General features: G+C 46.7%; 7 protein-coding genes, 2 long non-coding RNA genes, 1 other non-coding gene and 2 pseudogenes across 19 annotated transcripts; 6 read left to right on the forward strand and 6 right to left on the reverse strand.

Annotated features, from left to right (window-relative positions):
- Positions 1-3,120: 3,120 nt before the first annotated feature.
- Positions 3,121-3,227, forward strand: LOC118147493 (U6 spliceosomal RNA). Its single transcript, XR_004733950.1, has one exon. It is a non-coding gene; the product is annotated as a U6 spliceosomal RNA (small nuclear RNA).
- Positions 3,228-6,243: 3,016 nt separating this feature from the next.
- Positions 6,244-9,309, forward strand: LOC128929608 (keratin, type I cytoskeletal 18 pseudogene; annotated as a pseudogene). The gene has a single exon (XR_008476288.2). The product of XR_008476288.2 is annotated as a keratin, type I cytoskeletal 18 pseudogene (transcript).
- Positions 9,310-17,214: 7,905 nt separating this feature from the next.
- MPHOSPH10 (M-phase phosphoprotein 10) lies at positions 17,215-35,551 on the reverse strand. 2 transcript variants are annotated; one of them, XM_002757642.6, is made up of 11 exons: positions 35,429-35,551; positions 33,079-33,757; positions 32,281-32,435; positions 31,551-31,722; positions 27,880-28,021; positions 26,664-26,731; positions 25,162-25,299; positions 22,262-22,372; positions 19,195-19,302; positions 17,872-18,102; positions 17,215-17,450 (listed from the first exon to the last, which is right to left on the reverse strand). In XM_002757642.6, the coding sequence occupies exons 1-11, from the start codon at positions 35,521-35,523 to the stop codon at positions 17,301-17,303; spliced, it is 2,049 nt and encodes a 682-aa protein (XP_002757688.3). In that variant the 5' UTR covers positions 35,524-35,551; the 3' UTR covers positions 17,215-17,300. The 2 variants fall into 2 exon arrangements, with proteins under 2 accessions (XP_002757688.3, XP_008978776.3); XM_008980528.5 differs by having other exon boundaries at positions 35,338-35,551.
- A 398-nt stretch (positions 35,552-35,949) lies between these two features.
- Positions 35,950-64,664, forward strand: MCEE (methylmalonyl-CoA epimerase). Its single transcript, XM_002757643.6, has 3 exons — positions 35,950-36,018; positions 39,741-40,078; positions 62,341-64,664. The coding sequence occupies exons 1-3, from the start codon at positions 35,979-35,981 to the stop codon at positions 62,491-62,493; spliced, it is 531 nt and encodes a 176-aa protein (XP_002757689.1). The 5' UTR covers positions 35,950-35,978; the 3' UTR covers positions 62,494-64,664.
- Positions 64,665-86,596: 21,932 nt separating this feature from the next.
- Positions 86,597-97,863, reverse strand: NAGK (N-acetylglucosamine kinase). 5 transcript variants are annotated; one of them, XM_008980529.4, is made up of 10 exons: positions 97,807-97,863; positions 95,093-95,177; positions 94,840-94,938; positions 93,870-94,011; positions 92,976-93,086; positions 92,160-92,272; positions 90,180-90,267; positions 89,130-89,227; positions 87,897-87,975; positions 86,597-86,921 (listed from the first exon to the last, which is right to left on the reverse strand). In XM_008980529.4, exons 3-10 carry the CDS (start codon positions 94,897-94,899, stop codon positions 86,731-86,733), a joined length of 882 nt encoding a protein of 293 aa, XP_008978777.1. In that variant the 5' UTR covers positions 94,900-94,938; positions 95,093-95,177; positions 97,807-97,863; the 3' UTR covers positions 86,597-86,730. The 5 variants fall into 5 exon arrangements, with proteins under 5 accessions (XP_008978777.1, XP_008978779.1, XP_002807579.2 ...); XM_008980531.4 differs by lacking the exon at positions 97,807-97,863 and adding an exon at positions 97,286-97,336; XM_002807533.5 differs by lacking the exon at positions 97,807-97,863 and adding an exon at positions 96,930-97,045.
- Positions 97,864-97,962: 99 nt separating this feature from the next.
- Positions 97,963-116,917, forward strand: LOC118147290 (uncharacterized). Its single transcript, XR_004733539.3, has 3 exons — positions 97,963-98,100; positions 111,155-111,284; positions 112,259-116,917. It is a non-coding gene; the product is annotated as an uncharacterized LOC118147290 (long non-coding RNA).
- A 1,695-nt stretch (positions 116,918-118,612) lies between these two features.
- On the forward strand, positions 118,613-128,720 carry TEX261 (testis expressed 261). Of its 2 annotated transcripts, none has more exons than XM_078349105.1 (6): positions 118,613-118,738; positions 120,340-120,419; positions 122,107-122,260; positions 124,398-124,465; positions 125,583-125,685; positions 125,936-128,720. In XM_078349105.1, exons 1-6 carry the CDS (start codon positions 118,720-118,722, stop codon positions 126,049-126,051), a joined length of 540 nt encoding a protein of 179 aa, XP_078205231.1. In that variant the 5' UTR covers positions 118,613-118,719; the 3' UTR covers positions 126,052-128,720. The 2 variants fall into 2 exon arrangements, with proteins under 2 accessions (XP_078205231.1, XP_002757690.1); XM_002757644.6 differs by lacking the exon at positions 118,613-118,738 and adding an exon at positions 119,252-119,414.
- On the reverse strand, positions 124,899-135,369 carry ANKRD53 (ankyrin repeat domain 53). Its single transcript, XM_003734721.6, is given in 7 exon segments — positions 124,899-130,077; positions 131,961-132,081; positions 132,571-132,735; positions 134,033-134,232; positions 134,536-134,717; positions 134,720-134,802; positions 135,002-135,369. Coding segments are annotated over 7 exon segments (1,608 nt in total). The 5' UTR covers positions 135,172-135,369; the 3' UTR covers positions 124,899-129,390.
- Positions 135,370-141,820: 6,451 nt separating this feature from the next.
- Positions 141,821-169,427, reverse strand: ATP6V1B1 (ATPase H+ transporting V1 subunit B1). 3 transcript variants are annotated; one of them, XM_002757645.6, is made up of 14 exons: positions 166,415-166,601; positions 159,012-159,067; positions 149,402-149,500; positions 148,805-148,898; positions 148,133-148,210; positions 147,146-147,285; positions 146,191-146,292; positions 145,529-145,626; positions 144,308-144,431; positions 143,914-144,064; positions 143,574-143,656; positions 142,693-142,797; positions 142,371-142,500; positions 141,821-142,278 (listed from the first exon to the last, which is right to left on the reverse strand). In XM_002757645.6, the coding sequence occupies exons 1-14, from the start codon at positions 166,530-166,532 to the stop codon at positions 142,115-142,117; spliced, it is 1,542 nt and encodes a 513-aa protein (XP_002757691.1). In that variant the 5' UTR covers positions 166,533-166,601; the 3' UTR covers positions 141,821-142,114. The 3 variants fall into 3 exon arrangements, with proteins under 3 accessions (XP_002757691.1, XP_054100811.1, XP_078205232.1); XM_054244836.2 differs by lacking the exons at positions 159,012-159,067; positions 166,415-166,601 and adding an exon at positions 169,293-169,427; XM_078349106.1 differs by lacking the exon at positions 159,012-159,067.
- Positions 169,293-200,804, reverse strand: VAX2 (ventral anterior homeobox 2). The gene is made up of 3 exons (XM_002807532.6): positions 200,525-200,804; positions 181,319-181,506; positions 169,293-169,906 (listed from the first exon to the last, which is right to left on the reverse strand). Exons 1-3 carry the CDS (start codon positions 200,757-200,759, stop codon positions 169,469-169,471), a joined length of 861 nt encoding a protein of 286 aa, XP_002807578.4. The 5' UTR covers positions 200,760-200,804; the 3' UTR covers positions 169,293-169,468.
- LOC118147641 (small nucleolar RNA U13) lies at positions 172,204-172,276 on the forward strand (annotated as a pseudogene).
- LOC144579269 (uncharacterized) lies at positions 193,087-200,164 on the reverse strand. The gene is made up of 2 exons (XR_013526506.1): positions 199,051-200,164; positions 193,087-197,861 (listed from the first exon to the last, which is right to left on the reverse strand). It is a non-coding gene; the product is annotated as an uncharacterized LOC144579269 (long non-coding RNA).
- Positions 200,805-248,503: the final 47,699 nt, after the last annotated feature.

Genomic DNA, 248,503 nt, shown 5'->3' on the forward strand with positions numbered 1-248,503 from the left:
GGGAGAATGGCTTTGATGCATTATTCAGGGATCTCCAGGGCTAGCCCTCAGCTGATTCCCAACCTGTGACTCACCACGGGCTGGAGCTAGGCTGAGCTCAGGGGAGACCCAGGTGAGCAGAAGTCATCCCTGGCCTGGACTGGGAGAAGGAGGTGAGGGCAGGACTCTGATCAGCATCAGTCCTGCCAGCCAGGGGCCCACAAACTTGGGGATTCTGGGGATGCCTTGGCCTTGGCCTCAAGGATCCTCTAAGGTGGATATCCAGGAAGAAGGGAACATGAGATACTGAAGCCACAGCAGAGACTCAGGCCATGACATGATGACAGCTGGTACAATGTGGGATTCCTGGGGCAGGGCCTCTGCCTAGCATGTGGCAAGAGCTCAAAAACTAATGGTGGGATTAAATTGCCACCAGCAGAGCCCATCCAGGGTCACCAAAGAGCCTCCTGCCACCCTGGCCTGCTCACGGGGGCCCTGCCTTGCTGATGCTGAAAATCTGAAGCTGATTACATTACAGATAAGCAGTCGGTGCCCCTCTCCTAACGTAGTCCTTCGTGGCCTCAGGCCACACACCAATTCTGGGAAGTCCTGTTGTTCACCACAATGTAGCTTCCTCTTCTCTGAGTGTGGATCTGGTGTAAGCTTGGCACTGGAAGTCGCTGGGCTGGATTCAGACTCTAGATCCCAGTACAGCAATGTCATTCATTAACCACGTGGTCTTAGGTGACTTAACCTCTCTGAGCCTTGATTTCGTCATCCACAAATGCAAACTAATACTAGTCCCTATTGCCAGAGCTGACAGAGTGAAGTGCAGGGCACAGTGCCTGGCATATGAGAGGCACTAAGTATGTATTAACTGAACGAACTGGAGGAAATGAAGGAAGTGGGGCCTGCCCCAGGATTGACCTAGGGAAGCCTCTCTGGGCTTCCTCCGAGAAGGATCTGGGCCAAATACTCCCCAAATATAATTCTCTAGATAGCACAATTTCCCCTAAAAATGCCATCCAAAATGGAATGGGTAAGAAACATGCTTCCTTCCCACCTGGGCCTCCAAAAGTGCCGGGATTACAGGTGTAAGTCACTGTGCCTGGCCGTGGGATTCTTAAAAATATGTCTTGGAGGTTGTTTCATATTATTATATTTAGAGCTATCTCACTCTTTTAACAACTGCTTATAATCCCACTGCATGAATATATCATACTTTATTTATCTGGTCCTTATAAGTGGGCATTTAGGGTTTTTTAAATATATTTTTTCAGTTATGACAGTATTACAGTGAATATTGTCATATTTTTAAGTGAATTTGTCATATTTTTCAGATGAGTTTTTACAACCAATGTACTAGAAGACGGAAGGAAGCATGTTTCTTACCCATTCCATTTTGGACTGCATTTTTAGGGGAAATTGTGCTATCTGGAGAATTATTTTGGCTTGGAACCATTGCCGGGCACAATGGTTCACACCTGTGATCTCAGCACTTTGGGAGGCAGAGGCGGGTGGACCATGAGGTCAGGAGATCGAGATCATTCTGGCTAACACGGTGAAACCCTGTCTCTACTAAAAATACAAAAAAATTAGCCAGGCGTGGTGGCATGTGCCTGTAATCCCAGTTACTCGGGAGGCTGAGGTAGGAGAATCACTTGAACCCAGGAGGCAGAAGTTGCAGTGAGCTGAGATTGCACCGTTGCACTCCAGCCTGGGCAACAAGAGCGAAATTTTGTATCAAAAAAAAAAAAAAAGAGAAAAGATAGCAGCAAGATGCAGGAAGAATATAATACTTGTGTAAAAATATTATTTTAAAATACGATTGAAACCTAGATGCTTAGTGTACATAGACACTCTTAGAAAAGATACACAAGAATGCAGTAACACCAGTTGTCTCTTGGGAGGGGAGCTGGGGCTGGGACGGGGAAGGGATAGGAGAGGGATTTACCCTTCACTCTAGATCCTCTGCAGGTTTTGAATGTACTCTGTGCATGTGCTATCTATTCAAAAACAAACACAGACAGTCTCCAGCTTACAATTGTTCAACTTCATATTTTTTGACTTTACAGTGGTGCAAAAGTGATACACATTCAGTAGGAACTGCACTTTAAGTGCCCATACAACCATTCTGATTTTTACTTTCAGTATTCAATAAATTACACGAGATATTCAATATTTGATTATGAGATAGGCTTTGCATTGGATGACTTTGCCCAACTGTAGGCTAATGTAAGCATTCTGAGCATGTTTAAGGTAGGCTAGGCTAAACTATGATGTTCAGCAGGTTGGGTGTATTAAATGCATTTGCGACACGGTGTTTTCCATTTACAGTGGGTTTATTAGGATGTAACTGTGTCATAAATCAGTGAACATCTGTACAGTACACACAATGGAACATTGTTCTGCCTTAAAAAGAAATAAAACTCTGATACACCCTACAACATGAATGAACCTTGAAAACATGCTAAGTGGAATAAGACAGACACAGAAAAACAAATCCACTCACACGAGGTACCTAGAATAGGCAAATTCATAGACAGAAAGTAGAATAATGGTTACTAGGGGCTGCGGGGAGAGGGAAGGAAGTTACTGTTTAATGGGTACAGAGTTTCTGATTGGGATGATGAAAAAGTTCTGGAGATGGGTAACGGCGATGATTGTATAGCACTGCGAATGCATTTCACGGCACTGAACTGTATACTTGAAGTGGTTAAATGGGGCGGGGTGTGGCGGCTCATGCCTGTAATCCCAGCACTTTGGGAGGTTCAGATGGGCGGATCACAAGGTCAGGAGTTTGAGACCAGCCTGGCCAACATAGTGAAACCCGTCTCTACTAAAAATACAAAAAATCCGCTGCACGTGATGGTGGGTGCATGTAATCCCAGCTACTTGGGAGGCTGAGGCAGAATTACTTGAACCCAGGAGGCAGAGGTTGCAGTGAGCCGAGATTGTACCACTGCACTCCAGCTTGGGTGACAGTGCGAGCTTCTGTCTCAAAAAAAAAAAGATAGCTAAATGGTATGTTTTATGTTACAAACATTTATCACAAAAAAAACCACAAATACATAACATGATCTATTTTAAAATATATGTTTTACAAGTTCAGTATCTAACGACCACTTAATGAAAATCTACGTGCTCGCTTCGGCGGCACATATACTAAAATTGGAACGATACAGAGAAGATTAGCATGGCCCCTGCGCAAGGATGACACGCAAATTCGTGAAGCGTTCCATATTTTTTATGAGTTCGTGTCGTTTGTAGGGACATGGATGAATCTGGAGAACATCATCCTCAGCAAACTGACACAAGAACAGAAAATGAAACACCGCATATTCTCACTCATAGGTGGGTGATGAAAAATAAGAACACATGGACACAGAAAGGGGAGTACTAAACACTGGGGTCTATTGGGGGGAAAAGGGGAGGGCCAGTGGGAGGGGGAGGTGGGGAGGGATAGCCTGGGGAGAAATGCCAAATGTGGGTGAAGGGGAGAAGAAAAGCAAAGCACACTGCCATGTGTGTACCTACGCAACTGTCTTGCCTGCTCTGCTCATGTACCCCAAAACCTATAATCCAATAAAAAATTAAAAAAAAAAAAAAAAAAAAGAAAATCTACTACCTCCAGTGGGAGTGTGTGGCATCTGAGAGCCTGAGCTTTGGAACCAAACTGAACTGAGTTGGACTCATGGCTCCACCGGTAAACAGTTTTGTCACCTTCTAAATTAATCTTCTAGATTGAGCAACTAAATTTATCTTCCAGAGTAGAGGTCAGTAAACTTTTTCTGTAAAGGATTAGACAGTGAATATTTTAGGTTGTGCAGGACATGTATGGTCTTTGCTGCCAGCAACTACTCAATGTAAATAAGCAGCCATACACATAGACAACGGCCATAGACAACAGCCATAAAAGCAGCCATAGACGACACATGAATAAATGAATGAGGCTGTGCTCCAATAACAACAGGCAGTGGCCGGATTTGGCCCCCAGGCTGCAGTTTGCCCACCTCTGCTCTATGGTTCTCAGTTCCTGCATTTGTAAGATAGACAATAATTATAACTACCTCATAGGGTTGTTGTGGGAATAAATGGGGCAATGTGTCGAATTCTTTGCTCACTGCCTATGTATAATAAGTAGCCAGTAAATGTTTTTTATTGATGTGGCTGTTGAGATACGTGCTGAGAATGCAGAATAAGGAAGTCACATTTATTGAGCACCTGCTATACACACAGTAGGGCCAACTCTTAATGGGACAGGACTTCATTTGTTATTAGTTACTTAAGCAAAACATCTCATGTTGGCACAGAGCTTCATGCTTTGAGTCCATTAGCTCGTTTCATCTTCCCGGTGACTCTCTGGGGTAAATTTCTGAATCAGGAATCCAGGCCTCCAAGTTCCTTCTGCGAGGGAGAGCAGAGGCAATTTTTGAAACCTCAACCGTCTTATTCCAAAGTCTGGGTTCTCAACCGGGGGTGGTACTGCCTGCCTTCTCCAACCCGTTCCCTCCATCCTGGGAGATGTGGAAAGTCAGGGGCTGTTTTGTGCGTTGGGGGAGTTAAAAGAATGAGGAAGCACTGCTGGATTTTAATGACCAGGGTCCAGTAATGCTAAATGCCTGGCAGACTTGTTTAAATGTCTGTAAAACAAAAACTATCCAGTCCCAAATGGACTCCCAAATGTCAGCAGCGCTCCACATCTTGCTGCCCAGATGCAACTCCATTGTCACCTTCCCTTGAGCAGCTCACAGTTCTACAGAAGAGGGCAAATGGAGCAGAGTGGTCAGCGCGAGGATAGATGGAGGCATCCCTCGAGGGCAACATGGTATGGGGAGGATGCCCTCATTTCTGCTGAGAGTGGTAGAGACAGGGGGTGCATGTTGTTAAATTTTAAGTTTAGAAGATTCTTTCTGTTTCCCTCTAAATCTGCATGAAAGGTGTGGAGTAGAAAGGGCACTGGACTGTCAGAGGCTAAAACCACCAACTTGACCACTGTGCAAGTAAGGCAACTGGCTTGACCTCTCTGGGCTTCAACATTCTTGGAGTGAACTGGCTTGACCTCTCTGGGCTTCAACATTCTTGGAGTGAAAAGACAATCATAACACACGCCTGTCCCCTTGCAGGGCTGTAGCTAGGGTCAGATGGAGCAACAGAGCGAAAGTACATACCTCTGTATGAAGGGCAGGTGTGTTACTTAGTGAATTGTAAAGCAATTGTCAACGCAATAAAACTCTTCCTTTTTAAATCTTAAGTTTGGTTTCTAAAGGCTGCGTGGAGCTTTTCTCTAACAGCCCAGGTGCAGATGGCTGCCACGGGCTGTTCCTCCTGCCCCAGAAATTGAGATTTTGCTTTGATTGCATCTCCAGCAAAACCAGCCAGGGTGAAAAATTAGCCCAGGAGAGAGTAGCTTTGCTTCCTGTTGGCCATACCTCCTCAGAGTCATAGAGAAGGCATCCATTCCCAGACAGAGACTGAGCCAGAAAAGGGGCTGGAACAGCTTGAGGGGGGTTACCTGTAGGTCAGGCTCCACAAGCTGGTTTCCCCCCAGGAACTGAGGGGAGGGGTTAATAGTTCCTTTGGCCAAAACGTCAAGTTGGAATCAATCTATATAAATGTCAAGCTTGCTCTGTATGCAAAAATGAGGAGGTCATCATAGCAGAAATGTACTGACGTTTTCTCTACAGGACTCAGATTTCTCTTTTTCTACTCAGAGCCCAGATGGCAGTGGGGTTCCTTGGCTCTGGAGATCTAGTTAATTGTGGTCCTGCCTCTGCAATTCCACACCTTCTGAAGCTTTCCCCAAACTCTCTGCAGGGGTCTGGGGACGCTGCCTCAAGCATCACATGGCCTGTCCCCCTGCATGCTCTTGTCAACCCAGCCATGAAACTTGATCCATTCTCTAGTTCCAAAAACAAAAACAGAAAAAAACAATTCCAGAAGGATCCCAAAGAGAGAGAAGAATTTGATGACATTTCCCCATGCCAATACAATACACAACTTTTTTTTGCAGCAAACAGGTGTTGGAGTCCAACTTCTAGAACCCAACTCCCTTACTTATATAATGGGGTGACCTCAGGAAGTCCCTTAGCCACTGGATTCAGTATTTTCATCTGTCAATGAGGCTATCAATCTAATTAAAAAGCTGTTGTGAGGACTCAATTAAATTTGTCACATAAATGGCAAAAACATAATACATGCCCACTTCAGCTAGAGCTCTTAGCTACAGAGTGATTTGTTTAAATCACCTTATTTAAAAGGATGTGGAGGCTGGCTTAAGTGCGAAGTCCAGCAACCTGTCATGTGTAGGCAGAATTGGTTCAGAGCTCTGGCTCTGCTTCTTTTCATTCCCAGGACTCTTCTCTTGTCTATATAATTGTTTTCTTTTCTGTCCTCCACCCTTCCTCATAGTCATAAAATGACTGCAGCTGTGCCAGGTATCACATCTACCTTCTGCAGCATCCATGGCTTTTGTTCCATGGTTTTCTTTGCCATGGAACAAAAGTCCTGGGTTTTGCTCTGATTATAACACTTAAGGTCAAGTTTCCATTTCAGAAGTCATCATTGAGGCTGGAGGTATCCATTCCATGAGTGGTTAGGCATAGGTGACAGAGGGGTGGGATTATGCTATGTACCCTTTGAGGCACTCCAAAGTTCAGGTTCCTCCATGTACAATCCTGTCTTCACATCTGTGTCCCCAAGCTTAGCACAATGTTTGACACACAAGGAGACACTCAGTAAGAGCTTCTTATTGAATGAATGATGCTCATTGAATGCAGATTATAAAATCTAAGGAGAGAATAAGTGTGTGTGTGGGGTTAGAACATCTAATCATTCTCTGAATCAGTTGCTCAGTTAGTGGTAATTTCCCAGATATTCTTTTCAACGTTTAAAAATGGGTACTTATTTCTCTCCTCTACTTTTTCGTACTTTTTTTTTTTGAGACAGTGTCTCACTCTGTTGCCCAGGCAGGAGTGCAGTGGCATTATCTTGGTTCATTGCAACCTCTGCCTACCAGGCTTAAGTGATCCTCCCACCTCAGCCTCCTGAGTAGCTGGGACTACAGGCATGCACCACCAGGCCCAGCTAATTTTTGTCTATTTGTTTGTTTATTTTGGTAGAGATGGGGTTTAACTATGTTGCCCAGGCAGATCTTGAATTCCTGGGCTGAAATAATCCACCTGCCTCAGCCTCCCAAAGTGCTGGGACTGCAGGGATGTGCCACCACGCCTGGCCTATTTCTTTGCTTGGTCATGTCTCCCCATCTCACACCCTCACCACCCATAGAAATAAAGGAGGATAAGGGTTTTGTTTTGTTCACTGCTGTATCCTTAGGACTTAGAATAGTGACTGGGACATAGTAGGTGTTCAGTTAATGTCTGTGAACAAAGTAAAAAATATGCTTACTCTTTACTCTCATGAAGCTTCTTTCTTGCCGGGCTGTGTGCAGTGGCTGGCTGTGTACCACATCAGCCCAGAGCAGTAGTTACAATAGAGGTTCCCAAGTCATCTCCTTCAGATGCATGAATTTGAATTTCTGGGGGAGGGTCCTGGGAATTTTTATTTGGGGGCCACTGCTTTAGATGACCAAGTATTGTTCAGGTTAGGGACTGGCAGAAAGGCTTTTTTTCGCTACTTCAAAATCTTGTGGCTGATCATCTGTGCTTTCAAGGGGACATTAATAGCTTCATCCTTGCAGGCAGGAAGCTCTTAAAAACTATTAGTTGAAAGGAAGATTAAATGAAACCTGTACTTAATTATCACAACTTTCTTTTTTTTCTTTCAAGACACCCGGAAGGTAATTATAACTTTCTTGATGCAGTAGAGGAATCACTGGTCTGAGACAAATAGAACTGGGTTTGCACTCCAGTTGTTGCTACTTCCGAGGGAGGGCAGTCTTTGAGCCCCAGATTCCTTATCTATAAAAAGGGACTACTAGGTCGTACACAAAGCCTGAGCCCTGTCCTCTCCTCTCCTCCCCGGGCAGCATGAGCTTCACCACTCGCTCCTCCTTTTCCACCAACTACCGGTCTGTGGGCTCCGTCCGGGTGCCCAGCTATGGCGCCCGCCCGGTCAGCAGCGCGGCCAGCGTCTATGCAGACGCCGGGGGCTCGGGTTCCCGCGTCTCTGTAACGCTCTCCGCCAGCTTCCGGAGCGGCGTGGGGGTCGGGGGCCTGGCGGCGGGGATGGCCAGGGGTCTGGCAGGAATGGGAGGCATCCAGAACGAGAAGGAGACCATGCAAATCCTGAACGACCGCCTGGCCTCCTACCTGGACAGAGTCAGGAGCCTGGAGACCGAGAACCGGAAGCTGGAGAGCCAAATCCGGGAGCACCTGGAGAAGAAGGGACCCCAGGTCAGAGACTGGGGCCATTACTTCAAGACCATCGAGGACCTGAGGGCTCAGATCTTCTCAAATACTGTGGACAATGCCCGCATCGTTCTGCAGATTGACAATGCTCGTCTTGCTGCTGATGACTTTAGAGTCAAGTATGAGACAGAGCTGGCCATGCGCCAGTCTGTGGAGAGCGACATCCATGGTCTCCTCAAGGTCATCGATGACACCAATGTCACTTGGCTGCAGCTGGAGACAGAGATCGAGGCTCTCAAGGAGGAGCTGCTCTTCATGAAGAAGAACCAAATGGCCTACAAGCCCAGATTGCCAGCTCTGGGTTGACCACGGAGGTAGATGCCCCCAAATCTCAGGATCTCGCTAAGATCATGGCAGAAATCTGGGCTCAATATGACGAGCTGGCTCAGAAGAACCGAGAGGAGCTGGGCAAGTACTGGACTCAGCTGATTGAGGAGAGTAACACAATAGTCACCACACAGTCCACTGAGGTTGAAGCTGCTGAGATGACGCTCACAGAGCTGAGACATACAGTCCAGTCCTTGGAGATCGACCTGGACTCCATGAAAAATACGAAGATCAGCTTGGAGAACAGCCTGAGGGAGGTGGAGGCCCGCTACGCCCTGCAGATGGAGCAGCTCAACAGGATCCTGCTGCACCTGGAGTCAGAGCTGGCACAGACCCGGGCAGAGGGACAGCGCCAGGCCCAGGAGTACTAGGCTCTGTTGAACATCAAGGTCAAGCTGGAGGCTGAGATCGCCACCTACCGCCGCCTGCTGGAAGATGGGGAGGACTTCAGTCTCAGTGATGCCTTGAACAGCAGTAACTCCATGCAAACCATCCAAAAGACGACCACCCGCGGGATAGTGGATGGCAAAGTGGTGTCTGAGACCAACGACACCAAAGTTCTGAGACATTAGGCCAGCAGAAGCAGGGGACCCTTGAGGGAGCAGGAGGCCAATAAAAAGTTCAGAGGTCAAAAAAAAAAAAAAAAAAGGGGGGGGGGACTACTAGTACTTAGACAATGAGGTTGTTTCATTCATTCATTCATTCATTCAATTATTTGTTCATTCCTTCAAACATTTAGTATCTTCCTTCTAGGACTAAACCAAGACCCAGGTGGTATAGAAATAAACAAAAGGCCAGGCACAATGGCTCGTGCCTGTAATCCCAGCACTTTGGGAGGCTGAAATGGGTGGATCACTTGAGGCCTAGAGTCTGAGACCAGCCTGGCCAACATGGCAAAACCCTGTCTCTCCTAAAAATATAAAAATCAGCTGGGCATGGTGGCACATGCTTGTAGTCCCCGATACTCAAGAGGCTGAGGCAGGAGAATCACTTGAACCTGGGAGGCAGACGTTGCAGTGAGCTAAGATCACACTGCTGCATCCCAACCTGGGCAACAGAGCAAGACTCCATCTCAAAATAAATAAATCAAATTAAATAAACAAGAGACACATTAAGAGGAATAATGATTTGTGTCCCCAGGATCAGAAGTGCTCCACCCTATTCCTGCTCTTAGCTGTGGTCTCAGTGAAGTCCCAGAGCAACACAGGAGAAAGGACATCCTCTGGCACAGAATCTCATAAAACTTTATTTAAATCATGATGCCTCTAGCATTATGGAAACAGGCATGGTGGGACATCCCAAGTCAGCTCAAAGGAGTTAACTTTCTTCAAAAGTTATATAGAATAAGTTCACTGTCTTATTTTTCTCTTTTTAAGACAGAGTCTCGCTCTGTCACCCAGGCTGGAGTGCAGTGGTACAATCTCAGCTTACTGCAATCTCTGCCTCCAGGTTTAGTTTAAGCAATTCTTGTGTCTTAGCCTCCCAAGCAGCTGAGACTACAGGTGCATACCACTACACCCAGCTAATTTTTTTTTTTTTTTTTTTTAGTAGAGATGGGGTTTCACCAAAAAGGGATGTATTTCTTCTGTGGCACACACCCACAAGTCTATTCCCAGGTGACTTTGCTTCTAAACCTGCCACAGTCAAGAAAACAACAGCAGACGATCTTTCATTATTCTAGTATTCTCAACTCAGGCTAAGAATGGCTTTAACATCACCTGAACAACTTGTCATCCTAGGATTAAAAATTCAATTTAAAAAATAACAAGTTATTGGCCGGGCGAGGTGGCTCACACCTGTAATCACAGCACTTTGGGAGGCTGAGGCAGGTGATCATCTGAGGTCAGGAGTTCGAGACCACCCTGGCCAACATGGTGAAACCCCCGTCTCTACTAAAAATACAAAAATTAGCCGGGAGTGGTGGTGGGCACCTGTAGTCCCAGCTAATTGGGAGGCTGAGGCAGGAGACTTGCTTGAACCCAGGAGGCAGAGGTTGCAGTGAGCCGAGATTGTGCCACTGCATTCCAGCATGGGTGACAGAGCAAGAGACTCTGTCTCAAAAAAAAAAATAAAAAAAATAAAAAATTACAAGTTACCAGACACCACCCAGGAGAGGGCGCCATACTAATATTGCCACCATTCTGCAGAAGCTCAATGCTTCAGATCATATTTTCATTGCACATTTCCTTGTACTAATCTTACCTGCCTGTAGAAAGCCTGCGTGCTTCAATTCTTCAATCACAGGTTTTAAGTCTGAGGCAATCTTTTTATATTCTAATGTACTCATCTTAATCCAGGTTAATTTATATTGAAAGAGCCTTACATATAACCTCTAACCACTAGCTGCAATAAAATTAAGAAAAATGGTGAAAAACACCACACTTACCTATTAAACCTAAGGTGAATAAATGTACTATATTAGAAATACACATATAGTTACCATATGTATGAGGATGTCATTTTATAATATAAACCATTTAAAAAGTTTATTAAATTTGTTAATAATTGTTAGTCATTTCTAAAATCAGATTGGGCAAGGTGGCTCACACCTGTAATCCCAGCACTTTAGGAGACAAGGGGGGCGGATCACCTGAGGTCAAGAGTTTGAGAGCAGCCTGGCCAACATAGTGAAACCCTGTCTCTACTAAAAATACAAACATTAGCTGGACATAGTGACAGGTATCTGTAGTTCCAGCAACTCAGGAGGCTGAGGCAGGAGAAGCGCTTGAACCCAGGAGGCAGAGGTTGCAGTGAGCCAAGATTACACCACTGCACTCCAGCCTGGGTGACAGAGCAAGACTCTGTCTCAAAAAAATAAATAAATAAATAAAACTTCTAAACTTAAGTTCCCCATTTTCTAGTCATCAGCATTTCTACTCCCTCAGAGAAGTCCTGCCTGGAATTCTTATTTTATTCTCTGCTTTTATATACATTATTTTATTTTTGATTGAAAATAATCTGAAAAGAATATTCCAAACAAGTCTAGCTTTAGTAGGGCAGTCACCTCTAACCCAGTGATCTTGGCCACGCTTCTAAATTAACCTGTTAGGTCTCTCTACCAGGCAGATTATATTTAAATTTTGAGCAATTCTAAAGTGGCATAAGTGTATTTTTTTAATTGTTAAAAATCTGTTGGTGTGTAAAGTAACTACTGCTAATTGTTTTTGCCACTTTATTTTTTTTATTTTTTTAGAGAGAGCGTCTCTGTCTGTCACCCAGGCTCGAGTGTGGTGGTGTAATCATAGCTCACTGTAACCTCAAACTCTTGGGCCCAAGCGACCCTCCTGCTTCAGCCTCCCAAAACACTGGAATTACAAGCATGAGCCATCATGCCAGGTCAACTTTGCCATTTTAAAGAAAAAAGGAAAATAAATGTTGAATTTTATTTAATTTTTAAAAGATGGAGTCTTCCTCTGTCACGCAGGCTGTAGTGCAGTGGTGCCATCTTAGCTCACTGCAGCCTCCACCTCCCAGATTCAAGCAATTCTCCTGCCTCAGCCTCCAGAGAACCTGGGATTATAGGCACTCACAAACACGCCCAACTAATTTTTGTATTTTTAGAAAAAAACAGACTTTTACCATGTTGACCAGGCTGGTCTCGAACTCCTGACCTCAAATGAGCCTCCTACCTTGGCCTCCTAAAGTGCTGGAATTACAGGCGTGAGCCACTGCCCCCGGCCAGGATTTCTCTTTTTTTTTTTGTTCTTAGCCTCCCAAAGATGGGATTTTTTTTTTTCTTTCTTTCTTAGATAAATGCAACATCAGGCATGGCTGCATTTTACTATAAGACAGTGTGACCACCAAGTAATTTTTTGCTACCTTCAGGTACTCACTTCCACAGAGCCATCATGGTCCTCTGGAATAACACTGCAAGGACACAAGGGTGGCTTTTACAAGGATCTGCACTACTGGCTTGGTGCCACCCCTGGCGGCCAAGGACTTGAGGCATAGATTCATGTTTTTAATTGTACCAATTTCAGCTTGAAAGTTTTCATATCCTCCCACCCTGTCTTTAAAAGGCACAGGGAATGAATCTAAAATGTTGTCAGGAGAAAGAAAACATGCCTCAGGTTGGTTGGTTTTTCCTGTCTTTTATTTTATTCCTACTTTAATCTCTGAGGAACAACAAAACAACCTAAAGGTAAGCCTGTTAACATGATCAAAATTCAAAGTGTGCTTTTCTAAGTCACATTGTATTTTTTTTTAATCTCGAGAAGATTGTTTTACAATTATCAAATATACCTATAAAAGAAAAACAGCTGCTTTCATTGTAACCAAATGCCAGCTTGCAGGAGCAAACATCACCAAGCACAAAATCTTGTCTCTTTTTTTTTTTTTTGAGATGGAGTTTCGCTCATGTTACTCAGGCTGGAGTGCAATGGTGCGATCTCGGCTCACTGCAACCTCCGCCTCCTGGGTTCAGGCAATTCTTCTGCCTCAGCCTCCTGAGTAGCTGGGATTACAGGCACGCGCCACCATGCCCAGCTAATTTTTTGTATTTTTAGTAGAGACGGGGTTTCACCATGTTGACCAGGATGGTCTCAGTCTGTTGACCTTGTAATCCACCCGCCTTGGCCTCCCAAAGTGCTGGGATTACAGGCTTGAGCCACCGCGCCCGGCCAAATCTTGTCTCTTTTACATGCATCCCTCTCAATACAAAACTTAGAGTGTAATATTGGGGTTCAGGGTGCCCTCAGTTCCCCTGAGAGGACATTTCTCCAAGTTCTTGGTCTCCTGCCCTCTCAAGAATGAGAGAGGGGACCACAGCACAGTGCACAGTAAATGCAGGACTCAAAAGTGTTTGTAGAATGTGATTTATTTAAAGAGAGAGAGAAACAGGAGGAGAGAGAAAGAAACAGCTAACTCTCACACTGAGTGAGAGAATCCAGAAAGATGGAATCCAGGAGAGGAAATCAGCTTCCACACTAAGTGGAAGGGAATAGAGAGTTTAGGAGGGAAAGACAGGCTTCCATGAGATGTGCAAGGGGACTCCAGAGGGGAAATCCAGGATAGAGAAAAATAGCTTCCACAAAGGGACTGAGTGTTCGTGGAAGGAGATCCAAACATGGAGTCCGAAGGGGTGTGGAAGAAGGGGACTTTTAACTTGGGAGGAACCCCCAACCTTCTCTAAGACCCCTGGCCAGTGAAAGTAGTTCCTTAGAACTTCCACTGGAGTGATTGACTTAGTTTCTTCCTGTGCCCGTGAAATTCAAACATAAATCGTTAAATCTCCTGGATGGAGAGTGATGGGAGGGGGACATGGCACTGGGAAGTTCTTGCCCTTAAAACTATGCCCTTGTAGTCCCAGCTACTTGAGGCTGAGGCAGGAGAATTGCTTGAACCCAGGAGGCGGAAGTTGTGGTGAGCCAAGATCGCACCACTGCACTCCAGCCTGGGTAACAAGAGCGAGACTCCGTCTCAAAACAAAAACAACAAAAAACAAAAATAAAACCAAAACTATGACCCGCTGTGGACCTGGAAAGAGAACACATTCCCTCAAGAGTATGCTCTGATTCCCATGAACATGCCCACAGAGTCTTCACAAAACCACAATGACTCCCTGCGGTCACTAGATTACTGCCCATCACATCATGCCCAAATCAGAGCAACTGGCAGGATGGAAGGGAAAGAGTTAGAGTTCAGTTTCGGACACATGCAAATTTGAGATAGCACTTAGACATTCTTGTGGATGATAATCCTTGAATTAATTAATCAAGTCAGGTCAGACTGGAAATACAAATTTGGGAGTTGTTGGGGTTTAAATGGTATTAATATATCAGATCAAGGACTGACTGTAGATAGTAAACTAAGAGGTCAAAAGACTGAATATTCCATTAACAAGGCGGGGTAGAAGGAGCCCGCAAAGCAGACTGAGCTAGTGCAGTACGAAGAGTTGGCAGCCAGAAAACCGAGTGAGATATGACAAGGACTGAGGGGCATCAGATGCAGGCAGAGAAATGCCACGGGGCAGGGCCACAGCAGAGACACCTTCCCAGGCAATGCCCAGCAGAGCCATTGGGCAGGGCTGCCCCTGAGACCCTGGACCTATAGAGCCACCAGTGCGCAATACCAGCCTGGGAGAGCTGCAGCCACAGGACTCCAAACACTGAGAGCCAGGGCATGGGCTGCCCCCAGTAGAGCTATGGGGGTGGAGCTACCTGGAACCTTAGGGACCCAACCCTCACCCCAGTGTGACTGGAAGGTGAGACATAAAGTCAAAGATTATCCTCAAGCCTCAATATTTAATGTTGTTTTTCCTGCTGGGGTTTGGACTTACTTGGGACTAAGCTACTTCTTTCCTATTTCTCCCTTTTAGAATGGGAGTATCTATAATATCCCCATTCCACCACTGTATTTTGGAAGCACGTAACTTGTTTGACAGCTGGAGGGAAATCTGGCTCAGGATGAATCATACTTTGAGTTGGTCTTATTCATGTTTACAGGAGACTCTGGACTTAGAATTTAAAGTTGATGCTGGAACAAGTTAAGATTCTGGGGGTTATTGGGATGGAATGAATGTGTTCATTTAAGAACATGAATTTGAGAAGCCAGGAGTGGAATGCTGTGATCTGTATGTGTCCTTAAAAATTCAAGTGTTGACTTTTACACTGTTGGTGGGAGTGTAAATTAGTTCAACCATGTGGAAGACAGTGTGGTGATTCCTCAAGGACCTAGAAATAGAAATTCCATTTGACCCAGCAATCCCATTACTGGGTATATATCCAAAGGATTATAAATCGTTCTACTATAAGGACACATGCACACGAATGTTCATTGCAGCACTGTTTACAATAGCAAAGACCTGGAACCAACCCAAATGCCCATCGATGATAGACTGGACAGGGAAAATGTGGCACATATACACCATGGAATATTATGCAGCCACCAAAAATGATGAGTCCGTGTCCTTTGTAGGGACATGGATGTACCTGGAAACCATCATTCTCAGCAAACTGACACAAGAACAGGAAATCAAACACCACATGTTCTCACTCATAAGTGGGTGTTGAACAATGAGAACACATGGACACAGGAGGGAAACATCACACACTGAGGTGTGTGGGTGGGGGGAATAGGGGAGGGACAGCTGGGGGTGGGGAGTTGGGGAGAGACAGCATGGGGAGAAATACCAGATATAGGTGATGGGGAGGAAGGCAGCATATCACACTGCCATGTGTGTTCCTATGCAGCAGTCTTGCATGTTCTTCACATGTACCCCAAAACCTAAAATGCAATTAAAAAAAAATTCAAGTGTTGAAACTTAATGGCCAATTAGATATTAAGAGGTAGGACCTTTAGATGATTAAGTCTTGAAGGCAAAGCCCTCATGGATAGGATTAGCATCCTTATAAAAGGCTTGATGGAGTGAGTTTGGTGGCTTTTTGTCCTTCCACCTTCTGCCAAGTGAGGACCTAACAAGGGACCCCTTAGAGCAGAGAGCAGCTCTCACCACTGCCACTAGCCAGCACCTTCATCTTAGACCTCAGTCTCCAGAACTGTAAGAAATGTTTCTGTTGTTTCTAAATGATCCAGTCTTAGGTATTTTGTTGTAACAGCACAAATGGACAAAAGCTAGTGCTTAATTTAGCCCCATAGAGCCTAGCTCTACCTGTTGCACCCAGCTTCTGCAGTAACAGGAATGCAGAGTGCAAACTTCCACAGGCTCTTCTTGACCACTGATTGACCCCTTGTAGATAAAACACTAGAAGGGCTTTACCTGTTGTTTTGCTGGAATCGTAGTCCACATTCTCTGCCCCTCTGGACTAAGGCTTACTGCATTTCCAACAAATCAACATGAGAGCCTATCGGACAAAAGGCAATTTTCCCTGGATGGGGAGGTTGAAACAGTGAGCACCTGGCGGTCACAGAAGACTCTGAAGACTGCAGTTTACATTCCTGGCTGTATTGAGCTTCTGTTGCTTCTAGATTCACTTCCACATCATACCTGTCCTCTGCATCTGATTGTCTATAGCCTACATTAATCCTTTGTTCAGGTGACATGAGATCATTTCCCAAAGGGGAAGGAAGAAAGACACATGCATGAAAATGCTACTTCTTTTTTTTTTTAAAGGCGGGGTTTCACCATGTTGGTCAGGCTGGTCTTGAACTCCCAACCTCAGGTGATCCCCTCACCTTGGCCTCCAAAGTGCTTGGATTACAGGCATAATCCACCATGCCCGGCCAAAATGCTACTGTTTCATGAAACAACAGGGCAGTGGGAGGGGCAAATCAAGACCCCAAACAGTGAGGACCTCTGCTGTAGACAGCTTCTTGGGAGGGGGTTGGCCGGCTCTGTCCTCTTCTCAGCCTGCAGGCCAGTGCTTGCTCACCAGCCCATGTGGACAAGCTGGCCTGGCCTTCACACAGGCCTGGGCCATAGCAAGAGCACAGCAGGATCAGCTCAGGCAGTGCCTAAACAGCAAGGGCCTCGGAGCCAGGTCCTGCTTCATACCAGTGAAAACTGGGAGGTCTTTGCAAACAGTTTGGAGTTTGTCTTTTCACACTATGGAACTCTCAAATATCTGCTATTGATGCAAAGAAAGGTTCTCAAGAATTTTATTATGAAACAGAACAATGGCACAATATAAGCTTACACATTAATATTTACATTATATTCAAAATATATTACAGCTTTAATTTATGAACAGAAATATCCTGTCTTTTTTTCTTTTTCTTTTCTGTTTTCTTTGCATCATTGATTTGCATTTTTACTTGATCTTGTAATTTAGAAAAGAATGCTTGAGAGGACTTTAAGGCTTTGTCTTTACCTTCATCCTGCAATTAAAAATAACACATGCTTATGCTGTAAAATGTACTTATAAGTGAAAAAAGCCAAAAATATAATAGTACATCATCATTACAACAATATATACAACTACAAATATGAAAAAGGACTAGAATTACAGAAAACTAAATCGGTTAGCATAGAGGTATTCTATACTGCTACCATGTTCTTATAATCTAAGGGAGAAAGGAGTGAAAGAAAAGCTGCTGCCAGGACCCAAGTTATTGTGAGAACCCTACATGAAAAACTCCAGAACATTTAAGGTGGTGATTCCAGGTGGTCAGTATCATGCGTCTCCATCTCAGAAGTGGGCTGGCAGCTGGCTCAGACATTCCAGTCACCCAGAGGCCTTTGCTATTCACTTCCCCTGGCAAAGGCCCCCTTGAGCAGTTTTCTTTCCCTTGTCCTTACCTTTATGAAGGAAGCTTTGCCAGTTTTGGTCAGCTGTTTTAACTTCTCCGAAGCTACTGCTTTGCTGTATTTCCCTGCTTGATCTAGACTGCTCTTTTCAAGCAGTTTTCTCCGCTTCACCTTCTCCTTTAGTTTCATACGCTTTTGAGATTTCTTTTTCCTCCGCTCTCGTTTCTTGTCTGTAGCTGTTTTTTCAACAGCTGTTTTAACATCTCCAGCTTTATTTTTCTCCTATTAAAAAATAACCATCAACATATTTGTTAATCAAGTTTAACAACTAGGAAACTGGGGAAGAAACTGCATGGTAGCCAGCAAGTGGGCTGTGCGTCTATGGCCAAATGCACGAAGATGTAGAGCAATCCCCACTTGCATTCCAATGAGTGTTGGTAACTCAGCTGTTTAAAACCTGAAATGTGTTCTTTGACAGCACAGACTCTTACAGTGACGGTTCAGTTCCCAAACGAATTGACAAAGGCAACATGGAAAGTTGGGTTCTCAAGCTAACAGCACAAAAGAAGCAAGCCCTCCACAGCATTTAGATTCCAATGGGCTTCAGGGACATGCCACAGACAACCTCAGCTCTGAGCTGCTAATAACAGCAACTGGACTGAGGACAGAGGGCCCAGAGATCAAGAAACAGAGGAAGGGAAGGGAAACATCTCTCCAGTGAGGATCAGTTTTCTCTCTTTTCTCCTCAGCTGCCAGCCTATCCTGCCAGGGCTGTCACCTGCACTGAGGTGGTAGAGGCTCTGACAGAAGAGGTGAGTGTAGGTGTAGCATATCAAGTGAGGAGGGAAAAAGAAGGCCCTGCAGCCAGCCAGAAAGATGAGCACCTGGCAGAAATATCATTATTACTGTGTAAGGCATGGACATCAATGTTCACATGGCAGGAATTGCTGCATTTGATTTATCCAACCTCTTCTGATAACCAAATGCTCCATTCGAGATCTATATTCCATACAAATTAGCATCACAGGGATAAAATAAGGGGGAAATGCTGATATTAAACTATTGCTAGTGCATACACAATGCAAACAATTGGTTTGAAACTCACCATCACTGCCAGCATTCAGACTGGATTATAACAAGATATTGATATTAGCTATTTTATAATTGCTTTTACAGTAACCCTCATAATAAAGCCAGAATATAGGAGACTGGTATTTGAATATTATAACATTACTAGTTTGCTTTACTTAGAAACTACTGAGATACATTGATTAAAAACTGCAAATGCAGGGCAAATGACATTAAATAAACAGAGTCTGGCTATAATCAACTAACTTGTAACAGAAATTTAAGGTTTCCACACTGGCTTCTTACCTTGATCTCCTCTGGAGCCAGGAGAGCTGCATCACTAACACTCACTGGAGCTACTTCCTCCATGGTTATGGCTGGCAGATTTGACACAACTTTAATCTCTGGTACAGGCTAGAAAAGAAGTAATACATTCAATAGGAAGCCAGCTTAAAGTATAATATATAAAATACTTTATGGAGATTATCTTTTTTTCACTTGCTTGAAAGTCAGCAAACCTAAGGGAAATAATTTAAAATGTTAGATATGGTGACAGCCAAAATCCTAAGCTGACTGGCATGACAGCAGTGCTGAGGGGTGGCACAAGCTGCTTCAGGATCCTAGAGACCTGGGTATTTTAGGGTTTTCTGTCTGAAAACCGTTCCAACAGCAGGTATTTCTATATTTTCACATAACATTTCTGCCATCTTCAAACATCAGTTCTTCCATCTCTTCCTCAACCATTCCTATCCACCATGCATGTGGACATTCTCAAACAACTATAATGCTGTTTGGTAAGATCTGCTGATTTCTATTAATATTATCTGACTTTGTTTACAAAAAAAAAAAAAGCTAGCTCTCAGAAGTGTACAGGAAAAGATGCAAAGAAAGATGTTTATGAGAACAAGAGTCAAATATAGACTGCTGATAAATTTCCTCATCTTTCAACAACTGAAAACATCTCTATAAACATAAATATGAAATAATACTGAACTATTTTGAAAAACTAAACAGTATCAAAATAAATCAAAACTATCAATTACAAAAAGGGGAAAGCAGTGTTAATTGAAGGATCGTCTGCTTCAGTTTGTCTTTTTTTGAAAGAACTACCCAAGAAATGCAGTCATTAAAACAGATTTCATACTGATCCTGCGATTAAAATGGTAACTATATACTGCAGTTACATTAGCATCCTTTCTTCCTCATCACCGTACTGTCCATGGAGTTATTTGCTCAAGGAAACTTCACAAAGAATAAAAACAAGCGATAAACACAATAGGATCCTGGATTCTAAGTAAGAGAAAAATGAGTGTGAAAGAAATAATTTCTTCCACTGGACCAACTACTGTTCAACTGTTATTAAGAACACTGTGTTCCATTCAGGCATTTTAAGAGAAATATGGAGGAAAAGAAGACAGTGCAAAAAGTTACAAAAGGCCAGGCACGGTGGCTCATGCCTGTAATCCCAGAAATTTGGGAGGCCGAGGTGGGCGGATCATTTCAGGTCAGAGTTTGAGACCAGCCTGGCCAACATGGTGAAACTCCATCTCTACTAAAAATGCAAAAAAATTAGCCAGATGTGGTGGCAGTGAGCCAAGATTGTGCCACTGCACTCCAGCCTGGGCAACGGAGTGAGACTCATTTCCAAAAAAAAAAAAAAGCCACAAACAATGATGACTGTGATTGATAAATGGGGTCTACAGAGATTGCATGTGAAATACCAACTTGAACATGAAAAATGTAGTATCAAGGGGAACCTACACTAGCAATTCTAAATTACTTACGGGAAAAAAGAAAGGCTTTTCATTTGGGGCACACAGACACAAATACATTCACTTCTCCTTTACTTCTCAATATTCCAAGGAATGTCTAAGGGGTTCCCTGCATTAGATCCCAGCTAGTGTGAGGAACAGAGTGGAACAGTACACGCATTATGTGCTGCCTAAGACAAGCAGAGTGCAATGAACTAGCCAATGACTGAGAGTGTGCGACGTAGGTATGAGGAAAAGGAGCCGAGTGGTGAGACATACATCAAGGTGGGAAGTGGCAGTCTACCCTAGGTAAGGAGCCAAGGAACATCTGCAAGGAGGGGAAGGCATCTAGCCTGGGCAATGAAAAGGAGCCAGCCATGCCAAAAAGGAAGTGCAGCCTATTGGGCCGGGGAAGAGCACAGCAAGAAGGTGCAAGGGACTTGGCCTTCTGAAGGAATCGGAAGATTAGTAGGACTTGGGGTAGCAAGCTAGGGGAGACCAAAGGGGTGGGAAGAGCCAGATCACACAGGTAAGGCCCAGAAGGGGCCCATGTTCTTCACATCAGTAAGACCTGATGGACAAGAGGAGTTGAAAACTTCCATTCACCTCTTCACCTGTTTATTTTACACAGCCCATAGTAGGGATCTTGGGAATCTAAAGATGGCTCCTGCCATCAAGAACTTGCTTACATGTAATTACAACTAGATTAAAAACATACATCTACACAAAATGAAACAAAAAAACAGGTAATAAAAGCTTCCTAAGACAAAATATTTGCATAGGAAAAAATCACCTAGCCATCAACTAATAGAAAGGATCTTGGAGATGAGCTCTTCTGTATGGATGAAACATAAAGCAATTGCCCATATACAAAGCTAGTTAGGAGCAGAACTCAACTCAGGTTCTGACTTCTAGACTAGTCCTTAATTCATGACATTCCATTTCAGACAACAACACAGGCACCAAAGGGCAACAGGTGAGCAAGTGCCACAGGATGGCACAAGCATGTTTTATGGGTTCACAGAAGCTAGCGAGTAGGAGATGAGGCTCCGAGGAGTAGACAGGTATTGAGCAAAGTCTGGATTACAGTCAAACAGACAGCGGAAGGGCATTCGAGAGGGTTGGGCCTAGTAAGAGAACATCATGCAGTGGAGAGAACATGGGCCCAGAGTTAGCTCTCAACCTCCTGCCTCCTAAACATTGGTTTTCTCACCTGCAAAATGGAAACTATAGTACCTGCCTCAGTGTTGTGTGCATTAAGTATTAATGTATGTAAAGAATCTAATATGACACATAGCAGATACTCCATGAATGCTGGGTATAAATATCCGTATGTCTCCAAACCCATTATACAACGAAAATGCAACAGAAGACTCAGAGGGTGGGGAAGGGAGGAGTCCCTGTGGCTATGGCTGAGGGTCTGGCAGGGGCTCACTGAAGATCTGGGTAGAGCCAGAACTTTCATGGGACCAGAAGTGAGCCTTCCTCATGGAGACCCTGCCTGGAATTTACAGGAGGCTACTGCAGGTTTGTATCCTGAAACAATGAGCTAGTCTCACAAAGGATCAGAGCTATTAATGTCATCCTGCTCTAGCTACACACTGAACTGTTAACACACTTACCGGTTTAGGGATAAAGTGGAAGTTTGAGAGGGCATCCAATTTTAAGAAGAGGGAATCCATCATCTTCTGAATTTCTATGTGCTCTGGATTTTCTTCTTCTGCTGTTTTTTGCTTAGAAAATAAATTCAACAATGTCAAACTAAGTGGCTTGATACATATCACAGGACAAAACACTAAAGGCCAGTGAGGGTATTCCCAGCTTCTCATCACCAAAGCTTCAGCTACAAAGAAACACTCCAAAAGCAAAATTAAAAGTAGCAGTACTGTGAGAGTTCCAGCACCTACAAAGAAGAGATGTGATGTGCATTTTAGGAACTACAGTAACCATTACCTCTAATATTCAGAAGCTAAAAATTTAATTCTCTTGGCATTTACTTCTGCCAAAAACTAAGCTATTCCTAAGATGGCTATATAATTTTATAAAGGAATAATTTTTTTTAAAGGAATACAGCAAGTGATTACAAGGGTTGGCAAGGATGGAGAAACTGGAACCCTTGTGCATTGTTGATGGGAATATAAAATGATGCAGGCACAGTGGCAACAAGCTTGGCAGGCTTCAAAAAACTACACAGAGAATTACCATCTGACCCAGCAATGCCATTCCTAGGTGTACAACCAAGAGAATTAAAGACGAGTACTCAAATACATGTACACGGCACTATTATCAGTCAAAAGGTGATAAGAGCCTGCATGCCCATCAACGGATGAACAGATAAACTGTGGTACATACACACAATAGAATACTGTGCAACCATAAAAAAGAAATGAAGCACTGACAAATGCCGCAGTACTGAAAACATGACGCTAAGTGAAGGAAGTCAGAAATGAAAGGCTGCATATTGTATGGTTCCATTTATATCAAATATCCAGAATAGGCAAATCCACAAAGATAGACTGCAGACTGGGGGTTGTTAGAGCTGGGGCAAGTGAGGAAAGGGGAGCAATTGCTTAATGCATATGGGGCTTTATTGTGGGCTGATAAAAATGTTTTAGAACTAGATAGAACTAGTAAGTTACACTGTCCTAAATGCTCCCAATTGGTTCACTTAATGTGGTTAATTTTATGTTATGTAAATCTCACATCAATTAAAAAGAAAAAAAAGAAGTAGTGTTAATATAGACTTCATCAACTTACCAAACATCCATTTGGATGGTAGGGGCTTTTTCCTTTTATTTAAATGTAATGTGTTAAAGATTTATTCTGACAAATCACATTTAAATATTGACTGCAATTTTAATTCTACTGAAGAGAAAATGTAAATTTAATGCTTCTCTCTCTGTCCCCCTTGGCCCCAAATACTTATTCTAAATGGCTAAGAAGGCTTTTTGTTTGTTTGTTATTAAGACATGAAAAAAAAACCACCAAAACTTGGAAACAACGGGCTCTTTGCCTCCTGACCCTGATGACAGAGACGCAGCCAGGTCTGTTTCCAATGTCCATCATCAGCACCCACCTTCCAGCCATGGTCAGGCATCATCACGCTATTACTGCTTCTTACTATTTTAACTTACCTCACACTTTAAAAAATCCTAAACATGTCCTTTCACCTTATTCTAGGTAACAATATCCATAAAATCAAACACATAGCAATGTATTTGCTATTTAGAATTTTCTGAGCCACAATACATATACAACTGTGAGTAAAGGCTCCTACATATGCTGTTTACCATCATTTCACTTCTAGAATTAGCCTAGCTAATGAATATACTAGAAATCCAAGTCTATCCTCAAAAACTTCTTAACTCGCTGTTGACTTCTGAGAGAGAAATAAAACTACATTTAGAGCTGGCATAAGCTACTGCATTACATATCTAATTTTTAACTCTTGTGGTCACCAATACTTTCTGTATTTACTGAATCTCCTCAAAGACTCAAATGAAACTGTACACATCCTCTTTCAGCAACCACTTTGGATTGCAAGGTAGCCAGGAAGAATTTTAATTCAAATCTTTTCAGTTCTTCAACTTCACAGTGGCATCAGGGCAATTTGCTGTTGCTACCTGAGGGGCATTTATTAACAAAATTTGGTAGGAATTGTAAATGGCTTTTGCAGAAGAAAAATGCCACCGGATCCCAAAGTACATATTAAATATATTCCCAATAAATCAAATGTGAAGGAAAAATTCAATTATCATATAGGCATATAATATTCCTGAAAATATGACCTTGTCCTATTATTTAACCAGAAATTTCTTTTGTGTGTGTTGTGGGTTTGTTGTTTTTGCTTTTTTGAGATGGAGTCTCGCTCTGTCACTCAGGCTGGAATGCAGTGGCGCAATCTCAGCTCACTGAAACCACCAACTTCCCTGGTTCAAGCAATTCCCCTGCCTCAGCCTCCTGAGTAGCTGGGATTACAGGTGTACACCACTACGCCTGGCTAGTTTTTTTTATTTTTCAGTAGAGACAGGGTTTCACCATGTTGGCCAGACTTGTCTCGAACTCCTGACCTCAGGCAATCCACCCGCCTCAGCCACCCAAAGTGCTGGGATTACAGGTGTGAACCACCATACTCAGCCCAGAGATTTCTTTTAGTTAAGTGAAAGAGGAAACAGGCCTAAAAATCAGAAAGAATCCATAATCATGTAAAATATACCAGTAACTTCAAATGTCAATGAGAAATGGCTTTAAAGTTGTAGCACCACCATAATAATTGCTAGAAAGTTAATAATTAGTTGTAAAAGTATCAGGTGACCAAAGCCTAATTGCAAAGCAAACCTCCCAACCCCTCACATAAACTGGGGATATTATAACCCTTCTATTCCTTACATGCTCTGACTCATATTTAAACGAGGTAGCTGAAGAGCTCAAGACTTGTTTCATGATTTCAACTGTCACAAAAAACCTAGTTCTCTATTTCTGTTTCTTTAATAACAATGGTTTTGCTTACAGGCTCTCTCACCTGGTTGAGTTTGATGTACTCCTGTTCATAAATTTCAGCAAGGCTCAATTTACTCTTCTCATGGTCTAAGGTTAAACGCTTTTTATATTCATATGCATCCTCTTTAGGTTTTTCTTTACGTACTACATCATCCCAAGCCTGAAACATAAAGGGCAGGTAGAACATAAGTTAACAAAACCTACAGTTTATTTCTAGGTTCCCTTAAGAATCTTCCTCTCAAATATTTATTATTATAATAATTATCAATATATTAATAAATTATTGTTAATGTATTAATTATGACAAACATCATTGTTATAATAAATATTTATTATTCCAGAGTAAGCAAATTATAGCAAAAAGAAAACTTTCAGCTTCTGAAAAAACTATTCGAATCACAAAAAATAAGCACTAGGAAAGCAAAGAAGGTATCCTTTTCTGTTTTTGGTTTAAAATGAGTCTTCCTACTTGGTTACCAACTTTAATTCCACATTTTCCCATCACAGTTTGTTTAAAAGTCAAGCCTTGAGTTAGTTTAACAAGTTTCATTTCAAATTTTAAGATATTCTGCACATGATACTCACCCTTCAAATCCTTTCTATTTTAGACACAAAAGCATAGGCAAGCATTATACACATTATAAGGCCATCTCTTACTATACATCCCATATATCAAAGTTTTATTCTAAGTTTACAAAATCAGATCGATTCTTCAACAAAACCCACTAGGTTTTTAACATTTGAAAAAAAAATACACCATTCAGAAATGGTTTTAAAATTGTAGTACTACCACAATGCTAGGGTTTGAATGTCTTCTCCAAAACTCATGTTGAAACTTAATCCCTGACATGGTAATACTGAGATGTGGGGCCTTCTAGGACATGACCAGATCACCAGGGCTCTGCCCTCTGGAATGGCAGTTATATTCATGGATTGATGGGTTATCATCAGGCAGGGGGAATGGTGGCTTTTAAGAAGAGCAACAGACACCTGAGCCAGCATTTTAGCATGCTCAGCCCTTTCACCATCACATGGTGATGCCCTGCACCGCCTTAGGACTCTGCAGAATGTCCACTGGTAAGAAGGCCCCTTGACCTCAGACTTCTCGGGCTCCATAACTATATTCCTTTGCTTATAAGTTACCCAGTTTCAGATATTCTGTTAAGGAAATAGAAAAAAGACTAAGACAAATATACTGAGTAATTTGCCACACCAGATTCTGTGCCTAAGCCAAGTGTCCTGGGTACAACCACCAGAGGGCAGCCACCAGCTTCATCAAGTACCACCCAAAAGGTCAGCAAGACTCACAAGAAAGGATAATGGCTTCTGGCTTCTCTCAGGCACAATATTCGTTTTTCCTAGGTACTATTAAAGAGCAGCACCTCACACAACAAAAGCTGCCTGGGTAGCCTAGACGTAAGGCTTGTGAACATTAACTGAAAATAAAAAGCAACACTCCTACTCTCACATTATTTCTAAAATTTCAGTGACATTTCAATTAAGTTAAATTTAATTCTTACTGACCTGATCTCTTATCCTCTGTTTAATGATATCTTCCAGTTGAAGGGTGGTTTCCTCTGTAATCACAGGTGCTAAGGAAATACAGTATTTATTCATTAGACAGATATCCACTAGACTGCTGATTCTCACATTGCAGTCCTTGGACCCACAGCATCAGCAACACATGGGAACTTGTTAAAAATGCAAATTCCCATCCCCACACTCCCGAATCAGAAAGTGGGGAAGAGGGACAGCTATCTGTGCTTTAATAAGCCTGGTGATGCTCCCTGAAGTTTGAAAATCACAAAACTAGAATACATATGGTAGTAAGTGCTAATACTTATCCAAGGTACCTAAGGACTCTTCCCCTCTTTTCCATTCTCTCTTCCATTGAATAAAATAAAAACTCATTTTGACTTAAAGGGAACAAGAAAAAAAGCAATGAGATGACCACGGTTGCAGATCAGAGTTTAAAATGTAATCAGTGGACCATAACAGGATGTAAGCCTTCTGAATAGATTACTACAAGACAGTTGATTATAAACTATACATTAGGTATCGTTAGTATATGGATGTTAAATTTTGGGGGTGTATTAATGGTATTGTGATTAAATAGGAGAATGTCCTAGTTCTTATCTGCAAAAGTACTTAAAAGTGAAGTACCATGAGATTGGCAACTTACTTAAAAAAAGGGCACATGTAAAATCTGACATACGCCAGGGAGAGAGAACAAATATGACAAAATGGTAACTGGTGAATAAAGCATACAGATGTTCACTGTAGTATTTTTCAACTTTTCTGTGTTTACAAGTTGTTTTTTTCTTTTTTGACAGAGTCTCGCTCTGTCGCTCAAGCTGGAATACAGTGGTGTGATCTTGGCTCACTGCAACCTCCCCTTTCTTGGTTCAAGTGATTCTCCTGCCTCAACCTCCCATGTGGCTGGGATTACAGGCACCCACCATCATACCAGCTAATTTTTGTATTTTTAGTAGAGACAGGGTTTTGCCACATTGGCCAGGCTGGTCTCAAACTCCTGACCTCAGGTGATCCGTCTGCCTCGGCCTCCCAAAGTGCTCAGCCTCCCAAAGACTACAGCTGTGAGTCACTGTGCCCAGCCATGTGTTTACAAGTTTTTAAAATAAAAAGTTGAGGGAGAAGAAACATCACTCCAAATCTTTGTATGAAATAGAACAACAGAAAAAGCACAGAAGTGAACATTTTACAGAAGAGAGCACTGTACCCATCCGGACAGCATGGTCAAAGTGCAGGGTCTCCTCCAGGAGGCTGTTCTCTGGCCTCTTCTGTGCTGTCACTTCCCCCTGGAGCTGCCAAGGCTTTTTTTCTAACAACTCTTTTTCTAAAGATGCAATTTTTTCATTCATCTAAGAAAGAGACAAAATAATTAGTATACATTTAGACCTCCTGATCTTTAAGCAATCCTCCTGCCTGGGTCTCCCAAAGTGCTAAAATCACAGGCATGAGCCACTGCACCCGGCAGTTTTCCTAATCTCTTATCTTTTGTAGTTGCACTGGCTTATGCTTCTAAAAGAGTGTTAAGACATTTTGTCTTATTCCTGATCTTTTTTTATTTTTTTGAGATGGAGTCTTACTCTGTCGCCCTGGCTGGAGTACAGTGGTGCGATCTCGGCTCACTGCAACCTCAGCATCCTGGGTTCAAGCTATTCTTCTGCCTCAGCCTCCTGAGTAGCTGGGACTACAGGTATGTGCCACCATGCCCAGCTAATTTTTTTGTATTTTTAGTAGAGATGGGGTTTCACCACGTTAGCCAGGATGGTCTAGATCTCCTGACCTCATGATCTGCCTGCCAAAGTGCTGAGATTAAAGGCATGAGCCACTGCGCCCGGCCCTATTCCTGATCTTAAAGGAATGTTTCTAGAATTTCACCCATCATGCACAATGGCAGCTTTTGGCTAGATGTATTTCTATTCCACTAGGGTGAAAAAAATTAGAAATGAATATTGAATTTCTGACATATATGGAGGTGACCATATGTTTTTTCTCCTTAACGTCATAAGCAGGAATCATACTAGATTTTCTAATACTGATTCAAGTGAATAAGGTTCATGCAGTCGTGTGGCATAATTTTTCCACTGTGCTATAGGATTTTTGCATCACTATTCATGAATGAGACTGTGTGTGTGTGTTTTAATGCTACCTTTGTCAGGTTTGGGTTTTCATGTTCTAACAGTTTCAGAAAAAAAGTTTCAAAGTTCTACTTTATTCTTTATATGTGGAAACTGAAATAAATTGATTTATTGAAACTTAACTTGAAGGTCTGATTTAATTTCATGGTAAAACCAAACCTTTCTTTCTTTTTTTGTGGGGGGGGCGGTAGGAAGAGTGGGGTGGAAGGATACTAACTCGATACACTATATAACGGTGCTTTTTTTTTCCTTTAGAATTTCTCTATCTTCTGGGGACAATCTGACAATCACGGATTTAATTCAGATTCGCAGATTTTAAAAACAATTCTTTTAACAGTCTTGGTATCTTTTATTATCTGCCTATTCTCTCTTTTTTTTTGAGACAGTCTCCAGCTCTGTTACCCAGGCTGGAGTGCTGTGGTGCAATCATAGCTCACTGCAGCCTTGAACTCCTAGACTCAAGAGATCCTCCCCCATCAGCCTCTCAAGTAGCAAAGACTATAGGAGCACACTACCATGCCCAGTTAACTTTTAAAATTTTTAGTGGCGATGGGCTTTCAGCCTGTTGCCCAGGTTGATCTCAAACTCCTGGGCTCAACCAATCCTTGCTCCTCAGCCTCCCAAAGTGCAGGTATGAGCCTCTGTGCCTGGTGCTATTCTCACTTTGTGATAAAAATTTTAAGGTAAATATATGATGGAGCCAAATTATTAGAGCCAGACTATATCTACAAAAATTAAATGAAATTTCACTTGTCTGAAATCATGACATAAACAATTTTTACGAACTCTGGAAGTATGTTTGTGATGGTATTAATTAAAATTCCAGCTACTTGGCACTCACAAAAATCTGTGGAGGTCCTCAAAGACAGAGGTGGTGTTGGCCAGGCACAGTGGCTCACACCTATAATCCCACCACTTTTGGAGGCCAAGATGAGTGGATAACCTGAGGTCAGGAGTTTGAGACTAGCCTGGCCAACATGGTGAAACGCTGTCTCTAATAAAAACACAAAAAAATTAGCTGGGCATGGTGGCAGGCACCTGTAATCCCAGCTATTTGGGAGGCTGAGGCAGGAGAATTGCTTGAACCTGGGAGGTGGAGGTTACAGTGAGCTGAGATGGCACCATTGCACTCCAGCCTGGGTGATGAGAGGGAAACTCCATCTCAAATAAAAAAAGACATACAAGGTGTCCTCCAGAGCAGTCAAAATAGTTACGAGGCTCAAAGGACAGCTTTATCAGGAGAGACATGCTATACATATAAAGACATTAAAGACAGAGAAAAAAACAACTATTTTTTTTTTTTTTTTTGAGACGGAGTTTCGCTCTTGTTACCCAAGGCTGGAGTGCAATGGCGCGATCTCGGCTCACTGCAACCTCCACCTCCTGGGTTCAGGCAATTCTCCTGCCTCAGCCTCCTGAGTAGCTGGGATTACAGGCACACGCCACCATGCCCAGCTAATTTTTTGTATTTTTAGTAGAGACGGGGTTTCACCATTTTGACCAGGATAGTCTCGATCTGTTGACCTCATGATCCACCCGCCTCGGCCTCCCAAAGTGCTGGGATTACAGGCGTGAGCCACTGCGCCCGGCCCAAAACAACTATTTTTCAAAATTTTATTTTTAAGACTCAGTCTCACTCTGTGCCCAGGCTGAAGTCCAGTGGCACAGTCTTGGCTCACTGCAACCTCTGCCTCCTGGGTTTAATAGATTCTCCTGCTTCAGCCTCCTGAGTAGCTGGGATTATAGGTGCCTGCCATCACACCCAGCTAATCGTTGTATTTTTTTTTTCTGGTAGAGACGGGGTTTCACCATATTGGCCAGGCTGGTCTCGAACTCCTGACCTCAAGTGATCCGCCTGCCTCAGCCTCCCCAAGCGTTGACATTACAGGTATAAGCCACTGTGCCCAGCAGAAACAACTATTTTACTCACAGGCCCCAAACTGAAAGCTATAGGCTGGGAAATGCAGGCACTGACTTTTGCAGATCAGATGCTCTCCTTATGGCATCTCTATACAGTGAACTTTAGAGAGTAGCAGCAAGATTTTTGTTTGTCTGTTTGAAGACAAAATTTTGCTCTGCCGCCCAGGCTGGAGAGCAGTGATGCAATCATAGCTTACTGCAGCATCAACCTCCTAGACTCAAGTGATCTTCCCACCTCAGCCACCGGACTACAGGCACATACCACCATTCCCAGCTAAGTTCTGTATATTTGGTAAAGACAAATGTTGTCCAGGCTGGTTCTGAACTCCTAAGCTCAAGTGATCCTCCTGCTTCAGACTACCAAAGTGTTAGGATTACGGGCATGAGCCACTAAACCTGGTCAAGATATTTGTTTTCAAAGGATGGTTAACAGAAGAAAAATAGGGAAGATACATCAGTAGTCTGTGAGTTCCACAACCATGTTAAACATATTAAAAATTCCGCGGTGGCTCAAGCCTGTAATCCCAGCACTTTGGGAGGCCGAGGCGTGTGGATCACGAGGTCAAGAGATTGAGACCATCCTGGTCAACATGGTGAAACGCTGTCTCTACTAAAAATGCAAAAAAAATTAGCTGGGCACGGTGGCATGTGCCTGTAATCCCAGCTACTCAGGAGGCTGAGGCAGGAGAATTGCCTGAACCCAGGAGGTGGAGGTTGTGGAAGCCGAGATCGCGCCATTGCACTCCAGCCTTGGGTAACAAGAGCGAAACTCCGTCTCAAAAAAAAAAAAAATAAATAAATAAATATTCCTTAAATTCCTAATTACCTTTTCCTGTCTTTTTTCAAAAGAGGATTTAACTTCATCAGAGTTTTTCTTTCCATTTAAAACACCTGTATCTTCAGTTTTCTCATCATCTGGCAAAGCAAAGGTCACTCTTTTCAAGCTTTCTTTATGTTGTTTACTGTCTTCACTTTCTTCAAGGTCATCATCTTCATCCCTACAATTCCAAAAGTCTCATAAAAAGAAGTATACTACTTTCCATCAGAAAAACAGAAGGAAAAAAAAGATAAAAATAAAAAAAGAAAAACAGAAGGAAACAAATTTTCCCTTAATAAAGGTCTTCTTTTATAGGCCTAATGGAACCAAATATTCAGAACTTCCGAAATCATTCAGTTATTAAGGAACAAAAGATATCATTTAGGTAAAATGCTATGTAAGAAACAGAACAAAAAGCAGCCAGGAGATAGAAAATAAATTATTCATCAATCTATATACAAATCTCTTATCTCACAAAAATAACAGGATTTTATTGGCACAAAATCAAATCAAAGTTCCTGGTAAGAAAGGTTTGATTGCTACTACCAGTGATATTTTTCTTCATTAAGTGATCTCTAATGTCCCTTTACATGTAGCAACTTTCCTCTGGCTATCTTGAGAATAACTGGTATTACTGAATCTAACTTCTTAAGATAAACACATCTGACAACTACGAGAGCACACATACATGATTGGGCAATTCCAGGTCACAATGTGAAGGATGGTTCAAAGTACTCACGTTTCTGAAATACTTAGTTCTGCTGCTTCTTCAGCAATTTCATCGTCTTCTTTCTTTGAATCTAGCTCATCATCATGAATACTTGTTATGTCTTCATCACTTTCAACTGGATCAAAAAAGTCTTTGTATTTCAGATTTCTGGAACTTTTACCTGACTAAAATGAAAAGATTTTTAAAACTATTAATTAGGGATAGAAAAATACATTCACACATGTGGTAGGCACACTGGCTCACGCCTGTGATCCCAGCACTTTGGGAAGCTGAGGCAGGTGAATCACAAGGTCAGGAGTTTGAGACCAGCCTGGTCAATATGGTGAAACCCGGTCTCTACTAAATATTAAAAATAAAAAAATAGCTGGGTGCAGTGGCGGGTGCCTGTAATCCCAGCTACTCGGGAGGCTGAGGCAGGAGAATCACTTGAACCCAGGAGGTAGAGGTTGCAGTGAGCTGGGACTGCGCCACTGTACTCCAGCCCGGGCGACAGTGAGACTCTGTCTCAAAAAACAAAAAACTACATGCATATATATTTGTATGTATACATTACTTTCTGTCTTAATAACACTATAAACTCACAACTAATAATTTAAAAAGTTATTAGGTGAAACTGGCAATAACACTACCATAAAACTATAAGAACTGGAACATAAAGTGAATGGAAGTACAGATTCATTTACAACTGATAAGATAGAGCACAATGTTTTTTATCTCTAAATCTTCTAACTACAATTAAATCTCCCCTAGAATAGAACAAAAGCTAATTTTAGGAGGAAAGTGCTCTCTCCTTTCTCAAAACTTTACCTTAAGTTTTTTACTTCCAAACAGTATGCTTTCGTCTTCATCAGAATCAATATCTTCAAAAAAATCAATAACTTCCTCCTCATCATCATTATCATATTTTTGTTCCGCTTCTTCTTTTTCTATGTTTTCTAAATAGGCCTCCATTTCAGAGAGTTTGAAGAATTTATCGTCTACTATGGACTTTTCTCTTGGTTTTCCATGCCCTTTGTTTTGCACCTTGCTCTGCTGTTCCAATTTGCTGATATCAAAGTCAAGGTCAGAATCCTCATCACTGAAAACTGGGCTTTTCCTCAGATCGAATTTGCTTGAGTTTTTAGCTCTCTCACCCACTTCAGGATCATCATCACCCATGTCTGACACTTCCTCCTCCTCTAAGTCTTCTAGGTCCTCCTGGTCATCAGCCTCTATCTCTGAACCATTCTCTTCACATTCCTGTTCTTCACTCTCTGGGAGAAGACTGATGTCTTCATTAATTGTTTCACTAACTGCATTCTGGAAGTATTGTAAAATTGGTTCATTTTGCAATTCCAGTTGTTGCCAAATCTGCTCATCATCAAAATTTTCTATCACAAGTTTTTGTAAAGGGCTTCCATGGATCCTACCATTCTCTAATATTTTATAAAAGTCATAAAGCACTTTTGTTAAAGAAGTAAACTTTGATGCCAATCCATCTTGAATCCTGTTGGGAGGAATTAAGTGAGATTTAGAATTATAGGTAATAATTTCACAGCACTCTTAATAAAGATTAAAAAACCCAACTCTTGTAAAATCAAATCAGAATGAAGTGTAAGTATAGATTCTGGCCCCAACAACATATAAGCTGATGAGCTACACTGATCTATAAAACCTGTCGACCAAGTACAGTCTATTAGCTGTATAGATTTCGGGCAGGAAAACCATTACAAATCTATTTGCTTGGAGATATATAGTGAATTAACCTTAAATTATCAATTCTACTACATTATATACCACTCCATTCATTCATTCACTAATTCATTCAATGATCAACATTTGCTTTGGCTACAGTGGTCAAGGAAAACCTCTCTTAGATGCCACATCTGAGATTAAACTTACAGATAAGGAAAGAGCCTCATAAAGACTGGGAAACATGTATTCCAGGAAGAAGAAACAGCAAGAACAAATCCTCTAAGATGCAAATCCTCTAGAGGTGAGCTTGAGAAACAAAAAGGTGAGCATGGCTAAAGTGTGAAGGAGGCAGAAGGTGAAGCTGGAGAGACTGATGGGAGCCAAAATATGCATGGCTCAGGAGTAAGAGTTTGCCATTTTAAAGTGTAAAGAGAAAACATTAGAAAATTTTAAGCAGAGGGATGAAATGATGATTTACACGAAGGAAGAAGGGGAGGAGGGCGGAGGAGGAAAGTAGAATGATTAGAAGGTTGATGCAGCATTCCACGCAAAGGATAATGGTGATTGAAGCTGGAGTTAGAGCAGTGAGTATGCTGAGTATATTCTGGAAGGAGAACTGACAGTATTGCTAAGATATTAGATATAGAATAGAGAAAAATGAAGACATCAAAGTAGCAGACTAGTTTTATGTCTGAGCAACTGGAAAGCCAGAAGTGCCATTTACTGACACAGGGAAAGCTTGCATGGTGGAGCATGGGAAAAGGACTTCAGGGAATGGCAGAGTAGAGGTGGGTAGAAACAACAATTCTATTAAATAGAAACAACAACTCTATTTTGGACACAGTGAATTTGAGATGCTTGACAGTACCAAAATTTTAAAAATCGTTAAAAGTTGTACAGTGCGGATATCCCAGTTGTGAACTTGAATTCAAACCAAGTTCAGTCTGCAGTTACTATGAGCCGGGAACTCAAGGAGAGGTTGGAGTTTGAAATATAAATGACTAATAATATTATAGATCATATTTGAAATTCTTCAACAAAATACGTGTAAAACACTTGTGCTGGGAAGAGACATGAAAGTTCTAATTATCAAGAAGCTTAGTGGTGGGGGCGGAGAGACAAGTGACCAGTTCATACATTCAAAAAAGTATGCTCAACACTGAGTGCTTTAGGAGCATATAGTTGGAACCAACAGCTTGCGTGTAGACGGATGGGGGCGAAAGAAGCCTCAAGGGAAGCATCTAGGCGTTAATAAGTGAGGTTGGGGTGATTACAGTAACACTCAACTGACAGATCCATACTGTACAAATATTAACAATTTTAAAAATTGTGATAGCCTAGGAAGGTATAAACTCTGAAATTTGGGGAAAAGTTATTTACATTTCCCCTTACCTTCCCCCAGCTCCACAGTTTGCCGGAGGCCGGCAACCCGCGTCCACGTGAGACCCTGGTCGCACCCAGAGCCCGGGATCCGCGCACTTACGTGAGGAAGCACTCGGGCCGACCAGTGGCTTTGCCGACTTCTGTCAGACAGAGCTCCAGGGTCCGTCGACGCCAGACTGTCGACGTCGGTGCCATGGCTGTCAGGAACTCCCGACACAAAGCCGCATGCAAGGGAAGTGAGCCGCCAGGAAACCGCTCCGCAAAGATGCGCCTAGCACAACTTGGATTTCAGAGTCGAAAGTTCCGCTGTGCACAGGGGGTTCCGGACTCACCCTCAGCTGGAGCCAAAGGCGGCGCGAGCGCTTTCGCTTCTGCAGGGGGGCGGGAAAGAAAAATCGCCATGGTCAGCCCAGACGCCTTTGAACTCTCTCCAAACTTCGTTTTGTATTTTTCAGGGGCCCACAAAGGGTGACCAGTTCTGGCTTTAAGTTCCTCCTTTAGCTAAAGTAGGCATGTTGTAGCAGGAAAGCAGCGACCTCCGCCACGCCCCTAAACTATCTGTCCCCGCCCCCTCTGCCTCCCGCCCCGCCCTCCCCAGCTCGTCTCTCTTGGTCCCAAGCTAGTCGGGATGTAGCGGATTGCTTTCCAAGATGGCGCGCGCGCTGAAGGCGGCGGCCGCGAATTCCGTAGGTGAATACTGGGCACCGGCGAAGGTCGCCGTGGGGCTGGGCATGTGGGAACGGAGGTCAAGGGGCAGAGGAGGCCTCGGCGTGGCCAAAGCCCTTGATCTAATGCCCTCTCTCCTCCGAGGACGCGTTCTACGGTGGCTGCCAGCACCTAGGGGGTCCCTTCCAGAAACGCCTCCCCTTAGCGCGGGGGTTGCCTTATTGTGCATGAGTCCCCTTGCCATCTAGGAGCTGTTTGCCCTGGGCGCTGCACCTTCTAGCATGCGGGCAGGAGAGGCAAGGGAACTTGCCCGGCTGGTCAGGCAGGCCAGGGACAGAAGTAAATAGAAGCGGGTTGTTAAGTTATTCTACCGCGCACCAATAAAAAGACTGGGGAGAAACCAGAGAGGAGAGCAAGTCCTCCTCGGCGGAACTCCTAGCATGATCAGCTATTGGAAACACTCCAAGGTCGTGTAAAGAATAGAAAAGGAGGCCAGGCGCCGTGGCTCATGCCTGTAATCACTGCACTTTGGGAGGCCGAGGCGGGCGGATCACGAAATCAGGAGTTCGAGACCAGCCTGGTCAACATGGTGAAACCCCGACTCTACTAAAGATACAAAAAATTAGCCGGTTGTGGTGGCGCGCGCCTGTAATCCCAGCTATTCGGGAGGCAGAGGCAGGGGAATCGCTTGAACCTGGGAGGCGGAGGTTGCAGTGAGCTGACATTGCGCCATTGCACTCCAGCCTGGGCGAGAGGGCGAGACCCTCTCTAAAAAAAAAAAAAAAAAAAAAAAAAAAATCCCAAAAGGAGTGCTTTTTTTCCCATATCCACTAATATATTTATTATCACGTACTTAGAAAGATAAAAACATGTGGATTTGTAAACTTCCTTGAGTTCGCTCCGCTTTCATTTTTAAAAAATATGTAGATAGAACCAGTTGTGACAGAAATAACTGTCATAATTGTCACGTTTTCTGACTCTCACTTACTCCTCTTTTTATTCTTTTTTTTTTTCCTCTTCCCCCTTTTATGAGAAGGCAAGCATTTACCTTAATCTGAGATTCCCTATTAGGAAGAAGGTGCCAAGTGGTAATGCCCAGAGTTAATCTGGGACATTCAATGTAAATCCTTTTAGTAGCAGAGCCCACATTCTTAACCGTAAGGCATGCCCTCTCCTTAGGTGATACACAAAATCGGAATGTAAAAATATAAAGAAATGAATATTTGGGAAAAGGTACTTTTATGTCTGTATTTTTAGACTGCACACTTTAATGGTTGACGGTTTAGGAAGAGTATGACTTCCAACAGGTCATATACGTACTGCAAGAACTGAATACAGATAAAGATGCATGTTTGTTTTGTAACTTACATACACTTCTTGGCATAAAGGAAAAATGAAGATAGTGTATTCCAAAGATTGACTTTGTTTTATTGAAATACTTGAAACTTAATGGCTCCACTTTTGTGTGTGTGTGATTGAGTATATGTAAAGGAAAATGTACCTTTTTTTTTTTTGAGGCAGAGTCTGTTACCCAGGCTGGAGTGCAGTGGCGTGATCTTAGCTCACTGAAACTTCCACCTCTCCAGTTCAAGCCATTCTTCCGCCTCAGCCTCCCAAGTAGCTGGGATTACAGGCGCCTGCTGACACCACATCCCGCTAATTTTTTGTATTTTTATTAGAGACGGGATTTCACCATATTAGCCAGGCTGGTCTCCAACTCCTGGCCTCAGGTGATCCTCCCGCCTTGGCTTCCCAAAGTGCTGGGATTACAGGCGTGACCTATCCCCAAGGCTTCCCAAAGTGCTGGGATTACAGGCGTGACCTATCCCGCCCAGCTAGAATTTGCCATTTTAACATTGTTAAGTATATCAGTGGCTTTAACTACACTCATTTTGTTGTGCAACAAACAGTCACCACCTTCCTCTAGGGAGCTTTTTCATCTTACCCAAACTGAAACTTTGTACCCGTTTACACAACACCTCCCTGTTCTCTGAGCCAGCTCTTGGCAACCACCATTTACCTTCTCTGTGAATTCTGACTGCTAATATAAAGTGGAATTACACACTATTTTTCTTTTTTGTGTCTGGCTTATTTCACTTAGCATGATGTCCTCAAGGTTCATCCATATCTTAGCATGTGTCAGAATTTACTTTTTAAGGCTGAATAATATTCCGTTGTGTGTATATACCACAGAATGGTGGCTTACCCCTCCCTATAATCCCAGCACTTTGGGAGGCTGAAGTGGGTAGAACTCCTGAGGTCAGGAGTTCAAGAAACAGCCTGACCAACATTGTAAAACCCTGCCTCTACTAAAAATACAAAAGTTAGGTCAGGTGCAGGGGCTCATGCCTGTAATCCTATCACTTGGGAGGCCGATGAGGGTGGATCACCTGAGGTCAGGAGTTCGAGACCAGCCTGGCCAGCGTGGTGAAATCCCATCTCTACTAAGAATACAAAATTAGCCGGATATGTGCCGGGCCCTTGTAATCCCAGCTACTTGGAAGCTGAGGCAGGAGAATTGCTTGAACCCGTGGGGCGGAGTTTACAGTGAGCCCAGATCACACCACTTCACTCCAGCCTGGGTGAAACAGTGAGACTGTTTCACCAAAAAAAAAAAAAAAAAAAAAATCAACAGAACTATGCTATATTAACCTGATGGTGATGAGAATCTTTTGGATATTTTGTAGACTGGGGCATAGTAGAAGACCATCTTAGGCTGAATTTTGCCCTCTACTGACTTATGAGGCATCAAGTTTATGATCTTAAATAGTATCACCTTAATTTCCTTGTTATCAAAAATTTCAGTTAAGGGGAATTTTTTGTTGTTAGCTAATGCTCTATAATAGTAGATACTGTTTGAAGTGTTTTTCATTAAGACCTAACAACTTATTTAAAATATGTATTCTTTGCTATTTCATACCTTTTTATTAAATGATATAGTTTTACAAGATTATGTTTGAACCTCATACATGTATATGGTTTTCCTTCTGGGAGGAATCTGGTTCTTAAATTCCTGTGTTTTGGGGAATCAGAAAGCAGTATAATACATGAGGAAAAGACCTTGCAGCCTTCTTCAGTTACTGAGTGAGAGGAGGTTTCTTCACATCGGAAGCAGTTCTGCCTCTAATCCTTAAAAATTATAAAACAGTTTTAAAAATCTGGTCTCAGAGGAAATCCTCATAATTTAAATATCCTCTTGATCTTTGCTGGTTTTTCCCCAACAATTAGACATTTTCCTTAGTTTATAATCATTCAAGTAAATAGACAATAAAAGAGAATTGTATATTTATACCTTTAATGAACTTACTACAAAATATAGGACAAAAAATTGGGTACAGGTAGAGAAAATTGCTTGTTCTCATTATGAAATATGTGTTGTTTGTCACATTCAAACTTACCCCCTGTGAAATGCAGAGGCTAGCAAGTAATTCTTAATATGCCACTATCCTTTAAGTGTTACCAGTAATTATGAATTATTATGAAAAAATATTATTCTGTGTTTTAACTCTAACTGCAGCTCAGAATTAGCTTTTTTATTCTAGTCAGTTTATTTGAATGGGCAGAGCCGAGTGAGTAATTTTGGTTTAAGTTTTTCCATTTATCTCCTGGTTTCATTTTAATAATTAAAAAGAACAGATACATAAATAGTGAATTTTGGCATGCATTATTTGTTTAGTTTTTAAAATTCAGTTTAGAAGTGCATTAATTCTCAAAAGAAGAATCTCAATGGCTGTTCAATTTTCTAGGGCTTTTTTCCAGACTCCATGCTCCAGTTCGAACAGTAAGAGCTTTTTCCACGTCACAGCCCTTGGATCAAGTGGCAGGTCCTGTGTGGAACCTGGGTCGACTCAATCATGTAGCCATAGCAGTGCCAGATTTGGAAAAGGCTGCAGCATTTTATAAGAATATTTTGGGGGCCCAGGTAAGTGAAGCGGTCCCTCTTCCTGAACATGGAGTATCGGTTGTTTTTGTCAACCTGGGAAATACCAAGATGGAACTGCTTCATCCATTGGGAAGTGAGAGTCCAATTGCAGGTTTTCTGCAGAAAAACAAGGCTGGAGGAATGCATCACGTCTGCATTGAGGTATTTTAATTATTTTAATGCTTGGTATTTTAAATCTCTCTTTTACAAAATGGCTTTTACTTTTTAAGACTACTTATGGTCACTGTCATTAGAAACTTTTGTTAGGTTCTTTAAGGAGAATGATAATATTCATCCTCCTCAAAGAGGGATCCTTAGATACATTTCTTTTCCCTTTAGAAAACTCTAAAAAATAATATTTTTTTGAAGTGTGGATTCAGTGACCACTATAAGTGCCACCAAGGTTAGCCACAATGTAGAGTCTGCTCTAGAATGGTTTGATCATGTGTTGTGACCTCCCATGTAACAGGAATACAGCTGTCTTCACTATCACAAGGCAATTAGGAGAAGCAAATAAGAAGACTTTATAAGGCAAAGCTTTCCATGTACATGCTAAGTATTCTTTATAACTCTTTTCTCACCTTAAAATTCTAATAACTTCTGGCTGGGCGCGGTGGCTCAAGCCTGTAATCCCAGCACTTTGGGAGGCCGAGGCGGGTGGATCATGAGGTCAGGAGATAGAGACCATCGTGGTTAACAAGGCGAAACGTCTCTACTAGAAGTACAAAAAAAAATTAGACATGTGTGGTGGTACACACCTGTAGTCCCAGCTACTGGGAAGGCTGAGGCAGGAGAATCACTTGAACCCAGAAGGCAGAGGTTGCAGTGAGCCAAGATCGTGCCACTGCACTCCAGCCTGAGTGACAGAGCGAGACTCCATCTAAAAAAAAAAAATTCTAGTAACTTCTTTATTACAAAGTCAATACATTTGCAGTGAGCCAAGATCGTGCCACTGCACTCCAGCCTGAGTGACAGAGCGAGACTCCATCTAAAAAAAAAAAATTCTAGTAACTTCTTTATTACAAAGTCAATACATTTTCAATTACTGACTGTGATTTTTAAGATCTTCTGAATTGCATCTGCCAACAAATTTTTTTTTTTTTTCTTTAGAGACGGGGTTTCACCATGTTGGCTAGGATGGTCTCAATCTCCTGACCTTGTGATCCACCTGCCTCGGCCTCCCAAAGTTCTGGGATTACAGGTGTGAGCCACCGTGCCCAGCCTCTGTCGACAATTTTAAAGGAATGTAAAGAAATGTTAGACGAGAAAAGTCTTATTAAAGAACATTTCTATAGATGTTCCTGTTCAGATAACTGCCATTTAGAATATTAGCAATGACAATTATGCATCAATTTAATTTGCTAGGACAATTCTTTTGATAGAAAGAATGAAGTAATTTTTACGCCGAATTTCTTTTTCTTTTTTTTTTTTTTTTTGAAACAAGAGTTTTACTCTTGTTGCCCAGGCTAGAGGGCAATGGTGTGATCTTGGCTCACTGCAAACTCTGCCTCCTGGGTTTAAGTGATTCTTCTGCCTCTGCCTCCCAAGTAGCTGAGATTATAGGTATGCACCACTATGCCTGGCTAATTTTGTGTTTTTAGTAGAGATGAGGTTTCACCATGTTGGTCAGGCTAGTCTTGAATTCCTGACCTCAGGTTATTCACTTACGGCAGCCTTCCAAAGTGCTGCGATTACAGGCGTGAGCTACCACTCCCGGCCTGTTAGGCCAAATTTCTAATACAGAGGAAAGGTAGTTTGATTCCAAAGTGAATTAAAGGATGTATTTCGTTCATTATTGCAAACATGTATGAGACCCTACAATGTATATCTGCCAAGTACTTGGGATTTAGCAGTGAATAAGACAAGTTGTGTCCAGAGTGAGGAGGGGCAGAAGTTTAAACACACAAGTGCAGTATATGGTGATAAGTAGAATTGATATATGTGATTTTGCAGTAGCACAGATGAAGTAGATTGATTGCTCCCGGCAGATTGAGTTGCTGGGAAGACCTCACAAAACATGAGTTACAATGAATGTGAAGGAATTCCCCAGGTAAACAAAAGGAGAAAGTTATTCCAGGCAGAGGGAATTGCATGTGGAAAGGCATAGAGTTATCATAACAACTAACACTTAGTAGCTGGGTATGATGGCTCACACCTTTATAAGGCTTGGCTGTGTCTCCACCCATATCTCATCTTGAATTCCCATGTGTTGTGGGAGGGACCCGGTGGGAGGTAATTGAATCATGGGGGCAGGTCTTTCCCATGCTGTTCTTGTGATAGTGAATAAGTCTTACAAGTTCTGATAGTATTATAAGGAGTTTCCCTGCCCAGTCTCTCTCTTTGCCTGCCACCATCTATGTAAGATGTGACTTCCACCTCCTTGCCTTCTCCCGCCATGTGGAACTGTAAGTCATTAAACCTCTTTCTTTTGTAAATTGCCCAGTCTTGGGTATTCTTTATCAGCAGCATGAAAACGGACTAAGACACACCTGTAATCTTTGCAGTTTGGGAGGCCAAAGTGGGCGGATTGCTTGAGCCCAGGAGTTTGAGACCAGCCTGAGCAAGATGGCAAAACCCTGTCTCTACTAAAAATACAAAACATTAGCCAGGCTTGGTGATATGCACCTGTAGTCCCCACTACTTGGGAGGCCGAGGTGGGAGGATCTCTTGAGCCCAGGAAGTGCTGAGGTGGAGGTTGCAGAGCAGTGATCATGCCACTGCACTCCAGCCTGGGTGACAGAGCAAGACCCTGTCTTAAAAAAAAAGTAACATTTAGTGGGTCCTCTAATAATATGTCTACAAAGTAACTCAACACACATTATTTTCTTTAATTCTCATAGCTACCCTGTGGGTCCCTATTATCCCCATTTGACAGGAAAGGAAACTGAGACAGTCGTTAATTTACCCACGGTCATAGTAGTAGCTAGCAAGGCTGGGGTTGAAACGCAGATTGGTTCTGACTTCAGGGTCTGCACTCTTACATATGATGCCAGTTGCCTTCATTATATTAACCGAGTTTTAAATTTGTGGTGAGGAAGCTATAAGACCTTAAGCAGGGAACTAAAGAATGCCTAATATTAGCCTTTATTTTATTTTTAGGAGGTTACTTTTGACTGCAGGTCTTTGTCAGTGGACCTGAGGGTTTGTCTAAGCCTGACCCCACCCCCTAGGATGAGAGGCAGGACCTCAGAATCCACTCACCTCTCTCCCACACTGCACTATCAGTATTCTATCAAGCAAGCCATGCCTTCAAAGGAACTATGTGAGTTAGAAGTTAATTAAGGAATAGTGGAAGTTCAGTAATGTAATGGCAGATTCAAAAGCAGAGATGAGAAGCGGAATATGCAAATGTATTGAGTGTAAAATGAAGGTAGGTGAGAGAAGAAGGTGCAAAAAGTGGTTGGTTAGGTGCTATTTTAGTATAACACTCCCATCATCATTCTCTGCCCTCCACAAAAAAATTAAGTGGCTTAACAAGATAGATTATATTTTTCTGTTTTCAGTCTAAAATGAGCTATTGCAGGCTGATGGGCAGCTTTGCTGTCCGTAACACATGACTTAGAAGGTTGCTCCAGGCATCACCATTTGCCAGCCAGAGGGAAGGGAAGCTGGAGCAGGAATACCAGACAAGTGCCTTTAAGGAGATGCTCTAGGATCACTTCTGTTCTTATCCCATTGGGCCAAGCTTAGTCACATGACTCACTTCTCTGCAAGGAAGGCAGGGGAATGTAGTCTAGCAACGCAGTTATGTGCCCTGCTGAAACCTGGGGGTTGCTGTAATTAAAAGGAGGAAAAGGAGAAAGGTACTGGAGGCTGTCAGTTGATGCTGAGCTTGGTGAGTTTTAAAAAGTGGTGTGTTGGCCGGGCGCGGTGGCTCAAGCCTGTAATCCCAGCACTTTGGGAGGCCGAGGCGGGTGGATCACGAGGTCAAGAGATCGAGACCATCCTGGTCAACATGGTGAAACCCCGTCTCTACTAAAAATATTAAAAATTAGCTGGGCGTGGTGGCGCGTGCCTGTAATCCCAGCTACTCAGGAGGCTGAGGCAGGAGAATTGCCTGAACCCAGGAGGCGGAGGTTGCGGTGAGCCAAGATCACGCCATTGCACTCCAGCCTGGGTAACGAGCGAAACTCCGTCTCAAAAAATAAAAAAAAAAAGGGGTGTGTGTCTAGGATAGCCTGACAGTTTCTGAATAGAGGTGTGCTGTGAGATGGAAACATTTGAAAGAATTGTTCTTTCTGCCCCTGCTGTGGCAATCTGTGAGATGATGATGTCACAAGAAGGAGGAGGCTTTGTTCCCTGACTCAACAGATGTGGCAAAATTCCGTATCTGTCCTTGAACAGGAAATACAATTTTGTTGAATGGAGCTGCTGAGATTTCAGGCTTAATTATTTTGCCACAGTGTAACCTTGTCTATTCTGACTAATACAACTTGAGTCTGAAATTGCTTTTCAAAAGTACAAAAAGTGATAGAGCTCATTAGAAAACATTGATTTGGTCATTGTTCCAGTTACTGTTGCCATATAATTCCTAATCCCAAAACTATGGTATTAACCACCACTTTATTTGGCTCAAGATTTTGTGGATCAGGAATTTGGGGAGGGCTCTGCTGGGCAGTTCTTGCTTGGGATTTCTCATGTGGTTGCAGTTAGATGTCATCTGTGGCTGTGGCCGTCTGAAGGCTCAAGTGGGCAGTCACAGATGCCTCACTCATGTGCCTGGCAGTTGATGCTGACTTGTAGCTGGGAGCTCAGCTGCGGCTTCTCCAGGAACCACTCCGCGTGACCTCTTGAACTTCACAAGCTAAGGGTAATTCTAAGGGTGGTTGGTCTCCTTACTCAGCAGTTGGCTTCCCCCAGAGTGAGTGTCTCAAGAGAACCAGGCAGGACAGCATGGCACTTTCTGAGCTAGCCTCAGAAGCAGTGCTTCTGCCTGTTGTCCATTGGTCATAAACAAGTCTTCAAGGCAGGCTAGATGCAAGGGAAAGGACATAGATCCTGCCTCTTGATGGGAGGAGTACCAGAGAATCTGTGAACATGTTTTAAAAGTCCACAGATTTAAAAGTCCGTAGATACATTTATGTGTTGTAAGCAAAGGGAAAAATGTGAAACTTCTGAACGTCTAAAATGACTTGATTTTTAGATCATCAGGAGTAGGGACAAGCAGCATTCGTATGTGCAAGAGGAAACAACCTATGCAGCCTTTGTAAATATAAAGAGACTCAAGTGATTGGCATGTAATAAGGTAGAAAGTTAACAAATACTACCTACACAAAAACCAGTTAATTCTGCTTTTGTTTTGGGGTAGAAAACATTCAGAAATGTGCCTCCTGAAAATGCTCATAATTCTTCTATAGCTTTATGGTTCAGTGCCATTTATTTATTTATTTAAGCCACTCAAATTTAGCAGTGGGGGGCAGTATACTAACTTTAGTGACACTGATATTAATTAGTTCTGATAACCTGCTACCATTGGGCCATCCTGCCATCCCTTCTTTTAAAATGTTAAACCACCCAGCAGAGAATTGGCTTTTCCCTTTGTAATTATCACAGGGACACTTTTTTGTCCTTTTCCACCAGTATCTTATAAAACCTCTGACTTAGCAGCGTATCTGTGCGTGTGCTCCATAGCTTTTCATTGACTCGATAAAGACTTGACAAAATGTCCCTTTCTCATAAGTGGATTACTATCTCACTAGTTAAATCAGCATTTTTCTATCGAGGTTAAGTTGGTTTCCATTTTCTCTTGTGAGGTTTACCCATATTTCTTGTGTGACTTTACCTTTCACTAGAGGAAGTTTAGAGGGCATCTTGTTCTCTCTTCTCTTGCCTATGTATGAACTGAGTCACCCACTGTTTTCTGGCACAGCTTGTGTTTGTGCTCTGACCTGCTGCCTGCTACAGCGAGAGGGGGTCTCTTTCCCTGCCTTCTGCATGCCTCTGCTTAAGGAGACAAAGCTGGCCATGCTTTCTCTAGAGAACTTACCCAGACAGCACAGTGTGTCATAGTGAAGACTTTAAGGGCCACTGGAAATATTTACTTAATCAAATTTGTATTGAGTGTGTAAAAATATTTAAATGCTTCCATGCTGGTTGGTAAACAGCTGCTATTCTCTAACCCCTGAGTAACAGTCCTTTTCCAGAAGGACCCTTTTCTGGGACCTTTCAGACACTTCTCCCTCTACAATTTTTCCTTCAGAGTGAGGGTCTCACTCCGTCACCCAGGCTGCAATGCAGTAGCACGATCATAACTCACTGTAATCTGGGACTCCTGAGCTCAAGCGATCCTCCTGCTTCAGCCTCCTGAGTAGTTAGGACTGCAGGCAGCACGCCGTCATGCCTGGATAATGTTTTTTCTTTTTTTTAAAGAGACAAGGTATTGCTATGTTGCCCAGGCTGGTCTCAAACTCTTGGCTCAAGCAGTCCGTCTACCTCAGCCTTTCAAAGCACCGGGATTATAGGCATGAACCACCATGCTCAGCTGCACAATTCTATCTGATTAGTATCTTTGTCTGTATTTTCCTGGTGGTTAAGTATTTTTGGTATCACTCTGTCCTTCACTGTATAAGGTGCTGGGGATATGTGGCTGAACCAGTGAAAAGTCCCTGTCTACCCAGAGCTTGCCTGCTTGCTTAATTTATTCACACATGCTCTACATTTTCCAGAGAGGATTAAAGGTGACTGACTAAAACACAGCCTACAAAATACAAAATGATTAACAGAAATAATCATGCCAGTTGAAACAAAGAGGAAATATAAGGGAAGATTAACATATCTTACTAGTTTGGACAAATACAGTCACACACCCATAACAATGTTTCAGTCAGTGATGAGTCCACATGTGGTCCCACACGATTATAACACTGTGTTTTTACTGCACCTTTTCTATGTTGAAATGTGTTTAGACATCACTGTGTTGTGCTTGCCTATAGTATTCAGTAACATGCTGTACAGGTTTGTAGCCGAAGAGCAGTAGGCTGTACTGTATAGCCTAGGTGTGTAGTAGGCTGTATCATCTAGGTGTGGTGATGTTCACACAACAGTGAAATTGCCTAGTGATGTATTTCTCAGGACTTATACCCATCCAGTGACACATGACTGTATTTCTTTCAATATAAACAGTATTGAAGGCCATGCTCGGTGGCTCATGCCTGTAATCCCAGCACTTTAGGAGGCTGATGCAGGTAGATCATGAGGTTAGGAGTTCAAGACAAGCCTGGCCAACATGGTGAAACCCCATCTCTACTAAAGATACAAAAAATTAGCCGGGCGTGGTGGCAGGCACCTTTAATCCCAGCTGCTCCGGAAGCTGAGGCAGGAGAATCACTTGAACCCATGAGATGGAGGTTGTAGTGAGCCGAGGTTGCGCCATTGCACTCCAGCCTGAGCGACAGAGTGAGTTTCAACAAAAACCAAAAACAGTATTGAGTACCTATGTTTCCTCCCTGTTCCTTCCCTTCCTGAAGACTTTAGGTAGGACAGAGCAAAATAGTCATTTATGTTGATGGGAAGAACCAGACTGGTCCAAAGCATTGTGTTGGGACCCTGGCGGGGTGGGAAGGGCATCCATGAGTTAGAGGGGCCTGCCGTGGGGAAGCCAGAGACTGAGTGCCCATGCATGGGAAGTTCCAGTGCAAGGTGTCTGAGTCTGAGCAGGGTTTGAGGGTTTGTGCCCAGAGGGGCAGCTTGGCTTGGAGTGTCAGAGTGAGGAGGACATCAGCATGGGAGGCCAGCTTAGGACTAAATGCTTATGTTCTCTTAAAATTAGTGTGTCAAAATCATAACCCCCAAAGTGATGGTGTTAGGAGGTGGGGCCTTAGGGTGATGACTCCTGAGGCCCCATTCAGGAGCAATAGGCCTATCCCTCATGAATGAAATTAGTGTCCTTATAAAAGAGACTCCAGAGATACCCCTTGCCCCTTCCACTGTGTGAGAACAGTGAGAAGGTACTGTCTGTGAACCACGAAGTCGCCACCAGATGTTGAATCTGCCAGCACTTTGATCCTGGACTTTCTAGTCTCTCAAACTGGTTGTTTCTGAGCCACCTAGTTTAGGTATTTTGTTATAGCAGCCCAAACGGACTGAGACACAGCTCAGGGCAGGGAGCTGGAGCCCAAGCATGTTGAGAAAGGCATCCACCTGAGGTGTGGGAGCAGGGGCATCAACAACATGGGGAGGGCACACCCAGCATGGAGGGTCAGGCTGGTTCTGTAGGGAGCAGGGGTACTGACAATGTGGGGAGGGCCCACCCAGCATGGAGGGTCAGGGCTGGTCCTGTGGGGAGTACATCATTGCAGGGGAAAATGGTGACTAATGTGGGGAGTTCAAGCCCAGGTGGGATAAGCTGGGTGTCCTTGCAGTGGGTGTCCTGGTATGGGATCAGGGCCTAAGAAGGGTGAGGCAGATGTTCACATAGGATAGGGGGCAGGTATGGGGAGTCGGGGCCAAACAGGGTGAGGAGGATATGTCCCCTGGGATGCTTTCAGGTGGGATATTGAGGCCTACAAAAGGCAAAGAGGACTGCAGCACAGGAGTGACCCAGCTCACATGGGGTAAAAGGCCTCTGTGCAGGGGTGGTGTGGCCTGGTATCGTGAGTAGGAGCTCAGATGGGTTGAGGAGGGCAGACCCATGGCTGCAGCACAAGGAGGGCGATGAGTGTAGTGCTGAGGCTGAGGGAGGGGGCACAGAACCAGAGGGCCTGGTGACAGAGAAGGGGCTGGTCAGATGAGTAGGTAGTAAGGATCATGGGAGCCTGGCTTCCCAGTGGCAGACAAGGATGTTGGATTTGATTTCAAGGTAATCCTTACTGTTGCAGGCTGATGGGGAAAAGCACATGAGAAAAATATTTAAATAGTATTTAAAAACTAAGAAAAAAGGTAGAGAAATGCAGCAATTATAACAGTTTTATTTTCTGAATAGTCAAACAATAGATGATTCATTTTCTTGTTTATGCTTTTATATGTTTTGCAGATCTTTTTTCACTGAGCATATATTCCTTAGGAAAGAGAAACTGTATAACTTTAAAGTAACAGGCTAGTGAGGTAACTTATTTCCTACATTTTGGGGAATGTCTGTTTTTCAATCAAGAAAGGAAACCATTTTCCTTTTAAAAAATTCCATTCTCATTCTGGTTTTTCATAATAAACTAGGGAATGTTTTAAAAATATTTTACTATCAACTGTGAAAATTTCAGCAGGGACAAGCATTTGAGGGATGCTCCACATAGCCCCCACTAGACTATATCGCCAATATGGAAGCTTGGGTAACATGTGCTCTTCTGAAATAATTCCCAAGAAGACAGGAACCCTCTGAACCCTATGTAAAGTGAGACAGTGTTAGGTTCGCATAATTCACTTAGTTTTTAGCTTTTGAGGAGACCGTTGAAACAAATGTTTAATCCAGACTTTTCACTTTAATATAGATTTATACCACTTTAAAGATTGAAGTCATTCATTTTTGATATCAGCACCATTACAACTTTATATAAAATAAAAGCTTATGTTTGTTTAATCTGTCCAACTTTCATGAACAAATTAAAAGGGGCACATTATTACTTTTTCATAAAATTTGGTCATTGAGAATTACATACCTTAAGGTTAGAGTTATTTAGCCCAATTCTTTGGCTTCAAACAAACAAGATTGTATTGCCATTTTCAGATGGGGAAGCTGAGGACCAAAGAGGTGATGAGATGTACCTGAAGATTCTGAATTTTGGCCAGGTGCAGTGGCTCACACTGGTAATCCCAGACCTTTGGGAGGCCAAGGCAGGTGGGATCACCTGAGGTCGGGAGTTTGAGACCAGCTTGGCCACCATGTGAAACGTATTTCTACTAAAAAAAAATATTAGACTTGGTGGCGTGCCCCTGTAGTCCCAGCTATTCAGGAGGCCAAGGTAGGAGAATCACTTGAACCTGGGAGGCGGAGTTTGCAGTGAACTGAGATCGCACCCCTGCACTCCAGCCTGGGTGACAGACCAAGACTCCATCTCAAAAAAAAAAAAAAAAAAGAGGTTTTGAATTCTTATTGTGACAATCCAAACATATTTTGTTTGGGTTATTGTCACTCTTAATTTACAGGTGACAGGGCAAAATTAAGATAAACTCTCAGATACAGATACATACCAAAAAAAGAAAGAAAGAAAAAGGAAAGAGTTGGTAAGAAGTTGAAGTGAAAAGTAAATAGATCCAATTTTCACTAATGGCATACAAGGTCTTCTAGAGATATATGGTGCATTCTATAATTGTTTGAAGGACTATAAAAGCAGTTTTTAAAAAATCTGTAAACCCCCCCCCTTTTTTTAATTATACTTTATGTTCTGGGATACATTTGCAGAACATGCAGGTTTGTTACAAAGGTATACGTGCGTCACATTGGTTTGCTGTACTGATTATTAACCCATCATCTACATTAGGTATTTCTCCTAATGCTATCCCTCCCCTTGCTCCCCATCCCCCAACAGGCCTCAGTGTGTGCCATTCCCCTCCCTGTGTCCATGTGTTCTCATTGTTCAGCTCCCACTTATGAGTGATAACATGTGGTGTTAGAAAAGCCCCCTTTTTAAAAAAGATGGGTTGTTAATGACTATGTTACTTTTATTACTTGAGGGACTGATTTAATTTTGCAAATCAAATTGCTTTGCATTTCTTATAACTATTGCTCTTCTTTCAATTCAGAAAATTAAGACATTTTTATTTTATTCTTATTATTACCAAACAAAACATTAGGAGTACTCTTAATTGTAAATTTTATAGCAATACTAACAGAAGGATAAATATGGTAAAAAATCTTTCAAATCAAAATTAGTGATAGAAATAGTAACAGAAGTAGACATAGATGCTAGTGTAGTGTCACTTACACATTTATTATTGTTTTGAGACAGATTATTACTCTGTTACCCAGGCTGGAGTTCAGTGGCACCATCATAGCTCACTGCAGCCTTAACCTCCTGGTCTCAAACAAGCAATCCTCTCACTTTAGCCTCCTGAGTAGCTAAGATTACAGCTGTGTGCCACCACACCTGGCTGATTGATTGATTATAGAGATGGGGCCTCACTGTGTTGCCCAGGTTGGTGTCAAACTCCTGGGTCCAAGCTATCCTCCTGCCTCGGCCCCACCTAAAGTATTGGGATTATAGGCATGAACTACTGTGCCCAGCCTTGAAGAATGATTGAGGGATATTGAAGAAGCAGTATACTAAAAAATTGGGTTACAATGTCCAAACTATAGATATTTGTAATTTGATAGAATGTTCCTTAAATGAAAATATTCACAATCACATGTAGAATAGGAGTTATCAAAAGGACACTATGTAAAAAGTCATGACTATATCATGAAATTCTTCAAACATATGAAAAGTAGAAAAATCATATCACAAGACGATCCAAGATGGCTGAATTGGAACAGGTCTGGAGTGCAATTCCCAGTGAAAACGCCGAGGGTAAGTGATCACCACATTTCCAACTGAGTTTTACTGCCCACAGACCAGGAGATTCCCAGACAGAAAAGTGCCACAAGTCTCCAGCATGGGTGTTTCAGCTGGCACAGTGGGTCTCCGCACAAAAACTCACACAAATCTGTGCAGCCGTTTTAACTCACACCTGGAATGCCTGGGAGACAGAGTTGCCCATTCAACTAAAAAGGGGCTGAAATAGGGAGCCAGGTGATCTGGCTCAGTGGGTCCTACCCACACAAAGACCAGCAATCTGAAATGCTCTGGATTAAGAATTTCACAGAAAGCACAGCTGGACATGGGATGGTCCAGCTCTGTCGGGGAAAGCGCATCTGCCATTACTGAGGCGGTCCACCACTACCAAGGCAGTCCGCCATTACCGAGGCAATCCATCATTATAGAGACAGTCCGCCATTACTGAGGCAGACCACTATTACTGAGGCAGTTCTAACTGTACCTCTATAAATGAAACTGCAAGGAAGTTTACACAGCAGCTGGGCAGAGCCCACAGCAGCATGCCTCTGCTGGCAAACTGTGACTAGGCAACCTCCTCGCTGGGCAGGGCATCTCTGAAAAAAGGCAACAGCATGTCAGGAACTTATAAATAAAGTCCCACCTTCCCAGTAGAGAGCACCTGGGGAAAAATGGTGGTTATGAGTTCCACTGCAGCAGACTTAAACGTACCTGCCTAGAAGCTCCGAATGGAACAGTGGCACTCACAGCTCAGCACTTGAGCTCCTATAAGGGACAGACTGTCTCCTCAAGCAGCTCCCCAACCCCTGTATATCCAAAGAGACACCTCCTAAGGAGAGCTGAGGCTGACATCTGGCGGGTATCCTTCTGAGACAAAGATAACAGAAGACGAAACTGGCAGCAACCCTTAACTGTTCTGCAGCCACTGCAGGTGATCCGCAGGCAAGCAGAGACTGGAGTGGACCTCCAGCAGTCCTGCAGCAGAGGGGCCTGTTAGAAGGAAAACTAAAAAACAGAAAGTGATAACTCATCATCAACAAAAAAGACGTCCACTCAGAGACCCCATCCAAAAGTCACCAACTACAAAGACCACAGGTAGATAAATCCACAAAGATGGGAAGAAACCAGTGCAAAAAGGATGAAAACGCCCAAAACCAGAATGCCTCTCCTCCTCCAAGGGATTACAACTCCTCACCAGCAAGGGAACAAGGCTGGATGGAGAATGAGTTTGATGAATTGACAGAAACAGGCTTCAGAAAGTGGGTAATAACAAATCTCTGAGCTAAAAGAACATGTTTGAACCCAATGCAAAGAATCTAAGAACCTTGAAAAAAGGTTTGACAAAATGCTAACTAGAATAAACAGCTTAGAAAAGAATATAAATGAATTGATGGAGGTGAAAAACACAACACAAGAACTTCACGAAGCATACACAAGTTTCAATAGCCAAATTGACCAAGCAGAAGAAATGATTGAAAATCAACTCAATGAAATAAAATGAGAAGGCAAGATTAGAGAAAGAAAAGTGAAAAGAAATGAAAAAACCCTCCAAGAAATTGGGGATTATGTGAAAAGACATAATCTACATTTGACAGGTGTAACAATGTGATAGAGAGAATGAATCCAAGCTGGAAAACTCTCTTCAGGATATTATCCAGTAGAACTCCCCAACCTAGCAAGGCAGGCCAATATTCAAGTCCAGGAAATACAGAGAACACCACAAAGATATTCCTTAAGAAGAGCAACCCCAAGGCACATAATCATCAGATTCACCAGGGCTGAAATGAAGGAAAAGATGCTAAGGGCAGCCAGAGAGAAAGGTCAGGTTACCCATAAAGGGAAACTCATCAGACCCACAGCAGATGTCTCAGCAGAAACCCTGCAAGCCAGAAGAGAGTGGGGGCCGATAATCCACATGCTTAAAGAAAAGAACTTTCAACCTAGAATTTCATATCCAGCCAAACCTTCATAAGCAAAGGAGAAATAAAATCCTTTATGAACAAGCAATTGCTCAGAGATTTCATCACCACTAGGCCTGCTTTACAAGAGCTCCTGAAAGATGCACTAAACATAGAAAGGAACAACCAGTACCAGCCACTCCAAAAACATACCAAATGGTAAAGAGCATTGACACAATGAAGAAACTGCATCAACTAATGTGCAAAACAACCAGCTAGATCAAAATGGCAGGCTCAAATTCACACTTAACAATATTAACCTTAAATGTAAATGGGCTAAATGCCCCAATCAAAAGACACAGACTGGCAAATTGGATAAAAAGTCAAAACCCATTAGTGTGCTGTATCCAGGAAACCCATCTCACATGCAAGGATATACATAGGCTTAAAACAAAAGGATGGAGGAAGATTTACCAAGCAAATGGAGAGCAAAAAAAAAGCAGGAGTTGCAATCCTACTCTCTGATAAAATAGACTTTAAACCAACAAAGATCAAAAGAGACAAAGAAGGGCATTGCGTAATAGTAAAAGGATCAATGCAACAAGAAGAGCTAACAATCCTAAATATATATGCACCCAATACAGGAGCACCCAGATACAATAAGTTCTTAACGACCTACAAAGAGACTTAGACTACCACACAATAATAGTGGGAGACTTTAACCCTCCACTGTCGATATTAGGCAGATCAACAAGACAGAAAATTAACAAGGATATCCAGGACTTGAACTCAGATCTGGACCAAGCAAACCTAATAAACATTTACAGAACTCTCCACCCCAAATCCACAGAATATACATTCTTCTCAGCACCACATCATACCTCTAAATTGACCACATAATTGGAAGTAAATCACCACTCAGCAAATTCAAAAGAACGGAAATCATAACAAACAGTCTCTCAGACCACAGTGCAATCATATTAGAACTCAGGATTAAGAAACTAACTCAGAACCAAACAACTTCATGGAAACTGAACAACTGGCTCTTGAATGTTGATTGGATAAACAATGAAAGGAAGGCAGAAATAAAGATGTTCTTCAAAACCAATGAGAACAAAGACACAATGTACCAGAATCTCTGGGACACATTTAAAGCAGTGTCTAGAGGAAAATTTATAGTGATAAATGCCTACATAAGAAGCAAGGAAATATCTAAAATTGACACCCTGTGAAAATGGAAAGAACTAGAGGAGCAAGATCAAAAAAACTCAAAAACTAGCAGAAAACAAGAAATAACTAAGATCGGAGCAGAACTGAAGAATATAGAGACACAAAAAACTCTTCAAAAAAATTAATAAATCCAGGTTTTTTTAAAACAAAATAGACCACTAGCCAGATTAATAAAAAAGAAAAAAGACAAGAATCAGATAGATGCAATAAAAAATGATAAAGAGGATATCACCACAGATTCTGCAGAAATTTAAACTACCATCAGAGATTACTGCAAATGACTCTATGCATGTAAACCAGTAAACTTGGAAGAAATGGATAAATTCCTGGACACTTGCATAAGTGTCCAAAGCCTAAACCAGGAAGAAATCAAAACCTCGAATAGACCAATAACAAGGGCTGAAGTTGAGGGATTGATGGCCTACCAACCAAAAAAAGCCCAGGTCCAGATGGGTTCACAGCCAAATTCTATCAGACATACAAAGAGGAGCTGGTACCACTGCTTCTGAAACTATTCCAAGCAATACAAAATGAGGGAATCGTTCCCAAATCATTTTGAGACCAACATCATCCCGATACCAAAACTTGGCAGAGACTCAACAAGAAAAAAAAAAAACTTCAGGCCAATATCCTTGATGAACATAGATGCAAAAATCTTCAATAAAATACTGGCAAACTGATTGCAGCAGCACATCAAAAAGCTTATCCATCACGATCAAGTAAGCTTCATCCCAGGGTTGCAAGGCTGGTTCAACATATATAAGTCTATAAATGTAAATCACCACATAAACAGAACCAAAGACAAAAAACACATGATTATCTCAATAGATGCAGAGAAGGCCTTCAACAAAATTCAACAGCCCTTTATGCTAACAACTCTCAATAAACTAGGTATCGATGGAACATAGTTCAAAATAATAAAAGCTATTTATGACAAACCTACAGCCAATATCATACTGAATGGGCAAAAACTGGAAGCATTCCCTTTGAAATCTGGCACTAGACAAGGATGCCCTCTCTCCCCACTCCTATTCAATATAGTATTGGAAGTTCTAGCCAAACCAATCAGGCAAGAAAAAGAAATAAAGTATATTCAATTAAGAAAGGAGGAAGTCAAATTGTCTCTATTTGCAGACAACATGATTGTATATTTACAAGACCCCATGGTCTCAGCCCCAAATCTCCTGAAACTAATAAGCAACTTTAGCAAAGTCTCAGGATACAAAATCAATGTGCAGAAACCACAAGCATCCCTGTACACCAATAACAGACTTTAAAGAGAGCCAAATCAAGAATGAACTGCCATTCACAATTGCTACAAAAAGAATAAAATACCTAGGAATACAACTAACAAAGGATGCAAAGGACCTCTTCAAGAAGAACTACAAACCACTGCTCAAGGAAATAAGAAAGGACACAAACAGATGAGAAAACATTCCATGCTTATGGTTGGGAAGGATCAATATTGTGAAAATGGCCATACTGCCTAAAGTAATTTATAGATTCAATGCTATCCACATCAGGGTACCTATGACCGTCTTCACAGAACTGAAAAAAACCACCTTAAACTTCATATGGAGGCTGGGCGCAGTGGCTCATGCCTGTAATCCCAGCACTTTGGAAGGCCAAGGCAGGTGGATCACGAAGTCAAGCTATTGAGACCATCCTGGCCAACACGGTGAAACCCCATCTCTACTAAAAATACAAAAAAATTAGCTGGGTGTGGTGGCACGCACCTGTGGTCCCAGCTACTCAGGAGAATGAGGTGGAAGAATTGCTTGAACCCAGGAGGCGGAGGTTGCAGTGAGCCAAGATTGCGCCACTGCACTCCAGCCTGGTGACAGAGCAAGACTCCATCTCAAAAAAAAAACAAAAACATATGGAACCAAAAGAGAGCCCACATAGCCTAGACAATACTAAGCAAAAAGAACAAAGTTGGAGGCATGACACTACCTGACTTCAAACTATGCTACAAGGCTACAGTAATCAAAATAGCATGGTACTGGTACCAAAACAGAGATATAGACCAATGGAACAGAACAGAGGCCTCGGAGGCAATGCCACACATCTACAACCATCTGATATTTGACAAACCTAACAAAAACAAGCAATGGGGAAAGGATTCCCTGTTTAATAAATCTTGTTGGGAAAACTGGCTAGCCATGTGCAGAAAGCAGAAACTGGACCTGTTCCTGACACCTTACACTAAAATTAACTCCAGATAGATTAAAGACTTAAACATAAGACCTAACACCATAAAAACCCTAGAAGAAAACCTAGGCAAAACCATTCAGGACATAGGCATAAGCAAGGACTTCATGACTAAAACACCAAAAGCATTGGCAACAAAAGCCAAAATAAACAAATGGGATCTAATTAAACTCCAGAGCTTCTGCACAGCAAAAGAAACAATCTTTAGAGTGAACCAGCAACCAACACAATGGGAAAGAATTTTTGCAATCTACCCATCAGACAAAGGGCTAATATCCAGAATCTACAAAGAACTAAAACAGATTTACAAGAAAAAAAAAAACCCATTCAAAACTAGGCAAAGGATATGAATAGACACTTTTCGAAAGAAGACATTTATGAGGCCAACAAACATGAAAATATGCTCATCATCACTGGTCATTAGAGAAATGCAAATAAAAACTACATTGAGATACCATTTCACACCAGTTAGAATGGTGATGATTAAAAAATCTGGAGACAACAGATGCTGGAGAGGATGTGGAGAAATAGGAACACTTTTACACTGCTGGTGGGAGTGTAAATTAGTTCAACCATTGTGGAAGACAGTGTGGCGATTCCTCAAGGACCTAGAAATAGAAATTCCATTTGACCCAGCAATCCCATTACTGGGTATATATCCAAAGGATTATAAATCATTCTATTATAAAGACACAGAGCACATGTATGTCCATTGCAGCACTGTTTACAATAGCAAAGACCTGGAGCCAACCCAAATGCCCATCGATGATAGACTGGACAAGGAAAATGTGGCACATATACACCATGGAATACTATGCAGCCATAAAAAATGATGAGTTTGTGTCCTTTGTAGGGACATGGATGAATCTGGAAACCATCATTCTCGGCAAACTGACACGAACAGAAAATCAAACACCAAATGTTCTCTCTCATAGGAAGATGTTGAACAATGAGAACACATGGACACGGAGGGGATCATCACACACTGGGGTCTGTTCTGGGGGACTAAGGGAGGGACAGCAGGGGGTAGGGAGTTGGGGAGGGATAACATGGGGAGAATGCCAGATATAGGTGATGGGGATAGAGGCAGCAAACCACATTGCAGTGTATGTACCTGTGTGCAACAATCCTGCCTGTTCTGTACATGTACCCCAGAACCTAAAGTGCAATAAAGTATATATAAAAAAAAGAAAAATTATATCACAGACTCCTGTACTCTTATCACCCATGTTCAGCAGTTTTCAAGATCTTGCTACACATCATCTTTTTCTTTTTTCCTTATTATATTGTTTTAAATTAACAACATGTCATTTTACCCTTATTTAGTTTAGATCTCTAAGAAATAGGAAAATAACCACAGTGACATTATCATCTTTATTTTCCGGCACTTCAGTCAAAATTAAAGGTAAATCTTTTGGCACCATCTTTACACAGGTCATAAATTAAAAATCCCAGATTGATTTACAAATATCTTTTTAGAGTTGATTTCTTCTAATCAGGATAAAAACAAGATCCGCTCGTTATAAATGGTGGTTAATCTCTTCAGGCTCTTTAAAAAATATATTAAATCTCATAATAGTTTGATACATTTATCACTATTAGTGAATCAATACTGATTTATTGTTAATAGCTAACGTCTGTACTTAATTCTGATTTTTTTAGTTCTTACCCAATGTCCTTTTTCTATTACAGGAGCCTATCTAGGATTTTTCATCACTTTTATTATTTTTTTAAATTTACTTTTATTTTATTTGCAGTTCCAGGTTACATGTGTAGGACACGCAGGTTTGTTACATAGGTAAATGTATGCCATGGTGGTTTGCTGCACCTGTCAACTCATCACCTAGAAAGCTATTTATGCTGATGTTGTCCCTTGCATGCATTAGCTGTTTATGCTGATGCTCTCCCTTCCCCCACTCCCCCACCGCTAGCACGTTACATTTAGCCCTCATGTCTGCTGAGGCTTCTCTTGCATGTGGCAGTTTCTCATACTTTCCTTGCGTTTTGTTTTATTTCTCAACCTTTTTCTAGGATCTCCTTCCCTTGTTTCTTATGACCTTGACACTTTTGAGGATTACTGGTCAGTTATTTTGTAAACTGTCCCTCAGTTGAGATTTGTGTGATATTTTTCTTATTATTGGACTCATGTTATTGATTCTGGGGAGAAAGCCCATAGAGGTAAAGTGCCATTCTCATCACACTTGATAGTATCAAGGATTCATACTATCAACATGACTTACTTCTGTTGATATTAACCTTGATTCCCCAGGTGAGGAGGTGTTGTCAGGTTTCTCCACTGGAAAACTTCTTTTTTTCTCCTCCATACTATCCTCCTTTGGAAGGAAGTCATTTATTCAAGTCCCACACTTAAGGAATGGGGAGTTATATCAGTATGGACTTGTGGATATTTATTTCATGACTTGCATTACAATCTAATACTACTTTTTTCCCTCAGATTGTTGCAGCTTTGGCTATTAGGAGCTCTTTCAGTTGATCCTTGTGTCCCTTTAACATACCCCATCATTTTTGGTTTTGTGTTTTGTTTTTGTTTTTTAAGGACTTCCTTTCTTTTTCTGGCACTGTAAGGTGCTCCAAATGCATCTTCTATATTCTTTGCTCTAGCCATCGACTTAGCCATTTCTTTTAGGAGCCCTGGTTCCTACTACTGGAGAATGGTATTAGAAGCCAAGATCTGGGTTCTAGGTGTGGTTATTGCTACTGGGAGGTGTCACTGGTTCTTGGCCTACTAAGCCAACACAGCAGGGAGATATATGTGTGTATACTGTGTATATACACCTATCTATACCCATTTCTATATATAACTATGTTATAGAATTTATGAGAAGTCATAACTCCTGAGTGCATACTGATGTCTCTAGCTCTAATCCATTACCACATAGATCACACTAGCCTTTTATCTTCTCATTCCAACAATGAGAAACTTACCTGCCACCATCAGCCATTCATCTCCTTCATTGTTCAATTTTGGTATGATGTGTGGCAGTTGTATTCATCTTCTAGGGCTGCTATAATAAATGAGATAAACATAGTGGCTTAAAACAGAAATTATTCTTTTCACAGTTCTAGAAACTAGAATTCCAAAATCAAGAGGTAAAAAATATCGAAGAAAAAGAAAACAGAATAGAGCATAAGAAAAATGTAGGACATGGTCAAAAGTTCTAGTAGATTATAGTTGGTAACCCAGAAAAGAAAGAGAGAAAAATAGAACAGAAGCAATAATTGAAAAAATAGTTGACAAGGACACTCACTACCAATCTGATGTAAAACATCAATCTATGGATTCAAGAAACTCAGCAACCCCAAGTAGGGCAAACAAAACCACACCAGGCCAGGTGCGGTGGCTCATGCCGTTAATCCCAGCACTGCAGGAGGCCAAGGCGGGCAGATCACTTGAGGTCAAGAGTTCAAGACCAGCCTGGCCAACATGGTGAAACTCAGTTTCTACCAAAAATGCAAAACTTGGCCTGGCATGGTGGCTTGTGCCTGTAATCCCACCTATCAGGAGGCTGAGGCAGGAGAATTGCTTGAACCCAGGAGGCAGAGGTTGCAGTGAGCCAAGATCATGCCATTGCACTCCAGCCTGGGCAACAGAGTGAGACTCCATCTCAAAAATATATATGTACATGAAAGAAAACCACACCTAAGCACACCATAGTCAAACTGAAAATCAAAGATGAAGAGAAAAATCGTAAAAGCAATAGAAGTAAAGAAGACAAATTATAGAATGACATGTAATGACATTTTTTAGTTGCTCACAGACAAAACCTGCCAATTTAAAATTCTGATTCCAGCCAAGATGGTGTAAAAGAGATCAGTGTATCCTCCTGCCTGAAGCAAACAAGCAACCTAGACAAAATACATGAAATAATGGATTTCTGGGTATTAGACATCAGTCAGCACAGGAATTGATTTCTGAGAGAGGGTAAACAAACAAGATGAGCCCTACAATTACCCAGTTTACTGGCTGTAGAGAGTTTCCTGACTGCAGCACAGGAAGGGGGAGTCCATGCGGAACTTAGCTGTCTCCCTGAGTTGAGGAAATAGGAGTTGGAAGTCTGAGAATGCCATGATGCCAGAGTTCACAGCTCTCTCCTGGAAAGAAGAGCCGCACACAGAATGAACTCCAAAGATCTGCAGTACCTTTCATGTCTTCCTCTGAGCTTCGAGTATTGTACGCATGTCAGGAAGCTACCGTAGGCTGGAAATAGAACCCCTTGAAAGGATGAGAGGAAATAATCCATACACACAGGGTAGTTTTTTCTTACTAGTCATAGTAATTACTGTAACATTGGTAGAGTACTCAGAAGGGCTTTGGCTTTGTAGTGAGGAAAATTAGTCCTAGATTAAAAGCTGCTCCAATCCCACCTAACACAGTAGAAAAAAAGCTTAATAATATTGATATGAATTTTAAAATAAGTTAGAATTGACAATATCTGACATTAGTGAGGACCAATTTTCCTCACTAAGGATGATCAGTCCTGCCACAAGTTTCTAGTGCATGTTCTATTCTGAAAAAGATGAGAATTAACCAGGTACATGCAAATTGTTATAAAATGAGCTGTGTTCCAAACCTAGGCATGCATGACTTTGATATACCTATGAGGTTTAAAAAAGAAATATCAGGAATACAAGTAGAATATGTGCCATATGAGGAAATCATTACGGTAACATTCAGTATCCTCATCAGTTGTTTGACCGGTTTTAGAGTTCAGTCTATAATCCTTGGCTCTTTGGAAATAAAATTGTATAAATATTCATGTTTATTAGATCTGTGTGATAGGTTCATGGGTGTTATACTACTCTGTGCTTCTGTGTTTTTTAAAATTAGTGATTTTAATTAAACTCTAGTGATTTATGACTGCCTAGGAATATAGCCATTCATATCGTACCTTGTCACCCATTTACTAGGTTCCCAGTCTAAGTGGGTGACTTTCCAAGATACAGGCAGATAATTTCTCCATCAAGTATAGAGAGACACATCTGCTCCTTTCCTAGAGTATACATAAGTATGAAGAAAGTAGAAATAACTTAGAAGAGGTTACAAAAATACTAAAGTTTGAATTTTGTTTTTGGATGGGGAATAACATTTTGATGGCAATTTAATATTGATTTTCATGTGTATCTTAACGTCAAAGGTAATAACCAAACGTTGGCAGGGCAAGTTTTGGGCATCAGGGAAACACTCATATTTGCTAAGTATCCACTAATGTCATAAATCGTACTGAGAGCTTTTTATCTGTTAGTTCATTTTATTTTGTAGTCAATTTACCCTGTAGACCTCATTTTCCTGTTATAGATGAGGACCCCAGGGTTCTCAGGAAAAAGCAGTGTCTTCAATCTCACTAATAGTACTGCCAGGATAAACTATTATAAAGTATAAAATACATTATTTAGATTATAAGAAGAAACATTTACTAATGGTGAAAATTCTAAGCATTGTGGTTGCTTACCTAGAAAAATTTACTAACTTCTTTTACTTTTCTGGAAATTTTAAGCTTATTTTTTATGATGGTTTAAGAATGGCCCTGCCCACAGGCAAAGGGGATAGACTGAGCTCTCAAAGTTTTTTCTAAGTCTTATGATACGGTAATTTGGTGTTTTTATGATCTCAAATGTGTTCAATTTATTTCTTTTACTTAAGGTGGATAACATAAATGCAGCTGTGATGGATTTGAAAAAAAAGAAGATCCGTAGTCTAAGTGAAGAGGTCAAAATAGGAGCACATGGAAAACCAGTGATTTTTCTCCATCCTAAAGACTGTGGTGGAGTCCTTGTGGAACTGGAGCAAGCTTGAGTTATATTTGTAAGAAACAAAATTAATCGACCTGAAAAAGCCTTATCAAATACTATTGAAATGTACTATGACAAATATATATTTGTTAATTTGACTTTGAAGAAAATCTTCATTACAAATTACTTAGGGAATATTATTAAAATCATAGAAATAAATTATTCCTTTTTTACAATGGGGTAATTGAATGTAATGTGTTAGCCGTGTACAAGGGTATGTGTGTGATATCAGATAGATACACCGAAGAGTTAGGGAGTTATGAAAGAATATAACCATTTTGTGGCTAAATATTTGGGGCAAAATTTTTTTCTTTTTTTGAGACGAAGTCTTGCTTTTGTCACCCAAGCTGGAATGCAATGGTGCAATCTTGGCTCACTGCAACCTCCACCTCCCGGGTTCAGGTGATTCTCCTGCATACTGTAATCCCCAAGTAGCAGGGATTACAGGCATGTGCCACCACGTTCAGCTAATTTTTGTATTTTTAGTAGAGACAGGGTTTCACCATATCTACAGGAAACTCAAAATATCGGTAAATTAACTGATTTAATTTATCAGTAAATCTCAATATCAGTAAACTAAGAGTAAAAGGATAGAAAAAGATAAACCTTGCACACACTAATTCAGAGAAAGCTGGAGTGGATGAATTACTATCAGACAAGGTAGACTTTAGGAAAAAAGAAAATTGCCAGGGACAAAGAGATACATTACAGAATGATGAAGGGGTCAGATCACAAAAAGATAGCAGGTGTGCATGCATCAAATAACACAACTGCAAAGTATATAATCTAAGAATTGGTAGAACTAAAAGGAAAAAATAAATTTACAGTTACAGTGGGAGAGTTGTAATAGATAAACCAACTAGACAAAAAAGCAAGTGTGTAGGAGAAGGGAGAACTGAACAGTACCATCAGCCAATACATAATACACATTTTTTGAGCATATATGGGACATTCACCAAGATAGACTTTATCTTGGGGTATGAAACAAACTCTAACACATTTAATATAAGTGAAACCGTATACAATATCTCTGTGACCATAAATGAATCAAACTAGAAGTCAATAACATAACAGAAAAATCTCCCCAAACTTTTAAATTGTTAACGAGGAAGTCTCGAGAAGTAAAATACATCTTGAGCTGAATGAACTTGGAAATACATCACAATTTTTTAACATTTTATCAATTTATTGCTTTAATCCATGAATTGATAATAAAATTTTGCTTTCATAAGAAAAATGAAATGTGATCACAAGAAATACAAAATAGTATGTTTAATAGATGCTGGTGTTAGCCCTCATCCAGTATTTCTTCTTTAACAGAATTCTGACTTGGTTAGGTTCCCATCCTTATCCTCTCCCACACAGGTAAAATTTTCAGGTAAAGCCCCAAGGTTAGACTGAAATTTCATCACCCTTGCCAGTGATGGGTTCAGTGATATGGTTCATAACTACATATGGTTATGTAATTCATGCGTGGACTAACAGCATGAAGAAAGGTTTTTTAGAGACTTCTGGAAATGTTCTTTCCCACATCTAGGTAGGAATCAGCCTCTCTCCCGACAGAGTTGAACAAGGAAAACAGGTAATTTGGTTGCTACCAGCAACTATCTAACAACTGCAGGACAAACAAACAAAATCCCAGAAACCTTAGGATAATGGTGACCCTGGTTGTTAGAATAGAGACAGAAAAATAAAAAAACAAAACTGTTTTCAATGACATTTAAAAAAATGTATTGGCTGGGATTGGTGACTCACTCCTGTAATCCCAGCACTTTGGTAGGCCATGGCAAGTGAGTGGATTGCTTGAGCCCAGGAGTTCAAGACTAGTTTGGGCAATATAGCCAAACCTTGTCTCTACAAAAAAAGAAAAGAAAAATTAGCTGGGCATGGTGGTCTGCACTTGTAGTCTCAGCTACTCAGGAGGCTGAGGTGGGAGGATCACTTGAGCCCAGGAGGTCAAGGCTGCAGTGAGCTATGATTGTGCCACTGTGCTCCAGCCTAGGTGATAGAGTGAGACCCTTTCTCAAAAACAAAAAATCATTTATTGAATAAGTTGAATTTATCAGTGAACTTTCTAAAATTTCCACTAATACAATTTTTTTGTACATCAAAATGAATTATTTTAATGAATGAAAAACATTAAATCTGTGGAAATCAGTCTACAGAAAAAGAAAATGTGTATTTGACATCATTTAAGGTGGCTCTTACATCAACTCCTTACTTGGAAAACATATTTAGATGTAAAGAATTAAGCCTTTCTCCTGTTTTCCCAGCATTGATGATTTTGAAGAATTTTTTATTTTATTACACGTAACACTGCTTTAGCTAAGTAAGTATATCTTCTCAGTTCCAAGTTTCCTATAAAGCCTGCTCTCCAGTCCCTCCTGCTTCGGACTCCCTGTGGTTGGGTGAAACAGGGCTCTTTCCCTTGCTCCAGATGAGAGACCAAAGCTGGTTTGGAAGTGGGTGGCACTGGGGCCTGGCTGTTGAGGACACAGTTGTCATCGTCTGACCTCTTTTATTCCTTTCTTGGGTAAAGATAAAAGTCTTAGGTGTGTGGATTCCTGGCAGCCTCTGCAGCTTTTCAGCAAGCAGAGATGCTGGTCACTACTTGTTGGTCCTCACAAATCCTAATACAAATTTTTAAAGATAACAATGATCCAGAATGTTTACATAATTTTTAAAAGCTTGATAAGAATTATTTGAACATTAAAAACAAAATAATAGGCTGGGCTTGGTGGCTCACACCTATAATCCCAGCACTTTGGGAGGCTGAGGCGGGTGAATTACCTGAGGTCAGGAGTTTGAGCCCAACCTGGCCAACACAGTGAAACTCTGACTCTACTAAAAATACAAAAAATTAGCCCGGCGTGGTGGCAGGCACCAGTAATCCCAGCTATATGGGCTAATTTCCTTATTTCTTAAAGTCGGTTTGAGTTGAGGTTTTGGTAACTTGAAACTGAAATCATCCCAGTAATATAGTGAATATAATATAATTCACTATAAAAATGAGACAAAAATCCTCACAACTACATGAAGAAGCTCTAATTAGTATCAAATACAGAACAAAAGACACAATATGCATGGCTAACTCAACAGTGTACCATTGAGAAGAAAACATTACTGAACTCTTGGAGTTTATTCAAATAAGTTTTAAAATATTATATAATTTAGCTGGGTATGGTGGCACATGCCTGTAATCCCAGCTACTGGTGAGGCTGAGGCAGGAGTGTGATGTAACTGGCCTAGAGTTAGAACCTGTACAATGCCATTTTATAAAGGACAAAAGTGTTTCCATTCTCCTCACAATGAATGCTAACCTCAGCTTCTGTAAAACTGCTAAAATGCCAAAAGATAAAGCTGCATACTTTCTCTTATCTGTAACTGCCAGAATTGCTGGCCCTTGATCACCGGTAATGGCCAGAGTAAGCACCCCTGAATAATTCCATTCTGGCACCAAGTAACCCCTACCCAGACGATGTGTAAGCAAATGGTTATCTTAACTTCTGTAAATCTCTCCCCTGGCCCTTGGAATGTCCAGAGCCCCCTCACCCTCCTCTCTACCCAGGAGGTGATTTACAGCCCCCCGAAATGTCTGAAGACTTTCATCCCATCTCTGCTCTTCACCCCCACTCCCAAGGTGGTTTTGCGGGTATAAAAAGGTCTTGTCACCCTTCTTTCTCTGCCACGGGTTGGAAAGACGTGAGTCCTCCGTGGTCGCCGGCAATAACCCTTCAATTTGGCATACTTTTGTCTTGGTGTTGACTTTCTGTGCTCGGTCCGATACAACAGGAGAATCACTTGAACCTGGAAGGTGGAGGTTACAGTGAGCCAAGATTGTGCCATTGCATTCTAGCCTGGGTGACAGAGCCAGACTTCGTCTCAAAAAATATATAAATAGGTAGGGTGCAGTGGTTTACGCCTGTAATCTCAGTACTTTGGGAGGCCAAGACGGATGGATCACGAGGTCAAGATGTAATATCCAAGCAAGTTAGAAGGAAACATCACACTCTGAGTTCAAATTGAGTTCTTTATTCAGCCAGATGACGGAGAGTCAGCTAATGCTCAGAATCTCTCAGCCCCGAGGAAGGGGCTTGATTTCCCTTTATAACTTGATTTAGGTAGTGGAGGGGGCAGCCTAGCTGAAGTGGAATTTTACAGAAGCGGGATATGCAAGTTAGTAGGAGGAGGCTGGTAAGCAGGGGGCAGGAGGTTCCCAGGATTGCTGGTTACTAAGGGTATTTCCATAAAATCATTAAGTGGGGATAGCAGGGGGAACTTTCCATACAATCAATCATCAAGGAAGGTATTCACAATAGCAGGTAGACTTGCCAAGCAGGATGCAGTTACAGTAGTTACAGGTACTGTGAACAGTGTGAACCTCTCAACGGTTCAAAGCTTTCAGTGCAGCCTGACCCAGTAATGCACCTGAGAGGGCCGAGGCAGGAAGGGAGAGGCTAGAGAAATCTTGTCAGGTTTGCGACTAAGATGGAGTCAGTTAGGTTATTACAAAGAAATTGAGACCATCCTGGGCAACATGGTGAAACCCCATCTCTACTAAAAATACAAAAATTAGCTGGGTGTGCTGATGCATGCCTGTAGTGCCAGCTACTTGGGAGGCTGAGGCAGGAGAATCACTTGAACCCAGGAGGTGGAGGTTACAATGAGCTGAGATTGCACCACTGCACTCCAGCCTGGGTGACAGAGCAAGACTCCATCTCAAAAAAAATACACACACACACACACACACACACACACACACACACACAATATATGTGTGGGCATGTGTAATCTTTTCTTTTTTTTTTTTTAAATTTTTTATTGGATTTTAGGTTTTGGGGTACATGAGCAAAGCATGCAAGACAGTTGCGTAGGAACACACATGGCAGTGTGCTTTTCTTTCCTTCTCCCCTTCACCCACATTTGGCATTTCTCCCCAGGCTATCCCTCCCCACCTCCCCCTCCCACTAGCCCTCCCCTTTTCCCCCCAATAGACCCCAGTGTTTAGTACTCCCCTTTCTGTGTCCATGTGTTCTCATTTTTCATCACCCACCTATGAGTGAGAATATGCGGTGTTTCATTTTCTGTTCTTGTGTCAGTTTGCTGAGGATGACGTTCTCCAGATTCATCCATGTCCCTACAAACGACACAAACTCATCATTTCTGATTGCTGCATAATATTCCATGGTGTATATGTGCCACATTTTTCCAATCCAGTCTATTATCAATGGGCATTTGGGTTGATTCCAGGTCTTTGCTATTGTAAACAGTGCTGCAATGAACATTCGTGTACATGTGTCCTTATAGTAGAACGATTTATAGTCTTTTGGATATATACCCAGTAATGTGATTGCTGGGTCAAATGGAATTTCTATTTCTAAGGCCTTTTGAGACAGTCTCACACTGTCGCCTTGTTCACTTCATCATTTCCTTGCCCCTAATCAGTGCTCAGTAAATTTCTGTTAATTAATTTTGTTGGTTTAACCTCTTTACAAAGCAGTTCAATGAAATGCAAATGTGTGGTTTCTTTCTTTCTTTCTTTTTATAAGATGGGGTTTCACCCTGATGGCCAGGCTGCTCTTGAACTCCTGACCTCAGGTGATCCACCCACCTCAGCCTCCCAAAGTGCTAGGATTACAGGCGTGAGCCACCACTGTCAATGTGTGGTTTCTTAGTCTTGATGTTTACTTAAAGCAAGTAAAGGCAATGAAATCATTTCTTTGACCTGTTTGGGCATCACATTACTATAGCAGATGCACATCTTTATTGTTGTAAATTAAGGTGATGACACTGATTTCATTGTGTTAAGGTTGCTGGTCAGACCAAATAATCCCCCCCCTCCACAAAGCAAATACTTGTAAGCAATTCCACTTGGCACTTTCTTGATGACCATCTGAACGTTTCACACTTTATATAGAAGAATACATAAAGGCATTTGGTTTTTAAAATTATTTGTTAAAGGAGCTTCAAAATATCTTGTTCCAGAATTGCCAAAACAATTTCCCTATCTTCCTTGCACTTCTGTGTTAAAACTTCAGAGAAAGCCAGCCAGATTAAAGATTCGTAACAACCAGAAATCAGGGATGAATTAATTGAGTCAGGAGCAGTTGGCACATGGGGAAGCACAAGCTACAGGCAGTGTTCACAATGAATATAAACCGATACAGGTTGGTTTTGCTAAATCTGGATACTCATGTATTAATGTTTTCTGATGTTTGGCATTTTCACCGCCAAAATCCAAAGAAGCTATGGTGAAGCAGGAAAAGGGTTTTAAAGACATGCTAAAATGGCTTTTTGGAGGAATAACTGGACTTGAATTTCATGACCCAATTCAGTTTCTTAGGGTCCCTGCTACTACAACTATGTCTTTAACCTGAGGTCAATGAGCACTTGCTCCTCTCACTGTTGAGGATGGAAAGGGGTTGTCTGGAGTAGACCCTCTTTCCCCTGGCTCCCGTGGTGTTGGTAAAGGAAGGAGGCCCGGTGAAGTGTCAGGGGACCCAGGCAGCTCCATGCCACTGGGCAGAGGCTGTCCTGGGAACTGAGAGGAAGCTGTCCTGGAGGCCCTTCCATGCCCTTGTTTGCTTGAGTGTTTTCTCCGCTCTGTGAAGTGTAGGTATGTTGCATTGAACTTAGCACAGAAAGTCAACACCAGAACAAAAGTATACCAAATTGCAGGGTTTGTTGCCAGCGACCACGGAGGACTCATGTCTCTCCAACCCGTGGCAGAGAAAGAAGAGTGACAAGACCTTTTTATACCCACAAAACCACCTTGGGAGTGGGGGTGAGGAGCGGAGATGGGAATGAAAGCTGTCAATCACCTCCTAGGCTGAGACGAGGGTGAGGGGGCTCCAGATATTCCAAGGGCCAGGGGACTTTTGTCATTCTGATTGCCACTTAAGTGGTTTACAGAGGTCAAGATAAACATTAGTTTATACATTATTTGGACAGGTGTGGGGTCCACATAATTTTAGGTTACTTGGCGCCAGGATGGAATTATCTGGGGGAGCTTACTTTGGTAAACAAAGGCCAGCAATTCTGGCAGTTACAGATAAGAGAAAGTATGCAGTTTTCCTTTCTTTGCATTTTGCAAGGTAATCTTAGTAGTTTACAGAAGCCATGGCTAGCAGTCATTGTGAGGAGAATGGAAACAGTTTTCCCATTTTAAAATGGCATTGTACTGGTTCTAATTCTAGGCCAGCTATATCACGTTCCCCCCTGTTCTTATAACATAAATTAAATCTTTAATAGGTGTCCTCTTTTTGACACAGAGGCCCATAGTTGGATCTTAGAACCATTAATTTTACCGAATCTATTCTTTCCTGGATAAATTTGCAGAGCATGTTTAAAAGGCATGGTCCAAATGTTAACCCTAGAACCACTGGCACCAAAGGTCCTGCCAACCCAGTGAGCAGGGATGTCAGCCAGGGCGACCAAGAGAACAGTTTTTGGTACCAATTTCCTGAGGCCTCTCTGAGGTGTTTCCTCATTTCTAAGTTTTTCCTAACCATAGCAAGACTGTCTGGGATAATTCCACAATTATTTGCATAGAAGCAACACTGCTCACCGAGAGCCACATACGGCCCTCCTTCCCTCAAGAACAACACATCTAACCCCTTTTTATTTTGCAATACCATTTTAGCTAAGGAGTCTACTTGTTCAGCTAATTTGGTGAGGGAATTTTCTAGATGGGCAATTTCTGCATCTATTTGATGTGAAAGAGTTTGGAAATTTTGGTCCCCAGTGACTAAGGCAGATATTCCTATAGTGGTGGACCCTGCTATTCCAAGTCCTGGTATAATTATGGGGGCCTGTTTCTAACGTCTGTCTGTATTGGGTGTTATGAGAATTTTACCTTTTATCTGGTGTGGACCTTGGGCATAGATATAGCCTCATTGTCTGAAGCCGTTTTTTGGCCACTACGTTCCCACACCCCATCTCCTTCGCCCTCACCGCATTTCCCCCGCCCCATCTTTTTGTCTTCATTTGTCCTATCGTATTTGCATCTAGGCTTTCGTTTAAGAGAGTGCAGAGGTCTACGGAGAAGGTTATGGGATCTCTGGGAATGTACTCTAGGGTTAAGTTGACAAGGGTGGTTCCAGCCCCAAGTACAGTACTAACAAATTGTCCCATTGAGCCTTCCGTGATGACCTATTGACAATAAGTGGGCATCAAGGCGGGTGGTTACAGGAATCAAAGAGATTAGGATGACAACTGTGAACGGTGCAAAAGTCTTAGCTTTAGGGGGTCCGTTGAGGATGAAACTATTTCTTATCTTGCATCCGAGGGCAGTCTTGACGTGTGAATGGTGAATCCAGGCAGTCAGTCTGTCCACCTTGACTGCCGTGGGGATGACCAGAATCACAGTGTAGGGTCCCTTCCAGCGAGGAGTCAGACCAGAGGCAGTGAATCTCTTTATTAAGACCTTATTCCCCAGCTGGAAGGGGTGTAGCGGCTGGTCAGTGAGGTCCCCTGGAGTAGGTCGAACTTCCCTGATGAGCGAATGCACCTGGGACTGAACAGACTGGAGTGCCTGCAAGGACTTAAGGAGTGTATGATTATGGACTTTAGCATGTATGGTGTCCCCAGGTTTGGGGAGTAAGAGAGGGGGCTTCCTAAAAATAATTTTAAAAGGAGTAAAGCCTTTCTTATAGGGAGTACATCGGGTACGGAGGAGAACAAAAGGAAGCAGGTTGACCCAGTTTTCACCGGTTTCTAGAATGAATTTTGTTAAAGTTTCCTTTATGGTCCGGTTCATCCTTTTAACCTGGCCTGAACTCTGGGGGTGATAGGCACAGCGTAGCTTCCAGGATAATGCCCAGGGCCTTGGCTAGGCCCTGTGAAACCTGTGCCATAAAAGCAGGGCCATTATCTGATCCCAGTGTCAGGGGCAAGCCAAACCGAGGAACCAGGACCTATAACAGTCTCTTTGTTACTACCAGTGCGGTTTCTGACCTAGTAGGAAAAGCCTCGACCCATCCAGGAAAAGCGTTTGTAAACGTAAGGAGGCATTTACAGACTCAAGCTGGGGGCTTTATTTCAGTAAAATTTACCTTCCACTGTTCCCCTGGGCTAGTATCCCTAAGCCTTATTCCTGCTTGACTAGTTTTACTGTCTCCTAAATTTACCCTGTCTCTTACATTACAATGAATAGTAGTTTCCCTAACAATCTTATGTAAATGTGGAATGTAGTATCTGGCCCTTAACAACTCAGTGAGTTTTGTTTGTCCTAAGTAAATGGCCTGGTGTGTCCTTAACTAGAGTCTTCTCTAGAGCCTCGGGGAGCACAATCCTTATGTCCAGTAGAATCCACCATCCTGTGGAATCTTGTCGTCCCCCCTGTTCTTTAGCAAAGTTTTCTTCCTCAGGCGAGTATGTTGGGGTACGAGGCAGGTTTGGGGCCGGCAGAGTCACAAGAAGAGGCAGAGGTTTTACTGGCCCCAAGGCTGCCTGTCTGGCTTGCAGGTCAGCTGCCCTATTTTCCCTTGCCTCTGGTGAATCTCCCTTCTGGTGTCCTTTGCAGTGTATTAATGCCACTGCCTTGGGCTTCCATAGAGCTTCTAGCAGGGCTAGGATTTCCTCTTTGTTTTTGATGATTTTTCCCTCTGAGGTAAGCAGCCCTCTTTCTTTATAAATGGGTCCATGTACTTGGGCTGTAGCAAAGGCATATCAACTATTTATGTAGATATTGACAGTTTTTCCCTCTGCCCAGTCCAAGGCCTTTATTAGAGTTATGAGTTCGGCCTTCTGGGCTGAGGTCCCGTGTGGGAGAGCCTGAGCTCAGATAACTCACTCTAGGGTGACCACAGCTGCCCCGGCATACCTGACTCCGTTGACCATGAAGCCGCTTCCATCCATATACAATACCTCTTCCGGGTTCTGCAGGGGGACGTAGTGAGATACGGTCACGCAGCGTGGAGGACGTCTATTGTCCATTGGCAGTCATGAATTGTCTCCTCTGGCCCGCTGTCAGGTAGCAATATGGCGGCGTTTGACATTCATTTTCTGGGGCTCCACGGAGTAGCGACTCTACCATGTGGGGAGCCACTAAGTTTAACTCCTGTCTCAAAGTCAGCTTGTCTGCCTCTTTGATTAATAGGGCTGTGGTCGCCACCATTCTCAGACAAGCTGGCCGCCCAGAGGCTACGGGATCAAGTCCTTTTGAAAGATAGGTGAATGGCTGGGATTAGGGTCCCAGAGTTTGGGTGGGCACCCCCTTAGCAACTCTCTGGTTTTCATTCACAAACAACTGGAAAGGTCTAGAGCTGTCTGGCAAGGCTAAGGCTGGGGCCGCAGTCAGGGCAGTCTTGAGCTTGTCAAAAGCCTGTTGCTTTACCTCTGTCCATGTTAAGGGCTGATTTCTTCTAGTGCAGGCATACAGGGGCTTGGCTATCTCAGAAAATCCCAAAATCCATAGTCTGCAGTATCCTACAGCCCCAAGGAATTCTCAAACTTAGCGTTTAGTGGTGGGCGTGGGTATTTGCAGCACTGCTTGGATTCGGCTGGGAGCCAATGCCCGGTTGCCTTTCTCTATAATAGAGTCCCAGTAAGTAACCCTTGGCTGGCAGAGTTGGGCCTTTTTAGCTGAGACCCGGTACTCTAAAGTCTGTAGGGTCCTTAGTAATGACTGGGTGGACTCTTTACAGTCCTCCTGGGCTTTTGTGATTAAGAGTTAGTTATAACTCAGCTCAGAAATCAGCAAGGTCTTGGCTCAGCGTCTCATCAAACAAAGTGGGGGAATTCTTAAAACTTTGCAGCAGCTTCTCTGCTGGATTTCTGGTTCCCGGAAGTTAACTCAGGTTTCCTGGAGTGCTGTTATCACTGCTTTAGTAACTCCCTTATCTTGCTTGGCCTCTAAGGTGTTCCTATTGTTAAAAACTTTTTGGGCAATTTCTAACAACTGAGCTAAATTTATTCCCTGAAACCCCTCTAATTTTGCAACTTTCTTTTGATGTCTGGGGCAGACTGGGAAACAAAAGCCAGATTTATGGCCTGCTGATTTTTACAGTCCCTACCATGGAGCTGCTCTCTTAACCCCCTCTAACAATTACCGGTGAAAAGTGTTCAGAGCCTGGTGACCCCTCAAGGTGTTGGGCCCCCATGTGGGGTCGGGTAGATGAAAAATACCATTTTAATTTGGTCCTGGCATTTTCTGATCTTCCCCCCATCCTAAGTATTGCTTTATGGGCTTCTTGTCTAATTCTACTCCTCTCCTCTGTGGTGAACAAACTCAGTAATAATTGTTGGCAGTTATTCTAAATGGGGTGATAAGTTTGCAGTACAGATTTTAAGAGCCCTGTCAAAGCCTGGGGCTTCTCAGAGAATGGGGGATGTTGAGCTTTCTGACAGAACTTACTCTATTGTAAAACTTTGCTACCGCTTCAAGATCCTCCAGCCTCCCAGCGCGACCCCTTCCCGGGGAACTTTCTATCTCAGTAGTTTTCGAACCCTCCCCCTCTTGCCATTTTAGTAGTTCCCCAGCCTTCCCAGGAACGATTAAACTCAGCACTTCCCCAGCCCCTCCCCTCTTGCACAGCCCCTCATACTGGAGGTATCTGCCGGCTTGCAGGCTATAAAAATTCATTTTGCCACGCCACAGGTGCTGCGTGTCAATTTTGGGTGCAGCCCAGCAGATTTTTCCTTGCTTTTAATAAAGCTTGTGCCAGCTCTTGGTGTTTTGGCCTTCTCCTTAATTTCTATCACCTTCCAGTTATATAAGTCACCTGACAAGAAGTGAACACAGAATGGGCAACCCCAATTGTTTTCTTCTTGTTGCGGAGCCTCTCGGAGAAGAAGGACTGCCGGTGGGTATAGGGCCCTGCTTCGAGTGTGGAGAGGAGACAAGGGCTGGTCATTAGTACTATCCAGGAAGGGGTGTTGGGACCCCGCCCCCAAGGGCCGAGAATATGGTGGAGGCAACTCTTGGTCCTTGGCAGAGCCTGGAAGAACAGCCAGTGCTGAGGGGCCCTTTTTTTTGGGCCTGCTAGCATAACCTGAAGTCCAGCACACTTTATACATTTTTCAAGCCAAGGAGGGGGGTGCTGGTTCAGCCTCAGCCATTGATCGATGTATGGTAATTGATCAGGGTGTCCCGGAGACCCTGATACTATGTTCCAGACAGCCTGAGTTATCTTGGGGTCATATGTCCCTGTATCTGGCCAGTCTACCCCAAAGACTGGCCACTCTAACTCACAAAGGGTGCGAAGCCTCTGTGGGGTTAGCTTAACACCATACTGGCCAGAGAACCCTAATTTAAAGTTTTCCGTCATGCATCGGAGGCGGGTGTATGGTCAGGACTGTGACAAGCCCATTTGGTCATTTTCTTTCCATTTTAAATTTTCCCCTGAGAGATTTTACTAGTTTAAGACTGGCCTTATTGAGGACTTGAACTAACAATCTCGCAGCTTGGGGCTCCCCCACCCACCTTAACTGTTGTGCTAACAAATAATTTGCACTACAAAGAGTTAGAAAGCTGTTCTTAAAGCTAGTTTTTAGATGCAAATGCTACACTCTGGGACAGTGTGGCCTGCCTGAAAGCCGGGTGGGGCTGGCAGCCGGCAGAGAAGGGAAAAAAAAACGCTTTTGGTGTCAATTTAAACTGAGCTCCAAGCCGCTGGGCCGGCTGCAAGTTCTTCGCCTCTGCAGCTTTTTGTCACTTTTACACAGGGACCCTGAAAAGCATTAAATTCTTGTCTCCCCCTCCTTTTTTTTCTTCCTTCTCTACTCTCTTCTCTGTTTTCTCTGTCTTTCCCTATTTCCTCTCTCTTGCTTTCTTTTCTTTGTCTCTGTCTCCTCTCTCTTCTTTTCTTTTCCTTTCTCTCAGGACTCTTGCTTACTACCCGTGTCTTTCTTTTTCTGTGGTATAGCCAACTTTGGAAAGCCTCTAATTCAAATTTTGCCCTCTCTAAAGCAGGTTTTAGTAAGGCCTCCCTGTGATACACCACCGGGCACTGCTTATAATAACATTGGACACTTTTCTGGCAGAATAGGCAGTTACCAATTTTCCATCCCAACCAGACAAAGAGCTCTCGTAGACCCTGATCTAGGACTTTGTTTCCTACAACCCCAAAGAACCTACTTCTGAGGTACTGGGGGCACAACTGCCTTCCCGACATGGACTCAGACCCAGCACGGGCAAAAATACTCTTTTCCCGGTGGAGGTGGCTGGGAGAATTTACAGACCACAATGATCATAACAAGGAAGAACATAAAAACAACTAAAGTTAAGACTATTTGCCACATGGCGGAGAAAGAAAGAATGAGGCCTCAGTGATAGAAGAAGAAGATGAGAAAGAAGAAGAGAGTAATCTCTGCAGGGGTATAATCAATGAAAGTTCCCTGCATCCAGTGGTTCATCAACCACTGTAATATATCTATCTCCTACCTCAAGGGAAGATGGTCTGAACCAGCATATGTCTGCTAGCAGAAGTCTAATAAAACTAACAAATTTACAGACGAGACAGGACCACATGAAAGAGTGACGAACAAGGGATGGAAGCCTCCCAGAGGAGACCACTCAGTTGCCTGCCTGGCCACGCCCCCGGAGGGGTATTTCAGGAACGTCTTGACTAGAGGTGTACCCGTATAATCCCCGGGCCTGGTCACCTCAGGATGGAAGTCCAAGTAGGACAGCTCTGAGGTGAATCACCGTTATGCCTTATGACGCTCCTGTGGAACCACGGGTGGAGCCCACTCAAGCCCCGTGGCTTTCAGCCATGGGACTACATAGATACTCACACACTCTCTCACTCACACAGAGGCTATGGAAAACAATCGAATGCTGACACCCACTATGCCAGCTACCAGAAGGCTGCCACCCACTATGACAGCCACCAAAAGGCTGGCACCCACTATGCCAGCTACCTGATGCTGATATACCCACTATACCAGCTACCAGAAGGCTTCCACCCACTATGACAGCCACCAGAAGCCTCAAGCGACGTCTCGGTGAGGCTTGCCAGGTCAGAGTTGCAGTGACTCGTCAGTCCCCCGACACAGGCCCTTTCCCTTGAACCGGTTCCCAGATTCCAAACCAACCTACTTCTGGAGGCTTTTAGGACCCTGAAGAATTTTGGGCGAATGTCGGCCGGATGGGCGCTCCTCCGCAGTGGCCCTCCGGGGCGCTGAGACAGCTCAGGGGGTGCCTCCCCTAGAGGCTTCCGAGGAAGGAGTGGCCACCTGGGCGAGACTCTGAAATGGCTTTTGTCTGGTGATGAAAAATAAGATCTCCGTGGAACCTCCAAAATGTTGCATTGAACTTAGCACAGAAAGTCAACACCAGAACAAAAGTATACCAAATTGCAGGGTTTATTGCCGGCGACCACGGAGGACTCACGTCTCTCCAACCCGTGGCAGAGAAAGAAGAGTGACAAGACCTTTTTATACCCACAAAACCACCTTGGGAGTCGGGGTGAGGAGCGGAGATGGGAATGAAAGCTGTCAATCACCTCCTAGGCTGAGACGAGGGTGAGGGGGCTCCAGATATTCCAAGGGCCAGGGGACTTTTGTCATTCTGATTGCCACTTAAGTGGTTTACAGAGGTCAAGATAAACATTAGTTTATACATTATTTGGACAGGTGTGGGGTCCACATAATTTTAGGTTACTTGGCGCCAGGATGGAATTATCTGGGGGAGCTTACTTTGGTAAACAAAGGCCAGCAATTCTGGCAGTTACAGATAAAAGAAAGTATGCAGCTTTTCCTTTCTTTGCATTTTGCAAGGTAATCTTAGTAGTTTACAGAAGCCATGGCTAGCAGTCATTGTGAGGAGAATGGAAACAGTTTTCCCATTTTAAAATGGCATTGTACTGGTTCTAATTCTAGGCCAGCTATATCACAGGTATTGCAACAGGTGAAAGCTTAATTGTCAGTTCCAGCTGTCAGACTCTTCACTCTGCAAGGGAATCTTGTCCCTTAAATGTCCCATGCCCTGCCTACCTCCTTTTTTTTTTGAGACGGAGTTTCGCTCTTGTTACCCAGGCTGGAGTGCAATGGCGTGATCTCGGCTCACCACAACCTCCGCCTCCTGGGTTCAGGCAATTCTCCTGCCTCAGCCTCCTGAGTAGCTGGGATTACAGGCATGCGCCACCATGCCCAGCTAATTTTTTGTATTTTTAATAGAGATGGGGTTTCACCATGTTGACCAGGATGGTCTCAATCTCTTGACCTCGTGATCCACCCACCTCGGCCTCCCAAAGTACCTTCTTTCTTCTCTGGGTCCCCTGCCTTGGTAGGTGATTCTCATCTCATCCTAACGATTATTTTTTTGCAGCCACAAGCTCCATCCCCTAACTTGAGCTGAACATTTTAACTCAGCTCTACGAGATTAGACCTTCATATTAATCCCATTTTACAAATGAGAAAATAGCTGGGGTAAAAGCCCACTTCTGCCTGATGTCCCCCAACCATGCTACTTCTACTATTTCTACCTTGGGGAAAGAAACAATTAAATGTCTGAGGAGGTCTTTTTTTAAAGCCTAGAATCTGGACCTGCTTGTCTCTAGATAGCTCATCTAAAACTGCAATTTCTTGCTGTTTATATTGATGATGGGCCCAGGGTGGACACCAGTACTCCTGTGGCAAACACGTTCCTAGAAGAGAACAAGACCAGAGTGACATTCTGATTTTTTTTTTTTTGAGATGGAGTTTCACTCTTGTTGACCAGGCTGGGATGCAATGACACAATCTTGGCTCACCACAACCTCCGCCTCCAGGGTTAAAGTGATTCTCCTGCCTCAGTCTCCCAAGTAGCCGGGATTACAGGCACCTGCCACCATGCCCGGCTAATTTTTGTATTTTTAGTAGAGACCCAGTTTCACCATGTTGGCTGAATTACTGTTTTTTTTTTTTTTCTTTTTTCCTAAGTGAGGCAGGAAAACAGGGTCTGGAGGCAGGGAACATTAAGGCCAATTCACACTTCATCTGTGGCAGGAAATATCCTCTCCATAAGGCATAGACCAAGTAAATGACTTTACTTCATCCACTCCATTTACATAGGACATACCCAAAGTAGCCAATGGAATCCTCTAGAAAGTATTTAAACTCCCCAAAATTCTGTAACAGGACCCTTGAGCCCTATGCTCGGGCCTCCTCCCACACTGTCGAGTATATTTCCTTTTTTTTGAGACGGAGTTTTGCTATTGTTACCCAGACTGGAGTGCCATGGCACCATCTCGTCTCACCGCAACCTCTGCCTCCTGGGTTCAAGCAATTCTCCTGCCTCAGCCTCCTGAGTAGCTGGGACTACAGGCACGCACCACCATGCCCAGCTAATTTTTGTATTTTTAGTAGAGACATGGTTTCACCTTGTTGACCAGGATGGTCTCTATCTCTTGACTTCGTTATCCACCTGCCTCGGCCTCCCAAAGTGCTGGGATTATAGGCGTGAGCCACCGTGCCCGGCCTACTTTCATTTTTAATAAGTCCCTTCCTTTGTTTGTGCATTTTATCCAATTCGTTGTTCGAGATGCTAAGAAGCCGGACACCCTCCCCCGTTAACAAAAGGACTCCCTGCCTCCCATCTTTCAAGCATTAAACAGCTTTTGAAGGCTCACAATCAACAGGATAGAATAATTACTAAGTGATGATTTGCAGAGTGAAATATTTTACTGTTTTATAGTAAGCACATTTTAGTAACTGTAAACTAAGAAAATATTTTTAAGATTTTTTATCTCATTTTTGTCATATTAACCTAAAATGTTTATTATTTTATATAAAACTTAGCCATTAGGAAGGGAGGACTGGGGAGAAAGCTCAGCAAATGTCACAAATGAGACTCTTAGTAACAAAATCTGTGGGAGCTTTTTCTTTGAAAATAAAGATGGTGCATCTGTCCCTTTACAGGTTTCTCTCCTATTCCCTGGGACTGGGGAAGGTGAATCTCTTGCCTGACTCCCTGTAGAGATTAGTGTATCCAGCTGTTCTATTCCCATGATGCCTCTAAAAACCAGACTGACTGGGAGCAACAGGAGGGGTTTGGCCCGTGAGGGCAGGTGGCCAAGTGGTGTGCCGGAAACTCACGTGTTTCCCTGAGTTGACTACCTGTTCCCCTGTCCCTGTCACCAATAGCAGCTTCATTATGGGAGAAGATTAAAACAAAGGAAAAAAGACAAAAAGCCTGTTTCAAATGATAACTAATCAAGTCTGTGGAGGAAATTCACAAGGCAGCAGAGCAGGGGCTGCAGAAGGTACTCTGCCTTCTGGGAGGACTAATAATCCCTGTGAGCAATGCAAGGTGCAGTGAGTGATGTGGGGAAATGTGGACAGAGGCAGAGTCACATGGGGAAATGTGGATGGAGGCAGAAGGAGATCAAGGCCCCGACTACACACCAAATCAGAATCAATCCTCCTGTTCTCCCCACCTGCTTCCCAAACTAATGACGTCTCATTATCCCAGAGGAGAGTGGCTAGGCACACCCAGTCCTTCCCAATATGCAGACATCTCCAAATCTTGATCAAATCTGTCAGGTTTCTACCAGTTCCAATAGGGCAGTATCACCTAAACTGAGAAGGACTATTAGCCTGAAATGGTGGGACCCTTATTGAAGAATGCCTGCCCCCTCCTCACAGTACAGTAGACTCCTGGGTTCCTGATGGCTCAGAAGCCTGGGCTATCATTTGTCTACCTGGGGTTTGCAGCAGCCCTAACGTAGAAAGATTCATGCTGTTTACTTTCGCAACCTCTTCACACAACTTTCCTCTCTAAGATGTGTTCATTGCTAGAGCATTCACCTCACCTCCTTACTTCCCACCTTCTCCAAAATCAAGGCAATAGCAATAAACAATTTGGAAAATGCTGCTTAGTATTTTAAGCCATAGTTAGCATTATAACCTTAATTAAAGAGACCTCAGCACTTCGGGAGGCTACGGTGGGAGGATCATTTGAGTACAAGAATCTAAGAATAGGCCGGGCGCGGTGGCTCAAGCCTGTAATCCCAGCACTTTGGGAGGCCGAGGCAGGTGGATCACGAGGTCAAGATATCGAGACCATCCTGGTCAACATGGTGAAACCCCGTCTCTACTAAAGATACAAAAATTAGCTGGGCATGGTGGCGCGTGCCTGTAATCCCAGCTACTCAGGAGGTGAGGCAGGAGAATTGCCTGAACGCAGGAGACGGAGGTTGCGGTGAGCTGAGATCGCGCCATTGCACTCCAGCCTGGGTAAGAAGAGCGAAACTCTGCCTCAAAAAAAAAAAACAAAAACAAAAAACAAACAAACAAACAAAAAAAAACCCAAAAAAAAGAATCTAAGAATAGCCAGCAGGGTGTGGTGGCTCACGCCTATAATCCCAACACTTTGGGAGGCCAAGGCAGGCAGATCATGAGGTCATGAGACCAGCCTGACCAACATGGTAAAACCCCATCTCTACTAAAAATACAAACAAACAAACAAAAAATTAGCATGGTTTCGCTTGCCTGTAATTCCAGCTACTCAGGAGGCTGAGGCAGGAGAACTGCTTGAACCTGGGAGTTGGAGATTGCAGTGAACTGAGATTGCACCACTGCACTCCAGCCTGGGTGGCAGAGCTAGAAGACTCCATCTCAAAAAAGTTGAGAGATTCTCCCTTCCATTCAGGGGGAGAAAAAATTATCCAGTGTAGCACGGATGGTTTCACTTTCTTGTGTCCACCCAGACACATGCTCATACTTGTTAAATGGATTTATCAGATGCTTAGAAAGTCCTGATGTGTAGTAGCACAAATGTTCCTTGTAAGTAAGAAGTTGCAAAACTATAAAAATTTCTGCAGCAGTTCCGGCTCTGGATGACAAAGTTGGTTCTGATTAGTTTTCTTAACCTGCACAGCCGCCTCCCCTGTAAGTCCTATGCTCATAAGGTTCCATTTAGACCATAGGAAGTTGGAACCCAAGTTTAAAAGGCTCTCTGCTGTTAAAATGTGGTATATTCATCAATGGAATTCTACTCAGCAAATAAAAGGAACAAACTACCAAGACGTTATATGTCATGGATGAACCTCAAAAACATTAGCTAATAAAAAAGCCAGACACAGCCGGGCTCAGTGACTCACTCCTCTAATCCTAGCACTTTGGGAGGCTGGGTGGGTGGATCATCTGAGGTCAGGAGTTCAAGACCAGCCTGGCCAACATGGTGAAACCCTGTCTCTACTAAAATATAAAAATTAGCTAGGCATGATGATAGGTGTCTGTAATTCTGTAATCCCAGATACTTGGGAGGCTGAGATGGGAGAATTGCTTGAACCTGGGAGATGGTGGTTGCAGTGAGCCTAGGTTGTGCCATTGCACTCCAACCTGGGCTGCTGAACAAGACTCCTCTAAAACAAAAACAAAAACAAAAACAAACAAAAAACAAACCAGACACGAGACCACATATTGTATGATTCCATTGATTTGAAGTGTCCAAACAAGGCAGATTTATATATAGAGAAAGTAGATTGGTGGTTGCCTAAAGCTGGGGGTGAGAACAGGATTAAATGTAAAAGACCAAGGATCTTATTGGGATGGATAAAAATGTTCCAAAAATGAGTTATGATTATGGCTACTGAGGAAAGTTACTAAAATCACTGAATTGTACACTTGAAATGGGTGAGTTTTATGATATACAACATGTGCCTCAGGCATGGTGGCTCGAGCCTGTAATCCCAGAACTTTGGGAGGCCAAGGTGGGCAGATCACCAGGTCAGCAGTTCAAGAACAGCCTGGCAAACCTGGTGAAACCCCATCTCTACTAAAAATACAAACATTAGCCAGGTGTGGTGTTGTGTGCCTGAAATCCCAGCTACTTGAGAGGCTGAGGCAGGAGAATTGCTTAAACCCAGGAGGTGGAGGCTGCAGTGAGCTGAGACTGCTCCACTGAACTCCAGCCTGGGCAACAGAGGGAGATTTTGTCTGGGCCACTGCGCTGGGCCCCTCAGCTTTCTAAATACAGTATCCTGTCTCATTTACAAAGCTGCACAGGTATTAAAGATCTTGCTGCCTTTGTTGGGCAGATTTGGAGGGGGACCCAATAGCAAAGATGAAGAGGAAAAAGGGCGTGGAGCTTGTGGAACAGGAAGCCCCCAGGGTCTGTGCCGGGCTGCTCAGCCCTTCAGGACGTTGTGGATGGTGAAGTGCTGTTGGTGTCCCGGGCAGCCAGCACCTCCACTGGGCCCAGAAGGTCTTGACTTTGGACGCTTACCCGTTTCACAAGTGTTTAAAAGCTGTTTTTGCTTTTGTTTTTTTTCCTGAATAATTATTTGGTACTTATTAATCCTTATTGGGGGGAAGGACAGGGCTTTAAAACTGAAGAAAGTAATTTTCATAAAATATCAAAAATGGAAAACAGTTACTTTGTAAACAATTTGTTATACAAACCAAATGGCAGCTGTTGAGAATAGTGTATTTGTTGGCAGTGGTACCCTTCTGCCAGAGGTTAGGTCACTGTGCCATCATTCTGTGGGGTGGTAGGGGGTATGTGTGGTGTATATGAGTGAAACTTTTTGTCTCAGGATGGGTCATAATCTGAGTTTCAGTTTTCCTTTCAAATAGGATTACAAAGTAGTAAAACATGGGCTTGGAAGTGTCAGACCTGAGTGAGTCCCACCTTCACGACTTGGTGCCATTGGCCTGAACTTTATTTACAAATAACCTCTTTATTTGTAAAGGTGTAATACCTCTTTCCTGGAACTATAATGACAGAATTTTAAAATACTGCCTGGCACATAATAGGCACTTAATATACAGTAGCCAATAGTGGCAATGATTTGTACAGCTTTGAACAAAGAGGCAGTGAGATCTTTGGGCTAGAAGGGAAACTAGGCATTTGTTTTCCTGTTTCTGGGCAAAACTGACTCCTACCTAGAAACAAGTATTCCACTTCTGCCTTTCAGCTGTTGAACAAGTTTCACAGCCTGCTGCGTGTCAAGCACTGTTTTAGGCACAGGGGTTACAGGGGTGACCAGGCAGCTACAGTCCCTGCTGTTGTGATTATGGTTTGGGGATGCCTAATTATTTCAACTTAAACCTCGCTCCAATCTCCCAATGATTTCTTGAAGGGCTTCATGATATGGTGAAAACTATATGGGACCAGCCCAGGGCTGGTCTTGCTCTGAGGCCTATCATTTCTTTGCTTCCTTCCTAAAAATGGAAGCAGCAGGGCTGGGGTATTCCGAGCTGAATTGCCTATTTATGGTGTTTTAAAATACTATAGTTGTATGTGTTTTTGTGTATATAGGGTTTATTAGAATGCAACTTCCTTGAAGAGGTGGTTGGTATATTCTTTTTTTTTTTTTTTTTTGAGACAGAGTCTGGCTCTGTCACCCAGGCTGGAGTACAGTGGTGCAATCTTGGCTCACTGCAAACTCTGCCTCCTGGTTTCAAGCAATTCTCCTGTCACAGCTTCCCAAGTAGCTAGGATTACAGACACCTGCCACCATGCCCAGCTAATTTTTGTTATGTTTAGTACAGACAGGTTTCACCATGTTGGTCAGGCTGATCTTGAACTCCTGACCTCAAGCGATCCACCCACCTTGGCCTCCCAAAGTGCTGGGATTACAGGCATGAACCACCATGCCCAGCCTGGTCTACTTATTTTTAATGCTTGGAGTACTCATGACACCTACAAGACATTCAGTAGTTTGCTGAATGAATGAGACAGATGAGACTGCACTATCCCTGAGATGACACAGGGAGACAAGGCAGTGCTAGCCTCATTCCAGTGCTTATTCCAGGCTCTCTTGTCTCCTCACAGGCTGTAACTGACTTATATGAGACAAATGTATACATCTCTAATGCCTTGGAAATGCAGAATTCCCTGAATTGCTCCTGATAGCCTGTTGAGGGACACTGCCTGTAATCCCAGCACTTTGGGAGGCTGAGGCGGGTGCATCACTTGAGGTAAGGAGTTCGAGATCAGCCTGGTCAACACGGCGAAACCTTTCTACTAAAAAACTACAAAAAAAAAAAAAAAATTAGCAGGTGTGGTGGTGCATGCCTGTAATTCCAGCTACTTGGGAGGCAGAGGTAGGAGAGTCACTTGAACCTCCTGCCTTTGCCTCCCAAGTAGCTGGGAAGGTAGAGGTTGCAGTGAGCCGAGATCACACCACCACACTCCAGCCTGGGAAAGAGAGCAAGACTCCGTGTCAAAGGTTAGATTAAATTAACTTAACGATTTTCTGCACTACAAGCTGTGTAATAACTTAATGCTTAATAACTGGGGAGGAAGCGACCTCATCAAATCTAAACATGACAGGAACTAGGAACACATCTGACCTATGCACTTTCATACTGCCTTTTTTCAACAGTTATATTCTGAGACCAAAAAAGTCAACATGTGCTCCTCCACTAATACCTCCGCTGTCCAGTTGGAATTATAGTCTAGACAATGCTAAGGAAAAGTGATAGCCATCTTCTGAAGAACAAAAGTAGGTATTAGTTACAAACTCTCTTCACCAAAATACTGTTTGATCTTCATCCCGAGAGTATATTTAAAAAAATCTCCAAAGCTCACTACTCATTCATAATCCAACATTATTATTTTTTGAGACGGAGTTTCGCTCGTTACCCAGGCTGGAGTGCAATGGCGCGATCTCGGCTCACCACAACCTCCGCCTCCTGGGTTCAGGCAATTCTCCTCCCTCAGCCTCCTGAGTAGTTGGGACTACAGGCATGCGCCACCTGTAGTGCCCAGGCATGCCCAGCTAATTTTTTGTATTTTTAGTAGAGACGGGGTTTCACCATGTTGACTAGGATGGTCTCGATCTCCTGACCTCGTGATCCACCCACCTCGGCCTCCCAAAGTGCTGGGATTACAGGCGTGAGCCACCGAGCCTGGCCCTCATAACCCAACATTATCAGGACTGTGGGATATAGCAAAGATAGCTCTGCTGTGTCCTTGTTCTCCCTGCAAGCTTTTTACCAGGAGCTGGACTGGAGACTTCCTGAGTGCTAGACCACAGTGATTTGGTCATAGGTGGATGGGAAGATGGCTGGCTGTTCTTTCAGAAGGGACCTGGCTGGAGTTCTTATTGCTCAAAACTCTAGCTTGCACCATTGAGCTAGCGCTGATGGAAGGAGAGCTACTATCTTTCTGTTCTACATGAATGCTACACTGTGAAAGAACAGTGTCACCTGACTTGAGCGACAAGGTAGTATTCAAGATGCCTTAGAGGGCCTAATCAGAACTTAGCAGCTGTAGCAAAGAACTCCAAGTGCAGATGCTGGACCTCTGCAGCAGAAATTACTCAAGCTGTTTAGTATAATAGAAATAAAAATTTCCCATCCCTCCTTAACCTATTATCATCAGATACCATAGGGCAGGGGAGGGGAGAAGACAGAAACCTGATTTTAAAACAAACTCTACAATGACTGATGTCTGTAAGTTGGAGAACGGATGTGCAGGACATGATCCATGCCTCCTCATAAAACAGCTGGAGAGGCAGCTATTGTGGATCAAGACTGTCGTCTTCAGTCTTCACCAAGCAGCACAGGCAGTGGAACGAAGCTTCAGGCTTGTCTTCACAGTGGCACTATGGTATCTGGAGGACAGGAATCTTGTCTGCTTTTCACTGATGCCCCTCATTCCCCGGGCCAAACTACAAACCAAGTGTCTTGCTGTAAGCAGAGCCAGGCTGGTGGTAGCCAGGAATAGGTGAGTGGTGCCTAGTTGGTCTTCTTGGATCTCAGCAATCCTCGTAACCTTTCAAGAACTCATTCATATGAAAAACTGGCAAAATGTCCTGCTTACCTGCAGTTACTAAATCCAGTGAGGTAAGGATGCTTCTAGTCTAGAATTGTACACTGGCCCTTATGGAGTACCATGAGGGGTGTGATATGCCTAAGATACTCCCTGTGATGGTCTGCATGGTAGACACTTGGTTCTGGTGATTGTCACACAGGGATCATTACCCATTTGACACGACAGGAGAAAACAGGTCACAGGTTAAGTGAAAGCCACACAGTGTGTATGTGTGGTAATGTGGGGGGAAGGGTATAACAGATAAATTATCTGCCCAAGTGCATGCTGAGTGGATGTAGATCACATCTGGGAGCAGGGCTTTAAACCTTGGACTAAACCCACCCTGAGCCTTCTGGGATATCTGCTGGGAGGTGCACTGAGGATGTACACAGCACGTGTGTTGGACAACACAGTCCAATTGGGGAGTGGATAAAGTGCATTTATTTTCTTCCATGTGTGTTTTTGTAAAAAGGAAAAAGGAAGCAAAAGGACTCCTTCCTTCCAGACCCAGTGTCTACTGAGCTTGGAGTGGGTGGAGCTGGGACCAGGCCCCTAGGAAAATGTGTAGGAATAGAAGGCAATGGCATTGACACTGTAGTCCATGGGGAGGTGGTGCCCGACGTGCCTGGCCCCTAGGCTGGCCCCACCCAGAGCGGAGGAGTACTTCAGCTTCATCAGGGTGAAGCTAGAGAAGTAGTTCTGAGCCTGGATCTCTCTGCCCTGGGTCAGCGCCGAAAGAAAACCTGGAGGGAAGAACAGAAGGACAGAGGTAAGAGGAGACCAGCAACCTGTATGGGAAAAGGAAGGAAGAGAGACAAGGATGCCCAGACCCTGAGGTACTCTTGTAGAGGTGCTGGAGGGGCCCACATGCCAAATCCCTGGCACACAGGGTGCACTGGGTACTTGTGTATTGGAGCCAGCAGCACAGGGGGCCTGGCCTCCTCTCAGCTCCAGAGGACCCAATGCCAGGAACTCCATGGTAGCAATGGGAGTCCTTGTGCTACTTCAGAATGTCCAGGGGAAACCGTCCAGCTGCCTAGCATAAGGCTGCCAGGGCTAAGAAGGCAGGCCTCTTTTCTTCTGGATAGGATTATGCTGACTAGGGATGTCACCACAGGTTATCCCACGCCAGTCAGTGCTCTGATTTCAAGTTAGATCTGTTTTTAATTAACTTTTTAACAGTGGCTACTAGACTGGGTGTGGTGGCTCACGCCTGTAATCCCAACACTTTGGGAGGCCAAGGCAGGCAGATCAGAAAGTCAGGAGTCCAAGACCAACCTGGCCAACATGTGAAACCCCGTCTCTGCTAAAAATACAAAAATTAGCTGGGCATGGTGGTATGCACCTGTAGTCCCAGCTACTCAGGAGGCTGAGGCAGGAGAATTGCTTGAACCTGGGAGACAGAGGTTGTGGTGAGCCGAGATTGTACCACTGCATTCCAGCCTGGGCAACAGAGTAAGACTTTGTCTCAAAAAAAAAAAAAAAGTGGGTACTAGTCAATAAATCATTTGGAATACAACATCTTTTCAAGAGTTCAAGGAGGGTGGATAGGACATTATTAAAGGGCCCAATGGCAGAGTGAGGTTGGGGCATCAGTGGCAAGTCTAGACCTCAGGGTCCAGGGAGGAGGTTCTCTCTGGGGCAAGAAGCTTTCCTAGGCCACCTCCTCTCCAGCCCCATCCCCTGCCCTTACCCTTCCCACCTCCCCCCAGGCTCACCTTCCTTCAGCAGCTCCCAACTCTTCCACACAGAGCCCACGCACAGGATTGGGAGGCCAATCTCGCCCTGGAACAAAACCTAGGTGGAGAGCAGAAAATGGATACAGGGGCCAATCTAGCCTCTCCAGTGCTGAAGGCAGGAATTTTCTATGACCAACCCACCCTATCCCAGTTACTCTCCTTCAAGCCAGAAAACAGAAGATAGACTCAGGAAAGGAAAAAAGGGAGGAAAATACGAGAGACTCATAAAGGCCAAGGAGAGAAGAGGAAGGAAAAAAGAGTTAAGCAACAACAGAGAGGAAGGAAAGAGAAAAGTGAGGAAAATGAACAGAAACATGACTGAAAGAAAGGCGAGAGGCCAGGCATGGTGGCTTATGCCTTTAATCCCAGCATTTTGGGAGGCCGAGGTGAGTGGATCACTTGTCAGGAGTTCGAAAGCTACCTGGCCAACATGGCAAAACCCTGTCTCTACTAAAAATACAAAAATTAGCAGGGCATGGTGATGCGTGCCTATAATCCCAGCTACTGGGGAGGCTGAGGCATGAGAATCGCTTCAACCTGGGAGGTGGAATGGGAGGCAGAGGCTGCAGTGAGCAGAGATTACATCACGGCACTCCAGCCTGGCTGACAGAGTAAGACTGTGTCTCAAAAAAAGAAAAAGAAGCTGGATGCTGTGGCTCAGACCTGTAATCCCAGCACTTTGGGAGGCTGAGGCAGGTGGATTACAAGGTCAGGAGTTCGAGACCAGCCTGATCAACATGGTGAAACTCCATCTCTATTAAAAATACAAAATTAGCTGGGTGTGGTGGCAGGCACCTGTAGTCCCATCACCTCAGGAAGCTGAGGCAGGAAAATCGCTTGAACCCAGGAGGCGGAGGTTGCAGTGAGCCGAGATTGCACCGCTGCACTCCAGCCTGGGCAACAGAGCAATAGCCTGTCTCAAAAAAAATAAATAAAAAGAAAAAAAAAAAGAAAAAGAAAGGGGACACACGCACACATGCACATTAAACCAATTTACTATATATAAATATAGGTTACAGGCCAATTACAGAGGGGGGCACTTGACCAAAGAACTTTTTTGTTATCAACATTCTGTAGAATGTTTCTCAGACCCTAAGTTCATTTAAAATAGTATCCAACTTACATAGGGTTTGATGGGATAGTCCCACCCCCAGTGGGAAAGTACCACCCCTGGCCCAGCAGCTCCCCACGTTCACTCACACTTCAACTCACCGGGTCAATCTCAGGCAACACTGCTACAACGTGTCTGCCCAGCATCTCCCCAGCCTTCCTGAAGATATAGCGGGAAAGGGGGTCTCCCTGCTGAGCACCTGGAGTAGGGAGGATGGAAGAAGGGAACTGGTGAGAAACGAGGGAGCTGCCAGTCCTAAGCTATTCTCTCTCTATTGCAAGGGAGCCACCATGGAAGCACCCTAAGCTAGCAGGAGTCTACTGCAGGATGGATGCCCACCTCGTAGCAGGTGCAGAAGCAAGTCTCCACTGACACACACACCAGCTACCCCCCTCTGTGGAGAGGTGCCCTGTATGGAGGTGCTCACTCAGGTCCCCAACTCAGGAAGGGAGGGCAGCTGCCACTAAAGGAGTGTCCTGGCACCTGGTGTGTATCCAGCTCACAATGAATTATTTTAAGTCTGTTCCTATGAGGGTGTCAGCCCTGGGTACCCAGGACCCTAGCTGAACAGCTGGCTGATACTCCTGTCAGTGCCTTCCACCCACTTCCAACAGTCTGCTGTTGGTTAGCCTGTTCCTGGCTCTCTTCCAGAAGGGACTCAGTCCAGCAGGATCTAAGAGAGCCCTAGAATGCCCTGAGGCTGCAGTGAACCCAAATTAAGGCACTATGGGCCTTACATAGAGAAAGAGCAATATACAGACATATAAGCCCTCTGTTCAGCATCCCCTGACACCCAACAAAATATGCCCAACCTCCCTAAAATCCCCTAGTTCTTTGAGCATAATTGGCTAGGGGAAAAAAGTTACAGATGTGTCCAAATGACCACTGTTTCATAAACAGGCATACCGCCTACACAAACCATGATAGCTATTACAGAGAAAAACACAGGTAATACAAAATTCAGCACAACCCATGTGCCCTTCTGCCTCCAACCCGAGGCCCACGACCACCAAGGTCAGTGATGGCGGAGAACTGAGGTCACTTAGTGAGAGGAAATTTGTTGTTCAGTCCTGTCTGAACCCCACTCCATCCCCCAACTGAGGATGTCTTTGGAGAACAAAGCCAGATAAAACCCACCCCACCTCCAGTACCTTCTGCAATTTTCCGGCAAAACCCAGCAAATCTGCATTTATCAAAGTCCCTATACAGGTGGGTGAGTACTCCTAGCCGATCTGGCACCTGAGAGATGGAGAAAGGGGACGAGAGAGTCACCAGAAGCAAAAGAAAATCCCAATCCGTCCACCACAGTTTGCCTTCCTAATGTCTCTACTGTTGGAAATGCTAGAATAATTTTTTTAAACACCAAAATACAAAGATTTGAGATTTCTCATTTGAGAAAAGTTCTTTATTTTCCCCAACATGGATTTCATTATTTTACAGGTTAGTTTTAAGGCAGCACAGAGAACAGTGTTTTCTATAGTTTTCACCGAAGTGTTTTCTACAGTTTCTTAACTGCTCTTTTTTTGTAATTTTTTTTTTTCTTTTTAGAGATAAGGTCTTGCTGTTGCCTAGGCTGGCCTTAAGCAATCCTCCCATGTCAGCCTGCTGAGTAGCTGGGTTGGGGTTTTCTTGAAAAAAATTCTTTGGTCAAAGGAATCTAAGGAATACTGCATATTGAAACTCTCCCATGGGGAGTCATAATGCACATTAGCAAATTAAAGGCTCTGAGAAGTTCTGCAATCAAGAAATCAATTTGTTTCTCCCAAAACTTACTTGACCACAGAAGGTAGGTCTTTCCAATTCCAACAAACTTACACACCTTTAACACCTCTAAGGTCCTGAGGAACCAGTGGTTCTCCAGAATACATTTTTTTTTTTTTAATGAGACAGTCTCGCTCTGTCACCCAGGCTGGAGTACAATGCTGCAATCTCAGCTCACTGCAACCTCTGCCTCTTGGCTTCGAGCCATTCTTCTGCCTCAGCCTCCGAGTAGCTGGGATTCTAGGTGCCTGCCATCACGCCTGGCTAATTTTTGTATTTTTAATAGAGATGGCGTTTCACCATGTTGGCCAGGCTGCTCTTGAACTCCTGACCTCAAGTGATCCACCAGCCTTGGCCTCTCAAAGTGTTGGGATTATAGGCGTGAGCCACCATGCCCGGCCCCCAGAATATATTTTAAGTAACTGTCTGAGTGGGTGGGTGGTAAAACTTGAGTACCTACAGCAATGTACTCAGCAATGGTATATACTATCTCATTTGATCTTTGTCACAACCCTGTAAGAATGACTAAAGGATAGAGAGGGAGGAGTGACATATCAGTGGAGTTTGGAACCAATTGGTTGAGTCGGGATAGCTTAATAGTTTCTAAATGCATTTCCTATAACACCTGCTCATCCAGCAATTTCTCTTCCTGGTCCCTCCCTATTCCTCACCTTGGCCTAGCCAGGGCTCCTCAGCTCTGAGAATCCAGGCCCTACTTTCCATCATCTCTATTTCCCTTCCTTGGTCCTCATCCTGGCCCCAGCCCCAGTCCACCTATATGGCTGGACAGAAAGACTAACTGGCCTTACAGGTAACCATCAAATAAACTGATTGGCCTTGTCCTCTTCCTTTCACCTTCTCTTCTGCCTTTTACCTCTGGTTCCGCTAAAGGCAGGTGCTTCCTAATTTACTGCAAATGAACACAGCACAGATAAGAATAGCCAATCCCCAACGCCCTGGGGAGGATGATGCATCTCCCCCCGAGCTCTTCCTGTCCACCTCTTCAGGGGTTCTTGACCCAAACAGACCAGAAGAGCTCATGTCCCAGGGCGTCCATCATACTCTACCTGCTATCTCTGCCCCTGACCTGCACTTTTCATTCTAGCCTAGAATGCCATTGTTTTCACCTCCCAGTAGGTTCTAGCTGCCCAGGAATGAAGTCTGGCTAATCACTTGTCCCTAAACCACCCCTTCCTCATGACTGACACCCTCCTAGAATGCACTGCCCACATCACTGTGAACCCTGTCCTTATCCACAACTCATCCTATTTCCTGCCAGCCCACCCAGGCACCCCCTGCATCCACTCTTACTTGGAGTGTTTCACTGCCCTTCCCCAGGTGTGAGTGTTTACTGGGAGCAGGAGGAGTACCTGGAAATAGTTGAACATGGCCTGTTTGACATAGCCGATATCATGAGGAGCCGCCTCTAGGTTGTCGATGGAGTCAAACACTATTTTCACTGCTTGGTGTGCGATCCAGTAGGCTGCAGGAAGCAGAGAGGGCTAAGATGGGAGCAGTCACCTTGAGCTCACGAGGAAGGAAACTCAGATCCAGACAGGTTAGTGATCTTGAGTTTTATACAAATCAGGTTTTCTGATTCCCAGCGGGGGTTGTTGGGGGAGTGGTGCATTTCTAATCAAACTGTATCTGACCGACCAAGATAAGGGAAAATTGGAGGGCAAGACAGAATAGGTGAGGCTATCAGCTCCTACCCAAAGATAAGACAAGGTCAGTCTGTTGTCACAAACAGCACTGGAGTCACTGCCATGAACTGGACCTCAAGGGTCCCTATGAAAATATACACATGCTACCTATAGAGAGGTGATGGTGGCAACGGCTTCTAAACCTCTTTCCCCCTAGCAGACTGGTATGGCAGCTCCTGGCATCTATGGCCTTACTCTCAGTTTCAACTTCTCCCTAAGGACTCCAAGCCAACACAGACAGGCCCCTGTGCTGAGGGATGAATCTGAGTCCTGGGTGCAAGTCACTGCTGGAGAGCAGGGTCAGCAGCTAGTCCAGCATTTGCACCTCTATGATCTCAGTCACCCTGCACGTGGAATGGGCTAGGTTCAGAAGCTGTCTCCAGGAAGCCCCAAAGGCTCAGAGTCAAGGGTAGAGAGAGAAAGATGGGGAATGAAGGAAGGGGCAGATCCAGGACCTGGAGCTGGGCTGGTCAGTGAGCTCACCTGAACCCTCATCACCCATCATATGGCCCCAGCCGCCGCAGCCACTCTCAGAGCCATCAGGGTTGATGAGCCTGCAGTTGGAGCCTGTTCCAGAGATGAGCACAATTCCACCTGGGGAAAGGAAATGGAGGCTCAGTGTGGCCAAGGCCTGGCACAGAGCAACAGCTTGCAACTGTGGAGACAGGACAGAAACCAGCCCCAGGCAAGGAATCACCACCCAGCTGTAGAGGAGAAAACTGAGCCCAGCTAGTTTCCTGCCTGAGGGTCAGGGCCTGGGTCTCAGAAAAACTCCAATCCCATAATGCCCCTGTCTTGGGGGACAAAGAGAAACACAAGCCTGCACCTCTCAGAGGGAAGGTGGCTCCTTGCCCAGCCAGCCTTCCAGTAACTCTGCCTGCTTTACTGGGATGGTGCTAGACCCTGTTCTCACAGTGATATTCACTCATACCTGAAACCACCTTAGAATACAACTACCTCTATTTATAGATAAGGACATTGAAACTCAGAGTTTTAGAACTTCACCAAGATAGTATAGCTGGCAAACCAGGAACTGGGATTCAAACGCCAATCCCATGACACCAGCACTCTCACAGGGCCACCCCACTTCCTCCTCAGCACTGACAGCCTTCCTCATCACACCACCCCCAGGGGCTTCCTCATCCACAGGGGAGTTCTGTTTGACTCTACTCGGATTCCCATTAAGAGACCTTTCTTGCTTTCCCTCCTGCTGACTGGTCCTTGCTCTGGCAGAGACTTAGGATACTGAAAGGAGTCGAGGGGAATGTAGGAGAGGCTGCCTTCTGGATATCTGCAGAACAAGTTTTGTCAGCTATAGCTAGGGGACTTTCCCAAAAAAACCAGTTCTCAATCTCACCCCTCCCTCCACTTCCTCACCATCCGGTGTAGCTGTGGCGATGGAGCCGGCGGCATCAGTGGTGATTAAGTAGCTTTCGCTCAGGTAGGGAAATCGGTCCCTCAGCTCCTCGATCAGGATTCTCACTGCGTCCTCCTGCTCCCCACCGCTCAGAGATAGGCCCTAGGCCATGTGGGAGGTGAGCCAGTGTCCAGAAGCCCAGCCCCAGCTCTTTTCTCAAGCGCCTCCCCATCCTGATGCCTGATTCCTGTTCTCCGCATCCAGCCATACCCTGCTCACCCAGCCCCAGTCCTCCTTTCACCCCACACAATGACCCCTCAGAAGGCGGTGGTTGCAAGAACAACCTGGACTGGGGATAGACAGAAAAGGGGATTCAAAAATGTCAGTTTTGGAGCTTGGGAGAGTTAGTGCTCTTAACAGAAAGATCAGGCAGTGGGACAAGGTGAGAGGAGATGGAGAGGTTAGCCTGGTTTGGTGTGCATGGGGTGGCCTCTGTCTGCTGAACAGCTCATGCGCATGTTCAGGGAGTAGCTGGAGCTACCACAGCTTGGGAGAAAGATCTGAGCCAGGAGTAATAACAGCTAACATTTAATTAGTGCTTATGGGTCGGGCTCTATACTAACCACTCTGCTATCATGTCATTTGACTTTCCCAACAACTCTGAGGTAGCTACTATCCATATTTTCCAAATGAGGAAACTGAGGCTTAGAGAAGATAAGTAACCTACAGTGTTACACAGATAATGAGCAGCAAAGCCGGGATTCAAACCAAGGTCTCAGCAGCTCTCCAAAGCCCTGAGCTCTTCCAACACACTTGTAGTTTGTAGGTGGCAAGCAAAGCCATGACACAGGTGACATTACGACAGTTTTGACCGCAGGGACTAAGTCTTGGAGGTCTTTCCCTCTACAGTTGTCAAAATCATCTAATCCAAACATGCAACCTGTCTCAGGGTCACTGATGGCTGAATCCCAGGCTCCACCCCAGACTCACCAGGCTTCGAAGAGGTACCAGAGGATCCAGCCCTGCTTTCCGTTTGGCCCTGTTGACCATCTCATTGATCCTCTCCACACACTTGTCTGTCCCGATCAGCTGGCCCCAATCAAGGGAAGGAGGAGTTACAAAGGCTTGCAGAAGCTGTGTTGCCCCTACAGGCTGCTCTATGAGCCCCAGCCACCACCTCAACAGGAATTACAGAGAATAAAATCAGAACCAAGCCCTCTGGTCCCCTCGGTGTGGTTTTTACCCAGTGGTTTGTGCTCAGTCCATCTGCTTCTGCCAGGATCTTCCCATCCTCTGAGACTAAAAGGACCTTGGACCGTGTGCCTCCCCTACAGAACACAAGAGGGCACTCAGTCTTGCTTGGAAAAACCCATCAACAGAGCTAAGCTTGTGCTGTCCACACTGGCAGAGCCTAGTGTGATGGAGGAGACAGCTTCAACAAACTCAATCACCGCTCCCAAACCCACCTCTGTGGTCCAGTGTTTGTGTGCTCTTTAACTGAAACATAATTCTCACTCCTCTTGCCTTGGAGATGTCCTCCTTATCCTGCAAGACTCTACTTACACTTCACCTAGTCCTTGAAACCTTTTCTGAGGTGTGGCCCACCCCCACAAATTAGTTAAGTCTCCATTAGTTACACCTTGATAGTCCCCCCAAAGTTATTAAAGACTCCTCTGTATGAAGTGTGTTTAATGACTTTGTGTCCACCCGACTTCAAGCTCCACTGGGTCATGCTCCCAATCACTCATCCTCTCAGAGCTAGCACAGGCAATACTCAGCAAACACTCCTAAGGAAAATGGTATATCTCTGCTTCCCGTCACAACAGCTAAAGGCTTTCAAGCTACAGCTGCCAAGGTCTTCAAGACAACTTTGGGAGAAAAGCTGACCAGACGGCAGGGTGAGTTTATACATACTTAAGCAACTAAACCTTCAAATGTTGATTACCGGGAGCGACAGTAGTTTACAGGGAGGTCTGTGGTGGTGGGATATATGTTTCTTTATAGATTATTAGTTTTAGGAATGGCAGAAAAGGACACTGAAGATTGCTCATCAAACTCAAAGAGACATGAAATTTCAAGGGGGTAGTTAATACATGAGGTGGCAGATTAAACATCTAAAAGAATATCTTGACGAACTGGAAGAAACGGGTCATATCTTACACATGACTATAACAAGAATGAATGCAGACTCCTATACTGTTTTTAAGTGCTACAGATAAAGGATGGGAAAGATCATTCCTAACAATTCATGTAAAAAGACTTCGTGGTCTGTGGGTCAGCAGTGGCGTGTGGCTACAGAGAAGTGAAACCAATCACAGATTCGAAAGTACAGTGCCCTGGCGGAGAGGACAGCCACCCCCATTATTCCCTGATTTGACACACACGGATTCACAGAATGTTGCCACTAGCAGGGCACAGTGATCCTATTTATCCCTATCCTCACATTGAACATATGCTAACTGAAGCCCAGAAAGGGCAAATATCTTGTCCATAATCATACCCAATGACAGAGCTATTACAAAAAGTTCAGTAAACAAGCATCGGAGCAGAAAAATGCAATGTAGTGTAAGCAGCATGGAACGCCAACAGGAATGGAGCGGTTTTCAGACATCAAGACAACCTAGCACTCTGGCTCGCAGCTGCTCCAGCTCCCGGATAACCTCCAGCCAAGATCTTTGTCCCGCTTCTCCCCACTCCCACTCCCCACCCTGCCCGGCTCAACAATTTCACACCTGACACCTGTTCTGCAAAACTCCGTCCGAACTCAGGAATAGGGAAAAGGAGCTGCTTCTCCAACTGAAGACAGCGGAGTGGGTCTTTCATGGGAGAAAGGGGCGTGGTTCCGCCATGAAACACAAAGGATCCCCCACCCGGGTGTGGCCGTGGCACACGCAGAGTCCCCACAAGGCATACGGCCGCGCGCGCCACGGCGCCCCTGCGCGTGCACACACCTCTTCTTCGCAAGGCCCCGCAGCCCAAAGTGCCCGGAAGCCGAGGCGCGAGGCCAGCAGCTTGCCAGCCTGGTTACGGCTTCCCTTCCCGCCCTCGGGCCCAGGCTCCCTCCGCCGGGCAGCACTCACCCCTCCACACCCCCATAGATCGCGGCCATGCTGCAGCTACCGTCGCCGCTGGTCCAGCAGTTCGCTTCCCTCCCGACCTAACGCTTCCCTCCCTCCAGCTGGCTGGGCACCGCCCCGCGTCCCGTGACCGCCTGCGCAGCCAGCTGACTCTCAGTGCGCGAGCATGCGCGGGGCGGGGCGCCGGTAGGACCCGTGAATCCCTGCATTCCCTCAGGCTGGCTTTGGGCGGACGTCGCCTTCCGGCCGACCGACAGCGGTCCGCCGCGGCCCCCTCCCTTTTTCTTGGATCCTGCTTCCAGAGATGTACCCTCATCTCAAACGGTGCAACCAAAGAGGGGTATCTGGGGCGGACGGACCGTTAGACAAGGTCGTCACTGCCTTGTCTCCCCTTAGCGCCCGGAATTTGCGGACGGCCCCACGTTGCGTCGCGCTGCGCGTGCGCACTGTTTTTGGGTCACGTAGGTTGTGACGCACTTTCGGCCAGACCCCAGTGAATCTGTGGGCTCGGGGACCTGCGCCCGTGGGCCTGTTACAGAAATTACTGTAATGTTCAACCCGACATCTGCCAGGCGAAGGCGAATCACACGGTCACACACGAACACCCGCGGAGAATTGTTGTCCTGCGCTCGTGTGAATGCACGGGACTGGGACTGAAACGGGGACAAGCCCTGGACGCGGTCTCGGCACCCCTGAGGAGGGAGCCTTCACCCACCCAGTTTAGTTCTTGTGGAGGATAATTGCAGGGACGTAGCCTACTGGGAGAACTAGCAGATAACGGCTTTACAAGTTTTTTATTGCCTTTCAGCCCCCACCCCGCTCCACGTCCTTGCATTGTGTCGGGTAAGGGAAGGGGATCCCCAGGGGTGCAAATACTGGCCAGGTCAGGAAGAGCTGTGGATCCTGAGGGCCTCCTCTGTCTCCTCTGGGCAGTTCTGGGCCTGCAAGGAACAGCTTCGCGGGCCAAAAGGGCGGTCAGCTGCCCTTGGCATCTCTTCGGGAAGATCAGCTGGCCTGTAGCTGGTCCAACTGAGTCCTCCTTGACTGCCTGCCATCTTCTGGTAGAGAAATCCCTGGTAACCTGCTGTGTCTGGTTATGCTTTAGTGAGAAAATTTGGCTTTTTAAGCTTCCTAATTTCCTACGGTACCACGTCGTAATTCACAAGAGTAAAAGGTAAATCGCTATATGATAGACTATATCATGTATTCATTTGCTGTATATGTGTACATCATATATTCTATATCAGATGGAGAATATAATAAAGGAGGGTAGGATTTTTTTAATACCTGCCTATGGTGTTTTTATTCACAGCACATTAAAGCTGGAAGATTAACATACATTTTTAAAATAGAGTTAATAGATTCTGGTGGGATTAAACTGGGCAGGCTCTTTTAAGACTAGATTGTAGGTGGATTTTGAAATAATTGTTTCTCTCCTGCACTGGTGCAATGAGCCAAGGGACCTATGTGTATGATAATACTTAAGTTTGTATTGCTTGTTTAGACAAGCAAAAGGGAAAGTGGCCAGGTTTAAGACAAGAATTAAGTTCACCATTTACTAGCTGGTTGATCTTAGGTGACTTACAGATAATTGCTGCAGTCTCTCCTCTACAAAATGGAAATGTTAAATATCCACCTGCTGGGGCTAACACAAAATTCAAATGCCAGAAGACTTTTGGCAGCCATAAAGTACTTCACAGATCTTAACTAATTTGTGTTTACATAACCAATTAGTGTGTGCTGTCCTACACAGTATCCGTATATGATTACTGAGCACTTAAAATGTGGTTAGTCCCAAATGAGATGTGCTGTCAATGTAAAAGACACACAGGATTTCAAAGACTTAGTACCAAAAAGAGAGTAACTTTTGTATGAATCACATGTTAAAATGATAACATTCTGGATACAGTAGGTCAAGATTATAGATTACTAAAATTAATTTTGCTGATTTATCTTTTTTAGTGTCACTACTAGAAAATATAAAATTGTGACCACATTATATTTCTGTTGTAGAACCCTGTTTTGTCTCCATCTGGACCATAATATTTCAAAGTCACTGAGTGCCTATTTATGAAATAAATAATGGCCATCTAATTGATTTAAAGAAGAAAGTGGCATTGAATGAATACATTTATATTGTACATTATAATTCTTTAAAGCTATTTTATGTGCCTTCATCTTGTTTGATATGTACCTTTATCTTGTTTGATCATCCTGAAAACCTTATGAGAATGACAGTTTTGTTGTTGTTGTTGTTACTGTTTTTTGAGGCAGTGTCTCACTTTGGCCGAGGCTGGAGTGCAGTGGCACAATCTCGGCTCACTGTGACCTCAGCCTCCTGGGTTCAAGTGATTTTCCTGCTTCAGCCTCCCAAGTATCTGGGATTACAGGCATGTGCCACCATTGCCTGACTAATTTTTATAATTTTAGTAGAGACAGGGTTTCACCATGTTGGCCAGGCTAGTCTTGAACTTCCGACCTCAAGTGATCTGCCTGCCTCGGCCTCCCAAAGTGCTGGGATTACATGGGTGAGCCACTGTGGCAGGCCGAGAAAGACAGATTTCCTTTTTCTTTTCTTTTCTTTTTTTTTTTTTTTTTTTTTTTTTTGCAGTTTTTACAGTTTTGTTTAAACACAAAACATGCATGTAAGCTGTCTACTCATTTTCTTCACTGCACAGCCTGGCATTGGGTTTGGTGACTCTGATGGCCAGCTGGGCAGCTCTTTCTACGATGACTTTGTGGTTCTTGGAGGAGACATTGTGAGTGATCTCAGCACAGTAAGATTTGTTGCACATCAGCAGCACTTCTAGCTGCTTCACATGTGGACCAGGAACTTCCAGAAGCCACTGGGCAGCATGTGCTTTGTTTTCTCATTGCTCCCGCAATCAGTGTTAGTCATCAAGATCTGGCCCTTGAACCTTCTATGAACTCTGTTGTCAGTACCTCTGGGTTTCTTCCAGTTACGCATAATTTTGACATACTGGTCTGACTGGTGCCGGATGAACTTGGTTCTCTTTTTGACAGTCTTGGGTTTCACAAGGGGTCTAAGGGTGGCCATGATGCCAAGGAGGTGATGGCTCAAGAATGACAGATTTCTAATGACATATTACAGATGAAGAAATAGAGGCTCTGAAATCAAAGTAATCAGCCTAGGCTCACACAGATAATAGATGCGGCTTATTATGTGTGGGTAGTTAATATAAAGGGAAGGAAATTCAAGATGTTACATGATAGCAAGGTACCCAAGTTTGCACTGGGCTTGCAACATCCCAGTAGCTGCTCTCATGATGCTCACAAGGTTGATACAGTTCTTTTTTTTTAATTTTTCAACTTGTTTTCTTTAAAAAAATTTTTTTAACTTGAAGCCAGACGGATCTAGATAAAGTTATTTAAGAATCTGCAAGCCTCTGTCTTCTGTGCTTTGTCCCCATGACGCCAGAGAGGCCATAGTTTGGGAGTCAGGGGCAAGAGTGGTAAGAGAGACAATGATAAAATATCTTTCCTCACAGATCCACTTAAGATTTTGGAACAGATGACTTTTGGTCAGGGCCCTCAACAGATTTTATTGACTTAATCAGCTGCATCTGTTTTTACTCTCTACAGTATGTCCAGGGCTCAGTGCTCCACAAATAGCTTTTTTTTTCTCCCAGGCTGGAGTGCAATGGCATGGTCTAGGCCCACTGCAACTTCTGCCTCCTGGGTTCAAGCGATTCTCCCACCTCAGCCTCCTCAGTAGCTGGGATTACAGACATCCACCACCACGCCTAGCATTTTTGTATTTTTAGTAGAGATGGGGGTTTCACCATGTTGGCCAGGCTGGTCTTGAACTCCTGACCTTGTGATCTGCCTGCCTTGACCCCCAAAGTGCTGGGATTACAGGCGTGAGCCACCACACCTGGCCTTCACAAATAGCTTTGAGAGAGTGGTTTATAAACTATAAAGCATGGTGCCGCAAACATGAGGGGTAGTAAATGCCTGATTGTGAACTAAAGAAGGGAGCAAGCAATTTCCACAGCAGAGACTAATTTTACAAAACAGAACAGGAAGAGAAAGAAAAAATAAAGAGAAGTGAAATTGTGAACTGAGGAAGCAGGAGTTGGATATGTGGTCAGGGGGCCCTCAAAGAGATCTAGTAAGGACTAGATCTCTTGGTGTTGCATTAGAAGTTGCTGGTACATGTGTGACCTCAGCCCTGTGCTTTAAAATAATCTGGCAGGTTACTTAGAGGGTGACAAATGGGAACGGAGAGTTTGGAGAAGGAAAACACTTAGAAGGCTGGATATTGGCCCAGGTGAGGGATAAATAAGCGAGTGACGGAAGTAAGGGTGGGGGCAGAGCAGGAGTCACAGGGAGGGAGCCAGGAGGGGGTCATGCTGACATCTGCCATTGATCTGGGATGAGGAAGGAGGGAGAGGCTGGAGTTCACTTTCCCACAATGAAGGAGGCAAGGGTCAGGGTCTTCCTTACTAAAGGTGGAGGTGGGACTCTGAGGCTGGCATCTGCAAAGCAAGGGAAAGACGGCCTATGGGATGGCCAGGACCAACCCAGAAGGGACGAGGGATGCCTGGGGTCCCCAGAGTGCAGAGGCAGCCATAGACAGCTGGCGTAAATGTTCTGTCCTTCAAGTCTCTTCAGCCATTTAAAGGAACTGAAAGAAGAGGACTTTATCTGCCTTGATCTGAAGTTGTCCTGAGGGATATGGGGCCTCAGGCAAGGGCAGCAACCTGAGCAAATCAGGTTGGTTTATTCCCTCTTCTTTTCCGAGCATGTGGTTGTCTATGTATGAGTTTATATGCATGTCCTGGCCTGTGTCAATCTATGTGTAGGTGTGTATTTTAAAAATATATTTGAACTTGCCTTTGTATATATTTCTAAGTGACTGAATGTGTCTACAGATGCATACAGTTGAGATGACATGCTCAGGTATTTTTCTATACTAATGTGTCTACAGATTTCAAGTTAACATGTCAGTTATTGAAGAAACCTAAGCAAGCCTGCGTATTAAGACACTTTTAGGCAGATGCATAAGTGTGCACCTGTAACTTGTGCTGGAGCCAGCTCACACAGCTCACAAAGACCCACTTTTATGTACAACTCTCCAGTTTCCATGAGGTGTAATTAAGTTGATAGCTTGAAATTACCATGGCGGGAGTATTTACACCCCAGAAATCAGTAACTGCTATGACTCAGTTGGTGGTGGTTTTCCAGAAAGCTGGGTGTTAACACTTACTAATGCACTGCTGGGTATATGCATGTGAGAATGCCCATGGTCTGTGTATATTAGTGTGTAAGCACACACTGCATATGAAAGTGTGTACCTGTGTAGTGGCTCCAATGTTGTATAGACTGCAAACTCAGGTGTATAAAAAAATAACCTTTTCCACAACCTGACTTGATTTGTGACTCAAGCTTCTGTGCTCCCTAAAAGCAGAAAGCTTCATCTAGTTAATCGCTTACAGGTGAACTAAGTCATTTCAAGTTTCAACTTAGGTCCAACACTTGTCCTCCTCCTCTCGGCTCACCAGGGTGACATGTGACGGCCAGGGTTAAACAGCATTACAGCAGCAGTCAGGAGAGGCATCCAGTAGCCTCTGCTGAGATGTGCAGTTTTCCCACTGGGGCGTTTGGTCATTGGTGTCCAGTCTCCTGACATCTGCTAAGATTCCCAAGACCCCATGAGCCCTCCAGTTGCCCAGTCTATACTGCCATTTTGGGAACATATCTCCAGGTGTCAGGGATATTTATGTCTCTTTCGTAGTGTTTCTGACTATACAACACTCTGGAAGATAAAGTATAATTCCATTTTACAGTGGCAGAAATGCTCAGAGGTTAGAAGCCAGATTGCTACAACACCCTGTGAATTATGGGCACTAGTACATGCTTTTGGTCATGATGGATTAGGACATTGGTGTTTGAATAATCAGAATCCCCCATTCCATCATTGGACCCTGCACCAACCGTGACCTCTCCTATGCTATGGTATAGCAGGAAATCAAAAAATAAGTGTACATGGAGAGAGGGCTGTCAGGATGAACCAATGTGAATTCTGTGTCATGTAAAACCAGTGGAAAAAGTTTCACAGACCTCCCCTCCCCAGCCTGTCTGGTTCCTTGATCTGGATTTAGTTATCTGGCTTCTAGATGGAGCCCTGGTACTGAGCTGCCAACATTGTGTATCCCAGAATAAAGAGGCAAAGAACTCACAGCACTGGGGTGGATTTTTCCAGAACAGACCTTCTCTGGAAGAGGTCCTGTGAAGTTGCTGCAAGGAAAGGGTGGGGAGGGGATAGAGGCAGGGGGAATCTCTTCCAGGCTCCTGCCTCACCCATTAACAAATGTGGGAAACCCATAGTTCCCCGTTTTATAAAAGTGTATTTTTTTAAAGGATAGGGTCTCATTCTGTCTCCCAGGCTGGAGAGCAGTGGTGTAATCATAGCTCACTGTAGCCCCCAGCTCCTGGGTTCAAGTGATACTCTTGGCTTAGCCTCCCAAAGAGCTAAAACTAGAAGCATGCACCACCAAGCCAGGCTAATTTTTTAAATTGTTTGTAGATGTGAGGTCTCACGTTGTTACCCAGGTTGGTCTTGAACTTCTGGCCTCAAGTGATCCTCCTCCCTCAGCCTCCCAAAGTGCTGGGATTACAGGGGAGAGCCACTGCACCTGGCTGTGTTTATTTTTTGAAAATAATAATAATAATAATTGGCTTGGTGGAGTGGCTCACACCTGTAATCCCAGCCCTTTGTGGGGGTGAGGTGGGCAGATCACAAGGTCAGGAGATCGAGACCATCCTGGCTAACATGGTGAAACCCTGTCTCTGCTAAAAATACACACACACACACACAAAATTAGCTGGATGTGGTGGCACACAGCTGTGGTCCCAGCTACATGGGAGGCTGAGGCAGGAGAATTGCTTGAACCCAGGAGGTGGAGGTTGCAGTGAGCCAAGATTGCGTCAGTGCACTCCAGCCTGGGTGGCAGAGTGAGACTCCATTTCAAAACAAAAAAATAAATAAAAATTTTTGAGTAATTTTAGATTCACATACAGTTGAAAGAAATACTGCAAAGAGATCTGTTTCCCCCAGTGGTAACATCTTACACAACTATAGTATAATATCACTACTAACATATTAACCTAGATATAGCCCATCAATCAGATTTCTCCAGTTTTCATTGTACCCACTTTTGTTTCTGTTTCTGTTCTTTGAGGCCGAGTTTCACTCTTGTCACCCAGGTTGAAATGCAGTGGCACAATCTCAGCTCACTGCAACCTCTGCCTCCTGGGTTCAAGCGATTCTCCTGCCTCAGCCTCCCAAGTAGCTGGGATTACAGGCATGCACCACCACTCCCAGCTAATTTTGAATTTTTGGTAGAGATGGGGTTTCTCCATGTTGGCCAGGCTGGTCTCAAATTCCTGACCTCAGGTGATCCACCCACCTTGATCTCCCAAAGTGCTGAGATTACAGGCCTGAGCCACCGCACCTGGCCTCAGGATGCTTCTAAGAACGCCCCCTCCCCTGTTGCCCAGGCTAGAGTGCAGTGGTGTGATCATGGCTCACTATAGACTCAAACTCCTGGGCTCAAGTGATCCTGCTGCCTCAGCCTCCCCAGTAGCTAGGACTCCAGGTGCATACAACCAAATCTGGCTAATTTTTAAATTTTTTATAGAGATGTAGTCTCCTTATGTTGCCCAGGCTGGTCTTGAACTCTTGCCTCAAGCAGTCCTCCTGCTTCAGCCTCCCACAGTCTCTGACACTCTCTGAAGCTAGAAAGTGAGAAAGTGGGACTGGGAGAGTTAACTAGCTGGGAGCATTGGGAGACTAGAAAAGAAAGGGGTTAGAATGGACTAGAGCAGTCAGGAAGGCTTCCTGAGGCAGGAGTCTTAAAAGACTGGTGAGAAACGAATGCATAGAGAGAAGGGGCAGGAAAGGCACTTGGAGTGAAGCAAGGGTAGGGTGGAGGAGCGGTTTGTACAGGAGACAGGGTCAGAGCCGGGACTGGGAGTGTCATGCTTGGGTGCTTGTGGGTGGTGGGCAGGGCCAGACAGATTTCTCTCCGTTCACCTGCCCAGGAGAGCTGGTCAGTGATCTGCAGGCAACAGACTGCACAGAAGAAAGAGGACAGGCAACCAGTAGCTTAATCAGTGATCCCAAGTCCCCTTGCATCATGGCCTGTGGGTTCAGAGTTCCTGGGGCTGACTGCAGCGAGTGCTGGCTGTTCCAGAACCTGCTAGAGGGGAACGAGCCCAATAGTCTGGTTTGCTCAGAACTGAGGAGGGCTCCTGGACTATGGGACTTTTCTGTTTTTAAAATGGGAGGAGTTGGTCACTGTGTGAAGAAATCTCTTCCAGAGAGGGGACCCAGAGCAAGGCTGAGGGAGTGACCCCAGTGATCCATGCTGTTGGTAATACAACTTGAGTGTTTTTAGGAGGGGAAATGTTTGATTTTCAGTTTTATAAAATTGTCTTTCAATAACTTAGGGCAGGATTTATATGTCACAGCAAATAACAAAATGAGATATTACTCCATAGATTAGTTCAGCAGCGTTTCCCAGTGTTTCCTCGAGATGTTAATGAGTTAACATCTAGAGTGTTAACCTCCAGAACACAGGATTCTTGTGGTCCTGGGGAACACTGAGTCTCCCCAAATCCACCCATCCCACCCTTACCCTGGAGAGACACAATGTACTGCCCAGCAGCCCACTGAGGCTCAGAAAGCCCCAAAGGAGAGAAACTTTAATGGCTAAAGAAGCAAGGTTATTTGCACAGGTGTGGTCTGGTCTCTCAAGGGGTATTGAGTCCTCACTACGTTTTCCCTGCTACACACACAAGTTTTCTCTTCCATCCAGTTTGGAAAACTCTGGAAATGAACATAGATCTACAGGGGCCATGCATTTTGTGGCTCTGGAGTCCTTGTATCAACTCAATAAACCCACAGGCAGATTTTAATGATAAATCCAGCTAGAAGTCTAATTTCTATTCTTGTTTGACTTTTTTCTTTAATAATCCACTGACTTATAAAGCCTGGATCCTATTCAAAGGCCACAAAACTTCAACTCCCCACATGCCTGGCACCAGAGCCTTAGGCCTGGGCTTTGCTTCCCTCAGGTTGGAACCAGCAGCAGCTGGGGGTCCATGCCCTGGAGCCAGCTCATCACTGCTGAAGGCCTCAGGAAGAGGCACCAAGCCGAGGCCCAGCAGTGTGGGAGAGTGGGGCTGGCAGCCCTCCACTTCTTCTTCCTCTCGCCTTCTTTTCTGGGGCAGCCCTGAATATCCCCCAGATACTGTTTCAAAGACTTGGGTGGCTCCAGCCTTTTCTAGCCTCTATGGAGAACAACCCAGGTGGCTCTCAGTTCTTCAGACCCAGGCTGGGGCCAGACCAGGGCCAGGAGGTGTCACCCAGGGCCTCTCATGGGCCCTCCCCAGCATCCTGCCTCTGTCTACCTGATGGCCTATATCAAGGGAGGCCACTGGAGTTGTTGACGCAATGGGGTTTTTGCAGTCATGAACCCCCAGCAGGAGCTGGGGAAGAAAGGCAGGAGAGGTGGGCCTTCCCCAAGATCTGTGGTCAGCTCTGCAGTCCCCTGACTGGGGCAGATGGGGCAAGGAGGTAGTCACAGTGTGCAAGCACAGGCAAGAGAAGCATTAGAAGAGGCAGGATTGGAGGATGGCGTGGAGAGTGAGAGGTACTCGAGTCCCAAAGTGGGAGGAGGTTTGGGCTCTGGTAAAACTGAGGTGGTACAAGCCGGGCTCTGGAGGCATGAAAAGTGGGAGTAGAGTGAGCACCTTCCTCAGGAAGCCAGGGCTTGTGCTTTCTTGTGGCCCAGGCACCGTCCCACTCTCCACCATCAAACCCCATTGGGAGGAAAGTCAGATAAACCAGCACCCTCGGAGGATACCAGCCTTGGCTGAGGAAAAGCCACCTCACCTTCCCCAGTGTCCCGAGATCCCAGACTGGAGCATGATGGCAGGTGAGCTGGGACTGCCACTTCCATCCCAAAAGCCGTCCACCGAAAAGGCCTGGAAGCGGTGTCGAGGGACATGACAGCATCAAACTCAGAGACCTGATGGTGGAGACACGCAAGGATCGATCGTGTATTCCAGTGAGCGGGCCTTTCTGTTCCCACCCTTCAGGACCCAGCCCCAGTTAGGGCTGTGCACTTAAGAGAAGTCCTGAGGGAGAGCAAGGATTGACCTGGAGGGGCGTTCTGATGGCAGGGTCACCCTGACAGGTTATGCACAGATGCTGGGCTTGGGCCCTTCCTCAGACCCTCTTTATTACACTACATCCGTGGGCAACTACCCAGCCCAGGGCCTGTCTTGTTGCTGAGCTGTCTCTGCTCTCTGTAAAGAACAAGTGGGGCAGGAGCCACTGTCAGAAAGGCTGGCTGGCCCAGTTGGTCCCGTGTGGCCAGGCATGTGCGGTTCAGTGGCTTGCTGAGGACTAAGTAGAGGGGACAGCAGTGCCTTTCCTGAGACAAGTGGGAAGAAGGTATCAGCCATGGCTGACCGAGCGGCGACCCACTGCCCAACACAGAGCCAATTAGCAGCACCACATTGGTGGTGGGCTCGCCACAGCTTCTGCAGGAGGTCCCATGTACAACTGGCATGTCAGGCCGAGTTAACACCAGGAGGGCTGAGCTGGAGGCTGCCTGAGTGGGAGAGTGTGGGTGATAACGCTTCCCTCAGGCTCCAGGGAGCTGAGCCAAGTGGGACAGGTGACTGGCTGTGCTCACAAGTGCGTGCGGATGCGTATGTGTGTGTGTGCGTGTGCATGTTTGTCACACAGGACTTGTGTGTCAGTTGCATCTACATGCTTGCTCATGTTCATCGAGCATGTTTAGTACATGCTTACTTTGTTTGCACTTGGAATTCTGGGACTAGTCAGGCCAAAGTCCCTGCCCTCATGGAGTTTACATTCCAGTGGGAGAGACAGAAAATAAATCAACATTGATTACATTTCTTGTAGTGATAAATGCTATGAGGGAAGATAAAGTGAGGAATGGAATGGGGGCTGCTGTTTAGTTAGAGTGATCAGGGAGGGCCCCCCTGAGGAGGTGATCTTGGCATGAATAATGAGGAGGCAGCCTGCTGAATATCTGAAAGAGGAGGGCTATAGACAGAGGGCAGAGAGCGGGGCCAGAGTGAGAGAAGCTGAAATTCTACTATGCTGTGTGTGATGTGGACAGGACAAGAAGGGAGATACCATACCTGGGGTGGCATCTGACAGCCCAGACAGGAGGCAGCTTTCAGTAAGAACCTGCTTTCCCAGCTCAGCCCTGAGGGGCAGCTGTGACCCCCTCCCTAGTCCCAGCTCTGTTGCCTGGCACACATGGGCCTCCCCTGTGACCCCCTCCCTAGGCCCAGCTCTGCTGCCTGGCACACACGGGCCTCCCCTGCTTGTGTAGCCAGCACCTGGGACTGCCCCTGTGGGTACTCCCGGCTCTACAGATCCAGCTCTGTCCACATGGTGTCCAGCTCTAAGGGATGCCCAGGCAGAGTGATCAGGGCTCACACAGCCAGGCTTGACCCTGGGACCAGAGCCTGAAGCTGGTCTTGAAGCTGCATTCTAGTGGCCAGAGGCACAGCTGCCCATGGATGCCCTGGTTTATAGGACCTGCTGGCAGATGATGGGATGGGTCTGCCCAGAGGCCTGAAGGGGGACACTGGAGACTCCAGACAAGGCTCTCCCAGCCCCTACTCCCAGACTTTCCCTTGGGGGTCAAAAGTGTGATGTAGTGCTCAATCCCAGCAAGTGAAGCAACCAGGGCAGGGCCCTGGGAGAGCTGTGGGGCTTGCCTGCCCTCACTGCCCCGGCCACCTCCCCTCCGTGGAAGGCGCAGGCTTTAGGCCCCAGCGGAGGAGTGGAAAGCCACCTTCCAACTTTGACCTCCATCTCCCAAACCCCACAGCCCTGGGACAGAGAGCCTCTTAGGTCCAGAGCAGGGAAAGCTCAGCTGGCCCCACTTCAGGTGACCTCAAAAAACAAAACAAAACAAAACAAAACAAAAACTGGGTAGATGCAAAGAAAGGGGAGGTGAGATGGGTGTGACACACTGTTGTCACTGCACCAAACCAGCCAATGGCTGCCTTTGATTGAGGAGGATTGATTTGGGTGTCCCAGGAGGATGTCCAGTGTGAAGTTGTATCTGTGGGCCTAGTACCTGTGTGTATTTGGTGTCTAGGTGGGTCTGGTTGCTTGAATGTCTGTGAATGAGTTCTCATGTGCCCATATGTCTACCTGTGCCCTCCCTGGGGCTCATGCACTGCCAGCTGTGGGGTCCCCTCTTGTATGTGCCTTTCTGTGTGTGAGATGTCTCGAGGTTTGTCGCCTGTCAGCCTTTGACGTCTCTAACACCCTGTTCCCTAGCCTGGCCCTGAGGCTCTCTGGGGAGAAGCTGCCTGCTCGACTCTTCTCAAGGCTGCATGTGGGGATGGCAAGGAGATTTGAGAAGCTCTCAGGAGATGCAATTCTGCAGCTGTTGGCTGCCAGTGGTTTGCACTTAGCTTTGTCTTAACTGTCATCACACACACACACACACACACACACACACACACACACACACTGCATGCAGCCAGCCAAGCCAGCAGCCCTAAAATTAGTCACGCATCAATTTTGGTCTCTTATTGGTCTCTGGCTGTAGTTTCAGACTTGCATCACTGCCCACCTCCAGCCCCCTCCCCCTGAAGGTGCATGGTGGGTGGTGGTGAGTGAAGACAGGCAGCTTGGGTGAGACAGGCAGTGTGGCTGCCACAGGAAGCTCATCTGGTGCCTGGGCTTAGAGATTTCAGCCTTGGGATGAAATTAAGAAGTAATCTAGCCTCCCCCAGCCTTCTGCCATTGATAGGTGCCATCAGCCACAGTTGCGTGTGTGTGTCTGTGTGTGTGTGTGTGTGTGTGTGTGAGAGAGAGAGAGAGAGAGAGAGAGAGAGAGAGAGCGAGAGAGAGAGAGAGAGAGCGCCTGCTGCCATCCAACCTGATTCTCCAAGGACCCTTCTAAGGATGGGCCCCTCACTGACGCTGTCTGGAGTAAGGAAGTGGGAAAGAGGGGCGGGGGCATCCATCAGTGCATGGACTTCTGAGCAACTCCCTTATGCCTGGCTCAATATTTGCCCAGGCTGTGGTGAGCAGACAAGGGTCTCACAGACTGGTCAATGAGGCAAGGTGGTAAAGGCCTGGAAAGTCAGATAAGAAGCAAGATAGGTCACAGGGAGTCAGTAAGTGTGTCTGAGGAGGATGTGAATGCTGGGTGCAAACAGGAAGCTAGAGAAGAAAAGGTTAGAATGGACTGGAGCAGTCGGGAAGGCTTCCTGGAGGCAGGGATGTTACCTAGGTCTTGAAAAACTGGTAACTGGATAGGCAGAGGGAAGGGAAAGGAAGGGCGCTTGGAGTGTTCACAGGTGGGGTGGAGGAGGGGTTTGCATGAGAGACAGGGACACAGGATGGATAGGGCTCTCTAGAGTTTTAGAGCTGTGACTCAGAATATGATGGCTGACTCTGACCCTGCACAAGACCTGGGGGGAGCTGAGCCAGGAGGGGTGGATATACTGACCAGGAAATGCTGGCAAAGAGGGAGGAGGATGGCAAAGGGACTGGCACTTGTCTCCTAGGAAGAATGACTGAAAAGGTGAGACATGGTCTGGAAAAAGACTTGGGGGTGGGTGGGGTGTGTGTGTGTGTGTGTGTGTGTGTGTGGCTGCATGTGTGTGCATGTGAGAAACATTTGAAGAGTGAAAGTTCTAAGGCCGTGTATTTCAGTGGTTAAGCATGTGGATGGTATTACCGGGAAGACTGGGGACTGGGGTGACCACCCTGTCCCAGTATGCCGGCGGCCTTCCTGGCTTTAGCACCGAAGTCAGAGTCATGAGCAGGCATACCAGTATGGATGCTTGCCCTACCTGGGACTTGCTAGCTTTACCTAACTTCTCTGTGCCGCAGATTCCTCCCCTGTCAACTGGATCTAATGGGCACCTATTTCAGCTGGGGGTGGTGGCACATGCCTGCTATTTCAGTGTGTTGTGTATGTGAGTGGTGGGTGGGACCAGGACAGCTCCAGAGGTCACCCTTGCTGAGTAGGGTAAGGAAGAAGAGGAGGAAGGGCAGGCTGGGCAGGGCTGGCCTTACCTGCAAGCCCCTCCGCTGCTGTCATCTCTGCAGCTCTGCATGGGAGAAGGCGCGAGCTGGCACCCAGGACTCTAGTGGCCCCGTGCTCTCTGTGCTCCTCCTTCCCCAGGGCCGTGCTCCATCCTGGCTGCCCTGTGGAAGCCCTGTGGAAATGGGAGGTGGCCCTGTGGAAGCCGGGTGACTTGAAGAGCTGCTGTCACTGAAGCCTGTCCTGGAGAGTCTGATTCAACCTGTCTGAGGTAACTACAATGTACAGCCCCAGCTGAGAGCCACCAGACTGGGAGCTGGGGGACAATGAGGGCACAATGAGGGGACCTCGGTGAGGCTGGTTGTGGGACAGGTAGGGCCAAGACTGTGGGCCAGCATCTGTTGAGCCCTCAGAACCTCCTCCCCTGGAGCAGTTAGGACTCTTGAGTTTAAGAAATAGACACTCAGTAGTGCCTCAAAGGACCTATGTGTGTGGGGAACAGCCAGAACGGGAAGGGTCTGCAAGGCCGAGACCACACCCCACTGACCATACCCTCCTCACAAGCATCAGCTAGGGCCTTCTCTCCAGCCTGGCTTCCTCTGGTGTTACCACATGACATAAATGGCCACCACGTGGCTCACAAGCTGCCATCGGGATGGCTCAGCACCACACACTGCATGCAGGCCAATCCCGCTTCGCTCAGGTCAGCTCTCCAGTTGTGGGAAAGAACCCATGTAGCCAGTGTGGGTCAAGGATCTCCCCCTGTAACGGATGGAGGGTGACCTGGCAGAAACAAGGCTTCAGGGGCCAGCCCTATAGGCAGCATAACTCCTACCCACCTCACGCACTTCTTCACGCCAGGCCCTGTGCTGGGGACTGTGGACAGAGATGAGGACACACCAGGGCCTGCTCAGGAAATATTTGAGCTGGGTTTTGAGAAATGAGTGAGCGTTTTTCAGGTGGAGAGGTGGGCAGGTTGTAATGGGTGAGGTGGGATTCTGTGTCTGAGGCAAGGACCCAGCTCTCTCCCCTCTGTCTGGGTGGAGTGGAGAATGCCAAGGCGTGGAGGGATCCCCGAGGGACACCATCCTAATGTGGTGTTTGGATTTGAGATTAACTGTGCATTTTCCTCCTCCTGCCACCACCCATAGCTCCGGAATCAGACATCCCTTCTCCAGTGGTTGGGCTGAGGGTGATATGGAGAGTTGTTCTATTTTTGTTTGTTTGTTTGTTTGTTGTTTTAAGGCAGGGCATGCTGCTGCTCTGAACAAAATAGTGGCTCTGCTGGGAAGGAAGAAAGGGAAAGAGGACATTGGGCAGAAACCCTCAGCCTTCGAGCTGGGTACTCTTGATTGCCAGCATCTGATTGAGCCTGTACAAACCTCCGGGGAGCTGCACCAGGAGGGTCGGATGGACATGCTGCCCCAGAAACACTGGCGAGAGAGGGAGGAAGCTGGCAAAGGGACTGGCACTGGTCTCCTAGGAAGAATGACTGTGAAAAGGTGAGACGTGGTCTGGAAGAAGACTTGGGGGCAGCATGCATGTGCGTGTGAGAGACATTTGAAGAGTGGGCATTCCGAGGCCGGGTGTTTCAGTGGTTAAGCATGTGGATGGTATTGCCAGGAAGACTGGGGACTGGGGTGACCAACCTGTCCCAGTATGCTGGTGGCTTTCCTGGCTTTAGCACCGAAGTCAGTGTCTTGAGCAGACATACCAGTCTGGATGCTTGCCCTACCTGGGACTTGCTAGCTTTACCTAAACTTCTGTGCTGCAGATTCCTCCCCTGTCGACTGGATCTAATGCATATCTATTTTGGCTGGGGGTGGTGGCTCATGCCTATAATTCCAGCACTTTTTGGAGGTCGATGTGAGCAGATTGCTTGAGCCCCAGGAGTTCAAGACTAGCCCGGGAAACATGGCAAAATCTCATCTCTACGAAAAAATACAAAAATCAGCCAGGCATGGTGGCACACTCCTGTAGTTCCAGCTTCTCAGGAAGCTGAGGTAGGAGAATCACCTGAGCGTGGGGAGGTCAAGGCTGCAATGAGCCATGATCATGCTGCTGCACTGCAGCCTGGGCAGCACAATGAGACTGTCTCACTAATTAATACTAATAATACTAATAGCTACTTCATTGAACTATTGTGGACGTTAAACAAGAGAGTTCGTATAAAGGACCTAACCCAGTGCCTGGCACAAAGACATACTCAACACATAGCATCTATTTATAATAAATTATATTAGATATGTAGGCTTTTTCTGGGCAGTCCAAAGCTGGGAAACTGGACCAATCTGTTTAGTGTAAGGAAAAATTTCCTCACAGATCATAGGAATTGCCATGGTGTTCAAATATAGGCTGATGTAGGGCCTGGTTGTGGGCTGGAATGTAGAAGTAGCTTCTTCCTGATCCAGAAATTTCTTTTTTCGTTTGTTTGTTTTTTTGAGACATGGTCCTGCTCTGTCACCGCAGCTGGAGAAGTTGCCCCAGCTGGCAGAAGTTTCATAGGTCTCTGATACATTCAGTGTCATGGTCTCTCTCTCTCTCTCTCTTTCTCTCTCTCTCTCTCTCTCTCTCTCTCTCTCTCTCTCTCTCTCTCTCTCTCTCTCTCAGGAGGGGAGCTAGCTTGTCAGAGAGAGCTGCACCTTTTCTTCGCATCAGGGATTCCTGTCATGGGAGAACCCCCTGAGCTGCTTGGATGAAGATAGGGAGACGCTTCAGCCGAGAGTCTAGTGATCTGAGTTATGCAAATGACAGGAGCGACCATGAAAGGCTCTCTGCTGTCCTGGCTAATGGGGCTGCCTCAGGAGAGGGGCTGCTAGCCCAGGCCGGCTGGATTTCCATCAGCCAGCTGCTGGCCTCCCTGCGCCCCAGGCTGTGGGACTAGAACAGCCCTGCTCGGGGGCTGTGCTCTGTGTGTGTGTGTGCGTTGAGTGTGTGTGCTTCCCTCCCCACCCATTCCTCCTTGTCTTTCCCCAGCCCCACCCCTTCACCTCGGCCCACCCCCTATCCTTTGTCCTCTAGCAGTTTAGCTGAAGACAATGCTGAGGCAATTAATAGGGCCCTTTGAGGACGTGTCACTAGAAAGCTCTTTAACCCAGTCATCTGAGTTGGGGCCCCAGGCACATGACCGATGGAGGAGGGGTGCCTGGGTCATGTGACAGCTGCTTGGGTGAGGCACAGGTGCCATGTAGAAGCCAGGTCGGGAGGCCTGGACTCCTTGGACATATAGATTATGTGGACATAGCAGGGGTCACTGTTTTTCACTGTAGTTTGTCTCTTACTAGAATTTTCATCTTGCTAGCCAGCGGCAGAACCAAGATCTTAGAGGAGAGGTGCCAAGCAACTACAGGGTCCATCACAGAAAAAAATCCCTCCTGCATCTGGCACCTTAGAGATGGGACATCGTGTGGTGGATGGCATGTGTTAGCGTGCAAGGGGGCAGGCAGAAACCTCTCTCCTCAGCTCTTCCTACCTCAATGCCTTGCTCCTGGGAGCCCTGGGGAGCTGGTGCGGAAGGAGTTCCGGTCGAGGAAGGGCTTCACAGGGGCAGGAGAGGATTAGGCAGGGGGAGGGCCTTGGGTCTCCAGGCCTGTCTCTGCCATGTCTGACTTTATAGTCTCTCATACAACAACCATCGTCTGTAGCCAGACCACGCCGGGCAGCAGGAGCACCAGTGCTGAGGTGGACCCAGTCTACAACTGTGTGTACTGTGGGTGTGGTGGGTGGTGTCTGCTGCGTGTACGCTCGGGGCCTGCCCACCTGACCCTCATTACTGGGCAGTGGGGCCCCCACTGTCTCTCAAAACTCCTTTCCACTAGCGATGAACCTGGCTTTGGTTCTCGCCAGCTCCTCTGGTTGCCACTAGAGGGCAGCAGCCAACACAGCCTGGCAAGGGGAATTTTGGTGCCGGACTCCCGGCCCTCCTGCGTCCTCCTTCCACGTGTTGCAACCTTCTCAGCCCCTAGGGATGTGCAGGTCCCCGCCGTGTAGGCGGACCACTGGGACCACAGATCCTGCTAAGGATGTCCTTGGCCTCAGGCATAGTGGATGTGTGAGTCTGTTAGAATGAGAAGGGGAGTGGGTGAAGTCAGTGGAGGGGACCAGAAGTGGGCAGGGGTGGTCGAAGCGAGAACCCTGAGGTGTATTCATTTGTTTCTGCAAGAATAAAGGCAGGAGGAGAAAAGGAAAAGCCCGCAGGACCAGGCAGCCTGCAGGGAGATGAGGCAGGACTCAGCCCACTGGCCAAATGGTACCTGATGACAAGGCAGGCAGACTCACCCTAAATGCAAAGGCAGGTGACTCAACTCAGAGAGACCAGAGGAAACCATGTGGACTCTGGAGCCAGCCTGCCCAGGTTCAAGCCCCGGCTCCTGAAAATATTAGTGGTGTGACTTTGGACAAGATATTGAACCTCTCTGTGCCTTGGTTTCTTATCTGTGATGGAGACAGTAATAAGTACTATCACCTATGCTAGATGTGTGTATTAAATAGGTTAATACACACATACAAATAACTTAGAACGGTGTCTGACACAGAGAAAGAACACTATAAATGCTAACTATTATTGTTTTCTGCACCTCATCTTAGCCAAAAAGCTGAAAAGCAATTTGACCTTTGTTTTCTCAAGAAGACATCCCTATGATGTTGAAATAACCAGTTTCCCCTAGAACCCTCTCATGAAATATATGGAATTGGTCCCCCACCCTACAGACATTACATGATAACATATGAATGTGCATGTTAGTTAAAGTTACAGGAGTATGTGTAGTACTGGATTGAATTTGTGTAGTTACTGAGGCCTGCCAATTTATGGTTTTTTTTTTTAGACAGGGTCTCACTCTGCCACTTAGGATGGAGGGCAGTGGTGCAAACATGGCTCACTGCAGCCTCGAACCCCTGAGCTCCAGATACTCCTACCAGCGCCTCCAAGTAGTTAGGACCACAAATGTGCACCACCATGCCCGGTTAATGTTTTTAATTTCTTGCGGAGATGGGGTCCTACTATGTTGCCCAGGATAATATTGAACTCCTGGGCTCAAGAAATCCTCCTGCCTCGGTGCCCAAATTGCTGAGATTACAGATGGGAGCCACCATGCCTGCCACCTGTCAATAGTTAAATCAACAAAATGGTCAGTCACCTTTGAACCTACAAACTCTTTCACTCTTGAAATGAGTCCCTTGAATTGAGTGTGGGGGCCCCGCTATCCCCTTGCTTCTCTCCTTCAAGCAAGACCTGAGTTTGCTCCCCTTGTAACTCCTTCCCTAAGCACAGTCTAAGGACCCTCCCTGGACCCTGTTGGGTCAGGTGGAGCTGACTTCTCACCACTCTCAGAAAATGGTGGCTTCTTTCTTTCTGCTGTTGCAGGAAATTTGAATCCTCAGCCTTACCTCTCCTGAGCTACTTTTGGCTTTAAAGCTGTGGGGAAGTGAAAGGCCCAGCCCTGGAAAAACAGTGCTCTCTCAGGCAAAGGTGAAAGCACTTAACCTTTCGGGGTGGCCAGTTCCCTTATCTACAATTCTGGAGAGAGGTGGGGATATTTTTATAGTTTCCTCCTTCCCTGGGAGGATGTTTAGGAAGAAAATGACCAACTGAGACTTTATTGGTGGGGTGTGGTGGCTCATGCCTGTAATCCCAGCACTTTGGGAGGCTGAGGCAGGCAGATCACTTGAGTCCAGGAGTTTGAGACCAGCCTGCCAATATGGCGAAACCCCATCTCTACTAAAAACACAAAAATTATGTGGGCATGATGGTGAATGCCTGTAATCACAGCTGCTCAGGAGGCTGAGGCAGGAGAATCGCTTGAACCCAGGAGGTGAAGGTTGCAGTGAGCCGAGATCGTGCCACTGCACTCCAGCCTGGGCTCAAGACTCTATGTCAAATAAATAAATAAATAAACAAATAAACAAATAAATAAAGAGAGAGACTTTATTGTGCTTCTACTCACTGATGCTTTTGTGTCTCAAATACAAACTCATCAATAAAAAAGATCTGGGCACGAAGCTCCCTGTTGAAACAATCAGGGATGACCAAGTCACATGACCTGAGGTTAGCAAACTTACCAGTAAGGCACCACAGAGTGGTTTTTTTCTCAAAAAGGGACTGGATAACCACAGGAGATTTGAGACATCCTAGCAGGTCCATCACACTATAAACATTTTAATTTTAAACTTTTTAAAGAATAGGTAACAACTTTTCATATATTTACATAGTTCAATCTTTTAAGGGTATAAAATGACATACAGTGGGAATGCTGTCTCCTATTCTTGAACCCCACCCCTTCTCTTCCTAGGAAGCAAGCAATATTACTGTTTTCTAAGGTATCCTTCCAGAGATATTGTATAAAGAAATGTGTAGGCTCCGTGATGTGGCTCATGCCTGTATTCCCAGTACTTTGGGAGACTGTGGTAGGAGGATTGCTTGAGCCCGGGAGTTCAAGACCAGCCTGGACCGCATGACCTCATCGGTACAAAAAATAACAATAAAAAATCGGCCCGGTGTTGTGGTGTGCACTTGCAGTCCCAACTGCTTGAGAGGCTGAGGTGGGAGGATCTCTTGAGCCCCGGGGGTCTAGGGTGCAGTGAGCCATGATCTTGTCACTGTGCTCCAGCCTTGGTGACAGAGTGAGACCCTGTCCCTCCTTGCAAAAAAAATGTGTATATAGATCCTTTCTCCCCATCCTTTTGCTTTTTTTCCAAAATAGTGCTATATAGGCATATAAACAACACCCTCATTGGTGTTTAGGGCTTGGCTTCATGATGTAACAAGATATACTTAACCAGTTTCCTATTCCTGAACACTTTGGTTGTTTTCAGTCTTGAAACTGAAACTCGGTATCCATTAAACGTTAAACTGTATCCCAAACTGAAACTCTGTATCCATTAAAAAGTAACTCCCCATTCTTTCTCCCCCAGACCCTGGCAAGGACCATTTAACTTTCTGCCTATAATCCCAGCTGCTCAGGAGGCTGAGGAAGGAGAATCGCTTGAACCCAGGAGGTGGAGGTTGCAGTGAGCTGAGATCGTGCCACTGCACTCCAACCTGGGCAACAGCGCAAGACTCCATGTCAAATAAATAAATAAATTTGAGTGGAATCAGACAGTGTGTGTCCTTTCCCATTTGGCTTATTTCACTTAGCATCATGCCTTCAAAGTTCATTGATGTAGCATGTGTCAGAATTTCACTTTATTTTAAGGCTAAATAATATTCCATTGCATGTTTATAGCACATTTTGTCTGTCTTCGTCAACCGATGGACTTTGGGGTCGGTTTCCGTCTTCCGACCATTGTGAACAATGCTATGAATATTGGTGTACAAATGTCGTTGCTTTCTCAGTTCTTTTGGGTATATACCGAGAAGTAGAATTGCTGAATCATATGGCAATTTTTTTTTAGGAATATGTATTTATTTTTATGCATGAAAAATATGATTCGGAAATAAGCCTACTAGACTCCTTCATACATTATTTTGCATTCCTGTCTCAGCCACTAGATGGGAGACTTGTTGACAAGGACTAACGGGTTCCAGGTGCCCCTCAGGAACCCTCCCAGAGGTGTAGTAAATGCATCCAGCGCCTAGTGGGCGCCCTGCGTGCCACGCACAGGGTGAGGTGCGGGCGGCACGAAGGTGCGGAACGTAGCCTAGAGGGGAATTAGGCCTGAGAATGACCGATTAAAATCCCCCAACTCCTGACTGTGTCGCTTCCTGGATGTATGACCCAGGGCAAGGTAAATTCCTTTGGCCCCAGCTTCCCCATCCGTAAAATGATTTACATCATCGGCTCAAATTTCCGGCAAGAATACATCTGGCCTTTATCACAGAGCGTGGCTCATGTTAGGAATTCAATAATTTTGTCCATGTCACCTGCGAAAGCTAGAGACAGCTTTGTGCGCAACCTGCCTGGAGGCAGGTTCTGAGGAGGTTGCTGGGGCGCGGTCAGGCGGCCCTGTCCCGCCCTGTACCCCTCCAGGCTGGCTCGGGAGTGCCCAGGGAGGGCCTGGAGGCTGCACTCCGACTCCCAATACGGGCGCCTGGTCCCCGCCCCTGGGGACCGTCCCGCCTCCCCCGGGCTGCCGCCGCCTGCATTCGTTCCCCCGAGTGGAGCGGAGGAGCCAGGTGGTCCGCGAGCGCGGGGCAGCGTTGGTTGGCCCTCCTCTCCTGCGGGCGGCGCTAGCGCGAGCCTGGCCCTAAACAACACTCCAGCCAGGATCCTCTTGGTGGCGGCGCACAGTCGTCCTGCCGTCCGCGGGGCCTCGGCGCGGCGGCCTCGGCGGTGGCGGCTCTGTGTCGCCGGAGCCGAAGAGCGCAGGCCCGTCCCAGCGGGCGGGGGCGCCATGTGGTTCATGTACGTGCTGAGCTGGCTGTCGCTCTTCATCCAGGTGGCCTTCATCACGCTGGCTGTCGGTGAGACTGCACGACCCCTGCCCGCGCGGGCTCCCGCCCCAGCATCGGTGCTCGTTGGGGGTCGCGTCGCGGGGGTTTTGGGGCCTCTCGGGGTCCCCTGCCCTGCGCTCCCGGCCTTCGCCGTCCCAATCCCATCCCTCCTGGTCCTGCACCTTCTGCCGAGTACGGCAGCCTGGCCTGACCGCGGCTCCTTCCAGGTGTCACAAAGTCCGCCCCGGCTGTGCACGGGACAGGCTGACTCGAGCGACCCGCCCGCGCCTGCGGACCGCTAAGCTCTGCCGCTCCCACTCTTCCCCGGCTCGCCGCGCGGAACTTTTCCCCGCCGCCTACCGCCGCCTTTGCCCCTCTGGCTCTTCATACTTGCTTCTCTCTTCACCTTTGACACTTCCCCTCTGGCTAGTTCCCACTCCGCCTCAGTTGAGATATCATCTCCTCCGGGAAGTCCACAGGGGTCGATGGTCCAGCAGTGCCCTGTCCTTTCCCTAAAATAGCATTTCTCACTCTGAACTCGTCTGTCTTTCCTCCCTACTTGTTCTCCTTCCCCTTCCCAAGCTGAGTTAGGGAAGGATCCTTGTCTGTCTTGTTCAGCTGTATCCTCAGCCTAAGGACCTGGCTCTTGCCAAATGCCCAGCAGGTGTTTATTGAATACGTGAAATTCCGCTTTCTGAGGCAGCGGTTAGCATTGTACTGAGGCATCAAATGCAGACTTTCATGATTTTTGTGGGATTTTTCCTTAGTTGCCCTAATTAAGTTTTACTTCTCCAGACTTGGAAGGGCAAACACATGGGATGTTTGGTTTGTTCTTGACCTTCTGGAGTCCATGAAGGGTGGATGGGGACTGGGCTGCAGAGAGAGGGGTGACCAGGATGGTGGGAGTGACCCTGGCTGATGGTCTCCCTGCTTGCCCCTTTCCCCACCCCGCCAGCGGCTGGACTCTATTACCTGGCAGAACTGATAGAAGAATACACAGTGGCCACCAGCAGAATCATAAAATACATGATCTGGGTAAGTGGCAACTTTCTCTAGGAGTCTTCCTCACTCTTTTGCCCTGCCTCAAAAGCAGGAAGTGGGGAGAATTTGGCATGGATGATGAGGCATGTGTCTCTGCTGTTTCCTGAGCATACACTCTTTCCTCCTTGCCCTGAGTGCTGTCTGTTATGTCTGCACTCCTGGGCCCAGATCTTCCCTGACCTCCTTCCCCAAGTGGCATTGTTTCACCGCAGACCTCCTCTAGTCCTTAAGGTGACAGTCAAGTGTACATTCTCTGGTGACAGGACCATGGCTTTGACTTTGCCTAGCTGTCTCCTACTGTCTTTAGCCCTTCGGTCTGTTCACAGCATTTAGAACTTAGAGGAACTGTAAGACAGTTTTGAGTATTTGTTCATTGCTGTCTTTCTAATCGGATCAAGTGATTCGTCCTAAGAGAGGCACAGCTTCGCTGGCCTTGCCCTCCCTTGGTCTCATGGGAGGCTTCTCTTACTGAAGACACAGTCCTTGCCACTGATGTCAAAACCATAGGGTGACTGCTGGCGGACAGATTTCCTTCAGCTGCAGGAAAGGCTGGGGGTAGGGGTGATGGTAGGGGTGCCCTTGGACAGAAAGCGTCCACAGCCCCTCAAGTTGCCTGGTGTCGGCAGCCACTTACACTCTGGGCATGGCCTGAGGTTGGGAGTTCACAGTGGAGACAAGACTGTAGCCCTCAGCTCTGGTCCAGAGGCCTAGCTTGTGGGTGTTGGCACAGGAATTAGCCCTTCATTCAGCCAACTGTCATTTGTTAAGCACTGACAACTGTAGGTCCTTCTGAGTTGTGTTTTTCAAACTGTAGGCTCGATTAATTAATTCAGTAGGTTATGATCAGCATTTAAAAGGAACATAAATAGAATTGAAATTTGAGCTTTGATCATATGTATGTATATATGTGTTGGGGGGTCACAGTGTTAAATGTTTTTCTCTTTTTCTGAGATGGCACCATCTTGGGTCATTGGAACTTCCACCTCCTGGGTTCAAGCGATTCTCCTGCCTCAGCCTCTCTAGTAGCTGGGATTACAGGCATGTGCTACCATGCCCGGCTGATTTTGTATTTTTAGTAGAGACAGGGTTCTCCATGTTGGTCAGGCTGGTCTCGAACTCCTGACCTCAGGTGATCCCCCCCCCCCCCACCTTGGCCTCCCAAAGTGCTGGGATTACAGGCATGAGCCACCACGCCTGGCAGATGTTTTTCTTACTGTGGGTTGCTGTCAAAAAGTTTGAGAAATGGGTTGGCTACAGTGGCTCACACCTGTAATCCCAGCTTTGGGAGGCTGTCAGATGTTTGAGACTAGCCTGGCCAACATGGTGAAACCCTGTCTCTACTAAAGATACAAAAATTAGCTGGGCGTGGTGGTGCACGCCTGTAGTCTCAACTACTCAGGAGGCTGAGGCAGGAGAATTGCTTGAACCCAGGAGATCTTGCCACTGCACTCTAGCCTGGATGCCACTGCACTCTAGCCTGGATGACAGAGTCAGACTCCATCTCAAAAAAAAAAAAAAAAGTTGCCTTTGGGAGCAGAGTGTCTAGTTGGGAAGGCCAGACCTGTGAAATGAGGAGATTGAAGCATGAACCTAGTGCTGCCCTTAGCAGGCTGGGGGTTGGTGAGTCCAGGAAGGTTGCCTGGAAGAAGCATCCTGCACTGTCTGCCTCTGGTTGTTTCAGTTCTCCACCGCTGTACTGATCGGCCTCTACATCTTTGAGCACTTCCCCACCAGCATGATTGGCGTGGGCCTCTTCACCAACCTCGTCTACTTTGGCCTCCTCCAGACCTTCCCCTTCATCATGTTGACCTCGCCTAACTTCATCCTGTCGTGTGGTGAGAGGGGACAGGGTTGGGGAGGCAGCGGTCGTGGTTGGGTGTGCCCATCTCCATCCCGGACACTAAAGGGGATACAGAGAAAGTAAGTCAGCCGCTGAAGTCCTCCAGGAGGCCAGGCTGATTGGGAAGATGTGATTGTCACTCCTGAGGCCCTCTAGAGCCCACCTTGGCTCTAGTGACTAGAATTTGTTGGAGTTGGGGGCTCAGACAGGGAGGACTTTCCCAGAGAGGTAAGTTTGAAGAAGAGTTTGGGAAATAAGAGGTTGTGGATTGGCTGAGGCAGGGCCCCTAGCTGAGCAGTTCCAGCCTCAAAAAAATCACTTGGCCAGAAAAAGCCCAAAGCCCTTCCTCAGTAGGCAGGCAGGCAACTCCCCATCCAGTCTTCTGACCCAAAGTCATGGTTAGGACTGGAGCCTCATAGGGCTGTGAGTGCCTTGCAGACCCTGGCCTGGTGTGAATGCCTCCTGGTGGCTGCAGCTTCTCATCTCATTCTCACTGGTTGCTGCTCCCTTGGGCTTGAGCCTGGGTGTGGAGGACCCAGTCTTCTTGGCTTTGCCTGGCCACCACTTTCTGACCCTGGGGATCATTGCCCTTCTTTGGGCCTTAGCGTCTCCATCTCTTTAGAGGTTTCTGAAAGAACTGTTGAGAGACTCAGTGGGCATAGTGGAGCTGTGTATAGATATTTACAGATATTTGGAAAAGGCTTCGCAAAATATTTTGGTTGCCAAGATTGCCGTTGCTCCTGTTCATCATTACTGCCCACCCTAGCTTTTGGTCAGGGTATCAGATGGAGTTAGGGGTTTTTTAGAGTGACTTTTCTGTTTCTGTGAGAGAGCCTGGAGAGTGAATATTATCCACACAGAGGGCATATGGTTAAAGCCAAACTGGTTTCTTCCTTGGGTGCTTGGTGTGATTTCACCAAAGAATTTGTTCAGCAGAGGTTTAGGGAGCCCTTCCAAGGAGACCAGGCCCCTCTGTCCCAGGTAAAAACTCCTGCCCCCAACCCCTCAGCAGCAGGTTCCCCTGACTCTTGTCATTTCCTTGACCTGCCCTTAGATGCCTAAAAGTTTTTCCAAAAGATCTTGTAGGCATCAGCCACTATCCTACCTCCCATTATCTCTTAGCTCTAGAATGTGGCTAGGCATAGCAGAACTATCTAGTCTTTGCCTTAGAATGGGAGAGGCAGGGGAGAAGAAAGGAGACATAGTCATTGCTGTCAGGTGCGTGTGAGCGGACAGTCAGTTTCAGGAGCCATGTTCTTTTTGGTGCCTGCCCTTCACCTCACCATGGGTACAGGCAGGGATGACTGTCTCTTAAGCAGCTTGTGTCCAGGATATGCACATGTGCCCTCTGTTGTAAACTCAGTTGCACACCAAGGAGGGGCAGCTGTGTATTTCCGGAACATATCAGTTCACACCAGTATGCCTTACCTCAGGGCAGGATGGGGAAGGACCCACTCCCCCAGAAAACTGAGGAACCCAAAGATTGCACCTGAAAGCATCTAGCAAGTCTTTTTTTCTTTCATACTGTAAGTTTTGGGTTACATGTGCAGAACCTGCAGGTTTGTTACACTATGTAACAGACATCATGTGCCATGATGGTTTGCTGCATCCATCACCCCATCATCTACATTAGGTGTTTCTCCTAATGGCATCTAGCAAGTCTTGCCCTTTCATTCTGGAGGAGTGAGAGCCTTTGATTTGAGCAGGACTTCTCCCTGCTGCCCAGTTTGGAGTAGAGCCTCTTAAGTGCATCTAATCTGCACATCCATGACTTCTCCCTACCTGCCACTGTGGAAGAGCTTTCTTTAGCACTCATATCCTCTAAAAGTGAGGTTAATTGTAATGAGGCTTTGGATTATGTAACATGGAAGTCTCATTTTTATAACATGCAAAGCGCTTTCTTACCTTCTAATTCTACTCAGAATGCCCTGTGCAGTGGGCAAATTGAGGCTTATTCTCCTGTTTTAATGGAAGAATGGGAAATAGTTCTAGGCAATAGCCTACCCTGAGTTGAGTGTAAAGTCAGGCCTAAGACTCCCTGGAGGCTGCCAACTTCTGACGACCTTTTGAAGTGAAAAGTACAGCTTTCTCTTATTCCCCTTAAACTGACTGACTCTTCATTCCCTCAACAGGATTAGTGGTGGTGAATCATTACCTAGCATTTCAGTTTTTTGCAGAAGAGTATTATCCCTTCTCAGAGGTAAGAAGTGTCCAGTACATTCGGCTGTTATCAGGGACAGGGGAGTAAAAAGGGAACTTGTATTGTTTACTTTCTGAACTTAGCTATGATTTGAAACTGAATCTGTTCAAGGATTACATGTTTGAAAAAAACAAAACATAGATGGTTAGAGAGAGCAGTGTGGATGGGGACAGAAGGCATAGATGGTTAGAGAAGGCAGTGTGAGAGGCCGGGCGCAGTGGCTCACGCTTATAATCCCAGCACTTTGGGAGGCTGAGGTGGGTGGATCACAAGGTCAGGAGTTCAAGACCAGCCTGGCCAACATGGGGAAACCCCATTTCTACTAAAGATACAAAAAGTAGCTGGGAATGGTAGTGGGCAGCGGTAATCCCAGCTACTCAGAGGCTGAAGCAGGAGAATCACTTGAACCCGGGAGGTGGAGGTTGCAGTGAGGTGAGATTATATCACTGCACTCCAGCCTGGGCGACAGAGTGAGACTCCATCTCAAAAAAAAAAAAAAAAAAAGAGAAGCAGTGTGGATGGGGACAGGAGGTATAGAAGGTTAGAGAGAGCAATGTGGATGGGGACAGAAGGGGCACCTTTGGCTGAGGCAGGGAGGACACTGCTCTTCCTAAGTGAGTCCTTTGGGTTCCCCTGGGGGAAGGGTCATCCTGAGATCAGGAATAGGCACTAGGGTGCCCTTCTCTGACACAGTCCTCACAGGGCAAGGGTGGGCTGCAGTCCTGAGCCCCGGCTTTTCCCAGTGGCTGCCAAGGTTTTTTCCCTCATGATTTCTCCACACCCTGCTGCTCCAGTTTGAACCTCTGGGAAGAGCAAGGTCACTTCTTTTGGGAGTGTGGGTCAGTTAGTCATGGCTTGGCACTTCATCTGCCTCCTTCAGTCCAGGGGATTTGCTTCCTGGTGACCAAGATGTAGGGATTCAATCATCTTCAGCCCCCACCTTTCTCCAGAGAAGTATTTCCATGTCTGAGGGTGGCTTTCCCTGCTTCCCAGGTCTGGGCCCCCATTGGAGATCAGGTGTGGCCCTCTGTGTACTCTTGACCAACATGCAGTGACCACACCCAGCCCCCTCTTGGCACCTCCAGGGTTCCCTCTTCTTAGTCTCTCTTGTTGCCAGGTCCTGGCCTATTTCACTTTCTGCCTGTGGATAATTCCGTTTGCATTTTTTGTGTCACTTTCGGCTGGGGAGAACGTCCTGCCCTCTACCATGCAGCCAGGAGGTGAGAAGGGGTTTTTAAGGGGCTGAGGTGGGGCAAGCCAGCAAGGCTTGGGTTGGCAGGGGTCCACTGAGGGAACCAGAGTCTAGCCCTGTGTTGGAGACACCTGGGCTCAGAGTTGGGATGGCTGTGTCCACACACACACACACACACACACACACACTCACTCTCTCTCTCTCTCTCTCTCTCTCTCTCTCTCTCTCTCTCTCTCTCTCTCTCTCTCACTTTCATCTTCTTGCCTGTGTCTCCACAGATGACGTCGTCTCCAATTATTTCACCAAAGGCAAGCGGGGCAAACGCTTAGGGATCCTGGTTGTCTTCTCCTTCATCAAAGAGGCCATTCTACCCAGTCGTCAGAAGATATACTGACCCCCCTTGCGGGCAGGATGTGGGGGCAAGATCAGGAGAGTCAGCCCCCACCTTTATGGTGGGCCTCTATGCCAGGTGGGGGCTGGAAGCCGGAAAGGCACCCAACACCAGCTCCGGCTTTCCTCCCCTTAACTCTGAAGCCCCATCCCTTTCCTCCTTCATGGGGGCTCAGCTTGACTCAGATCTGATGCTGCAGGAGGCTGTAACCTCAGAAGGCACCATGGAGGGTGGCAGAGCCTGCTTAGCCAGGAGGCCGAGGTCCTGCAGCCCTCCCCTGTCCCTTCCAAGGTGGGTCAGGAGGTTCTGGCCCAGGTGGGGCAGGCAGGGCAGGGTCTGTGAAGCTGAAGAGCAGATGGTGACGAGTTCTCCGGGCAGGTGGCCATGGGGAGGGACCATGGCTTGGCATGTCCAACAGAAATAGTTTTTGCTGTTGAACTGTGATTTCTGTCCAAATGTGGATTTCCATTTGAATAAAGCTTCTAGGTGGCACTGTTTGCCTTAATACCCTGACAGTTCATCTTCCTTTCTTCCTGCTAACCTTCTGCTCTGGACTGGGCTCACTTTTCTGCTCCAGGGACTCCTTTTCTGGGTTTGGGTCTTGCCCTTCCTAAGGGACTGTTCTTGTAGCCCTTAGTGGGAAGGGGTCAGGGTTGAGGAGCTGAGCCTGGTCAGGGAGTGGGAAGTGGGCCTAGAGGCAGCCTCTCTGATACACTCTCTTCCATGTCTTTCCCCGAGGCTCTGTGACTGTCACACTGGGAGTAGGAGAGGGGACAATTTAGGACTGGGCTAGATTTTCAGAAGAACATTTACAATATCCTATTTATAAATCTTCCTCTGGGAAAAGGAGTGGTTTCTGGCTGAATGCTATCTTAGGCTCAAGGAGGAACAAAATAAAAATCAGCTTCCAGGCAACCTGTTTTTAAAGAAATGGGACTAATGGGAGAAGCTGTTTGTCCCTGTAAGAGCATCCAAGGGCTGGCCCTCTTCTGTGCACTCTTGGCTCCTGGGGAGAAATCTCTGCCTTCTAAGAAGGCAGGCCAGGTCTTCGGCACAGACCAGCATTTGTTGACCTTGCACTCCAACTACAGTGCCTTGCAAGTGCTCAACCATACATATTGGAATGAAGTCCCAATGAGAGCCATTTCTGGCCATGTTCTATACCTCAAAGTGAGGCTGGCAGGTGCAGAGATGAACTGTACACATGTGATATCTTTAAGCCACTGTAAAAACCCCTGTGCTTGAAAATATTTCCTCTATATCATGCCTGAAGTTCTATCATAGCCCTTCATTTCCTTGACTTTAGCATTTATCTTCTCTTAATACCAGCTTTCCCTTTCACCAAGAGGAAGAGCACATTTTGGTCTTCTCTCACAGTAACTGTGACGGCCTAGGCCCTTTTTTCCTATGCAGACCAGGACACACAAGGCAGAGGACACTGGAGGCCAGCCTCATCCTCCCATTGGGCTGACAGCTGGCTCTTCTCTCCTCCCTCTGCTGCTTGGTTCCTCACCTTGATGATGTGGCTTTGCCCCCTCCACTCTACTGCCAGTGTTCTCCCAGGGGTTGCTAAATCCAGTGGACCCCTTTCATATCTTACTGGATCTGGGCAGCATCTGACAGGGCTGATCATTCCTTGCTTCTTGGATCGTACTTCCCTGGCACTTCTGTAGCTAGTTGTCCTCTCACCTCTCTGGCTGTGTCTTTCAGGCTCCTGTGCAGGCTTCTCCACTTGCCCGTGCACAGTAGGATCTTTCAGAGTTCCGTTGTGGGCTCCCTAGGGAAGCCCATCCATCTGGATGATTTCAGGGACTGCTGAGGCATTGAGAGTTGACCTCCAGCTCCAACACCCTTCTTGATCACCTGAACCACAGTTTTGCTGCTTCTGGCTGCACAGATGATTCAAGTCTATGGCCCAGTGGTACCTGCTGTCCTCTGCAAACCTGCCCCTTCTGGGTACTTGCCTTGGCCCTGAGATCACTCAGGAGCCAGACAGGAAACCTGCCTTCTATTCCTGTTTTCTCTTTCTGCCCACCATGTCCAGTTTCTCAAAGTGGTCAAGTCTACCTTAACATCTGTTGGTTTGAGCCACTCCCACCGTCATCAGCTTTCACCTGGATTACCGTGACAGCCTCCTGCTGCTTCTCTATCCCATGGCCAGAACTGTCTCCCTAAAATGCATTGCATAGCTGATCAAGTCACTCTCTGGCCTAAAACCCTCCATGGCTTCCCACTGCCCTCAGGATAAAGTCCAGACCCCTCAGCATGGATTGTGAGACTCATGGTGTCCTGGTCCCTGCTCACCTCTCTGGCCTCATCACTTGCCTTCTTGCATTCTGGGTCCCAGCCTCCTGTATCCAGAGATACCATGGCTCTCTCTTGCCAATGATTCCGCCTTTCTTTTGGTCACAGAGAAAGGGTACTTTGTCAAGTCTCAACTTGTCAAGTCTCAAACTTCCTCCAAGGAGGTTTGGCTCTACCCTTTCCTCCCTAACCCCCTCACCCGGCGTACCACACAGATCACTCTGCGCTCACTTGCCTGCTTCATGGTCATCTCCCCACTAGACTGTAAGCTCCTTGAGGGTAAGGACTGTCCTGGAATTTTTGTATTAACAGTGCCTGGCTTGATGCCTGGCACCTAGAAAGCACTCAATAAATGTTTGTTTAATGAATGAATTGTAGTGATGTGTACAAGGGGATACAGGGGAGCCAGTTAATTTCTCTGGAGGAAGTACAAGTGCTTTCATAGACTCAGATGGAAACCACACATCCTCCCCGTCCCTGAATGTGCTGCCCATGCCTCCTGGAACTGCAGAAACCTCAGTGGCCACTGAGAATAAGGATGGCAGCCCATAGTAGCAGGGAAGCCCATGCTAGGGAAACATATTAGCTGCTCTCCACTCCATTCTGGGTCTCAGCTTAGACCCTGTAGCAGGAAGGGCTTAATCTGAACAAGGAACAGAATTTCCCAGTAGGTCCTTCCATCCTGGAAGCCTGGGCCCTTCTGGGTGGGAGGGCAGTGGGGGCGCCAAAGTATCACTTCTACAATGCCAGGGTGAAGGATAGCAACTGACCTCCCCCCACCCCACTCTGAACCTAACTTGGATTTCCTGGGCAGTGGGGAGGGGGGCGGTGGTGGGTGAGGGGAGCAAGAGACTTATTTGCAGAGAGAAGGGAAGCCTGGGGTCTGGGCTTTTGATTGGAAAGGGAGACTCCTGTTCTTCAGCTTGGGAGTGGGAAGCCCATAGGCATCTCTCCCCCTTCCCTCCCCTCCCATAACTCGAATCGCCACACCTCAGCCTTCACTGGGCTGCCTCAGGTGGAGAGGTAGCCATAATAACTTTATGGGTGGGTTTGCAGGCAGGGCAGGGCGGGGAGTCCTTGATGAGATCGCACAGCTGCCAGGAAGGCTTCATCAAATGTGTCACGCAGGTTCATGGTCAGAGTGTCGGTCCAGAAGTTGTCATCACCCAGGTGCCTCTTCCGGGGCACTTCCCTCATGCTGATGGGGTAAAAACCCTGGGGCACCTTCATTCTGTAAGGCCACACACGTGGACATAGCGTGCGGAGCATCACTTCAAAAGGCAGCCGTGGCACGGGCGCCACCCAGTGGCCATCCACTGTGTGCAGCCGCGCACCTCCGTGCCTGTCAGGTGTCACCTCCAGGAAGCTGCTGAAATCGTGCTCCGGGCTGGGGTCTGGATGCACGCCCAGGCGGATGCCCTGTGGATGGCTGATCTGGGTGATGGGGGATCTGGCAGGGTTGTTGCTAACATTCCACATCGGCCTCTTGACTGTGGGGTTCCTATAGATGGGCTTGGGCATCTCCGTGGGCTGTGGCATGCATTGCAGGCGCACCTTCACAGAGGGGTGGAAGCTCCTGGAACACTGCAATCTCCGTTGCTCTGGAGTCTTGGAGAGGGCAGTGGCCCGGGCTTGCTTGGTGTTAGAGACCAGAGAGTGGCCTGGGTGCAGCTTGCCGTGGAGCCACTTTCTGATAGCAGCTTCTCTGAGAATTTTGTGCTCTTTCTGCAACAACAGAGGGCGCAAGACAGTCATGGAGGCCTGCTGCCCTCTGCTTCTGTGCAAGGAGGTCCTGTATCCATAGCCTTTGGAAACCGCAATCTGACGGATGAGGGAAACCCTGAGTCTGATGAGAGGAACACCTATTTTACGGGAGCCTGTGTTGCAAAGGGGGAAACAGCTTTTCTCATAAGGGAGTCCCTGGGCTGATGGAGGAGACAAAGCACCTCTCCCATGGGGGAGATCTCCAATCTGATGGGGGAGATAGCCTCTGCCCTAGGTTAGCCTCCAACTTGACATGGGAGACACAGTCCCTGACATAGGGAAATCCTCAAGTCTTACAAAAAGACAAGTCCCCTCTTCTCCCTCCAAAGGAATCTTCAGTCTGATAGTGGAGACATGTCCTACCATTAGAGAGTCTCTGGTGTGATGGGGGAAAAGGCAAATAGGGAGTGCAAACAGCATCCTTCACCCTGGAAGGAGACAGCAGAAAGAACCGGATGGCCTGTTGTGGACACACTTCATGGAAGTGGTGGGCCTTGAGAAGTCAGGTAGGGAGGATACAGTTGGCTGGCTCTCCAGGTCTGGTGACAGCAACTCAATCTAGCTCTGTTCTTGCCTCCACTGGAGCCTTCCATACGTTGTCACAACCTCCCCCACTCCCATTGTCTTACTGTCTCACTCCCATACTGTTGCTAAGCAATCAGGGGCTTTGGAGATTGACCCAGCTCTAGACACAGGCTCTGCTTAGGTTAAGCCAATCACCATAATCCCATCAGACCTTGCCCCAGACCTAAGTCAATCAGCATATGGCTTTCCTTTAGTTCTAGCCAAGGAACAAGAATGGGCACTTGAGTGAATCGATGCCCATAAGAGATGAGGGGAGATGTAAGAAACTTCTGAAAAAGGTTAGAGCTACAGGAAACAGATGGGCCTTGCCTCTTCTGGACAGGGTGTGACTCTGAGGACTGGTGACCCTGACATCAGAGGAGGATAGGCTGAGGACTGGAGAGAAATGCCACTGAAACAGAGCAGGCATGCCAGACTCACCAGCTCCAAAGCCCTCTCAACTTCAGGATTCACTTAAGATTCCCAGTATCTTCTGAGTTTTCTGGGTTTTGCACCCTATATAATTACACCTGCTTAAAATCCCTTCTTCCCCAGCCAAGGTCCTGCACTGATCTGGGCCCCTGCCATGCCTCCAACGTACATCTGATCCTCAGCTGCTCTGAGTTTTCAGCTCTCTGCATACATCATGTTCCCAGGTGCCTCTATGCCTTTCCACGTGGCTGCTCTTTATGCAGGTCAGCCCTTCCCTCCTTCATGTAGCTAGTTGCTGCACATGTTTAAAGACTCCTCTTAAGCATCATCCCTCCTGACACCCTCCTGGACCCTCTCCTCCTTTATGGAGATGTAACCTGCCTCCTCTGCTAGACTTTAAGCTCTTTGAGCATGGGGGTCACATATTCATCTTTGGACCTCAGGGTCTAGCAGGTGCCTGGTGCAGAGTGAATGCCCAGTGCCTGCTGGAAGGAAGGGTGGATCTTTTTAACCAGAATGTGAGACCCAATTACAGGCAGGGCCTTGGTCTCATTTGAGGGTCTCATCCCGAAAGAGGAAGTGCACTAGGAGGGGCCCAGAAATATTTGCGAATTTAAGCTTGCTTAATTAAATTGGCTTTCTAACACAAGATAAGACTTTTGACCAAAAGACTGGCTTATTTAGAGGAGTGGAATTTCAGTCAGAGTACAGGGGTGTTAGTACAGGGGAAAGGGTGATTCTTTATGGGTGTGCTTCTAGCTAATCCTCTACAATATGTGGATCACTGTCCCCTCTGCTCACATGCCTGGATAGCAGCTGGTATCTGGCCCCGCTGCCTTCCTCCTTACTTGATACTCAATCAGGTAGTTGTGCTCCATGACAGCCAGCTGGCTCTTGACTGTCTTCATTTTCTCCATCTCACGGGCAAAATCCTTCTTGTCCTTTTTCCACATGGCATCCTTCAAGAACCTGGTGCCAAGGTCGGGGTGGGGGTGTCATCCCACAGTGACAGAGCTTCTACCTGGGCTGGGAAGACTGACTGCTGCTGAGGGCTTGGAGGGGGGTGGGGGGAGCTGCCAGAGGGAGATGAGCAAGATGAGCCATCCCCGTTGCCCAGGGTCTCTGGCTCCCTACTTCCTCTGGCTCCCTACTTCCTTTAGGTGAAAGAGGAAAGTCCTTGATGACCTGGTCACCACCCTCCTGCTGAGGATCCAGGGACCCCAGGGCAGGGAAGGAGGGCAGTGATCAACCTAGAGGGCAGGGGACCTGAGCAGACTTACCCCCCAGCCCAGGAGATGAGGTGATTGCCTCATTCTAAATATCCTGGGCTGTAGACGCATCCCCCAGCTGTCTGGCTTCCCAACCCTCCCCTTAAAGGCTCAGCTGTGGTGAGGACCCTAGGGAGAAGGCTAGGGGAGAGGAAGGGAGTGGCGGTGCAAATGGTTCTCACACTCTTACCGGGCACAGGCACGGTGGTTCCATATTTTGCAGAAGTCAATGGGTTTGTAGCCCATAGCATCTTGGGCATGGACATTGGCACCACTCTGCACCAGGACCTTCATACAGTCTAGCAGGCCCTCACGGGCTGCCAGGTGCAGGGGCGTGGAGCCATTGCAGGTCTGACTGTGGAAGGGCCCACCAGTGGGGATGAGGACAGAAAGGAAAGAGAAAGGGCATCTGCCCATCAGATAGATGGACACACCAGTTTCCAGGCCCTGCTCTACCTATTAGGGTTATTGGGTGACCCTAGCTATGTCTCTTCCCCTTTCCATACATCAATTTCTTTTACTGTAGAGGGAGGGATTGGACTATGTGAATAGTACAAATCTGACTTTAGGAGGTATGTAACAGTTAAGAACTGCTGGAAGGAGAGCTGGCTTGTTTCAGAGACCACTAACCTCATCCACTCTTAAACCAACCAGCCCTCTGCCATGTCCCTGTGCCTCATGATGGCCCACAAGATCTGCATGACCTGAGCCTAACGTCCTTGATCTTATCCTTTGACCTTGCCCACTCTTTCCCAACACATGGTCTTTGCATGTGATGTTCCTTCTACCTGGAACACTTTTCCCTGGCTCTGCATGGCTGGCTCACTCTCAGTCTTCAGGATGCAATTTAAATGTCACCTCCTTAGAGGTGATTGCTTCATCCAAAATAGATCCTCCCCCTACCTGCTTTACTCCCGACTCCATCACCATATTTATTTTTTTCATAATCGCTTCCCATGCTGTCAGGATTTTGTTCACTTATTTATTTGCCAATTTGCTGTCTGCTCCTGCACTAGTATGTCAGCTTCATGAGGAGAGGGATCATTTGTGACTCTAGCATAGTGCTTAGCACATGGTGCATGCTTGATACTTTGAATGCATGCAGTCTCCTATATACCATGCACTTTTCAGTGATCACAGCAGTCCCATGTGATAGGCACTACCACTATTCAAATTTCAGTTGAAGACATTGAGACAGAGGTTTCCAAACTTAGCTACAAGTTAGAAGCACCTGGGGATCTTTTCTGACTTCCAAAGCCCAGCTCACATCACAGACCCAAAATCACAGCCTTTGGATTGGAACACAGGTGTTCATATTTTTAAGCTCCCTTGGTGATTCCAGTGTACACCTAAGTTTGGGAACCAGGGCAGTTTGGGAACCAGGGCAGTGGGGCTTAGAGATTGAGTGACTTGCCTAAGGTCCTGCTGTCTGCTAGCAAGTTGCAGAGCTGGGATGGGGACTAGGTCTGTCCTCTCTCAAAGCCCAGTCTCTTTAACTACTACACCATGTGGGTTCCAGATTGCTTTATGTGGGGCCCAATCCTTATCACCTCCCAGAGCCCCTCTGCCTGTCCTGCATGGATTTGCCTGCCTGGAAGTGAGGCTCCTGTGCCCATGTCCACAGCCTCCCTCCTGAAGCAGGCTGGACTCACACATTGAGGGCTGCCCCTTTCTCCAGCAGGTAGTAGATGCAGGGGAGGGCCACACTAGTGTTGTCTCTGTGGATGACGAGGTGCAGGGGGGTCTGGCTATCTTTGGTCAGCAGGTCCACGGGAAACTTGTACTCCTCTACCAGGACCTGCAGGCATGTAAACTTGCCCCGTTGGGCTGCAAAGTGGATGGCAGTGAAGCCCTGTGAGGTCGAGTAGGCAGGATGAGGGAGTGGGGTTGAGGTCCCAGGGTCCACAACTTAATTTATATAAATTTACTCTTTTCCCTGTGTCCCTAGGAATGCTCACACCCCTTTGCTAATTAACCAGTGTGTGTTCATCAGACCACCCAACCTCCCTGTCCTCAAAATGGTCCTTCCACAGCCAGAAGATGAGTTAAATTAGGAGAATGTAGCCAGAAAAGGACATATCTTCTCCAGGTGACCACTCCGAGCTGGGTAGTGAGAGAGGGACCTTGGTCCTTGCCCCCACACTGAAGTCCTTACCTTGTTGGTGGTGGGGATTTCCCCGAGGCTCTGGTTCAGACAGAACCGCAGCCATTCTACGTTGCCCACAGCAGCCGCGATCAGCTGATAGTAGTTCCGGATCGCCATCTGGTGGATCGCCAACTGGTGGATCGCTGTCTGGTCGGACTCCTCGCTGGGACTGGGGTCAGCGCAGGGCGGGTGAGCGAGGCAGGGCGGGGGGAGGGGGTCGTGGCGACGGCAATAGCCTGTGCTCGAAGGCTGTCGGCGAGGCCCGCAGGGGGCGGGCTGGTGGGCGGGGCAGTGAGGAATCAACCCTGGGCCACAGCCTGGGCACCTCTTGGGAGGCGATCTCTGGCCCCCACCCGGCTCTCCGGGCTTCTCCGGCGGCAGCCTCGACCTCCGCCAGCTTGGTCCATGCAGGGCCAAGGAGGCGCTGGGCCGGGTTCTCACGCCGCGTAGCCGGACACCTTCTTCCCCTACCCACCTGGGCTGCTTGGACTCTTCGTCAGGCCAGGTGGCCTTCAAGGAGGCTTTGTTCTCCCGCTGCATGGAGCCACGTGGAGCTGGCTGCGGCCGAGCCCCTCTCCCTTCTCCCCTTTCTGAGTGCCAGCTTCCCGAGCCCGCCCGCCGAGAACTGCTGCCCGCGGAGGACATCGAGGGGCTGGAACTCGGACCTAGGCTGGGCGGGCTGTCCACCCACCCGTCGGCGCCTCGCCCCCGGGGGCAGCTCCTTCCCGACCCCTTCCAGGCGGCCAGGGTCCGGCCGCCTCGCTCGCTGGAGGGGCAGAGACCCGGCGCCTCCGGGGACCCTGCCCACCTGCAGCTCCCCACTCGCCGCTCCGCTCCCAGCCCAATCCAACCCCCTCACCCAACCTCCCAGCCCTGCTGCTGGGGAAACTCAGCATCAAACACGCAAACAACAAAGACGCTTAGCTTTTGTTTCCGGTTATCAAACTAATAAGTAGAAAACAGAAATGTTCAACGTGGAAATAAAAAATGACCATCCCACCACCCACAGAAATCACGGTCTGTTGCAATAAACATGCATATCATGACTATGTTTCTTTTTTTTGCATCTCTTTTCATTTAATAGCATTATATTATGAGCTAGCGCCCATTATCATTCTACATACTGAACGTGCGTTATGATACAACCACAGCCCAACGTCATAATGGCTGTGCCATTGTTTCACCTGTGCTGCCGAGAACGAAATGGCTCAACTCTGGTTGTTTACTTGGAATGGATTTCTGGGAGTGGAATCGCTAGGTGAAAGGGAATGAATATTTTTTAGCTGTCGATATGGGATTGGAAGATTATATTGTTCCAGGAAGATTATATGTTCCCTTCCACGTCCACCTGCAGTGAAGCCGGTGCGCTGCACATCAGCCATGTGGCTTTGGACAAGTTACTTGCCTTAGTTTCTGCACCAGCAAGATGGGGATAATAGAGCCTACTTTATAAGGAATGAAGGAATCCAAACAACGAACTAGCAGAGAGGCACTACCTGCGAATCTGCTGTTACTCAAAGAGGAGCTATTCAAACTATTGCTAGCATTGGATATTAGGATTTTAAGTAAGGGTTCACTAATTTGGCAGCGGAAATGATGTTCTAGCGCGGCTCTTTAATCACCAACAAGGTTCAACGTGTAATTATCGGTGGTTTTGCCTTCTAGGAATTCTCTTTTTATGCACATTGTTCTTTGAGGGCCTTCATGTGTTTCCTAATGTAAAACTTACTAGCATAGTGAGTCTTTATGTATGTTATATTTGTTGTCAATATTTTCCCCAGTTCGCCTTTTGACTTTTTAGAATACATAGTAACCAAACAGTAACTGTGGCTTGTGTTGTCTTCCTGAGCTGTCCACATTCTTTTTTTTTTTTTTTTTTTTTTTGAGATGGAGTTTTGCTCTTGTTACCCAGGCTGGAGTGCAATGGCGCAATCTCGGCTCACCGCAACCTCCATCTCCTGGGTTCAGGCAATTCTCCTGCCTCAGCCTCCTGAGTAGCTGGGATTACAGGCACGCACGACCGTGCCCAGCTAATTTTTTGTATCTTTAGTAGAGATGGGGTTTCACCATGTTGACCAGGATGGTCTCGATCTCTTGACCTCGTGATCCACCCGCCTCGGCCTCCCAAAGTGCTGGGATTACAGGCTTGAGCCACCGCGCCCGGCCCACATTCTTACCTTTCTCAATAGGAATGACCACAAGTTTGTCAGAAGGCTCCTGTGGCTCCAGGGTCAAATCTGGGCATATCTGACTACATCACTCCACCCCTACCATGTTCTCTTCTCTGTACCCCAGTGTTCCAGGTATTTCCCCTAAGAAAAGGACAGAAAGTCCCCTAAAACCACAGGGATCTGCAGAGAGGGACAAGAATACAGATTATCCACCCATAAGCACCTTTCTCCCTTTCCAGGGAACCCTCTTCTGAGAACCCATTTGCCCCCAACCCCAGTGGTCAGGACTCAGCACACCTGCCAAACACCTTCAAAACTAGCAAATCATGCTGGCTATCTGCTCCATATAGGGCCTTAGCAACTGGCTTCAAGCTGAGATAAAGTGAAATGCTTTGCAGGGACAAAGTTTAAGGATTTCCTGGGCTATTGTTGCTTCTGGAGTGTTATGATTCTAATAATGACAGCAGGACCTTGTGTATGTGGTGGGATTGGAGACAGCATCTCAGTACCTCTTCAAGTTCATCATCACTATCTTGACCTGGAGTATCTTACATCTCTATACCAGTGTTTTGCAACCCTGGCTGTACAAATACCAACGCAGGGGACTTACCCCTACAGATTCAGATTAATTCATCTGGTTTGGGGCCTGGGTGTTGGTACTTGTAAAGTTCTCCAGGTGATTCTCATTTGTAGCCAGGGTTGAGAACCACTTTGAGGCCTTTCTGCCTCAGTCCTCTTTCTAGGGAGGCAAGAGACTTCAGGTGATTTTGAGGGAGAAGGGTCAATAGAGTAAGGCAGGAAGATATGGGAAACTGGCAAAGTCCCTGGGAGGAGAGAGTGTGTCCCCCTAAAGACCCTTTGGCCACAGCCATGCAGCTGGGCAAACAGATAATGTCCAGTGGAACAACAGAAGCTGGACCATGAGAAGTGCAGACAGCAGAAAATGCCCAGAGAAAGGTTTTGTTTCTTTTTTGGAAGGTGATGGTAAGGGTATGGCTCCAGAGTAACTGGTTCTACAGCTCCAGGCAAGGGAGATGGAAGGCTGAGGGGAGCAGGCCTATCAGGGAGAAGTGGGGCCAGGACCTAGAGAGGGGCTGTTTCTACACTGCAGGGCCAGTACCCAGGGCCAGATGCTCCCCATCTATTTTCTTTCTTTCTTTCTTTCTTTCTTTCTTTCTTCCTTCCTTCCTTCCTTCCTTCCTTCCTTCCTTCCTTCCTTCCTTTCTTTCGTTCTTTCTTTCTTTCTTTCTTTCTTTCTTCTTTTTCTTTCTTTCTTTCTTCTTATTTTTTTTATAGATAAAGTCTCACTCTGTCACCAGAGTGCACTTCTGTCTGTCACTGCTGGAATGCAGTGGCATGATCTCAGCTCACTGCAACCTCTACCTCCCAGGTTCAAAAGATTCTCCTGCCTCAGCCTCCCCAGTAGCTGGGACTACAGGTGTGTGCCACCACGCTCGGCTAATTTTTGTATTTTTAGTAGAAACAAGGTTTCACCATGTTGGCCAGGATGGTCTCGATCTCTTGAAGTTGTGATCCACCCACCCTTGCAGCACTTTGAGAGGCCGAGGAGGGCAGATCACTTCAGGTTAGGAGTTTGAGACCAACCTGGTCAACATGGCAAAACCCCGTCTCTACTAAAAGTATAAAAATTAGCCGAGTGCAGTGGCGCCTGCCTGTAGTCCCAGCTACTTGGGTAGCTGAGACAAGAGAATCACTTGAACCTGGAAGGTGGAGGTTGCAGTGAGCTGAGGTCGTGCTACTGTACTCCAGCCTGGGTGACAGAGTGAGACTCCGTCTCAACAACAGCAACAACAACAACACCTCAAAAAACTATCAAACTTGGCTGGGCATGGTGGCTCATGCCTGTAATCAAGCACTTTGGAGGCCAAGGTGGGTGGATCACCTGAGGTCGGGAGTTCAAGACCAGCCTGACCAACAAGGTGAAACCCCGTCTTAAAAAAAACAACAACAACAACTATAAAACTCTTAGAAGAAAACATAAGCATAAATCATTGTGACCTTAGATTAGGCAATAGGTTCTTAGATATGATACCAAAAGAAAAAATAAGCAAGAAATCATCAAAATTAAATACTTTTTTGCTTTAAAGGACATCATCAAGAAAGCGAACAGACAACACACACACAGAATGAGAGGAAAATATTTGCAAATCATTGGTGAAGGACTAGAATTGGTATGTCAAATATGTGAACAAATCTTACAACTCAATAATAGAATGACTACCCAATTTAAAATGGGCAAAGGATGTGAATAGATAATTTCTCCAAAGAAGATATACAAATGATCAATAAGCACAGAAAAGATGGCCAACATCATTCATTGGTAGGAAAATGAAAATCAAAACCACAATGAGATACCAGTTTGTACCCACTATTATGGCTGTAATGAAAAGGACAGGTAATGAGGGTTGCTGAGGATGTGGAGAAGCTGGAACCCTCATACACTGCTGGGGGAAATGGAAAATGGTGCACCCACTTTGGAAAGCAGCTGGCAGTTCTTCAAAACATTAAACTGAGTTACCATCCAACCCAGCAATTCCACTGCTAGTTATCTACCTAAGAGAAATGAAAACATGTCCTCATAAAAACTTTCACAGGAACGCGCATAGTAGCAGTGTGCATAATAGCAAAAAAAGTGGAAACATGTGTCCAGAAACAAAAGGTGGTAAATCCATTCTGTGAAATATTGCAATAAAAAGAAATGAAGCACTGATGCATGCATGGATGAACCTTGAAAATATTTGGCTAAGAAGCCAGTCACAAAAGACCACATATTGGTCAGGTGCAGTGGCTCACACCTGTAATCCCAGCACTTTGGGAGGCCGAGGTGGGAGGATCATGAGGTCAGGAGTTCAAGACTAGCCTGACCAACATGGTAAAACCCCATCTCTACTAAAAATAAAAATAAAAAAAAATTAGCTGGGCAGGGGGCACATGCCTGTAATCCCAGCTACTTGGGAGGCTGAGACAGGAGAATTGCTTGAACCCGGGAGGCGGATGTTGTGGTGAGCCGAGATTGTGCCATTGCACTCCAGCCTGGACGACAGAGCAAGACTCTGTCTCAAAAAACAAACAGACAGAAACAAACAAACAGAAAAAACCCCACATATTGTATGATTCCATTTATATGGAATATCTGGAACAGACAAATCCATAGACACAAAGTAGGCTAGTAGTTGCTTAGGACTGAGGAGTGAATGGATTGTGGGAGGTGTTGAGAGGTGAAAGCTAGGGGTGCAGGGTTTCTTTTTTGGGGTAATGACAATGTTCTTAATATGATTGTGGCCATGGATGCACAACTCCGTGAATATACCAACAGCTTAACTCCTATAATTATAAATAGGTAAATTGTATGGTATAGGAATTATACCTCAATAAAGCTGTTATTAAATAAAAACAACTCTTTGCCCTATGGACACCCAAAGCTTTCCCCAAGATGGCTGTAAATTATCTTGCGAATGGGAATGGAGAGGCCTTCCTTTGGTGCTAGCTCTTGATTCAATAATTCTGACCTCATCTACAACATGTTTACCTAGAAACAAAACTTAGGTCTTTGCTGAAGTTCTATCCTCCCAAACCACCCTTCTTTCCCTTACTAGGAAGCATTCATAATTTCACTGCAGATGGGGCAGGGGAGACAGAGGAGGGATTGATATTACAGAAAACTTAGCAGCTTTCAAAGGACATCAGGCAGCCTAATTTATAGAATGCTCTTCATCCATTTCTTAACTGGGGGTCTTTGTTCAGCCTTCTGCACTCATGCTCGCCATGTCCTTCAGGGTATCTCCCTAGCAACTCTCCTCCCTTCCTGTCTGGAGCAAACCAAATTCTCCCTAGCATCTCTCAGGCAGAGATAATTAGAGTCACACTCATCTTTTGTGGCCTTGGTTGTCCCCTCCAAGGCCCCTGAGCTCACGTTCCACATGAAATTTATCAAGATATTTGTTTGTTTGTTACTGAGACAGAGGGCAACCCTGTCTCACTCTGCTGCTCAGGCTGGAGTGCAGTAGTGCCATCATGGCTCACTGCAGCCTTCACCTCTCAGGCTTAAGTAATCCTCTCACCTCAGGCAGGACTACAGGCGTGTGGCACCAGGCCCAGGTAATTTTTAAAAATTGTATTTGTAGATACAGGGGTGTCACTATGTTGCCCAGGCTGGCCTTGAACTCCTGGGCTCAACTAATCCTCCTGTCTCAACCTCCCAAAGTGCTGGGATTACAGGCTTGAACTATCACACCCAGTCTATCAAGCTATTTCTCAATTATTTTCCTAAGAAAAATTCCATTGTCAACTGTTAAGACATTAATGTAGCCTCTAAGTAATTAATTTGAGATGAATTCTCACTCAGTTGCTCAGGCTGGAGTGCAGTGGAACATCTTGGCTCACGTAACTAACCTCTGCCCCCAGGGTTCAAGTGATTCTCCTGCCTAAGCCTCCCTAATAGCTGGGATTACAGGAGTGCACTACCACACCCGGCTAATATATATATATATATATATATATATATATATATATATATATATATATATATTTTTGTATTTTTAGTAGAGACAGGGTTTCACCATGTTAGCCAGGCTGGTCTCGAACTCCTGACCTCAAGTGATCCCTGCCTTGGCCTCCCAAAGTGCTGGGATTACAGGCTTGAGCCACTGCACCCAGCTTAAATATAATTTTTAATATTTAAAAAAGTCGCTATGTTGCCCAGGCTGGAGTGCAGTAGCTGTTCACAGGCACGATGCCGCTATTGATCAGCAGTGAAGTTATGACCTACTCGGTTTCAGTCCTGGACTTGTTCACCCCTCCTTAGGGAACCTGCTTGTCCCTGGCTCCGGGAGGCCACCATATTGAGGCCACTAAGGTCAACTTACTGTGGACACCATGTCAGCATAGCACACGACAGTCCAGAAGTTCAAGCGATCCTCCGGCCTCGGGCTCCAGAGTAGCTGGGACAACAGGCTCAGCGTCCGCGCTGGTTTTTTTTTTTGGTACGGAGAATAGTTTAATGAACTCCATGTACTCATCACCCCAGCTCCCAGCTTCAACAATTATCTTTTCCTTTCATTTATGTTTCTTTTGCCACTCTTGTTTCCAACGAAGATAAATTCGTCTCACTTACTTTTTTATTTTTATTTAGTGGGTTTTTAACATAAAAATACAGATGCTCCCGTCAGGGCAAGACATAACAATCTTCGGATCTTCCGCAGCGCCGGGAGTCGGGGAGGATGGAGTGCGGGGAAAGGAACCCAGAGAGGGAAAGGGATACAGCGCGCGGTCCCCGAACCTCGGAGCCGGCGGAAGGCGGAGGGCGGAGGGCGGCGCAGAAGCGGCCGGTTCTAGTGGCGAGGGAGGGGAGACCCGGGCGCCGAGGGCAGGGTCCCGGCCGGTGTCCTTGAGCCGCGCTAGAGCGCAGTGTCGGGCGCGGGGTCCTGCGGCGCCCCCTCGCGGGAGTAGAACTCGTCGATCATCGCCTGCGGGATGCGCTTCAGCATCTCCTTGGGGAAGATGCGCAGCAGCTTCCAGCCCAGGTCCAGCGACTCGAACACCGAGCGGTTCTCGTAGGGGCCTAGTGACAGAGCGGGACGGAGGGTTAGGAATGTGTGTGGGGCAGGAGGAGGGTCAAGAGGTTGCTAGCTGCAGGCCAGCGACGCGCCTTACCCTGGTTGATGAAGTTCTTCTCAAACTTCTGCAGGAATTCCAGGTAGAGCAGGTCCTCGGAGGTGAGCGCCTCCTCCCCAACCACTGCCTTCATGGCCTGCACGTCCTTGCCGATGGCATAGCAGGCATACTGGGGAAGGGACAAGGCGTCGGTGGCCGCTGTGGCCTTACCACGGGAATCCAGTAGCCCCCAACCTGGCTACACTGGGACCCCGTTTGGGGAGGAATTTAGCCAGGGGAAAAGCTTCTCCTTCAGATGGGGCTCAGACCTTCAGCTTCTGAAACTAGAGGCCCCACCAGCCCGTGGCCCTCTCCTCTTTACCAGCTGGTTGGAGACATCTCCATGGTCCTTTCTTGTCATGCCCTCCCCAATGGCCGACTTCATCAGCCGAGACAGCGAAGGGAGCACGTTGATGGGAGGGTAGATCTGAGGGAGCAGAAAAAGGGAGTGGTGGAGAGCAGCACTCAAGCTTTCCTCTCCCTGTCCCAGCACTGCTCTCAGGAGAAGCTCCTCATTTATCCTACATTCCAGGGGTCAACAGCCATACCCAACCTCTCCCATCTCCCACAGATTCTAGGGCTTGGACATGAGGATATCTTACATGTGGCCCTAGACAGAACAGTGGAGCGGGTAGATGACATAACATTAGTTAATAAAAGGCCCAGTGTTTCAAAACTTTTGATAATGTAGGCAAAAACCAGTTTGAAGCTTAATGGTTAATGGCTGCAAAGAAAAAAAACCTGTCAAACAAAGAGAAAAAAGTCATAGGGGTCGCCTTTAACCTACACATAGGATGGATGTATGTCAGTTGTTTTCTGCCCACCAAAGCAAATAACTGGAAAGGGAAGGGAAATGGTATTAATTTAGTATTTACTAGCTGCTAGATGCTTTCTATATGCCAACTTATTTTTATCCTCCCTAATGCATCTGGGTGATACATTTTATTATTCCCATTTTATGGATGAGGAAACCTAGGATCCAAGAGATGAAATTATCTTCTCAAGATCCCAGAGCCAGGTAAGCCAAATTCTGCTCAGGTCTGTCTTTTTTCTGTGAACCATGCAGTCTTCCCTGTGGCTGTCTCCTTTTGGGGTTCGTTTTGGCTGACCCCTCCTAATTCATGCCTGGGGGCAGTAGAACATCTGCTCCTCAGTGTTTCTCTGGTCAGAGCAGGAAATGGGTAGGGACAGGGTAGTTAGTACCTGTCTGTTATGAAGCTGTCTGTCCACGTAGATCTGTCCCTCTGTGATGAAGCCCGTCAAGTCTGGGATGGGGTGGGTGATATCTACAAGAAAACGCACTGGTGTCAGTGTGCATGGGGCCCAGGTCTCCAATCACTCAGGGCACCTGAGTTCTGTGTCCCTCATGGGAGTGATAGGGGTGTCTGGGAGGCGTGGATGGTGAAGGAAAGGGCAGTGGCTATCTTGATGGAGGAAAAGCACTGCTGCACATCTGCGCCAAGCAACACGGGCCCTTTAAGTGTCTGGTTGGAAAAGGGAGGGCAGGGGAGCTCTGGAACATAGTGGGCTGTGAGGAGGCTACCGTCGTTGGGCATAGTGAGGATGGGGATCTGCGTGATGGATCCGCCCCGACCCTCCACGCGGCCCGCCCGCTCGTAGATGGTGGCCAGGTCTGTGTACATATATCCAGGAAAGCCTCGGCGCCCAGGCACCTCCTCTCTAGCAGCAGAGACCTGCAATATCCATGGGCATTGGGGTAAGGAGCGGGGCGAGAGGCTGAAGCTAGGAAGGGTGAGTGGGAGGTTCAGTGATCCTGTGAGAAATGGAGTAGGGAGCAGGGGAGGAATGGCCAGGCTAAGACTAAGCCCAGGCAGGCCTGGATGGACCAGCTTCCCTGTATTTGCAGGGTGACCCCCTCGGTGTCAGGCTTAGGGAGGGTTAGGGAGGAATCTGATACCCCTTGCCATCCAGCTCACCTCCCTCAAGGCCTCTGCATAGGAACTCATGTCCGTCAGTATGACCAGCACATGCTTCTCACACTGGTAGGCGAGGAATTCAGCAGTGGTGAGTGCCAGGCGCGGGGTGATGATCCGCTCAATCCTGGAGGTGAGGCCAGGTGTTTAGGGAGCCTGAAGGCCTGGGATAATGCTCTGCACAGCCTGGGGGCTGCGTGCAAGGTGAACTGGGAAGCTGGTGTTGTGCATGGGAACAGGGGCATCCTAGAGGATGAGCCTGCCCCTATCCTCTAGGCCAGGGCAATTGTTCCTGGGAGGTGGCAGACTCCAACACACTCCTTGCCTACTGTCCAAGGTAGGAAAGGGGACAGAGGCTGAGGCCAGGAGGCAAGTTGCATGGGAAAAGCCAGGCAGGGCTAGGAGCGTCTGATGAAGATGAGAGTAACTTTTTGTCCCCTGTGAGCTGAAGGTGGAAGACTCAGGCATGTCACCCTGTAGATGAGTTAGGGGCACCTGCTTTAGCTTTGTCTTACCCTAGGGGACCCACACTTGGGTCAGCTGGAGCACTCTCACTCCATGTCTTCTGGATGGTTTGTCCCTCTTGCTGCTCCTCTCACTATCCCTTTCACTGCTCCAAGCACACTTAATGTGTCTGTCCCTCTGCTTGCCAGCCCTATGAACCCTTCCCATATGGAGGGCTCCTGAACATCCTACCTCAGCTTCAGACCCTTTCAGTTCCCAGCTCTGGAGTTGTGGCTCTTCCCCTTGGGGATGTCACCAAAGCCTCCAGAATTCTATTATTTACTATCTGGAGTACCCTCCAGAAGTACAGTTTATTAGAATTTTATTCATCCACCTGACCCCCAGATTTAAGCTCTCATTTTTTATACTTTTAAAATAACAGTGTTTCTAAACAGATGTTTACGGAAATGATCTCCTTGGGATGACTTTGTGGATGTGACAGGGAGATGAAAAGCCCTGAGTTGGGATGCGGGCTGGACATGGGTTGGAAGAGCAGAGGGCACAGACAGCAGGCAGAGTCACGGTCTGGCGCCCTCTGTCTGTGGGTTTTCCCTAGCCCCTCCCAGGCCTCAGTTTCCCCATCTACACAATGAGGGTTGTTCTCTCAGCTCTGGCCCATGGCTGTAGCTCTGGGATGCCCAGGAGCCCTGGTACTCTAGGTCTTGGAAGAGAACAGGGTCTTCCCACCTGAGGGCAGTTTGGGCATCGGGGAGAGCTCACGTGGGGTCATTGGCCAAGTTCAGGAAGAGGCAGACATTCCCCATGGTTCCATTCTGCTCAAAGTCAGACTTGAAGAATCTGGCTGTCTCCATGTTCACCTGGACACACAGCAGGGTGGGCTGGAGGTGGGGCCCTATGGCCTGAGGGCAGGGCCTGGACCCTCCTATCTGTCCTCAGGAAAGCCTGTGGACTGAACAGCTACCAGTTGCAGTGGGTGAAAGCATCATGGCCACAGGGTGACTCTGGGGCAGGCACTGGGTTTGCTGCCCCCATCCTGGTAGTGCCTCATCAGATGCCCCCAGAGAGTCTGAGACTTCTTCAAGTCCAGCTCTGCTCAGTGCCATCCCCGTCCCCTCCTGTCACCAGCTGCTGCTCTACCTGCCTCCCCGGCCTCCCAGGCCTCCCCTTCCTGAAGCTATCTTTTCTCCCCAAATCCCCTGGCTTCCCCTCCTTCAGGCCACCCAGGACCCATCTTACCACTGTGATTGCCTTTGGGACACCCTAAGGGACATATGGTCCTGGTCACTGCTCCCATCCTCACCCCTCTTGACTGGCCTGGACTCTGATGGCTTCCCCATCAGATCAGGCCATGGCAGGGGCTGAGGGAGACAGGCTGCTTGCTCACAGCCTCCAGAACTTGCCAGTCTGCTAAGTCCCCTCACCCCCATGGCTGCAAAGACGATGGCGAAGTTGTCGTCATGGTAATCCAGCACAGCCTTGGATTTCTTCACCAGCCCCGCCTGGCGGCAGATCTGAGCAGCAATCTAGGGCAGAGTGGATTGGGCAGGAAGATGTCAGAGCTGGAGCCGGAGCTGGAGCTGACACCCACCCCACTGAGCACCACTGACCCATGGCCTTTGGTGGGAGGGATCTAAGCCCAGAGAGAGGTGAAGGGGATGCTCCTGGTGCTACAGTCTTTCTTGGGGTGGGGGTGGGGGCTATTGTGTGGCTGCTAGTGGGCTGGGGGTGCCTGACATGTGAGGCAGGACAGAGTAACAGTTCCAAAGAGCACCTGCCTCCGCACGGGTCTGGGCAGCTTGGCATAGGGCAGCCCCACACCTCTCCACAGTCTCTGGGGGGCTATCTGGGCAGAGTTGCCCTGGCCCTGCCATGTGTGGGCCTCCCAGACACCATGCCAACAGCCAGGAAGGAGGGGTTGCAGCAGGGTGGGGCACTTATGCCCCCTGATCACTCAGACCATTTTGAGTGCTCAGGGTGCTGGGTGGCTGAAGGAGCATCTAGAGACCTTGTCACACCAGCTGCTCTGAGAGGAAGCGGCTGTTCTCTGTTGGTGGTTGGAGAGAAGCAGGAGTGTGTGAGTAAAGATGAGTTCAAGGTCAGTGCTTGGGGCTGGGAGCACCCCAAGCAGGACTTTCTATTCTGGGAGCTCCCCGTGGCTCCCCCACTTGGGGTAGCTTGAAGGCTGGACATGGAGGAAACATCGTGAAGCCCCAAGTCCCTGAACTGCCCCGGGACAGCTGCCAGTCTGGATGCTGCTGACCCCAGCCCGACCAGCCCCCTGCCTGCTTGGCATAGGAGCCATCCTCACTGGCCCAGCAGCCCCAGCCTCTTCTCTGTCCCTCCCCCAGCCATGCCTGCTGGCCCTGCAGGCCTCACCTCATTGTGGGGGAGGCCGGCTGCTGAGAAGATGGGGATCTTCTGGCCTCGGGCAATGCTGTTCATAACATCAATGGGAGAAATGCCGGTTTGAATCATCTCCTCCGGGTAGATACGGGAGTGTGGATTGATGGGTTGGCCTGGGAGAGGGTGATCACAGAGCCATGCTCAGGGGTTCAAACCCTTCCCTACCCTCCTCCACCCTGCCCCAGACTCCAGAGCAGCTCCGTCTGACAGAACTCTCTGCGATGATAGAAACGTGCTTGGCTGTGCTGCCTGATGTAGCCCTAGACACAAGTGGCTATTGAGCACATGAAATGTGGCTCTGAAATGGATTTCCTTCTGTTTGGATTAGTTTAAATTTAAATAGCCACAGGCCCAGCGCTACCTTGGACAGTGTTGCCCTTGTGCTTTGGAACTGGCAGGCAGGCAGAAACTCAGGCTGAGGCTCCAGGGCTTGAGGGAGCAGAGCCCTCATGGTACTAGTACCTCCAGGTACTGGTGTGGGGATCGAAGGGCCTGTGGGTGGGTGTCTCAGCCTCCTGTCTGAGCAGATGAGTCTTCTGTGCTCTGCCATGGACTTTCTGTGTGGCCTAAGGCAAGCCACGGGCCCCCGTGGGCCTCCAGTGTGTCCTCAGTAAACAGGTGGGATAGGGTTTGAGGACTCGGGAAGATGCCCACTTGAATGGACGAGAGCTGGCAGAGCACTACAGCTCACTCTCAGGATTGTGGACAGAAGCCAAAGGCAGGAGCATTATGGCCTTGGGGCAGGCACGGAACACTGCCCAGTGATGATGGCATTTTACAGGGGATGGACATGGAGTGCTGGCAGCAGAGTTGAGGCTCGGTGGAAGATCTGGGGGGTAGAGAGGCCTTTGCTGCTCTCCCATCACATCTGATCTGCCTGTGAGTCTGGGCAGAACTTCCAAGGGTGGGGAAGGTGTTAGGGCTGGGTCCTGAAGCCATCCAGAACCTCTAGTCACTCACCATTGATATCCAGAAAGTCCTCCGCCATGACCACTGGCCCCTTGTCAATGGGCTTGCCGGAGCCATTGAAAACCCGACCTAAGGGTGGGCGAGAAGTGCTGGAGGGTGCTCAGGCTGCCCTGTGTCCCTCACTGCTGCCTACCCTCCACGAGACCACCAGCTTCCACCCACTCTGCAAAGGGGTCCCCTGTGTCCCCCTCCGCCACAGCTCACAGGTAACCCAGAGAGCCAGCTACAGTGACTGTTCCCATGGGAGTCTTCCTTCCTCTCCTGGAAACCTTTACAGGCAAGGCTTTGGCCCAGGACAATGACTAATTGGGGATTCCAGGACTGGAGACAAGAGAGGGCCAGGCCAGGTACGGCAGGTCTCAGGAAAGAATTAGGAGATATTCAAGGCTTAGCAGTCCCTTTCAGTCTGGCTCCAAATAGCTGGCTACCTACTGTGTCTTTAGTTTATTGAACCTACCTTCCTCACTTATTGAACACCTGTATGTCAGATGCTGAACTGGGGTCAGTGACCAGAGAGAAGACATACCCCAAACCTCAAAGAGCACACCAGGGAGACAGGCATGTGAACGGGAAATGACAGTGTAGTGGGCTGAGGGCTTGGTCAGAGAAGCTGGGCCAGAGGACAAAGGAGTAACCCCACTCCTGCCCCTCCCCGTCCCTCACCCAGCATGTCCTCTGACACCGGAGTTCGTAGGATGTCCCCTGTAAATTCGCAAGTGGTCTTCCTGGCATCTATCCCTGATGTTCCTTCAAACACCTGTGGGAAGAAGAGCATGTTTCTCCACTTAGGGTCTTGCTGAAGGGAATGGGGCTCCCCATTTTGAGCATGTTTTGTGCTCTCAGGGAAATTGACCATTTCTGGCGGTCAGAGTTTGTAAGATAGTGTGGGAAGGCTGGGCGCGGTGGCTCAAGCCTGTAATCCCAGCACTTTGGGAGGCCGAGGCAGGTGGATCACGAGGTCAAGAGATCGAGACCATCCTGGTCAACATGGTGAAACCCCGTCTCTACTAAAAATACAAAAATTAGCTGGGCATGGTGGCGCGTGCCTGTAATCCGAGCTACTCAGGAGGCTGAGGCAGGAGAATTGCCTGAACCCAGGAGGCGGAGGTTGCGGAGAGCCGAGATCGCGCCACTGCACTCCAGCCTGGGTAACAAGAGCGAAACTCCATCTCAAAAAAAAAAAAAAAAAAAAAATAGTGTGGGAACTTTATGGGTTCATTCATTCATTTAGCTAGCCGATATCCCGTTGATCCCACTCACCTGAACAACTGCCTTGGTGCCAGCCACCTCAAGCACCTGCCCGCTCCTCTGAGTCCCATCTGGGAGGGTGAAGTGGACGATCTCTGCATACTGGGCGAACTGGCAGAAGGGGAGAGCAGCTACGTGGCAGTGAGACCAGAGGCAAAGTCCCTTCTCCTCCCGCGGTCCTCCCTGGCCCAGTATCAAGCTGCTCTCTTCCCTCTTGCGCCCAGACACTTGTGGAAATGAATGTGAATGTTGAATTCTGTTTGGGAGGCAGTTGCACCCACTTTAGAGCTGCAAGACCAGGTTGAAACTCTGAAGTTTAGTAGCTGCCTGACCTTGTGGAAGTTACTTTATGATTTCAGTAACTCATTAAATAGGTATGTCATTAAATAATGAGCTTTAGTTTCCTCATCTTTAAAATGAGGATAATAATAATCATGCCTACTTCCCACAGCTGCTGCAGGGAGAAAGCGAGATAATATATGCAAGTGTGTTAGCATGGTGCCTGGCACTTTGCAAAAGCTCAGTAAAGATGTAGCAATGATTGGGCTGCCTCAGTTCCTGGACAGCATAACTGTTTCTGCCCCTCTGGACTAGGTGTAAACACACTGGCAAAGTGCGTCCCTCTGCTGACACCAGGAGAGACTCTCTGCTTCCAGATGTTCTTCAGTACCAGTGGTGTGGGACTGGAATTGACTCAAGTAGTCCTTCCAGGGATCAGGGTAACAGCCAGCATATGTACAGAACTCTTTGGCTGGGTGTGGTGGCTCATGCCTGTAATCCCAGTACTTCGGGAGGCTGGGCAGATTGCTTGAGTTCAGGAATTCGAGACCAGCCTGGCCAACATGGCGAAACTCCGTCTCTACTAAAAACACAAAATTAGCCAGGTGTGGTAATGGGTGCCTGTAATCCCAGCTACTTGGGAAGCTGACGCAGGAGAATCACTTGAACCCGGGAGGTGGAGGTTGCAGCAAGCTGAGATTGAGCCACTGCACTGGGTGACAGAGTGAGACCTTGTCTCATCAAAAAACAAACAAACACTACAGGAAACATGATATTCAATGATATGATGCATAAAGCATTCCCTTTAAAATTAGGAGCAAAACAAGAATGCATCCTATTCTCATTCTATTCAGCCGTGTACTGGAGGAATTAGTTAAACTAATAAAGTAAAATGAATAACAGTGAGAAGGAAAGAACTACCAAATAGAAAGCCCCCCAATTCCCAAATCCAATAAATATAGTACCAAAGGAAAACTATAAATCAATTTCTCTTATTCATAAAGATACAGAAATAAATTACTAGTCTAATCAAGCAGTGTATTAAATAAACATGTATGACAAAGTAGGCTTTAATCCAAGAATGCAAGACTAGAGCAGTCAACATTAAGGCATTTGTCAATATTTGATGACAAAATTCATAATAATAGAGAGTTCATCAACATAGATTAAAAGAAAAATCCTATAAGATTATGTAAATAGAAGCCAAAAGGCTTTTGATAAAATTCAGCATCTGTTTCTTTTTCTTTTTCTTTTTTTTGAGAGAGAGTCTTGCTCTGTCCCCCAGGTTGGCGTGCAATGGTGAGATCTCGGCTCACTGCAACCTCTGCCTCCCGGGTTCAAGAAATTCTCCTGCCTCAGCCTCCCAAGTAACTGGGATTACAGGCATGCACCACCATGCCCAGCTAATTTTTTTGTATTTTTAGTAGAGGCGGGGTTTCAAACTCCTGACCTCAGGTGATCTGCCCGCTTCGGCCTCCCAAAGTGCTGGGATTATAGGCATGAGCTACTGTGCCTGGTCAAGCATCTGTTTCTAATACAATTCTGTATGAAACAGAAATGGAAGGCAACTACTTGAACACAAAACTATTAACCAAAAACAACAGCAACATCCTTGTAAATGGTAAAATGCTAAAGTTATTTTCATTTCCAATGACATAAAAATCAGTAACAGACAGAGATGCCTATATTACAATTGTTACCTAATATTGTTTTGGAAGTTTTTGTTTATACAGGAAGACCAAAAAAAGAAAAAAGAAAATTAAACATAACCAGAGAATGTTCTGTTTTTTTAAAGGTGGTGGTGAGAAGTGACTGTATTCTTCACGAATGACAAAGAAAGGCTGTGGGAAAATGTTCCTGATAATAGGAAGCTAGTCAGACATGACAATTAAATGCAATACCTGACCCCAGGCTGGATCCTATACTGGAGTGGGAAAAAAATGCTATATTCCAATTTATCAGCTTACCTGAGGCTGAGGATGGAGCTTACCTGATAAATTGGAATATGGATGGTAGATTCAAGCATTGTATCAGCATAAATTTCAGAAGTTGATAGCCCTACTGTGGTTATATAAAATAATATCTTAATTTTAGGAAATACACACTGAAATACTTGAGCATGACGTACCCTCAAAAGATTCAGGAGGACTGGGTACGGTGGCTTACATCTGTAATCCCTGCACTTTGGGAGACAGAGGTAGGAGGATCACCTGATGTCAGAAGTTCAAGACTAGCCTGATCAAAATGGTGAAACCCCACCTCTACTAAAAATACAAAAATTAGCTGGGTGTAGTAGAGGGCACCTGTAATCCCAGCTACTCAGGAGGCTGAGACAGGAGAATTGCTTGAACCTGGGAGGTGGAGGTTGCAGTGAGTCAAGATTGCACCACTGCACTCCAGCCTGGGCAACAAGAGTGAAACTCTGTCTCAAAAAAAAAAAAAACAAAAAAAAGATTCAGGAAAAAAATATACACACACAGTAACACTTGCAAATTTTCATAAAATTGAAATAGTTTTGAAATAAAAAGTAAAGTAAAAGTATGCTGATGGAAAAAGAGACATAGTTCCCTTTATTTACAGATTATATTGTACACCTAGAAAAACTCAAGAGGCTCTGGTTTAGAAAAATATTTTAGAATGAATAACATAATTTGGCTGTTTGTAAGATAAATATGTAAAAATCATTCTCCCCCGGGTTTTTTTTTCTACTTTAGGAATAACAAGTTACAAGAGGCAATGGAGAAAACCATCCCACCCACAATAGGGCCAAAACTCATAAAATAGCTAGAAATAAATATAACCTTTTTTGTAAGAAAGGTACAAGAAAAAACCAAAATTTTATGGGATAACGTAAAACAAGTCCTAAACAAATGAAGAACATTTTGTCCTCCAAGACAGAATGACTTACTAGTCTAAAAACACGAATCCTTTTAAAAAGTATGTAAATTTAATCCATCCCTAATGAATTATTGTTTATTTTAAAATTTAATACAGTGATTAAAGTTCACATAAATGAGAATAGCCAAAATAGCTATGAAAACTATCAGAGATAGAGGACTTGCCTTATCAGATATCAAAACCTTCTATAAAGCTACTGAAGTCAAACAATAAATTGATATGAGGTAGACAGATCAGTAAAAAAGATGAGAGTCCAGAAAAAGATCCCAGATTTTACAGGACTATTATAGAACAAATGTTGTATGTTAATTAATTTGCAGGGGGAAAGAGTATATAGAACATAAGAGGGTATCCTGTTAAAAGATAACCACATCATAAAACCAAATACTTTCCATGCATGTAAAAAATTTTAAAAAGCCAAAACAATTTTTTGAAAATGCTGGAAGAGTTTTTCTTCTTTCCTGTCTTTCTGAATAATCACATTAGAAGACAGATGAGCAATGTCTTTAAGCAAGACAAGAAATTCGGAAGCTTTAAACCAAAATATGTGATCATATGAATATTTCAAACTTCGGTATGGCAGAGATACCGTAAATGAAACAAAGAGGCAAAAGATAGCCTGTGAGCAATAAACAAGGACCACCCCCCATCCCGTATGCCTAACTTGCTTCGTAGGAAGATTTTCACTGAGGAAGCAAAATCGAAATGGTAAACATATGGACAGATACTCAACTTTCCTAGTTATCAGAGAAATGTAAATAAAATTAGCAAGACAGTACTAGTTTTCATCTACTAGATAGGTAAAATTACAGAGAGAGAACATATTCAGGGCCAGCAAGGATGTGAGGAAGTGGGTCATCTCACACCTGGTTGGTGGAAATGTGAATTACCACAACCTTTCTGGGCAAGCCATCTTGTCCCAATATCAAACTGTCAGTATCTATTTTGAAATAAAAAAGTATTTGAACCAGCAATTCCACTTCTGGGAATCTGTCCTATAATCAGAAAAGCAACCGTTTAAAAGGGATACAATACTGTTGTACTATTTGTAATGGCAAAACCTGGGAACACACAAATGTCTATCAAAAATGTATGATTGAGCAAGTTACAGTATATCCATACTATCTCCTGCTACGTCGGTATTCAAAAGAATGTGTCACTCACACGGAGAGCATCTTGGCTCTCAAGGGACTGACCCCAAGGTCAACCTCTAACATATTTGCCTGTGTTTGAGTTGTCTTTTTCACTAAGTTACAAGGAGCATGCATTATTTTTGCAATTAAAATATAATACATTTTTTAGGACATGTTACAGCACAGTATTGGTGATGAACATTATCTTTACTATCGTTATATCACCTTCTGGCCACAAACTAGTGACCTTAAGGGCTTGAGGGGAAGGGCGGAGGGTCCAATTCTCCTGCAAGGCATGACCGAGGCAGGGCCCACTCTGCCAGGGAACCCCTGCTGGTCTAACTTGAGACTAGAAGGTTTGCAGCTCTGACAGTCACACAGAAGGAAGCTCTAGCTTGGGTCCCTCCTTGTCCTGTGAAGAGGATGCCAGGAAGGTGCCCCAAACCACCCTTCAGCCTGGCGGAGTAGGGGCCTCAGCAGGAGGCCAGCCCGGGAGGGAGGCTCTGAGGCGGGAGGAGCTGTGAATGCCAAGGCGTCTTGGGTTCTCAACCACAAGAGGGAGCCCAGAAGCACGGACAATGAGCACCCGGAAACGCGAGGAATACACGTCCCAGCTCGTTTTCCTCTCCCATCTGCTGACCTGTGTCTCCATTAGAAACGGGCCCTGCCTCATTGTCTGTCACCTTCCTGGAGGTGACGGAAGGCTGTTTTAACCTCAGGGGAAAAGTTGCTGTACAGAGCACAGGCCAGAGGGTGCTCCAAAGAATTCAGGCGGTGGAGTGATTAAAAGTGATCATTTTCATGTGGGCTGATATGGGTGAGGGCAGGAGGGTGGCGGGGGAGGAGAGTGGAGAGGATAGAGGTGCGTTGTGTGTCCCTGAAGGATACCTTAAGGGCTTGAGGGGATGGGGCGGAGGGCCCAATTTCTCAGTAAGGTGTGAGCAGAGTAGGGGTGTGAGCTATTAGAAAATGAACTTCAAATAGCAAAGATTATGGTCAGATCTGGGGAAGAGCCATCAGGTTCTCACGCCCAGGCATGGAGGGTGTTAGTGCTGGAATCTTTAGGAAGAGCTGCAGGCTCTAAGTGTGTGCTGGCTGTTTGTTGTTCCTGGGGGTGGTGGACCAGTTAGGGCAGTGGGTGCCAGGGAGAATTCTGGTGGGATAGCGAGTCCAGGAGCTGGTATCCTAAGGGTCCCTATTTCCCAACCACATACTGAACAGGTCTGAGCCTATCAGCTCTCACTGTCGATTACTAGGAGGGCTGCAGGGAGAGGGGACAATTCCGTGCAATGTAACCCCGTGCTGGAGAGTCAGCCCAGCTCTCAACCGGCACATGGCCAGGCAGGCACAGGGGAGCTGCTGCGTGCCCAAGGAGGACTGGAAGTTCTTAGCAAGCCTCTCGGGATTTGTGCACAGGAGTGCTGCCTCTAAGGTCCCTCCTGCCGGCAATGGCCAAGGCAGTGTGGGAACGCCTCTTTGGAAATTGTCTTCAGAGCTGATGCAGACACTTTTGAAAGTAGCCACAAGCATTGGGGATCGAGTCTGGTGGTTAAGGTGAGTGCTTACTCCAGTTCTCACACAGGGACCAATTTGAGTCACAGACTACATTAGTCCGCAGATTTTCCAGAACAGAGGTTCTCCGTGTGGTCTCCATACCAGCAGCATCACCTGGGAACTTGATAGAAATGTGCATTCTTGTGCCTTCTACCCCAACCATGCTGAATCAGAGCTCTGGGGTGGGGCCCAGCAATCTTCCTGTTAACACAGAAAATTCCACCCCTCTGCTGCCTCCCTGATATTCTGATGCTTGTTCAAATTCTACAAATTGGAGTTGGAATTTTCTGGATCACAAACCCTGGAAAATCAGACCAAACTGTAGAAACTCCATCCAGAAAAATGCACAGGCACATTCATACCTACCTTCAAAGGGCTGCACACAATTTCAAAGGCCTAATTCCCTGAGCTAAGAACCTCTGATCTACACAAAATCTTCCCTCAAACATTCTTATGTTTGAGGACCAAAGCAGGAAGAGTAATTGCCTGTGTGATTCAATATGGGCAGAAGGTGGCGCTGTAGAAACAGAATTGTAGCATTTGCCAAACTGGCAGCAGGAAAGAGGTCTGGGGCAGTGGAGAGGGATGCCAAAAGGTGCCTCCACCACCCAATTATTTTTTTCTGCCAAAGCTACAGATGCATCCGATAGTCGAAGAACCACGGGTCTGGGGACCTAGTTCTGGTTTCCTAGGTCTGCCTCATTTTACAGTAGAGAAAGTGGACACCTGTATAGGTTCCAACTCCATGACACACTGGGTCCCATGGAGAATGGCAGGTCTGGTGGAGAGTGTAGCGGGGCAAGGAGGGGGCAGGAGGTGGCACCAACTGTTTAATCAGTCTTAATAGCATTTCTGCATTCCAGGCAGAAATATTGCTGGCTATTCTCAAGGGAGAATAATACATTCGTCTGATGTGACCCTCACAATAACCGTATTATTATTTGATAGATGAGAAAACTGATATTTACAATTCTAGATCGCTGGTTCTCTAACTTGAGCATCAGTTCACCTGGAAGTATTGTGAGGACAGACTTCTGGGCGCTATCCCCTGAGCTTCTGATTCTGTCAGTCTGAGGTGGAGCTGAGAATTTGTATTTCTAACAAGTTCCTGGGTGGTGCTGATGCTGTTGATCCAGGGTTGCCAGGTAGCTAGTAGAAGAGTGGGATGGAGCTGGGATTAAAATCAAAACCCCAGTGTGCCACACTTAACTACTCAGCCACACTTCCTCTGGGGCATCCTTTACACTAGGGGGCCAAGCAGTGGTGTCCATATGAACTCAGAATCTGTTTGCTAGCAACGAATGGGTCTAATTTTTTTTTTTTTTTTGAGATGGAGTCTTGCTCTTCACTCAGGCTGGAATGCAGTGGTATGATCTTGGCTCACTGCAACCTCCGCCTCCTAGTTATAGCGATTCTTCTGCCTCAGCCTACTGAGTAGCTGGGACTACAGGTACCTGCCACCACACCTGGCTATTTTTGTATTTTTAGTAGAAACGAGGTTTCACCTTGTTGGCCAGGCTGGTCTCAAACTCCTGACCTCAGGTAATCTGTCCACCTCAGCCTTCCAAAGTGCTAAGGATTACAGGCATGTGCCACTGCGCTGGGCTGGGTCTAATTTCTTTAACATAGTTGGCTTAGGTTTTGACAGGTCCACAGCTAGTCATGCTAACACTTATTTATTCACACATTTATCTCATTAATGTACTCACCTTTCCTTTGGGCAAACATGCTGAGCACCTACTGTAGCCTATGTGTTCAGTAAAAATGCTGTGTTGGGCTTCTGGAGCTAAAGATGAACCAAACACAGTTCATGGCCAATAACAGGGCACGGCGTGTGTGGGGAAGGGCAGGGAGGAGATACGTGGCCAGATCTTGACCAAATGCCTCAGTGGATGCCACTAATAAGATGACAAAAAGTAGAGAAGAGGGAGAGGCATCCAGGCGAAGGTGACCTCTCAACCCTGGGGATGAGTCAGAGGGAGGGAATAGGGGGAAGGGTAGTCCAGGAGGCAGAGGGAAAAGTCTGTGCACAAAATAACAGCTAGCCAGAAGCAGTAAGTCCTACTGTTCTAAACCACTATAGGATGACTGTAGTTGACAAATACATATATAGAGCTTCAAATAGCTAGAAAGAAGATACTGAATATTCCCAGCACGAAGAAAGGATGCTGGAGATGATGAATATGCTAATTACCCTGACTTACCACTAGGCCTTGTGTGTATCAAAACATCACTGTGTACCCCAGGAATATGTACAATTATTGTGTGTCCATTGTAAAATGCGCAGAGACAAGCCTCCAGTCTTTGTCATTCCTTTCCACATACTCTATCCTCTCATTCAACTAATTGTGACAAGGGTTCTCTGCCTGGAACCTATCTCAGAGTCTACAGAGAGAACTCAGGGGTTCTGTGATTTTGGATGGGAAGATTACATTTCTATATTCATTAACCTTTACAGAAATTTAGTGTTTCCTCTAGTTCTGAAGGTAAGGAACAAACCACAGTAGATTAGCAGTTCCACAGTACATGGGACTTTGTCACCGTCAGAAATCACAGTTGTTTTCAGGTCACATCACAATTGTTGCAGCTATCTCTGCAGCTATCTCAAAATAGTATTTGTGCTCATTACTACTTTAAAATTATGGCAGTGAAACTGGAGGTGAGAGCTCCTTATTTAATTTGTTAATAAACAAACTTTACTGATCACATTTTAAAAAAACGATATGCAAATGCCCAGAGATCTCCAAGGGAAGCACCATGCAGACACTGCATGGGTTTCCAAACAGGGAAGGAGAGTAATGAGGGGGGCAGAAAGGATCACAGCCACCCTCACAGGAAAGACCTGTGAGCTGAGGGCACTGGGGAGCCCTAGGTGAATTTGATGCAAGGGTCAGGTCTGAAGGGCTGGAGGATGGAGAGAGGATAGGAGGGCCATCGCCATAACAAGGTAGCATTGGAGTGGCAGGGAGCTACAGACGTGGGCACTAGCAAGTGTCAGGTCTGGGACAAGAGGGGTCCAAGGGGCACCCAGACTTCCAGTTTGCTCAGCTAGGGGTTGGGGTGGGAGACTGAGGGATTGGGGCTGGTTGGTGGAGGGAGTATAAGAGAGTGATCTTGTTACCTTTGCAGGGCTCTTTACAGCTCAAGATTCCCAACCTCAGGACTCAAGATACTATCAGTGTCTGCCAGTTTCCCAGGGCATACAAAATAGCCCACAGCCCACTTACCTTCTGTGGGACCCACTTCGCTTCCCACCCATGTTGCTGAGACTGAGATATTCCAAAGGCCTTTGGAAGCCATCAAGATCCCTAGAAATTTTGGTTGGCATTGACTTGCCACTTCCTCCTCTTCCCCTTTAAAAGAAGATCCTGAGAGAGTCACACAGGTGGGGAGAGTCTAGCCCTTGAGTTGCTTGGGTACAACCGTGCCTTCCTCTGTGGAGGTTAGGCATGCCCATGCTACTGATGGGGAAATGGAGGCAGGACAGCTCATTTGGGGTAGACGCAGGTTTCCCAAGGGTGAGAGCTGGGCCTCCATGGGATTTTTATGTTTTTACTGAAAAGGCAGGGAAGAGAAAGCTTGGATGGCTGGGGATACAGCTCAGGAAGGAGAGTGGGAGTGGGTGCCTGGACAGAGAGAACAGAGCAGGCCTTGGGAGCCATCAAGGGAAAGGGTAATTGAGAAGAAATCCTGTTGGGCAGGGGAGGGGAGCCCTGGGATTTGGCCTTAGTGCCAGGGAGGCAGCGGGAGAGTCTTACCTTGACCTGGTCCAGTACCACCAGGGGCCCATTCACACTGCACACAGTCCTGTAGGCTGGGGGAGGGGCAGGGGTGAGTAGGGGTCTCACCCCAAACAGCCTGCTCACACACACAGAGGCATCCTCTGCCTTCTCTTCCTCTCCACACCCCACCTCCTTCCCAGCCTGGGCCATCAGGGTCATTAGCTGTGACAGGGCCAGCCACCATTGCTGTAAGGGTCATGCCCCTGCCCGCAGGGCCCCCGCTGCTCGGACACCTGCAGGAGGTTGGGGGGAGGGCCGGGCAGAGGGCAGAGGCCTCCTGAGAGTCTGCCCCCACCACACAGAGGCCTCTCATCCCCGAGGCTGCTTCCCCTCCGGCTTCCACCCCCATCTCACCCACTCCCTCCTCTCTCACTCCAAGCATTTTCCAAAAGCTTCTGGCCCCCAGCTGTAGCCGAAAAGTGCCCTCCTCTGCCCCCAGGATGGCATTTCCCTCCATTCACCCCACACTGATTGAGTACTCGTGGATGTGTGTGTGTGTGTAGGGGGTGCAGGTGTCAGTGAGAAAAACCAAACAGGGCCTCTGCTCTCATCACAAGGTTCCTGGACTCCCCAGGCTCACTGGGTGCTCAGCATGGGAGGGGAGGGAGTGAAAAGACAGGGAAAGGAGGGAAATACCTGCAGATATGGCGGCTGCAGAGACCCACACATGGGAGATGAGCTCAGCTTGCAGGGGGAATTGGGTTAGATGTCAAGAAATGCTTCCTAACAACCATAGAAGCTGGGGACTGGTAGGCAGGAAGCCTGGGTGTAGTTCTGCTAGGGGTTGGCTGAGAGACCTGGGACAGTCCCTTGCCCATAGTCCTGGGATACCAGTGCCCTTCTCTGGGGTTCTTGGGAGGCACCAGTGAGACGAGACTCCTGAGATGAAGGCACTTGGCAAGGTGGGCAGGGGATCTGTGAGGCCGCTGGGTGAGCCACAGGCTGGCAGGACACAAGGGAGAGTGGCCCAACCCCTCTTTCACAAGCCAGGAAAATGGGGCCCAGAACTGTGAGCAGCCTTGCCCAGGGCCACACAGCACGTTTGTGACCGAGCTGGGGCTGGGACCCCACCTTATGCTTCTTATGGGACCACACTGGATCTCGGCTCACTTGCCCTCCTGCCTTGGGCAGGCCTGGCCCTGAGCCACCCCATGTCAAAGAAAAACCAAAAGTCCCTCCCCTTTCCAGTCTGGATATCTGCAATCAAACTTCTTATTTTTGTCTGATCTAAGCTCTTTTCACCCAGACATGGACTAGGAAAACCACTGGGCATGGTGCTTCTTGCACAGATCTTTACAAGGATCCTCCAAGCATAAGGACCATTTGGAAAACTCCAGGCCTCAAGGACTGCCAAAGACAAGTTCAGCTTGTGCTTTGCCACAGCGGGGGAACTCCCTCAGCCCTGCCTTCAAACCTAACTACAGCCCTGCCTGGCCTGCACCTGAGCCGTCCTCTTCTTCCTTTCTATTCCAACAAAGGAGGTATCCCTGCTTCCTTCATAGCTGGCCCCTCCCCTGCACCAGGTACCAGGCCCAGAGATGACTCCGTGGAATGAAGGACCAGAGCCTTCCTTTCGCTTCTCTCTCTCTCTCTCTCTCTCTCTCTCTCTCATCTTCCCATCAAGCTCTGATGTTTCCAGTCCTAAAGAACCCTTGCTTAGTCCCAGTCCTTCTCCAGCTCCTCCTCTCACAAGCATGCCCCCCCACTCACTGCTGGCTTTCCTTCCCCACCTTTTACCCTCTCCTTGGCCCTCTCCGCTCTGGCTTCAGTGGCCTCCGATGGCTACACACAGAGCCTGAGCGCACTGCCCTCTGGAAGCACCCCTCTGGGGCTGCCCATCAGCCTCCTCGGAAGACTCACACTTTTCTCTCTCAGACCTTGGGGTGCTGGAAGACCTCAAGGCTCCGCCTGGCTCTCCACTTCTCCCTCTCCTTTCCTCCAAGATCTGCTTTCCTCCTTCCCTCCAGGCTTCCTTTCTTCAAGCATATCTACTGCATGGATGCCTTCTATGTACTAAGCCAGGCAAGTGAAAGTGACAAAGGAAAATGTGAAGTGCCTATAGGTTAAAAGGATACAGAGCAACTAATGTAATTACAAACTGCTGTGGATGCTCCCAAGGGAAAGATCAGGATGGGTGAACAAGAGTGGGAGGGAAGACCAGGCTGTGTGCACTTGGAGAAAGCATCTTATGGGAAGGGCCGTTTGAGCTGAGCCTTCAGGGTCAAGGGGTGCCAGCCCCCAGAAATCTGGGGAAAGGGCACCACTGGCAGAGGCGAGAAATAACTCATCCAGAGCCTTCAGGGAACAGAAAGGAGGGCAGTGGGCTAGTGTGAACATGCTCTCTTTGGTGCAGGAAGACCTGTCACCTCCAGGAGGACAGGACATCGTCTGTGGTGCTCATCATTGTGTCGCACTTCTTGGAACAGTGCCGGGGATATGGTACATACTCAAGAAATATTTCGATGGGTGCAATGGCTCAACCCTGTAATCCCAGCACTTTGGGAGGCTGAGGTGGGTGGAGCCCAGGAGTTCGAGATCAGCCTGGGCAATATGTCTCTAAAAAAAAATTTAAAAATCAGCTGGGCATGGGGCATAGTGAAACATGCCTGTGGTGCCAGCTACTCAGGAGGCCTGAGCCCAGGGAGGTTGAGGCTACAGTGGGCTCTGAACGCACTATTATTGCACTCCAGCCTGGGTGACAGAGTAAGACCCTGTCTCAAAAAGAAAAAGAAAAAGAAATCTTTGTGGGATGGATTAGGAAAGGCATTAACTGACCCCATCTGCTCCTTCCCATACTTCCCACATCAGAACTGTTGTATGCCCCTTCCCAACCTTCCCAAGCCTCCAAACCAAATGAGAGTCCCATTGACCAGCCTGAAGGGTTGCACCCCTAGCACCAGCCATACTTCCTGAGAAGACAGAGAGAAGAAGAGAGGAGAAAGAGGATACACCAGGCTAAGGCGCTGGTGGGCACAGAAAGACCCGCATCAACGAGAAAGGGCAGGAGACAGAGGCTGGGGCACTACCCTTCCCACCAATAAAACCTCCAGATGGCCACAGCACTCCCGCACCCACAGAGTGTTTGGATGAGGTTGGCTGAATTGCTGGTGGATTGTGCAAGCAGGAGGATGTGGGGCAGGCAGGGGAGACCCTCATTTTCATAAGCCCCAGGGAGAGCTGGCATGTTGCATGCTATACCTGCCAAAGGGCTGAGCGGGGAAGAAAGCAGTGAGGAAAAGATGCAGGGTGGGTGGGCTGGGTAGGGAGGTGGGGGTGTGGGAGGGGATGGGGCCCAAGGACCAGAAAAGTCCAGAGAATCATTTCCAATTCCACCGCCTCCGGAGACAAGTCTTTCAACTTCCTCCCTTCCTTCGCAGCTGCTCCCCACTTCACAGCCCCTGTCATGTAAAATCCCCATTAACCCTGACATCCAGCAACTCCACCTGGGAGGGGGGGCAGCAGAAAGCGGTGATGGGGGACAGAGGATTAGGGAATCCACACAGTCCTTCTGCAGGAGGAGGGGCTGGCTGGAAGGGGTCTAGAGACAGCTGCAAAGTGCATGCCGCAGGCCCTCTGGGAGTCAGATGCATTCCCCGGCCAGGCCACTTGGGTGACCTGGGTGAGATGTCGAAACTCAGCATCTTAGCACATCAGCCTCCACTGTGAGTTGCCTTCCCCAGCTTCTCGCAGCCTCCAGGCCTGACTCTGAGTGAACACATCACTTCATGGGCTGGACCCTACATTGCAGATAGTCCACGTAGGCAGCTATTTGTGTTCAGCACTGGACTATGCACATCCTACAAGGCCTTGCCCTTGACTGACTACTGCAGCCCACTGGCCCTTTCCCCTCTGCTGCACCACAGGACTGTAGACTGGGACCCTACAGGGATTATGTCTCTCCCCTCAGACGTCTTAGAGTTCTGCCTCTCCCGTTAGGGCAGACTGATCTTTTCTTACAGGCTGTTTGGTTTGGACACTAGTCAAAGTGGGGGCTGAGCAACATGGGTGTCCTTGACTGCAAGCCAGGCCCTTTGTTTGTACACCGACACCCCCACCTCCACGTGTCCCTTGCATGGAGTGGTAAACTGAGGCCCAGAAAGTGGGCTGGTTTCTCCTAGGACACACCACAGTTCAGGATGGTATCCTGCGTTGCTCAGCGATTATGGCCACTCTGCCACCCTGGGAGGGTCGCCTAGACCCTGGAGACGGAAGCGATGCAGTGCCACAGGCAGAGGGCTGGATTAGAAGACCCAAGGGGTGCTCCTTCCTTCAGCCTTCCAGAGACTTTGCAGACACTCCCTCCAGCTGCCCGGCCCACCCCCTCTCCATTGTCCTAGCTGACACTTTGGGTTGCGCTCCGGACTTCTGGCTGGTGGAGCGCCTCCCTGCCCCCACTTCCCTACCGCCTTTTCTGTCAAAGGCTCAGCGGGGCTCCCGCTCGGTCCACTAATTAGCGCTGGCCCAGCCACACCTGCAGCGTCCTGGGAGAGGGCTGAGACAGGCGCCCATGCGTGAGGCCAGGGTGGGGGCAAGCCCGGGGCAGCAGGTCCCGCACCTCCTCCCTGATCCCGCTGGAGGGATTAGGGGAGGGAGGGAGGGCAGGGGCTGGAAGCTGAGGGCTCTTCAGCATGAGACCCTGCTGGTTGGGACTCTCTCTGTGTAACTCCTTCCCCTTCCAGTTGAGGAAACCGAGGCGGGGCAGCAAAGCCAGTGGTTTGGCACTCAAGACCCTTGGGGATCTTCGGGGATCTGACCTGGCCTCATCCCTCCAAGCAGGCTGACAGCTTGTCTTTTCTGATCTTTGCTCCTGCTGGGCACCTCCACCCCCCAAGCCCAACAGCTGACCAAACAGACAAGCTCCAGGGAGCCAAGGGCCTTGGGGAACAACTCTAGCTCCACGGGAGGCACATGGGACCCTTCTTTCCCAAGGTGGATGTTGCCAGTGTCAGCTTCCCATGCTGCTTCCACCCTTTCTGGTGCCTCTTCTTTTCTGGCCAATCCTCTATCAGTCACTGCAGTGAAATCACTCTTAAAGTCTCAGGCCTCTTAATCCACCTCCCCAGGTAAGGGAATGCCTAAGTCACCTGGACTCACCCATGGCTCAGCCAGCCCTGGGGCCTCCTTGCCCTTAGGTTCCCCAGCTTTTCTCCTGGGCTCTGTCTCTACCCAGAGTTCTCCTGTCTGTAAGTGCTTGGAGACCCAGAGTAGGAGGCCAGGCTGGGGAGGAGACAGACAGAGAGGGGCAGAGCAACCCTGCTGCCAGTGTACTGAGGGTGCAGCCCTGGATCTCCAAACCCTTCCAGCCCTGCACCTGTCCACAGCCCCCAGGGAGAAAACCCCCAGCACCTGAGGAGGAAGAGGGGGTGGGGGATTGGGAGACACTGTGGGTAAAGGGGTACACCTAGGAATCCGAGCCTGCCCCTGGGGGTGGGAGGGTATCTGGGTTGGGCTGAGGCTGGCCTGATGCATCCTGTGAGGACACTTGATGGGTAGCAGAAGTAAAGGTGCTGGCAGGGAGCAGAGCCTGGACGGGCTCCCCTGCACTGACCTTTGCTCTGGGTCTGCTGTTGAGTTGTTGGGATGAACTCATTCTCCTGGGTGGAGGCCATGGCAGGCATGAGGTGGGGGGCGCTACCACCCCTGGGTTCCAGTCTGGGTCGGAACCTCCAGGGCATGTTGACTATAAATAAGGGGCTGGCTAGGAAGGAGCTGGCTGGAGGTGGCTCCAGGCTTGGGCCATCCTGCCCAGAGGAGTGTGGGGTTAGGTGGTATCTACAGGGTCCCTGGGTGTCAGGAGGTGGCGGCACTTTCTAGCAAGAAGGAAAGCAGAGCATGAAGGTGGGGATCCCACACCACACTCAAGCCCTGGCAGCTCCCTGGTGGCCACAGGGAAGAGGGATGGCCTTCAGGGAGCGGGCTTCATCGCAACAGACCGGCAAGAATCAGACATCCCAGCTCAGGGCTCCAGACCTGGGTTCTGGACCCAAGGGGCCAGTGACTGCATATTTCTGGGCCTTCGTGGCCCTAACCTTGGCCTAGGGAGAATGTGGACCTCCTATCCTTCCTCCACCTCCATGGGGCAGGGCCTACAGGGCTTCCTTGAGAAATCTGACCCATCACATTCTCACCATTTCTCCTTAGCTGGAATGTGCTCCACCCTCAGCACCCGCCTCAGGCCTCAGGAGGTGCTCTGCACCCCAGGGCTCTCCTCCCATGCGTGCCCCTGGGCCCCTTTGCTCTGATCTCACCTCTCACTGCCCTCTGAGTCCACCCCACCTCCTCTTCTGGCCTAAATAGCAACAGAGGGACAGAGGGAGGGGGTGGCTGTGTCAGGCTCACTTCCCCTCATGCCACATTCCCTGTTAGGAGTTGCTGGATCTGCTTAGCCGTGTCTGGCCAAGCTGGTTGACTCCAGTGAGCAAGGCAGCCTGACAATTCACTAGGCCAGGAAGAGTGACCTTGGACAAGGAGATGCAGGGCTTCCCTTTGGTCCTCTGGACCTTGCCCCAGACATCTGGGCCACCCTTGCAAGACAGGCACAGAACGCACACGTAGGCCCTCCCCTCTGAAATTGACCAGGGTACATCCCTGCTCCTGTGGACACTTACATGCCCCAGACCTGGACACTCACCATTATCCCCACTGCACACCCACTCGTCATACTCAGATATGTGACGCTGCCGGCACACATACACACGTGCTTGCTTCATGAGCGCACATGCACACACGCACATCACACCTAAGCACGCATGTGCACCACACACACATACATACACACACACACCTTTACCTTGAGTGCCTAAGCATGCACAGTCACACGTTTCCTCACCCCATGTGAAGGTGGAAGCACCCCCTAGACACCTGCTCCTACCTGCTCATGCACAGACGCCCTTCCCAGAATGCACATGCCTGCACCCATTGATGTGACACACACAGGGGCACCTACTATGCTGAGAGCACTCACACTCTACACTGCCACGCATGCCACTCCAAGTACACTGAATTACACCCCCCCTCATGCTGAGTGCTTGGGTGCACACTCCTCACACATGCACATTTACACAAGAGCAAGTGAACAACACACAGCACTCACAGGGGTAACTGGGAGCTGTCTCTGGACTTGGGTGTTACGGCAGGATTGGGCTGATGAAAAGCTACTCCCCAGCCCTCTCCTCTGGGGTAGCCTGGGCTGGGGACCTGCATCCCCTCACCTGCAGAGGTGGCCCCACTGCATCACTCTGCTGGGCAGAGAGCTCTCCGGGTCTCCCCAGGTCTCTGGTCACCCTCTTTTTCTGAGGCAAGAAGCAGGGCCCAGGAACCGGCAGCCCACTCCAGCTCCCCACCCTGACCTCACCCACCATGGTGGAGGGGCTACTCACTGACACGGGGGTGGGTGATGTAGTTCCGGGTGACCGCCTGCATGTGTTCTCGGGCTGCGCCTAGTTTGAAGCCACTGCCGGGGAGCCCCCCAGGCCTGCTGTCTATCTCCATGGCCATGGTGCAGTGCCTGGCTGGGAGCCCAGTGCCTGAGCCTGCTGCTGGTGGCAGCTCTGAGACTTCAGGCCCAGCTGGAGCTGGATAGAGCCGCCCAGCCTTCCCCTGCAGCCACTCCTCCCCTCTCCCCCTCTCCTCCCTCTCCTCCTCCCCTAGGTTGACAGTAAACAAGGAAGCCTGGGGCTCTGGCTCCCAAGCCTTCACCAAACCACACTGAGCTGTGCAAGCAGGTCTGGGAGGGGCCCTAGCCACCTGGGAGCTGGAGGATATGGAGGGAGAAGGGCAGAGGGGAGGGCTGGTTTTTTCCTGCTTTGGTGCTAGGTGGCTCCTCCTGCCAACCCCCAAACTGTGTGAATTCAATTCCTCCCCCTAGATCTTCAGGTGCTATCAACATTCCCACACCCACCCCTCACCACGGCTCTTCCGGGTCTCTCCCCATCCAACTTCTGGCAGCCTGCCCTCTTCATTGTTCTCACAACCTGATCTCACCTTTCACTCTGCCCTGGCTATACCTGGATACTTCTTACTCCCCACAATTCCATCGTCATCTTTTTGAACATCTGTAGAGAATTATTTCCTGGTCAGCTTCAGTGCCACCTCCTACAGGAAGCCTTCTCTGGATTCTCCAGCACACTAGATTCACTATACATCTAGTCTCTTTCCTGTGTCATGCCCTTTAGGAGAGCCCTCTCTTGTCCCTGCCACTGGGCTGTTAGCCCCAAAAGCTGAGCCTCTGTCTCCACCCACAGACCTGGGTCTCTGGAAGCCTGTCTCATACTGTTGAGAGTTCTTGAGAACGAGGGCTGGTCTTTCTGCATCTGATCGTAGAACCACTTCTCACCTCACATTCACCTCTGGGTTCTATACAGCAGGACTGCCCTGACCTTTCCAGCCCAGGGCAGAAAGTAAAACGGAGGTCCCTGTATTGTATAACTAAATACTTGGAGTTATCAATCAAGCTTTGTGCACAGCCTGGCCTGGGTTCCACCCAGGACCTCACCTCTGCTTCCCAGGAACTCTCTTCGTGTCACGAAACCAAAAGAATCATGTTTTCTCCTGGCAAGTGGAGTGTGGTACGGGTCTGCTGGGTGGACCCCGGGTGGTAGCTGGACCTGCCCAACTCAAGGTCTTCCCCAGTCACCCCCATGCCTCATTCTAGACTCCGGATTACCTGCATTTCTAAGCTCCTCCCAAAACCATACCACTGAACAGAGGGAAGGGCGGAAGTGCATTTGTCTAGGGCTTACCGTCCCCAAGCACCTGATCCAGGTGACTCAGGGCAGCCAATTTGAAGCCAAAGCAGCAGCTACTATGTTTCTCGAGCAGACTGGAGGAGACTATGCTTGTTATTTCTGTTCACAGAGTCAAAATCTCACCCCGTATCCTCCTGCCTGAAGACCCATCTCAGGTCTTTGGTTCCTGTCTTGTAATGCTCATCCTTTCAAGGAACTCTCCTGTGGAGGGTGGGGGTGGGTGTGGGCATCATGAGGAAGATCTTTGTGGTGATGGAACAGGTCTGTAGCGAGATTGCAGCAGTGAGTCCAAGAATCTATAAAATGACATGGTACTATGCACACACATGGTACCAATGTCAATTTCCTGGTTTTGATATTGTGCTATAGTTAGGTAAGATGAGACCTATCTATCTCATACTATAAATCTACAATTAGTGCAAAATAAAAAGTTGAATAAGGCCGGGCGGGGTGGCTCACGCCTGTAGTCCCAGCACTTTGGGAGTCCAAGGTGGGTGGATCAAGAGATTGAGACCATCCTGGCCAACATAGTGAAACCCCGTTTTTACTAAAATGCAAAAATTATCTGGGCATGGTGGCACGTGCCTGTAGCCCCAGCTACTCAGGAGGCTGAGGCAGGAGAACTGCTTGAAGCTGGGAGGCAGAGATTGCAGTGAGCTGAGATCGCGCCATTGCACTCCAGCCTGGTGCCTGGCGAAAGAGTGAGACTCTGTCTCAAAACAAAGAAAGAAGCAAAACAAAACAAAAAGTTGAATAAAAGAGTCACGAGCAAGATTTTTTTATTTAACTTAAAAAAATTTCATATTGTTTGAGCAATAAAAAATGTATATATGTATTTTGAGACGGTGTCTCCCTCTGTCGCCCAGGCTGGAGTGCAGAGGCACGATCTTGGCTCACTGCACCCTCCACCTTCTGGGTTCAAGTGATTCTCATGCCTCAGTCTCCTGAGTAGCTCAGATTACAGATGCCTGCCACCACACCCGGCTAATTTTTGCATTTTTAGTAGAGATGGGGTTTCACCACGTTGGCCAGGCTGTGTGTATGTACAAACATAAAAGGGTTTCATGTTGCAGTCTGTGGCAGGTAGGCCCTCTCTAAACCTTTGGACTCTTGCTTGGGTTTACCTTTGATGCTCTCTCTCCCTCTCTCTCGACCTGGTCTCACCTTTCATCATTCACCTGCTTCAAGATGACAATGTTTCCTCTCTCAAGTACTTTGATGCTTGAAAGAGAAGCTTGTAAAGGGCAATATTTAACCAAAAAATTCGTGTTGGTGCCATGGGCCTCTACTGAGTGGGAGTCAGGTGCCTGCTGACCCATGCATGTGAGTCCCCTGCCCCTGTCCCTTCCCATCTGAGGCCCCTCTGACTCTAAGCCCATTCTCCCTTCCAGCGAGAAGAGGGATAGAAGGGATTGAGGGGCAAGTAGTTGTGCTATGGGGACTGTTTCCCTCCTTGTCATTGTTTTCCTTTTATTTCAGTGAGAAACACACACACGCACACTGCACTCACACACACAAGCTGTGGGACCAAGGCCATTTGGTCACGAGTCTCTGAGTTGGGGGGCAGGTGGGGAGGAGTGTGTGGCTGCCGCCCCTCCTCTCCGGGGCCTGCTCAGTGCAGTCCGCTGGGGCACAGGAGGCTGGGGAGGTGCTGTGCTGGGGACTCAGTGTCACAGGGTGGGAGTCTTAAGTGTTAGCTTTCTTGCCACTGCCGGTGCTGCCTACTTTCCGTTCTAGCCAGCTGTATGGCTCGAAGGCTGAGGAGCCCAGTTCGTAGCCAGCAGGCAGATCCAGGAGTGGGGCCGAGGAAAAGCAGACAGCTGGCAGAGGGGGCGGCAGCGGGGGAGACGCTGAGGCCGAGGGCAGCGGGTTGAGGCGAGGGGAGGAGTTCCTGGGGTCACCCAAGGAGGTGCCCCTGTGGCTGGCAGGTAGGCCTGGCAGGCCAGGGGTCAGTGCCAGGAGGCTGGGGGCCCTGGGCACAGAGAGTAGCCGGCCCTGCTCCAGCAGCCGAAGAATGTTGGAGGTGGCAAAGGCCTCGGAGGCTGACGAGGACGCCCGCTTCTCCAGGTCTCTGCTCTGGTCTTTCTTCTGCTTGGTGCGGCGGTTCTGGAACCAGACCTTCACCTTGGGGTAGGGGAAGGGGTATCAAGGAGGGAGATGGGACAGGCAAAGCAAAGTGGGGGCAGGTGGGAGGAGGAAAGGAGAGGAAGGGCATGGGTTGGGCAGGTGGTGGATGGGGGTCGGGGTGGGGTGCGAGGGTGGAGCGAGAGGGAAAGAAGAGCAGATTGTTGTTAAGGTCTCCCCACAACCAGCCTGCTCTAGGCCAACTGATTAGGGACCCTTGTCCCCCAAATTACGGAGGCCCCTCTATTGCTAAACTGACTCTGGCCTAGGATGGAGGAACAGATTGACAGACAGAGGATAGAGTTTGGGGGTATAACTGATGTTCTCCTCTTGGCCCACATGCCCTTGGCTCAAAGTCAAGTTCACAGCCTCAGCTGCCATTTATGTGCTGGTAATTCCCACTCTACCTCAGGCCCAGGGCTCTGAACTGAGATCCAGGCCATGTATCTACCTGTCTGCTATGCATCTCCCCATGGATATCTCAATAAACACCCCAGACCCCACATGTGCAGCTCTGTCCTCCAAACAGAGGCTTTCCACCCCCTCTTTTCCATCACAGCCACTCTGCTCACCCACGCAGGAGCCCCTCTCCCTGCTCCCTAGAGCAAACCGTCCTCTCTCCCCTTGTTCTCTCTGATGGGGACTATGGCACTGTCTCTATAGCAGCGCCTCTCCACCTTGGCTGCCCATGAGAACCACCTGGGGAGTTTTAAGCCCCTAACTCACTCCTCACCTTGGACCAATAAACTCAGAATGGGAGAACCTGGGACCCAGACTCCAGTAGTTTTTAAAGCTTACCAGGTGATTCCAAGGTGAAAAAACCAGTGCTCTAAAGGTCTCTCTGCCCCAGGTCTAAACTGCAACATCTACAAGGCTGGGGCAAGAGAGGCCTCTGGCTCATGGCCCACTCTGGCTCTTACCCACATGTGGCCACCTCAGCCTGTTCATGCTCTGTAAATAGGGACAGAGTGATGGATGGCCGCTTCTTGGGCCTGGAGTGCTGAATAATGTCTGTGGTGTGCCCTTGGGAGGACTGATCCTGGAGAGGCCCAGGCAGGTGCTGGATGTGGGCACAGGGCCATTCGGCTGGGAATTCTGAAACTGGACACTTCAGTGTCAGGGAGGGGTGGTCTCAAAGGTGGGCACAGGCTTCTGGTAGGTGAGACCCCTTGGCTCTGCAGAGTTCTCATCCCATAGGGAAGGGCATAGCCAGAGGAGGGATCAGATGCCCGTCTGAGGATGGTGAGGTCTCTGCCTCCATGCTGGCCACCAGGCTGCCTTTGGAGGGAGCTCCTTCTAACCCAATCTGACCATTTCTCTGTTTGAACTTTTTACCAGCACCTTCCCACCCCATCCCCTATAAAGGCCAAGTTTCTCAACATGACACCAAGTGTGACTGGGTGTGGCAGGTTGGTGGGGGGACTTCTGATGGCCACACACTCAAAACTGAGGACAAAGATGTACCACAGTCTGAAGAGAGTCACCAACATCAGGGAAGAGGCCTTTTTCAGGGCTTCTGAGAGAAGGCAGAACTGGCCCTGCCTCTACCACCCAGCACCCAGTGCTCCAACCCCCTTCCTGGTCTACTTGAGGAAAGGGAACTAGGAGGAAGCTCAGGCTCAGTCCCCTGGGGGCTGCAAAGCCTCATGGGAAGGCCCAAAAGAATCACTTGCAGGCACTAGAAGGAGAGACTGGCATTCATGCCCCAGTCCAGAAATTCATCAGGCCAGAGCACCTACAGGCCCATGTCATGGGGGCCACCATGAGAGCACTCAGAGTTATTTCTCTGGGAACACAGAGGCCCACCCTGCTCCTCGCCTAGAGCTGGGGCAGGTGTGCCAAGAGGGAGGGTGAGATGGGAGGGCCCAATAAGAAAAGGTCAGGAAGACCTTGCTGGTTCCTTCCAGTTTTTGGAAGATTTAAAAGTCCAGCAACAACTGTGGTTCTGAGAAGGTGCCAAGAGATGGGTGGAGGAGGAGGCTGAAGCCACAGGGCTGACCAGGTTAGGTAGACTGACTGGCAAAGCCAAGGCAGACCGGGTCACCTGGGCAATGGCAGACATCACCATGCCAGACATCACTACCTCCTGGGAGTGACTGGCCCTCCAGCAAAGGCCTTCAGAAAGTGAGGCCTGGATGCCTCCCCTCCTCACACCAGAAGAGGTCCAGTCTTTTAAAAAAGATCTCTGCCTCCTTGAAGCCAGCCCCCGCCCTCTGACAGGGGGAGGTGGCTGATAGGGGAAGAGGGAGCAAGTGACTGAGATAGATCACACTCTCCTCCAGAGGCTGCCGTGGGAGGTCCTTTTGTAGTTCTTCAGCGGGATGGTTGGGTGTTCATGCTCCTATGTGAGATCTGGTCCCCTCAAACCTCAAGCCTTGCTGGCAAGCAGTAAGCCAAGCCTGTTCCAAGTGGCCAGCGTGGGGCTTGGGGAGAAGATGTTATTTAAACCAGATGTGAGTTTGGTGTTTTGAAGGATATTGGATTGAGTTTCTTTACTTTCATTGTTTTTAGAGACAGAGTGTCGGTTTGCTGCCCAGGCTGGAGTGCACTGGTGTGATGACAGCTCACTGTAGCCTCAAAGTCCTGGCCTCAAGCAATCCTCTTGCCTCAGCCTCCTGAGTTCTGGGACTACAGGTGCACACCACCGCACCTGGTGAATGGAGATTCAATAACCAAAAGTGACCGGAGAGTTACGGGATCTACTTGAGGCTGATTGCTTCATTTACCTCATTCTTCACTCATCAGATATACACTGAGTGCCTACTGTGTTCCAGGTGCTGTTCTAGGCCCAGGGAATCACCAGTGAACAAAGCTGAGTGAGTCCTTGCCATGTGGAGTGGGCAGTGGAGTTGGAGAGGCAGATGATGAACAGCAAACACAAAAGTGTGTGTCAGTTGGCAGCAAGGGCTTTGAGCCGTGTTTCCCAGATGATTTCAGGTGAGGATCACTTTATAAAGTGTCCAGTTTTGTCGAGGACCAATACTTTTAAAAAAATACAATTAAAATGAATTACTGGAAAGATTGCTATATACTTTTTTTTTTTGAGATGGACTCATTCTGTAGCCCAGGCTAGAGTGCAGTGGCGCAATCTTGGCCTACTGTAACCTCCACCTCCTGGGTTCAAGTGACTCTCCTGCCTCAGCCTCCTGAGTAGTGGGATTACAGGCATATGCCACCATATCCAGTTAATTTTTGTATTTTTAGTAGAGACGGGGTTTCACCATTGTTGGCCAGGCCGGTCTGGAACTCCTGACTTCGTGATCTGCCCACCTTGGCCTCCCGAAGTGCTGGGATTAGAGGCGTGAGCCACCGTGCCGGTCTTTTCTAAATACCTATTCTCTATTTCTGTACTTAGCATGTTATAGACAGGTAACAGTTTAGGGGCTGGCAGTGGCCCAAAAACCACACTCTGGGGGGCACTGCTTTAGAGAAAGGTGGCAGGATACGGGGGAGGAAGGAGGGTGTGACTATTTTGCTAATGGCATTGCACATACAGCCTCCCTGAAGTGGGGGCATTTGAAGAAAATATCAGTAAGGGAGGTCAAGGGAGATTCAGCCCAAGTCTACCTAATGGAAATGACTGGAAGGAAGAGAATCCTTTCCCATTTGTCACCTCTGGAATCGGACTGCTGAGGGAAGCAGTCTCACCAGATCCTCAAGGACCATAGCGCTGCACACTGCTGCATTCCCCCTCCCTGCTGGGAAGCTTCCTGACCTCTTAGCCAAGCCAGCACTTGCCTGTCCTAAGACCGGAGGCCAGGCACCACCTCCAGGAACCCCTGAGCCTCAGTTTCTCATCTTTAGAATGGGGACAATAATACTTGGCCATTGCAGTGATGAAAGAAGAAAACCCATGTAGCGGCTGGTAGGTATTTATCACCTGCTTTCTCTGTTTCTAGCTCTCTTTTTGAAATAGAGGGAGAGGAGACACAGACATCACGATTCTGGTCCTCAGGAAGCTGAAGGTCTAGGGGGTAGTGGCACTGACTCACTCCTGAAAAACAGAGGGCAGTTTGTGCTCGGAGTGGCAGTCACGGAGTGTGATGGATGAGGAATGACCAAGCATTTACAAGGTGCTCTCCACACATCCCATCTTCCTGCGGGTCTGGGTGTAGCAAGGAGAGGTGGGTGTGGGCTGGTGCTGGGCTTGGGCATCTCCTGGGAAGGTGAGCCTGGGCCCTAGGAGAGGAGAAGTCAGAGGCAAATGGAGCAGGGCCTGGTACCAGGGGTACTTGTTTATTGGCCACACGCAGGCGAGGTCAGGAATTCTCAACCTTGGCTGCACATTGGAACTTTCTGGGATGATGCCCAGGCCTCATCCTATACCCATATTAAATCAGAGTCTCCAAGAATGGGCTGAGGCCTGGGTATTATCTTAAAGATCTGTGGGTGATTCCAATATGTTTCCTGGCATTGCAAACTTCAAGGGCGGGAGCCAGAAGGCTCAACTCTCTACTTCCCACCATCAATCCTATCAGCCCATCAAACCCTTGTGGGTAGGTTCATAAGGCCCTGCAAATGCTGTCTCTCTGTCTCTCTGAAGGACAGACAGACTCAGAGCTCTCTGAATGTGTCTCATCTCCAGGAAGTCTTCATTTCCACCTCAGGTTCATCCTTTTCTCCAGGTTAAATCCAAAGTGATTGGTTCTTTTCCTCTTCTGGGAAACCATTCCTAGCTGATTTCACAGGGTGGTGGGGCCAGCGACCTCCTGTGGTATGCCTCTCCCCTCACCTGCCCAGTGTGACTTCTGGGCTCTCTCCCTCCCTGTCTTCTCAGGGCCCAGTGTGGCCTCCTGGAGGCTGCCATCTTGACTCCCTGGGACTCAGTGAGTGCTTGGTGGCTGCACTGTCCCCCTCCCCGATCTCTTGTTGGGCCACACTGTGACCCATGGCTGTGCACCAGGGGATGGGCATGGTTTCCACTTGGCTGCTAGGACTACAGAGGCATTTTTCAGGAGATTATCCATCAGCTTCTTTGGGCTCATGGTCAGTATTAAATTCCAAGATTCCTTGTTGATCCGGAAATGGCATTCATCTTTTAAAGACTGTTTCCCATGACCATGGTGAGCAGTATCTGTGTATCCAGGATGGCCTGGTTTTTGTAACATGCACTAGGAAGGGACCATCTATTCTGCTATTCTGGAATAAGTTATCTGGAGCAGAGGCATCAAGCATGAGGCTGAGGCATTGCTGAAGGGCTGGAGCAGCTCTTACCTAAGCTAGGTGGGCACCCTGTGTGGGTATTGGGACCTGGCAGTATGTTCTCCACCTGGCTCCTAGGCTCCTGGCCCGAAAATATCCTCCAGGCCAGCTGCAGGAGGGGAGTCCTGAGCCAGCCTCTCACCTTCCCTTCCTCTGCAGCCACATCCTCTTATGTCCTGCTCGGACCCTGGTACTCTGGTCATTCATTCAGGCAACATAGAAATAGCAAGCATCTGATGCAAGCCAGGCATTGCCAGGCACTGAATAAACAAAAATAAAACTCCATTTTGACCCTCTTGGCTCTCAGACACTAGCAGGGTGGGTCATGGGCAGGCAGCAAGTGTTACGATAGGGTAAGAGTTTTGGGAGAAGTAGCAAACAGTACAGCAGAGAAGACAATACACAGTAGCAAACAATATAGTGGAGAGTCAGAGGTCAGACAGCCCCTGATTCAACTCTGGTTCCTTTAACTAGCTAGATGACTTAGGGCAAGTTACTTAACTTCTTGGTGCCTCAGTTTCTTCATCAGTAAAATGGGGATCATAACTCTTCCTCATAGTTTTGTTGTGATGACTCATTGGGCTAATAATCCTGGACTTAGTAAAGTGCCTGGCAGGCAATGAAGTCTTTTGAGCAATGTGATGATCACATCATCTGGTCGGATTTGCTCACCTTTCCATAAGCCAGTGATTCTCAGACATCACTGTGCATTAGATCACCTGGAATGAGAAATATAATGGTTGTGGGGTCTTCCCTAGAAATCTGATTGGGAATTATTGGGATGAGGGTGGCACAGGCATCTGCATTTTATCCCAGGGAGGCTGTATGTACAGCTGGTTTTCAGACTATATCTTGAGAAATGCTGCTTTAATCAAACACCAAACTTCCTTTTTAAAACAAAGCATGGTGACAAGGTGTATCAGAAGGTTTCTAAAACCAGGGAGAACTGGACTAGGTGGGGCTGTCTCTGTTCTCCAGCATGAGAAGAGCTTTGAGTGCATGCTCCCCTTCAGGGGATAAAGGTGGGCAGAGGGTTCTTTTGATATTCTCAATAGAGAGAGAGTCCTCTGAGGCTGCCCCTGCTCTCCAGGGCAGCTATGCTCAGCCTCCATTGCACAGCTATGGAGTCTGGGCAAGGCCGGGACAGAGATCAGCTGCACTCTGTCTTGTTCACTGTTCCTACACCTGGTGGACCCTTCATCCTTCAGAGCACTGTGGGTGGTGGCGAGCCAAGGAAAGGGCTTCACCATTCTGCCTGCCCAATCCTGTAAGTGGGTTTCTGATTTAAATCTGCAGACAACTCAACTGAATTGGGCATGCTAGATTAAAGAAGAGACTAGCCATGGAAATGGGCCTTGAGCAAGCTCTGTGTTTTCTCTGCCCAAATTGGGACCATGCCTGGGTCCTCTGAGTATCCAGGGAAGAAGGTAGAGATGCTGTTTGGCAGAAGGGAGGGAAGAGAGAGAGAAGAGAAGAGAGAAGAAAAGAGAAGAGAGAAGAAAAGTGAAGAAAGAAGAAAAGAGAGGAGAGGAAGGGAAGGAGGGGAAGGGAGAGGGGAGGGGAGGAGAGGAGAGGGGAGGAAAGGAGAGGAGAGGGGAGGAGAGGAGAGGAGAGGGGAGGAGAGGGAGGCAGACAGACATTTTGAACAGCAGTTGGAGCACATATGCACTGGAGCACTGGTGGGAACTTCTGTGAGTGCCTGATGCTGAATCCCTTGGGCCCAAAAGAACCTTTGGCTTCCAGTCTCTGCCAAATCCTGGCTACACCATAGTTCCTGTTACTGAATTCCCACAGGCTATGGCCCCTGTTTTTCTCCCTGGGGAGACCATTCATTATCTGAGGGCACCTGAAGGAATTTCTTATATTTCCCCCCAAAAGAACTCTGGCAGAGACCCTCAGATAACTCAAATCAGAGAAAAACCAGCCTGCCTGAAAAATCTGACATGCCTTCCTGATATCTCCGCTGGAATCTCAAACTTAACTGATCCAAAACAAAACTCTTGATTATGCTCCCACCATCTTGCTGCTCTCCCGCTTTCTCGACTCATTGAATGGTGTCACCATTCTCCCAGTTCAGCCCAAACCACTTCCTTTCCTTCACCCTGTGTGTGTAATCCACAAGAAGTCCTCAGAGGTGCCAGTTCTAAATCAGAGCACCTCTCACATCAGCTTGCTTCTCTTCTCCACCACGTCTCTGTTCAAGACCCATGTCAGTAGTCCCTACCCATCCACTCCTGTCCCCTGTGGTCCCTTCCCTGGGTGGCAGCCAGAGCAACTTCTGTAAAATGCCAATCATCTCCTGTCACTTTGTCTTCAGTGAATTACCATGGTCTCTAAGCACTGCATAATCCTCCCCTACCTACTTACCCAATTACCATGTAGCTCCAGCCGCTGGCCTTCTGACACTTCTAGAACATTCTATGCCAGTTCCTGCCCCTCAGGTCTTCATCATTACCTTCTGCCTTGACGTCTCCTTCTGGCTCCTCATCTGGCTGTCTCTTTCTTGTCACTCAGGCCTAAGCTCAATGTCATCTCAAAGAGGCCTTCCCTGAACATCCCGATGAAACACTCCTGCCTAGTCTCTCTCCTGTGACCCCGTTTGAGCTCTCTCTTAACACTCATCACTCTTGGAAATGTGCTTTTTCTTTGTCTCCATGGAGCTCAGCTGTGTAAGGGCAGGTGCCCGGTCTGTTTTGTCCTAAGCTACAGCCCCAGTGTCTAGAAGAGTGCCTTCTATACAGTAGGTATTCAATAATATTTTTGAACAAAAGTATGGGTGAACAGACTGAGAATTCCACAGAATCCTTAGCTATAGAACCTTGGGCAAGTTAGTTAACCTCTCTGAGGCTCAGTTTGCTTAAATGGGGATAATAGTACCCATAAAGCCATCTTCTTCTAAAGGTTAAATGAGCTCATGAATGGGCCTGCTGCAAATCCTAAGCAAATTATTTAACTTTTCTGTGTCTCAGTTTCCTTCTCTTTAAAGTGGAAATAATATATACTTAGTGTCTGGGCACAGCGGCTTACACACCTATAATCCCAGCACTTTGGAAGGTTAGGAAGGAGGATTGAGACCAGAAGTTCCAGACCAGCCTGGGAAACATAGCAAGACCCTATCTCTACAATAAATAAATAAGTAAGTAAATAAATAAGACTTACTATCATATGCTAATGAGGTGACTCAGGGTGGATCTCTAGGTAGTGTCAGGACTGGGGCTGGTTCTAGAAAGACCATACTTGTGATTAGAGGGTAGTAACTTTCAGCCGCCCCCATTCCTTTCCTTCGAGGGAGGGGAGGGGAAATGGAGATTGGATTATAGTCCTTTTTTTGTTTGTTTTTGAGATAGAGTCTTGCTCTGTCACCCAGACTGGAGTGCAATGGCACTAACACGTCTCACTATAGCCTTGACCTCCTGGGCTCAAACAATCCTCCTGCCTCAGCCTCCCAAGTAGCTGGGAGCATATGTGTGTGCCACCACACCCTGCAGTTTACAGTGTAAACTAAAAAAAAGTTAAAAAAAGCTTTTTTTAGAGATGAGGTCTCCTGGTTCTTCCCAGGCTGGTCTTGGACTCCTGGGCTCAAGCGATCCTCCCTCCTTGGCCTCCCAAAGTGCTGGGATTACAGAAGTGAGCCACTGCGCCTGGCCAGCCTGGATTTAGTCTTGAGTAAAGAGACCAGGAGAACTTCTGGTTGGCAAACACATGGAAGTGCTGGGAGCAGAGGCACTGGAGAGGCCATAGGATCTCCACAGACCTCTCCCTTACCTTGCTCTCTGCATCTCTTCTATCTGGCTGTTCCTGATTTGTGTCATTTATAAACCAGCAAGTATAGGGGAGTTGTTTCCTAAGTTCTGTGAATTTCTGTCATTCTAGTGAATTGTCAAACCTGAGGAGGGTGATGTGGGAGCCCCCAGTTTTAGGCCAATTCATTCAAAACACAGGTGGGCTCCTGGAACCTGTGTCTGCTGTGGCACTGTCTTGTGGACTGAGCCCTTAACTTGTAGGGTCTGTGCTAGCTCTGGGAATTAGTGTCAGTATTGAACTGTTGGATACACTCAGTGATGATGGTGGACTGCAGCACTGGCTGCTGGTGGTTGGATGATGGTGGACTGCAGCACTGGCTGCTGGGGGTTGGAAGAAAAATCTCACATGTATCCCACAAGGTTGTGGTGAGGACTAAACTAGTTAGACTGTGTCACACCCTCAGAACAGGACCTGGTGCATGGGAAGTGCTCAGTAAGCATTAGCTGCCCATTACTTATACTATCTGTCAACTCCAGGACTGGGGACAGAGAAAGGAGGGTAGTGAGCGAGAACAGTGCAGAGGACTCACTGAGGGCCTACTGTGTGTCCAGCTGTGTTTTGGGCTCCCTGTGGAGTGTGACGAAGGGCCATGGCCTCTAAACACATTCTTGTCTTTGGGAAGCAAATACTGGTGGGGATCCAACACAACACACACGTGCGCACAGACACACACACACCCCTCACACACTCACACTCTCTCTCCCTCCAGGTCAAGCCATGTGGAAAGGTCTCTTAGGAAGAAGGCAAGGGCCTGCAGAAGGCTTCCTGGAAGAGGAGGGGCTTGGGCTTGACCTCCAAGGGCAGCTCAGCGTAGGGAATACTGGGCCTCTGTGACTTTTCCAGGAGCTCTTGCCTGGCTCTGCCACTGCAGCCTCCTCTCTGAGCATAGGCCTGGCTTCCCAGCCCCCTGTTGAGCCCAGCTGGAGGGAGGCCCAGCAGGGTTGTTTGGGAGCTCTGCAGTGGCAGCTGGGGGAAAACAAGTGCAGGTGGAGATGACCCGGCCCTGCAGGAAGGCAGCTGCTGTCCCTCCCCAGCAGGTCCTCTCCTCCCTGCCAGCCCCTCCTCCACCTCTCTCCCCTTCTGGCCTCTCCCTCTGACCACTCTTGCTGTGCCCCAGGAGGAACCTGCTCACCCCTCAAAGGGACCAGGACTTCCAGGCACATCTGACCACCCTCTCCCCAGGGGTGGGCTGCACAGCACTCTGGTGGTGGGATTTGAGGAGCTCGAGGAATTCTGCTGAGGAAAGCTGGGAGAGCCAGCCTCACTGAGACAGGGACACAGGGAAGGACAGCAGCCACACCACACACAGGGGAACAGAGGGGAAGCCCTCACTCCAGCACAGCCTCCCGACACCGAGCTCCCCGGAAGGAAACCAGCATACTGCTCCAGACCACCGCTTCCTCACTCCACTCCTCCCTTCCGCTCCACTTTATCAATCCTGTTTTGGCCACTATTTGCAATACATTTATTGATAGATTTCCCTCAGATATGAGAGGAAACTACTAGAGCTGTGGCTGAAAAAAGGGTCTCTGAGTTATTCCTTGACAAGCTCAAGGAAGGTTGCCCAGTTTATAGGCAGCAGAAAGATGAGAGCCTGCTTGTCCAAAGCCCAGCTCTGGAACAAATGAGTTGTCTGACCTTGGGCATGACTTCCTCTTACCCGTACCACAGGAATGACATCATCTGGTACATGGGAGGGATTGGGTACTTAACATAGGCAAAGCACTTAGTGCCTGACACGTGTAAGAACGAAGTATTATTAGTTGTAGTAGCAGTAGTATTTTGTAGCTCTAGTACCAGCTTGAAGTGTCTCCATTCATACAGGGTAGGTGCTTAATTTACAAGAGTTTTTTCTTTTGAGTTAAGCATACTACTGTTAAAATGCCAGCCCGACCCAGGTGAAGGGGGTATGCAGACTCCTCCTTTCCAACATGAGACTGAGGCACCCTGAGATGAAGGGAAGGTGATGGAGGGTGGGAAAGGACCAGGAACGGAGAAGCGAGAGGTCCCCAGCCCAATTTTGTATGTTTCATCTTCCCCAGAATCTTTACTTCCAACAAGCCAAGCCCTCATCCTCCCTTCTCGTCGCTCCTCTTACATACCAATGCCCCCCAAGGCACTCCTGGCACCGCCAGGGCTGCTCTCCTCCAGTCCACTGGACTTTTCCCATACTCCATCCAAAAGTGCCTGAGGGATCCAGAAGCCCCCACTGGCATTTCCTGACTGTGCTCAGCACTCTAGTTATTTGCTTTTTAGCTCTGGTTTACCTGCAGCTTAAAGTCTTTCCCTCATGCTTGTCTGAACTCCTCCAAAGTTGGGTCTCCCTGTAGCAGTTCCCAGAGCCTCCTATCCCCAGGGATTCCCAGGCCACCAGGACACGGGAGTGGACTGGCCCTGGTCTCTTACCTGGGTCTCGGAGAGGTTCAGCTGGCGGGCCAGCTCAGTGCGCTCGCGGCCCACCACGTACTGGCAGCGCTGGAACTCCATCTCCAGGCGGTACAGCTGCTCAGCAGTGAAGGATGTACGCGTCCGCTTGGGCCGGTCCAGGTCCAGGCCCTTGGGCAGGACAATTTCCCGAATTGTTCCCTTGGCATCTGCAGGGGCCATGAAAGGAGCTAGGTTAGTTCATTAGCTGGGGAGTTAGATCACCAGCAAACATCTTAATACAAGGTGGTGTGATCTATCACAGAGCTCCTCCGGCCCGGATCTGGCTGCATGACCTGTGACAAGTTGCTCACCCTCTCTGGTCCCAGATTCCTTAATCACCCAATGCAGGATATTGTATCTAATGGGTGGGTAAATGTATGTGAATAGGCCTTAGTACAAATGCCAGGTCTACCATCATGGTCTGGAAAGAAAGGACTCACTCTCACCCAGCCAGGATTCTGGACCCTTGCAGAGTAAGGAACAAATGGGAAGAATATGCTGGGTCCTCAAGTACATAGGGAATGATGGGTTACAACTGAGTGTGATTAATCAGCTAAGACTTACTGGAGAGGTCAGAGCCAGGTCCTAAGCATGCTCTCTCTCTCTCTCTCCTCTCTCTCTCCTCTCTCTCTCTCTCTCTTTCACTCTCTCTCTCTTTGTGTGTGTATATGTGTGTGTGTGTGTGTATGCGGGAGTGTTCCCCACAGACCTGGGCTCCATGAGGAGGAGGCTAACTGATGTGGGGCATGGGACAGACTGGGGAGCTGAGGTCCCCAGGAGGGCCCAAGGACAATACCTGCCATATCAGGCTGCTGGCATGCCTTCCAGAGCGGGCACTGCTGCCACTCCCCACGTGCCTGGTCCTGAACAGCAGGGCCACTCCTGGACTCTGACCAATGCCCTCCATACACAGGGTCTCCAATATTTTGCAGCCCACTGAAGAGAGATTGAAAACCCAGAAGCCCATGTTCCCCACACATTCCCAATAAAGAACTTAGTAACATTTAACTATAGGGGTGGAGATGATCCATGTTTGACCCATGCATACTGATGGCTTGAATTCTAGTTATTAGAATATTTTGTGTTACAAATTAGATTGTGGAAATATGCAACGTCACATCCTGTAGGATTTCACGAAATCACTGCGAATGATGTCTATGATAACGAAGATAAACTAACAGGAATTTCCATTACTTAACATTGACAATGGGAAGCTTACCAATTCAAGGCCACGGTGAGGGAGCCCAGGGAAGAAAGCAACCCTCCACAGGTGCAGGAATTCTAATACCCTCCAGGGGGCGCACGCAGTCGGAGTTTGCAATGCGGCCAGAGTGGGCAGTGGCTGTTGACATTCCAGCCATAACAAAGGCTGACGCTTCTGCAATACTTGCCCTGGGCCAGGCACTGTTCTAAGCACTTTTAAATTAAATTAAATTTTGTTTGGTTATTTATTTTTTGAGACAGGGACTCACTCTCACACCCAGGCTGATGTGCAGTGGTGCCAACTCAGTTTACTGCAGCCCGCACCTCCAGGGTTCAATTGATCTTCCTACTTCAGCCTCTAGAGCTGGGACTACAGGAGGGCACCACCATGCCCAGCTAATTTGTGTATTTTTTGTAGAGACAGGGACATAGGGGGTTTCACCATGTTGCCCAGGCTGGTCTGTAACTTCTGGGCTCAAGTGATCCGCCTGCCTCCACCTCCCAAAGTGCTGGGATTACAGGCAGGAGCCACCACACTTGGCCTTATTTTATTTTTTAATTTTTGTCTTTGTTTTTAAAAAAATGAGATGGGGTCTCACTTAGGCTGGTTTCAAACTCCTGGGCTCAAGTGATCCTCCTGTCTCAGCCTCCCAAAGTGCTGGGATTACGGGTGTGAGCCACTTCAACCTGCTGTTTTAAGCACTTAAACCTTTCCAATGCCTCTATGAATCTGGAACTATTATGATCCCCATTTTACAGATGAGGAAATGCAGTAACAAACTTTAAGTAATTTACTCAAGGTCATACTGGCAGTGTCCAAGAAACTCTTGAAACACCATCATTTTACTTTTTGCCTACCCTCAGTTGGTAATTCTTAATAATTCAGTTGATAGGTTGAAATGAAGAGGATGTGATCATAAGTAAAAGATGGACTCTTCTGGATGGGTTCATCCCTCCCCTGGAGGACATAATGGAAAGAGCTGTATTTGGGATGTGCTATCTGCCAGGAGGCTCATTTTGATCCTCAGGGACTATGGGACCTACCTTGAAAATCCTTGCTCTAGAGGATTAGCCTGAGCCCCTCCCTCCAAGTGCCCCACTCGTGCCAGTTGACACCCCTCCCCCCAGGGTATGCTCTGGCTCCTGGCTCAAGAGTCCTGGCTCAGATCTCACAGGTCCTCAAGCAGGTCCTGTTCACGGTCAGCCTCAGGGAGAAGATGAGCCAGGATGGAGGATGTGTCACTGCTCAGATGTGGCCTCCCTGTCAATCCCAGGCGAGGTCCTGCTAGGGTGCTGGGCAGAGCCTATCAAAAGGATGTGTTGCAGGAACTACAGGCCTCTTAGGACAACTCAAACTCCCCAGCTCCAATTCGGTTCACATTACAAAAAGATAGGTTAATATTTGTGACTCCACTGTGACCGGGTCAGTCCCCTTTGCTCAGATTCCATAATTTCCAATTGCGACAGCAGACTCAGAACTTTGTTACAACACCCCCAAGTGAATCCATCTCAAATGGCACTGATTTTATCAAACATGTTTTGTGGGGTATGCATAGGAGGAAGGGTGCTGTTACATCTGGTATCAGCCTGCTGAAGCCCACCCTGCAGCATCTGAGCCTGAGTCCGTAACCATGACACCAAGCCACCCCTCTCTCTTTATACGAGAACTAAAAGGAGCATTGCCACCTCAGGGAGCAGCCAAGTGCCCCTGTCTCCCTCAGGGTCAGAGAGAAAGCAACCCCATACTTGCCACCAGATATCAAAACATGCCATACAAATAAGCTCATGAAAAATGTTCAACATTGCTGTCCATCAGGGAAAGGCAAATTAAAGCCACAATAAGAAACACCTATCGGAATAGCCAAAAGAAAAAATACTGAGAGTGGAAAAGCTTCTGAGGATGCAGGGAAACTGGATCTCTCCTACATTGCTGGTGGGAATGGAAAATAGTACAACTAGCCTGGCAGTTCCTTAGAGATAAACATATACTTACCTTACAAGCCAGTGACTGAACTCCTGGGAATTTATTCTAGGGAAATGAAATATTTGTTTTTGTTTTTTTTGGAGACAGAGTCTCACTCTATCCCCCAGACTGGAGTACAGGGGCACAATCTCGGCTTACTACAACCTCTGCCTCCTGGGTTCAAAGGATTCTCATGCCTCAGCCTCCTGAGTAGCTGGCTAATTTTTGTATTTTTAGTAGAGATGGGGTTTCTCATGTTGGCCAGGCTGGTCTCGAACTCCTGACCTCAGGTGATCCACCTGCCTCAGCCTCCCAAAGTGTTGGGATTATAGACGTGAGCCACCATGCCTAGCCGAAATCTTATGTTCATACAAAAACCTATACACAAATGATCATAGTAGCTTTATTTGTAATAGTTCCTGACTGGAAACAAATCTGACATCCTTCAGTGGGTGAATGGTTAAACCAGCTGTGGTATAACGGTACTCTGGGATACCACTCGGGGAAAAAAAGGAATAATGATTGATAGACACAACAATTTACTCAGGAAATTATATTGAGGGGAAAAAGCCAGTCCCCAAAATTATGCATTATATGATTCCATTTATTTAATATAAAAGTAACAAAATTATAGAAGCGGAGACCAGATCAGTAGTTGCCAGGATTTGGGGATGGAGGAAGGACCTGGCCGTCAATGAGTAGCAAGAGGAAGTTCCTTTGTGGTGACACCACAGTACTATGTCATGGCTGTGGTGATGGTGATGTGGAGTTATACATGCAATAAAATGCCATAGAACTATATACAAAGATCGAAAAAACTGAAAAGAAAAACAGGTGAAATCTAAGGAAGGTCTGTAGTCTAGTTAATTATATTGTACTAATGTCAATTTCCTGGTTTTGATCATGTGCTATAGTTTGTAAGAAGCCATCTACAAAGAAGCCAGGTGATGAATACACAGGACCTCTCTGTATTATTTTTATAACTTCTTGTGAGTCTATAAAAATTTCAAAATAAAAAGTTGTCAACAAAAGCATGGCATAAAGCTAGAGTGAAGTGTTGTCACAGAAATTGACAAATCCATGAGTAGAAAAAACACAGTAGTGTCTCTGTATTCCACTTGTTGTTTGTAAGATGATTTAAAATGATACATAAATAAGCATATGTCATTTTAAAAGTTAGGTATGTATTTTAATGCTTACTAGAAAAAATTTAAACCTATAATTTTATAAGCTTAGGATGAGGCTAAAGTGGAAATTTAATCTTAAAGTGCATTATGCTAAAATATTAAGAAAATAAATGGAATGTGAATATAACAAATGGAGATGGGACTCAAATGACTGCATATGGGGAAACAATGGCATGGAAAGTACAAGACACGGGGATATTAGACACATGTATCCATAGTGATAGAGTTTGCCATAGAGGGGCATTTGAGATGGGAAAATGGTGGTCTAGTCAATATGTTAAGCAGATTGGTGACCATACATTGTATGTTTGGAATAAAATTAAGTTAAATTCCGTCTCACTCTGCAAATAACAATACATTTCAAGTGGATTAAAGAGCAAGTCATAGATGATAAAATGATAAGGGCATTAGAAGAAAATAGGAGGGTGTTTTTAGAATCCTAGGCTTGGGATGAGCTTTCTAAGCAAGGTACAAAACTGGAGGCTGTAAAGGAACACAAAAGATGTATTTGACTACATTAAAGCTAAAACCTTGGATGACAAAAGCACCAAAACCAAGGTAAAGTACAAGAAACAGATTTAAAAAAAAATACTTTTAAGAGTCAAAGAGGCTGGGTGTGGTAACTCACTCCTGTAATCCCAGCACTTTCAGAGACCAAGGCAGGCGATCACTTGAGGTCAGGAGTTGGAGACCAGCCTGGCCAACATGGTGAAACCCCTTCTCCACTAAAAATATAAAAATTAGCTGGGGGTGGTGGTGTGTGCCTGTAATCCCAGCTACTCAGGAGGCTGTGGCATGAGAATCACTTGAACCTGGGAGGTAGAGGTTGCAGTGAGCTGAGATCATGCCACTGCACTCCAGCCTGGGTGACAAAGTGAGACTCTGTCTAAAAATAAATATAAATAAATAAATAAACAAGGCAAAGAAATAGTATCTAGAATATATGAAATGCACTTACTAAAATTTTTTTTAGGGTAAATAGCCTAATAAAATAAATGGTCAAGTAATTTATCTGGGTCATTCACAGAAAAAGATAGCTAGATGGCCAATAAACATATGAAAGGATAAGCATAGCTTCACATTAATTGATATAATACAAGTTCCAGCATCAATGGAAAATCCTTTATCTCCCATAATATTGAATATTGATTAAGAACAATGATGACAATTAATAACAATGATGCACAGTAGGGAAATCCACACTCCCATACGCTATTAGTAGAACCATAAATTAGTCCATCTTTTAAGGCTGCATTTATCAGGATTAAAGATGCACATAACTTTTACTCCAATTATTTTATTTATTTTTTTCAGACAAAGTCTCACTCTGTCACCCAGGCTGGAGTGCAGTGGCGTGATCTTGGCTCACTGCAGCCTCAGCCTCCCAGGTTTGAGCGATTCTCCTTCCTCAGCCTCCCAAGTAGCTGGGATTACAGGCTGCCATCACCACACCTGGCTAATTTTTGTAATTTTTTAGTAGAGTTACCATGTTGGTCATGCTGGTCTCAAACTCCTGACCTCAAGTGATTCACCCACCTTCGCCTCCTAAAGTGCTGGGATTACAGGTGTGAGCCACTGTACCCAGCCTGATTTTATTTTCACTGGTATTTGTCCTAGGGAAACACAGGCTCAGGTGCTCCAAAGTGTATACAACAATGATGTGTATTGCTGCACTGCTCAAAGCACCAAAAATTTGAAAGCATCCTCAATGTTTTCCACAAGAGAAACAACTGAACAAATTGTGGTACATTCATATTATAAAGTACCATGTAGCAATTGAAAAGAATGAGGCAATAAACTATATGAACAGACATTAAGTGCAAGAAAATAAGTTAAAGAATAATATGTGTAGTTTAATCTCATTTATGTAGATTAAAACAACTGAATATATTCAATCATTAACATGTATTTAATAAGCACCTATGTGCCAAATACTATTCCAGGGCCTGGGGATACAGAAATGAGCAAAAGAGAAAAGCACCTGTTCCCATAAACCTTGTAATGGGGAGAGAGACAGATAATAAACGTAAAGCAATTTATTTATTTATTTATTTTGAGACGGAGTCTTCCTCCGTTGCCCAGGTTGCAGTGCGGTGGCATGATCTTGGCTCAACAGCACTTTCTGCCTCCCAGGTTCAAGCAATTCTCCTGCCTCAGCGTCCCAGGTAGCTGGGATCACAGGCACCTGCCACCATGCCTGCTAATTTTTGTATTTTTAGTAGAGACGGGATTTCACCATGTTGCCCAGGTTGGTCTCAAATGGCTCAAGTGATCCATCTGCCTCAGCCTCCCAAAGTGCTGAAATTACAGGTGTGAGCCACTGCACCCGGCCTTCAAGAAATTTATTTTTAATAAAAAATAAAATTTAAAAATATGTAAGTAATCCATATTTCTATGGGAAATAATATAACAAGGTAAGGGGATATTACTGTTCCTCCCCTAAATAACAAAGCCCAACAACCAGAGAGTGTGTGTGTTGCCGTATCCTTTCTCTCTGCTGTGATGGTCCTGGAAACAGGAGTGAAGAAGCTGCATTAGCCTGGGTTTCTGAGAACCAAGATAAGCCCCTGTCCACTTGCAATGGACTTATGTGAGTGACAAATGCACTTGTGTTTTGTAACCCTTTAAAATTTGGGGTTGTCTCTGCAGCAAAATATAGCCTATCTTACTAAAGTAGCCCCCTTTTTTGAATTGCTCCTTTTCTAGGAGGAGTTTGGGGGAAGCATCAAGAAAGAGGAACAGCTTTCATTCCAGGGATTCCTTTCAGGTAGGCACTTGTTAGGATGAAATGGAATGAGTCCTGCATTTTGCTGCCCCTCAAGTTTCCTCAAAGAGGGGTGAGTTCTGGGGGTGTATGGGAGGGAGAATTCTGCCCAAAGAGCCTTTGCTTGGGAGAGGTGGTGACCCCGGCCTGATAATAATTAGCTTCTGCTTCCGACCTCCAGGACCAAATATTACTCCCTGCTGGCACCTCTCCCAAGAGACCCCCCACCTCCAAAACCCTATCTCACTTTCTTTCCTACCTGGCACCGGGTAGTCTCTTGGCAAGGTCCTTCCTGGCCCCACCTACAAATACAATGGGATTACTCCAAAATTTCCTTATGGAAAATTCATTCTCAAGTTTATTGGAAACATTGAAAATGGAAAAATAGTCCAGGCTTGGTGGCCCACACCTGTAATCCCAGCACTTTGGGAGGCCAAGGCAGGCAGATCACGAGGTCAGGAGATCAAGACCATCCTGGCTAACACAGTGAAACCTGGTCTCTGGCTAACACAGTGAAACCTGGTCTCTGCTAAAAAAAAAAAGAAAAAAAAAGAAAAGAAAATTGGGGGCCCATAGTGGCACATGCCTGTAGTCCCAGCTACTCTGGAGGCTGAGGCAGAAGAATCACTTAAACCTGGGAGATGGAGGTTCAGTGAGCTGAGATAGCACCATGGCATTCCAGCCTGGGTAACAAGAGTGAAATGCCATCCCCTCCCCCACCAAAAAAAAAAAAAAAAAAATTAAAGAAGGAAGAAAAAGGAAAGGAAAGGAAAGAATAGTCAATAAAGAAATGTTACACAATAGGAGTGAATACTAGTATTACCACACAGCAAATATGTTACAAATCTGCAGCAACTAAAGTGGTATGATGCTGGCACAAGAATTATGAAGCAAACCCCTGTGTCTATGTGGATCTGGTGTGTTACGAAGACAATATTTCAGAGTAGCTGGAGGAAAGACAGGGTTATTAAAGACATGGCTTTTGGACAATTAATTAATTATTTGAAACAAATTTATTTCTCTCACTGTGTGCAAAAATAAACAAATTTAAATGTAAAAAAAGCTCTAAAAATTAATTGAAGAATAACTATAAAATAACTTTTTTTTCTTTCTTGAGACAGAGTCTCGCCGTGTCACCCCCATGAAATTTGGTGGTGTGATCTCAGCTCACTGCAACCTCTGCCTCCCGGGTTCAAGTGATTTTCCTGCCTCAGCCTTCCAAGTAGGCTGGCACTACAGGTGCCCACCACCATGCCCTGCTAATTTTTTTTGCATTTTTAGTAGAGATGGGTTTCACTATGTTGACCAGGCTGGTCTTCAACTTCTGAACTTGGGATCTGCCCACCTCGGCCTCCCAAATTGTTGGGATTACAGGCGTAAGCCACTGCACCCAGCCCAAAATAACTTTTTAAAAAAGAAAATAAATGACATATTTGAGTAAAATAAATGCTTCTGCAGGTTAAGAGACAGTTAAAACACAAAGATTGGGAGAAAAATATTCATAATGAACGATTAACAAAGTCCTAATGTCTGGTATACTCACAGCCTCTGTAAACCAATAAGTGAAATCAAGCAGTCCAGCAGGAAACTGAACAAATTATTCCAAGAAGAAACATGTGGTTAATAAATATGAAAAAATACTTGAGCTAGAGGAATCAGAGAAATAAAGTTGTAACAGCAATGAGATATCTTGTTTTTTTTTTTTTTTTTTTTTTTGAGATGCCGTATTTTAGCTATCAGACTGGGAAAATTGTGCTGACAAGGGTAAGCAGAATTAGGTTCTCTCAAGCTCTGTTAAGAAAAACATAAATTGATATAGTGTATGGTTTTTGAAGAGAAATAATGCCTAGCTAAATTTAAAATGCACGGTTCCTTTTTCCCAGAATTTTTATGGTGCTTTCTATCACAGAGAAATATTGGCATACTTGATAAAGACAGATTCACTGTTTGCAGAATAGTTTGTAAGAGGAAAAAAAGGGAAAAAGCTGAATGTTTATGAACAGAAAAATTGTCGATAAAAATCACAGTCTAGTAATAACTTTGGCTATATATAGACATTAACAAGAATGAGACACATCACCTGGATGGATGTTCATTATATAATACAAAGTGAAATGGCAAGTGTGCATAAACTCATTTTTATATTTAAAAAAACAGTAAAACTAAACTCTTTCTGTGTGTGCGTCTGTGTTTTTGTAGCCACATAGAAAGAAGTCTGGCAAAATAAGCACCACTCTTCTCTTGCCTCTGGGGAGTGCAAACTGGTCAGGGAGGAAAGATTCTACTCATTTTTTGTCTTTCTTTATTTTTTATTTTGCTGCGAAGACTAGGTTATAAAAATTTTTGGTAACAAAAATTTTAATATGGTTGTGCATGTATATATAATATTTTAAACTCTGGATGAAGCTTTTTCTAACTAGAAGTTAGAATCTAGAAGCCTGAAAAGGAACAACCATTAAATGTGATTACAGTTTAAATTTCAGTTTAGAAAAAAACAAAATCCTACAAAGAAAAAGCATTTTTTAAAAATGACTGGGAGTTGTTTGTAACGAATGTCACAGAAAAAGGGCTAATTTCCTTACTATATAAATGGTACTTACAAAGATAAGAAAACAATAAATGATCCAATAGGGAAATGGCTAAATATATAAATAATTCACAGAAGAGAAATTTAAAATAAGAATGACTATGTAAAAATATGCTTAACCTCACTAGTAATTTAAAATACTAATAAAATGAGATTTTTTTTTTGTCACTTGAAAAGACTTTACTCTAAAAAATTAAATATATCCTGAATTGGGAGGATGTAGAGAAATGGTACTTTTATACAAGATTGCTAGTAGTATAAATCAGCATAAGATTTTTTGGTATAAAATTTGAAAATATCTATCATAACTTTAAATGTATCTCCTTGGATTTTAAAAGCTTTCTTCTAGGAATTTATCCTGGAATTATACTGATATCATGTATATGTAAAATGATTCTTATTATTTTAAACATTTTATTATGACAAATTTCAAACATTTACAAAATTAGGGAGAGCAGTATAATGAGCTCTGATATACGCATCCCCCCAATTTCAACTATTAGAAACTCAGGAACAATCTTATTTCTTCTACATTGCCGTAATTGTTTAGCAAATTCTAGAAGTCATAACATTTCACTTATTAGTATTCCAACATGTATCTCAAAAAAAGGGGAACTCTTTTTAAAAAGTCACCTACAATACTATTATCACAATAAAAATAGACAATTATTATTTAATATAATAAAATATTCCACCTGGTTTTACACTTTGCAAATTGTGGCATAAATAAGATTTGAAAAAAAACCCGTTTGTTCAGGGGAGCACTCTTTCTACAGTGTAAATGAGGTGTTCCCTGATAAAAAGATAAGAATAATTAAAAATAAAGCAAACCATTTGTTCAAATTAGGGTACAAAGGTGTTCACTACAGCATTTTTTGTAATAATGAAAAAGCACAACCAACCTAAATATCCATCAATAAAGGACCAGTTAAATAAGTTGTATGATATCTACATAGTGGAATCTCACGCAGTGGTTTAAAAAGAATGAGGGAGTTCTAGAAAGAAAGATTTTCACAAATATTCTTTTACCCTACTTGCAAGCTAAGACAAATTTTTTAAATTAAAAAAAAAGCCATTGCAAAAAAAAATTCCATTTTTGTAATATGTAACTTATATATTAATATTTTTCTATTGTTAGGTAAAGTTTAGAAAGTAAATCTTAGAAGTGGAAGTATATTATGTGGGGGAAATGAGAAACTTTTAAATTTTACATGACATAGCAAAACAGTATAGATTGCTTTTGTAATTAAAAAAATATTTTATGAGCGGCCCAGGCGGGAGGATTGCTTGAGGCCAGGAGTTTGAGGCTGACTTCCTCAATATAGTGAAACCCTGTCTCTACTAAAAAATAAAAAAATCAAAATTTAAAGCCAGGCCAGCATGGTGGGGAGTGCCTGTAGTCCCAGTTACTTCAGAGGGTAAGGCAGGAGAACTGCCTGAGCCCAAGAGTTCAATGTTATAGTGCACTATTGTTGGGCCACTGCACTCCAGCCTGGGCGACAGAGAGAGCCCTAGTCTCTAATAAATAAAATATAACCACATAATCAATATAAAAGATATTTTATACTTCTGAAAACAAAAGACATCCTAAACAAAATTAAAGGATAAATTGTAAACTTTAAAGTGTTGCAATGCATTTTGAAAGCAATACATAGAGTTTCTACAAATCAATAAGGAAACTAGATATTTGCAAATTAAACTGGTCAAAGGAAATGAACAAATAGATAGAAGAAATGCAACTAGCTAATAAATATGAAGACTGACAAAGAAGAAATGATATAAAACATCCAATGTGGGGACAGGGCAAAGGGGTGGGCATAAATTACTGAAGTTTTCCTGCAGAATAATTTGATAATATCTATCAAGATATAAAATGTGAGCTGTGCCAGCAAAGTTTGAAACAGGCACTTTCAGGCATTGCGTAAATTGCTACCATCTTAAGGAGGGCAATTGGACATTACCTTCCAAATTTCAAACACAGATACCCTTTGACCCACTGACCCACTTTAAGGAGCTTCTCTGACAGATATACTCACACATGTGGAAATGACCAAGAAACAAGTTTATTTATTGCAGAATTACGCATAATTGCAACAGATAAGAAAATAACCAAACCTCCACAAATAGGGTACTGGTTATATGACATACATTATGATCCACCCAGTCTATTTAAATGGAATATTATGCATCTATAAAAAAACCAAAAAGTTATTTACATCCCAAGCTATATTGGAAGGAAACAATTATATAGCTGCACTGATTTCCATAAGCATAAACATTATCTGGAAGGACATACTAGAAAGTCTTTGAGCCAGGTGGGAAGTGGGTGATGGGGACCGGGATAGGAGAGGTTTTTCACCGGATACTTTTTAAAAACTGCAGTGGCGTCCACCTGTAATCCCACCTGTGTGGGCGTTTGAGTCCAGCTTGAACCCATAAAATAGTGGGACCCTCCCATCTCCTGATGTCTGAAAAAAAGATGTTTTGATGAATTAGTTACCTATTTTACAATTATCTATTACAGTAAATTAAATATATTTAAATTGTGTGTAAGTCTTTTGAAACAGCAATTACACTGCTAGAAACTTATCCCACAGAAACACTCAAAGGTCGTGAAGACCCCTGCCTTAGGAGCTTAGTTACAGTGTTTATATTAAAGAAAAACAACCCCAAGTTCCCTCCAGTCGTTAGGGGAATTAGGCTTTCCCCAACCAAAGAATATTTAACTTTGCAGTCTAGAGACCGCAAGAACTAATTCAGCAGAAAAGATGATCACTGCAGATTAAATTTTTGAAATGGTAAATTGCAAAACAGCCTATGAAATATTTATTTATTCGTATAGGAGCGTGGAAAAATCGCCTGGAAGGACTTACCCAGAATTGAAAACATTGGCTATTTCTGGGATCCTTCTCCGCTTCCGGTTTCTAAAAAAATCGAGCTCGTATTACTTTTTGTATTTAAATCCTCTATTTGCCTGTCTACACTGTAAGTGTGGCCCTGCTGTGCCTCGCAGGGTGTCCTTTGCCTCGCCCTGGCTCCCGCAGCTCCGCGGGTGGACGCGGTGGGCTGCCAAGTAGTGGGGAATGGACGGTGGGTTAGGCGCTCTGAAAGTCGAAGTCTCCAGCAGGACGCTCAAGAAACCGCGGCTTCAATTGCGCGGCTATTTTTGGCTCCAGCCATGGGCTGCAGCCTTGTGAGCTGGAAAGGGCAGGGGCACAGATTTATCCAGTTATTTCTGTCAACGCTCTGGCTGCCTTTGCCCGTGGAACCTCACACCCGGCAGCCGCCGAAAGCAGGACACTCGCGGTTGACCTTAGGAGCGGCCCAGCGCTTCCCACGACCTCCGCTCCAGCCTGGGCCAGGCAGCAAGCGGCCTCATATATGAGATTTTCAGGTTTTGTATTTCAGTGCTTACCAAAGCTGCGGATTACACAAATAAAATTCCAAAACTATGGCGTTGTCAATTCATGTTTTACCAATTATTCTATGTTCTGCCATGATCACCGTTTCATATAAAGACATTGCAACGTCGAAAAATAAGGTAATCTTAGAACTCACACTTTCTTCCGGGAGAAGTAGTTGGCCGCCTAGTACCTACAGAAGTATGCGATGCTGATGAATTTTGTCTCGTTTAGGTTATTCGAGAAGTATTTATTGAGTGCCTACTGTGCGCTAAAAGCATCTGGGGAGATCGACTGGATTTGGTGGGAACAGAGACCACCACCAACATGCGCCTGGTGTTTAGGGAACCGGGCTCCGGGCGCCCGATCCCCTGGACCTGAGCGCGGAAGTCTCTACCCTGCTGCTCCCGGCATGGCTGTGGGAGCCGGGCAGGAACAGCACACATCCCTGGGAAGCTGCGTGCCGGGAGCTTCAGCCAGAATCAGTCTGGCACACAGTAGGTACGTGGTAATGTTGGTGGAATAAGTTAAAGAACAAAAAGGTGGGGTGGCTCAGTCCTGTAATCCAGCACTTTGGGAGGCTGAGGAGGGAGGATCGCTTGAGCCCAGGGGTTCAAGGTTACAGTGAACTCTGATTGCACCCTAGCACTCCAGCCTGGGCGACACGGGCAACCACTAATTAAAAAGAAAAAAAGAACAACAACAACAAAAGGACAAAAGATGCCAAGGCCACGCGGTGGTGGGGAGGGGTCAAGGAGGGCTCTGAGCCTTTACAAGCCCCCAGGGGTGTGACCTTACAGCACACCCCTCCGGGTCCAGCAATCACCCTGACTTTCCGGGCCCATTCACCCTGGCTCTGTAGGCCACATCCAAGCCTGGGGCTGCTACCTCTTTCTGCTGTGCTGGATGTCACCGGGCAGCATCCGCTAGCAGGGGGAGAACCCAGGACACTGAAACCCCCAACTGCCTTCCGGGGTGAGTGGGGTTGGGGGTGTGAGATAAACTAGGCTCCTGGACCTATCTGGTCCCAGGGATTGGTGGGCAGGCCCACTCAGCCTTGGTGTCCTCTACCAGAGCATCTTGAACTGGGGTACAGAATCTGGGGACGCACAGCCAGGTAATTGGCTACTTGCTTTCCAAGGGTAGTCAGGTCTAGCATTATTTGTGATTTTATATTAAGCGAAGTGCAAATAGGCAAAATTCATATGCTCCATCTCCCACCATTAAAATAGAAATCAAAGAAATGTAGCCAACAAGAAGGGAGCCTGGAGCCAAGGGGGAGTTGGGGAAATGGCACCCAGGCCACGGTGATGCATAGAGACCCTCTCTCCTTAAAGGTGGTGCGAAAAAGAAGAAGACTTGAACCTGGTGGCTTTGACTGAACGCCACTGCTATCTCCCATCCCTGAAGGGAAGTCCCTGAAGATGTGGGTGTGGTGGGATGCGGTGCCAGTTCCACAGGTTCCTGGATCTACCAGACCAGGCGGGGAACAGAAATAGCCTGAGGAGGGAAGGAGCCATCTAATCTTCCTGAACGGCTCCCTGAAAATGAAAACTGGGCGCACAAGACACACCAACAAGATGATTTTTCGGTTTGCTGGTCTACTTCAGCGTGTGTGTGTGTGTGTGTGTGTGTGTGTTGGGGGGTGGTAGGAAGTATAGAAGGGGTGAAACAAAAGAAGACCCAAATAAGAGGGCTTGGCATAGACCCACTATGGGAATGTGGGTCTCCTGCTGAAAACAAAAAGCGACCCCAAGAAAACAAAAAAGAAACCCTCCACAAATACTAAAACCAAAAAATAAAAACAAATATAAAAATCTCAAAGTGCAGTTCCTTGCATGAGCCATTTACACCTTTCCACGTCTGCCTGGGGGCTAGTCCTGGGTTATCAGGTCTATTAACAGATTCAGATACTGAGACTAAAGTCCCGTGGTCCTTGCTAAAGGCCTGCTCAGCAGGGCCAGGCCTGCGGCCCGGGCCGATCTCTCCAAGCCCAGTGGCCGCTGGAAATCTAAACAGCTAGCATAGGCCGGCCGGTGATGAGCCTGGACGCGGCTGCTGGAGGTGAGGCGTCGGTCCCTGCAGTAACCTCCCAGCCGGATCCCCAAAGCTGCGGCGACTTGCATGGCTTCTTCGGACGGGTCTCTGGGAGCAGGGCCCCGGTGGCTGCACGCCATTGTGCTGCGTGTACGTGTTCCGACTTGAGTGTTCCTGGAGATTGGGTCCCGGCTGCCCGCGGATTCTCCCAGGGGCTGGACTCCACTAAAGTCAATCCCACCCATTCCACGGCGGGAATCACCCAGCCCAAGCCAGAGGCCTGGGCTTCACGCGTCCCCTTACTGCCCCCAGCCATCCGCACATCCATCCAGCTCCCGGTCAAAAGCGTTTTTTGCTGCTGCTGGTGGGGTTGCAGCGAGTCACTTCTCCAAGGAATCCTGCAGTCACCTTGTCCTTCCGCTCCCAGACAAAGGGGTTCTGAGGGTTTCCAATAGGGTTTGAGGACCCGCAGGGGTGGCTCTTAGCCTGGAGAGGCCGCTTTGGGTGTAAAAGTTGCTGTGTTGGGTGACACTGGTGGACAGACTTTCACGGATCTATCAAAATCGGTCATTAAATTCGCATCCGGAGTAATTTAGGAAAAGGGTGCTTTTGAGTGTGCAGGTGCCAGCGTGGATGGAGAGTTGTAGGGAGTCTGGGGTCAGAATTGTCCACCTCTTCTGCCTTCCAGGATCCCAGTTCCCCCTAAAAAGCTCGTGCTCGGCTACTGCCCTGTGCTGTTTGAACCAGGCTTAGAGGCTGTTCCTTTGGTTGCTTCCTGTCTGCCTTTGGCCAGCGGTTTCCAATATAAAACAAAAGGATTCCCCCTTTCCCCGGCCCTCACTGGTCAAGGGACTGCGCACTCAGAGGTGTGTAGCCGACTTCCCAGGCCTCAGGATCCGAATGGGAGGCTCTCTGTGTCCGTGGTGCGATGTGCCAGGTATCTGTTGTGCGCCAGGCCTATCATCTCAGCCACTCAGTCTGTGTCCCTATGTGATGTGAAGGAGACTTCATTTTGAGTCAGGGAATTCTGCAGGTTTGGCCTCCCTGGGTCCCACCAAGGAAATTGGGGAGGACCGCACTGTGCAGTCTGCAAGGTGGTGCCGATTTTCCTTTACCATCAGTGGGTTCTTGACCTCTAGTTGCTCACATCCCAGTACAGCCCAGGCCCTGGGCCCAGAGCCAGAAGGAGAGGGGACAGGATGACTTGGGAGAGGCTTCGGACAAGCAAGGTCCACTGCCCCACCCATCAAAAGTTGTTCGTGGGTCATCTCAGAGCTACACCTTTCCTTCTGTCAACAAATATATATGGAGATCCTGCTGGGTGTTTGCAATTTTACAGACATCATCTCTGATTCTTGACAAGGTAAGGATTATGGTTCCCTTTGTAAGATGAGGAAGCAAGCAAAGAGAAACAAAGAAACTGGTTCAGGTTTAAAGGGCTGTAAGGCCAGTAATCTAAACCAACTTTGCCTAACTCTCGTGCCCAGGCACTCCCCCTACTTTCTCAACAAACCTGCCTTCCTATGGTATGCCCTTAGGCAGAGGAGTGCAGAATTTAAGGAGGCAGAAAGGACCCTGAAGGGGTGAGGCTTCCCCAAGAAAGGGGAGGCTCTGGGGTGGCTCCAACCCAGCATCAACACAGGACTGCAAAGGCAAATGCCTCCCTTTTACCTTTTAGTGGTTTCCTTCCAAGGTACTTTGGGAGGATGTGTTCTCAGAGGTCAAGGGCAAAATGTATAGAGGGCCTTTTATATGGAAGGGATGTTCATTCAGGGGCCAAAGCAGTTCAGACTTTCCTTCACCAGTGCCAGGCCTGTTTCATTGATCAGAGCCCTGAGCCATGGCGGGACCGCCAGTGACACAGGTGACCCCGGCTAGGAGAGATTAGTGGTAAATCACATCCTGAGCGTTTCAGGCCCATAATAACCTCCTCATCATTAAATGGGGAAGGGCAGAGGGATTTATAAAAGCCCCATTTGTCTTTCATTTCTGTTAGGAGTGTAGATATATCCTCTATGCATTATCTTAGTATTTCTATTATATTTTACTAATGCAATGGAACCTCTGTGTGTGCCCATACATTTATAAATGTATGCCCCCTGAAGATGCACACTGGCTGTCTCACATCCAGTGCTAGCCCATCTCTGCCTGGCTGTGGATTGCTCCCAGCTTGGGTGACCTCACTTCACAGGATGAAGCGTCACTTGAATTACACCTTCTATTAGTTTACTCCTGAAGCCTATTTAATTAACATCTGTACACAAAACTTATTTGCTCTACATAGAGGGTTAGTAGAGTGGAGAGGGTGTTAGGTGGGCACAGAACTCACAATTGTCCTGGCAGAAGAAAATGCCCGCCCATAGGTGGGCTTCAAGGTAATAAGTGTCAGAGGCAGGGACTTTAGATCTTCCCCTGGGAATGTGATCCCCCTGGGGGACTGATTTCTCTGGTGGTCCTACAGATTTCTTTAATGGAACCAAAAGGGCTGCTTATGCCTTGCACTCGGGACACCTCACAGTCTAAAGAATAAAATGGGATTTAATCCCTGATGCCCAACAGGTCCACACACCTGCTGGAATTCCTGATGGTATAACTGGTCTTGACTCAAGCGTCAGCTATGAGTGGCAGTGAGCACCCACTGTCCCAGTGACAGCTGGCACCAGGAATGTTTCCCAGAGCTAGGGCCCCTGCCTCTGTGTTCAAGGCAGTCATCAGTCACCTTCATACTGGGCTGCATGAATGCTTTACCCTGTCTTCAGTCCCCAGAGCCACCCACACCCAGCGCCACAGAGAGGTCGTGCCCAACTGGCGCAGGGTGTCCCAGTCAGCTTGAAGGTACCCGAGCTCAGATCAAACAGAATTCCCTCGCTGGAACGACCCAGGGCCAGCTTCTAGCCTGTTGCCTTTCCCCAGGTAGAGGTTAAAGAAATCAGCTCGGGCCAGTGGCCTCCAGAGGCCCCGAGACTCTCCGGAGCAGCGCCCGTGAAGAGGCTAGAAAGAGGCAGGAGAAAGAAGCCGCGGGGAGGGAGCCCAGGAAGGAGCCATTACCGCCAGTAGCCTCTTCTGGCGCTGGGTCTAACGGTCCTGGGGCTTCGGGATGGGGGAGGCAACAGACTTCAGGCTTGGCCGGGGACTGGGGTCGGGCTGAGGGCAAGACCCCGGAGACCCCTTTCTCCTCCCATCTCGCCTAGGGAGGCCCAGTTCAAGGGAAAGCAGAGCCCTCGGCATTGCCAGAGGCTGGCGATGGGGGCCTGGGGAGCCTCGGCCTCGCGGCGAGGAGGCCGGAGAGAGCTGGGAATCGGCGGCAGTCCAGATCGAGGCGCTTGCCGGAAGAAGGTGCTGGGAAGGCGCGTTCGGCTGAGAGGAATGGCGGGGAAAGGAGAGTGGAGGACAAGGGCCGAGGGAGAAAGGGAAGGACGTGAAAAGCCAGGCCTCGGGAAGGCGGCGCCGAGAGCCAGCTGGGCCCAGTTGCCTAGAGGAAGTGGGAAGCGAGAGAGTGAAGCACAGCGGGCTAACGCCGCGCACGCCACCCTCTGTGTCCCGCGTGGTTTCCCCCAGGCACTGGTCCCGATTGCCGGGGACGGAAAACGAGGCTGGGCAGGAGGCGAGGAAGCAACGCGGCCACCCCGAATAGCCGGGGCCTTTTCCTCCCGCGGTTGACGACGCTGCTCCCTCTACGTCCTGTCCCCGCGGAGCGCGCGTGACGCTTTTCTCCGCACTTGCCTTGAGGGTCACGGGACAGAGACCAGGATCTCAGCAACCCGCGCTCGGTTTCTGCGATCCGGGGTGGGCCCAGGGCTAGGAAACTGGCCAGAGAGGCGGAGAAACGGGGACCGCTTCGGTCCCATTCGCTGCTTTGTCCCCTGCCCTCAGCTCAATGTCCAGCACACAATAGACGCTCAAAATAATATTTGCTGAATGAATGACTGGATGAGGAATGAATGAATATATGAATTGGGAGGTGTCAGCTGCAGGAAGGTCGGGGTCCCCAGTATGGGTAGAGTTAGGGTCCAGTGGAGCAGGGCCGCGGGCTGCCCCCTTACCTCGCACCAGGATGCGGCGGCAGTGGTCTGCCTCGCCGGGCCCGGGCTGTCCGTCGCTGTCCGCGCCGCTCTCCCTGGAGCCGGTGGGACTGGAGGCCGAGGTCCCGGCCACCTCTGTTGGGCTGCGGCCACCGCCGTCAGCTCGCATGTCCTCCTCTCCGCCGCGCCCGCCGCTGCCACCAGACTCCGCCCGACGCGCGGGGCCCCGGTCGCGCTCGGCGCCCCCATCGCCCATGCCGACCGCCACTGCCAACCCAGCTACGGCGGAGCCAGCCTAGGCTGGCCCTCAGCGCGGCTCCCCGCCCCTCGGGCCCCTCGCGCCCCCGCCCGACTCCTCCTCAGGCCCCGCCCCGGCCGCTGCTCCTCCCCTCTCTGCTGATTGGACGGGAGTCAGGGTTCCGGGACTCCCAGTCGCGCCGGGACTCCGCGCTCCGGGGAGAGGGGGGAGGAGGAGGGGAGCGTCGGCCCCACTCCACCCCTAGTCTAGCCCCGCTCCGAGCCCAGGCAGAGGGAGACTGAGGCGGCCCTGGGGAACGCCCTACACCCTCTCCTAAAGTTGATCAACCTCTCCTCCCCCTCCACCATTCCCCTAGCCTACTCACCTCCCGGTTCCCTCGGTTCCCAGAGAAGCGCAGCCGCTTCGCTCCGGCCGGTTCAGCAGGATCAATAACCAAAGTGCGCAAAGAAGGCGACCTCGGCGAGACCTACCAGAGAAGAGGAGGTTGGCCTCGCTCGGGCGCTTGGCGGGGTGGGGTCGGTGGGGGGTGCTGGAGGCGGGGGCGCAGGCCTGGGTTCAGTGCGCCAACCTCTAAATTTATACCCACACCCACACTCATGAAGGCGGCCGGGAGGACTCTCTCCCCCGGCCCTCATGGAAGAGCAAGGGCGACAGTAGGAGAATGAGGCTAGGAAAGTGAGGCAAGGAGACCGACTCACCCGCATCCCCCGGGGAGAGTGAAACAGCGCACTGACAGACTGCCGGGTGCAGGCAAGAGGCTCTAGAGTGAGGCTGAGACCGTGGTAGACCGCAAAGTCCTGGATTTCCCGCAGGTCTGAGGCCGTCGCGGGGGACCGCACCATGAGACAGGGATAGTAGGTGGGGATTTTCTTGTTTCCCTCCGCGGAGCTTCCCCCGAGCTCGGTCGCTGTCCCGGGTTCCGCCTTCTCCGAGGCTGCGGAGAGGTAAAGGGCCCAGGTGAGCACAGCTGGAAGTGAAGCAGGGTCAGGCTGTGAGGAGCTGAGCAACTGCGGTCCCGGGGCGTAGCCCTCCGAAGCGTGAATCCCCAGGTTTTACTGGAGAGGCCCGCGCTCACCCGAGTCTAGCGTTTCTCTCAACAGCGCCAGGAGGGGCCGGGCCCAGATTTCCCCTTCTTTGACTCAGAAGGGGGCCTTGACGAAACATGGTGAACGGAGGTGTGTGTGCAAATGTGTGCACGCGCAACAAGGCCCGTGACCCTTCCCCTAAAGCACTACAATCTCAGACTTTCCTTCGTTTTTCTGACCTGCTGGCGTGAGCAGGGTGCTTGGGTCTGTCCAAGAATCTGGTTAAGGGTGCCTGCGAGAGCGGGCATAGCTGTGCCGGTGAATAGCTGTGCGGATGAAAGCAGCTGTAGCATGGCTCAGTGTCCCTGGTGCAGCCTCCATTAACCCTGCGAGTGGGAAAGCAGGTATATGAGTGTGTGCGCTTGTCAGTGCCACAGTGTGTGTCCAGTGTGCTTGGGTGAATGCTTGGGTGTTTCCGATGCAAGATGTTTCCGCAGAAGGTGAGGTTGGGGGGGACACACCAATTATTTAATTGAATGATGAATAGCTACTCCACTTAGGGTGTGGGACCTAGAAGGGGAGGGTATAAAGGGCAGGTCGGGAGGTCTTGCTGGTAATACAAACGGAAAGAAGGGAAGGGAGGAAGGAAGGGAGGAGGGGAGGAAGGAAGGAGGGAGAGAGGAAGGGAGGGAAGAAAGGTAGGAAAGAAGAAAGGAAGGAAGGAAGGAAAGGAGGGAGGGAGGGAGGGAGGAAGGAAGGGAGGGAGGGAAATGCAGACACAAAGTGATTTGGGTGGGTGGTGGGAAAGGTGGGATTGAGCCCAAGGCTTAAATCAGGGTGTTCAGAGGGAGAGCAGTGTGAACTACCGGTAGGTGTTGAGAGTCTGTGGTCCTGGGGCTGTAGGAGTGTGTAGGTATATAGGAGGGAGGGGTGAGAAAGGTTTATAGAGTTTCAGGAGGGTCCCTGAGAAAGTGTGACCCAGTGGAACCCAGCTGGGCTGAAGGAATCCATGTTGCCTGTGTGCGGTGAGCTCTCCACACTGTTCCTCCTGGCCTGGTGCTTGGAGTGGCAGCGAACTCCTTAGTGACCGACATGCAGTTCAGACCTTCTCTCTCCCCACCTACCAAGCTCCCCAAAAGACTTGTTCCTCACCCAACCACCATCTCTACTCCGCACTTCAGTTTTTTGCCTCTCTGGATCTCTCAAGTTTATTTTTATTACTCGAGTAAGATGCATCTAGTATACAAAAATTATAAACAGAAATATAAGCAAATATTCAGCTTGGCTGGACACTGCACCCCACCCCCAGCTTTAGCGGTTCCACTTGCTGCAGGCCTCAGTTTCTGTGCAGACGAAAATGGAAAAACAGCACCTGGTGTACCGTGCCAGGCTTTGTTTGTTGTCATCGTTTTAATTTTTCATTTCGCAAATGGCATCTTTCCACGCCAGTCTCAGTCCTGGAGTCCTTTTCCAGGGCCCATGGATGAGCTTCTGGGCGTGAGCACACTCCTGAGAGAGGGCGGAGGCCTCCCACAGAATCCTCTTCGGAGCCAAGACCCTGGAGGGTCTGACAGCTCTCCCTTCCCTGTCTGCTCCAGGGAGCCCCGCAGGGAGCACCGCAGTGAGCACCGCCAGGCTCGGGGCCAGCTGGGTCTTCCAGTTTTCTTTCTTCTGCACCCGTAATTCTTCCTTTCTCACATTCTCTCTCGGAGGTATACGATTCGATTCGGCCTCCCTCAGGAGTCCTGACTCTCTCTTCTGGCCACGCCTGGGTAGTGAGTGGGGCCCCAGCTCCAGTGCACTTGCATGTGGGGATGGAGTGAGGAAGTCAGGGCTTCTGTGCACAGAGGCGCCCGGGCGTGTATGGCCTTTCTGGCGAAGCTGGGAGCCTGGGCAGCCGCAGGGACACAGGTTCTAGAACCCTAGGCTCGCTGGCACTAAGGAGGCGCCTTGTGCAAGAGCCACTAGGCTCCCACCGGCGTCCCCCGCTTCCTAGGGGAGTTGGAAGCGAGAGAGGACATCCTGCCTCGCTACGGCCTGGCCTGCGGGTCCTTGGTGAGGAAGGCTGGGCACCCCTGTTCTGGGGTACAGACAAGTGGTGAGGGTGTATTGGGGGATGTGGGGGGTCGGTACCGGCCCTTCAGAATATGTGCGTGGGTTGGGGAACAAAGCGTGCCTACGTAGGATCTCTGCCTGGCTCTAGAGGAACCCTCCTGCCCAGTGCAAGACGGACGGATGCAGAGCTAGAGGCGTGGTGAGTCCGCCTGGCGCGAATTCACTGGGAACGGGGATTCCTCTTTCCGGGCTGGGTCCTGGGCCTGCTGCTTTCCTCTTCACTGACAGTCTCCACCTGTGGCCTCACTGTGATCCCAACCCGCCAAGACCCCAAGGGCCCAGAGAATTCTTCCGACTCTTTACTCTGTTTTAGTAAGGCGATTGGGAAACTGAACCTAGGGGAGTTGGAAGGGGGATGCCAGGCGGTGGGGGGAGGGCAATGGTGGTGTAGGTCCTCCATTCTAAGTGGCAGGAATGGGGAGATCAACACAGGGCGGGCCACTCCTTCTCCAAGCTCCCCTTCGAGGCCCTTTAGAACTGTGATTCCCTGGGGTTTCTCCAAAGCCCGGCTGGAATCCGGGAAAGAGTCCAGCCTCTCTGGAGTCAGCCTTGCTCAGAATCCTCAGCCACCCTCCAATTCCTGCCGCCTTTTCGGGGCGTGGGACGGTTCTGGTCATTCCCGGGGAACCCTCCAGCCCAGCCCCATCCACCTTCTCGCCTTCTCAGCGGGAGGGCCAGACCTCCTGAGCCTCCCTGGCTCTGATAAGTGGATCCCAGGTGCTTGTGGATAAATACACTCCCCTGCCTTCTTCCCCCAACACCGAGACATGCAGCGGCCCTCGCTAGGATCTAGGATCGGCACTGTGAAGCTTGTGCTGGGTGCTAGGGGAGCGAAAGGAAGTGTGTGGGCGGGTGGAATTCGTAGGACAGGTTCCCCCAGGTACTCCCCAGTACCTCTCTGCGGAGCCGGTCTGTCCTTCACTGCCAGCCCTTGTGCAGCTCTGGCGGAGCCTTCAGCATCAGGCTCAGGTGCTCAGAACCTGTGTCCAGCGTTCCTTCTTCTGTATCCCTCGGGATGCTCTGGCCGGTGCAGCAGGCTGGCTCTCCAGGCCTAGACCCTGGACCCTACTCAGCCTGCTCCTTCGGGTGCACTTTCCTCTCGCTGAGGCTGGGACCTGGACTCTTTCACACGGTGCTCGAAGGTGTGGGGTGCCTTCCGGGGCTCCTCCTGCTTCTTTCCTGCCCTCCCCTGGGACCCCTCTACCTCTATCACCCCGTCACCTCTCTCAGCTAGCGCATCTCCCCAGCCATTTCAGGCCTAGAGCACAGACGCTCAGGCAGCCTGGGTTCCTCTGCTCTGCCCTGCCTACTTTCTTTTTGGGTCTCTTGCCCTCCTCTCTCCTCGTTGGTTTTGGGGCCCACCTTAAGGTCCCTGGGAGATCCTGGGCAGCATTTGCCCTCCTCCCAAAAAATCTAGTCTCCAGGCCTGCCATTCTGCTCAGCCATCATGTGGGAACGGGAGTTCTCCTGTAGCTAAAGAGAGCTGAGAGCCTGGGATGAGCAAAGAGGAACAATCCTCAAAGACACTGCTCAGGGAGCCTAAGACCAAGTTGGCAGAAAGGCTCTGTACCCCACTTCCTTCTCCAGCCCCCTGCCTGTGCCCCAGCTCTAGTGCCTGGGATCCTGACATCTGCACTAGCCTGTTTAGGAGGGACCCACTGTCCCACCCACTGCTAGGAAAGGATTGACATTTTAAGATGTGATGTTATTGGATTTTTTTTACAATGAATATTGTTATTTTTATAAAACAATAAAAATATATTTATTTCTGAGAAAAGTAGCAGCACTGAAAGTGAAGGAGGCACCTCCAACAGTGAGACCATAGGCAGCTCCTTGGGGTTTTGGGAGAGGTGGGGGAGCTCCTGGAATTCCACTGTGTAGGTCCTTCCTGGATCACTGGCCCCTGCAGGCTCAGTCACTGCTCATTTCAGACAACAGTAGATGCCAGTGTTGCACTCTGGGGTTTATGCAGAAGAAGGACCCTTGGGTTGTAGGGACACTCTTCATGAGCATGGGTGAAAGGTTACCCCTGAGTGGGCAACAGGGAACCCAAGTTTGCTGTGCTGGAGCTGCCTGGTCCAGAGTGAGAAGCCAGAAACTGCAGCCACTGTGCCACCTCTGGATTCATCACCTATTCAACCTGGCATTTACCTGGCATTACCTCTGGCCTAGGCCACAGTCTTCAGCTGGCCTTGTGTGCTCTGGGCTGCAGGACAGTAACTTCAACTGCCACAGAATCCTTTCCTCTTCCACCTCAGTGTGGGTTTCGGGGCCTCATTTCCCCTAAGACACCTCCAGGGCACAGCAGGGAGCCCCCTAAGGCAGCACTTACCTGCTTTGCCCCTTTTTGCTCAGTCTTCTCTGCCCCAGCAGGGATCCCAGCCAAGCTGTGGGAGCTCTAGGGCTTGTCAAAATCTGCTGCCTGAGTGCCAGGCCCGATGCAAGGTGCTGGCAACTTTCCTGAGCTGCTGAGCCTAGGATGGGCTGTAAAGGCCACACTGGAATGAAGATTCCTAACATGCCAGACCTGAGGAGGTCCTCTAGGTACCTAACCCAGGCAAATCTGCGTCAGGCAGTACTGCCTTGGCTGTGGCCTTAACCCAGGGACAGGAAGGCTTAAGGAAGGAGGCAAACTGGAGTTCTTAGCACCTACCACATATTAAGTCACCCAGACAACTTAAAATGACTGGTGCTCAGGTGAAGACCAAATGGCTCCTTAGCCATTCCTAGTGGGTATCCATATATTTAAAAGGCTTCCAGATGAAGCCTGGTTGGGAACCACTGAATTTGGACAAAGGCTGGGGAAGCTGGCACTTTGCTGGAGCAAAGGCCAGTGGTGATCAGCATGCTGTGGTTCAGGAAATGGGAAATGGTCAGGACTTTGGGTGGAGTCAGGGAGGAGGCAAGCCAGGAGTGATGGGGTCTGGGAGGTCGGGGAAGTTTTGGGGGAGGAGGTTCATTCGGGGATGGTTGAGCAGACCCATGCAGGACATGACCAGACCCAACCTCCAGGTGACCAGCTTAATCTGCAAAGCCCTCTCCATCCAAGATTCTCCAAGTTGCCCAAGGGCAGGGAGAGGATGGCTGGGCCAGAATAGGGAGAGAGGTCCCAGTTGTCAGCCAATGGAGACCAGTGTCCCCAGGTTCTGGAAAGGGGGCTTTCAGACTCCTGACTTGGTGGTCTTCTCTTCTCCAGACTGATCCCGGACTAGTTGGCTTCTTCCTTCTTCTCCCCAGTGGTTCTCTGTAATTTTTCCTCCTCTTCCTCTCTCACCTGATGATTTGGTCACCTCCCCTCCCTTTGCCTCCTTTTCTCCTCTTTTTTGGCCTTCCTTCCTCCCCTCAGTCACCCCTTCCCTGGGCAGTTCTGTCCTTCCTGTCTCTTGAGCCTTTGAGGCAGTTTCCCTGGCATCCTCCCGACCGACCAACACTCTCTCCTCCTTCATCCTTCTCCCTTTTCTTGCTTCCTTATTCCCCTCTCCTCTTCTGCCCTCTCTCTGTAGAGGCAGGAGTGCCCTCTTTCATTTGTCCATTTCAGGCAATTACAATCCCGCTAGGTGCGGGGTTGAAATGATCAAAAGAGATTCAAGAGACTTGAGACAATTTTCTAAAACTTGTTCTTCTTTCTTAACAAATTAAATCCCTTCACTCCCACCTCTCTGATTTTATCTAGATTATCCTCCAAATTCGGTTCATTCATCTGTTTTCTAACATGGAATACACGGGCGAGTGCCAGAAACTGTGCTAGACTCCTAATTTCATGAAATACTCACAAGACTAGGGTGGGGACTTAGTTGTCTCAATTTGCAAAAGAGGAGACTGAGACCAAGGTCACATAGCTGATTTGTGTGGGATCCCAAGGGCCCTGCCAAGGCAAAAATCTTCTCCCCTCCCTCCAACTTCACTCTGTGATCGAGGCTCTCTCCCAGTCTAAGAGTTCTCGGTAGGCTGGATCCAGCCTCCCGGCACAACCCAGGAGGGGGCTACTGAATTGAAGGGCAGTGTTATGCACTGCAGGGAAGCTGAGGCCTCTACAGAGACTGAAGGAAACTTGGACTGCAAGGACATGGACACTTGCAGGGCAGAGCCTGGATCTACCTTGGCTGGGTGGCAGTCTTATGTTCTAGAACTATGTGTGTGTGTTGTGAACTGATTTTCTTTTTTGGTAATAGCTTTATTGAGATGTAATTTACATGTCATATAATTCATCTATTTAAAGTGTATAATTCAATGGTTTTTTTGTATACAGATATGTGCAAACATCACCACTGTCCATTTTACAACATTTTCATCACCTCAGAAAGAAATCTGGATCTCCCAACCTCCTATCTCCTCAAACCCCCAGCCCTAAGCAACCACTAATCTACTTTCTTTCTCTATGGATTTCCCTATTCTAAGTATTTCATATAAATGGAATCATGTAATATGTGGCTTTTGTACCTAGCTTCTTTTATTAGCATAACATTGCAAATTTCATCCATGTTGTAGCATATATCAGTACTTCATTTCTTTTTCTGACAGAAGAACGTTTGATTGTATGATTAGCTCACTTTTTGTCTATCCATTCATTATTGATGGACATTTGGATTATTTCTACCTTTCGTGTGAGCATGTCTGTGACTCCCAAACTGGTGTTCAGCCAGCAGCTCAGCAGCTTGACCGGGAGAACAGGGGAGGTTTCCTGGAAGCAGCTAGAGGAGCCCGGCAAGGCTTGGGAAATGCCACTGGATAGCTATGGGTCCCCAGCTAATCAGTCACCTTCTGGAAGCATTCTTTCTAGTTTTGTTCAATGGGCAGAAGTTACCTGGACTGCAGCCTTGTAGGAATAAAGTCTCTGGAGCAATGATTCAGAGTCATGGCTCTTGGCTAGGTTGGTTCAAATCCTGGCTCTACCACTAACTGATTGCTAACAGGCTGGTGAACCTCTCATGCTTCAGTGTTCTCATCTATTAAGTGGGAGTAATATTACTATCAACCTCTGGAAATGTTAAGAGAAGTAAATTAATATGTTTAGAGCACTTTACCCAGTGTACTTTACCTGGCACTCTGTGGGTGCTGAAGGAAAGATTTGAGCTTGTATCATTTAAGGCTTAAAGCTGAGAGCACACTGTAGCCCTAATTGGTCCCTCTCCTCCCGCCAAGGTGAATGAAGAAATGAGGTTACCCACACCCAAGGGGAGCAGTGGGACACTGTGCAGCATGTGGGTTGTGAACCCAGATTCCAGGGCCCTCCACATTGGCTACCTTAGTGCTGTTCCAGGTGGTGGGTGCAGGAGAAATGCAACTGGCTGCCAAGGCTGAGGTACGGCAATTCTGCTTCCAGTTTGGCTCAACCTTCTGTGTCCCAAAAGTGGTCACCGAGTTCAGGAGACAGTGTACTGTGAGGTCTGGGCTGGAGCCCTGTCTTCCTTCTTCCAGTGTGGCCCTGGCAAGACACTGGGGAACATTCTGTTTCTCATTCTGAATTTGTCATTCTATTCTTACACCCAAAGCCAGATCCTGACTTTTTCCCAGTCTGAGGGTCCCACCCTATCCATCAACTTTTCCTGAGGCCCAGGGAAAAACAATTCAGGGAAGGAACAGCATCTCGAGCCCAAGAAAAATCTGAGTCATCTGGCCAAGAGGCAAAGAGAGATTGCAAAGGATGTGTGTGTGTAGGGGCAGGCATCATTTCCCATGAGGTGTGCCTGGAAAGCACAGGGTATAGCTGGGATCACTGGGATTGCTCCCTAGGCTGTCTTTGGGGAGGGACCTGGAGGCCAGCATGGGTGGCCTTTATATTCTTTGATACCTTTTGAATTTGTGCTGTGTTAAAAGTCAAACGAATCCGGTGCAACACAAATTTAAATGTCATTGTTAGAATGGGTTTGAAGCATTTGTTTCCATATTTCCATCAAGGGTGGTGGCTCACCTTTGCTTCCTGACTGTGCCTCAGACAGCTTGCCTTCAGTGACTTACCATGCAGGCAGGACTCTTTTTTGTCTTTGCCATGCCTTCTGTGTAAGCCAGAATACTGGACAGTCAAGGTCACCAACCACCTGTCTCCCATGTCCCCAGTGCTGGGGAACCCTTAGGTTTGAGGTCCTGTTGCCTCAAGCAATAATCATTTGTGATCAGTGATCAGTGTCACGTCCAAGTGGGTTCCAGGCTGAGCTTGGCAATCAGGAGCCAGGCATCTCTGGCACCTCTTCCTAGGTCACCCTCTCTCTGAAGTCTCCCCTTCACCATGTCTTAGGCCCTGCTCTTGGACCCAGATGTGTTCCAACAGAAGCACCCCTGGCCTCTCTGCTGAGTGGCCTGTTGTCCATGGTGAATAAAAGGGGTTTCCCAGGGACTGGGTCTCCAAGAGCCACCAGCCTGTGTGGGACCAGACTAGAGGAATTCTCTATCTCTTGACCCTGGGAGAGGACTTTCAAAATGCTAGGGTGAGGAGCTGACTGACAGCCTGTGTTGGGTGATTGTTGGGCTTCTATGGGAAGTTGCTGGCCACTAGCCAAGGCCCTCTAGAGGTGGCAACCTAGGGGACGTGTCCTTTTACCCCAAGATGCTGCTAGGAATTTATATCTACTGGAAACAGTTCTCTAGGAGCTGTTCCACATTCCTTGAAATATCTGTCATCTAACAAATGTTTATTGAGTTCCTACAGTGTGTCAGGCACTGGGGGACTGCTGTGAGCTGAACAAACAGACTCAAATCCTTGGTCATGCAGCCCAATCACTGGAGATGACCACCTTTCCGTGGATGGTCAGACTGATACAGAGTCAAGGCTGGAACTGTGGAGTTTGATCTTTGGGGTGGGAGGAGCATTCTACCTGGTTGTTTACACATTACATACACCAGGGGATTAAGTCTAAGTATCTGATTTGTTTCCCTAGCTACAAAACAGCCTCTGAAAATAACCCCCCTTAAAGAAATGCTTTTTATGAAGCCTCCATGGTCCTGTAATAATGAAACACCAAGAAGGGAGGTACAGTGCCTTGTGTTGAGTTCAGTTCGCTTACAAAACAACCCCAAGCAAACACGCCGACCCACACCTTGGAGGTGTGTATATGTATGTGTGACCCGTGTTTGTAAATTCGTGTGGCACGAACTAATTTAATCAACTTTAAGAATAATGATTTCCTTTTTTTTTTTTTTAAGAGACAGGGTCTCACTCTATTGTCCATGCTAGTTGCAGTGGCACGATCAGAGCTCACAATAGCCTTTTACTCTTAGGCACAAGCTATCCTCCCACCTCAGTCTCCTGAGTAGCTAGGACTACAGGTGGAGGCCACCACGATCGTCTAATTTTTTATTTTTATTTTTATTTTTGTAGAGATGGGGGTCTTGTTATGTTGCCCAGGCTGGTCTGGAATGCCTGGCCTCTAGAGCTTCTCCCACTTTGGCCTCCTAAAGTGTTGGGATTACAGGTGTGAATCACCTTGCTCTGCCATTTCTTTTTCTTTCCTTCCTTCCTTCCTTTCTCTCTCTTTTTTTCTTTCCTTCTTTCCTTTCTTCCTTTTTTAAAGACGGATTTTGGCTCTGTCTCCCAGGCTGGAGTGCAATGGCACCATCTCGGCTCCCTGCAAAATTCGCCTCCGGGGTTCGAGTGATTCTTCTGCCTCAGCCTCCAAGTAGCTGGTACTACAGCCGCACTTCCATGCCCGGCTAATTTTTGTATTTTTAGTAGAGACGGGGGTTTCACTATATTGACCAGGCTCATCTTGAACTCCTGACCTCGTGATCCGCCCGCCTCGGCCTCCCAAAGTGTTGGGATTACAGGCGTGAGACAACCTCGCCCGGCCTTCTTTTTCTTTACAAAGGAAAACATGCATCTGAGAAAAAATTCTAAGCAGCACAAAACATTATGAAATGACTAGTAGGTGTCTCTCCAGAATCTCAGCCCCATCCCTGGATGCTCAAGCTACTGTCCCATCTCACTCTCCTGCTTTAAAAATGAGATCGAAGCCTCCCTGTCCGCGGTTCTTCCTTCCTGCTCGCCTCACCCGCGCCTGGCGCCGGATCCTGGCGGCGGGTATCCTGCTTACCTTTCCTTACACCCTCATTGCGCGCCAGCCTTGTGGGAGAGTGCTCGCTTACCCGCAGCGTCGCCAGCTTAGTGTGTCTTACGGAAGACTTTGATCTTTGTGAGTCCGATGGGTTTCTTAAAGAAATACACTAATTACGCTAGGGAAACAAGAGGAAGCAAGAGAAGGGCAGGATGTTCCAGGCAAGAGACGGTTTGCTTGGGGCTGCGAGTGCGGGCTGGGGGCGATGCCTGGCAGTCGGGGCCTAAGCACCAGATCACACCCGCACTCAGAGGCGAGAAGCCCTCATCCCGGTCACAGCCACGCGAGCCGGGAGAGGCGGCGGGGCGGCGGGGTCAGCGGGAATTAGCGCGCCAGGGCCGGGGCGAGGGATTGCCGCGGGGCGAGAGTTCGGGACGGGATTAGCGGGTTCAAAAGCAGGTCAGGGAGAGCTAAGCGAGACGACGAGGTCCGCGCGAGGTCAAGGTCCCGGAGAGAGGCGGGTTCCGGGCCGGGCTCGGGAAAGGCAGCGGTCATTGCAATCGCGGTGAGGCTGCCCTGGGAAGCCCGAGTTCCGAGCGCACGGAGGGCTTGGCCAGCTTTCGAGTTTAGGCCGCATCCTCTGACGGCCGCAGGGCGAGGACACCTCTGACCCTGGGCCTTGGTCCGGAGGAATGAGCGAGCGGCGAGGTGAACCCGGGTACGAGTGCGCGGCTACTTCAATGAATGTATCCGAGGTCCCGAGGCGCCCGCGCCGCAGATCTGCAGAACCGGGCTTATCTATTCTTTACATTGTAATCCCGTTTCCTTTTATTTTAACATTTTTTTTTTCTTTCTGGCAAGGGATATCATTTCTTAGGCAAACAAATAGTTTAAAAAAAACCTGCACTGAACAATGCAAAGAAATTTTCTTGCCAGGAGCAAGTCTCTCCCCGTCCCCTGGCACCTGTGGCCTCCCTGCGGAACAGATCCCAGAGTGAGACATCTTCTGTGTAAAAATAATCTCAACCCACCCTCCACCCTTCTGTGCACCAAGTGAGAGCTGGAAGGACAGACAAGCGAGACAGGCTCTTCCACGAAATAAATAATGTTTTGGGTGTGTCTGTGTGTGTGTGTGTGTGTGCGCGCCCTTGACTTGAAATTATTGGAGAAGGTATTCATATATTATTTGGGTTCTCTCTTAATGAGCTCTTGGATACTTATGGGGAACACCCGAGGGGATACTGTGGGATTCGAAGTGGGCGCTTCACCCGGAAACCCCGGCCTTGGTGGATTATCTAAAAAACAAAAACAAAAACCCAGACGGATGGATACAAGGGCACTTTCGGGGTGGCTGGGTGCAGGCAGCCCGGCCGCCTTCGCCATCTCCACCGTCCTCCACCCCAGGCACCTGCTTCTCTTCCCCCAACCTAGGCCTTTCGGTCTCCCTTCCTGGAGTTGTCGCCTGGAGAAATGGAGCCCGGATGCTCAGGCGCGCTGCGTGCTCTCCCCAAACCCGAGACCTCTGTCTTGGGTCTGTCTGATTTTCCACAGAGAACCGGAGAGTCCGCTTCGCAGGGGCTAAGTTTGCAAGTCCTTGGGGGAGATAGTGACGGGGGCTGGGGTGAGTGTGAAAGTGCGAAGGGAAGGAATGGGGAGAGGGAAGCCGGCTGAAAACTGGGGGAAGCAGCGTAGGCCGGACGCGGGAGCCGGGTCGGGGGGAGGGACGCGCTGGGGCGAGAGCGAGGGGCGGGGCCGGAAATAGGCGGCCGCGCGCCCCAGACAAAGCGCGGCCCAGTCCGCAAGGGCTGGCTGCTCTCCCCGCAAGGTTTCCTGAATCCGGGCGTTAGCTCTGCCATCCGGCTGATTCTGGTGGGGATGCGCAGGTTGCTGGTGGGGAAGCCAGTACAAAGGGATCGGTCGCTGGAGAAACTCCACGCATTCAACCAAATAGCCTTCGGCTCTGCGCAACCTCCAAGTGGCCGGAGCGGAGCCCAAAGGTCAAGGGCGAGGGGCCACCTCCTGCTCTTTCGTCCAGCTGGACTATTGGCCGTCGTTCGGGGACCCCCCTCTGGGGCCACTGCCGGGCCCCAACCCCGACTGGCAGGTCAAGGTGCAGGAAGTCACTCCACTAGAATTGCATTCCCCTGGCTGAAAAAACCCAATTTGTCTCAGTTTTACGATTATACACACAATGTTGAGACTCCTCTTGACGCCACTTCCAACCTTTGCGCACTGTTCGCAAGACTAGAGCAGCAATCACAGAATTGAAAGCAGAAAAAATATCCCTGTGCTCTCCCTAAAAGACCCAGTCTTTTTTTTTTAATGTGCATCTTTATTTTGCACAATTTTAGTCCTAGTGTAGTTTTATATTCAGCCTTTTCTACTTGAGGCCACACTTCAGTATTTGCTATGTGTTATGATCCTCATAAGTATACTTTTCAATGGGCGAGTAATGCTCTATTATGTTACTGTGTAATTTACCTAACCGTTCAATTACTAGATATTCCCGCGTGTCCAGATTTTCTGCATGAAAATAATGCTCAACCCAAAATCTTCGTGCATATAGTTTTCTCTTTTGGGGAGGATTATTTCTTCAAGATTGTTACTGTTTCAGCAGGAGGGGAACATTTTCACTACTTTTAATAAATTGCCCAACCGCTTCCCAAAGCAATTTGCGCAGGCATGTATTACCGGGTCATTATGGGCGAGCGCTACCGGTCAGGAATGTCCAGACTGAATCAGTCTGGCCCTTAGAGCACGTTCCCTGCACCCCAAGTCTCTGGGAGGCAGGCCCCGGGAGCAAGAATTACCGCCCACAGTGGAAAGCGCCGCAGGGAGAGGGAAGAAGAGGTAGGGGAGCCTGGGAGTGGGTGAGCGGTGTGGGGGTTCTTTCCCCAGCCTGGAGAAAGTCGGGTAAGGCGTCACTTGACTTAGCAAGAAGTGTAGGGGATTCCCGAGGACAGCCCCAGGAAGGGTTTGTCAAGTTGAAATGGAGGGAGAAACAGGGAAACCCTTCGCCTGCGCAGGCTGCTAAGTTTGTTGGGTTTGGAGAGGTACACAGTGGTTTGTCCGCTGCGCGGGAGCGTAAATGTGGGTGGGAAAGTCCAGGAAAGTGAGACTCTCGCCATCCAGTTCAAGGAAATTGGAAACAGCCTCATCATTGTGCATTTGCATTATTTTAAATGGTTGCTGTACTAATAGAGGCATGATTACATAATCATTATTGTAAATTGTGTTTTGCTGAAAAGTAGTTTACATATCCTTATTTAAAAATACTAATTGTCTTGCCTTCTGACTCTTGAAAAAAGAACTAGGAATTGTCCTTGAAGAAACAATTCCTTCTCTAAACCACAGTAATATGCATTTTAAATCATAAAAGTAATACATATATTATTTGATTTTTTCATGAGAATATATTAACATAAGATTAATTTAAAAATTATGTCAACACAAACTCGTAAAATAATCAGCCAAGTGTATACAAGTCTTTTCTTAATCCTCCAAAAGTAGGATGGCTTGTAATTACAATGTTGCATATGTGAACTATTCAGATTTTTTTTGCAACAATGATTCATATTCCCTGCCACTCTGCATATTGCCTTAAAAATAGGTCATAGTTATCTTAGAGGTTAATGGAAGTATCTCTATCTCATTTCTAACAGCTGCTCCACCATTTTTTCTCTGCATTAAAAAATTACGTATATAATTATGTGGTTGTATTTTATATCATAAAAGTTCAAACAGTGCCAAAAGATAAAGAAAAAACATGAAACTTCCCTTCATGCTTGTTCCTACTCCGACCCCATCTCCTTCCTTAGAAGGGCAAGGTGAGAAATTTGGGGTTGTTTCGGCAGCTCCCCTCTCTAGTCTCTTTTAAAAATTGTGTATTTAGGCCGGGCGTGGTGGCTCACGCCTGTAATCTCGGCACTTTGGGAGGCTGAGGTGGGAGCATCACCTGAAGTCAGAAGAGACCAGCCTGGCCAACAGGGTGAAACCCCTTCTCTACTAAAAATACAACAATTAGCTGGGAGTGGTGGCTAGTGTCTGTAATCTTAGCTACTCCGGAGGCTGAGGCAGGAGAATCACTTGCACCTGAGAGGGAGAGGTTACAATCAGCGAGATCGCGCCATTGCACTCCAGCCTGGGCGACAAGAGTGAAACTTCGTCTCAAAAAAAAAAAAAAAAAAAAAAGTATTTAATCTCTTTAAACTGAGCATTCACATTCTCCTCCTCCCTGAATTTCACAACCCCCTCCTCCAAACCACTGGGTTGTATTGGTCTTTGTTGTTATATATTCTCACAAAATAAGCTTTTTTTTTGATGTTTTTATTTTATGTATATGGTATTGAGTTTGATATTCCATTTTATTTTAATATTATTTGAAAATTTTAACAACATACTTACCTGTTTGAACACAAGTTGCTGACATGGTGCTTTATTTTGTATTTCTAACAAACAAGGACATTCTTCCTTGAAATCACAATGCAATCACCAAAATTCAAAAATTAATGCTATCATAATTGACTCCTCAGAACTCATGAAGTCTTTTCAATAGTTCTGGAAATGTCCTTTGTTATCAAAATGATGCAGTAAAGATGTATTGCAGTCAGATGTCATGTCTCTTTAGTCTCCTTCAATCTGTGACAGTTAGTTCCAGTCTTTGTTTGACTTTCACAGCCAGTTAATATGTAGAATGCCCCTCAGTGTGAGTTTGTCTCATGTGTCCTCACGATTCAATTATGCATCTTTGGCAGGAATATTGCAGAAGTGATGTTGAATTATTCTCACTGTATACTATCTGATGGCACATGATTTTGATGTACCCTGTACTGGTGATGTTAACTTTGATCGTTTGAGTAAGGAGTAAGTTTCTCCCTGTAAGGTTATTATTTTTCCCTTTGCATTTAGTAAGTATCTTGCAGGGAGGAACTTTTAGACTATATATGTATCTTGCCCCTTATCAAACTCTTTGTGCATTGTTTAGATCAATATCAACAAATGGATTCCTATTGTATTCAACGAGTTATATTTTGTTACTATATTATTTATTTAATTTGTAAATTGTCCCAAATGTGAGAGTCTCTTCAAGCCAGCTTCTTTGTTTTTTTTTTTTTTTTGGGGGGTGGGTGGGTGGGTAACAGCTTTATTGAGATATTATTCATGTTTCATACACTTGTAATTACATGATATAATTTTAAAATATATATATATTCACAGGGTTGTACAACCATCCCTATAGTCAATTTTAGAACATTTTCATCATCCCCCAAAGAAATCCCATTCCCATTAGTTTTCACCTCCCAACCCTCCTATCCCTTCCAGCCCTAGGTAACTATCTACATTGTGTCTCTATAGATTTGCTTCTGAATGTTTTATATAAATGGAATTGCACAATATGCGGTCTTTTGTGACTGGCTTCTTTCCCTTAGCATGATGTTTTCAAGGTTCATTCATACTGTAGCATAGATTAGTACTTCATTTTTTAATGGATGAATAATTCCATTGTATAGACATACCACATTTTGTTTATTCATCAGTTGATGGACATTTGGGTTGTTTCCACTGTTTGGCTATTACGAATAATGCTGCTGTGAATATTCTTGGAGAAGTTTTTGGTGGCCATATATTTTCATATCTCTTGGGTATATACCTAGGAGTGAAATTGCTGGGTCAAACAACTAACTCTATGTTTAACTTCTTGAGGAACTGCCACACTGTCTTTCAAAGTGGCTGTCCCATTTTATATTGCCCCCCAGCAATGAATAGGAATTCCCATTGTTCCACATACTTACCAACACTTCTTATTTACTGTGTTTTTGATTATAGCCATCCTAGTGTATGTGGTATTTCACTGTGGTTCTAATTTGCATTTCCCTGCTGACTAATGATGTTGACCATCTTTTCTTGTGTTTGTTGGCCATTTGTATATCTTCTGTAGAGAAATATCTATTCATATCCTTTGCTCATTTTTATATTGAGTTGCTTTTATATTATTGAGTTTTATTATTTATTATTTTTATTTTTCAGGTAGAGTCTTCTTGTTGCTCAGGTTAGAGTGCAGTGGTGCAATCATAGCTCACTGCAGCCTCGAAACCCTGGGCTCAAGTGATCCTTGACCTCAGCCTACTGAGGAGCCGGGGCTACTGGTGTGCACCACATACCCAGTTAATTTTTCATTTTTTGTAGAGACAGAGTCTTCTTATATTGCCCAGGCTGGAAGGGCTGTTTCTAGTTTTCTTCTTTTCTGTTTTTAGAGCTGCCTAAAAAAAAAAAAAAAATATATATATATATATAAATGCACACTTTTTTTTTTTTTGAGATGGAGTCTCACTCTATCACACACGCTGGAGCGCAGTGGTGTGATCTCAGCTCACTGCAACCTCTGCCTCCTAGGTTCATGCCTTCTGGGACTACAGAAGGCATGCACCACCACACCCGGCTAATTCTTGTATTTTTAGTAGAGATGGGGTTTTACCATATTAGCCAGGCTGGTCTCAAAATCCTGACCTCAGGCAACCTGCCCACCTCAGCCTCCCAAAGTGCTGGGATTACAGGTGTGAGCCACCGCGCCCAGCCCAATGTTACATTTTTAAAGATCCATCTCTGTTGATTTAGATGGCTGTATAACTCTCTATGGCGTGTGACCACTTCATTTTACTTCTCTGCTCTCCTGAGGTTAAATATCTAGGTGACTCCAACAACTGCCCTGTCACTTCAAATAATGCCATAACAGGCTGGGCATGGTGGCCTATACCTGTAATCCCAGCACTCTGGGAGGCTGAAGTGAGTGGATCACCTGAGCTCAGGAGTTCAAGGCCAGCCTGGGCAACATGGCAAAACCCCGTCTCTACAAAAAATATAAAAAATTAGCCAGGTGTGGTGGTATGTGCCTATAGTCCTGGCTACTCAGGAGGCAGAGGCAGGAAAATCACTTGAGCCCAAGAGGTGGAGGTTGCAGTGAGCCAAGATGGTGCCATTGCACTCCAGAAAAAAAAAGAAAAAAGCCACAATGAACATCCTTGTACAGGTTTCCCTAAGTACCTGCAGGAAAATATCTTTGGGATATATACCAGGGGTAGAGTTTCTGGGTCACCAGAAACATCTAACTTGTCTAAACATTGCCAGCTTGCTGTCCAGAATGGCTGCTCCAGTCCACACTCACCAATGTGCACATAGTTTTGTGTATCCACACATTCTCTCCACTGTCAACTTGGTATTTTGCCACTCTCAAGATTTTGCCAGTCAGCTAGGCATCCAGGGATATTTTGTTGCTCTAATTTCTATGTCTCTGGAAATGATCAGTGATCCTGAGCGCCCTCCCAAGTGCTCATTGGCCTTTGGCTTTTCCAGGTTTATGCATTTAGCTGCATCTAATCCTCTATTTTCTTAAAACCTATATGGGCTCTGACTGTTCATATTGTTTTCCAATTCTCTCAGCCCCCACCCCTTTAAATGTCTTGAAAAGCTTTTTATCAGCCGCATGGAAGTGCATAGCTTGAGTGACCCATAAAGTATTAAGCCATTTCCCTATTAATGGGCATCTAGACTTCAGAGGTTTTTCACTACCGGAAATGAATGCTCCCATAACCCTCCTTAAAACTTGCATCTTTGCACTTGTGCCAGAATTGTTTCAGATAAATTTTTAGAAGTGGTGTTTTGAGTTTAGCATGCATGTTTGAAGATGCCATATTTTGCCATATATAAGAGTGTCCTTAAGTCTGTGATGGAGACCAGGGACTCAGTCGGAGGCTACTGTCTGGGAGGAAAACAGGTTTCACTGAGAAGTGCTCCTGATTTGAGAAATAGGAAGAGGCATTGAAGCTGGAGTTAGGTAGTGAATTAGCCAGGAGACAGTGCTGAGCACAGGTGGGTAGTCAGCCATGTTGGCTGGGATGTGCCACAGTGGGAAGGGAGGCCACAAGCTTCCTGAAACTGCCCCGTAGACACCATCAGGCCTGGAGGCAGCTGCTCTGGAAGGAGCAACAAGGGAGTTGTGAGTCCACTGACAGGAGTGAGCAGTGTTATTTTTTCACAGGAACATTGACCACCACCTTCCCCTGATGGCTCCAGAGAGCAAAGGTTGGCAAGTGGACACCTGCCTGGTCACAGTCTTCTTCACAGTCTGAGATCTTACTTCCCATGGAACTGGAAGGATGTAGGTTTCTGCCATATACAGCTGGGCAGGTTGTGCATTGCACAAGGTTACCTGGCCCAGAAGGTAAATGGGGATTGATAAAATTACCCTGAGTTCATTCTCACAGATTTTTTCCCCCTATCTCTAGGCCATGAGGAAGACAGTGCTAGGGCTCCCTGGCCTCAGGTCAGCTGCACAAAACTATCCAGGGGACAGTCCCCAGGATCACTCTTGGACCAGCTATCTCCTACTGAAGAGGACACATTTCCCTTTGCAGCACTCCCTCAGGGAGGCAGCCCAGACTCCCTGGGGAGACTCCATCCTGTTCCCCTTTGGGCTGGGACTGTGTGCAGTGAGAAGAGTAGCATTTTTATGGGATGCAGATTGGGGCAACTGAGCTGAGCTTCAAACTTGCTTTCTTTGATGAAGAGTTGAGGACTAATTATATGCACCAACTCCTGGCTGTTAAAGGAGACAGAAGGCCATATGAGGTGGCTCACGTCTATAATCTCACTGCTTTGGGAGACCAAGGTTGGAGGATGGCTTGAGGCCAGGAGTTCGAGAACAGCCTGAGCAACACAGTGAAACCCCATCTGTACAAAAAAATTAAAAAGTATATAGCAGGTGTGGTGGTGTGCACCTGTAGTCCCATCTACTCCAGAGGTCAAGGTGGGAGAATTACTTGAGCCTAGGAGTTTGAGGCTCCAGTGAGCTATGATTGTGCCACTATCCACGTGGCAGAGAGAGAGAGAGAGAGAGAGAGAGAGAGAGAGAGAGAGAGAGAGAGAGAGACAGAGAGAGGTCTTGTCTCTAAGAAAAAAAGAAACTAGAAAGAGATGGGGGAGGGGTCTTATTTCTCTTTTAGGAATCCCCAACTGCAGTCACAGAAACTAGCACCTACAGAGACAGACACAGAAGTACACGGAGACTTAGGCCCTGGGCAGGCACTCTCAGGTGGCCCAAACTCCCAAGCTGCGTTAGGACCACTGTGGGCTTGGGGAGAGAACAGTCCTTCCTTTCACACAGCAAGAAGTTGAGGCTGCCTGGGGGTCCAGGGGGCTGGAGTCTGAGGAGATCTGGACAGGGTCAAGTGGTTGACTTGGTCTGAGGTCTGAGTCAAGGGCTGTGGAGGGCCAAGTGCAGAGCTGAGGCAGCCACCTCCCCACTCAGTTCAGCGTCACACCAGCTCAGGGAGCAGTTACTTTGATGGCGGGTGGGGCTGGGCACTTTAATGCCAGAATGCCAGACAGGTATGCACCCAGACAGCTCAGGCATCCGGCGACTTTTTCATGCCGTGTGACCCAGAAATCCCGCTCCTGGATACAGATCCCAAACATATTCTCCCACAAGTGCTAAGGAAACCTGTACAAGGAAAGAGATGCACAGTTGGGCAATTATGACGCAATAAGAAAAGGGCTGATGAACGCGAACATTTATTAAGCACTTACTGGTGTGCTTATGAGCTCCCTAACGACCCAATGAGGTGGACCGTATTACACCATTTAATAGATAGGGAAGCTGAGGCTCAGACAGGTCAGGAAACTAGCCCAACGTCACACAGTAAACAGTGGAGTGGAAACATCCTTTCAGCCTCATGGCAGAGCCTATGCCCCCAGCACTGCCCCATACGGCCCTTCGTACCGCACTGATGGAGGGCGGCGGTAACGACAGTGTCCTCGATGTCAGGGACCAGGACGTGCCCCTGGCCTACGCACTAATACCATACCCCAGTCTTCAGGGTAGTTTCACACTGGCTGGGCTCTCCTTCCCTGGTCGCCCCCAGTCGGTGCCAGCCCGCGCTGCAGCAGCGCTGCCGCTGCGGTCCCGCCAGCCACCTCCAGGGAGGCGGCCTTGTGCTGCCCCCTGCTGGCCTCAAACTTACAGCACCGAGAGGCTCCGCTCCGCGCCGACTTCCTAGCGCAGGCGCTCTGGGTGGTGGACCCTGGCTCCCTAGGGTCCAGAAATGGGTGGGTGGGGGTGGGAAGAGGAGGGAGGGTGGGGGATGTCTCCAACGAGGCCAGTACTGGGAAGCTGGCCCTGTGTCTTATTTCTCTGGTTACCCCAGTTTATGCCCAGTGCAGCAGTCCACTTGCTCTAATCCTGGTCCATCTTAAGGGGTCAGACCCCTTAGGATCGGAAGCCCAAGAGGAGTTCTTTATTTGCTCCCGAAATACCCCGAGTACTGGGGCACGATGATAATGCAAACACCCACTTTGCTGTAGTGAACAATGGCAGCTCTCACCCCAGGATACCCCTGCCGCCAGACATCACTGTCCTCTTCCTCTTAGTGATTAGAAGCCATTTTGAGGGTATGTAGGGGAGACAGACATAGGAAAATGACACAGGTGATACCTATGAGAATAACTGTGGCTATAAAGGACGATCGTTGCACCAGGAGGATCAGGAGCCAGGGAGAGCTTGCACTCTAGCAAGGCTTGGTAGAATCTATAGGAGTTGGGCTTTCCCTAGGCAGGAGGCTCCGGGAAGAGGAAAGTTGGAGGACAGCTCAGCTCTGTGCATCTGCATCTGCTCTGTTTCAGGCTGCAAGCTCCCTTTTTCCAGCTTCCAATCCTACTCTTGACAGGCTGCCAGAGATTAGGCCCTTGGAAATATGGGGTGATATTTCTTCATTGCTGTTTGCCAATGTAAGAGGACCATCATTAGCTTTACCTGAGCAGATGAAACATGACAACAGGAATGGAACATCAAACGTATTGGGAAAGGGGGTCCCTGATGCTCAGGAAGATGACAGGTCCTTCCCAATCCAGTCTCTGTTCCTTGCGAAGGGCATCCCCAGCCAACTGTTCTCCAGAAGCACAGTCCCAGAGTGGGAAGTGAGAGGATGCTGCTCTCATCCTGCTATGGTCTGAATGTTTATGTCCCCACACAGTCATGCGTTGAATCCTAATTCCCAATGTGATGGTATTGGGAGTTGGGGACTTTGGGAAGTGATTAGGTCATAAGCATACAGCTGTCATGAATGAGATTTGTGCTCTTATCAAAAGGACCCCAGGGGCCAGGAGTCACACTTGTAATCCCAGCACTTTGGGAGGCCAAGACTGGTGTTTTGGCTGAGCTCAGGAGTTTGAGACCAGTCTGGGCAACATGGCAAAACCCTGTCTCTACAAAAATACAAAGATTAGCTGGGTATAGTGGTGCATGACTGTATCCCAGCTGCCCAGGAGGTTGAAGTGGGAGGATCCCTTGAGCCTGGGAGGTTGAGGCTTCAGTGAGTCATATTTACACCACTGCACTCCAGCCTGTATGACAAAGGGAAACCCCGTCTTAAAAAAAAAAAAAAAATCCCAAGGAGCTGTCTTCCCCCTTCTGCCATGTGAGGACATGGTGAGGAGACAGCTATCTATGAACCAGGAAGTGGGCCCTCATCAGACATCACATTTGCTGGTGCCTTGATCTTGGACTTCCCATCCTTCAGAACTGTGAGCAATAAATCTCTGTTGCTTATAAGCCACTTAGTCTAAGTTATTTTGTTATAGTAGCCTGAACAGAGTAAGGCACATCCCTAAATCTGGTTGATTTGGACTGTTTCTGTGGCTTGGTTTTGTTATATGTGCAAAATGATAGGAAATAGGCTTTGACCATGAGTGCATTGGTCTATTCGACTATAGGATTCCTGTACTTCTAGGTCACTGACCCAGGTGGGCCCCTGATATGGTGGACCCCTGACCGGGTAGTGGCTACTGGGAGACAGTTATGTGGCAGATGTTGGCTTGCATGTGAGAGAATCATCTGAAATGGGCCTGGAGGATGCCACAGGGGATTTGTGGTGTTTGGGTCACTGGGCCCATTTTGGCATAGAGTAGCAGTCTACTACACAAGACCAGATGAATGACTGAGCAGGGGAGATATGACAGATATGCAAATAACTAAGTTATGTCATAGAAAGTGGTCAGGACCTTAAAATAGTTGCCCCCAAAGTGGCTTGAGAATTCAGAGGAGGGAGAGGACCTTGTAGTGGTGATCGGAGAAGGCTTAATGAAAGACATGACATTTCAACCAGTTATGAAAAATGAGGAGAATTTCCACAGGCTGAGATGGTATGGGCAGCACTATACCCTTCAAGGCATTAGGTGGGCCAGAGGCTGGGAAAGTTCCCTGGGACATGAAGGTCAGGCACTGTGTGTGTGTTTGAGATATTTACTAACTTTAAAACATCATATGGTTTAAAAATCAAGAGTTGGCTGGGTATGGCGGCTCCTGCCTGTAATCCCAACACTTTGAGAGGCCAAGGTAGGCAGATCACTTGAGGTCAGGAGTTTGAGATCAGTCTGGCCAACATGGTGAAATCCCATCTCTACTGAAAATACAAAAATTAGCCGGGTATGGTTGTGCATGCCTGTAGTCCCAGCTAGTCGGGAGAATGAGATGGGAGCATTGCTTGACCCAGGTGGCAGAGGTTGCAGTGAGCTGAGATCATGCCACTGCACTCTAGCCTGGGCGACAGAGCCAGACTGCATCTCAAAAAAAAAAAAAAAAAAAAAAAAAAAAGAAAGAAAAAAGAAAAAAATATAAATCAAGTGTTATAAAACAATGGAACAGCTTCAGTTCCTTACTCCAGGGCCAGTCACCCAGGTAGCCTCCTCGGAGGCACTCAATAGTGTTAGTTTCTTGTGTTACCTTTCAGGGGCATCCTGTGTATGCACAAATCCACAGCCACATATGCCACCCTTTTTAAGCACACAGCAGTGTACTGCACTGTTCTGCCCCTGCTTGCTCACTTAAATTGCTTAGGAGAGGATTCCATGTAAGTGGAAAACTTCCTGGAGCCTGCTGGAGAAATGCCAGCAGCATTCTTGCTGAAGCCAAGAATAAAACGCTGTGATTTCTGAAACATAGCTGGAACTATTCCCCGCAGCAACCCTGTCATTTAAAAGCTGAAAGAGTGGAGGTGGCAGTTTAACTTCGGGCAGGCTATTATTTTAATTGTGGCTTGCCCTGCCCTGCCTTGTTGCTTTGGGATACCCATTGGGTGCTCCCTCAGCCTATGAAAATGGCCCACTACCATGAGGTACTGTCTTAAGTTCATTCAGGCTGCTGTATCAAAAATACCATGAACTATAGGGCTGGGCTTTAGGGCATTAGCATTTTGGGAGGCCGGGGTGGGCAGATCAATGAGGTCAGGAGTTCGAGACCAGCCTGGCCAACATGGTGAAATCCCATCTCTACTAAAACTACAAAAAAAAAAAAAAAGAAAAAGAAAAAAGAAAAAAAAATCAGCTGGGTGTGGTGTTACACGTCTGTAATGCCAGCTATTTGGGAGGCCGAGGCAAGGGGATTGCTTGAACTTGGGAGGCAGAGGTTGCAGTGAGCTGAGATCACACCATTGCACTCCAGTCTGCCAGTCTGGGAGACAGAGCGCGAGACGCCATCTCAAAAAAAAAAAAAAAAAAAAAAAAAAAAAAAGGCTGGGTATGGTAGCTCACACCTGTAATCCCAGCACTTTGGGAAGCCAAGGTAGATGGATCACCTGAGGTTGGGAGTTCAAGACCAACATGGAAAACAGCCTGATCAACATGGAGAAACCTCATCTCTACTAAAAATATAAAATTAGCTAGGGGTGGTAGCACATGCCTATAATCTCAGTTACTCAGGAGGCTGAGGCAGGAGAATTGTTTGAACCTGGGAGGCAAGGTTGTGGTGAGCTGAAATGGCACCATTGCACTCCAGACTGGGTAATAAGAGCAAAACTCTGTTTCAAATAAACAAACAAACACACCATGAACTGGGTAATTTATAAACAATAGAAATTGATTGCTCATAGTTTTAGAAGTTGGGAAGTCTGAGATCAAGGTGCTGGCAGATTCTGTCTGGTGAGGGTTTGCTCTGCCTAAAATATTGCCCCTATTGCTGAGTCATCACCTGGTGGAGGGGGCCAGGGAGCTCCCTTCAACCTCTTTTCTAAGGGCACTAATCTCACCCATGAGGGTGCAGAATTTATGACTTAACCATGTCCCCAAAGGCCCTGCCTCTTCATACCACCGCACTATCTGCATAGGTTAACACAAATGAATTTGGAGGGACATATTCAGATAATAGGTATGATCAGGGTAAAGCATAAACCCTGCTGGGGTGTGTGAGGGTGACTCTTTTGAAAATTATAATTTTATATCCAGACAGATTGTCACTCAAATCTGAGGGCATACTAAACATTTTTCTCAATATATGCTGTAGGATGACCTACGCTGAAAACACTTTTGGAGAAAGAACTCAAAAAAGATGAGAAAGAAAACCTAGCTATATGTCATTTTAAACAGACATGAAAATAGTGAAGATATAAGATGTGAAGATATAGACAAACTGAATGTGAAGAAAGGGAAAAAGATATATTGGACAATGTATCTTTGTTAACAAACAAAACAAACAAAAAGCAACCATGGCCATATTAACATCATTCCAAAGAGACGTTAAGGCTCTTTGCTTTATCCATTGCTAGGGATAAAGAGGGAACAACAGATCATGACAAAATATTCACCAAGCAGATAAAACAGGTTTTTGTTTTTGTTTTCTTGAGATAGGGTCTCTCTCTGTCCTTCAGGCTGGAGTGTGGCTCAAGAGATCCTCTCACCACAGCCTCCTGAGTAGCTGGGACTGTGTGCACCACCACACCCACTAATTTTTTAAATTTTTTGTAGAGACGGGTCTCCCTCTGCAGTTCAGGCTGGTCTCAAACTCCTGGGTTCAGCGATTCTCCCACATCAGCCCCCAAAAATGCTGGGATTGCAGGCATGAGCCACCATACCCTGCAACAGCTCTAAACATGTATGCAGTTAACATGGTTTCTAATGAGAATGTAGAAACTAATGGAATTATAGGGAGAAATGTACACATTTACTATCCTAGTGAGGGATTTCAAAACACTTCTAGATTATTGCTAGGACAAACAGACAAAATATATATATATCTGTGGCAGATCGGAAATCACAATCAGATCCCAAGCTTTTTGTGTCTGGAAGTATAGTTTCTATCTTTCCACCTGCTGTGATACAGGGAAGAACATAACAGTAATGAAAATGGGTGTTGCAAACCAATAAATAACAGTTGGTATATCAGCATTCAGTAATTATATTACTATGAATATGTTAACCTTTACAACTGAATTATGATTATATTTTCCTTTCCTATCCTACTTAAAAATTAATAATTATTTTTCCTTTCTGATTTGGTTAGTTTTCTATATGTTTTGAAATAATTCAACCTCAAACTTTGCCAACTCTCTAAAACTCTTCTCAGTTCTTCAGAAAAATCTATCAATTTTCATTGGTTTGAAGATCTTTATCCTTGGCTGGTTAGATTTCCCAGAGAAGGCTCTTCCAGTCTTCTGCTTGTAGGGAAGACCAGGTAGGTGTCTTAGGGGATGAGGATGGGATTGAGGGTCTCCACATTTGGTAAACAAATCCAACTTTCCTTGTTTCCTTTAACCACATCTGAAAAAAGTTGGAATTTTCATAAAAGATTTTTACCAAAGACTGAAGGAGAACAATATTTAATAGCAACACAAAACGAAAAAAAGTAGAAGAAGAAATATTCTATATTCTATAAATGTAGCCAAGTTATAAGGGTCAGGCTTTCTTTTTAAATTTTTATTCCAAGACAGGGTCTCACTCTATTGGCAGGCTAGAATGTAGTGGCACGATCACAGCTCACTGCAGTCTCAAACTCCTGGGCTCAAACAATCCTCCTGCCTCAGCCTTCTGAGAGCTTGGACTACTGGATCATGCTATCATGCCTGGCAAATTAAAATTTTGTTGTTATTGTAGAGACAGGGTCTTGTTATGTTGCCCAGACTGGTTTTGAACCCTGGGCCTCAAGTAATCCTCCTGCCTCTGCCTTCCTGAGTGTTCATATTACAGGTGTGAGTGACCTCACCCAGCCAGACTCAGGCTTCTGATCCCACCAGAGCAGACGCCTCTTTAAGATTCATGGATTCTTTCCTGTTTCAAAACCTCCTTCCCAGGATCAGCATAGTCCAGAAAAGAATTGACCGAATAAGTGGATCCATAATTCATAATCCTGACTGGTTGGCTGCAGCTGCTGGGTTCACTGTGTGAGGGTGACTCTTTTATTTTAGTCTTTTATTATGCATTTTAGAAGCAAAAGTAGAAAGAATAAGATAACCCCCCCACCATGTACACATTACCCGGATTCCACATTTGACCTTATTTTATCTACATCCCTATTCTTTTCCTTCAAGTTATTTTATTATCTGTAAATACTTCAGTATGTATTTCTAAGAAGTAATAACTTTTTTTTTTTTTGAGAGGGAGTCTCACCCTGTCACCTAGGCTGGAATGCAATGGTGTGATTTTGGCTCACTGCTGCAATCTCTGCCTCCCGGGTTCAAACAGTTCTCCTGCCTCAGCCTCCTGAGTAAATAGGATTACAGGCATCTACCACCATGCACAGCTAATTTTTATATTTTTAGTAGAGACGGGGGTTTCACCATGTTGGCCAGGCTGGTCTCAAACTCCTGACCTTGTGCTCCGCCCGCCTCAGCCTCCCAAAGTGCTGGGATTACAGGCATGGGCCACTGCACCTGGCAGAACTCTTTTTCAAAAAGTGAAATAATTGGTCAGGCATGGTGGCTTATGCCTATAATCTCAGCACTTTGAGAGGCAGAGATGGGAGAATTACTTGAGCCCAGGAATGCCAAGACTAGCTTGGGCAACACAGTGAAACCCCATTTTTACAAAAAATAAAGAAATTAACTGGGCGTGATAGTGCATACTTGTAGTCCCAGCTACTTGGGAAGCTGAGGTGGGAGGATCACTTGGCCCGGGAGGTCAAGGCTGCAGTGAGCCATGATAGAGCCACTGCCCTCCAGCCAGGGTGACTGGGTGAGACCCTGTTTCAAAAACAAACAAACAAACAAACAACACAATAATTATACCTACAAATTAGTGCTAATTCTTAATATCACCAAATAGCCAGTCATTATCCACATTTGCTGTTTGCTTATGTGTCTTTTTACAGGTACCTTATTTCAATCAGTGTCCAAACAAATGCCATTCATTGTGTTTGTTTGATATATCTTTAAGGCTTTTAAAATCTGTGACCATTTATCTTACTCTGTGTGTGTGTGCGTGTGAAACTAGAGCAGTCATCCTTAGCATTTCTCATTCTTTGGACTTACTTGCCATGTTGCACCATCCTCTGTACTTCCTTTAATCTGGCAATTAGATTTAGAGGCCTGATCAGATTGAGGTTTGCATCTGAATTCAGGTGTGTGTGTGTGTGTGTGTGTGTGTGTGTGTTTGAGATGGACACCCAGGATGGAGCGCAATCTTTGCTCACTGCAACCTCTGCCTTCTAAGTTCAAGCAATTCTCCTGCCTAAGCCTCCCAAATAGTTGGGATTGCAGGCACTGCCCTCATGCCCCTGGTGGATCACCTGAGGTCAAGGGGTTCAAGACCAGGCTACCCAACATGGTGAAACCCCATCTCTACAGAAATACAAAGTTTCTTTCTCCCTTCCTTCCTTCCTTCCTTCCTTCCTTCCTTCCTTCCTTCCTTCCTTCCTTCCTTCCTTCCTCCTTCCCTCCCTCCCTCCCTTCTTTCCTTCCTTCCTTCCTTCCCGCCTTTCTTCCTTCCTTCCTTCCCTCATGAATAGTGCTGGGTACCAGGAGGCACTCGCTGCCTGGGTGTCCTTTTGTGCTGGACGGCTTCTGCCCTGACTCGAATGAGCACTTCTGCATAAGACAGCAAAGGAAGAGGGCCCCTTTTTCTCAGGTAGCCTCCTGAGAATCCTGCACCTGCAGCAGCCCAGTGCCCCTCCTGGCCCCCTGGTCTCTTTCTGGTGGGTTCATAAGCAATGCCAGTCTATAAGTCTGAGGGCTTGAGTCAAAGTTCTGACCTCACTACACAACCTCAGGAAAAGTTAGCTAACTTCTTGGGGTCAGGATGGTTCCATTTTACATTAGCTCACTGAACCATTAAAGAGTTATTTCAATAAATAGTTGAGTATAGCATTGTGGTGAAGACTGGACTCTGCACCTAGGCTGCCTGTGTGGGAAAACCAGATCCGCTACTTAATGGTTTTGTGGCTTTGAATAAGTTACCTAATGGATCTTTACCCCTGTTTCCACATCTTAAAAAATGGGCCTCATGTGCAGTCACCACCTCACAGGGCTGTTGTGAAGAGGAAATGAGTTAGTGCAGGGAAGATGCTAAGGACTGTCCCTGACTCATGCTGGGTGCTCACAGTGTGCTGTTTTTGCTATGAAATGACAGGTACTGAGCTAGGTGCAGAGGCCGTGTGGTGAGCATGCCCCGTGCCTGCTCTCAAGGAACACACATAGTACAGTGTGATGGGGCTGTGCTGTGGGTGCCCTGGGGAGCTGGGAAAGCCCAAACAGGAATCTAACTTGATTTGGGGGCCAGGGCTGTCTGACCAGAGGAATTTGTGTCTAACCTAAGACTTGAAGGAGTCAGTGAGGTGGGGCAGGGCAGGGAGAAGGCATTTCCAGCAGAGGGAGCAGCATCTGCAGAGATCTGGGCACTGTAGCACCTTCAGCCCCCAGGAGCGCTTCTGGCCCAGGTAGGCTTGGAACAGGAGGAAGGGAGCTGGAAATTGGGTGGGCAGTTGTTAGGGGTTAAGTCAGAGAGGAGGGCAGGCACCATTTACAGTGTGCTGCAGAGTGCTGGCTGGGGGCTGCAGCTCTCTCCCAATGATGCTGGGAGTGCGTGTATGTCTCTGTGTGTGTGTATACATGTGTGTGCATGTGTGTATGTGTATATCTGTGTGTGTATGAGTGTGTATGTGTGTATGAGTGTGTGTGTATGTGTGTGTATGTATGTATGCATGTGTTTGTTGCAGGTTGTGAGGTGAGGAGCATGATTCCTCACCTCACAATTGTTTTGAAACAATTCCTCTGGCTGGCAGTGTGTGAGGAGTGGATGGAAGGCAAGGCTGGGGCCTGGACAACTGACCAGGTGCCAGGAAGCAGAAATTGGTGACTTGACCTTGTGGATGGAGAGATGTAGGTGGATGGAAAGATGTTAAACAGGAAGCATGTGGCCAGGTGTGGTGGCTCACCCTTGTAATCCCAGCATTTTGGGAGGCCGAGGTGGGCGGATCACCTGAGTTCAGAAGTTTGAGACCAGCCTGGCCAACATGGCAAAACCCTGTCTCTACTAAAAATACAAAAATTAGCTGGGCATGGTGGCGGGTGCCTATAATCCCAGCTACTCAGGAGGCTGAGGCACGAGAATTGAGAATCGCTTGAACCCAGGAGGTGAAGGTTGCAGTGAGCCGAGATTGCACCACTGCACTCCAGCCTGGGCAACAAAGTGAGACTGTTTCAAAACAAAAACACAAAAACCCAGGTAGCATGCATTAAATTAGATTGTGGGGGAAGTGGAGAAATTACAGTGTTGAATAGCATCCCCTCCAAATTCATGTCCACCCAAAACCTCAGAATGAGATCTTATTTGGAAATAGGATCTTTGCTGATATGATTGAGGTAAAGATAAAGATGAGATCATACTGGCTTAGGGTGGGCTCTAAATCCAAGGAGATCTTTTTTATATGGGAAGAGGATGTGCAGAGACAGAAGAGCTGGCCATATGAAGATGGGGCACAGGCTGGAGTCAGGCACCCAGGAGTGAGGGAATGCCTGGAGCCCCCTGAAGCTGGAAGAGGCAAGGAAGGATTCTCCCCTGGAGCCTTTGGAGGAAGCCCAGTGCAGCTGACAGTTTTTCAGACTTCTGGCCTTCCAAACGATGAGAGGGTCACTTTCTGTTGTTTTAAGCTACCTAGTTGGTGATAATTACAGCAACCCCAGAAAACTAACACTGGAGTCAAGGGTAATACTCAAGTGTCTGGTTCAGGAGACTGGAGCACAGAACCAGAGTCAGACTTGTTGGCTAGGATGGGGATAGGAATGTGGTGGGCCGGGTTCAGGTTTGGCTTTATCGTTATTAAAGAGTTTGTGTGGCAAGCAAGCAGAGAGCCAGTGAAAACTGGATTCATGAGTCCGGGGGACTGGTTTAGACTGAAACAGAATTGGGGAGTGAGGTGGGGAGGAAGGAGATTGTCTAGGGAGAATCTGTGTGGAGAGCAGGGAAGAGGAATAAGAAACGGACCGACCAGGAAGTCCCGCATCTAGGGGAGAGGTGAGAGAGAAGGAATTCCTGGAGGTTCTGAGCAGGAGAAGACCAGGAGTGCATGAGGCCACAAATATCCAAGAAATGGTGCCCTCAAGGGAGTGTGAGTGGGAAAGAATGTTATAAAGTGATAAAAAAAAATTGGTAAAGATAGGAAAATGCCAGTTGAATTTGTAAACAGAAGGGTCAATTTCACCATGACCATGGCAAGAACAGCTTTGGTGGAGTGGGGGAAGCATGGAGTGTCACTGCCACCTGACTCCTGTTTCTGGGGTCTCTTTGTAACAAGAACCCCTGGCATTCCTAGAGGTTTCTGACTCTCAGGAGTGAACCTGTCAGGGCTTGGCATATTTAATAGTCACCAGCTGGTGGGATTGAGGCCATTGCTACCATGGCTGCATCCGGAAGACCAAGACTGATTATCCCTTTGTGCTCACTGGGGACAAGGCAAGCAATTTTCTGCCTTCCATGAAACCAGTACCTGGCTCTGGGTTTAAAGAATTCTGCAAATTTATAGCTTTACTGAAGTCTCAGTGGTCCTGGCCTCGGGAGTGAAAGGTAGGGATGAGATGATTAATATTACTACTACATTCATTTAGGGGTTGGGGATTCCTGGAAGGTCAGGATTCCATTATGACTATCATTCAGTCCTACAAATATCCAAGGAGGCCCAGATTCACACGCATGGTGAAAACAGAACTCCAAGCGGCAGGCGTCCTTCTGTCCCCAGGCAGAGGCAATGGCGCCATCTACAGGTCACTGAGGGAGAGATCGCCGGCGGAATTGTAATGACGGAGCAGCTTTGGCGGAGGTCTCAGGAATCCTGCCCTCTTGTGGACTCTGGGGTTCTTGAAGTGAACTCTGCTTAATGACCAGACGTTTAAAAGCAACACAAGATCAAGCTTATGGATGTCCATGCCCTGTAAGAGCAGTGCTAAAGGGAACTTAATTTAAAGATTCTTTCTCAAAATATGACCAAAAGAGTCGTAGGGGTGGGGTATATGCTTGTGAGGGAAGAAGCAGTGGATCGCAGCTTGGGGGTACATTTAGGGCTGGAGGCAATCAAAATACAGTGTTGGAAGTCAAGTCTAGGTGCCTCTGTTGTTTAAAACTTTTTTTTATTAATTAATCTTTTTTTTTTTGGCTGGGTGCAGGGCTCACGCCTGTAATCCCAGCACTTTGGAGGGCTGAGGTGGGTGGATCACATGGTCAAGAGATTGAGACCATCCTGGCCAACATGGTAAAATCCCGTCTCTACTAAAAATACAAAAATTTGCTGGGCTTGGTGGCGCGTGCCTGTAGTCCCAGCTACTTGGGAGGCTGAGGCAGGAGAATCTCTTGAACCAGGGAGGTGGAGATGGCAGTGAGCTGAGATTGTGCCACTGCACTCCAGCCTGATGACAGAGTGAGACTCTGTCTCAAAAGAAATTTTTTTGAGGTGGGGTCTCACTATGTTGCCCAGCCTGGACTCAAACTCCTGGGCTTAAGCAATCCTCTCTCTTCAGCCTCCTGAATATCTGGGACTACAGGCATGAACTACCATGCCCAGCTATGTTATTTAATAATACCCAACATTTTCTTATCCAGTGCCAGGCATTCTCATAAGCATTCTAAAACAGTTATTAACTCGTTGACTCTCACGACAATCTGGTAAGGTAGATGGTATCTTATGCCCTATTTTATATATAAAGGAACACAGGCAAAGGGAGGTCCAGCCACTTGCCCAAGGCCATGCAGTGCTGGGAAGCCAAGACTCCAACTCAGTCAGTCTGGCTATAGAGCCCGGATCTTAACCCCTGTACGTTCCCGTTTCTCTGGCATCTGTTACTAACATCTGCTTCACGTCCTTCAAAAATATATTCTATGTTATCTGCCTTTTAAAATGGAGCATGAGGAACATAAAATACACATTTATAGATGGGTTTGATTAACATGTTGATCACCCTTGACTGCACTAATACAGGACTGAGTTCAGGAGCCACTGAGAGGTGGCCTCAGCAACAAGGCTCTCTTGGGGTTCTTGGGTCTACTTTTTCCCATAGGGGAAGGAAAGCTATGGAAACCTCTTAAGCAGGGAAGAGACATGGTCTGATTTTGGTTTTAGAAACTGCTTTAGGTTTTCTTCATGGGTAATGTACATAAAGACCTGGCAATGACTATGAAGCCAGAACGCTTATAGGTATGACCTCCTGGCCTGGCCTCTGGGACTGGTTTAGGGGGAGGAGTAAGGAGGAGAGGGGCATGGAGCACCAAGGTGAGTTGAGATCAGGTATCCTCTCTCCTGCTCTCTGTCCCAGTCTCCGGGGGTGACTGCCATAGTGCTCCATAAGGCGGTGTCACCTGTCTCACCTGGACACTGGGCTTTGTCTCTGCTCCATGCTGCTCCATTGGAAGAAGCACTGGGCAGGAAGTCAGTGGGGCTGGAAAACCCCAGTAACATCCTGCCCAGTGGAGATGCACATTCTCCCTGTGGAATCTGCCTGTTCTGCTCCTGAGAGCATGTGCTGTGCCTTGCTCACAAGGCAGGGCTGGGTGAGATGAGCCATGGGTCCTTTCTGGAGTGGACATCTTTCTTCTTGTATTGGTCCATTTTTTGTTGCTATAAAGGAATACCTGGGACTGGGTAATTTATAAAGAAAAGAGGTTTATGTGGCATACAGTTCTGCAGGTTATACGAGCATCTGTTCAGCTTCTGGTGAGGCCTCAGGAAGCTTTTACTCATGGCAGAAGGTGGATGGGGCAGGCATGTCATGTGGCAAGAGAGGGAGCAGGAGAGATGCTAGTCTTATTTCTTAAAAAAGTATTTTTAAATTTCAGTAGCTTTGAGAGTACAACTGGTCTTTGGTTACAAGGGTGAATTGTATAGTGGTGAAGTCTGAGATTTTAGTGCAACTGTCACCCTTCACTCTCTCACTCTTTCCTGCCACCTTGTAAAGAAGGAACTTGCTTCTCCTTTGCCTTCCGCCAAGACTGTAAGTTTCCTGAGGCCTCTCCAGCCATGTAGAACTGTGAGTCAATTAAACCTCTTTCCTTTATAAATTACCCAGTAACCACAAAAGCCATAAAAAGCAAGGAATTAAAATATACTACTAGAGATATCACTTAACCACAAAGGAAGAGAGTGAGAAAAGAAGAAAGGAAAAAAAGACTTACAAAACAACAAGAAAGCAAGTAACAAAAATGCCAGTAGTGGAAGAACGATCCAAGATGGCCGATTGCTAACATCCCAGGATTGCAGCTCTCAGGGAAGGCACGGAGAACTAGAGGACACCACACTTTCAGACAAATTCTGGTCGCTCACGGAGCAGAAGAACCCCCAGTGGAGGAAACACACGGGTGGCCAGTGCGACTCTTGTGGCCAGTGCAGCGGTTCCGCGGGCACCTCGGCATGGCAGCTCTCTGAGCAGAGTAAACAGGTTTGGAGGACCCGCACGGGTCCCCAGGAGGACACCAGAGCCCTGCGCAGCAGCTGCGACGGCACCTCGGCGCGGCAGAGTAAACGGGACCGGTTCCCTTTCTGACCGAGGTTTGGAGCCCTGGGAAGGCAAAGTCGCCTACTACGGACACAAGAAGGAAGCCAGACAGGAGAATCCTGGGCAGAAAAGCACCATCAGTTTTAACGCCGCTGCTCTGGCCCTGGGAACTAACAACCTGGACATCCACTCAAGAGACCTAATCTGAAAGTTGGTAATTTCAAAGACGACAGGAGGATAAATTTACAATGACGGGAAGAAACCAGCGTCAAAAAAGCTGAGAATACTCAAAGTGAGAACGCCTCTCCCTCTAAAGATGATCACAGTTCCACATCAACAATGGAACAAGGCTTGATGGAGAACGAACGTATCCTGATGATAGAATCACTCTTCAAGGAATGGATAATAACAAACTTCGGTGAGTTAAAAGAACACGTTGTAGGCCAACGTAAAGAAACTAGGAACTTTGAAAAAAGGTTTGATGAAATCCTATTGAGAATAGACAACTTAGAGAGGAGTATGAGTGAATTAATGGAACTGAAGAATACAATACAGGAACTCCGAGAAGTATGCACAGGTTTAAACACTCGAATTGTTCAAGCAGAAGAAGGGATATCAGAGGTCAAAGTCCAACTTAATGAAATAAAACGTGAAGAAAAGATTAGAGAAAAAAGGATAAAAAGGAATGAGCAACGTCTCCAAGAAATGTGGGACTATGTGAAAAGACCAAATTTACGTTTGATAGGTGTACCTGAATGCGACGGAGAGAATGAATCCAAGCTGGAAAATACCCTTCAGGATATTATTCAGGAAAATTTTCCTAAACTAGCAATGCAGGTCAACATTCAGCCCCAGGTAGTACAGAGAACACCACAAAGATATTCCTCAAGAAGAGCAACCCCAAGGCACATAATCGTTAGATTCACCAGGGTTAAAACCAAGGAGAAAATACTAAGGGCAGCCAGATAGAAAGGTCAGGTTACCCACAAAGGCAAGCCTATCAGACTTACAGCAGATCTCTCAGCAGAAACTCTACAAGCCAGAAGAGAGTGGGGGCCAATATTCAACATCCTCAAAGAACAGAACCTTCAGCCCAGAATTTCATATCCAGCCACACTAAGCTTCGCAACTGAAGGAAAAATAAAATCTTTTATGAACAAGCAAGAACTCAGAGATTTTATTACCACCAGGCCTGCTTTACAAGAGCTTCTGAAAGAAGCATTACACACAGAAAGAAACAACCAGTATTAGCCTTTCTAAAAATACACCAAAAAGTAAAGAGCACCAACATAAAGAAGAATTTACACCAACGAATGGATAAAACAGCCAGTCAACATCAAATGGCAGTAACCCGAAATTTAAATCGACTAAATCCCCCAATCAAAAGACACAGCCAAAACCCAATGGCATGTTACATCCAGACCTGTTTCACATGCAAGGATACACAAAGACTCAAAACAAAGGGATGGAGAAAGATTTACCAACCAAATGGAGAACAAAAATAAATAATAAATAAATAAAAAGCAGGAGTTGCAATTCTCGTATCGGATAAAATAGATTTTAAAGCAACAAAGATATAGTGGTAAAAGGATCAATGCAACAACAAGAGCTAACGATCCTAACACCCAGATACATAGAGACTTAGGCACAATGAGACAGAAAATTAATAAGAATATCAAGGACTCGAACTCAGATCCGGAACAAGTAAACTTAATAAATATTTATAGAGCTCTTCACTTCAAATACACAAAATATACATTCTTGTCAATACCACATCACACCTACCCATAAGCTTAAATGAAACATTGATTGGCCATCATTAATACCCAATTTTTTTCAAAATAAAGCAATATTTCCATTTACTCTCCCTCTTTCTCTTCCTCTTTCTTCCTCTCCTTTACTTATTATTTTTTTTTCTTTCCTTCTCTCAAAAAAAAAAAAGAAGTCATCTTGTAAACCTCTAGATCCAGGTCAGCAATGTCTGTCTCATTGCTTGATTTCCTTCCTTCTCTTTCCTCCCTCCCTCCCTCCCTCCCTCCCCGCTTCCTCCCTTCCTCCCTTCCTCCCTCCCTCCCTCCCTCCCTCCCTCCCTCCCTCCCTCCCTTCCTTCCTTCCTTCCTTCCTCCCTTCCTTCCTCCCTACCGTCCTTCTTCCCTCCCTTCCTGCCTTCCTCCCCCCCCCCAAAAAAAATGCCAGTAGTAAGTCCTTACCTATCAAAATAACCCAAAATAACATTGAATAGAAATGGACTAAATTGCCAAATAAAAGACATAAATTACTGCATGCATAAAGAAAAAGACCCAACTATATGCTGCCTACAAGAAACTCACTTCACCTAGGAAGTCACATACAGATTGGAAGTGAAGAGACAGAAAAATATATTTCACACAGGAAACAAAAACGGGGCAAGAGTAACTACGCTCATATCAGATAAAATAGACTTCAAGTCCAAAAGTGTAAAGAAAAACAAAGAAGGTTGTTATATAATGATAAAGGAGTCAATTCAGCAAGAGAGTATAACAATTATAACTATTTACACATCCAATGTCAGAGCACCCAAATGTATAAAGCAAATATTAGTTGATTTAAAAGGAAAGATAGATGGTAATATAATAATAGGAGACTTCAACACCCACTTTCAGTAATAGACAGATTATCCAGACAGAAAATAACAAACAAACATCAGAATTAAACTGCACTCTATACCAAATGGACCTATCTGACTTAATGCATTTTGTGTTACTATATCAGAGCACCTCAAACTGAGTAATTTATGCAGAAAAGAAGCTTATTTAGCTCACAGTTGTGTAGGCTGGGAAGTATGAGGAATATGGCATCAGCATCTGCCTAGCTTCTGGTGAGCACCACATGCTAGGTCAAAAGATGGTGAAGGTCAAAGGACAAATGGATACATGTGAAGAGACAAAGTCCGAGGGACATTCTGGTGTTATAATAGCCCCTCTCAGGGGAACCAACTGATTTCTCTAAGAACTAGTCCAGGCTCACTAATGAAGACATTTATGAAAGATCCACCCCCATGACCCACTAAGCCCTACCTTCCAACATTGCCATGTTGGGGATCAAATTTCAACATGAGTTTTGGTGTGACAAACAAACCATATCCAAACATGGCACTGACATTTATACAGCAACTGACCTGCTGCAGAATACAGATTCTACTCATCAGCACGCAGAACATACTTCAGGATAGACCACATGTTATACCACAAAATAAATCACAACAGATTCAGAAAATTCAAAATCATATCAAATGTATTTTCTGATCACAACAAATAAAACTAGAAATCAATAACAAGAGGAACTTTGGAAACTGTACTAATGCATGGAAATTAAACAACATGCTCCCGAATCACCAGTGAGTCAATGAAGAAATCAAGCAGGAAATTTAAAAAGTTCTTAAATCAAATTAAAATGGTAACACAACACACCAAAACCTACGAAATGAAGCAAAAGCAGCACTGAGGGAAATTTATAGCAATAAATGCCTACATCAAAAAAGTAGAAAGTGAGTCATCAATTAGAGTCATAAAAATGAACATTAATAAAGTAGAAAGACGGCAAATAAACACAGTCTTTTAACAGTGTACCTTAAAGAACCAGAAAGGCCAGACAAGCCAAACTCAAAATTCATAGAGGAAAACAAATAGTAAAGATCAGAGTAGAAATAAGTCAAGTTAAGACTAAAAACACAATACCCAACATAGCAGAGCAAGGAAACAAAAAGTTAGTGTTTGGAAAATATGCACAAAATCAACAAAATTTTAGCTAGACTAACAAAGAGAAAACCCAAACAAATAAAATCAGAAATAAAAAATGAGACTCTACAACTAATACCTTTGATGTACAAACGATCATTAGAGGCTATCATGAATAACTATACACCCACAAATTGGAAAACCAAGAATAAATGAATAAATTCCTGGACACATACAACCTACCAAAAATTGAACCTGAAGAAATAGAAAATCTTAACAGACCAGTAACAAGTAATGAGATCAAAGCACTAATTAAAAAGTCTCCCATCAATGAAAAGCCTAGGACCTGATGGCTTTCCTGTTGAATTCTACCAAACATTTAAAGGAGAGCTATATTAATTCCACTCAAACTATTCCAAAAGATTAAAGAGGGGAAACTTTGAGACTCAGTCCATGAGGCCAGCATTACTCAATATCAAAACCAGACACAATAAAAAAGAAAACTACCAGCCGATATCCCTGATGATCATAGGTGCAAAAATTCTCAACAAAATTCTAACAAATTCAACAACACATTAGAAAGATCATCTACCATGATCAAGTGAAATTTATTCCAGGGATACAAAGATGGTTTAACATAAGCAAATCAATAAACATGATACACCACATTAACAGAGTTAAGGACAAAAACCATGTGATTGTTTCAACAGATGCTGAAAAAGCATTCAATCGAATTCAATATCCTTCCATGATTAAAAAATTCTCAACAAACTTGGTACAAAAGGAATAAACTTCAAAACGATAAAGGCCATATCTGACAAACTCACAGCTAATATCACACTGAATGGTGAAACGCTGAAAGCCTTTTCTCTAACGTTTAGAACAAGATGAAGATGTCACTTTTACCCTTTTATTCAACATAGTACTGCAAGTCCTAGTCAATGAAATTAGGCAAGAAAAAGGAATAAAGGGCGTCCAAATTGGAAAGGAAAATGTCAAATTATCCTTGTTTGTAGAAAACATGACCACATATTTATTTTTTTTAAATACACAGTTTATTTGATTTTATGAGGTTCCGGGATACATGTGCAGGATATGCAGGTTTGTTACGTAGGTAACTGTGTGCTCTGCTCCTATCAATCCATCACCTAGGCATTAAGCCCAGCATAGGCATCAAGCCTATCTTTCCTGATGATCTCCCCTCTGAGCCCTGAGTACTCTACCCCATACCCTGTGAATTATAAATTTTCTAGTCTGGCTGATTAGAAAGGCACCATTCAAGGCTTTGCATGGGCAACATTTTTCCTTCAAATCCCTTTGAATGGTTCTTTCTCCAGCTTCAGGTGCTTTCCTCACACACATGTGCTGATTGGTGCTGAATGCTCCAGATCACTGGAGTTCTATATCTGAGCAGCTCTCTCCTGTCTGCTCAGATATAGAACTCCCGAGGTCTGGGCCACATGCTCTGTCCTATGTATTCTAACTGCTGTCATATCCCTGGACTCTCAGTTCTGTCTTCCCAACTCAGGGAGTCTGCCTGGCTCCTTCTGTTCTTCCTCTTTGTGCTGTGGCCTGGAAATTCTGGGGTAGTAAGCTGGGGCAATCATAGGACTTACCTCATTTGTTTCCTTTATTTCAGGGATCACTATTCTTCACTGCCTGATGTCCAGTGTCCTAAAAACCATTGTTTTCTGTATATTGTCTGTTTTTTCTTAGGCATGGGAGTAAACATGATCTCTGTTACTCCATCTTGGCCAGAAACACAAATCTTCATTTGACTACGCTAGTTTTGAACTAGGCCAAGCCAAATTCCCAGATGATTTAGAAGATGCCACTAGAGGAGTCCTAGGGCATCTCAGTATATTTGCATCCAGCTCCTGTTCTCAAGAGTCACTCAATAAATGCATTGCTTGTCTCCACACCAGCTGGGTTTGGTTGATATTATAGGTGAGGGTGACACTGTGGTTTCCCAGTGGAGTAAATTTACAACACCGGCAGTAAATAGTCTCTCTGCCTCGTGGGGCATCTTCTTGGTCTTGATTAGGGTCCCTGGCACAGAGGCTTCTGGATAGAGGTACGTCCTAGTTTCCATGTCCTTAATCAAAACACATTTGTTTCAGTGGTTCAGGCATTGTGATCCAAAGGCAATAAACAGTTGGTCCTAAGAGCTCTGGAGCACAGAAAATTCTTCAGTATTTTTCCAGTGGGGGAGGGTTCAAAACGTATGCAGCATCAGGGCTTTGGAGCCTAGGGGACAGCTGGAGGCTAGGCTGGGCAACAGTTGGAGCACACCTGCTGGGTTCCCAGCTAAGCCATGACTCAGCCCCACCCTCACATGAGGGCTGTCAAGCTGCATTAACAGTTTCTTTTAAAGGAAAACCACAACCTGAGTCTGATCATTAGGAAGCAATCAGACAAATCCAGACTTGGGCATTCTAGAAGCAATGGACACGAATTCTTTAATATGTTAATATGATGAAAGGTAAAAAGAGGTGAGTCTGTGTGAGTGACGGTTAAGATAAAAAGAGGTGAGTCTGTGTGAGTGATGGTTGTGGTTCTGAGTCTGGCCTAGATTATTGGAAACTGAAGAGCCATGACAACCAAATACCATGTGTGAACTTTAATCGGATCCTGGGATCAGGAAATAAATCTAGCTTCTTTTGACTAAATATTTTTGTTTAAGGGTTTTTGTAAAAAAATTTTTTTTCTGATGCAGGCCCTCTCTCTGTTGCCCAGATTGAAGTGTAATGGTGTGATCATGGCTCACTGCAACTTCGACCTCCTAAGTTCAACTGATCCTCCCGGCTCAGCCTCCACAGTAGCTGGGACTATAGACATGGACCACCATGCACAGCTAATTTTTGGATTTTTTTTTTAAGAGTTGAGGTCTCACTATGTTGTCCTGGGCTCAGGTGGTGCTCCTGCCTTGGCCTCCCAAAGTGCTGGGATTATAGGCATGAGCCACTCTGGCTGGCTTGTAAATTTTTATATACAGCTTTGATATTTTACCCACATTAAATTCCTTGGGTGTGGTAATTGTATTAGGATTATGGGGGTGAATGTCCTTATTTGTTTTTAGGAAATAAGGGCTAAAGTATCAAATAATGCTGAAATGCTACAATTTACTTTCAAATAGTTCACCAAGAAAAAAAGTATGTACATAAATACATACATACCTACATATACACATTTGCAAGTGCAAAGGGCCTGTGGAAGAAATGGGGTTGGCATATTTCCAAACATAAAGAAAGCCAGTAAGGAGAGTGGTAAGAGATGGGAAAGTGAACATAGGCTCCAGATCCCAAAGAATTTTGTTAGATGATCAGGATATTTTATTTTCTTTTAAGGGTAATGAGACTCTTTTGAAGTAAGGGATTGGTGGGATCAGATTTATGTTTTACTTTCCCATTATTCATCTACTTTCTCCCCACATAACCAGGAAATGTCCTCGGATCCTGGAGTTACACTCATGGAAAGGGTTTTTGTTCCTTGTAGACAGGTAGCTGGTGACGAAACATAAAGCCTTTGTGGTTCTGATGGTTCTTGCTCCAGGGAAAGCACCAGAAGTTTCCCAACCAATCACCCACTCCCGAGTAAGTGACCATAGGCCACAATCACGTAAAGGAGACCTGCCCACATCAGGGAGTTGTGGCAGGGGGAGTCGGGGCAGCCAGGCATCTTGTGGCCAGGGAAGAGGAACAGTTTATTTTGGAGTCTACAGACAGAACTTAAAAGCCACAGCAGGGCTGGGCGCGGTGGCTCACGCCTATAATCCCAGCACTTTGGGAGGCCGAGGCAAGTGGATCACGAGGTCAAGAGATTGAGACCATACTGGTCAACATGGTGAAACCCCGTCTCTACTAAAATTACCAAAAAATTAGCTGGGCATGGTGGCGCATGCCTGTAGTCCCAGCTACTCAGGAGGCTAAGGCAGGAGAATTGCTTGAACCCAGGAGGCGGAGGTTGCAGTGAGCTGAGTTTGCACCATTGCACTCCAGCCTGGGTAACAAGAGCGATACTCCGTCTCGAAATAAATAAAATAAAATAAAATAAAATAAAATAAAAGCCACAGCAGGTTGTTGGAGGAAGTTGGTGGAAAATGACAGATAAGTTCTTGGAACTGAGAATCCTCAAAAGGGCCAGGGGCTCATTCCTTCTATTTTATACTGGGATCTTTGCATCTTTTCCCTATTCTGGGTCTCCTGGGTAGCATTTAACAGTGTCATACTCCTAATAACTCTGTCCTTCCATCCCACACCTATAGGCAAACCCCTGTCTTCTCCTTTCTGGAGAGCAAGGCTAGAGAAAAACCACACAAATGGATAGACTGTGGCCATGGGAGGGAAACAGTGGCGCTCTGGCATTGGCCTTTACAGGCTTTCAGGAGCATATTATGTGACTCTCTTCACAACATTGTGTTCAGTAACATCGTGTTAACTTGAAATCAGCCACCGTGGGGATATTTACACAATGATAACTGGCAAAACTTCAAATCAGAGCTTTCTGTCTAAACCTAAGAGGCCAATTTTAAACACTGATGAACAATTGCATATTCCATTTGTTTTAAATTCTCTTCTACTCTTTTACTTTTCATATTAAAGTTTCTCAGGACCTTTCTTCTGGACTAACGGTCTTAACCTTGAGACTAGGCTTAATGTTAAGAATGGTGCTCATAAAAAAGATCTGAGAGACAAGAGGAGAAGTAGTCCCACAAAACTGTAGGAAAGCAGATCTATCTAAAACAAGTTCTGATAAGGAGGTACATTGAGAATAATCACAAAGAGCAACAGTTTTACTCTTTTGCCCAGTGGGGGGACTTGTTGAAAGTGTATAATCCTATTCTGTTTTATAACAAAGGAGTCTTTTTTTTTTTGAGACAGAGTCTTGCTCTGTTGCCCAGACTGGGGTACAGTGATGCGATCTAGGCTCACTGCAACCTCTGCCTTCCAGGTTCAAGTGATTCTCCTGCCTCTGCCTCCCGAGTAGGTGGGATTACAGGTGCCCACCACCATGCCTGGCTACTTTTTGTATTGTTAGTAAAGATGGGGGGTTTCACCATGTTGGCCAGGCTGGTCTCAAACTACTGACCTCAGGTGATTTGCCTGCCTCGGCCTCCCAAAGTGCTGGGATTACGGGGGAGAGCCACCATGCCTGGACAGTAACAAGAGTCTTTTAAGATACCTGGACTTCAGAGATTGTTGTTATGTAATGTAAAGGGTAACCTTTAACCCAAAGAGTCTATAATTTTGATTGATGTGTTTCTCAATATTATTCCCTTATAGCAATATTTACATTGATATGTATATATTTTTCCTAAGATTATAACTTGCAAGGTTTTAAGTGAGCCCAGAAAGGTAGCTTTGGCATTTCCCTTGCCTATCCATGTATGCTGGATTTCTTACTCAAAGTGTCTGAGAACCTTTGACATTTATAAACCACTATGAATATGCAGTCTCTGAGCTGCCCGACATTTCTTTGTCTTTGGTGAGTTTCCTGTTCTGTTGTCCTTCACTATTGTTTTAAATCTTAGGTCCTCCTTTCAGTTCCTCTTTGTAACTCCCGCAGATGATCTTTCTTCCCACTTTATCAAAGCAACCAGAGAAGAGTGAGGCAAAATAGCTGCAGAGATTCCTACAGGCAGATTTCTGGGGTAGGAGCTGACTAGATAACCAAACCATCCAACCAAAATGAAAAGAAGAAAGTAGCTAATACCATACCAGCAGTCCTGAAGCCAGGAATGTTAAAAACCTTGGAAAGTGTCATCAAGAAGCAGAAATTTGGCTTTTAGAATGGAAAGGAGAATGTATAATCTAACATGGTTTTCCCCTGCAGGGGGACAGTGGGGCAAAACGAGGCCACCAAAATTCTGAAACATTTCACTGATGCTTCCACCTCAATATACTCTACACCAAGCCCATTACCAAGTCTTGTTAATTCTGTTCCTAAATATATAGGAAGCCCCCCAGTTGCTCTGCATAGCCACAGTTTCTAATGAGTTGATTTTGGTATATAGGAAAGTTATTAATGTGGATTATTTTTGTCTATATGAGTATTAACTCTAACCAATTTAAGTAACTCTTCCAGGTGCTTCTTGTAGATTTCACAGGTAAAAAAATTATATCATCCACAAATAATAATGTTGTCTTCTTCCCTTCAAACAAAAAGGTTGGTGCTCACAAGAAGAAAACCAAAACAATTTTGACTGACAGATATAAAGGAAATAGAGAGATACCACATGCATGTGGATATAAAAACTATCCTAAGGACATCAACTCTCCCCAACTTATTTTACAGCTTTACTAAAATTCCACTTAAAATTCCAGTAGGACTTGCCAAAGGGCAATTTGAAAGAACAAGTTAAAAATGGCAAAGAAAATTTTAATTGAGAAAAAGTTAAAAAGGAGACCTGCCGTATTTTAAGATGTTTTATAAAGCAGCTATTAGCTTAGTGATATCAAGAGGATTTGAAGACCAGTGAAACAGAATAGAGAGGCCCTAAACAGACCCCAGGATCAAACACTTTATAAATGTCTGAGGAAGCATCTGAACTTAATGGGGAAGGTAGAGAGTATTCAATAAAAGGGTGATGATATTCTGTGGGGAGCATGGCTTCCTGCGAAGGTGGTGGTGATTCTTTGTGTGATTCATCTGGGGAAGTGGCAAGAGCTCATAGAGCAAACTAGAACTGGGAAATCAGAGAGAACTTCGGTCTCTCTGAATCGTCCTTTCTTGAATTCAGGCCAGTGTTTCTCAGAGCAAGAAGTGTCTTCTGTGAAGAGAGTGTAAAAGCAAAATGATACTGAAACCCCTAGTATAAAAGTGTTAAACAGATTTCTTTAACACAGGACTTCTCAGGAACTTTAATATGACTCTCCATGAGAAGTAGACAGCATGAAATATGTCACCAACTTATTTAATCTTAGACCCTTTTCTGAGAAGAACACCTTAGACTAGTGTTTGAGGCAACACACTTTGGGAAGGCCAGGTCAGTCTTAGACGGTGAGGGGATAACTCGGTGGGTATATTACACAGGGTTCATTAAAAAATTTATTATTATTATTTTTTGAGACACAGTTTTACTGTGTCACCCAGGCTGGAGTGCAGTGGTGTGGTCTCAGCTCACTGCAGCCTCCATCTTCCAGGTTCAAATGATTCTCCTGCCTCAGCCTCCTGAGAAACTGAAATCACAGACACCTGCCACCACGCCTGGCTAATTTTTGTATTTTTAGTAGAGATGAGGTTTTGCCATGTTGGCAAAGCTAGTCTCGAACTCCTGACCTCAAGTGATCTGCCCACCTCAGCCTCCCAAAGTGCTGGGATTACAGATGTGAGCCACCACGCTGAGCCACAACAAGCCTATGTCTGCATAACTTAAGCATAAAGGGAATTTATTCAAGGGTGGCTATTTGCTCTCAGATTCAATGGGAAGACTTGAAAAAGGGGCAGGACCAAAGCAGGATGGCATCAGAGAAAACTCTCAGAGAGAAAGAGTACATTATCATTTCAATCACACAGCTGGTGGCATCTGACTGCCTGAGCCTGGGTACTATGCCTGAGGGCCAGGTGCCAGGCAGTTGGGAAGAAGAAATGACTCTTTGTCTTCTTATTGGGAGTTGGGGGGTCCTGCCTACCATAAATTTTTGAGATTCGTTTTTACCAATAGGGGTATTCTGGACAGGCCAAAAAGACAACTATCTTTACAGCCCAACACCCATACACATACTTTTCCTTGTTCTGACATTTCCTCAAGCTGTTGTCACCTGATCTGGAGCAGTTGTATCTTATCCAACAGAAAGCACATGCTCTTTCTAAGAGCAGGCACCCCTAGCCCACTGTTTTTTAAATTATTGCATAAACAACTGATTTTCCTCCTCTATTTATTTTTTTTTTTTTTAATTTGAGATGGAGGAGTCTCCCTCTATCACCCAGGCTGGAGTGCAGTGGTGCTATCTCAGCTCACTGCAACATCCACCTCTCGCTTATATCGATTCTCCTGCCTCAACCTTCTGAGTAGCTAGGATTACAGGCGTCCACCATCACACCCGGCTAATTTTTATTTTTAGTAGAGACACGGTTTCACCATGTTGACCAGGCTGGTCTTGAATTCCTGACTTCAGGTGATCCGCCCACCTCAGCCTCCCAAAGTTCTGGGATTACAGGCAGGAGCCACTGTGCCCAGCCCCTCCTCTAGTTCTGTTATGAATCCATTTGGATATTCTGAACAGTTGTATACAATGGTAAATAAGAGAGAAGAAAGTGCTGCAATAAACATACAAGTGCAGGTGTCTTTTTGGTAGGTGATTTATTTTCCTTTGGGTAGATTCCCTGCAGTGGGGTTGCTGGCCCAAATGGTAGTTCTATTTTTAGTTATTTGAGAAATCTCCATGCTGTTTTCCACAGGGCTGAACTAGTTTACCTTCCTACCAACAGTGTATAAGTGTTCCCTTTTTTCTGCACCCTCACTATATCTATTTTTTTTTGACTTTTTAACAATAATTATTCTGACTGGTGTGAGATGTGGTTTTAATTTGCGCTTCTATGATAATGAATGATGTTGAGCATTTTTTTTTTTTGGGGGGGGGAGGAAGCCAGGAAGGGAGGGAAGAAGGACGGTAGGGAGGAAGGAAGGGATGAAGAAAGGAAGGAAGGGAGGAAGCGGGGAGGTAGGGAGGGAAGGGAAGGAAGGAAATCATGCAATGAGAGAGACATTGCCGACCTGGATCTAGAGGTTTACAAGTTGATTTCTTTTTTTTTTGAGAGAAGGAAAGAAAAAAAAAATAAGTAAAGGAGAGGAAGAAAGAGGAAGAGAAAGAGGGAGACTAAATGGAAATATTGCTTTATTTTGAAAAAAATTGGGTACTAATAATGGCCAATCAATGTTTCATTTAAACTTATGGGTAGGTGTGATGTGGTATTGACAAGAATGTATATTTTGTGTATTTGAAGTGAAGAGCTCTATAAATATTTATTAAGTTTACTTGTTCTGGATCTGAGTTCGAGCCCTTGATATCCTTATTAATTTTCTGTCTCATTGAATCTAAGTCTCATATCTGGGTGTTAGGATCGTTAGCTCTTGTTGTTGCATTGATCCTTTTACCACTATATCTTTGTTGCTTTAAAATCTATTTTATCCGATACGAGAATTGCAACTCCTGCTTTTTATTTATT

The sequence above is a fragment of the Callithrix jacchus genome, chromosome 14 (genome assembly GCF_049354715.1).
Source record: "Callithrix jacchus isolate 240 chromosome 14, calJac240_pri, whole genome shotgun sequence".
In the NCBI taxonomy this organism is placed as follows: Eukaryota; Metazoa; Chordata; class Mammalia; order Primates; family Cebidae; genus Callithrix; species Callithrix jacchus.

Coding starts and splice junctions, on each gene's coding strand:
- MPHOSPH10 (XM_002757642.6), bottom strand. CDS start 35,523: ATGGCACCGACGTCGACAGTCTGGCGTCGACGGACCCTGGAGCTCTGT. Junction 19,303..22,261: donor TCCACTTTATCCCTAAACCG/GTAAGTGTGTTA, acceptor CTTCTTTTCTAG/CCTGTACCAGAGATTAAAGT. Junction 17,451..17,871: donor GCAAAGCTTCCTTCATAAAG/GTAAGGACAAGG, acceptor TTTTAATTGCAG/GATGAAGGTAAAGACAAAGC.
- MCEE (XM_002757643.6), top strand. CDS start 35,979: ATGGCGCGCGCGCTGAAGGCGGCGGCCGCGAATTCCGTAG. Junction 36,019..39,740: donor GGCGGCCGCGAATTCCGTAG/GTGAATACTGGG, acceptor TCAATTTTCTAG/GGCTTTTTTCCAGACTCCAT. Junction 40,079..62,340: donor TGCATCACGTCTGCATTGAG/GTATTTTAATTA, acceptor CTTTTACTTAAG/GTGGATAACATAAATGCAGC.
- NAGK (XM_002807533.5), bottom strand. CDS start 96,958: ATGGCCGCGATCTATGGGGGTGTGGAGGG. Junction 90,268..92,159: donor CCATGTTCAACTATTTCCAG/GTACTCCTCCTG, acceptor TCCATCTCTCAG/GTGCCAGATCGGCTAGGAGT. Junction 87,976..89,129: donor TGTTGCCTGAGATTGACCCG/GTGAGTTGAAGT, acceptor CTCTCCACCTAG/GTTTTGTTCCAGGGCGAGAT.
- TEX261 (XM_002757644.6), top strand. CDS start 119,345: ATGTGGTTCATGTACGTGCTGAGCTGGCTGTCGCTCTTCATCCAGGTG. Junction 120,420..122,106: donor TCATAAAATACATGATCTGG/GTAAGTGGCAAC, acceptor TGGTTGTTTCAG/TTCTCCACCGCTGTACTGAT. Junction 122,261..124,397: donor TAACTTCATCCTGTCGTGTG/GTGAGAGGGGAC, acceptor TTCCCTCAACAG/GATTAGTGGTGGTGAATCAT.
- ATP6V1B1 (XM_002757645.6), bottom strand. CDS start 166,532: ATGGCCATGGAGATAGACAGCAGGCCTGGGGGGCTCCCCGGCAGTGGC. Junction 143,657..143,913: donor CCTCACTATGCCCAACGACG/GTAGCCTCCTCA, acceptor GTTTTCTTGTAG/ATATCACCCACCCCATCCCA. Junction 142,279..142,370: donor GAAGAACTTCATCAACCAGG/GTAAGGCGCGTC, acceptor CTCTGTCACTAG/GCCCCTACGAGAACCGCTCG.
- VAX2 (XM_002807532.6), bottom strand. CDS start 200,759: ATGGGCGATGGGGGCGCCGAGCGCGACCGGGGCCCCGCGCGTCGGGCG. Junction 181,507..200,524: donor CCGCCGCATCCTGGTGCGAG/GTAAGGGGGCAG, acceptor TGGCCCCTGCAG/ATGCCAAGGGAACAATTCGG. Junction 169,907..181,318: donor TGAACCTCTCCGAGACCCAG/GTAAGAGACCAG, acceptor CCCTACCCCAAG/GTGAAGGTCTGGTTCCAGAA.